The following is a 288,358-nucleotide window of genomic DNA, read 5'->3' as shown; positions in this document are numbered from 1 at the left end:
ATGTTTATTTGTGTATATATGCGTTTTTCTATGTGTATGGTATGTGTATTTGTGTGTACATTAGTGTATGTGTATGTGTCTATTTGTAAGTGTGTATGTGTTTGTGTTAGTGTGTTTGTGTTTATGTGTACAATGGGTGTATGTGTTTGTGTGTAATTGTGTATGTGTGTATGCATCTTTAAGTATGTATGTATCTATGTTTGAGTTTGGGTGTGTGTATGTGTGTGTATTATTTGTATGATTGTTTGTGTATGTGTTTCTGATTTTGTGTATGTGTATGTGTTTACTTATAAATGTTAATGTGTGTTTATGTGTAGGTGGGTATGTTTGTTTGCGTATAAGTGAAATTTTGCTTGTGTTCATGTGTATGTCTGTATGCGTGTGTATATATTTGTGTATGTGTACACGTTAGTACTTGTAGATTTGTATATGAGTGTGTATGTGCGTTTGTGTATATGTGTGTGTTTTTGTGTGTGTGTGTATGTGTACCTGTGTGTATGTGTATGTGTGTGTTTGTGTATTTGTGTATGTATGTTTAAGTATGTACTTGTCTGTATGTGGGTTTGTGTTTTTGTATGTGTGTGTGTGTGTGTGTGTGTGTGTGTGTGTGTGTGTGTGTGTGTGTGTGTGTGATATATATGAAAGTCGGTTTGTTTATGTGTTTGTGATTTTTTGTATGTGTGTGTACTTATAGGTTTGTATGTGTATGTATGTGTATATCTGTATGTTTGTTTGTTTAAATGTGTGGGTTTGTTTGTGTGTATGTATATGTGTGCATATGTACATGTGTGTATGTGTATATTTTTTTTGTAAAGGTGTATATGTTTCTGTGTTTTTTATTTGTGTTTGTGTATGTGTATGGTTTTATGTGTCGTGGTGTATATGTACAATATGTTATGTGTATGTGTGTATGTTTATTTGTGTATATGGTTATTCTTGTATGTGTGTATGTGTATGTGTGTTTGTGTACATTTATGTATGTGTATTTGTGTATGTTTATGTATGTATGTGTACCTGTGTGTAGGTGTAAGTGTGTATATGTTTCTGTGTTTTTGCAGGTTAGTTTGTGTTTATGTATGGTTTTATGTGTTGGAGTGTATATGCACAATATGTTAGGTTATGTGTGTATGTTTATTTGTGTATATGTTCATTCTTTTATGTGTGTATGTGAATGTGTGTTTGTGTACATTTATGTATGTGAATTTGTGTATGTTTATGTGTGTATGTGTACCTGTGTGTAGGTGTTAGTGTGTATATGTTTCAGTATTTTTGCATGTGTGTTTGTGTACTTGTATGGTTTTATGTGTTGGAGTGTATATGCACGATATGTTAGGTTATGTGTGTATGTTTATTTGTGTATATGTGTGTATTTGTATGTGTGTATGTGTGTGCATGTGTTTGTGTGTTTGTTTATGTGCTTGTGTGTATGTGTAAGTGTATGTGTTAGTGTGTTTTTGTGTATGTGTACAATGTGTGTATGTGTATGTATGTATTTGTGTAGGTGTGTATGTTTGTTTAATTATGTATGTGTGTATGTGTGTATATGTCGGTATTTTAAGTATCTTTGTTTGTGTATGTGTTTGTGATTTTGTATACGTAAACCTGTAATTTTGTATACGTGTGATTTTGTATACGTATGTGTGTACTTACAAGTGTGTATGTGTGTTTATGTGTATGTGTGTATGTTTGTTTGTGTATATGTGTGTAGTTATGTTTGTTTGTATGTGTATGTCTTCATCCGTGTGTATATATTTCTGTATGTGTACACGTTAGTACTTGTAGATGTGTATGTGTGCGTATGTGTGTATTCTTATTTGTATATATGTGTGTATTTGTATGTGTGTATGCGTATGTGTGTATGTGTACTTATATGTATGTGTAAGTGTTTATTTGTAAGTGTGTACGTGTGTGCATGTGTTTGTGGGTTCGTGTATGTCAGTATGTTTATGTGTATGTGACAGTGTGTTTGTGTGTATGTGTACAGTGTGTGTATGTGTATGTGTGTGTGTTTGTCTATGTGTGTATGTATGTTTAAGTATGTATTTGTCTGTATGTGAGTTTGTGTATTTGTTGATGCGTGTGTGTATTATATCAATGTTTGTTTGTGAATGTGTTTGTGATTTTGTGTTTGTGTACTTATCAGTATGTATGTGTGTATGTGTACATGTGTATGTTTGTTTGTTTAAATGTGTGTATTTGTTTGTGTGTATGTTTTTTGTGTATGTGTACATGTGTGTATGTGTGTATGTGTTTATGTGTATTAATAGGTGTGTATATGTTTCTTTGTTTTTGTATGTGTGTTTGTGTATGTGTTTGTTTTTATGTGTTGGAATGTATGAGGACAATACGTTATATGTATGTGTGTATGTTTATTTGTGTATATATGTGTATTTTTATGTGTGTATGGTATGTGTGTGTGTACATGTGTTTATGTGTATATGTCTATTTGTAAGTGTGTATGTGTTTGTGTTTGTGTGTTTGTGTGTATATGTACAATGGGTGTATATGTATGTGTGTATTTGTGTATGTGTGTATGTATGTTTAAGTATGTATGTGTCTATGTGTGATTTTGGGTATGTGTGTATTTGTGTATATAATATGTATGGTTGTTTGTGTATGTGTTTTTGATTTTGTGTATGTGTATGTGTGTACTTATAAATGTGTATGTTTGTTTATGTGTACGTGGGTATGTTTGTTTATATGTGTTTATTTGTTTTGGTGTATGCATTTTTGTGTATGTGCATATGTCTGTATCTCTATATGTTTATTTGTAATTGTGTATGTGTGTGCTTCTGTTTGTGTGTTTGTGTATGTGCGTATGTTTATTTGTATATATGTGTGTATATATATGTGTGTATGCGTATGTGTGTATGTGTGCATGTGTGTATGTGTATGTGTGTATTTGTAAGTGTGTATGTGTGTGCTTGTGTTTGTGTTTTACTGTAAGTGCGTATGTGTATTTGTATGTGATAGTGTGTTTTTGTGTATATGTAATTTGTGTATGTGTGTGTGTGTATGTATGTTTAAGAATGTATTTGTCTGTATGTGAGTTTGTGTTTTTGTGTATTGTTTGTGTGTGTGTATTATACGAAAGCTTCCTTGTGCATGTGTTTTATGATTTTGTGTATTTGTATCTGTGTACTTATAAGTGTGTATGTGTGTATATGTGTGTATGTGTACATATGTGTATCTGTAAGTGTTTATTTGTAAGTGTGTATATGTGTGCATGTGTTTGTGGGTTCGTGTATGTCCGTATGTGTATGTGTATGTGTATAGTGTGTGTATGTGTATATGTGTGTTTGTATATGTGTGTATGTATGTTTAAGTATGTATTTGTCTGTATGTGAATTTGTGTATTCGTGGATGTGTGTGTGTGTATTATATGAATGATTGTTTGTATATGTGTTTGTGATTTTGTGTTTGTGTATGTGTTTACTTATCAGTATGTATGCGTGTGTATGTGTACATGTGTATGTTTCTTTGTTTAAATGTGTGTATTTGTTTGTGTGTAGGTATATGTGTGTGTGTACATGTGTGTATGTTTATATGTGTATATGTGTATTTGTAATTTAAATGTTTAAATGTTTCTGTGTTTTTGTATGTGTGTTTGTGTATGTGTATGGTTTTATGTGTTGGAGTGTATGAGGACAATACGTTATGTGTATGTGTGTATGTTTATTTGTGTATATATGCGTTTTTCTATGTGTATGGTATGTGTATTTGTGTGTACATTAGTGTATGTGTATGTGTCTATTTGTAAGTGTGTATGTGTTTGTGTTGGTGTGTTTGTGTGTATGTGTACAATGGGTGTATGTGTATGTGTTTATTTGTGTATGTGTGTAAGCATGTTTAAGTATGTATGTATCTATGTTTGAGTTTGGGTATGTGTGTCTGTGTGTGTATTATATATATGATTGTTTGTGCATGTGTTTGTGATTTTGTGTATGTGTATGTGTGCACTTATCAGTGTGTATGTGTGTGTATGTGTATATGTTTGTTTGTTTATATGTGTTTAATTGTTTTTGTGTATGCAAATTTGTGTATGTGCATATGTGTGTATCTCTATATCTGTATTTGTAATTATTTATGTGTGTGCTTGTGTTTGTGTGTTCGTGTATGTGCGTATGTGTAATTGTATGTGATAGTGTGTTTGTGTGTCTGTGTAATGTGTGTATATGGATGTGTATGTCTGTGTATGTATGTAGGTTTGAGTTTTTATTTGTCTGTATGTGAGTTTGTGTTTTTGTGTATGTGTTTGTGTGTGTGTATTATATGAATGCTTCTATGTGCATGTGTTTGTGATTTTGGGTATGTGTATGTGTGTATGTGTACATAAGTGTATATGTATATGTGTATATGTGTATTTGTAGGTGCGTATATGTTTCTGTGTTTTTGTATGTGTGTTTATGTATGTGTATGGTTTTATGTGTTGAAGTGTATGTGGACAATAGGTTATGCGTATATGCGTGCGTTTGTTTGTGTATATGTGTGGTATTTGTATTTGTGTATGTGTATGTGTGTTTGTGTATGTGTATGTGTGTGTGTGTATTATATGAATGCTTCCTTGTGCATGTGTTTGTGATTTTGTGTATGTGTATCTGTGTACTTATAAGTGTGTATGTGTGTGTATATGTACATTTGTATGTTTGATTGTTTAGATGTGTGTATTTGTTTGTGTGTATGTATTTGTGTGTATGTGTACATATTTTTATCTGTAAGTGTTTATTTGTAAGTGTGCGTATGTGTGGATGTGTTGGGTGGGTGGGTTCGTGTACGTCCTTATGTGTATGTGTATGTGATAGTGTGTTTATTTATATGTGTATAGTGTGTGTATGTGTATGTGTTTGTTTGTGTATGTGTCTATGTATGTTTAAGTATGTATTTGTCTAAGTTTTAAGTTTAATCAGGGTTGTATAAATCCTTTTGTTGGAGTCAGTGTTGACTTCCAACAAAAGGATTTATAACCTTGTTTTATTTAATAAATAAATACTAAAATACTCAACCCTGATTGGTTGAAATTATGGAAATACCTTTCCCTTAAATGTTTATTTGTTATTCCCAGAGGCAACAAGACAACTCTACCCTTTAGTCGGTACCAGTCAGACCTGATATAATAATAAAGTATATTTCTCTCTCTGTACTCCGCTCTTGTTTTGTATTGAGATATACGTTAGACTTTAGCATTGCGGCCGGTGCACTGTCTACTGAAGCTCAGATAGAATAGTAACAGACTAGAGGAATAGAACTTTAGTTAGTCAGGTAAGCCTTAAGATATACTATATTCTTGAGACTCCATAAGACAGAGTTAGAGTAACCTCCCTAGGTAACCCTACCTCAGTACACGTCTTATCTGGTGCGACCAGTGCCGGATTAATTTTGAAATAACGAACAATTATTTTTCATTATCCGTAACGGAAAAATTAACAATTAAAACAGAATAACCTCTAAATTAAGAACACTACAGAGATAACAATGGCCAGTAATTACCATCAACAACTAGATGATAACAATTATAACAATTACTTAATACCATTCACAATCTCCTTTAGATGTTTGTCCTTTAGAAAATTGCGAAACAATACACAAAATATTAATAAATTTGAAGAATAACTTCTTCAAAGAAACAAAACATATACAACAAATAAGTATCCATAGAAATCATTTAGCTCATTATCTTCCAGTAATACTACTAGGAAGAGACCAACTAAATAAAAACTATATATTTTCATTAACAAACGAAAACAAACAAAAACGAATATACTATAATTTCCAAAACGACATAAAGTTACCAGACATATTAAAAATATTTTTAAAACGACACGAAGAATCCCAAGATCGAACAAAAATAACAGCGATACCGACTTCAACATACGAATTACTACGAAATACATCTGAGTATCTAAATGAACATCAAAAACCGATACACTCAGTTAACGATAAACTTCGAAACGATATAACAAATTATAACAATTGGTTAACAAGGATTATTGAATTAAAAACAGAATTGAAATCAGCTACCTTAGATTTAGTACAAATAATTTCTGAGTTCACATTCTTATTCTGGTTAGATAATTTTGAACATATTAACGAAAAAAAGAAAAGAATTTGGAATAGCATTCAGAACAGAAATTGAAAAACTCAATGAGGAACTAAAACAAATTTGGAACAGTGAGTATTATTCACCGTATTTTGAAAGCACATTAAAAGTATGCTCAGATAGCATAAATTACATACAAGGTTTAGAAAATTATATACAAATATTGGATCAGGGACAAATGGGTTCTACCATATTTAACCTATCGAAAACAGTAACAACAACTTCGACACCGAAAGATATTCAAATGAATACAAATCTTCAAACAAAACAAAAATCAACAATTAAACCAGATAAACTGCTAACATCAAATTTATTTGGACATCAACAAACAATTACAGATGAAATATTTATTTCGGATTCCGAAGAAAGAGAAAAAGAAATAAGATTTCACAAATGGATACCAAATACAGTGAACCAAAGAGTACGAAAGAAAACTCAATTGACAGAAAATAACAACTATAGAAATAATAATTATATAAATACTCTAACGGATAATAACGACCTAAATTGGGAACAAGAAGCACAAAACTATAATAACTTAAAAAACGAAATAACAGAACAAGTAACAAACCATACAAATAAATTAATAGATAACATAGAAAATAGATTTCGACAAATAAATGAGAACATGGAAAGAAAACAAGATGAAGCATTACAGTTTATGTTTGACAAACTAGAAAAAACTATAAATGACATGAACACACAAAACAATAGACCCTTAGAAAATAGAAACACAGAGAATAACTATTTAACAAATCATAGACACGAAACTAGAACAAGAGTATCAAATTCACAAACTACTAATTCTAATACAACGGAAGAAAGAGAAACAACAGTTACAGAACCTCCACTCCCATTTTATAAGCAATTGACATCAATGAGCATAAACGAAGAACCACTAATTGAACAAAACATAAGTAGCGGGTCAGTACCAACAACAATAAGACCATTCGATGGCACAGATCCAGCATATACTGTCGAAGAATATTTGAACAGTATAGTCGCAGCGATGATATTTAGCAGTGGCATAGAACCAGTTAACAAACCAGGTCACCATCAATGGAAAGTAAAACGAGCAGCCTTAATATTACATACATTACAAGGCCCAGCCCAAAAATGGTATTCAACTCTACCGAGTGAAACAAAATTAGATTGGGAAATATTCTGTAAAGAATTCTCAGACATGTTCGATTCAGAAAAATCAAAACAACAAGCAAAAATAGTATTACAACAATTACAAAAACATACTAACGAGTCACTACGCTCACTTGCACTAAGAATAGAAACACTTGTCAAAACAGCATATTCATTATATACAGAAGATTATCGAAACAGCGTAATGAACCAAACATTTATTAGGTGTTTGGATAACGAATTAAAAACAGCAGCTCTGAAAAAACACGCAAACCATAAGCAAACACCGAGAGAACCAGAAATGACATTCAAAAACTTAGTAGACAAAATAGACCAAATGGATTTGACAAGAACAATAACAAACAATCACAAACGATTATATGAAGTTAATCAAACAACAAATAGTATTCATGACGACCTTAAACAAATGAATATAGCATGTAACAATATAAACGATTTAAACCAAAACGATTTAGAACAGTTTGAAGGAACAATTTGTAATGTCCTTAATGGAATTAACAATACTTACGACAGAAAAAACTTTAAAGGACGACCAAAATTTGCATTATTTTGTAGTTACTGTAGCTCTCATGGTCAAACAAAAGGCAGATGCTTTAAACGACCAAGAAGAGAAAGCATACCAAGACCAAAAGAAAAATCCTTTTATGGTCATATGAGAAACAACCAAAACTTAACAAATCGGAGAATTGACTCAAATAATGTTAATGGACGTCAATTACCATCGACGTCACCAGTCTATAACAGTTCTAGAAGCAGAACAACATATAGACCACAATCACGAAATAACTATAATACACCGAATGATCAACGAAACAAAAACTCTAACAATTATAACAACCGAAATTTAAGTTACAATAGAAATAACTATAACAGAAGCAGAACAAACAGCTACAACAGAAGCAATGATTATAACAGTCGAAACAACAGTAGGTCGAATTCAAGATATAACAGTCAAACAAGACCACAATCACCATATAATAACAATAATAACAGAAATAACAATTATAATAATAATTATGATAGACAGAGGTACAATAGTAGAGATTCAAGTAGAAGAGATAACTACAGAAATAGATCAATCAGCGATGATAGGCATAATTCAAACAACTATCGCACAAATACTAATAGTAACAATGCTAGAAAAGACAGACGAAATTCATCAAATAGAGAATAAAATAACAGAAATAGATCACAAGATCGCAGATCGAATGGACATAAATATAACAATAATAACAACAAAAATAGAATAAATAGCATAGAAGCTGAGAGACAAAACGAAGATCCACCAGGCATAGAAGAATACGAATACACATCAGATTCATCGAATGAAGACCAGGAAATACTTGATAAATTCTACAATGCAAACGAAGAAACATGTAACAACATAGTGAATGCATTAGAAAACAACCCGACATGGATTCTACCAATGTATCAATGTAATAAATTTGAACAAGATTTCACAAAACAAAAACCAATACTAGAAATCGATTTACTACTTGATTCTGGAGCAACATTAAATCTCATAAATGAGGACACTTGGAACGAGATACAATATAACAACCCAGAAATACATCTGGAAAGAGCAAACAAAACATTAACAGCAGCAAATAATACTACTATAGAAACACTTGGAACTATAACATTAAATCTTACAACAGATAGAGTATCAAACAACAGAAACAAACTACAACACAATTTCAATATTCATTTCTACATAACAAAATGTATCCACAATATTCTAGGAACTCCATTTTTCAAGGAGTACATAGAAACAATAAACGTGAACACAAACAAACTAACAATAAACACTAGCACAATTCTAGATAATGATATAACATTTTTTATGAACAGTACAAAAGGATACCCATATTATTCTAGACTTTACCCAATTTTCAACAAAGAAACGATCTATCTAGATAGAGAACAAAATAAATGCATAACATTTCCAATACCAATATTTAAACAAATGGAAAATTCAAACGGAAAGAAGCTTTACAGTTCCAACCACTATTTTGAACCGATAAACAAATATCAAAACATATCATTCACCGATATTAAAGATCTTACATCAGAAACCGAACATTTTATAGACATATTCCTAATAAACAAACAACAACATAAAATAACAATAAATGAAGGCCTAATTGGTTTCATGTATCAAAACATTACATTCATAAAACAAAACGAAGAGATGTACCAAACCAATTCAATAGACTTCTTTACAGCGTTATATTTTCTTACTTACGAAAACGAGAATGATATCAATGAGATATTAAACATACAACAAAACGAAACAATTGAACAAGTAGCAACATTCGAACGAAAACCGAACTTCAAATGTAAATTTAATATCCACAAATATACAGAATCCGAAAAAGAATTCATTCAAATGTTTGATTTTCAACACTCATATCTAACACAAGATGAATTTGAAAAAGTAGTAAAAATTATACTAGACTACAAACAAGTCTACGCAACAACAAAATTTGATGTGGGAAAAACAAAAGTCAAACTGAACCTCCCTATAAAGAAAGATGCAATCTTCAAAAAACAACGAATAAGTAAAGTACCGATACATTTACGAGAAAGAATACAAAAATTACTCGATGTTTTGAAAAAATACGATATAATTGCACCAGTCAACAAAGAACAATTATCAACAGGAAATACATTCACAAATCCAGTAATAATATTACGAAAAGGGGAATCACTGAAGATAGTACTAGACGCGAGATACTTAAACAGTATGATTGACGAATCAAAATGTAATTGGCCGATCGAACCAGTTGACGTGGCACTAACACGCATAAATGGAACAATATTTACAACAGCAGATCTAAATAGCGCCTACAACCAAATACCTCTTGATGAAGAATCTATGAGATACACACACTTCACAATAGGCAATGAACAATATTGCTTCAAACGTTTATTTTACGGAATATCTATTGGACCAGCAGCTTTTGCTTCAATACTAACACATTTTCTCTATCCTTTAATACGAAAAGGAACAGTAATTACATACGTAGACGATATTTTCATTCAAACAAACTCATACGAACTCATGTACGAAACACTTATTGAATACCACAAAGTATTGTTAAAAGAAAACTTAAAAGCAGCACCCGATAAAACATACTTCATGTTAAAGAAAGTTAAATTTCTTGGACACATAATTGAAAATAAAACAATAAAACCCTCAGTTCACGAATAGACGGTTTTCAAAAACTTGAACCTCCAAAAAGTATGAAAGCCTTACAGAGATATTTAGGAACAATAAACTTCCTTGCCAAATATGTTTATTGCATGCAGCCAATACTTCAACCATTTTATACTCTTTTACACAAAGAAACAGATTTCAAATGGACAAAAGAACATCAACAGATTTTTGAACAAATGAAAAAGACAATAACACATAACTTAGAATTAACAATGCCAGATACTACACAGCCATTCTACATTATAACAGACGCATCGAATACAGGAGTTGGAGCAGCATTACTCCAACAACACCCTACTGAAAAGAAAATGAAACTAATATCAGCAAACTCTCGATTGTTCACACCTATCGAAATGCGACTCTCTACACTAATAAGAGAATGCTCTGCAATAATTTTTGCATTAACAGAATATGAATTCCTACTAACAGGGTCGAAGCATCCTATTGTACTATTTACAGATCATAAACCGATCATCTACCTATTTACACAGAAAAATAAACCAAATCACAGAGTTTACAGATTCCAGTTAATACTGATGAAATTCCCAAACTTACACATAATCTGGACAGAAGGAAAAAACCTAGCACTCCCAGACCTGTTAAGCAGAACAATAGACGAAGAACATTTTACAAAAACAAGAGATATAACAGTAGAATTACCAGAAAACATTAAATTCTTCTTTGCAAAAACACCGTTTACAAATAACCTCGAATGCAAATACAGCGTTTGCAATAATCCGAATGATGAGAATACAGACCGAACACATTACCCAGTATTAGCAAACATACATAACAACTACTTTGAGATTAACATAGATAAAAATACATATAATCCGATCTCATACGAGAAATACAATACAGAAACAAAAACAAACCTAATACCAAAATACAAACCAAAAATAAGAGATTGGCAATCACCAACAATAGAAAAAGACGATCTTATTATTAACAAGAACCAAAAAGGACCGTACACAATTCATCACGACGATGATTACCTCAGACTGATTAATGTTATAAAACAAAATTCAGAATACGAAAATGCAAAAATATCAGATATCTTCTATGACGAAAAAACGAAGGTAACAGAACAACTTATTAAAGAAACACAAATATTAGATCCTGTACTACACAGAGTGAAAATGTGGAAAAAACACAATAACAAACCACACTCAGTAACATTGGAGATCCGTGGCAACAAAGGTTTATTTGCTTACTTTCGGAAATATAAATCAATAATAATTGACGAAACAACAGAATTAATAAAAATTATAATAAATGTTCACAAAAAGTCATTACAACGAATTTGCTTACCATTAACATTATTGCTATGCGTATTTTACGAAAATCATTGCATAGATCTCGTAGGTCACACAGGACTCGAAAAAACAAAACGAAATATAATGGAAAAATTTTACTTCCCGAACGTCACAACATGGATAAAAATTCTTATTGCAGACTGTATCCCATGCCAAACAAACAAGGTATTCGCCAACACAAAAATAAAAAGTAAACAAGAACAATTAGCACCAACAAAAAAGTATTTTAATGAAATGATAATGATAGACACAAAAGGACCAATCTATCCTACATCAGAAGGAAACAACTATATATTCGTTATAGTTGACGCATTTTCTCACTATGTAACAATAATGTGTGCACCGAAAAATACAGCACACTATGCATTTACCGCATTATTCGAACATTGGTTCATGAAATTCGGACTACCCGATGAAATACGATCTGATAATGGATCAGAATACATCAATACAGAGCTAACACACTTATGTAATTATTTCGAAATATAATTTAAACCAAGTACAACATATGCACCTTGGACTAACGGTTTAGTAGAAGGAACAAATAGAATAATTGGACAATTTATAAGAACACTGCTGAACGAAAAATATAACAATTGGTCACGAAAAGCAAAATTTTTCCCTTATGCTTACAACACACAATATCAAACACGACTTGGAATGTCACCATACGAAGTTGTTTTTAATCAAAAACCAAGACAACCAACAAAGATTAAACTCGGAACAACAACAGATGAAATGGGCAACTGTAACCCATCAGATACAAGTGCATGTAACAAACAACCTACACATACACATTTAGAAAAACAATTTAATCACCCAAAAATTGCGAAATTACAGAGAGGAACATTCGCAAAATGGTTTTTAGACAAAGAAAAACACTATAATGATACATATCAAAGAATAACAAAGATTCTACAGAACAGAAAGAAACTAACAGACGAAATGAACATTCGATTTCGCACAGCGAAACCACTTGAAAAGTATACATTCGTATTACTTACAAATCAACAACAAATTGAAGGAGTATCGAAAAAAACTACTACCACTGAAAACAGGACCATACATCATTATCGACAAACCAACAGATACAACCTACATCTTAAAAGATAATAATAAAGAACAAATAACAATACATAGAAATCACATTGTACCATACTACCCGAAAGAAAAACATATCAAATTAGAATTACAAAATTACTTATTAACAAACGAAATACCAACATTAAAGCAACCAAATTCACATACAGATGAAAATAAAATAAATAAAAATAATAACCATACAGAATCAAAACATACACACAAATACAACCTTCGCAAAAGAATGGTTACAATGATAAAATAATAAACAATCAGAAACAACAATAATAATAATAAATAAATAATATGAACATACATAAAAATAAATACATATTATAAACGTGATATAAATATTAAATATACAGTTCAACATGTAAGAATAAATATATTAACACATATTATTATGTATATCATCCAATTACACGCTTATAATAATATGCCTATAACTAACTATGACAACTTATAAGTTATTCTATTCAATGGACAGACATTACAAAAGTTGTAACGAATATTAGAAAATATTAAAATGAAACCTGTATTTCTACTACACCTAACCCTATTAATTCACTAATGAAACAAACATTTCAACTATAGATCTAGAATTCCAGTATTTCTACAAATAATATATCCAGTATTTCTACGTAACACACATCCTAACCCTAACCCGTGTGTATTTTCCCGTATATGTTCCCCCGAATAAACAAAACGAAATGTATTTACGTTAACAAACGAACATTTCTATTAAAATTAGAACAAAAAATAATAAAACATCAAATACATATATAAAAACATCGAAAGGAATTAAAAACAAACATCAATATAAAATAAATGACACATGACGACTAAAAACCTTCACTCTTCTTCACATTCAAACTTCCACTACATCTCCTTCATCAACAATTTTCTTCACTTCTTCCTTCAAATCTTCATCACAACTCTTCTCAAAATTGTCACAAATCTTCCTCCATCTCTTTAACAGCCATTCCATCACAACCATTTTCTCATCCATCGTGAATACACCAACAATAGTAACACAAAATAAATAAAACAAATAATCCAAATAACAAATCGTATAAAACAAACTGATATTGATACTAGCCCCTGAACCTCTCACATTAAGTTTAACAAAAAGGTAAATTCTCATATAAACAATTCACGCAAATAACAACAAAAACAAAAAACAAAAAGGTATTGATGTTCACAGGTTTAGAACTGGAATAGACGTTATTGTAGTCAAATTGAAGTAAAACAATAAACAAATGATCAAAATATTCAAAATTCAAATAAAAAATAAGTTCAAATAACAAAGTATAAAAAAATCCACGATTGATAAACTCGCGGAATGGAATAGATACTTTGTAGAAATTGATAAATCAGAATACAAAATACAAATTACACAAGTGGAACTGTAATACACAAATGGAAGGATATACAACACACAAGATAACACTAACAGGATAAAACAAAAAACTAATACTAAAACAGATAAAACAAGAAATAATGAATAGATATACAGAAATAATGAACTCCGCAAATATAAGGAACAATATAGATAACAGTCCTCGCCATCATTGTCAAAGTTACCAAAACTAATAAACTATAACTTCCTCTTTTCCCGTAACGTGTAAGTTAACGTGAAATAATTGATAGGTAAATGAACTCATAAGACAACTAGTTAATAAGGCAGAACACAATAACCCAAAACAAATTTTAACGTTAGATTAATCTCTTTATTGCCGTATAACAATGTAACAAATGCACATGTAAACGTTCCAGACAGTAACAATGAACTAACGCCTCATGAACACACTGGAACCACGGTGAAATAACGTCACATCTGAAACACACATTAAAACAATTAGTTCAACAACACACATTAATACAGCATTTGGTTTATGTGTACACCTGATCAAAACGATTTACTCCAACTTTGGTTTCATTCAACTTTGATTTAGTTCAAATTTAAACACGATTAAAACAATTTAGTTCAACTTTGAATATCATTCGGTCAAACGACCTTCGGCTAAATAGACATGACATTAACAAAACTGTACGTCATAAACTAACCTACGTCATTAACAAAAACGGACGTTAAAAATACGGATGTTAGTAAAACTAACGTAATTAGTAGCATTTGTAAAATGCCAACCTCATTAGGATCATCACTACAGAAATACATCGATTACTACAGATATGTAGAGAGATCATTAACAGAAGAAAAAAGGCACAAAGTGATATGTTCATTACGGACATAAGAGACTTGAAACATAGTGACGGGACAAACGACTCCCATGCAGACACAATCAGTAACAAATTAGAAAATGTCAACCCAATTAACATTTACAACCATTACAAAATGGTAATTACGAAATAGATCTGACACAGATCAAAGAAAATACTGAAGTAGACACTTCAGTACTAATCACTACCAAAACCTAACGTCATACCATCCCCAACTTGCACCATCCAATTAGACTATCTTACGAAGTTGACATCTCACTAACATAAAAGCAAATTAGAAGACCAAGAAGTTGGCACCAACTAGATGGCACCGACTATAATGGCACCATCACTAATCATCAACTTGAAAGCTAATTGCTAGAAAAGAAGTAACAATTTAACAAATAACAAAATGGCAAATAAATGGCACCAACTTGATGGTACCAACAAATCATTAAAGAGACCCTTAAACTTACCAATATCGCAACCAAAGATACTTATTACCAACTAACATAATCATAAAAACCAACTAATTATAAGAAGAAAGAATGGTAACAACGAAGCTAAAAGAATCTAAGAAAGTACTCAAAAATCGAAAAAGACCTATCCAAAAGCTAACAAGACCCAGTAATTGGCAACTCAAGAACCAAAAACGAAAAACGGAAGATATGCAAATGTCACAAACATTGTAGAGAACAAGAAACAAGAAAGTTAGAATCACAATTCCAATTTTGTCTTGCACAAACAACTTCTCTCCGAAAATTGAAAAATTCTCTAAAAATCAGCCAAGCTGATAACTCTAAAAAATTCTCATACAATTCAACCCAGTTGACGAATAACTCTAATTTCAATCACAGTTTCAGTAAAAATCTTTGAAAATATTCTCACAGATTCCTTTTTATAAATTCTTCAAAAATTTTCTCAATCATTTATAAACCTTTCCTCAATCATCTCTCTGTAAACCAAAACTTCAATAACTACTCCCAGTGAAAGAATATCAACATCTTTCACATTTTTATCAACCATTCACAACACAGTTATACAATCACAGGTAAACTGAACTACCTTAATTTTATATCAGAAAGATTGATACATCATTACAACTATCATTGTAATGAAACTCCACCTATGTTGTCAGTATCAGAATTTCTAAATTCTCTTAACAAAAACCAACTTGTAATAAAAATTGCAATACAAACAGAGGAGTTTACAGATATTGAATACCCAACTGGTAGTCATCTACATTTTGACGACGATTACGTTGTACTAACAAACTGCAAAGTTTCACCAAAAAACTTCCTCTTTATCTTTGAAGGTGTAACAAAAACAAAACAAGAAATAAAACTCTTTTGGGGAGAACACCATTTTGATATACTTAAGTATACGTTACCTTGTTCTGAAACAGTAACAGAATTCGAAACATTAAAACAACAGATAACCCAAACAAAGTGTGTTGATTTAAATCAACTAAAAACAGTTTTTATCGCAGTTTGCAAGAAAGAAGCTATATACCTCGTTGATGACAGAACAAAGAAATAACATGATACCTCTCATTGTTATAATATTATACAAATAAAAGTAACAGAAATTTGATAGTGCGGCACCGTTTAGTGTCAGTTACAATAGTAAATAACTGTCACTATTCAGTGTAGCATTGTATCTGATTTACACAGTGAACAAACAGTGAACAAACTAATATAAGTTTCAACCATTGATTTCACAGAGGCACTAGTTGCAATATATATATTATTATCTAAAGTACTATTTTTCTTAACAATCTTCTTAATACCGTGTATAATAGTTGTTTCAACATACCTAGCAGTGGTAACCATTACTGAAGTTATACGTAACCGTAGAGTTATATATGCTAGCCCACCAGTTCAATAAAAAATAAAAACATCACACCACCTAACTCACACCACCTTATACAGGAATTACACTCAGACATATTTCACATTTGCAAATCAAATATTGATATTATTGAACTCGAAATATTTAAATTCATCAAAATAGCACTAATAATATACTTTTTCATACGAATGTGTTTAAGTTTTTGCAGAATTTTTTTTAACCCATAAAAATTGATCCACTTCCAGATATAGAAGAATCTATCTATTACACATTACATTCACAAAGATTCTACCTACAAATAGGATTTCCCGAAAACTCACCGTTATACGGTAATGTCATAATTTACCAACTACAGTTACATTTTGCAAATAGAGAAATTTGGATATCAAACCTAGGAGCACAAACACATACACCAGAACAAGAATTTATACCAGTACTAATATTAGCACCACCATATACACACATACCACAACACGGACCTGAAACCGGCGCATAAAAGCATAAAACAGCAAAAATTGCGTCGTCTAGTAATAATAACAGTAACATTAACTCCGAAAGACCACACCATAACGAAGTTACAGATCTGACAAATATACCCACCTCACCAGAAAATGAAGATACTGTAAGTATAGATACTGAAAATCCCTACACAGTACGACGAGAACGGCCGGATAGACGAGAATTTCTTAGAGCAAGACGTAGATCATCTCTATCCTTCCCCACACAAGAATCTACACTAGTTTCTTACGGTTCAACAGACATAGAATCTAATATCATTAGACCAATAGAAACAATAAATTCAGAACCACCAAGTAGAACGGGCACACCCACACTACACAACTTTAGTATAAGCTCACCAAGCGAACACTCAAGTGTAAACACAGATCATACACCCACACCTTCTGAATTACGAGCAAACCTTTTCCTACCCCCAACGTTTCAACAAAGACAAGATTTTAACTTTGTGCAAGAACATTTCCGTGTACAACCATTGCAATCACCCAACAGTTCACTTTGGTCAGCAACATCCCCCCAATCAGCTAGTACAAGCACAACACCATTACGAACAAACCAGACATCATCCAACACATCTATAAGTATACCCAGAGTTGACATCCCGAACTCCCTACAACCACCTAGAAACACAGCGCTATCTCCAGCATCATTCATACCCGAAATTAGATTACCATCCAGCCATCCCGGAAGAACTAGATCAACCCCCATACTCAATCCTAACCCACCAACCAAGAGCAGAACCAATGAACATACCTATTTATTCCCATTAGACCATAAAAATTGGAACCCACCTCCTCCTTTATACGGACCTACAAATCTTGGAGATACACTTACAAATTGGGCAAGAAATAGACTTATTAACACACTCAATCTCACAGCACGACAACGCAATACAGCACTAGAAGTTCTAGCAACACCATCTCTCGAATTGAAATTTAACACTACAATCAAATATAACACTATATTTAACCACCCATTTCATGCAACAACACCTTCAATTGTAACAACCACAACACCAGCACCCTTCATTTGTATAGACTTCGTATATAAATTTGACAGATATACAAAACAAACACTTGGATTCGCCACATTCTATAATCCACATACAGGTTTGACATACACATGTCGCTTCAACTAAAAGCAATTATATGTATATTATTATTATTAATATTCTATATATGTATGAAAATAGAAACAAAACTTCAACTTGAACAAAGACTTAAAGACAACGCAAAACACAGAATAAAAGACCTAATTAACGAACGAATGAATATACACATTGAACAACTTAAACAGAAAAACAGAACACGAAATGGAACAAACACCTTCACAAACAAGTTTAAACACATTAATAAAAATAAACATTATATTAATATCGACAATATAACAAATATAAACGATACAGATTATGAAGCAATGTGGGAAACAGCTATAGACCAATGGATAAGAAACTGGAATTTCTACACAGAAAGAATAACAGATAGCATTCTAAATAAATTTAAATTGAATACCAAAAGACAGAAACGACAAACAAATATAGACTTTATTGAATTAACAGGACAGAACATTAATGGTTCCGCAACAGGACCACAGGATATATTCATAGAGCATTACGACTGTGATGCAGAAGAAATCACAAACGTAAAATACTACGAACTAAATAAAATCAGCACATGTAAATTCAAACCACTAGATCTTGACATGACAAAGACAGAAGTACAAATTTTATCAAAAGCACAAGCAGTAGAAATCAAAGCATACGCAGTTGCAGGAACAATCAAAGAACGTGTAGAATGGTGTTCACAACACACCAACTACATAAGAGCAAATAGACCTAGCTATTACGTTTCCGACGCACAACCAACAAAAATATTAGATGCAGACGAAGTTCGTAACGAACTCGCTAGAATAAACTTACTAAAGAACACACAATATAAACCTACAAGATACAATATATCATTCAACTTTAGTGCAAATCCACCATTACAGAAAAAGATTGAAGATCTGCAAGGCAGAATACAATTCGATATGAACATTCCACTAGTACCACCATACGGACGAATTGTATACGATTACACAAACCCACTTTGGATACCTAGCGCAATTAAAAACGCACAGTCCAACTGTATGAAAGGACCACGTAAACAGAACAGAATATCTTGGATTGGACACTCGAAATACGAGAAGTCTCACTAATATTAAATTTAGATACCGAAGAAATATCATACATGGGAACAAAATTACCATGCGATCTCCGCAAGGGAGAATGTTTACCCACACCACTAACAAAAGCAACAATTGTGTGGGAACCACAGACACACTGTCAACTATTCGAACTAATACGATTTGACGCATATATGGTAAAACATCAAGATAGATATTGGATAGAAACAAATGCAGAATGGACCACAGTCCAACAACCAGACACCACAAAGAAAATAAAATTAAATCAAACAGACACAATAGCAACACGATTCGAAGTATACCCACTAGTCGAACGTGAATGCGGTTCACCACAACCACTACACAAAACAGAATACGACGATATATACATAATATATGAATATGGATTTGACATGCACACAGGACAAAAAGTAACAAAGAAAAAAGACAAATTTGACGATGAAAAGTTTATTAAAATAAAACCAGAACAAATAATATCGGAACGTACACGATACGAAGACAAAGAAAACGAACAATACTATTATGGTTTTGAAAACGAAGAAACTCACCTTAATATGAAAATGGACCTATATATGAGTAACATTTACTCTCGAATTAGCTTACAAGCAATAGAATTCTATTCACAAATTTGCGAACAAACTCGAAACCTCAGACAATTAACATTGACTCAAGTACAAAAGAACACTCCACTCTTAGGATACATTCTTACTGGAGACAGATCCATTTTTGTGAAACAAGAAGGCGTAAACGTCTTGAAAATGTATAAATGTGCGAAGAAATCATCACCTCTTTATGTACCACAAACACGCGAATGTTACGATAAAATTCCAATTCTATACAAGAACAGAGTACAATATGTACACCAACTAACAAGACAAACATACTTATGGGCAAAAACAGTACCCTGTTCACATAGTAACTTTGATCAACTCATCTCAATAGACACTGAAGGAACAGCACGATATAGAGTAACACCCTACCCAGTAAAAGTAGAAACGATATTGAACACTATATCACCCGAGGAAATAGTTTTAGATAACATGTTTAGTAAAGCAAGTTTAATAGAAAGTGGCATTTATAGTAAAGAACAACTAATACAAGAACGCAAAAGAGATCTACTCCACGAATATATGAGAGATCGTGAAAAACCACTACAAGAAGCTACATCAGCAAATGCACAAAAATTATTAGAACTCGAACAACTTGGACTTTTACAAACATACAAAAATTATGAACAATCCTTAAAATGGTTAAAAGATCTTAACATAAATGGATATAACTTCCAAATAGATCAACCAAGCGTAAACTGGAAAGAAATTTTTGATGGAGAATGGCTCAAAGACCAAATATTATCAATATTTGGTTGGCCATGGTATATTCTCGAAAAGATGGCAATTATATACGCAATGATCAGTATGATATTATTTACAACTAACCTAGTAATTAAATTTTACAACGCATTTGCAATCCATAAAGCGATTGGTAAACAAGCAAGTATTACTAAAATACTACTAACAGGAATATTTGGTATATTCTCACAAACTTTAACACAGCTAGTTGCACAGATACAAGAAGATGACACTAGTCATGATAGCCATGATAGTGATAACAACTACTCACACTATACTAAACACAATAAAAATAGGAAACACACTTTCCGCCGTCATTCATCCGACGTTACTCATTTAACACGTAATGAAAACAACCCACCAGAACAAACATATATTGACACAAACTACAAACATTATAACACAACCATTCGTAGAACAGATCAAGGACTAGAATTGAGAACACTAGAATCACCACCTAAGAAACAAAAACCACCACTACCAGAACGGAAATACAAACAACCCGAACCATTAAAAATCGAGCCCCTTGAAACAATAACTGAAAACAAAATGACTACCTTACCTCCACAACTCATTACCCCTCCACCAGCGTATCAATGTTTAGGAAATAACATACCAGTGAGTACAACACACAATTCATCCCCCCACGTGTCACCAACCCCAAGTGCACCCAATATACAACAAACTTCAACATTTCACGGAACATCATATGAACCACAATTAGGAATCAATAGGACAACACCGTATGAAATACCACAACCATCACAAGTAAACACTCAAAATAATCTCATCCCATCAGTGAAGCTTATAGAAATACAAAATCCACCACCAATTGATTTCACCCAATTGAAACTAGCAGCAAATAAAATGAATAACCGCAGCCATAGTTTAGACATATTGAACGATGACGATCAACCACACACGAATGAAGTCACATATTTCGACACTCATTCAGCAAATACATATGAAGTGTAACCGTGAATCTTGCTAAGAACAACTAACACACTATTAGCTAAAACACAAAACGAAACTTAACACTTACCGAGTATGTCCAACGCCAAAAAAAACAGTAACACTGAATTGTTGACAATAGTAACGATATTAGATAACAAACAAATTCGTAACAATAAAACACCTATAACATTGTAAATCAGTAACAATTTGTACTATTGTATAGTAACACTCTTCAGTAATAACAAATGTAAATGAGTAACATATTAATTGCAATTTTAGCTAACCATTAATAATGGCACATAAGATGGACTTTGAGTACGAATCTGCATACAGAGCAGATTCGCCCCTCAGCTACGACGTTGAGGAGGGCGAACTCAGCTCTGGATCTGGACGTTCCTCACCAGGAACAGTTCGCGATAACGCCTCTACATGTAGTACACAAACTGACGATCGTATAACAACCATGCGAGTTGAGATCGATGGAGACACCAACGATCAACAGACACAGACCTCACTGCAACCAACGCCAAAAGAAATTGCACAAATGATCAAGGAAAAGGTAACTCATAAGCGATTAACAAGTAAAAATAACAATCAGGAAGCGTTTTCGAATAGAACACCGAACAATCCGAATGAACAAGGAACTAGTACACACGTACATAGTTATCAACATACTAGACCTAGTAACAATGCTAATAAAAACATACAAACGGTATACCAACCGAATACAGAGTTTCAATCGCCACCACTTCCTAACTATCCTCCACCAGTGCAACCACCCCCTCCTACAGATCGTGTATATGAACGAACAATATATAACAATCAACAGTTTACATCTAATAAATCTTTTATACGACCACATAATTTGAGATTTCCTTATGCGATAACACCACGAAGTAACAATCATAAATCATTCTTTCATCAATCAACGAACGAACAATCCCCAACAGCCACAGTGATGGAAACCATTTGGTTCCAGGATAACGATCCTAGATTATTAACAAACCCTTACAGCAGTAACTATAACCCCCTACTTAGTTACAGAAATTGGTCCAATATGCCATTTGACTCCCGCGATTATTGTTTTATAATGGCTCCATTACATAACTTAAAGGACCGCATATCGGAATATTTTCCCCCACTACCCTCCGAAAATACAAATACTGTCAAACGCAGTACCAAAAACATGGGACGAGACAAACTACATCAAACATGCTACCCAATACTTAAACAATTCTATAGTCTTACAGAACGATTTCTGTACGACTATGATTATGAGTTCAAACTGCCAACCGTATGCACATTTGACCTTCTCGTTGCAAAGGCATCCCAAGACCTTTCCGCTTACAGCGTTTTTGACCACCAAATTTTCCAGCTTAGTTTTAACTTTTTACATCCAACGGCTAAAGATGTACAGAACAATAACTACAGAGTTCACGAGACTAAACTTGTTCATAACCTCATTTACTACACATTTTTACGAGACAAAAATAAAAACACAACAAAAAGTTATATTCATATTAACGACCAACTTACGTCACCATACTTCCTGAATTACGGATATAAGTTAAAATGGGAATACACTGTAGGAACACTCCGAAACTTCGATCCCGTAAAGAACTATTATATATTTCAACCGAACGAATCTCCCGAACGGCCACTGATGGTACCTATTGAAGCACTCGAACCGTGTGAAGAGTATCACACGTACCATCTTGAAGGCAGCGTAACAAATAGAGCTGTCATAAATCGTATCCAATTCAATAACGAACGTAAAACTACAGACTTAGAAAAACAAATACGAAAATCGGTTAAAACTTCTATAACGGAAGTCTCGATGGACGAACTAACAAATCTGATCGCATTCTATTTGGCAAACGACGATCACTTCGTCAAAAAATATGAACAATATAATTCTCGAACGAATCATCCGAAACAAACTGAAAAGTTATAACTAGAAGCTATAACAAATATATATGTAACAACTTTCCTCTATGTCGTAATACATAAATGTAATGAATGTACTTAGTAACAATAATGTATTTAGTAACAATACATCCAACCATGGATGACTCAGTGCATATTTGTTTATTCTTTAACCTTTTTTAGATAACCTTTCACTTTTAATATCCCCCATTTATACGACTAGTTATACCCTTTGGTATAACACTGAAAGTGAAAATAAAATATGATAAATTCCAAAAAATACTTTTCTACTTTACCCCTATATTAGTCATATGTATACATGTAAATATGCAAAGCCTTCCATAGTTAGATATATGCAATTTTGTAAATAGAATGGAAAAGACAATAAAAAGGAACACAATAGTTTTATGAGTAACACTAATACATGCAAAGAATAACACAATGTATAAGCCGGACATGTCAAATTTTCAAAACACTTTACATATACATATTACTCATAACGAGTTCAGACATGATCATTTAATTTACAAACAAAACACATACTTTAGGGTAATATGTACATTTATTTATGCAAACTTTAATTCATTGTACAAAAATGATTCTGTAACAACACATAACAAAATACATAGCACTTAGTATTACACTTGTACCAAACAGAATGAAATAATTTCTCAAATATTTTGAAATTCGAAAATTTCACAATCCAAACTTAACACTCGAAATATGCAATGTAACAATTCTGAACAAAACAAATATGTACCTTAAACAAAATAATACATATGTATGTCAGCACATATAGACACATGTAACCCATTCGTAACAACTAACATCTTATTTGTAACAATTACTAAATACTTTTTCCTCAAAAAGGAAAATTCGGTTATTGGATATAAGCGCGCGGACAGGCAACATTTTACATCATTTGAAATACCCGTTAATGGAAATCAAACAATTGGGAAATTGGGTCATATCCATTACAATCTTTAAAATACTAAGCACCTTTTAGGCATTATAACAAAATATACAGATACGAAAAGCGCAGTCATATAATTTGACGTTGTAGAAGTATAACAAAACCATTGTAAACAGACAGACATCAGAATGACTCTTGATCTCGAATAGATTCAAGAAGTAATACATGTTCATCTCAATTACAAAATCCAACATGGCCAAGAAAGCCACAAAAAGTCTACTACCCTCAATTTCTCCATGGAATTCCATAACAAAAAACATTCAAACACAGGAGTTAACCAGGAAATCTACGCCATTGAAATCAAACGATTTCTAAATATAAACGGAACAAAATACATTCTTTTTCTTTTTCCCACCGGAAGGGATACTACGTAATAACAAAGAACATTTACATAGAGAAAAATAATAAACACTTTAACAGCTAACACATACAAATCAGGTAAGTCAGGTAAGTCACTGGACAACAGGAGCACCACATCCATCAACACTGGAGCGGTACAGAAGGATCTTCACCCACTGGAAGTGTGGTGGTGGAATAGATACTTTTGTGGTTGTTGATGTTCATCCTTGCTATGTGGGCAACCTGTGTCCAGGGATCTATTATCTGAAAACCACGACTACAAAGCAACACCTTCAACCAAAAAAGAAGAAAAACCTTTCAGAGAGAATGAAGAGAAATTAATTCGTTTTGATATACAGTAAAGAAGACTTTCAAAAAACAAAAACTCTAAAACCCGGAAAGATGGAGTCAGTATTGACTTCCAACAAAAGGATTTATAAACTTGTTTTATTTAATAAATAAATACTAAAATACTCAACCCTGATTGGTTGAAATTATGGAAATACCTTTCCCTTAAATGTTTATTTGTTATTCCCAGAGGCAACAAGACAACTCTACCCTTTAGTCGGTACCAGTCAGACCTGATATAATAATAAAGTATATTTCTCTCTCTCTACTCCGCTCTTGTTTTGTATTGAGATATACGTTAGACTTTAGCATTGCGGCCGGTGCACTGTCTACTGAAGCTCAGATAGAAGAGTAACAGACTAGAGGAATAGAACTTTAGTTAGTCAGGTAAGCCTTAAGATATACTATATTCTTGAGACTCCATAAGACAGAGTTAGAGTAACCTCCCTAGGTAACCCTACCTCAGTACACGTCTTAGTATGTGAGTTTGTGTTTTCGTGGATGTGTGTGTATTATATGAATGTTTGTTTGTGTATGTGTTTGTGATTTTGTGTTTGTGTATGTGTGTACTTTTCAGTATGTATGTGTGTGTATGTGTACATGTGTATGTTTGTTTGTTTAAATGTGTGTATTTGTTTGTGTGTATGTATATGTGTGTGTACATGTGTGTATGTGTATATGTGTATATGTGTATTTGTAAGTGTGTAAATGTTTCTGTGTTTTCGTATGTGTGTTTGTGTATATGTATGGTTTTATGTGTTGGAGTGTATGAGGACAATACGTTATGTGTAAGTGTGTATGTTTATTTGTGTATATAAGCGTATTTTTATGTATATGGTATGTGTATGTGGTTGTACATTATTGTATGTGTAAGTGTCTATTTATAAGTGTGTATGTGTTTGTGTTAGTGTGTTTGTGTATGTGTACAATGGGTGTATGTGCATGTGTGTATTTGTTTATGTGTGTATGCATGTTTAAGTATGTATGTGTTTATGTTTGAGTTTGGGTATGTGTGTATGTGTGTGTATTATATGTATGATGGGTTGTGTATTTGTTTGTGATTCTGTGTATGTGTATGTGTGTACTTATAAATGTGTATGTGTGTTTATGTGTACGTGGGTATGTTTGTTTGCGTATATGCGAAATTTTGCATGTGTTCCTGTGTATGTCTGCATGCATGTGTATATATCTGTGTATGTGTACATGTTAGTACTTGTAGATTGGTATGTGTGTGTAGGTGCGTATGTTTATTTGTATATATGTGTGTATATGTTTGTGTGTATGCGTATGTGTGTATGTGTACATGTGTGTTTGTGTATGTGTGTATTTGTAACATTTTATGTGTGTGCTTGTGTTTGTGTGTTCGTGTATGTGCGTATGTGTATTTGTATGTGATAGTGTGTTTATGTGTATGTGTAATGTGTGTATGTGTATGTGTGTGTAATGTATGTTTAAGTATGTATTTGTCTGTATGTGAGTTTGTGTTTTTCGGTATGTGTGTGTGTATTATATGAATGCTTCCTTGTGCATGTGTTTGTGATTTTGTGTATGTGTATGTGTGTAATTATCAGTGTGTATTTGTGTGTATGTGTATATGTTTGTTTGTTTAAATGTGGTTAATTGTTTTTTGTTTTAATTTTTTTTTTGTGTATGCAAGTTTGTGTAGGTGCACATGTGTGTATCTCTATATCTGTATTTGTAATTATTTATGTGTGTGCTTGTGTTTGTGTGTTCGTGTATGTGCGTATGTGTAATTGTATGTGATAGTGTGTTTGTGTGTCTGTGTAATGTGTGTATATGGATGTGTATGTGTGTGTATGTATGTATGTTTAAGTTTGTATTTGTCTGTATGTGAGTTTGTGTTTTTGTGTATTTGTTTGTGTGTGTATTATATGAATGCTTCCATGTGCATGTGTTTGTGATCTTGGGTATGTGTATGTGTGTACTGATAAGTGTGTATGTGTTTGTGTGTGTACATGTGTATGTTTGTTTGTTTAAATGTGTGTATTTGTTTGTGTGTATGTGTTCATGTGTGTATATGTATATGTGTATATGTGTATTTGTAAGTGTGTATATGTTACTGTGTTTTTGTATGTGTGTTTATGTATGTGTATGATTTTATGTGTTGGAGTGTATTTGGACAATAGGTTATGCGTATATGCGTATGTTTGTTTGTGTTTATGTGTGTATTTGTATTTGTGTATCTGTACGTGTGTTTGTGTATATGTATGTGTACATGTGTGTTTATGTAAGTGTGTATTTGTAAGTGTGTATTTGTTTGTGTGTATTTGTGTATGTGTGTATGTATGTTTAAGTATGTGTGTGTCTGTATGTGAGTTTGTGTATGTGTGTATGTGTGTGTTATATGTATGATTGTTTGTGTATGTGCTTGAAATTTTCTGTATGTTTATGTGTGTACTTGTAAGTGTGTATGTGTGTGTATGTGTACATGTGTGTATGTGTATATGTGTATATATGTATTTGTAAGTGTGTATATGTTTCTTTGTTTTTGTATGTGTGTTTGTGTATGTGTATGGTTTTATGTGTTGGAGGGTATGAGGACAATACGTTATGTGTATGTGTGTATGTTTACTTGTGTATATATGTGTATTTTTATGTGTGTATGGTATGTGTATGTGTGTGTACATGTGTGTATGTGTATGTGTCTATTTGTAAGTGTGTATGAGTTTGTGTTAGTGTGTTTGTGTGTATGTGTACAATGGGTTTATGTGTATGTGTGTATTTGTGTATGTGTGTATGTATGTGTCTATGTTTGAGTTTGGGTATGTGTGTATGTGTGTGTATTATATGTATGATTGTTTGAGTATGTGTTTGTGATTTTGTGTATGTGTATGTGTGTTCTTGTAAATGTGTATGTGTGTTTATGTGTGTTTTTGTTTATGTGTATGTCTGTATGCGTGTGGTTATATTTGTGTATGTGTACATATTAGTACTTGTAGATATGTATGTGTGTGTATGTGCGTATGTTTAATTGTATATATGTGTGTATATGTATGTGTGTATATGTATGTGTGTATTTGTACATGTGTGTATCTCTATATGTGTATTTGTAAGTGGGTATATGTGAGCTTGTGTTTGTGTGTTCGTGTATGTGCGTATGTGTATTTGTATGTGATAGTGTGTTTGCGTGTTTGAGTAATGTGTGCATGTGTTTGTGTGTGTGTGTAATAATTGAGTTCTTCCTTGTGCATGTGCTTGTGATTTTGGGTATTTGTATGTGTGTACTTATAAGTGTGTATGTGTTTGTGTGTGTACATGTGTATGTTTGTTTGTTTTAATGTGTGTATTTGTTTGTGTGTATGTATATGTGTGTATGTGTACATGTGTGTATATGTATATGTGTATATGTGTATTTTTATGTGTGTATATGTTTCTGTGTTTTTGTATGTGTGTTTATGTATGTGTATTGTTTTATGTGTTGTAGTGTATGTGGACAATAGTTTATGCGTATATGCGTATGTTTGTTTGTGTATATGTGTGTATTTGTATTTGTGTGTGTGTGTGTGTGTGTTTGTGTATGTGTATGTGTACATGTGTGTTTATGTAAAGGTGTATTTGTAAGTGTGTATTTGTTTGTGTGTATTTGTGTATGTGTGTATGTATGTTTAAGTATGTATGTGTTTGATGTGAATTTGTGTTTGTGTGTATGTGTGTGTGTTATATGTATGATTGTTTGTGTATGTGTTTGTGATTTTGTGTATGTTTATGTGTGTACTTATAAGTGTGTATGTGTGTGTATGTGTACATGTGTGTATGCGTATTTGTAAGTGTGTATATGTTTCTGTGTTTTTGTATGTGGGGTTGTGTATGTGTATGGTTTCATGTTGTGGAGTGTATGAGGAAAATACGTTATGTGTATATGTGTATGTTTATTTGTGTATATATGTGTATTTTTATGTGTGTATGGTATGTGTATGTGTGTGTACACGTGTGTATGTGTATGTGTCTATTTGTAAGTGTGTATGTGTTTGTGTTAGTGTGTTTGTGTGTATGTGTGCAATGGGTTTATGTGTATGTGTGTAGTTGTGTATGTGTGTATGTATGTTTAGGTATGTATGTGTCTATGTGTGAGTTTAGGTATGTGTGTATGTGTGTGTATTATATGAATGATTGTTTGTGTATGTGTTTGTGATTTTCTGTATGTGTGTAGACTTATAAATGTGTATGTGTGTTTATGTGTACGTGGGTATATTTGTTTGCGTATATGTGTAAAATTTTGTTTGTGTTCATGTGTATGTCTGTATGCGTGTGTATATATTTGTGTATGTGTAAATGTTAGTACTTGTAGATATGTATGTGTGTGTATGTGCGTATGTTTATTTGTATATATGTTTGTATATGTATGCGTGTATGCGTATGTGTGTATGTGTACATATGTGTATGGGTATGTGTGTGTTTGTAAGTGTGTATGTGTGTGCTTGTGTTTGTGTGTTCCTGTATGTGAGTATGTGCATTTGTATTTTATAGTGTGTTTGTGTGTATGTGTAATGTGTGTATGTGTATGTGTGCGTGTATGTATGTTTAAGTATGTATTTGTCTGTATGTTAATTTCTGTTTTTGTGTATGTGTGTGTGTATTATATGATTGCTTCCTTGTGCGTTTGTTTGTGATTTTGTATATGTGTATGTGTGTACTTATCAGTGCGTGTGTGTGTATGTGTATGTGTGTGTGTTTGTTTGTTTATATGTGTTTATTTGTTTTTGTGTATGCATATTTGTGTATGTGCACATGTGTGTATCTTTATATGTGTATTTGTAAGTGTGTATGTGTTTGTATGTGTACTTGTGTATGTTTGTTTGTTTAAGTGTGTGTATTTGTTTATGTGAATGTATATGTGTGTGTATGTGTACATGTGTGTATATGTATACGTATATATGTGTATTTGTAAGTGTGTATATGTTTCTGTGTTTTTGTATGTGTGTTTGTGTATGTGTATGGTTTTATGTGTTGGAGTATTTGTGGACAATACGTTATGCGTATGTGCGTATGTTTGTTTGTGTATATATGTGTATGTGTATGTGTGTTTGTGTATATGTATGTGTACATGTGTGTTTATGTAAGTTTGTATCTGTAAGTGTGTATGTGTTTGTGTGTATTTGTGTATGTGTGTATGTATGTTTAAGTATGTATGTGTCTGTATGTGAGTTTGTGTATGTTGTATGTGTGTGTTATATGTATGATTGTTTGTGTATGTGTTTGTGATTTTTTGTGTATGTGTGTTTATCTGTATCTGGGTATGTCTGTTTGTGTATATGTGTGTAATTTTGTTTGTGTGTATGTGTATGTCTTTATCCGTGAGTATATATTTGTATATGTGTACATGTGTGTACTAGTAGATGTGTATGTTTGTGTATGTGTTTGTGTATACGTTTATTTCTTTATATGTGTGCATTTGTATGTGTGTATGCGTATGTGTGTATGTGTACATATGTGTATGTGTAATTGTTTATTTGTATGTGTGTATGTGTCTGCATGTGTTTGTGGGTTCGTTTATATCCGTATGCGTATGTGTATGTGATACTGTGTTTGTGTGTATGTGTATTGTGGGTGTATGTGTATGTGTGTGTTTGTGTATGTGTGGATGTATGTTTAACTATGTTTTTGTCTGTATGTGAGTTTTTTGTGTATTCGTGGATGTGTGTGTGTGTATTATATGAATGTTTGTTTGTGTATGTGTTTGTGATTTTGTGTTTTTGTATGTGTGTACTTATCAGTATGTATTTGTTTGTATGTGTACATGTGTATTTGTAACTGTGTATATGATTCTGTGTTTTTGTATGTGTGTCTGTGTATGTGTATGGTTTCATGTGTTGGAGTGTATGAGGACAATACGTTATGTGTATATGTGTATGTTTATTTGTGTATATATGTGTATTTTTATGTATGTATGGTATGTTTATGTGTGTGTACACGTGTGTATGTGTATGTGTCTATTTGTAAGTGTGTATGTGTTTGTGTTTAGTGTGTTTGTGGGTATGTGTACAATGGGTGTATTTGAATGTGTGTATTTGTGTATGTGTGTATGCATGTTTAAGTATTATGTGTCTATGTTTGAGTTTGGGTATGTGTGTATCTGTGTGTATTATATGTATGATTGTTTGTGTATGTGTTTGAGATTTTCTGTATGTGTATGTGTGCACTTATGAAAGTGTATGTGTGTTTATGTGTACGTGGGTTTGTTTATTTGTATACATGTGTGTATAGGTATTTGTGTATGCATATGTGTGTATGTGTACATGTGTGTATGTGTATGTGTGTATTTGTAAGTGCGTATGTGAGTGCTTGCGTTTGTATATTCCTGTATGTGTGTATGTGTTTTTGTATGTGATAGTGTGTTTGTGTGTATGTGTATTGTGTGTATGTGTATGTGTGTGTGTATGTATGTTTAAGTATGTATTTGTCTGTATGTCGGTTTGTGTTTTTGTGTATGTATTTGTGTGTGTGTGTATTATATGGATGCTTCCTTTTGCATGTGTTTGTGATTTTGTGTATTTATATGTTGTGTACTCATAAGTGTGTATGTGTGTGTATGTGTACTTGTGTATGTTTGTTTGTTTAAGTGTGTGTATTTGTTTGTGTGTATGTATATGTGTGTATGTGTACATGTTTGTATATGTATACGAATACATGTGTATTTGTAAGTGTGTATGTGTTTCTGTGTTTTTGTATGTGTGTTTGTGTATGTGTATGGTTTTATGTGTTGGAGTGTATGTGGACAATACGTTATGTGTATCTGCGTATGTTTGTTTGTGTATATGTGTGTATTTTATTTGTGTATTTGTATCTGTGTACTTATAATGTGTATGTCTGTATATGTATATCTGGGTATGCTTGTTTGTGTATATGTGTGTAATTTTGATTGCGTGTATGTGTATGTCTGTATCCGTGTGTACATATTTGTGAATGTGTACATGTGTGTACTTGTAGATGTGTATGTGTGTGTATGTGTATGTGTGTATGTTTGTTTGCTTATATGTGTTTATTTGTTTTGTGTATGCATATTTGTGTATGTGCACATGTGTGTATCTCTATACGTGTATTTGTATGTAGGTATATGTGTGCTTGTGTTTGTGTGTTCGTGTATGTGCGTATGTGTATTTGTATGTGATAGCGTGTTTGTGTGCATGTGTAATGTGTGTATCTGTATGTGTGTGTATGTATGTATGTTTAAGTATGTGTTTGTCTGTATGTGAGTTTGTGTTTTTGTGTATGTGTGTGTGTAATATATGAATGCTTCCTTGTGCATATGTTTGTGATTTTGTGTATGTGTATGTGTGTACTTATCAGTGTGTATGTGTTTGTATGTGTACTTGTGTATGTTTGTTTGTTTAAGTGTGTGTATTTGTTTATGTGAATGTATATGTGTGTGTATGTTTACATGTGTGTATATGTATACGTATATATGTGTATTTGTAAGTGTGTATATGTTTCTGTGTTTTTGTATGTGTGTTTGTGCATGTGTATGGTTTTATGTGTTGGAGTATTTGTGGACAATACGTTATGCGTATGTGCGTATGTTTGTTTGTGTATATATGTGTATGTGTATGTGTGTTTGTGTATATGTATGTGTACATGTGTGTTTATGTAAGTTTGTATCTGTAAGTGTGTATGTGTTTGTGTGTATTTGTGTATGTATGTATGTATGTTTAAGTATGTATGTGTCTGTATGTGAGTTTGTGTATGTTGTATGTGTGTGTTATATGTATGATTGTTTGTGTATGTGTTTGTGATTTTTTGTGTATGTGTGTTTATCTGTATCTGGGTATGTCTGTTTGTGTATATGTGTGTAATTTTGTTTGTGTGTATGTGTATGTCTTTATCCGTGAGTATATATTTGTATATGTGTACATGTGTGTACTAGTAGATGTGTATGTTTGTGTATGTGTTTGTGTATACGTTTATTTCTTTATATGTGTGTATTTGTATGTGTGTATGCGTATGTGTGTATGTGTACATATGTGTATGTGTAAGTGTTTATTTGTATGTGTGTATGTGTCTGCATGTGTTTGTGGGTTCGTGAATATCCGTATGCGTATGTGTATGTGATAGTGTGTTTGTGTGTATGTGTATTGTGGGTGTATGTGTATGTGTGTGTTTTTGTATGTGTGGATGTATGTTTAACTATGTTTTTGTCTGTATGTGAGTTTTTTGTGTATTCGTGGATGTGTGTGTGTGTGTATTATATGAATGTTTGTTTGTGTATGTGTTTGTGATTTTGTGTTTTTGTATGTGTGTACTTATCAGTATATATTTGTTTGTATGTGTACATGTGTATTTGTAACTGTGTATATGATTCTGTGTTTTTGTATGTGTGTCTGTGTATGTGTATGGTTTCATGTGTTGGAGTGTATGAGGACAATACGTTATGTGTATATGTGTATATTTATTTGTGTATATATGTGTATTTTTATGTGTGTATGGTATGTGTATGTGTGTGTACACGTGTGTATGTGTATGTGTCTATTAGTAGGTGTGTATGTGTTTGTGTTAGTGTGTTTGTGGGTATGTGTACAATGGGTGTATGTGAATGTGTGTATTTGTGTATGTGTGTATGCATGTTTAAGTATTTATGTGTCTATGTTTGAGTTTGGGTATGTGTGTATCTGTGTGTATTATATGTATGATTGTTTGTGTATGTGTTTGAGATTTTCTGTATGTGTATGTGTGTACTTATGAATGTGTATGTGTGTTTATGTGTACGTGGGTTTGTTTATTTGTATACATGTGTGTATAGGTATTTGTGTATGCATATGTGTGTATGTGTACATGTGTGTATGTGTATGTGTTTATTTGTAAGTGCGTATGTGAGTGCTTGTGTTTGTATATTCCTGTATGTGTGTATGTGTTTTTGTATGTGATAGTGTGTTTGTGTGTATGTGTATTGTGTGTATGTGTATGTGTGTGTGTATGTATGTTTAAGTATGTCTTTGTCTGTATGTCAGTTTGTGTTTTTGTGTATGTGTTTGTGTGTGTGTGTATTATATGGATGCTTCCTTTTGCATGTGTTTGTGATTTCGTGTATGTATATGTTGTGTACTCATAAGTGTGTATGTGTGTGTATGTGTACTTGTGTATGTTTGTTTGTTTAAGTGTGTCTATTTGTTTGTGTGTATGTATATGTGTGTATGTGTACATGTTTGTATATGTATACGTATATATGTGTATTTGTAAGTGTGTATGTGTTTCTGTGTTTTTGTATGTGTGTTTGTGTATGTGTATGGTTTTATGTGTTGGAGTGTATGTGGACAATACGTTATGTGTATCTGCGTATGTTTGTTTGTGTATATGTGTGTATATTATTTGTGTATTTGTATCTGTGTACTTATAAGTGTGTATGTCTGTATATGTATATCTGGGTATGCTTGTTTGTGTATATGTGTGTAATTTTGATTGCGTGTATGTGTATGTCTGTATTCGTGTGTATATATTTATGTATGTGTACATCTGTGTTCTTGTAGATGTGCATGTGTGTATGTGTATGTGTGTAGGTTTATTTGTATATATGTGTGTGATTGTATGTATGTATGCGTATATGTGTATGTGTTCATACGTGTATGTGTAAGTGTGTATATGTATGTGTGTATGTGTGTGCATGTGTTTGTGTGTATGTTTCCTTGTTTATATGTGTTTATTTGTTTTTGTGTATGCATATTTGTGTATGTGCACATGTGTGTATCTCTATACGTGTATTTGTATGTAGTATGTGTGTGCTTGTGTTTGTGTGTTCGTGTATGTGCGTATGTGTATTTGTATGTGATAGCGTGTTTGTGTGTATGTGTAATGTGTGTATCTGTATGTGTGTGTATATATGTATGTTTAAGTATGTGTTTGTCTGTATGTGAGTTTGTGTTTTTGTGTATGTGTTTGAGTGTGTATATTATATGAATGCTTCCTTTTGCATGTGTCTGGGATTTTGTGTATGTGTATGTGTGTACTTATAGGTGTGTATGTTTGTGAATGTGTGCATGTGTGTGTTTGTTTGTTTAAATGTGTGTATTTGTTTGTGTTTATGTATATGTGTGTATATGTACATTTGTGTATGTGTATTTATGTATATGTGTATTTGTAAGTGTGTATGTGTTTCTTTGTTTTTGTATGTGTGTATGTGTATGTGTTTAGTTTTATGTGTTGGAGTGTATGTGGACAATACATTATGCGTATGTTCGTAAGTTTGTTTGTGTATATGTGTGTATTTGTATTTTTGTATGTGTATGCGTGTACTTATAAGTGTGTATGTGTGTTTATGTGTATCTGGGTATGTTTGTTTGTGTATAGGTGTGTAATTTTGTTTGTGTGTGTGTGTATGTCTGTATACGTGTGTATATATTTGTGTATGTGTACATGGGTGTATTTGTATTATATGTGTGTTTTTGTATGTGTGTATGCGTATGTGTGTATGTGTACATATGTGTATAAGTAAGTGTGTACTTGTATATGTGTATGTGTTTGTATGTATTTGTGTATGAGTGTATGTATGTTTAAATATAAGTATGTATTTGTCTGTATGTGAGTTTGTGTATGTGTGCATTTGTGTGTGTGGATTAAATGTATGATTGTTTCTGCATGTAATTGTGATTTTGTGTATGCGTGTGTGTGTACTTATCAGTGTGTATGTGTGTGTATGTGTATGTGTTTATGTTTGTTTGTTTATATGTGTTTATTTGTTTTGTGTATGCATATTTGTGTATGTGCACATGTGTGTATCTCTATATGTGTATTTGTAAGTGGGTATGTGTGTTCTTGTGTTAGTGTTTTCGTGTATGTGCTTATGTGTGTTTGTATGTGATAGTGTTCGTGTGTATGTGTAATGTGGGTATGTGTATGTGTGTGTGTATGTATATTTAAGTATGTATTTGTATGTATGTTAGTTTGTGTTTTTGTGTATGTGTGTGCGTATTATATGAATGCTTCCTTGTGCATGTGTTTCTGATTTTTTGTATGTGTATGTGTGTATTTATATGTGTGTATGTGTGTGTATGTGTACATGTGTATGTTTGTTTGTTTAAATGTGTTTATTTGTTTTTGTGTATGTATATGTGTGTTGGTGTACATGTGTGTATATGTATATGTGTTTATAGGTATTTGTAAGCGTGTATGTGTTTCTGTGTTTTTGTATGTGTGTTTGTGTATGTGAATGGTTTTATGTGTTGGAATGTATGTGGACAATACGTTATACGTATGTGCGTATGTTTGTTTGTGTAAATGTATGTGTTTGTAATTGTGTATGTGTATGTGTGTACTTATAAGTGTGTATGTTTGTTTATGTGTATCTGGTTATGTTTGTTTGTGTATATGTGTGTAATTTTGTTTGTGTGTATGTGTATGTCTGTATCCGTGTGTACATATTTGTGAATGTGTACATGTGTGTACTTGTAGATGTGTATGTGTGTGTATGTGTATGTGTGTATGTTTGTTTGCTTATATGTGTTTATTTGTTTTTGTGTATGCATATTTGTGTATGTGCACATGTGTGTATCTCAATATGTGTGTTTGTAATTGTGTATGTGTGTGCTTGTGTTTGTGTGTTCGTGCTTGTGCGTATGTGTATTTGTATGTGATAGTGTGTTTGTGTGTATGTGTAATGTGTGTATGTGTATGTGTGAGTATGTATGTATGTTTAAGTTTGTATTTATCTGTATGTGAGTACACATGCACAAACAATCATACATATAACACACACACACATACAAACATACACAATCTCACATACAGACACATACATACTTATACTTAAACATACATACACACATACACAAATACACACATACGCATACACACATACAATTACACATATATGTATATACAAATAAACCTACACACATACACATACACACACACACACATCTACAAGTACACATATGTACAAATACACAAATTTATACACACGGATACAGACATACACATACACACAAACAAAATTACACAAATATACACAAACAAATATACCCAGATACACATAAACACACATACACACTTATAAGTACAGACATACACATACACAAATACAAATACACACATATACACAAACAAAAATACGCACATACGCATAACGTATTGTCCACATACACTCCAACACATAATACCAAACACATACACAAACACACATACAAAAACACAGAAACACATACACACTTACAAATACACATATACACATATAAATATACACACATGTACACATACACACATATACATACACACAAACAAATACACACATTTAAACAAACAAACACACACATGTACACATACACACATACACACTTATGAGTACACACATATACATACACAAAATCACAAACACATGCACAAGGAAACATCCATATAATACACACACTCAAACACATACACAAAAACACAAACTCACATACAGACAAATACATAATTCAACATACATACATACACACACATACACATACACACATTACACATACACACAAACACACTATCACATACAAATATACATACACACAAACAAGAACACACAAACACCAGCACACACATAACCACTTACAAACACACATAAAGAGATACACAAATGTGCACATACACAAATATGCATACACAAAAACAAATAAACACATATAAACAAACAAACATACACAAATACACATACACACACATACACACATACAAATACACTCTTACACATACACATATGTACACATACACACATACGCATACACACATAAAAATAGACACATATATACAAATAAACCTACACACATACACATACACACATACACATCTACAAGTACACACATGTACAGATACACAAATATATACACACGGAAACATACACACAAACATACACATACACACAAACAAAATTACACAAATATACACAAACAAACATACCCAGATACACAGAAACATACATACACACTTATAAGTACAGACATACACATACACAAATACAAATACACACATATACACAAACAAACATACGCACATACGTATAACGTATTGTCCACATACACTCCAACACATAAAAACATACACATACACAAACACACATACACAAACACAGAAACACATACACACTTACAAATACAAATATACACATATACATATACACACATGTACATATACACAAACAAATACACACATTTAAACAAACAAACATACACATGTACACATACACACACATACACACTTATAAATACACACATACACATACACAAACTCAAAAATAAAAACACATGCACAGGGAAGCAATCATATAATACACACACACACACACACACAAATATATGCACAAAAACACAAACTCACATAATGACAATTACATACCTAAACATACATACATACACACACATACACATACACACATTACACATACACACAAACACACTATCACATAAAAATACACATACTCACATACACGAACACACAAACACAAGCACACACATACCCACTTACAAATACACATATAGAGATACACACATGAGCACATACACAAATATGCATACTCAAAAACAAATAAAAACATATTAACAAACAAACATACACATGTACACATACACACACATACACACTGATAAGTACACACATACACATACACAAAATCACAAACACAAGCACAAGGAAGCCTTCATATAATACGCACACATACACAAAAACACAAACTAACATACAGACAAATACATACATAAACATAAATACACACGCATACACATACACACATTACACATACACACAAACACACTATAAAATACAAATGCACATACTCACATACAGGAACACACAAACACAAGCACACACATACACCCTTACAAACACACACATACCATACACATATGTATACATACACACATACGTATACATATACACACATATATACAAATAAACATACGCACATACACACACACACATAAACATCTACAAGTACTAACATGTACACATACACAAATATATACACATGCATACAGACATACACATGAGCACAAACAAAATTTCACACACATACGCAAACAAACATACCCAGGTACACATAAACTGAAATACATACTTATAAGTACACAAATACACATTCAAAAAGTCACAATCACAAACACAAACAATCATAGATATAGTACACACACATACACACAGACCCAAACTCACACACAGACACATACATGCTTAAACATACATACACACATACATAAATACTTACCTGCACATACACCCATTGTACACCTACACACAAGCACACTAACACATACACACACACACTTATAAATAGACACATACACATATACACATGTACACACACATACAGATACCATACACACATAAAAATACATATATAAACACAAATAAACATACACACATACACATAACGTATTGTCTTCATACACTCCAAAACAAAAAAGCATACACATACACAAACACATATACAAAAACACAGAAACATATACACACTTACAAATACACGTATACACATATACACATACACACATGTACACACACACACATATACATACACACAAACAAATACACACATTTAAACAAACAAACATACACATGTAGGCGTACACACATACATACTGATAAGTACACACATACACAAACACAAAATTACAAACACTTACACAAACAAACATTCATATAATACACACACATCCACGAACACACAAACTCACATACAGACAAATACATACTTAAACAAACAAACACACATACACAAACACACACATACACAAACACACATACAAAAACACAGAAACACATACACACTCACAAATACACATATACACATATACACATACACACATGTATACATACACACATATACATACACAAAAACAAAAACACACATTTAAACAAACAAACATACACATGTACACATACACACACACATACATTCTGATAAGTATACACATACAAAACACAAAGTCACCAACATATACACAAACGAACATTCATATAGTACACACAAACATCCACGAATACACAAACTCACATACAGACAAATACATACTTAAACAAACATACACACATACACAAACACACACATACACAACCACACACTGTACACATATACACAAATTCACTATCACATACACATACACATACGGACATACACGAACCCACAAACACATGCACACACATACACACTTACAAATACACATTTACACATACACACATACACACACACACACACATACACATATAAAAGTACACAAATGTACACATACACAAATATATACATACGGATACAGACATACACATACATACAAAAAAAATTACACGCACATAAACAAACAAACATAACCAGATACACATAAACAAACATACACACTTATAAGTACACACATACATATACACAAATACAAATACACACATAAACACAAACAAACACACGCACATACGCATAACGTATTGTCCACTTACACTCCAACATATAAAACCATACACATACACAAACACACATACAAAAACACAAAAACGCATACACACTTACAAATACACACATACACATATACATATACGCACAAGTACACATTCACACATATACATACACACAAACAAATACACACACTTAAACAAACAAACATACACATGTGCGCATACACACTACTACTACTGTTTCAACACTTTAATTCCAAATATGAAATAAAGGCACGGTTGGCAACAAATACAAATACAAATACAAACAAAACAAGAAGAGTTATTTGTTTGGTTATTCTGTGAAGTGCTGTACGACGAAATTGTTGAAGGCATTCTTTGACCCGGTTGCTGCTTTCTCCTGCAATCTGGTGAACGATACTTTGTTTCGTACACAGTCTCCTTCGATTTGACTCATCCACGTTTTCCGTTGCCCCCCAGGAGCGCGTCTGGCATGGGCGTATTGATCGGGTGGGTCCCAATCGAAGGCACTGCGGGCTAATCTTCCTGGTTCCATTCTCTGGATGTGACCGTACCATTTTATCCGTTTGAGCATGATCATCGTGGATAGTTGGGGCATTCGCGATCTTGACATAATTTCATCGTTCGTTGCTTTCTCCAGATATGACACACGTAGAATTCTCCGAAGACAACCACAGTGGAAGCTCTCAAGTTTTCTCTCCATTAATTTCGAAAGAGTCCAAGTCTCTGAGCTGTACAGCACGGCTGATAAAACGAGTGCTTTGTACAAATTGCACTTGAGGTGCACGCTGAGCTGCTTGCTCTTCCAGAGATTTTGGAAGTTAGCAAACCGTTGTCTACCTTCTGCAAGTTTGCAATTGACTTCCTGGAGGTCTCCATGCTTGAGGCTGACATATGATCCGAGATACTTGAACGCTTCTATGTTTTCAAACTCGTTTCCGATAACATCTTGTACTTTGCAGGAAAACACGCGTGTGGCAGCTGCTTTAGGTTTGCCACAGTATCTCGATTGGTGAACTTTTCGGCCATTGACTGTTTTGAACTTCCTTTCTCACTTGTCACAGGTGAGGCTCGCCTCTAGTTGCTCGAATTTTGACTTGTCGACGACATTCTTTGACAAACCGGCTTTGCAGAATCTTGTTTGGTGCACTTTGCGTCCGGTAACTGTACTGAATTGCCGCTGACAGTTCTGACATCTTGAAGACTCTTGATCAGCCACCGCTGACCCACTCTCATTTTCTAGCGACTCTAAATCCGCTACTGCAGATTGTTGTTGTGAAGCTACCAACGCTGGCTTAGCCTCCGCTAAGCTTTTCAATCTGAGCTTCCGGCCATCTTGTGTTTCGAACCAGCCCGCTTTCTTTTTCGTTCCCAGCAACACCTCCGTGCCGATGGTTAGTCGTGACTGGCTAGATGTCTCTGCCAGGAGTCCTAGTTTGCCTTTATGTGTTCCAGTGAGTATCTCCACGTTCTGTTGGATACTAGGCACTGCAACAACATTTGGGCTGTTGCATTTTACGCCCATATTCTTTGTTTTGGCCACATTAATCTTCAGACCAGCGGCTTCCGCTAGGCCCTCGATTCGATGTAGGTTTTCTTGCACCTCACTGTCTGAGACCCCCACGAGAGCAACATCATCAGCAAAATCTAAGTCAGCCACCAATCTCCCAATGTCTAATCCTCCATGCACCGAGTTAGCTAAAATGTAGTCTCGACTTTACACCAGACAACCACGAGTCAGACAGGTAGAGCTTGTGGTCTCCGAGATCAATTTCTTGCTCCTGCAATCTCGTCTCCTGCACTCCCAGAATATCCAACTTGTATCGCGCCAGATCCATTTTCAAAGCCTCTAGAGATCCGGCTTGGGTCAGTGTTCTGACGTTTAAAGTTGCAATTCTGAGTTGGTTCCTCGGGAGATTCTTAGCACCCCTTACCCGGGAGGTGTTTGAAGGCTGAGATACGACTAGTTGCGCCACAAACTAGAAGACCAGTGCCTCGTTAGCTCGACCATGTGAGCGTAGAGCCGCAGCACATGACCTACCCCCAGGGGACACCACGTGGAGGTGAGGTTGGATTTTGTATCGTTCACCAGATTGTATCGTTCACCAGACTACTACTACTACTACTACTACTACTGCTACTACTACTGCTACTATTACTACTACTACTACTACTACTACTACTACTACTACTACTACTACTACTACTACTATTACTACTACTACTACTACTACTACTACTACTACTACTACTACTACTACTACTACTACTGTTTCAACACTTTAATTCCAAATATGAAATAAAGGCACGGTTGGCAACAAATACAAATACAAATACAAATACAAACAAAACAAGAAGAGTTATTTGTTTGGTTATTCTGTGAAGTGTTGTACGACGAAATTGTTGAAGGCATTCTTTGACCCGGTTGCTGCTTTCTCCTGCAATCTGGTGAACGATACTTTGTTTCGTACACAGTCTCCTTCGATTTGACTCATCCACGTTTTCCGTTGCCCCCAGGAGCGCGTCTGGCATGGGCGTATTGATCGGGCGGGTCCCAATCGAAGGCACTGCGGGCTAATCTTCCTGGTTCCATTCTCTGGATGTGACCGTACCATTTTATCCGTTTGAGCATGATCATCGTGGATAGTTGGGGCATTCGCGATCTTGACATAATTTCATCGTTCGTTGCTTTCTCCAGATATGACACACGTAGAATTCTCCGAAGACAACCACAGTGGAAACTCTCAAGTTTTCTCTCCATTAATTTCGAAAGAGTCCAAGTCTCTGAGCTGTACAGCACGGCTGATAAAACGAGTGCTTTGTACAAATTGCACTTGAGGTGCACGCTGAGCTGCTTGCTCTTCCAGAGATTTTGGAAGTTAGCAAACCGTTGTCTACCTTCTGCAAGTTTGCAATTGACTTCCTGGAGGTCTCCATGCTTGAGGCTGACATATGATCCGAGATACTTGAACGCTTCTATGTTTTCAAACTCGTTTCCGATAACATCTTATACTTTGCAGGAAAACACGCGTGTGGCAGCTGCTTTAGGTTTGCCACAGTATCTCGATTGGTGAACTTTTCGGCCATTGACTGTTTTGAACTTCCTTTCACACTTGTCACAGGTGAGACTCGCCTCTAGTTGCTCGAACTTTGACTTGTCGACGACATTCTTTGACAAACCGGCTTTGCAGAATCTTGTTTGGTGCACTTTGCGTCCGGTAACTGTACTGAATTGCCGCTGACAGTTCTGACATCTTAAAGACTCTTGATCAGCCACCGCTGACCCACTCTCATTTTCTAGCGACTCTAAATCCGCTACTGCAGATTGTTGTTGTGAAGCTACCAACGCTGGCTTAGCCTCCGCTAAGCTTTCCAATCTGAGCTTCCGGCCATCTTGTGTTTCGAACCAGCCCGCTTTCTTTTTCGTTCCCAGCAGCACCTCCGTGCCGATGGTTAGTCGTGACTGGCTAGATGTCTCTGCCAGGAGTCCTAGTTTGCCTTTATGTGTTCCAGTGAGTATCTCCACGTTCTGTTGGATACTAGGCACTGCAACAACATTTGGGCTGTCGCATTTTACGCCCATATTCTTTGTTTTGGCCACATTAATCTTCAGACCAGCGGCTTCCGCTAGGGCCTCGATTCGATGTAGGTTTTCTTGCACCTCACTGTCTGAGACCCCCACGAGAGCAACATCATCAGCAAAATCTAAGTCAGCCACCAATCTCCCAATGTCTAATCCTCCATGCACCGAGTTAGCTAAAATGTAGTTGATGACAAGGCCGAATAGGATTGGGGACCACACATCACCCTGCCTAACGCCTGTTCTGACATCAAATAAGCGTCCCTTCTCACCTTCGGCTTTGACTCGACATTTGAATCCACAGAATCGAATGCCGCTCGAAAGTCTATGAAACAAACCTAATATCCAATTGAAACGCCATTGATTTCTCTATTATTTGACGCAGGGCAAAGAGTTGATCGGCGCATCCTCTGCTTTTTCTGAAGCCGCACTGCTCTTCCCTTAAGACGCGATCCACTGAATCTTTGCATCATTTTGAGAATAACGGAAGCGAACACTTTGCCTGGTACTGACAATAGAGAGATCCCTCGGTGGTTCGAACACTCTGACCTCTTTCCTTTACTCTTGTATAATGGGACAATTTCTGCTACCTTCCAGTCATCGGGCAGAACTTCCGTCGACCAACACTTATTTATGATGTCCCAGAGCCACTCGACAATACCCTTGTGTGCTTTCAACATCTCACAGGAAATGTTATCGGGTCCACTTGCCTTGCCATTCTTCAACCTGCGGACAGCTTCAAGCACTTCTTCAAATCGAATTGGGCTCAGGTCAATCGACAAGCTTTCAGATGCTTCTTCGGGATCCAATCTCGTACTGCAACTGGATGTTGAGGGATTCAGGAGTTGACTAAAATGTTCCGTCCAGCGTTCAAGTCGTTCCTCTTTCGTCCGTAAGTTGACGCCAGTGCTTGAAACTAATTTGGTCAACTGGGGCCTCCAGTTTCGGCAAATCTGCTGTGATGCCCCAAAAACCTCCTTTAAGTTGCCTCTGTCCGCGAAGCTCTGCACTTCTTGGCCTTTGCGTTCAAGCCATGCCCGTTTGTCTGCACGTAGAGGTAGAGCTTTTCTGACTTCCTTACAGCAGTTTGTGAACTCTAACAGCGCCTCCGCGCTATTGTGTTTCTTTAACTGTAGATCGGCTCGTTTCCGGATAAGTTCCAGAGAATCTGGAGAAATCCAAGGTTTGTTCACTCGCTTGTCCGGAAGGAGGCATTTCACTGCTGCTTGGTTCAGGGCTTTTCGAAAATTGTCCCAAGACTGCTCTGTATTCTCGAAATCGCCGCTCTTATCAAGATGTAACTTGACCTCCTGCGTGAATAAGTCACGCGTTGTTTCATCTTGCAGCTTTGCAGAACTGATTCTGGGCGTGAAGCATGACTTTTTAGACAAAAGTTTCATAGATACTTCCGCAATGACCAGTTCGTGATCGGTAATTGTGGTTTTCCCTCTTCTGGACCTCACATTCGTCAGACATCCTCTGTATCTCTCTGCAAACAGAATGTGATCCAGCATCTTTTTTCGACAACTCGGATCGGGAGGGTTGAAGGTGTACCGATGCACTTGTCGATGCTGGAACCATGTACCACCTACGAGCAATTTGTGTGAAGTGCAAAATGATAACAACTTTTCAGAGTTTTCATTTTCTTCACCCATTCCAAACGGGCCTCTGCAGCTCATGGTGTCATTCAACTGGTGTCCAGGCTCTGCATTGAGGTCACCGATGACACAAATACGCTCCCTATGTTTGAAACTGGAAACTAGGTCTGAAAGTTGACTCCAAAACAAATCCTTCTCTTGGAGACTAGCTTCATTCGTAGGTGCGTAGCAGACAACAACAGCTAGATTGGCTCTCCTCTGAGCCGCGAACTTGACGTAGCAAATACGTTCACTTAGAGCCACTTGTTCTACGATGCTGTTTATCAATGATTTCTTTACAGCAACGCCCACTCCTCCTTGTCTCGACTTTACACCAGACAACCACGAGTCAGACAGGTAGATGTTGTGGTCTCCGAGATCAATTTCTTGCTCCTGCAATCTCGTCTCCTGCACTCCCCCAAATATCCAACTTGTATCGCGCCAGATCCATTTTCAAAGCCTCTAGAGATCCGGCTTGGGTCAGTGTTCTGACGTTTAAAGTTGCAATTCTGAGTTGGTTCCTCGGGAGATTCTTAGCACCCCTTACCCGGGACTCGGGGCCATGGTTGATTGTACTCATTGCTTTGGTGTTTGAAGGCTGAGATACGACTAGTTGCGCCACAAACTAGAAGACCAGTGCCTCGTTAGCTCGACCATGTGAGCGTAGAGCCGCAGCACATGACCTACCCCCAGGGGACACCACGTGGAGGTGAGGTTGGATTTTGTCCCCCACTACTACTACTACTACTACTACTACTACTACTACTACTACTACTACTACTACTACTACTACTACTACTACTACTACTACTACTACTACTACTAATACTACTACTACTACTACTACTACTACTACTACTACTACTACTACTACTACTACTACTACTACTACTACTACTACTACTACTACTACTACTATTGCTACTACTACTACTACTACTACTACTACTACTACTACTACTACTACTACTACTACTGTTTGAACACATAAATTCCATAAAGAAATAAAGGAACAATGACAATAAGTACAAACAAGTTAATAAAATGCATGAATTTGAGCTTATTTGTGTTTATTTAATCCAGGAAATGCTGTTCAACAAAACTCTTGAAGCGGGATTTAGACTCTTCTTTCGCTTTCTGTCGTAAGGTGATGTAGCTCATGTTGTTCCTTGAGCAATCTTCTTCAAATTGAACCAGCCACGTCTTGCGTTGACCCCCTGGAGCTCGTTGAGCATAACGATATCTCCCAGGTGAAGGCTCGGAGCGCTAGACGATCGTCATTTATCCTCAGGACATGGCCAAACCTTTTCAACCGTTTAATCATGATCCTTGCAGAAAGTGTCGACATAAGTAATCTAGCCAGTACTTCTTCATTTGTCACCCTCTCCATATATGGAAAACATAGTATTCTTAGCAGACAACTGGTGTGAAAGCTCTCAATTTTCCTTTGCGTTGATTTATTCATGGTCCACGTTTCTGAGCTATTTAAGGCCACTGATAACACGAGAGCTCTGTATAACTTGCATTTGATGGGAATACTAAGTTGTTTGCTCTTCCAAAGCTTCACACTGATTTCCTTTAGGTCACCATATTGCAAGCTCACGAAAGAACCGAGATACTTGAAAGCTTCTACGTTTTCGAACTCCACTCCATCTCGATCGTGGACGTTGCAGGAAAAAATGCGAGATCTTCCATCCTTTTCTCTGCCGCAGTATCGTGACTCGTGAATTTGTCGGCCTTTCACAGTCGCGAATTTCCTAGAGCACTTCTGACAAGTGAGGCTTTTCTCTAGCCCAACAAACTTTGACGCGCTGTCTTCGACACTCTTCGAATTCTTAGACTTGCAGAATCTGGCTTCAGGCACTTTGCAGCCTCTTGCAGTGTCGAAGCGATGTTTACAACCTGAACATAGAACTCTCGTCATCCGCGACCGCAGATGATCTGTTATTCGCCGTAGACACTAGATCAGCAACCACTGACCTACCTTCGCTGCTTACAGTCACAATTTCAGCAAACGCTGAGCTTATAAATCTCAATTTTTCACCAGCTAGCGTCTGGAACAAGCCCGCATTCTTCTTCTTGTCAAGCAACACCTCCGTGCCAATAAGTAGTTGGGATTGTTTTTTGGCCTCAATGAGAGTCCCAAAACGGCCTTTGTGATTTCCTTTGAGAACGTCCACTTTCTTTTGAGCAATGGATACACTGGCTCAGGGTTTTTCGCATTTAACTCACATTCTTTGTCTTCGCAACATTGATTTTTAGGCCAACAGCCTCGGCTAAAGATTTAATTCTATGTAGATATGCTTCAACTTCGGAATCAGAGACGCCCAATAGTGTAAGTTCATCGGTGAAGTAAAGACCATTAACACAGCGTCCGCTGTCATTTCATCCTTGAACTGAATTAGCCAAAACATAGTTTATCACAAGGCCAAAGAGAATAGGCGAACATACATCACCCTGCTGGCAAACACCAGTTTTTACGTCGAATATCTGGCCCTTCGCGCCCTCTGCCTTGACGCAGCACTTGAATCCTTCGTAACTGTTGCGAAGGACATTCACAAATTTTGTGGGAGCCCGTATTTTTTCATCATCTTGTACATCATCTCGCGGTCCATCGAATTGAATGCAACGCGGAAATCAATGAAACAAAAACTGACATCCAATTGGAAGGCCATGCATTTCTCTAGTATTTGCCTCAACGCAAACAATTGGTCAGTGCAGCCCCTGCTCTTTCGGAATCCGCATAGTTCTTCTCTTAGCACTTGATCAAGTGCATCTTTGCGTCTATTCAGGATGACTGATTGCAAAAATTTTTTCACGGACCGAGAGGAGTGAAATTCCACGATATTTCCCACAATGAGATCTTTTTCCTTCGTTTTTGTATAAGGGGACAAATTCTGCTAACTCCAATCTTTTGGAGTGTTTTTTTTCAATCTACGACTTGTTGACAATTTTCCATAGCCATTCAGCGTTTCCGTTATGCGACTTCAGTATTTCGGTAGAATTATCGTCTGGTCAACTGCCGTTTTTCAGTTTACGGACAGAATTTGAACTTCATCAAATTGAATTGATTCTAGGTCTGTTTCGAGACTCTTGGACGCTTCTACAATGCTCAATACAAAACTGCCATTTTTGTGGCTGGATTTAACAGATGCCTAATGTGCTCGGTCCAACGTTCCAAACTTTCTTCTTTTGTTTTCAGAGGCTCCCTGTGGTTGCAACAAATTTACTCCACTTCCAGAAAGACTCCACTTTCCAGGTTCCAAACTTTCTTCTTTTGTTTTCAGAGGCTCCCTGTGGTTGCAACAAATTTACTCCACTTCCAGAAAGACTCCACTTTCCAGAGGACTCCACTTCCAGAGGACTCCACTTCCAGAAGGACAAACTGGTGGAGCAAATCCGGCCTCTGGTTGGATGGGTTAATATCGGGAGCTGCAGTCTCCGTGCGGCGTGTGACTTTTTCCTCTTGTAGGTTATTACATAATGGAGGCCGAGTTGCGGAGTTGCCTTCTCCGCTCGGAGATTCGAGGAATATCACCTTAGGGTGCATTGTTTGCGTATTGGAGTCGAAGAATTTTACCACTGCATTGTCAATGCTTTTCGGGGTCAAGGTTTGTGCTTGGGTGCTGTGGTGCTGGCGACGCTTCGACTCCCGACAGGATTTCCTGGTGTGCCTCTGTAATTGTTGCAGGGACGCTTTTTGCTGGTAGTGGCATAATAGAAAAAGGGCAAGCTGAATGTTGTTCTTCGTCCGATTCGCAAGGTTGTGTTGCTTGAGATGGTAGTGCAGGTGTAACAGAGAATATTTTAGGGTTCGATGAGGCTACTATTTTTTATTGGAGACGAGGAATGGGAGTCCGGGTCTATATTGTAGACTTGGTTCTCGATGTTTTCTTCGATGTTTTCAATCAAGTTGATGAAAGTGTTATTTGCGGGCTGTTGCTCCTTTGTAGTCTCCAGAGTATAGTTGATTGCAGACTGCCTTGATCTGGAATTGAAGGACTGTAAATCTTTGCATTTTTTCTCCAGTGGAGAGCGTGACGGTGTTTTACTTGATGTGAGGCGGCGTTTTGTTGTCCTCGGAGTGCGTGGTGATGTTGTTTCGTTTTGAATGCTTGTTTGGGCTGTTGCTTTTGCTGGTTAGTCTGTGCGATCTTCTTGACTTTGTCGTGAGTCCATGAGGAGAAGCCAGAGGGTCTTTGCTTGTTCTGTGAGTTGTGGGCGGCGTTGTTACGGGCTCCTTCTAAAAAAAATGTCTTGTTTTTTCTTGGTTACGTTTATATTCTCCGACTGTCTCACAAGCCACCATGTGAATGAATCGTGCTTTTGTTTCTGTTGCTTTTGCTTCTAATAACTGTGTTTTTTCTCAGAGGTGCGAAGACAGTGATTGTGGGTGGTGGTGTGTAATTTTTGATTTTTCCATCTGGAAATATATTCCATAGAGGAGCAAGTGTTGGTCATGGTTCTTTTGCTTCGCGTGTGATACATTTACGTGCGACATTGCGTTTTTTACTGTTTTTTTTGTTGTTTAATCACCCATTTGGAAATGAATTTCCGAAGGTATAATCTTACGTGGTGAATGCACTCGTAATGGCCTGTGACAGAGTGTGCCTCAAATGGGTTTATTTGTGTCGTTGCGTTGGGGGATTAATCTGATGTTTTTGATTATGTTCGCGAGTCTTTCACTTCGTGAGGATTGGGTCCAATTTTGATCACAGTCCAGGACTGCTATTCTGAATTATATTGTTTCTATCAATCTTTCTACCATGCTTGTAACCCTATGATCTCCAGCTGAAGCTAGGGTTAATTTTATATTTTTGTCTTTTTGCAATTCGTTTAAAACTCTCTGGCCTTGAAAGCTTGAGCCTGGTCACAGCTGATTGATCTAGATGCTGCGGCTGCTCAAGAATCTCAGCGGAACCGATATATTACAGTCTGGTTCCGGATATCGCAGAAATAATTAGTCGATCGGACATATTCAAACGACTGTAACTTTAATTATGTTGATTGAAGTTAGGAAAATCCTTAGTCATGAACTATATTCAATGTCATGCTGAAGTTTGTAAGTCCTCATCCAGTAGCTAGTATTGTTGCTAACTTATCGTCAAATAGGCTCAACAAAATTAGAATTCGCAAGATCTTAAGATCTAGCGAAACTTAGTAAAGAAGACTAAAATTGTTAAAAAATCAAGTTTTAGTCTATATGAGAGCCAACTGCTCTTGGTAAACGTTTCTAATGGTTCTACAAAAAATTTGATTTCACTATTCAAACTATTGGGTTAAAGTAAATAATCAAATATTTATCAATTATAACATCAGAGCTACTGGATTCTGATTACAACATCATCGCTACTGGTTAATCAAGAAAATGATTTAGGTCATTGTTTACATAGTAAATGTCAAATTACTGCAATGTTTACTTTTATTGAATGTAGCTAGGGCAGCTATTGCGTGGCTCTAAATTCCTCGAATGTACGGTATTTGAAGTAAGTTTTTTCAGTTTCAAAAGGCATTTCTTGCTGTCTGTTGGCTTTTGTAGCTGATTTGAAGTGGCGCCAACACTAGGTATGCCATGTATTTTGCAATAACTGTCAAAGTAATCTATTGCGGTTTTTGTGTCACAGTTTTCGAATGATTCCGCATGCGGGTATCTGGATAACCTGTCTACCGTTTCTAGGATGTATTTTGATTGTACATTATTTTTAAATGGGATGGGTCCCGCGAATTTCATTTGGACTTCTCCATTAGGTTCAGAAAGCGGAAGTAATTTTCCTAATTGTGTTTTAGGAATCAAGCATTTTAGGTTTTCACCTTTGTCTGTGCAATGGCTTCTGATTGGTTAATCAAGAGAAAGATTTAAGTCATTGTTTACATAGTAAATGTCAGATTATTGCAATGTTTTTTTTATTTACTTTAGCAGGGAGAGTTGTTTCGAGGCTCTAAATGCCTCATATTTACGGTTTTAGACCTTTAATGAACATCTAAATAATCATAAAATAATCATAAAATCATAAACTTAAGAAATTTTTTAATAAATAACAAAATATCAAAAATGCCAGTTTTGTACCATTTAAGTGCTAATAGTCACACTTGTGGGTCTGATGAAAAAACTTTTGTTGAGTGCATGAGTAGCTTAGAGGTAACCCTAACCGTGTGTCATAACCTCGGGTTGCTCAGGATTTCTCTTCCAAAAATCGGGGGGGTTGTACAAAATTTCGGTCCCAACTTGTAAAAATTTTCAAATTTGACCACTTTTGAGTTTAGACAATTTCTAAATTTTTTTAGCTTTAAACGTTAATGCTTGCTTTCTGATGATTTTTGTGGCTCATTTGAAGTGACGCCAACGTCGCGGGCCCAGTTTTCGATCTCTGAAACACTAACGTAGAATACTGGCGCTAACTTCACTACTGGCTGGTTCAGCTCTCTATGTGCCATTTTGACTCTCGCTGATCGCACAACACAGTCTTTAACACTGTAGATCTCAATGATTTGTCCCAGTTTGTACTCACAACGTTTCAGTGACTCATCTAATAGCCGTACTAACTCGCCTTCTTTCAGGTTTCGCACATGTTCTTTTGAGCACTTCGATTTTTGGATCCATTGTGTAGGATATTCGCGAGTTCATTTTTCCAGATCATGTCGGCATATGCTTGAGCCGTTTTTAAGGATTTTTTCAGGTCATGGTACTGCTCACTGGATGGCAAGAATGGCGCACTTGCATTCTCTCGCCCTAGCAAGAAATTTTTTTGTTTGAGTGTCGTCAATTGTCCGGGGTCGTCAATTAGTGCTGTCAGAGGTCTTGCGTTGAGTGTTTGTTCCACAAGAAACATTGTTGCCCTGAGTACCTTGCCGGTAAGGTTTTGGTTGCCCAAGATTGTAATCTTGACTTTCTTGCGACTTTGAACAAGTCTTTCCCAGATTCCACCAAAGTGTGGGGCTCCAGGTGGATTGAATTTTTTTTTCAAATGGACACCATTAATCTTTCGATGGACATTCTTCGGGTTCCGATGTCGGCGGGGTTTTCAACACGTTTGACGTGTCTCCATTGATCCATCGAAGAGTTTTCCAGAAATTCTGCTGCACTGTTGGCAACAAACACTTGTTGTTTCTTGTGCGCTGCTTTTAGCCACTTTAGCACCGTTGATGAGTCGGTCCAATGATAGATTTTGTCAATTCTGAGATCCTGTTTGCTGAGTATCTGTTTTCTGGGACGAACTCCGTAAACTGCGTATAGAGTTCAAACTTCGGTATTGTCATATGTCTGATGGATGCCACAAGACATTTCCCTATCACATAGTTGAGTTTCAACGTTGCTTCGTCTTGCAGATATGCCACAATGCACAGCGCTTCTTCTGAATGGGCACTGAAAATGTGTACTTTCAAGTTTGTACATCCGTTTTCGAAATAAAATCAATTTTTTGACATCGTCCTTATTTCTCTAAAATCAGAGCACCAGTCACTGAATAGTTTTGAGTGTTCTGCTGACAACTCTTTGTCCCATGCTTGTCCCTTTTGCTGCCCAAAATGTTTTTGAGTAGAAACCGCATTCTTATCGTTAAGGGTGAGCATATCCCAAGGGTCGAACACTGCTGAGACAAAGCATAGTACAATTCTCTGAGTTGTTTTTACTGGAACTTCTTGCTCAGTTCCTCGACAGACAACAAGATTGCCTGTTTCCACATTCCAGTTTAGTCCAAGGATTGAAGATGATTGTGGTTCTGCTTCGAAAGTTTTCATCACTTTCGTTGACCTGTCTCTCTCTGGGATGTGAATTAGTTGTCACTTGTTATCCATTTCGTCAATATAAATCCACCTTTGATAAGGACGTCTCTGAATTTCTTGTAGATTTCGATTGCTTCTTGAGGGGTTCTGACTGAATTGAGGAAATCGTCCACATAGAAGTTTTGCTGAACCGTTCTGACAAGACCTTTTTCGTTGACTGGATTATATTTCGCCACTTGGTGCAAAGCGTAATTTGCACAAGTCGAAAAATTTTTGCCCCAAAAACGTGTCGTGTATACTCGTAGACTTCTATTCTCTGCTCTGAATCTTCTCGTCAGAGAAATTGTAAGCGTAAGCATCGGTTGTCATCGCCAGGGACAGCAACTAGAAAAAACATCGCTTATATGTCGGCTGAAATCACTAATTGATGTTTTCGGAAGCGAAAAAAAATTCCGATCAGACTCCCCAACAGGTCTGGTCCAGATAGAAGTTTGCCGTTGAGGGCTGCATCTTGGTACTTTGCTGCTGCGTTGCATATTCTTCTGACTTTTTTATAGAAAAATGCGGGTTTATGACAGGATGATGCGGTAAATACTACTGCAGTTTGTCAATGGTTTCATTTAGTTCAGTTTGATCAACTTTCCAAACATATCCAGCACTGAAATCCGTGTCAACGGTTTGTTGGCAGCGCCACTTTAGCCTTTCGTATTTCTTCAGGCGCCCTTCTAGAGACTTCAGTTGCCCCATTGCAGTGTTGAAGTTTTTTGGTAACTTCACTTTGTCCTCTCGTCACAAAAGTGTGGGGCTCCAGGTGGATTGAATTTTTTTTCAAATGGACACCATTAATCTTTCGATGGACATTCTTCGGGTTCCGATGTCGGCGGGGTTTTCAACACGTTTGACGTGTCTCCATTGATCCATCGAAGAGTTTTCCAGAAATTCTGCTGCACTGTTGGCAACAAACACTTGTTGTTTCTTGTGCGCTGCTTTTAGCCACTTTAGCACCGTTGATGAGTCGGTCCAATGATAGATTTTGTCAATTCTGAGATCCTGTTTGCTGAGTATCTGTTTTCTGGGACGAACTCCGTAAACTGCGTATAGAGTTCAAACTTCGGTATTGTCATATGTCTGATGGATGCCACAAGACATTTCCCTATCACATAGTTGAGTTTCAACGTTGCTTCGTCTTGCAGATATGCCACAATGCACAACGCTTCTTCTGAATGGGCACTGAAAATGTGTACTTTCAAGTTTGTACATCCGTTTTCGAAAAAAAATCGATTTTTTGACATCGTCCTTATTTCTCTAAAATCAGAGCACCCGTCACTGAATAGTTTTGAGTGTTCTGCTGACAACTCTTTGTCCCATGCTTGTCCCTTTTGCTGCCCAAAATGTTTTTGAGTAGAAACCGCATTCTTATCGTGAAGGGTGAGCATATCCCAAGGGTCGAACACTGCTGAGACAAAGCATAGTACAATTCTCTGAGTTGTTTTTACTGGAACTTCTTGCTCAGTTCCTCGACAGACATTAAGATTGCTTGTTTCCACATTCCAGTTTAGTCCAAGGATTGAAGATGATTGTGGTTCTGCTTCGAAACTTTTCACCACTTTCGTTGACCTGTCTGTCTCTGGGATGTGTGACTTGAATTAGTTGTCACTTGTTATCCATTTCGTCAATATATATCCACCTTTGATAAGGACGTCTCTGAATTTCTTGTAGATTTCGATTGCTTCTTGAGGGGTTCTGACTGACTTGAGGAAATCGTCCATAAAGAAGTTTTGATGAACCGTTCTGACGAGACCTTCTTCGTTGACTGGGTTATCTTTCGCCACTTGGTGCAAAGCGTAATTTGCACAAGTCGAAGAATTTTTGCCACAAAAACGTGTCGTGTATACTCGTAGACTTCTATTCTCTGCTCTGAATCTTCTCGTCAGAGAAATTGTAAGCGTAAGCATCGGTTGTCATCGCCAGGGACAGCAACTAGAAAAAACATCGCTTATATGTCGGCTGAAATCACTATTTGATGTTTTCGGAAGCGAAAAAAAATTCCGATCAGACTCCCCAACAGGTCTGGTCCAGATAAAAGTTTGTCGTTGAGGGCTGCATCTTGGTGCTTAGCTGCTGCGTTGCATATTCTTCTGACTTTTTATAGAAAAATGCGGGTTTATGACAGGATGATGCGATAAATACTACTGCAGTTTGTCATTGGTTTCATTTAGTTCAGTTTGATCAACTTTCCGAACATATCCAGCACTGAAATCCGTGTCAACGGTTTGTTGGCAGCGCCACTTTAGCGTTTAGTATTTCTTCAGGCGCCCTTCTAGAGACTTCAGTTGCACCATTGCAGTGTTGAAGTTTTTTGGTAAATTAACTTTGTCCTCTCGTCACAGAAATCCAACTGCGTATCCTTCACCGTTGATCCAACGTCTTGATTGCTCGTTGCTCTTCTTTTGAATGCCCGGTGACAGTGACATCGCAGTTGGAAGCATAGGACTCGATATCCCAGCACTTACTCAACTGTTTTGATAGTTCATTATCCGCTATTGATGTTGCTGTTGTAACAAGAGTTGCTGCCTGCTTCGCTGTTAGCGGACCACTTAAGGCCCAGCAGATCTTTGATTTCATTGCCCATGGTGCAGTTTTGTCTTCTGATCTCTTGAATTAGATAGGGTGATGAATGTTGTAACAGTGTTGTCAAAAAATCACTTGAAACTCTTTTAGATTGTAGCTCTGATTTGGCAAATTCCTCAGATCGGGGTAGCGATTTTTCAACCCTTTCAGATCTACAATCTGGTCACCCAACTTCAATTTCTCATGCACGTAGAACTGCACTGTTGTCAAGGGTCGGGACTCCTCATGCGCTGAAACAGCTATCGGCACTATTTCAGTCTTCAGATCTTGTGAGCCATGGATCCCTGCTACTGATAAAGACGCTTTTTAACCTTGAAGTTGAAGTTTAGACACCACTGACTTGTCTACAAATGAAATTGAGGATCCAGAATCACATATTGCTAGTACACTTAGGCTTAAATCTCTTTTTGTCAGCTTGATTAGCACCACTAGGGGTCCTCCTTGGGTGATGTTAGTTGCTACTTTCGTAATAGCCTCTGAGACATTCTTTATAGTATCCTTCTTCGGTAAATCGCTTTGAAACAATCTGTTGTGTTACCTTCCACAGCTGGGTACATTACATGTCCTGCTTTTGCAGGCTATCGACATGTGACATGGTCTCAAACAATTGAAACACAGTCGGAACTTCTGAACATGCTCTTGTCGTTCATTTACGTTCATTGATTTGAATTTTTCACACGTCTAAATAGGGTGTTGTCCATCTTTGAAAGGACATTCGAAATTCTTGGTTTTGCTCGATTCTCCAGCGATTAAAGCAAAGATATTCGTCTTCAGTTTATCACGGGTTTGAAATTCATTTCTGTCAAACGACGAGTTCTCATAAATTACTGCTTTGGAGGCAAGCCATTCTTTGTAAACAATCAAACTGCCTCTCAGTAGTCGACGATCTTGCTTATACTGCAACCTCACAGTTGCGGAGAAAGTTTTCTCGTTGTTGAACTTAGCCCTCCTTATGATTCTACGTTGGACGAGTATCCAAGTTGAATGAAAGCGTTCACCACATTCGTAACCACATTTGCAAATTTGACGATGCTCGCAGAATCGTTGTGCCGATTTGGAGGATGCGTATGTACATTCTTGAAATGCGCGTTGACTAAGACATCTGATCTGCCAGACTTCTCACAGAATAATTCCAAAGCCTGATAGTATGATTGTGAGCTGAATCCCATTCCCGATATTGCTGCTTTTTTTGACCCGTAAGACTTGTCTTCAGGTATTGCATCTTTTCCGTATCAATGATTGGCTTTTGATGAACAACGACATCAAAAAAGCCCGACTGCTCTGGCCATTACAGAGAATCTCCTAACAACTCAGTTAGCTTTTGTTTTTGCAAGCTATTGGCACCAATGCGTTGGTACTGGTAGGTAAATGACTTGGGCAGTGGTTTCATTTAGTGTGTTCCTGTTTCTGCTCTCGGCAGACCTGTTTTGAAAGTTGTTAATGGGAAACTGACTTCTGTTTCTGTCTTGAACTGCTGACGTTCCCTGCTGCTGAAATGACGTCCTTGTCAACGACGCTGGTGGTTCCGTTACTCTAATTGGCTTACGGATTTCTGGTTTCTTGAGAATGCTCGGTTCTGTCAGTTGCGTTGAGAAAAGTCCCTCACCCGGTTGGAACAGCGGGGTAGTTTTCGTATAGGTGCTGAGAAGTTTGTCAACTCTGTCCTTTGTGACATTCGTGGAGGGTTGATAACAACGTTTGGAGATAGTGGCCGTCTGGGGACAGACTGTTGAGCCACTGATTCTGCCCACCCGGCTTTTCGTCCATGGTTGCGTCTTGATCTAACACTTTCTAACTCATTTGCAACTGATCCAGATGCCCTTGAGCTTCCTTTGGTCAGCTCAAATTTCAGACGCCTTTCTTCTTCGTCAGCCTCTGCTTTTTTTCGTCTGTTTTCCAGTGCTCGCTCTTGCTGTCAAAGACGCATTTGTCTTCTTGTTGTTGCATCTTGTCTTCTTGTTGTTGCATCCAGAGGTAATTCCTGTTCTTGTTGTTGCTGTTGTTGTTGTTGTTGTAAGCGTAACTTTGTTCTCGTTGTTGTTGTAGTTGTTGCTGTTGTAAACTTAATTCTTCTTCCTGGCGAAGAAGTTCTATTTCTTCACGCTCTTGCTCAAACTCCAAATGCCACTCTCACAGTTGTTTCTCTGTTTCTTTCTTAGTTCTTAGGTTTTCGAGCTCCATTTCTTCGATCTGTCGCGAGTTGGCTGGTATTGTTTTCTTTTTCTGTGTGTAGCAGAATGCCTGGAAGAGACCTCGACTTTCTCTTCTACGTTTTCTATCGCTCCCTTTTCTGTAACAACTACATTCTCGTTTGGTTCTTGGTTACCAGCCAATGTGGATGACACTAGCGATGTTTGATTTCCAATCTCTGCGGTTTGCTGATATTGTTTTAGTAGGCCTCGATGATAATCCTTATTCTCGTTTAATCTTGTCAACCAATATATAGCAATATCCGGCTTCACGATTTGTATAATTGCTGCATGTGAATCTAGTTTCCTTATTAACTTTTCCAGTTTACTGCACAAAACTTGTTTACGGGTGTCGTCTAAATTTTCTGATCCGAACTCCTCTTCCATTTTCGCTGCTTCTCTATAAAACGATTCGCATTTTTCTGACATTGTGTAGAGTCGCAAGGTGTCTTTCCGACAGTCAAAGACTTCTGTGCAGAAACTTTCAATGTCTCCGAGAAAGGATATCTTTTCAACTACCCATCACAAAACTTAACTGTTTTCTTTTAAGATACGCTTTGTGTCACCGTCGAAATTTTCAAAATATTTTGATTTTAACAGTAACCACAGCTGTTTTCTGTTTTCTTCGAGTTCATCGTAAGTTTCGAAGAAACATTGATATGCTCTTTTTGCGGACACTCTTTTCTTCTGAGCCAAGTGACTTTTCACATCAATGAGGTGTCCATCAAATGTTTTGAGCAAATCAGCTAATGCGCTTTCTAAATTCTTGAGTTGGCCTGACATCTTGTAGTCAGTTGTCTTCCAATGTCTATTGGGGTTTTTTCCCGTTATCGTAAAGATTTCGGTTTTGTTCCACCAAATTGAATCGAAGATTCGCTGCTCTTTGTGTTTTTGTTGATATCCTGGTCGACTAACCAAATGTTGCGGCTGCTCACAATTCCCAGCGGATCCGATATGTCACAGCCTGGTTCCAGATCTCGCAGAAATAATTATTCGATCGGACGTACTCAAAAGACTGTAACTTCAATTTTGTTTATTGAAGTTAAGAAAACCCTTAGTAATGAAATATATTCAAACTCATGCTGAAGTTTGTAAGGCGTCAACCAGTAGCTAGTATTGTTGCTAACTTATCGTCAAGTTGGCTCAACAAACTTGGAATTCGCAAGATCTTAAGATCTAGCAACACTTAGTAAAGAAGACTAAAGTTGTTAAAGAATCAAGTTTTAGTCTATATCAAGTTTTAGTCAACTGCTCTTTGTAACAGTTTCTAATGGTTCTAAATAAAATTGGATTTCACTATTCAAACAATTGGGTTAAAGTAAATAGTCAAATTTTTATCAATTATAACATCATCGCTACTGGATTCTGATTATAACATCATCGCTACTGGTTAATCAAGAAAAAGATTTAGGTCATTGTTTACATAGTAAATGTCAAATTACTGCATTGTTTACTTTTATTGACAATAGCATAGATAGTTATTGCGTGGCTCTAAATGCCTCGAATCTACAGTATTTGAAGTGAGTTTTTTCAGTTTCAAAAGGTATTTCTTGCTCTCTGATGGCTTTTGTAGCTGATTTGAAGTGGCGCCAACACTAGGTAAGCCATGTATTTTGCAATAACTGTCAAAGTAATCTATTGCGGTATTTGTGTCACAGTTTTTGAATGATTCCGCATGCGGGTATCAGGATAACCTGTCTACCGTTACTAGGATGTATTTTGATTGTACATTATTTTTAAATGGGATGGGTCCCGCGAATTTCATTTGGACTTCTCCATTGGGTTCAGAAAGCGGAGGTAATTTTCCTAATTGTGTTTTAAGAATTAAGGATTTTAGGTTTTCACCCTTGTCTGTGCAATGGCGGCATGATTGAGCCTGGGCTACGAAGTCTGAGTGTATATGAGGGTACCATTTAAATTTTGCGAGGGCCAATATCTCTGCCTGTCCGGGATGTTTATTGTGTATTGTCTCTAATACCATGCCTTTGAGCTCGTTATGGATAACACAATTATTGTCGTAATTTAGGCTTCCGGTTGGAGAGTCTGATAACTCTCACTCGCCGTTTTTTTCCGAAGTCAATAATGGGGCTAAGTTCTTTTTTGGACACTTGTGCTATAAACTTTTCGTTGATAACGCGGTTAAGATTTCCACGGTACAGGGGTGTGGGGAAGCGTCAATCGGTACAGGGGAGTGGTGTCAATCGGTACGGTACAGAGGAGTGGGGAAGCATCTAAACATAAAACCCTATAAGTTTTATGTATAGATAAATCTATGGGATCTATTCCTTTTCTTTTATTATAGATGAAATGAGTTTGATTAGCTACAGCTTATCGGGTTGGACTGGTCCATATGGATTGCTCTTCCTGAGTTTGTGGCCCTGAACTTCTTCTTTTTTTGAATTTTGAAAGTTTCTTCTTTAAACGGATTCGCGCTTGTTGTAATAGCGACTAATTTAGTGTTGGATGAAAAGTGTTGTTTTGAAGAATTTAAAATGTGAGGCAAGGAAATCGACTGAATTGCGTGCGGTAAATGGCAGAAAGCGGTTGTTTTGTTCGTTTTTGTGTGACTAGTATTAATAACTTCATATTATTGTTTGTACTTGTTTGCATAGTTCGATTTAGTCGCTCCATGTGGAGCTATATTATTGCGTAATAATGCGTGTTTGATTTCATCTATGGTGTTAGTGACAAAATTTCTATCTCTATCTGAGGGAGTATCGGTTCGCCTGAAGGTTTCTGCTGAGGTAACCTGCAAACCCCATGTTTTTGCGGCGGAATGTGTTCTACCGAGAAGTAAAATGGGAGGAGTCTATCTACCCACCTCGTTAAACGGCTTTGATACGTTTTATTGCCTCTATTTCTTTTGAGTGCACTGAGAAGTGTCTGATGGTCCGTTTGGAGTGTAAACTTGGACCCTTATAAGTAATATTTGAAATGTTCTAATTCCCAAACTACAGCCGGCAGTTCTAATTCATTAGTACCATACCGTCTCTCTAAGTTGTTTAAAAAACAGCTCGCATACGCTATTGGGTGCCACGCGGTGTCTACATATTGTTTTAATCATGCACCTAAGCCTCTTTTGCTCGCATCACAGCGTACTCTTGTAGGGCATTTTACGTCGAATAATCTGTTTTCAGTTATCGCTTTGGTTGCTTCTTTTATTTTTGTGAACAATCCGTGTGGATTTGTTTCCAATACAGTTTATTTTGCGGTTTGAGGTTGCTTTTTGATAGCAACGGCCCGAGTGGTTCACTTAATGTAGCCAGGTTAGTCGTGAATTTTATTAGGTGGTGGATACATCCCATAAGCGAGCGTAATTGTTTTAGGTTTCTGGGATCTCCAGTTTTGATGTGGAGTCGTATTTTTTCTGTGTTGCTATTATTCCATTTGGATTTATTTTGAATACCAATCATGTGAGGTTTTGTTTGGCAAATTTACGTTTCTGTAATTTTTTGCTAAATTTTCTCTGTCTAGTAGGTTTAGGACTTCGTCCATTTCCTTTTCTTGTTGGTTTAGTGAGGCTTTTGTAATGATTAATATGTCATCTAGGATTGCGAACTTATAGTTAATGTTTTCCAGCGTTTTGTCTATGGTTTTTTGAAATGTGGCAGGCATGTCATAATGTTTCATCAAACCATTGATGAAACGATATTTTCCGGTTGCTTTACCGCCTAATATACTAAAATTGCAAAGTTTTTGGATACTAGTGTCCAAAGGAATTTTAATATAGGCATATTTGAGGACGATCTTAGCGAAATAGAATTGGCTGGTTTCTTGTTTCCGTTCGAAGATATATATTGCCTTTTCATCTATTAGGTGGGCAATGCTTTGCATTGGATGTTTAATTATTTGTATTGCGTCATTGAGATTTTTTAAGTCAAGAGCAATTTTTGCACTCTTGTCATAACCAACTGTTATCACTACCGGGCTTGTGAAATTTTCATCCGAACATTTTGCTAATTTAACGATCTGTTTTTCCTCGATTAACATTTTAATTTCGTTTTCTACTTCTCCAAGTAGGTGTAATGTTACCCTTCTTCCTTTTTGTTGTATAGGGGTGAAGTTTTCTCTCATGGATGGTTTCGCAATGTGGTTCTTTGACTTTTTTTATGCGTGTGCATAACATAGGATATTTCTTGAGTATTCATTCCATTATGTTTGTTTGTGGTGTCGGTAATGTGTATTAATTTCGTAATTGTGTTTTTGTCAGCCTTGAGTGTTATCCCTAGTAGGCGTAGGATTTCTCGGCCCATGATGCTCTGTATTTTGTTCTCTACAAAGAGAATTTTGCAATTAGTGGCGTTCCAGGAATCTGATTTCAAGTCCAGTTAGAGAACTCCTGCAATTTTTATCTGTTTGTGGTTGAAACATTTGAAATTTTCGAGTTGTTGAATGGCAATGTTTTTGCATTGTTGTTCTGTAGGATTATTGATCAGCTGATGTGACGTTCATGATGGATTTGGGTGAGCCAGTGTCTACTAGCCAAACAATTTGCTTGTTGGTGGATGTGGTGGCGACCCAGAATTCTCCTGATCCGTCGTTGTTTATGGTTGAGTTTCGCTCCTCATGGTATTTTGTTGGCAGATTACGTTTACATTTGGCCAATCCTCTCTGAGTTCTTTTATGTAGAGTGCCGTTTCTGCGTCGACTTCCCCTTCTTGGTCTGTTTCTCCTTCGGAGTTTTGGTGTGTGTTTTGATCTGTTTCAACCTTTATATGACGCACTCTCCATGTTTGGTTTGTCACCACATCCAACAACAAGCAAATTGTTTGGCTAGCAGACTCTGGCTCACCCAAATCCATCATGAACGTCACATCAGCTGATCAATAATCCTACAGAACAACAATGCAAAAACATTGCCATTCAACAACTCGAAAATTTTAAATGTTTCAACCACAAACAGATAAAAATTGCAGGAGTTCTCTAACTGGACTTGAAATCAGATTCCTGGAACGCCATCAATTGCCAAATTTTCCTTGTGGAGACCAAAACACAGAATTTCATGGGCAAAAACATCTTACGCAACTAGGGATAAACCTCACAGCTAACAAAATCTCAGGTAAGAAAATACTACACATTACCGACAACACAATAGAAACAAAAACAATAAAATGGATACTCAAGAAATATCCTAAGTTATGCACACGCATAAAAAAGTCAAAAAACCACATTACAAAACCAACCATGATAGAAAACTTCACCTTTATACAACAAAAAGGAGGAAGAGTATCCTTAAACCTACTAGAAAAAGAAAACAAACTTAAAAAGTTGATCGAGGAAAAACAGATCATTAAATTAGACAAATGTTCAGATGAATATTTCATAAGCCCGGTAGTGATAACATTTGAACAAGAAAAGAGTGTAAAAATTGCACTTGACTCAAAGAAACTCAATGATGCAAAGCACAAAAATAAATATCAAATGCAAAGCATTGAACACCTAATAGAAACCTGTGAAGAAACTTCAACAGAAAGCCCTCAAGCGAACCAATACAACCTCAGATAGAGATAGAAATTTTGTCATTGACACCAAAGACGAAATCAAACACGCATTATTATGCAATAATATAGCCCCACATGGAGCGACTAAATCGAACTATGCGAACAAGTACAAACAATTTAATGATGTTATTAATACTAGTCACACACACACGAACAAAACAACCGCTTTCTGCCATTTACCGCACACAATTCAGTCGATTTCTTCGCCTCACAATTAAAATTCTTCCAAACAACACTCTTCATCCTACACTAAATTAGTCGCTATTACAACAAGCGCGAATCCGTTTAAAGAAACTTTAAAAAGTCCAATTAAGAAGAAGTTCAGCGCCCCAAACTCAGGAAGAGCAATCCATTTGGACCAGTCTTACCCGATAAGCTTTAACTCTGTAGCTACTCAAACTCATTCCATCTTTATAAAGGAAATGGACTAGATCCCAAAGAGTTATCTAAACATGGAACCCTATTCTCAGCCTATGACGCTTCCCCCACTCCCCTGTACCGTGAAAATCTTAACCGCGTTTTCAACGAAATGTTTATTGCACAAGTGTCCAAAAAAGAACCTAGCCCCATTATTGACTTCGTAAAAAAAGGCGAGTGAGAGAAAACAAAAGCCATTAATCCCCTATGTTACCGCATTAGAACAGATTTATCAGACTCTCCAACCGGATGCCTAATTTACGACAATAAACTTTTTATCCATAACAAATTCAAAGGCATGGTATTGGAGACAACACAATAAACATCCCGGACAGGCAGAGATTTTGGCCCTCGCAAAATTTATATGGTACCCCGTATACACTCAGACTTCGTAGCCCATGCTCAATCATGCCGCGATTGCACAGACAAAGGTAAAAACTTAAAATCATTAATTCCTAAAACACAATTCGAAAAATTACCTCCACTTTCTGAACCCAATGAAGAAGTTCAAATAAAGTTCGGGGGACCCATCCCATTCAAAAATAATGTACAATTGATTTACATCCCAGTAACGGTAGACAGGTTATCCAGATACCCGCATGCGGAATTATTCAAAACTGTTACACAAAAACCGCAATAGATTATTTAGACAGTTATTGCAAAATACATGGCATACCTAGATCAATCCGCTGTGACCAAGCCCAAGCTTTCAAGGCCAGTGTTCAAAATATATTGCAAAAACAAAAATATAATATTAATCCTGTCTCCAACTGGAGATCAGAGGGGTTCAGGCATGGTACAAAAGTTTGATACAAACAATAAAACACAGATTAGCAGTCCTAGACTTTGCTCCAAATTGAACCTAATCATCACTAAGTGAAAGACTCGAAATCATAATCGAAAACATCAGATTAATCCCTAACGCAACAACACAAGTAAGCCCATTTGATGCACACTTTGTTAGAAAACAAAACCCTGCAATATCCTATATTAATCGTCTCACAAAAACTTATCATACAATAAATATCGTTCGAACTGTTTAGACAAAGAGGTCCTGAAACACGATGTACTCATAACGAAGAAATGTGGCGCTACGATGGCCTATCTGAGGACAACATCGACATTGTCTACCGAGGATCCGAAGCCCCAGCCCCAATCAAGATCGAATGCGTCAAATCTAATAACAGGCCATTACGAGTGCATTCACCACGTAAAATAACACCTTCTTAAAATTCATTTCACATTAGGTTATAAAACAACAAAAATAATAGTAAATAAACGCAATATCGCATGTAAAAGTATCGCACGCAAAGCAAAAGAACCACGACCAACAGTTGCTTCACAATGGAATATAATTCCAGATGGAAGCGTCGTCACTACCCCAGCACTCAAACACAAATATTGACCACGAATGCAAGTCAACAACCTCGCCGAAAAGCATTGACAAGGCAGTGGTCGAATTCCCGGACTCCAATGCGCAAACATTGCACACTAAGGTGATATTCCTCAAATCTCCGAGCGAAGGAATTAACTCCCCAACTCGGCCTCCATTATGCACGAAACTACAAGAGGAAAAAGTCACACACCGAACGGACACAGCAGCACCCGATAATAACCCATCCAACCAGAGGCCGGATTTGCTCTATACGGAGCAACCACTTATGTCCATAAGTTTGTCCTTCCCACCCAAAAAGCCTGCCCCACAACCAATTGCATCACTCTACTCGAATATACAATCGAATCCAAGCGCAACGTCGAGCGTATGCGCAACTTCTCGGTGTCTCCGAACAACGACGACACCTCTGACCCAGACACGGAAGATGTCAACATGATCGAGGAATTGCTCTAAACAGAACTTCGTTGCCTCAATGGGGGATGTGAGTGATACTCCGCATGCAGTTGTAACCAAGAACTATATCTTTTAGCTATAACCACTTTAAATTATACGTTATAAAATAACCAGTTGTATAAAAGTTCATCCTTTGTGTTTACACTTATCGCTACTGTCCTAGTTGATGATACTAGTACTTAGCTGGTTTCTCTGCTAAGAGGTGTGAATGGAATGACGTTAAACTGTGATTAGAGAAAATGGTGTGACTCTTTCGTGGCTCTAATTTGACATTAGCAAGTTTATGTCTTCACCCCCAATAATGAACAATCATATAGAGTTAAACCTTTTCTCTCCGCTGTACATAGTCCCCGACCCAGCGTAGAAAGTTGATAACAAATCCATATGGATTCCACCCTTACAGATAACATACAGCAAAATACACACACTATTTCACTCCGAAAGGAGAATGAAAATATACTTCATCACAGGTAGCGTAATTGAGCAAGTTGCTGTTAGTGAGCAACTGGCTTATGTGAAGTTTGCAGCTCAGAGACGGGCTAACTTAGTCGTGATTGTGTGCTATGAGCCCACAAATGAAGCTGACGACTTTGCGAAAGACAATTTTTGCAACCAGACGAGCAGCTTGGTATCCAGTTTCAAACAAAGGGAGAGAGTCTGCCTCGTCAGTGACTTCAATGCGGAGCCTGGGCAACAATTTGATGTCACCGTGCCTTGCCGATGCCCCTTTGGAAATTGCGAGGAGAAAAGATAGTTTCGTTCAACTTAAACAATTTACACACAAATATGCCTGTTTTGGAAGAGATATAAATAGCTCTAAGATGATGCCTCTATTCAAGTGACCACGCTCCAGATATAGAAAATTCAATATTAAAACTCGTTAAAATTGGCTGTGACGAATGACCTTTTCAAATGTAACAATAAATGGTACTGGAACCTGGACGGCCTAGCATTGGGCACATGTTTGTCTCTGACTTTTTGTCTAGAATTCTGAACTTTCTTAGTTGTACTCCATTTCAACATACGAAAAAAATAGTACAAGGCACGTTGCATAGGCATTTCCGTTGCACGGCACGAGTAATTGGAAGAGTTTTGACGAGGCACATAAAACATATCAAATTATATGGTTGAAAAACCAGTACCCTAAAATTTGGACAGCAATAATGGTAGGCGAAAGTCTCGAAACACTCATGGTAAGGAAACAGAAATCCTCATATACCAAAAAAGGTGTACCTTTGGCAAAAATTAGTCAAAATCACTATTTTTTGAATGCAATGCAGGAGCAATTTTAAGCGTGCGATTGAAAAAGATATCTATACTATAGATATCTCGGCTAAATACAATTTTTAGTTTTAAGAAAATGAAAACCTGCTTGCCTTCGCTTAAGTCAAGTTTCGATAAGAAGTGGATATCTCACGTGCTCTATAAGAAAACTTGTAATGTAGACGAGTCCACCTATGTTATTAAGATTTGCCATTATGTAACCACGAAGATAACAGGGCACCAGAAACCTGATTTATCGATCGGTAATTACTTCAGCGGATGTTGTGGATCGGCAAAGGCTTTGAATTTTCGAATCACTGACCAGTGCAACGACACTCAAAAATTGATCACTGTGAAAACATTGCACATAAGACAACAAAAACCGAAATTAAACATGCGTGATGAGTACCGGGGGGAGAAGCTGGCACTGAAGTATTATTCTGATAGGTGAGTCGGCTTTTTCATAAAAAAATTGAACGAAGAGTATATTTAAAAAAAACAAACAATCAAGCTAGTGGCAGAAAACAGTCAGTCAAAATTTCAGAAATAAAAAATCTAGCAGCATGTTTCTAAAAGGAAAATCAAAGCTTTTCAGAAGTTTAAAAAATTCGATTTAAACAAGTCGTCAAAATTTCCAAGAAGTCAAAATTTTTATTCTTTACAATGATTGTTGATATATTTCAATTTTGATTGAAAACACTCATAGACAAAAGTTGATTAACTAATGTTTCTAGTTTTAGCGAAAACATTTGTTTTTAAAAATTAGAATTAGGCTAATTAGCTTTTAATTTCTGTTAAAGTTGAATTTGAATGTTCACAGACGACCCAAAAATCTACCGGTCTACCGAAGGTACTAAGGACGTCAGAGTGAACCAGCGAGTCTTGTACAAAATGAATGATTGTAATAAGACATGGAAACTTCCCTTTCATCCAGACAAAAAGATATTGTAATCACTTGGAAACAGAAAACTTGACTGCGTGAGTATCGTATATACGAGAAGAACAAGATAACCATAGCAGAAGTTGGCAATCAAGTAGACCGGTTTGTCAAATTGTACAGGCGACCCATGTCTGACAGACACACTGGATAGAAAGCAAACAGAATCATGAGACTCATAGCAAGGAATTTTGTCCATCTTGACTGTAATATTGCACCACACTAATTTGGTACCAATACCAGCAGAAACATGATACATGCTGGAGAACGTTCAACTTCGTGCAGCAAGAAACTTTGCGAGCCTCGGATTTCAAATTTAATGAACTTCTCAGCACACTCGAAATGCCAAAGCTGGCCTAAAGAAGACTGCGTCGTACGGTAGAAGTTTCAATAGGAAACATTCTAGAGGAAGGTCGGAAAGAGTGCCCCAAATCATTAATTTATTTTATTTATGATTCTCATCTATTTCGTTCTAATTTCTGCAGTTAGTGTTTCCTGCTTCTGATTTTGGTGTTACAAATGCGCCACTTATCAGGAGCTAATTGTAGCTGACTAAGCGCTTGACGAGAACACCATGAAAACTTCCGCTGCGTAAGCTTTGCACTGAAAAGAATGAAACTCTATCTCCTCAGAGGAGACAACTCTAAGCCATGCAGCGGCCGATAACCAGACATCAAAATCTTTTATGGAAGCTTGTTGTGGACCATGCAGTTACTGGTTGAACATCGAGGAATGCAGTAAAGAGCTTATGAAGAACATCTAAAAACAAGTTTTTCACTGGAAACCAATGATTTTTACGCTTCCAAGAAACAAATCAGGCCCTAAGTTCACCAATAATTGAGTAAAATCCTGTCTGGCATCTTGAATGACTCTAACGCTGAAAAGTTTATGTACTGTTCAATGGTGATGCCTCATCTCATTTTTGCAAGAAGAAGAACGGAGGACGACGCCTCTAATAACAAAACCATTGCAAGACGGTTAGATGAAAGGAGAAAATGGGACATAGATTCCCTTTTTCTTGAACCAAAAGGGATCCAGGAATGTATGAGCAGAATTAAAGCAAAACGACCTGTTGATGAATAACAAATTTGATAAATACCTGTTAACAGGAAAAATTCCTTATGCATTCGAAGATTTACAGAAGAAGCGAAAGGTGGTTATTTTTTAACTGAGAAGTTGACAAGAAAACAGTCGTTGATGTCTTACGCTAGAAACCACAAACATCCGGTACCACGCAAAACCAATTTGAATTATCTAGTTGGCAATGGACATCCAAAAAGTTTACCATACTTTCAATCCATAGTTCAAAAATGCAATAACTCAATGGTTAGAAACTCTGCTATGAAGACGCATGGAAACCGTGGCCCCTCCAACTTAGATGCCAACAAATGGCTTAGGCTTCTGACGTTCTTTAAGTTGTCCCCAACTGATCTTTGCAAAATGACTGCTAAACTAGCAATACGGCTAGCTACGTCTCATTTGACTTTCCGATCGTATATTTCCTGTCGTCTGATAGCTCTTGATAAATGCCCCAGTGTACGACCGAAACGAATTGGGGAAGTCCTGAGGCGAATTATTGAAGAACTATTGTACATTGTATTCTAACCAAACTTATGACAATGGGTGGTGATTAGCAAGTATTGGTTAAAATGGAGGAATTGAACTTGCAATTCCTTCATTGAGAGCTGCATTTAAAAACACAGATTCAGAAGCCATCTTCCTTATCGACGCAAAAAACGCTTTCAATAGTCTCAACTGTGATCTTTCCTTACCAAACTCTGAGAAATTATGTCTTTTTTTCTGTTGTTTCTTAAGTAATCCATATCAAATTTGTTTGTTAACAAACAAACAATTTTCTCTTAGAAACGTACAACCCAAGGCGACGACCTTGCAATGGCAATGTATGAAATTGCCAAAAACCACTTAATTGAAGTTCTGGACGATTGCTTCACGGTTCAAAAGGGGTATGCGGACGATGGCAGCGCTGTCGACTGCCATAAAAGCTTGAGATCTTCTTTTTCACTCGTTGATAAAACATGGTCCTTCTTTCGGTTACCATCACACCGAATGCCACGTCATTACCAGGGAACGTCTTTTTGCAAAAGTTCAGTAGATTTTTGTTCACGACGAAGTGGATATAGCTGATTGTTGTAGAGTACTTGGTAGTGTAACAGTTTCTGATAATGGAAAAAAGAAATTTGTAGAACGGTCCATAAAACAACAGAAAATTTGTTAGAAAAGCTGGCTGTTCACGACAATTCATCACCTCAAAATATTTATAAATCAGTCACTTCACCGGTAGAGCTTATATAGACCTTTTTAGCTGTTACAACACCTAATATTGAAGATCTGTTAAAAAATGTGAGATATCAATCAACAGTTATTACCTAATCTATGAAAGAATCCCGCCTAAAACCAAAAATACCGGAATATATTTCCGGAATGTCTTTTCGATAAGGGAGGGTGACCTGAACATCCTTAAACCTGAAGACCGTTTTAAGCGATATCAACGATCAGTTCAACTGTCAAGTCCCCTATCCCTATCTCTGCCCGACGCCGAACTAAAGCAAAAAGAAATCATAAATAAAGTAAAAGAAGAGAAAGAGCTTGTTATCAAAGCAAGAATGACGGGATTTAGGAGTGAATTGAATAAGAATGAGATTCGCTTGCTTGACTTAGCTAGTGAAAAGGGAGCGTCAATCAGGTTGAACGCTCTGCCATTGATGCGATATCACTTTGACCTAACGAAAAGCGAGTTTCGTGATGGCATTGCCCTTCGCAATTGCTGGTACACAGTGAAGATGCCTTCACCTTTCGCATTCAATGAAAACTTCACTGAGGCACATGCCCTCAAATTTCCGAAAAGAGGATACACCCACATGAGACATAATGAACTTACCGATTCCTTTGGGAACTTGTTTTGTGATGTCTGTCATGATGTCGAGATCGAACCTCATATTCAGCCGTTGCAATGGGAAACTTTTGCTCCTAATCAACGACAACTGATGATGATGCTAGATTAGAAATCAAGGCCAATGAACATTGGGAATTGTGGTTCAACAGAACCAATTTTGATGTTAAAGTTTTTTTGCCCGCTGGCAAAAAGTTGCCCTGAAAGCAGTAGCGAAGCCTACAAATATCATGAATCTATCAAAAAGAATAAGCATGAACAAAGAATAACTGAGGTTGAATAAGTAAAATTTTGTCCACTCGTTTTTGCATGCATTGGTGGAGCTGGCCCATCAGCTTCAAAAGCGCTGAAACAACTGGCATCAAAGCTCTCTGCATAAAAAGAAGACAGCTACGCTGATATCATATCATATCTAACGACAAAAATCAGCTTTGCTCTCCTGAGGAGCTCCATCCTCTGCATTCGTGGGTCACGGACGCATCGGCGGCGCGGAATTGGTGATGCTTGCATGGGAGCTGTGGTTGAAGAAGGGAAACTGTTAGTTTGACTCATCTACTTTTTTCATTAGTTGTATAGGTATCTTGTCTGTATTTTGTTTTACTTTCTCAGCTGATGTTTGTATATATTATCGTTTTATAGTTGTAAAGGTATCTTGTCTGTATTTTGTTTTACTTTCTCAGCTGATGTTTGTATATAATATCGTTTTATCGATAGATTTAAACAATACGAAATGCTTTACGAAGAAGTAGTGCTGGGAGGGCCTCGGACCAGCCAATAGTCACCCAGTGTTGGGGAGGGACACTTCTTAATTTACCTTTTTCATTCTTAGTTGTTTCTTTTCAAGCGTTGTCTGTCTTTTTATTTTACATTTTTCTCAGCTGTTGTGCTTGTGTCATATTTGCATTCTATTGATAGATTTGAAAAAGACGAGATGTTTTATGAGGACATAGTGCTGGAAGGCCAGCCAATATTTACCCAATGTTATGGAGGGGAATTTCTTAAATTTGTTTTTGACTTTGTGTCAGTCAATACGAGTGTTGTACAGATTTTTGGCTCAAAAGATATTTGCCTGATAATATTTTCAGATGGTTGATTTGTATCAGCTTTCATGGTTGGCTGTGAGGAAGTAGAGGGAAAGGTATCTCCTGTGCTTGCCGAGAAGGAGGAGAATAGAAAAGGTAGGAAATCAAGCACCAGTCGGAGCAGTAAAAGAGAGAGCAAAAACGGTGAAAAATCGATGAAAAGGAAGCGCTCGAAATCAGGGTTAGTCGATTTGGAGGTTTTCGGTACGTTTTCCAACAACCCCTCCCACAAAACTCACCACCCTCTTACCCTGTTCCAGAATACCACGTACCGTTTGGTAGTATATTTTTCCCCCCAGCTTAGTGGTCAGATAACCTATAGCCCCCAACCTTGGTTACTATGACATAGTGGGGGACTAGAATGGGAAAGACCATTTTTTGTTTTTAAATTTGACTTGATTTGATGAGCCATGCAGACGATGTTCCCTTTCAGATGTTTGTTTTGACTTTGTGATTCTTAAAAAAATTAGATTTTCTGTTTGACCGGAATAAACGTTTTTAATTGCTCTTTAACAAAGTTCATAGCAATTATATTGTAAACGTGTGTGTCTTTTTTATGCAAATTGACAATTTTTCACTTTTCTTCTAGAACATTCTTTGACTTCTCAAGTGACTTTTTCACGCTTTCGTTCTTCATTTTTGAGTGATCTCTATTTTTCGCACTCCGAAGTAAAGCTTGTTCGAATCCCGGTGTGATCGACTGTTTTTGCATCCGTAAAGAAAAATTGATCCAGGCTACAGCCCCTGAATTAAATTGCCTCGCCTGTCGTTCAAGAGTAATTCGCCCGACATTAGTCGGTTTATGTTTGTTGTTTTTTTGTCTCGTAATCGTAATAATGGCTGGTATGATTTTCATTGAAAGCAGGGTGTTTTTCTACTCTAAGAGGAGTATTGGTGGAGCTTCTTTATCGATGTTTTTTGGAGTGTATTTGAAACGAAGTGAAATGCGTACGAGTGTGTAGGTCAAATCGCTGAAGAGCAGAGAGAAGAGTGCGGTGTTTTGTTCAAGTCGTTATTTTGAGAGAGAGCATGAAAAGTAAGCGTACGATGTTTTTTTTGATCGGTTTGTCAAAGCACGTTTCCTTTTATCTCAAATTTTTGCAAGCAATGATGGTTCCATCAATTATCTAAACAGGTAAACTACGCTTTGAATCATTTTTGTACATTACATTTTGAGTGTCAAGTTTTAGCCATTTTCACCATTTTTACTTGTTTTAAGCTTTTTCAGCAGTGTTTGTTTTATTTTTTATCTGCTTCTGTGGTTCAAATCAGACGCTCTAACGTTTTTGGTTGTCTCTCAGTTTAATTGTTTTTCAATCCGGGACTTATACTCCCCGTGAAATTGTCACAAAGCCATAATAATAATAATAAAGTAATGAAAGAAAATTGTGTAAATGTGTGCAATTTTTAACCAATTTTTTAGTTTGCTTATTTCTGAATTTTATGCTTCTTTCTGTCATTTTCTATTTGCTTTTAATCAAGAGCGATTGTTCAGGTGAAGTAGCTACTGTGAAGTGACACTTGAAAGCTAGACACTTTTCAGTTGAATAATTCATACAAGTTTCTGTTTTTTGTCTGTTTTTATTGGTTCTTTGCTTTTTTATTGTTGTTTAATGTTTTTTTCGGCGACGTGTTGAGTTCGTGAGTGTTTGAGCAGCAGGGGTAATATTTTTTTGTTTTAATGATAATGGATGGAAGGAATCTTTAAAGCATTTGGTGTATTATTTTGTTCGGGACTTTTCAGAAGAGGGACTTGTTCGGGATTTTGTTCAGTAGAGATGTTTATTTGTCCTTGATTTTCCCCTCCATCGGTTTTCTCCATATGAACTATTTTTTTTAGTTTTTGGTCAATTTGTTTCCGTTTAACTAATGAAAAACTAACCTTATCGCAAGGTCTTTTGCCAATAGTTGTTCTGCAGTCGTCACTTGTAAAGAAAATTTTATCAGATGCTACATCACTTTTTGTCAATTAATTTTCCTGTTATTGCTTAATAATGTTTAGTATAATGAAGTCGGAGGAGCGTTAGGTCAGCAGGGTTAGTCACTTTTCTACTTCGGGTCGTTTTCGGATTTCTTCCGGCTATTTTTGTTTTGATATTTTTGCATTCGCAAAACTACTCGGAAGATCACCAAAGTTCTACAAATCTAGAAAGAATGGTACAGAATCCATTCGTTTAATATGATGCGCCAGAAAAAACAATTGTGAAGAGAAGGTTTGACTGCTATAAGGATTTCTGTTTTCTTATAGGGAAGGAGGAACGACGTTTTGTGCTGAAAACTTCATCTTTCACGTCAACGTGTTCTAGCTAAAAATCGATCACTGAAATTTGTTTTAAGGATTCCACCTTGTATTCTGACACAACCATGTTTTCCCATTCTCTTTTGGCCATCACGGCTACAGAATATTGTGTATCAGAAGGTCAATTTCGGTTCAAACTTTTAGTCAAGCACGTTTTCAGTACAGCGATATAATTGCGGATTACGTTTGGGGAAAAAGATAGTCAACTTTCTCTTCTTTGCCAAAGTAATGCGACATACATTTGTGGAAAGTATTGAGAGCTGAAGTCAATCAAGAACTTCCTGTTAATTATCAAAAAAGCTTCAGTTTGTGCATCTTTAATTTGTCTTTGCTTTTAGTTCGAACATCCGCTTTGAACTTTTCAAAATTTTTCAAGTATACCAACAACCTGAGAATGGGAAAACCGTACTCTGCCTGCGCGATTCCCGCTCGCTCCGACGACCGCAGCCGGTCGAGGCTTCCATGGGGGCGGTTGTCGTGGAAGGGAGGCTTTTAAGTTGATACTCCTTTATTTGATTTTCTTTTAGATTTGTTTTACGTTCTGATAATTTTTATCTCACTTTAAGTTAATTGCTGGTTTGTAGCAAACCCTTCGCTGTACCCAACCTTCTCTCATCTCCTTTTTAAATTCGTTCTTTTTCTTAACTGGTACTAATTGAACTAATTTTTGCCACCATTTTTGTAAATACTGTTCTCGACCTTTCTGTAACTGTTCTGATTAAACCTCACATACATTTTGTCTATATGCTATTGTAGTTTGTTCCCTTCTAATTTAAATTTTCTAAGTATACCAACAACCTGCAATTATCGTGAATTTTCTTTTCCATAGGTCTAACTTTTTCTCTGCTATAATTTTTGTAGGTTTAGCATTCATCTCTGTTTTGTTCAATTTCCACTGTGACCACTGCATTTAAAGTATTTATCCTACAATCAACAAGGTTAATAGTTTTTGAATAGCTTTTAGCTCTTTTTTTTCGGTTTGAACCACGGCTGCTTTCATCATCTGTCAATATTCAAAGTATGAACTACTTTTATAAGTTTATCAAAAACATTGAGGCTGCATAAGTTATCTCAACAATTAGGATGTGACATAGTAGAAATTAAATGCTAAGTCAACTTTGAAACCCTCTGACTTTTCCCGATTTCTCGATTGTTTTCCGCTAAGTTGAACGCGGCCCCTAATGCAAACATGGGCGTGTTATTTTTCATCCCATTTCTCTACCTTCTACTCTTTTTATGATCAAATTTTTCTGGAGGATATTTCGAAATTCGTGTTATTACCGTTTTCGTCTAGAAAAAGATAGTTAGACCATCTTTTTTGAACGAAATGGTTTTTTCAGAAATATTTTTTATTGCATTTGGGCAGCTTTTATCCAGTTGACATTCGATATTTTTACTGTTATTGTATGTCAAAGAGTACGTGTTGTAGATCGAATTATCGCGATTCGAAAAAGGAAAAGAAGCGGAAGAGATCAAAGAGCCGTAGCAAAGACAGGGACGATTCTAGGGGCGGAAAGTCTTCAAGTAAGCACGCCAAAAGTAGGAAGAAAAGTGTAGAGCGAGATGATGATTTTGAAAGGAATCTTATTCTACATGGAGAGGTGGCCGCTGGTGTGAAGAAAGAAGGCATCTGATTCCTTTTCCCACCATCTTTCTATCTTTAACTGAAAAATAGAACCATCTTCAACTGATATTTTGCTCCGTTATAATATTAGAATTATTGGTAGTGACGAACACCACTGATCAAGCTATACAAGCAATCATGACCAGAGAAAGACTATTGGCTCGCTCAAAGAGAGAAAACTAAGATTTTGACCAGGATGGGAAAAGGAATTGCTCTTGAAAAAAGAAACTGTCTCTGATGACGAAGGTGAATTGAAGGATGACACCAGTCCTCAGAAATCGACCGATCAAAAAGACACACATGGAGAACAGAGTGATTTGAAACTGAAAGCAGGAAGGAAAGAGCCATTGTCCTTAGAGGAAATGCTGGCCAAAAAGAAAGCAGAGGAAGCTGCAGTAACTAAGGTTAATAAGAAGTTTTGCATCTATTTTTGCTCTTGTCTATAATGTCCATTTCTTTAAGTTAATAAATTATTGTCTGTAGATTTTCTCGTCATCAATTCTTAGCTTTTGTACACGCCCCCTCCCTATATCCCAGTAGGGGTAGGTTAAATTCCATATCTTTTGTGACTTGATCTCAATAGTCGTGCGCCAAAAATTTTTGGAACAGTATTGATCGTTTTTTTACCTGCTCAAGTAATTTATTGACTGTGACTTGCTGGTGGTTTTAAACCCAGTAGTTCTTGATGTCTACCTGACCAGTCTCAACATTCTAAATTGCGGCCATTATTTAATTGCTCTCGAACGTAGTTTGAAGCAATTATTGTAAACGTGTTCGCCTTTTTATGCAAAATTTTTGCTTGCCTGTTCTTTTCGAGTGACTTTACGCCCTTGACTTTTTCGTTTTGCGTGATCCAAATTTGTCTATTTTAGTAAATTTTGTTACTCCCCCGACTAAAGCAGTCTGCAATAGATTCGAGCTCCCACTAGCCGTCCTAGAGCAATTCTTCTGAAGTTAGTCGGTTATGTGTATAGCTGCAAATCTGTGAGCTGAGCGTAGCTATATTGCGGTGTTCGTGTTTTTTTTACAATTCAAAAAAAAATGAATTGTATTGGGCCGCTGTCTTTTTACGAATCAAAGAAGAGTATTGGAGAAGTCCTTTTAAATCATTTTTATTAGAGTGAATTTTGAAGCAGGAAATGAAACGCGGGAAAAATTTTGGTTGTGCTTTTCAGTGTGCTTTTGTGCTGTTCAGTGGTTTAGGTGCTGAACAAAATTGAAGAGAGGATCGAAAAGAGAGTGGTTTTTTGTTCAAGATGTTTTTTGAACCGCTGCTCTCGAAAGAACAAGAAACTGAGGTGTAAAAAAATTTCGCTAAGCGAGCAAAATTTTTTCACGTCCGGCTTTTCAAAACAGTTTTTTCCCCTTTTTTGTTTTACAGTTTGATTGTTATATTGTTTTTTGTTAGGGTTGTTTTGATAGTGGTTTGAAGGTTGCTGTTGTTCGCAAAAACAATATATGTTTATGCAAATTTTCAGCCCTTTTTGATGCATTTTGGGTGAACTATAGCCATTTTTCGACATGTTTTTGTTTTACTGCCTCAAGAAGGATTAGAAAAGACGCTCTTACGGAGTTTTTATATACCAAACCAGTACAGTTTTGTTGTTATAAGGTGTTTTTTGTTGATAAATTGAGAAATTTTCAACAGTTTTATTTTTCAGGTATTCGTGTTTTCTATGAGCTAAGGCACGTTTTTAGCCTATCATGTCTTCCATTTTGTTTTAGCAAGCATTTTAATGCGCTTTCTCGCCTTACTGATTTTTTCGATTTTATGCGCCCTTGTAATATAGAAAAAAGTGTTACATTTTTCTAAATTTATTAGTTCAATTCCTTTTTAAGAGCTTTTTTTCATTTTATTTCAAAAATTTCTTTTATTTTTCATGAGTAATTCAGGCACGTACGAGTTTTCTTCATAGGTTTTTTGTTTTCTTGGAGTCGTGTTTGCATTTTTCCGGCTGTGTTTTTTATTATCTGTTCACTTTTTGTGATTTTTGAAGGCAAATGGAGATGTGGTTTTGGGCACGACGAAACAGGAAGTGGAGCGGAAAAAATTGCACTTTGAATTTTACTGTTTTTCTTCATTTTCGATTTTTTTGTAAATGGTTTTCCCAATCCATGTATAGTCCAACATGTTCTTTGTTTAGTCAATAAAAATTCTTTGAATTGCGTGAGGACTTGCCCTGCTGTTTTTTTTATTTCGTCGTCTGACGCTTTTTTCGTTTTACATTTGTTCACACAGCAAAGCTGGAAAAATCCCATTTTCTCAATGACTCCTTCCTCTCACTAACGGTGTTTGTGCGCGTGATGTCACCCAATAGAATGAATTTTGCACTTTGAAGCTAAAGTTTAATTTGAATTAGTTTAGGGTCAAAGGAACTCATAGGTATATTAAAGGTCCATAATAAAAAGGCTCTATGGAATGAATAACAAGCTTTATTAGTTTATCGCTGAATGTATTTTACATAGCTTTGGCGGCAATAACTTTGTAAACTTGCTCTCAAACTAATTTTATGGCAGTTATATTAGTACTGCGTTCTTATGCGATTTGACCTTTTAAATTGTGTTAACAGCGTTTGTCTGACGATGTTAAATCTTCGTCCTCAAAAGTGGCCGAACAGCTAGAGCACGGAGTAAATTAAGTAATTGAGCAGCTGTCTTAGAGCCTTACGGCTTACAAGTCTCTAAGTATGTGATTTACCGAACCTTTTTTGAGTATAAATTATTGTGAAGGGCGGATCTTAATTTTTACCCCATTCACCCAGTCACTCTCGCACCCACCTCCGTCCACCCTCCTCTAGTTTGGACCCCTTCCCTTTTTACAGCCAGACCCCCAACCCCTCACCTCGCTTGCCCCCTTCCCCAACGCTTGCTTACTCCCTGAGACTTCCACTTCCGTTCACCTCCTAATGTACGCTAAACACCTTGCTAGTCGTTTTTTTTCTGGTAGGGTTTTTTCTGATGTTTTAACCTGTATGGTAGACATCGCTTTCAATTTCTGAGTTAAAACTTGTGACAATTGAGGGATGTTTTCTACTTTAGTTCTGTTTAATTGCTCTCAAACGAAGTTTGTAGCAATTATATTAGTCCTGTCGGTCTTTTTTTGCGATTTTTCGCTTGACCAATTTTTTGTCTGACGCTTTTGACCTTTTGTCCTCAAAAATGGGATAAACATGTAGCGCCCAGCGGGCAATAACTGCTCTTAGAGCTTTTGAGCTCTGTTTCAGCTCAAACTGTTTTATGGTGTGAAGGTCGGTTCTTAAAGGTTGAAGACACCCCCACTATTGCCCCCCCCCCACCGCGCTGTTGCCCCCCCACCCTTGTTGTCCCCTCCTTCCCCATCAGCCTCCGATGCCTCCCTCCCTCCCCATCAGCCTCCGATGCATGGTTTTAACATTTTAACATCACGAATTTAAGCATTTTTTGTCAAAGCGTGCAAGTTTTTTTTTTTAACTTTTTTGACATTTTGCATTATTCACGTCTTTCCAGTCGCAGCGGCCGGAAAACGTCCTTAATGGTTTGATAATAAGTTGCTTAACAAGTTTTATATGCCATGGAATAGCTTTCAATGTTTGATTTGACAAATTTTAGCGATTTTTTTTATAAAACTTGAATTTTCAAGTTTTTTGAAAATTTTTGTCGATTTTTAGGTTTCTCCAGCCACATATACTCCTCTAGGGTTTGATTATAGGTTTCTGCATAGCTTCTGCATGTAATGGAATGTTTTTCAAGATTTTAATGTCAGCAATTTTCAGAAATATGCAATGTTTTCAAGTTTTTTGAATTTTTTTCATCATTTTCTGGCGCCAGGGTCCTAGGGACCTCCTCCAAGGCTCGATGATAAGTTGTTGCATAGTTTCTGGAGTTATTGGAATGGTTATCGTTTTTCAGTTTTAACAGTTTTTTTTTTTGATAATTTTTAATTTTAAAATTTTCGGAAAACTATTATCATGTTCCAAGTTTATGGATCTTTATGAGCCAGTGAAACTATTTAAAGCTTTTGAAATAAGGATGCTGGATAGTCTCTTGAGACAATGAAATGGTTTTGAAGATTTTAATATCTTGAATTTCCGCAGGATTTGTTAAAATTTGCGATTGTCAAACTTTTTGAATATTTTTGTCCTTTTCTGAGTTTAACGATCATTACTGGCCAACGAAGCGTTTCAAGTTTTACAGATGGGTTACTTGGCATAACTCCAAAGACAAAGAATAATTTTGAACATTTTAACTGCAAAATCTGGAAGCTTTTCTGTTAATTTTTGCAATATTTTGCAAATTTTTAAAATATCAGTTTTTGATTTATTTACTAACAAGGCTGGAAAAGTAAAAGTTGCAGATTCGCATCAAGCTAAAGATAGTCTCACTAAACCGTGGCTAGCTACTGACGAAGCCAAACGCTCACCGGTCGTTTGAGAGCAATTCGCCCGACGTTAGTTGGTTATGTTTTACCGTACCGTACCAGTTGAAAGCTCTTTTAGAAAGCTCTTCATTCTTAGAAATAAGAGCTTTTCAATCCAGCGAATGATCCAAAGCTAATCAGTATACATTTGATACCGTTTACCGTTAACTTATTTGCCACGTTTTAAGGCGAAAGATCCAAAGCTAATCAGTATACATTTGATGTAGTTTACCGTCAACTTCTTGCAAATTAAACAGCGAAAACACCTCTCAACTTCCTCAATAAAGCTTTGTTGTTTGTTGATATCGTTTAAATTCTGGAAGAAGAACAATTCATTTCGACCGAAATGTTTTTTCAAGGTCATAATCAGCATTTTTCAGGAAAAGTAGCGGGTCTAATACATCCGTTCAGTGCACCGCATTCCGCTTTCTAAAATCTGGACAACCAAAATGGGTCTTAATGTATTACTGTCTATCTGTTATATAATCTTAAAAAATCTAGAAAAATTTTTGAGAGTTCGCAAGTCGAAGCCGTACAGTTCAAACTTTTGAAAATAAACAAACAGTATCGAACATTTTATGACAACAGAACATCACAATCTTAATCTTACCTTCTTGAAAATCACAGACTCTGCGCTTGAATTCACCAAACTTGTTTATAGCATCAACGCAAGATTGCTTCGGATCTAAACAGTGTTGGCGAGTTGATGTTATTTTTAATTTCTCTGAAAAAGTAAGCCTTCGACGATCTATTTTCTTTTGAAAAAGCTCAGTAAAAGAGGTGAGCGAACAAGTCTGAAAGAGTTGGGGTCCAAATTTGGGCCAACCTTGTGGAGTGGTTTTGACCTTTGCGATTTTTCTTGCTTGTGGGTAATAATCTTCTGACAAGCCTGATTTAGAAATGCTGCCCAAGAAGTCCGAAGTAACTTATACAGAGAATTATAAAGTCCTATTACCTATGTCATCATGACCAGAACCGTTTTTTTTCGATCAATTTGTCTAGTTTACTTCATTAGCAGTAATAGTACGAAAAAAAGTTCTGAATTGACTTTCCAGTTCTGCTGAGCCAATTACTTCAGATTGATTTGTACCAATTGAAGCTTTCAATAGTTTCATTCCAATTGAAGAAAATATATTAGCCATTAATGTGTATATGAGTGCCTCCATATAAAGGAGCCAACTCCATCCATGCTTAAATTTGCAAATTTTTTAATTTAATAAATAAAGCTTATTTTTACTAATATTTTCAAAAATTTAATATTTCTTGTTATTTTACTCTAAAAAAAACAATAATAATAAAAATAAATTTATATATATTTTCTGTATTTCATTCATAGAATCTAAATTTACCATTACTATCTCTAATACCTTTATCATCAAATGGATCTATAGCTATCTTATACTGTGCCTTAGTTTCTAAATGATGCCTTATCAATAGTATAATTAGTTACATTTAGTTTTACCTTCATGCATAGCTTTATAATCTTCCAAATTAATTTGGTTTTTAATAGTAGCTTTAGTTATTCCTTTTAACTTCTTTTCTTCTTCTTTAACTGTATTAAAACAATATGCTTTCGCTTTAAGGAAACAAGCTTCTATAATAGTATCGTTAGGTATTTCATCTTACCTAACTCATTATTATGTAATATACAATTTATCTTATTCATTTCTTTTTCTATATCACTATCTAAAGGAACAATAATATTTATAAATATACTATCAGTATCTGTATAATGATAACTACAATCTAACTCTTTTTCGAAGTATTCATATATAGCTTTATACATAAACAGTTTAGCTTTCTCTAATATAACAAATCCAATATAATTAAACTCATCTAACTTAACATTACTTCTTGTTTTATGTACAGCCAGTAGGTCATCATCAAACACCACAGCATATTTAAAACTAATATTTTTTTTACTAATTTAATATATCTATCTACATCATTAACTAACTTTACATCTTGTCTATTATATACATTCTCTATTTTCCATAGAAGGCATTTTTCATTAACTTAAAGCATACATCACCAAATTTATCTCCATTAGCTTTTGATTCTTTTCTTCTCTGAATTTTAAACTCAAAATAAGGCCTTAGCCATTCGCTTTTACTATACTCCATTTTTTGCTTAATTGTAACATCTTCCAACCTTAATCCATTGTCCAAATACCAATCTAACATCTCTCCATCAATTACATTATCTACCTTATCTCTTAACTTTAACATCAACTTCTCATTAGGTTTATATCCTTTCTTTTTATTTTCATTTTGTTAGTCAGAAAACTGACCAATTTTTGCTTTTGTCTTTTCAGGAAAGAATGGATACTTCTTTGTTTTCTGTTTCAACTCATCATTTTACCTTATATCAATGGTATAGATATTTCCAGTATTAGAGCTAGATCTAGTGTAACTATTGTTATAACACACTTTGATTTCTCCAGTAGGTAAAGCTTGCACCATAGCAGAAGCATACAATGAATTGAAGTCTAAAAACTTTAAATAATTCTTTCCCAGTATACTCAGGTTTTATTTGTTTATTCTTACATTTTACATGACAATTACCTAACACGGAAGATAATCCTCCTCTAATACCTTGCTGTATTGTATCATAAATATTAACTGTATTTTCTTTATAATATTTAAATTCAACATTAGTATATTTCAATCCACAAAAACCATGTCAATCCAGGAGTAGAATATGTATAACACGGATCTTTTTCATAATATTCTAAACACTTATCTCTAAACTTCTCAAATACATCTACCGATAATAATACATCAGTTTTAAGATATAACATCATATAGTCTTCAATTGTATTTCATCCAGTATTATTCCAACAATCAATTGCTTGCTTATATTCCTTATCTGTAATACTACTTTGTTTTAACTTAGAATAAAATGCATCTTTATGTGGTAGTTCTGTATTATTAAGTTTATCCATACTATCAAACCACTCATAAGGGAATATACCTTTACGTTTCTCTAACTTGAATTTGTTTAACGTTGCAAACTCTTTATCACTCAATGTCTTACTTATAGCATCTAAGCTAGGTGGATGGAAGAACCTAAACATATCTAGTGCCTTAGCATGTCCCATGTCAATACATATATAATTCTCATCAGTTTTAGTTAATACTTTAAGTCTAATCTTTTTTGCTAGTTTAGTTATAATTAAGTGGTTATCATAATTAGTAGAATTAAATGCATACATTGGTACAAAATTATTGGCATTGCCACCGCTTCGCGGATTCTTAGCTTGAAGGTTACACTTATTGTGAGCATATCCTCTAAATATACCATGTAGGTTATCATGATCTCTAACAATATCTTTGAAGCCGCTTCGCGGATCTTCACCTATTTCCCCATTACAATAATAACACATTACTAAGTGGAGTAATACTATCTTCTTTTAATGGAATATTTATACTAAATATGTCTTCAAATAATTTATTATATTAACTCATCCTTCCTATAAACCAATCGACTACTTTATCACCACAGTAACTTTCATACTCATCTTCTAATATATCAGGATAATCACTTTTTATATATAACCCACAAGCATTAGGTAAGTGTTTCCCATTTATTATACATTCAAAATCATAATACATAGCAAATGGTACTCTGTTCTTATAATGGAACTTATCAAACTTTAGATAATCATTATTATGGATTGTTCTTCTTCCAGTATCATTACACATCTCTAAATGTCTTCAGTTCTAAATGACACACAACACTTAAGACATGGATAACATTTATTTTTAGATGGCCTTAATAAGAATGATACATCTTTACATAGTAGATAATGATTATCCCAATATAATATATTACATCCTTTTGGATCATTATGATTGATTGATACAGGATTAATAGTTTTATTTTTATTTATATTGAACACATTAATACTTTATCTTTATGCATCTCATGTATTTTCTGCAAATCTTTATATCCATAGGGAGGTGGTATCTTTAGTAATTTTATCTCATTAATATATTCAGGTTCATTATAACTACTAACTTTGTTAGAATTATCTTTAGCAGTATGTATATAAGCAATTAAACACCATAGTAAACAATTATTATCAGTATTCTTTATATTAGGTATATATCTAGATGTGAAGGGTAACTCAGTAGTACATCTACCAGTTGGATAAAACCTGTGTATATACATTGTTCTTTTGATAAATCTTTGCATTCTCCAATCAGATTAATTCATTTCCTGTTCCTGCATTCTAGACTCAAGTTCTCCATTCAATAAATCCAAGTCATAAGGTCCATTATATTGTCTAGTCATTAGTCTAAATGTGAATTCATTTTCTTCTAACTTATCATCTGTAGGTTTTGTATACCGTACTACATCAAAGGTGTTCAACTTAATATGGGCATGTATGTTGTGCAATGCCTCCAATGCTTCTAAGAATCTAGGATCCTCATAATCAGTACTCGTTTACTATTTTTTGATTCATGTTATGATCTAATCCTAACTCATTAACTTTATCTCTCCACTTTTCATCAACAAGTTTTTTCTCTTTAATATTTTCATTATATTGTTCTGATTCAATGTGTTTCTTTTTATTGTCATATCTTGTGTTACATATATCACAATAACCTGAAGTATCAGTGAAGCTGCTTCGCAGATTGGTGTAACCACTTCGTGGATCTTTAGTCATTACCCCAACTTTATCCAGATGCATCTTTGTTTTAAAATGTTGTTCCACACTATATTGACTTAGGGAAGTCTTACATGATACACAATCAAATTTATCTCCATTCTTTATTTTTTCTCCATTAATTAGTCTTACATTATTTCTATGTTTTAATGTTGTCACATGTTTTATTATCAGCAGTATTATTATCAAGATACATGCCACAACTATCACAATACTTTATTCCTTCTAGTTGTGTATATACTGCTTATCCAACTTTTGTTCGATATCTTTATTAGTAATTTTCTTCCCACTCTCATTAGCATCCTCAATAATTTTCTGTTATATAGTTGCTCATTCTTTATGTTTAAGTGACTAAATGTGCCTACCATAATTCTTTTGAGTTAATTCTTCATCACATTCTTCACATCTTATCTTAATAGAATTAGTTTTAGGCTTTTTAGAATAGACATCTTCATCAGATGAATCTGTATCTTTATCTCGATCTCTAGATGATTCTCGATCTCTAGATGATTCTCTATCTCTAGATGATTCTCTATCTCTAGATGATTCTCTATCTCTAGATGATTCTCTATCTCTAGATGATTCTCTATCTCTAGATGATTCTCTATCTCTAGATGATTCTCTATCTCTAGATGATTCTCGATCTTCATCTTTTAAGTATTTAGCTTCTGCCTTTAGCAATGACTCACGCATATTCTTTTCCCGATGTTTTGTTTTTGCAGCATATTTATCATATGACTTCTTTTATCTCTTCATTTATTTGATTAAGCCTTCTGATTGATTCTATACCTTTTTCTGCTTCCCTTTTTTTCTTCTTTATCTATTGGTTTGTTTTCCACTTTTTTTTTGTTTTTATTTAACAACATTTGGATTGCCCTATCGGCAGAAGTTCATTAATTTGCTCACTTCTAGATTGGGTTTGTCCACTTGAAGATTGAGCTTGCCCACTTCCAAATTGAACTTGTTCACTCGTGGAATGAATGTAACCGGTATAATCTTGCTGATTCATTTTTTTATGGCAAATTTTGAAATAATATTTATATACCTGTTGAATACTATGAAATTGATTAGTACCAAATGTGATAATGTAAGGATAAGGCTTGGTGTTGGAGTTGTGATGAGTGTCAAAGTTAACCATTCCAATGTTTTGTATGTAATGAAATCATTAAATATAGAGAGAGACATGATCATTTGCAAGTGCATTTTAATAATCCCAATCAATATTTAGTATGCAGAATGTGTAAAGTAAATAAACACATCTCTCAGTATAGATTTAAACATTTCTATTGTAGGTTATGCATATATCTCCATAAATATAGGTTTCATCATACAAAATAAAGATTCTTAGAACATGCAAAGAAATATAATATTGAATCTAAGCTATAATTAAACATGGAATAAAGAATTGTAGCAATGCTAAAAATGAAGAGTTTTATAATGCATTAATGTATAACACACAGAGAACTGTAGATGAAACTTAAATTTTATCTTTACAAATAGCAAATGAGTAAGCTAGATAAACTTATAGATTTAAACAAACTAGAAAAACTAAACAGAAGAAATAGATTAGAAGATAAACTAAGACAACAAGAATATTATTGCGACATAGAAGATTTATTCGATCCTTTAACTAAAACTTTAAATACAAACAGCGAAGCATGGCAGGCTCTTCAAAACCAATCGTTAGAAGCATTAGCCTATAACACAAATGTTTTAAAAGCTTTAGACCCCCAACAACAAAGCAGCTTTCTTGATGATTGAGCTGTAACATTAAAAGATGATAGAGGTAAAACATTTACTGTAGACAATGATATGATTGATATTATGTTAGAAATGGGTAAACAAACAAATAATCAATTCCAATTAATAACAGTTGATGTGAATTCAAACAAATTTAAAATGGTATAGATATATCTCTAGTGCCTGATGGTATAAAAAAGAAATGTAAAGTCTATGATTTTTCTTAGGGCTTCCTTATGTTTATTACTAATAAAGATTTAACCGAAAGAGATATAAAAGGTAGTGAAAACAAAATAAAACAATTTCTAAAGGATATTGGTTATAAACAAAGAGGAGATACTAAAAGTAATCGATCAAAACTTACAAGAAGAATGTTTGCTAATATAGTGAATTACCAAACTCCAGTGAAGATGAAAAATATCAACGTGATACTAGTGATGAAGAAGAAGAAACTGATTACGAGACTGATAAACAAATAGAAGCCAGTGGTCTTAGAAACCCTAACCCAAATAATTTAGTAGAAAGACTAGAATTACTTATGCTAGAAACAAAAGGTGGTCATGATGGATTATATGATGAAATGTTAAATATATCTAAACAATAATTTTGTTTTTAATTATGGTAAATGAGCAAAAATGATTAAGTCTGTCAGGGAACGTGCTTCGCAGATGACTACGTGCACGAGTAAACAAGACACAATTAAAGCCAAACAACAACTCCTAGCTAAAGAATTATTCAACCCTCAAATAACAAAGTTTAGAAGAGAAAAAATAATACCTTTATAAGATGAAACATGGTCAGCTGATTTAATTGATAAGTCTTCCTTAAGTAAATACAATAATAATTATAAATTTATATTAACGGTTATAGATATATTCACAAAATATGCTTGGGCTATTCCATTGAAGAATAAATCTGGTTTAACTATAACTAATGGCTTTAAAATAGTATAAGGTGAACATCCACAGGGTGGCTCTGAAAGCCGAAAAACAGAAAAGTTATGGGTAGATAGAGGTAGTGAGTTTTACAATAAAACATTTAAATCTTTACTTAAAGAATATGAGACAGAACTATATTCTACATACAGTGATTTAAGGCTGTTTTTATAGAGATTTAATGGAACTTTATTACACATAATTAATAAACCAATGTTCATCAATGGTGATGGTAATTGGGTAGATATATTAAATGAAGCTGTTGTAACATATAATAATAACGTTCATTCGACAATTAATATGACACCCGTTGATGCTTCTAATAATCCTGATAAGGTTAAATACTATGTTAATTCTACCAAAGCAACACCTAAGGGTAAGCCTGGCTACGCCCAACTTGAAGTTGGTGATTATGTTAGAAATGCAGATGAACGTAATATCTTTTCTAAAGGATACACTTCTAATTGGACTAGAGAATTATTTAAAGTTAATAAAGTTCTAAAAACCCAACCACTAACATATAAGATAGAAGATATTAATGGTGAGATAATTGAAGGTAAATATTATGAACAGGAACTATTAATATCCGAGTTTGATTTTGAATCTATTAATAAGGTTTTGGAGTCATTAGATATAGACCTCCGGTCAGCTACGAAGTCGATCAGGGAACCTGCTTCGCAGATTAACCATAGGTCATAAGTCTAAGACTAATTATAAGTCTAATTATAAGTCTAAGTCTAATTATAAGTCTAAGTCTAATTATAAATATAATTATAAGTCTCAGTCTAATTATAACACTAATTATAAGTCTAATTATAAGTCTAATTATAAGTCTAATTATAAATCTATGTCTAAGTCTAATTATGAGAGTAATTATGAGTCTAATTAAGTGTAAACAAATACAAAGATGACAAGAAATAGATTTAACCAAGCAAAACAACAATCAGTAAAAAATAAATTATCAAGTAAGGCTCGTCAATTATTCTTAGAAGATAACGATAACATTGACATGAAAGATACCTATAAAATTACAAATGGACACCCACCCATAGATGAAAAAGATGTTGTTAATAAAGAGTTTTGTGACAACAACTTATAATCCTCTTCTAATAAAATAGACATTTTAAGTAGAAATAAAACTGAACTAAGAAAGGGTGACTTTGATAAAGTTACAACTAAAACATTACAACTAAACAAAATACAAGTTAATGAAGAACTAATTAATGAATTTATTAGATCAGCAAATGAAGTTACAAATACTGTTAACGTTTGTAATAAAGTTGCTAGTGATACCATCTCTAAATATAATCAATTAAAACTAGTGATTAATAATAATAAGTTCAATCAGAATATCACTAACATACAACTAAATGATATGTTTACTACGGGTCTAAAAGAATTTAATGAAATTAATAAAAAGACTAATTCTGCTGTTGATGAAGCCCTTATAAAGAATAAAAAGACAATAGTACAATATATAATAGCTATATTATTAGAAAGTAAGTTAGTAGACAACAAAGAACAAGCAAGACGAGATGCATTATGATTTTAATCATGAAGATATAATGAATGAGATTGAGAGTTATTTTACTACTGAAATTGAGTCAACCATCAGCACCGAGTGAGAGATTATTATATCCAGATCTATCATCTGTATCAGAAAGATTGATAAATGAAAAGATTCAAGCTAATAATAAATTTAATAACAATATTAACATTATAAAAGATATTAGAAATTATTATGAAACTGAAACTAATAATTATAATAAGAAGTTAAGTAGATATAAAAATTATATTAACTTAGCTGAGATAACAGAAATACTATTATCATCAATAGCAACAACTGCAACATCAACATCAGCTGCATTAACAGGTATAGGACTACCTTATCCTATACCAGCAGCTTTTGTTACAGCAACTAGTATTAATTTTTACCATTAGATATATATATATAGATATATATATATATATATATATATATATTAGTCATCTGCGAACGGACTTTGTCCGTGGCATGCCACTGATAGATTTACACTTACACTTGCACTTACACTTGCACTTACACTTATACTTAACTTATACGTAGCCATAGTTATAGTCATAGTAATAGTTATTTAAACTCTAATCTTTAAATTCTAATAAAATTTATTATCTTTTTTTTGTACCTAAATATAACCCTCTACGTTTCTGTACTACTTTTATACCTTCACCGGTAGTTGCAAATTTAATTAAATCAGGTGTGGCTGATAGAGCTGCTTTAAGGTTTTTACTTGCAGCTGCACTTCCTATTTTACTTGCTATTTCTAATGATCTTACAGCTTTTTTAGCAACTTTCTTTCCAAAGTTAACTGTTGCCTTAACAACACTTAAAGAAATCTTTCAATCCTTCTGCTTCTATTGTCGCATCAGATACTGTCATTGACTTATTCTTTCTACACTTAACACAATTACCCTTTAACATCTTAGTTCCTTTAGCTGAAACAACCCCTCGAATATTATTAGTACCACTATAATGTTCCAGTACCACCACCAACACAATAAGAATTAGTTTTAAATTTATTAAAGCTACTCATTTTTCTAATTTTTTAAATATAAATATAGGAAGTGAAAAAGTATAATCCTTTTGTTGTTAAAGGGGCTTCGCCCTTGATTGGTGAAACAAGGCTTGCCCTTCCCCAACCCAAGCCAAAGCCGTTACCTAAGGCTAAGACTAAACCAAAGCCTAAAACTAAACTTGAAGCTAAGGGACTGACTCTAGAGAATAAAAAGAAATTAGATATTATTTATGCTAAAGGTTTTGTTAGAACTAGTAGGAAATACTAGTTCGATTATCATCAAATAATAGTTTGATTATCATTGGTTAAGTCATTAACTATCAGGGAACCTGCTTCGCAGATAACTATAATTATCAGACTATATCAACCATCTGATTACCATCACTATTAATACTAATAACCTTTCTAGTTAACACTAATGCATGACATATAATATCTGCAGCCGCAGCACTAAATTTAAAATTAAGTTGTATTGGTTGTGGTCCTATATGATCATTTTGATATCTAGTATCAAATACCTATATTCTATAACTACTTTTGAATGTTCTATGATTTATATATGGTTTAATATTATGAGGTAATCCATAATCTTTATTGAAATTAACAATCTCTTTAAAAGCCTCATTATAATTTTTAGCGCCATAATTTATATTCATTCTATCCTCAAGATAAAATTCACTGCCAATCTTACAATAACATTCAGTAACATTCATTATATCAAATGTACTTGCATCATGAGTTTGTTCATTAACATTATTATTTTCAAAACCAATTATTATGTATTGAGGTCTTTCCATACCAGTTTCCATACCAAGATCAAATAAGAAGTTAGTAGCATTAGGTACATTCTTATAAAATGTTTTTCTTTCATAATAACTGAAGTCAATATTATTCTTTTTATTTAATCATTCTTGTACAATAATTCTCTTATCATTAGTAGGATCAATACTAGGTACACACCATGATATATCTCTAATTTCTATATTAGCATCATTAGCTACTGCAGCAGCACCAGCATTAATTCTATATAGAGCTCTATCATTATTATTTCTCTTTAATATTAGTTTAAGTCCTAGTCCATATATAATCTTTTCTAAATTATTTACAAAACCAAATAGATCTCTCATCTTAACCATCATATACATATGACCTCTTTCTACAGCAGCATGATCACCTTTGAGTTGACTATCCCTATTACCTTGATTTCTAACATACCCACTCTCATATTCATCATCGGTACTAGTTAATAGCTTATAATAGATTAGGATGACAATGATCTATATATTCAATAGTCCTTCCACCACTAGTTTCAAGCTTAATTGAACTAAACAATGCCATTATACCATAATTAACTAATCTGATATTAGAATCATTAGCAAATACACCACCAGCATCATCTGATACAACAAACTCTATCTCTAGATAAGAATCATGTATATTTAAATGATTCTCTTTATTGAGAATGATATTGATGTTAGTATTGATTGTATTCATTGTTGCCAGATTATTTGGTTTATATTTTATAATCTTACTTAGTGTATATCATTATTATAACCATAAGTTGTATTCAAATTTAAATCCATATAAGTCAAAAATGACTGACAATTTAATCTTATGGGTACTACAAAAGATACATAAAGCTTTAACTAAAACTAAAGAAGAACACACTTAACTTGAGCAGAACCTCTTAGCTCTAACAAAAACAATAACACTGACTCAAACATTACATCTGTCCTTAATTATAATTATAAAGGAATCCCATTGCTATATTCAATTATTACACCAGGAGCATATGATTTAACTGATATAGCAGAATTAATAAATGAAGAAACTGATGGTAATGTTATAATAGAACCTGATAAGAATACGATGAAATGTTTAATGGAAATAAAACAGGGAGCAATTAGCTTTGACATAGAAAATTCAATAGCCCCATTACTGGGCTCTAGAAAAATAGTTTATTTAAAAGGTAAATATACATCTCAGAAAATTGTTGTTGATATTATGGGTTTTAGTACTATTAACATTCATTGTAATGTGATAACTGGTGTTAAAGATAATGGGATTAACATAGACATGCTATATACTTTTACTCTAACAGAACCACCAGGTTACTTGATAAATATTATACCAACTAATATCTTGTATCAAAATGTAACTAAAGATAGAATGGAATATATTGAATTTCATATTAAAGATGAGCATGGAAGACCTATAGACTTCAATCTGGATGTATTGAGTTTTACTTTGCATCTGATATAGACTTAGACTTAGACTTCGATTTAGATTTAGACTTAGTCATAAATAAAGACTTATTCTTAGACTTACTCTTAGACTTAGTCATAAATAAAGACTTATACTTATACTTAGTCATAAATAAAGACTTATACTTAGGCTTAGTCATAATAGGCTTAGTCATAAATAAAGACTTAGACTTACTCTTTTACTTATACTTATACTCATAATTATACTTATAATTAATTATAAAAGTACCCAATCCCAATTAATTCTTAGTTTACCACAATCATATCTATTTTTAGATTTATCAATGACAATGTAATTATAAGGACTAAACCATTCCTTTTCAGATATATTACTAAAATCATAACTAAGTTGAGATCCAGTAAAGTGATCATAGTATATAGCAGTAAAGGCTTTGCCCATTTGTTCAAAGAAAATGAATAGATTACAGTTCTCTCTAACATTCTGTCTATCTGCTGAGAATATATATTGTTTAAGATATATATCACAATTTTCATGTCTAGCTCTACAAAAGTATTCATTAATAATTGGTTCCTTAGCTATAACATCATCAAATATCATGAGTTTCTTTATATCTTTCGGTAGTTTATCAGGGTGGGGTAATTCTTTTATATCTTGAATCAATATAATCTGCCTTGCGGGTTCCTTACCATCTTTATACTCTAAATCATTATATTGACTACCAGTAGGACCAATGATATATAACCTATCAAATTGTGTGCCAGGTATAAATAGATTCTTTAATAAGACTGTCTTTCCATATTCACTAGGACCAGATATTGTACATCTGAGATTTTCTGGGAATGGGGCACGGACTGTTATATTACTATCAGTTAACTATGATTGAAGACTTCCATTAACATCGATTTATAATTTATTTACACTATTTCTTGGAGTACGACTCACCAACTTCCTCACACCAACAATCCCAGAGCTATTACCACATCAACATCTACATTGTGAACAAGCTTTATCTCTTTGTTTGGTTCTAGTAAATATTATATCATTATCATGGGTCTCCGACCACACTTAGCCATCTGATGATAAAGGAGATTCTTGTTTACTATTACGATCTGCGAACAGACTCCGTTTGTGGTTTACCAACGAGCTCTGCACGTGGCTAGCCATGCAGGTTCCCTGATTGACAATACCATCTGCGAAGCAGGTTCCCTAGTTATCTTTATCTTTATTATTATCATTTTCATTATAATTATCATTGTTATTGACGTTACCATTATCATCTGCGAAGCAGGTTCCCTCATTACCGTTACCATTACCATTATCATTATCATTATTATCATCTGCAAACGAGCTCTGCTCGTGGCTAGCCAAGCAGGTTCGCTGATTAACTTCGAGTTTACCTTTAGCTTTACAACCCAAACACTGACACTTTTTATATACTTCAGGACATCTAACTTGATTAACTAGAATATCCAAAGCACCCTCTTCTATCGATAAGATAGATCATATATAAACAATAAGCCCCACAATAAGATTCATCATCCTCTTGTATTCTTTCATTAGAACCTAGATCAACATATTCTTCAAAGAATAATGGTGGGGTCTCAACACCAAAACTGTCAAAGTAATAAACTTTTCCACCTCCCCTTCTTATAACGAAAACCCAATGAGTGCCATCAGTCGGATGTAAATTAACAATAATGTTGAAGTTGATGTCATTAATGTTATCTGGTTTCTCATCTCTCATTATTATATCAATTGGAGTTAGACTTATATCTTTACCTATATCTTTTATTCTGATATTACTCATTGGTTCATTATTAATACGAAATTCATTAATGAATTCTTCAAAAGTTAAAATAAGCATTTTTTTATATAATTAATATTAATGTTCAATTGTAAGTCTAATCTGCGAAGCAGTTTCACTCATTATAATTATAAATCTAATTCTAATTATAATCTGCGAAGCAGTTTCACTGATTCTAATATAAGTCAATATTTTAATTATAAAAATGGAGAAAGGATCTTTAATTTTTATACTCTTGTTAGTTGTAGCGGTTTGTTATATAATATATGATTCGATGCCAAGTAAATATACAAGACTAGATGAAAACTTTGGCGGGTTTATAAATAGAAGAGTACTTAGATTTGAATTTGAAAAATCGCCATTACATACTATTATTTATGGTGCTACTGGTACGGGGAAGACTTATTTTGTTAGACAATATTTAAAGTTATACGTAAATGGCAATTCCTCGGTGAAGCCTGATGGTGAAGCATCAGTGAAGTCCAATCAGGATCAGGAACAAGTTGACAAAAACATTATAGAGCGAGGTCAAGTTGACAAAAATATTATTGAGAAAGGTCAAGTTGACAAAAATATTATAGAGCAAGGTCGAATTGACAAAAATATGGCAGAGCATCAGGGAACCTGCTTCTCAGATGGTCAAAGACCCATAATAATAGTATGTAAAGATGAAAGGGATTGGATTAATCCCGAGACTGGTGTTCCCTATGTTGGATTTGAAATGGGTGATATAAATATGATTACAATGGAAAATATAGACAAATTCAAAAATAGTATAATTGTTCTTGATGATATGGGTAGTGAGTTTAGTCGCCATATAAAATATTATTTTACAGAAGGAAGACATAATAATATTCAAGTGATTGCAATGTGCCATAAACCAGCTCATAGATAATATGTCCAGAATGAATTGTGATACTCTTTATATAACAACTTATTATGGACCAGATCTATTTAAGAATTTTAATACAACATATGAGTGCAAGCATGACTTCCATGGTGTAATTCAAGAGTTAAATAATAGTTTTTATAATTGTACAAATGGAATGGCTGATGAACTTCGTTGTATGATTATGTACAATATTAAAGAGCGTACTTTTATTATTATTGATAAAAATAGAATTATGACTCGAGAATTGGTTTTATGGACTTGAAAGCTCTTAGTTTAAAAGATGAACTAGGTAGTAAAGAGATAGATAAACTTATAGCATATATGAAACCACTAATGATTAATGCTACAGATAGAAGTATTATTAATGCAGATAACTATCAGTTCTATTTTAATAAACTTCTTGCTTCAAGAGATTTTAAAATTCAGAATGATGTTCTAACTAAAGAAACAGTTAAAGCTGATGGTATAAAGACATTATCGACCATAAGTGGAGTTATAGCTTCATTCTTTATGATATATGATTGTATTAAACCCGATCCAGCAGTAAGAACTGCAGCACAAGTGACAGCACATGCAAGTCATGTGATAAATAGAACGGGCGCATTATTGAACTATGGGTTGGGGGAAGAAGGGTCGCCACCTTCATATGAAGAGTGTGAATAAGATAGTTTATCTAGTAAATCAATCCAACTAGATGAATATGAATACATAGACGAAGATACTGAAGCTCTAAACAAAAGGGGTAGAGATAATTTGAATAATCTATATAATAATAATCAAAAATTTAAAGATGAAATTATAAATTTTATTAGTGATGAAACTGAATTGAGTAATGAAAAGATTGTAGATAAAAGATTTAAATATAATACTCTTAATAGGTTAGGTAGGGAAACTCTATTGATTAGATATAGAGTTTATAATTATATTTTTAAGTTTGAATTTATATGAGTTTATATGAGTTTATTAATATATTATAATTTAATTCCTTATAAATAATGCATATAAAATTTTTAGATTGTAATTATGGATGTGGCACCCTACACAGTTTGCCTTTTCCTTATAAAGTAGAACATAAAGATAAAGTTGGTAAGTGTAAATGTGGAAATCAAACAATAAGAGGTAATTGCGTGGAAGAAATTTCTTCTAAGTTAAGAGGTACTGCTTCAAAGTGTTCTAGCTCTAGCTCTAATTTTAGCTCTATCTTCAGCTCTAGCTCTATCTTTAGCTCTAATTCTGATTCTAATTCTTATTCTAATTCTAATCTGCGAAGCAGTTTCACTGATTCTAATTGAGTTATAAAACAAATAACCTATTTTGATAAAAAAAGTCAATATGTAAAGATTGTATTTCAACTAAAGTTAAGTGTGAATGTTGTCCTTCGATTATTAGCTTTAGTGGGTAAAGGAGCTGTATAAAAAATTCTCATAAGAATATAGATCTAACTAAGGATATTTATCCTATCAGGGAACGTGCCTCGCATATTAAAGAACAATCAGTGTATTTTAAATATTTTTTATTTTATTGTAAATTAATAGCCAAAGCTGTAGATATAGATAAATTATTAGAAGATTAACCTTATCTCTAGCCTTATTTTTTTAATAAAATTTTCGAAAAAATTAAGTGATAAGCGCATATCCGCATGCGCATTGTCTCCCTACTCAGAATAATGAGCAACAATGCGGAGCGCATGGTATGCGCGAATATGCGGGTTTGTCTTATTTTTGCTAATTTTAATGCTGTATATGAAGGTAAAACTAAATATGTAACTAATTATACTATTGATAGTAATAAACATCATTTAGAAACAAAAGAACAATACAAGATAGCTATAGATCCATTTGATGATAAAGGCATTAGAGATAGTAATGGTAAATTTAGATTCTATCAGTGAAATAGAGAAAATATATATGCAAATTTATTTTTTATTGTTTTAGAGTAAAATAAGAAATATTAAATTTTTGAAAATATTAGTAAAATAAGCTTAATTTAATGAAAAAATTTGCAAATTTAAGCATGGATGGAGTTGGGTCTTTTATATGGAGGCAATCATATACACATTACTTTAGCCGTTAAATAGCGGCCCTCAACTTCTCAGCCGGCTATTATAGCGCTCCTTTTACGATTTAAAAAATTTTGAATTATTATGGTGCGTTGTCTTTTTGAGATCTGTTCACACATTTCATGATTTTTGAAGTCAAATTGAGGTGGTGATTTTGGTCACGTCGGAACAGGAAAACGCGAGTGTTTTTTTGGCGTAAGGTTTCGCTCGAATTTCAAAGTAGAATGAGAAATGGAATTTGAACAAAAAGTTGCTTTCTCGCTAGTGGTTTTTTGTTTACATGTGGCTTTTTGACATTGATTTTTACAGTTTTGTTCATTGTTTGTGCTCTTGTTTTTTGTTTTCCCAATCCATTCATTTTCCATTCTAGGTCTTGTTTTTTTGTTTAGTCAATAAAAATTTTTTGAATTGTAAGTCAGGAACTGTCCTCCTATGTTTTTTGCTGCGTTGAGTAAAAATTTGTTTCGCTTAACCTTAGTTCACAGCTTGTTCAACATTTGCATGAAATCTTTTTGACTTCTCTAGGCTATTTTCTCTCTTCTCTCGTTCCGCTCATAGTACTTTTAAACTGCAGTTGCTCAGCAAAGCAATCTAAACAACAGAATTGGTATTGAAAAACGAAGTCAAAATAGAAACGGGATAAACCTATAAAGCCCAATTTTAGATGCCCGCTACATGAACTTCGTTCTTACAAGTCTTAATTAATATCCCTGATGCTCATTGGTATTGATAATAGCCCCCTGTTTCCTCTCATTAAAGAAAAGGAGTATGTCTAACTACTGAATCAGTCTTAATATAATTAGCACTTATAAAATGTTATTGTTCAACAATCAATTTTTATCTTTGTTTTTGTGTTCCTCCAATCCCAGTCGGTGATATGGGAATCAATGGTTGCTATTTTCCGGCAGTCTGCTGGGTATGTTTATTTGTTGTTGATCATTTCGATAATTTCAGCCAGTGTTCTTGACAAAGGAAGAGCGTGAACAAGCGGCCATTTTGAGGAGACAGCAAGAAATGGAGCAGAAGAGGCGAGAGCAGGAGGAAGCCATGCACAAGCTACGAGAGGGTTAGTCACTTACTATTTACTGTAGAAATTTGAAAAAAATATTCTTCCACTATTGATCTCATGCTTGCAGGTGGGTTTTGAGAGCATCTGCAGTAAATATTTTCGCAACTTTGGAGTGCTGTTTTTAATCATCAAAGCTAGCCGTCTTCCTTAGGACATTGTGATGCAACAAGTCGCAATTTGCTTCTCAGTTCCATAGATTTTGGTCAACAAAATTTTGTATTGTCGGACAGTCATACTCCTGTATTCTAACAAAGTTTTTAATTGCTCTCAAACGAAGTTTGTAGCAATTATATTAGTCCTGTCGGTATTTTTTATGCGATTTTTCGCTTGACCGATTTTTCGTCTGATGCTTTTGACTTTTCGTCCTCAAAAACGGGATAAACAGCTAGCGCCCAGTGGGCATTAAGTGTTCTTAGAGCCTTTCAGCTCTGTTTCAGCTCAAACTGTTTTGGAGACTTATTCTTATACTTATGCTGCGAAGGGCGGTTCTTAGAGGTTGAAGACACGTCCACTGTTGACCCCCCCCATTGCCCCCCCCCCTCTGCGCTAATGCCCCCCCCCCCCCTCCCACCCCAGTGATGCCCATCCAATCAACCCCCGGTCATCCAATCAACGTTTTAACGTCACGAATATTAGCAATTTTTTGACAAAACGTGCAATATTTTCAAATTTTTTGACATTTTTATCCTTATTCAGGTCTTTCTGACCCTGGGGCCAGGAAACGTCCTAAGAAGTTCGATAATAAGTTACTGACAAATTTTTAATTGCCAAGGAATGGTTTTTCAACTTTTTAATGTCACAAATTTTAGAAATTTTTTGATAAGCAAAACTTGCTTTTTTTCAACTTTTTTGATATTTTTTGTAGTTATTTAAAATTTTTCAGCCTCAAGAGCCAAGGAACCTCCTCTAGGGTTTGAAAATAGGTTACTGAATAATTTCTAGATTAAATGGAATGTCTTGCAAGATTTTGACATCAAGAATAAGAATTTTAGCATATTTTTGATGTTTTTTGCCATTCTTTTTTCCAATTTTTTGACATTTATATTCATTATTCAGATTTTTGAGCCTCAAGGCTCAGAAAACCTCCATCATGGTTTGATAATAAGTTACTTGAATTTTTTTTGTCATGAATCAATTTTCAACTTTTTAATATTACAAGTTTTAGCAATTTGTAAACTTGCAATTTTTTGAATATTGTCATTTTTTAGGTTTTTCTAGCCTCAAAGGCCACGGAACTTCCTCTTGGGTTTGATGATATTTTACTGCATAGTTTATAGATGTAATGGAATGTTCTTCAAGACTATAATATCACTAATTCAAGCATTTTTTTAAAGTATTTGCAATTTTTTCGTGTTTTGAATTTTTCCGGCAACAGAGGCCCTGGGACCTCCTCCAAAGCTTGATAATAAGCTGGCGCATAGTTTCTAGAGTTAATGGGATGGTGATCAACATTTTTTGTGACTCCAATTTTAGTATTTTTTGGTCAAAATTTAAACTTTTCAAATTTTTATATTCCAAGTGTATGGATCTTTTTGAGCCTGTGAAACTTTTTCAGGCTTGAAACAGGGATACCGGATAGTCTCTTGAGACAGTGAATTGAATTGGTTCTTAAGCTTTTATATCTTGAATTTTAGCAAGATTTTGTTAAAATTTGCAAATTTTCAAATTTTTCAATGTTTTTTGTCCTTTTCTGAGTTTAACGACCATTACTGGCCAACAAATTTTTTCAAGTCTTGCAGATGGGTTACGTGACAGAATTTTCGAGACAAAAAATGATTTCGAATTTTTTATTGCGAAGTTGAAAAGCTTTTTTTAATTTTGCCTTTTTCAGTTATTTTTATGATTTATTTATTAACAAGGTTAAAAAAAAGATAGAAGTTGCAGTGTCGAATCCAATCATGGAAGATATTCCTGTCTCTTTCTTTCTCTTTCGGTTTGAGTTCCTTTCCATCTTATTCTCGTTCACGTTTTATCTCTCTCTCTCTCTCTCTCTCTCTCTCTCTGTGTCTGTCTCACTCTCTCTCTCTCTCTCTCTCTCTCTCTCTCTCTCTCTCTCTCTCTTTGTTGATGCCGCACTTCAGCTGCTGTTATGTAGCGTAATGTCATCATCTCTGATCCTCATCATCAATGAGTTATAGTTGAAATATTTTATCATAAATGATATAACAGGCCTTTTTTAGGAAACCATTGTTAATTGCTCTCAAAAGCAAATTGTAGCAAATATATTAATCCTGTTTGTCTTCTATGCAATTTTTTGCTTCGCCGATTTTTCGTCTGACCCATTTGAATTTCGCGTTCAGAAATGGGATAAAGAGGTAGTGCTCTCAGGTCACTAAACCATGGCTAGCTGTTGACGAAGCCAACCGCTCGCTGGTCGTTTGAGAGCAATTCATCCGACGTTTGTCGGTTATGTTTAAAATCCGCACAGCGATAGCTGGGGCTATTATTGGCCGTCTCTCGGTTTTTTACAATTCAGAGAATTTGAATTGTATTGGGGCGCTGTCTTTTTTTAAAATCTGCTCACACATTTTCATGATTTCTGAAGTCAAATGGGAGTAGTGATTTTGGTCACGCCGAAACAGGAAGTGGAGCGAAAAAGCGAGTGGCTTTGCGGCGTGAAATTTTTTCGCTCTAATTTTAAAGTAGAGTGAGAAAACGGTAATTGAACAAAAATTTGCTTTCTCGGCAGTGGTTTTTGTTCACATGCAGCAATTTCACTTTGATTTTTTACTGGTTTTTTTGAGTTTTTGGATCGGATTTTTTCTGAACTGGAATATTTGATCACAATCTGTGACATAGATCCACTCTTTGAATTTGATCCGTTTCAGATTGCGTCTCACTGTCTTGTTGATCCCTATGTCTACCAGTAATTTATCCAATGGACTTTTTACCCCTATACTTTTGGACTCTTTATCTATACTTTGTCCCATAAATGGCACTAGTGCTTCATCATTGTCAGAAATCAAAATGTAATCATAATTGTTCCTGCTCAACCGTTTCCTTTAATTGATATATTCACCGTATTATTAAATGGTTTTGTTGATATTTGCAGTTAATAGACGCCCTCATCTGCTCAGCCGGCCGTTTTAGTGTTGTTTATAGACTTGAAGAGGAGACTTCTATGACTTCCAACTTAGGATGTGTTTTAGAGGAAGTCAAATGCCGCACGTGTGTAGGTCAATCTGCTGAAAAGTCACAAGCAGAGTTTTTTAAAGTGCTTTTCGATTATGATTATTCAGAGAGAGCAAAGAAAAGGTGTGAAAAATATTCGCTAAGCGATTAATTGTTTTGATCACGTGCGGCTTTTTCAAAGCAGTCTATTAATTTTAACTTAGCTTTATCGGATAACGGTGTTTGTCTCAATCACCTAACCTAGTATTAGTGCGTGTGGAGGTCTTTTTGATCATGTGATAAAAACATTAGACTTTAAGGCGCAATTTTGATCTATTTTCATTTTGCCTTGTTTGACGCTTGTTTTTTTTGTTGCACTTTATTATTTTAGTGGTTTTTTTAGTGGTTTAGGTGTTCTTTCTACTTAATTAAATTTAATTTTGTGTTGTGTCAGTAAAAACAGTATTGGAAAATTGTAGAAGTATTTTTTTAATAGCCGCGAAGCAATAGCAGCTATTATTGGGGCCATCGTGTTATTTTTTACAATTCAAAGAATTTGATTACAATTCAAAAGAGTTTGAATTGTATTGGGGGACTGTCTTTTTTCAAAAGATCTGTTCACGCATTCTCATGATTTTTGAAGTCAAGTTGGAGTAATGATTTTGGCCACACCGAAACAGGAAGTGGAGCGAAAAAGCCAGTGGTTTCGCGGCTTGAAATTTTTTCGCTCTAATTTTAAAGCAGAGTGAGAAAACGGTGTTCGAACAAAAATTTGTTTTCTCGGCAGTGATTTTTTGTTGACATTTAGCAATTTCACTTTGATTTTTTACTGTTTTTTGAGTTTTGGATCGGACTTTTTCTAAATGGTTTTTCTTATCCATTCATTGTTCATTCTAGACCTATTTTTTCGTTTGAACCAAATTTCCATTTCTTGTTAATGCTTTTTTGTTCACTTGCGGCATGTTTACATTGATTTTCTGTTTTTTTTAAATTTTTTTAATCTGATTTATTAGAAGGGGTTTTGCCAATTCTCTCATAGTCTGCTCTAGCCCTAGTTTTTTGTTTAGGCAATGAAAATTTGAAATATTTGTTTTTTTATTTTTGTTACGACCATATGACGTCATAACCACTTCAAGTCTGCTTTTTGTTCATTCATTCATGCATTTTTAACTGAAGTGCTTGCGTGACGTCATTTTTCGCTCTTAGTGGAGCGAGTTTTTTGTTCATTCGCGTGATTAACTTTTTGGTCACCCTTGACTTACCTTACAAAAATGACTTCCTCACTTTGAAATTGACTTTTATTTACTTTAATTCAAAGAGATAAGGTCAAATGGGTGTTTGTCACTCTGAGCGAAGGTTATTAGAGAGTAGCTAATAGAGGCAACAAAAACTTATACAGTTTTTTTGTAAAAATATAACTTATCAGCCTTCAATGAAAATACGCATTTTTTGGTGTCTTTTTTACTGTTTTTTTTTAGACTGCAGATCTACGAAGCTCTTGCGGCATTTTTCTGGCAATCTGCCAGCTATGTTAAGCAATTTTTGTTGTTGGCTGCAAGCAAATTTTTGCTGTGACCGTTCGATTTTTGATCTGATTTTACTGACTTAAACTATGTGAGTTTTCTGTGATCTAAATTGCTCTCTCATTCACAATTTCATGCAGCATAACTCAATTGGTGGCAATGTACTTATAAAAGTCAAGTCAAAATTTGCGTCAAACATGGCTTCAATCTTTCAGAATAAGTTACGTGACTCTGATTAGTCAATGAAATTCTTTGAATTGTACGTCAGGACTTGTCCTGCTATGTTTTTTTTATGATCTGTTCACACATTTTCACGATTTTTGAAGTCAAATTGGAGTAGTGATTTTGGTCACGCCTAAACAAGAAGTGGAGCGAAAAAGCGAGTGGTTTCGCGGCTTAAAATTTTTTCGCTGTATTTTTAAGGCAGAGTGAGAAAGCGGTGTTCGAACAAAAATTTGCTTTCTCGGCAGTGGTTTTTTGTTCACATGCAGCAATTTCACTTTGATTTTTTACTGTTTTTTGAGTTTTTGGATCGGATTTTTTCTAAATGGTTTTTCTTATCCGTTCATTGTTCATTCTAGACCTAGTTTTTCGTTTGAACCAAATTTCCATTTCTTGTTAATGCTTTTTTGTTCACTTGCGGCATTTTTACATTGATTTTCTGTTTTTTTTTTTAAATTTTTTTAATCTGATTTATTAGAAGGGGTTTTCCCAATTCTCTCATAGTCTGCTCTAGCCCTAGTTTTTTGTTTAGGCAATGAAAATTCTTTGAAATATTTGTTTTTTATTTTTGTTACGACCATATGACGTCATAACCACTTCAAGTCTGCTTTTTGTTCATTCATTCATGCAATTTTAAATGAAGAGCGTGCGTGACGTCATTTTTCGCTCTTAGTGGAGCGAGTTTTTTGTTCATTCGCGTGATTAACTTTTTGGTCACACTTGACTTACCTTACTTACAAAAATGACTTCCTCACTTTGAAATTGACTTTTATTTACTTTAATTCAAAGAGATAAGGTCAAATGGGTGTTTGTCACTCTGAATGAAGGTTATCAGAGAGTAGCTAATAGAGGCAGCAAAAACTTATACAGTTTTTTTTTATAAAAAAAATATAACTTATCAGCCTTCAATAAAATACGCATTTTTTGGTGTCTTTTTTACTGTTTTTTTAGACTGCAGATCCTCGAAGCTCTTGCGGCATTTTTCTGGCAATCTGCCAGCTATGTTAAGCAATTTTTGTTGTTGGCTGCAAGCAAATTTTTTGCTGTGACCGTTCGATTTTTGATCTGATTTTACTGACTTAAACTATGTGAGTTTTCTGTGATCTAAATTGCTCTCTCATTCACAATTTCATGCAGCATAACTCAATTGGTGGCAATGTACTTATAAAAGTCAAGTCAAAATTTGCGTCAAACATGGCTTCAATCTTTCAGAATAAGTTACGTGACTCTGATTTGTTTAGTCAATGAAATTCTTTGAATTGTACGTCAGGCCTTGTCCTGCTATGTTTTTTTTTATTTCGTCGTCGCGATTCTTGTTACGACCTTATGACGTCATAACCACTTCAAATCTGCTTTTTGTTCAATCGTGGTTATTTTTCGGCAGTATGCGGGGATGCTTTCTGTTTCTATTCAGTTTGTTTGTTCAATACCCTAGTTTCTGAGATTTTAAAATACTATTTTTTACTTTACGATCGGAATTCTCACTGTGAATTGCGTTTCCTGATCACTTGTATATTCGGGCTTTACTTCATTTTTCCAATGGCACTCAGCGAACTTCGGTTATCTGCAACGCTTGGAGCTTATCCGGCGTTGTCTTTTTTTCCCGTTGTCCGCCAAACGGCTAATCCATATATTTTAAAAGTCAATATGGCCATAAACTGAAATTTTCAACTTCCATTTTACGACTAGCCTTTGCATCTGCTGGAATAGCTATTATTTTGGTTTACTCTGTTTCAGCTGAATTATATAAGACCTTTCCGTAGCAACCTTGCGTTCGACGTTTTTATGATGGAAAATTCAGAACCTCATGTTGATAAAGTTCTTATCGGAATGCCAATTTTTTTGTAGTGTAAAACAGCTTTTCACAGAAACTTGAAGTTCAAAAAGAGCAACTTCAAGGAAGAGACTCTAAACCTAACAAACAAATAAGCGATTGGACGTGAACTTAGTGTTTATCTTAAGAACTAAAAAAGGAAATTGAAAAGTTGAAATGACATTTTCAATTTATCAATTCTTTTCTCCAATTTTTCTCCAATTTTTTCTTTTAAACCAATGATGAAGTCTGAGCAACAGTTTGAGTCAAGATGCAATTAAAATATTCCCTAAAAATGTTAAAAATTCAAAAGAATATAAATGAATTAAATTGAGGTTATTTTTGATTCATGTGTCCTGTATTCGAATATTTTCAGTTTTTTTTCCAATTTACATTACAAATCAAAGAAAAACTATGAATAATGATTTTTAAACTATTTCTAATAAATGGGGCTGTTTATCAATATGCGGTGACTGGAAAACTCCAGCATCAAAATTAATTTAAGTCTATGAAGTAAAAAAATATTTTTCTTGTTCGTTACTTAAGTAGTGATTTTCTCATATCTTAAAGGCCTTTAAAGAACCAATGTAGGCTTTTATGAATTTGAACACCCAAAAATTAGTCAGTAGGGTTAAAAGGTAAAGTGTGAACTTGCAAAGAGGCAAAGTGACTTTCAAAATGGTGACTTTCACATTTTCTGTTGTGAGAATTGGTCAGTCGAATGGAAACCAGTGGAGTGCTTAAATTAGAAAATCAATTGAAGCATCTAGAACAATGAACAGAAAATAGAATAAAAACACCGCCTTTTCTTTAAAAAATTATTTTTGTTCTTTTGTCAATTATACAATGTTTGGTCAATTATCCAATGTTTTTCTTTTAAACTAATGATGAAGTTTAAAAGAAAAACATTTTAGATAAGCCAATTTTTAGATACATAGAGCCACAAATATTAAGTGCGTAGAAAAAGGGAAGTAAATAAAAGGTTTAAGGAAAAAAGTAGTTAAATGTTTGTCTTATTCTTTTTCTGCAATTTTAGCGTCTGCTTGATATTTTTTGCTTCAAAGTATTCATATTTTTTCTGTAAGAAACCTACTGAACTAAAAATGTAAAAGACTTTTTTAAAAGTGTTATAACTTGTTTTATAATTAATTAATCACTTTGTTTTATTTGTTTGTATAATACTTTTTTGATATAAACAATTTTACTAAAATAAATTTATACCAAACGTTGAAATTTGACGAAAAGGCCGGCCTCGTATTCATATTTCACCATTTTGAAAAATTGTTGGAAAGATAGATATTGGCCTTTTTTTCCTATTTAAACTTTTATTGGTGTGCATTAACTTATGAATGTCTCCGAGTTAAGACATTAGGTTAAAGTTGTGATGCAGCGATTGGAGTAAATTTAATGATATATAACCTTTCACAAAGTGAAAAAGCTGATTCGCCGAAACGATAACCTGTCAATATCACTATTGACCTATTATTTTTTTGAGTACGATATTGCGAACAAGCGTTTGAGGGGGAGGGGGTATAACTTATCGTCATTGCATGGCCTGCATGGAGTTGCATCCAATTAATTAAATTACTAATTCATCCACACTGACCGCGTTTTTTTGTTCCATATCGTACCAAAATTTGTAACAAGCAGCGCTCGCTGCTCAATATTTCAGACTGCGCGGCTGAACTGCCGTAGTAAATCATTCGCCGGGAATTGATGTTCAATTCCCGGTTTCCCAATTAAAATGGATAACGCATTTTGGAACGCATTTTCAACGTAAAAGTGTCGCTTTTTAGAAGCGCAATTTGACCAAAAAATATAATGAAAGGTCCTCTATTCGATTTGTCTACTTGTCAGTGATCGAAAAAATCAGTTTTTCATTCAATTTTTTAAAAGGCTGTTTGTTTTTTTAAAGTTTCGGCTTGTTTAATCATTTCTGAATTTAATCATACAAATTTAGATTATGCGGCTAACCATGAAGCAGCGACATCTAAAACTATAGCAACGATACGAACATCGATTATCCTTTGAGGTGGATTGCACTCAAGTAAGAATAAAAACAAAGCATTAACCCGGCACTGTTGAAAGATTTGTGGAGAACTTTGGAGGCTAGACATCATAAAGCTGACTTAGCTGAAGAGGAAGTCACCAAACATAGTAAGCAAGGGTTAAGTAAGCAAGGGTTTAGCTGAAAGGGTTTAGTAAGCAAGGGTTTAGCTGAAATTTATTTTGTTCCCATACTCACGTGAAGTAAATCACTACGGTGTTTGTTGGGTAGGAGAAACATGCTAAGTTTTTGAAAAAATTAGAAGTGTACGATCTGCCGGACTTCAAGACATCATTCTTCTTCCATACAGGAAAGTTCAAATGACTCTGCTGAGAGCCATTTATGTCATCCAAAGCTTTTTTGAACTACAAGTGCTCTCCAATATAAATAGTACTTGCAAAACATTTCCTCGCCTTTATTCTTTGACAACTTTTCTATCCTGTGACATTAATAGCTATTGAAATCACATCTTTTATGCGTTATCTGTAGTCATACCGAAAAACTGAATGACAAATATTCTTCATGATGAACACGTAATTTCTTTGGCTTTACGAGATCTCTTGTTTTAAAAATTTGATTGACTACAAATTGTTTCTCAATTCTCGTTTTTTTGTTTTGGTCGATATATCAGTGCTGTTATTTTGGTTATTTCATTCCTTTGTTAATTTTGCTTTTTGTTTTCAGTTACCCTGATTTATACAAGTTTTCTTTAAAACTCATTTTTACTATCAAACTCATCTTGTAAGCAGTTCATTTTACGCAAACGGATGAATCAGTGTGCAGTTCAAGTTAAGTGCAAAAAGCAGTACGTTTTCCCCTTCCGCAAAGGAGACCTTCAAGGAAAGCCAGTCTTTCCCTTCATCACAGTTTGATTACCATAATGACATTATGTTAACATGGTTTCAAGACATCAACGTTAAAGTGGACAACAGCGAATCAATACAAAATGAGGAGCAACGTAAGCTGGAAAGGAACAGCAAAGGCTCCATCTTCCCAAAAAAGAACTTATAGTCAATCCTTTTGACATTGCGATATGAAAGGCGAATATTGAAACGTTTTTATGATGATGAAACATAGTTACAAACTTTTACCCCCGCCCCCATTCGCTCACACTATACTACTTTTTAGATTTAGACATCAAAATTTAACTGTTGTGAGTATCCTGTTAGAGATTGGAATTTGTTCCGAAGATGAGTTCTTGTTTCATTTTGATACGTTTTCGTAATTCTTCTATATATGGAAGAATGAGATTGCTGGTTGTTGTAAGTGGTTCTCGTTGTTCGTTGAACTGTTGCTGTTTGCATTGTTGGAGTGCTTGAGTGAGACGTTTCGTATAGTTGTTTACTGATCTGTGTATGATTGCCTGTCTGTAGTGGTGTATCCTTGCCATTGTTGAATTTACAGTGATAACATGAGATGGTTCGAGTGAAGAGGCACATGAGTGGGCACTCACTGTTTGGCACTTCCCTGTTGGTATTAGACTCTTGCCATTGTTCTTCTGGGGATAACCTAAAACAACCACACTAACATAAAAACTTGAGCATTATTCTGATTGCAATTTGCCACCTTGTTCATCATCTACGCAATGAAATGATTGTCTACGTTTCTCGTAATGCACTCAATGAAAAGGGAGAACTCCAGCTGTCAAGACGTCTTCAGGGAATATAGCCGAAAACTCGATTATGCGAAGCCAATTATTATATCCATTCGGCGAAATTTCTCAACAAACTTTTTGTGATCAATTAAAACACTGATTGTCAATCCTATTGACTTTGAAAAATCCTCAAGTGCCCATAAAATTGGTATTTAAATGACAATAGATTCCAGAAACAGTCCACTCCCCATTTTTGTAAATGTTTTTTTTTCTTAGTTTTCAGCACCACCAGAGCTGTCCACTTTCTAAATCGAAGCAATAAATATATTTTAGTCATGTTTTCCAGTCTTCCCTGGTAAGTTTTGCCAAAATTATTTCCCCTGATTTTTCCTTGGTTTGTAACACCATGAAAAAGCTCCTTTTTATCTCATTTTCTTGTAGACCATTGTTAGGGGCATGTGAGTACTGTATAGCGTCAATTGGATTCTACCGTGTATAAATGTTTTTATTGACTTGCGCCTAATTTCCACAATTCTTTAGCTGAAATTTTTGTCTAATGTTGCGGAAATTGGCTTCGCCTAATCGAATTTTCGGCTAATATCCTACACACCGTCTCAACCAATGGCTGGCGTTATCATATACTTCTGATTTAGTTCGCTGAAGTGTTTCAACTAAAGAGTTTTAAATCAGTTGATAAGTTACCTATAATATTTTTAAAACAAAATCTAGCGTAAATTAATCTTGATTTTTCATTAAAATTTAAAATAGAAGTTGAAGTGAGTTTTAGGTAACCACATGCTCAAGTTCGAAACTGTAGGGTCACATTCCAATGGACTTGACTGTTTTCATGCAGTTCTGGAAGTTGAAAAATTAGTGATTGCTCCTGTATACATTCCCGCCTCTCTTGACCCCTCGAGCTTTTCTAGTTTAGGAGAAATGACCGTTTCTTTTTTGATTTCGTGATAAAATAAAGGAAATTAATAAAAAAAAATTGTGAAAGAATTTTTTTCATCACAGGGGTGGAACAAAGAGAAACCAAACTAAGATTAACAGCCTTCTAAACGAAATATTTCAACATTCATTTGTAGCATGGGAATGGAAAAAGGGGATAAAGGGGATTTTTATTTCAGAATAAAGTTAACAAAAATTATCATCTGGGTTTAGAGGAGTGAATGAGCCACAACCAATCGGGTCTTGAAAACTTGTTCTTGTGCCCTCAAGCTACACAGGTACACAAATCTCTACTGGGGTCAGCTGTGACTGATATCCAAAGAATAACAGCCGGAATGAATAATTAATAAATATAGTGATTAATTGCTCTCAAACGAAGTTTGTAGCAATTATATTAGTCCTGTAGGTCTTTTTTAATGCGATTTTTCTCTTGACCAATTTTTCAACTGACGCGTTTGAACTTTTGTCCTCAAAAATGGGATAAACATGTAGCGCCCAGCGGGCATTAAGTGCTCTTAGAGCCTTTCAGCTCACTAGTCTTCAAGTATGCGATTCACAGAATCTGTTTTCGAGACTTATACTTATGGTGCGACGGGCGGTTCTTAGAGATCCCCCACTGTTGCCACCCCATCAGCCCCCCGGTGCCCCCCCCCGCTGCGCTCACTTACGCGCCTTCAATTTAGCGAAAGCTAGCCTCACTGAACAGTGCCTAGCTACTGACAAAGCCAACCGCTCGCCGGTCATTTGAGAGCAATTCGCCCGACGTTAGTCGATTATGTTTAGTTTTCCTTTGAGTCATTGAAGCACATTATTACGTTATTAATTGCTCTTGAACGAATTTCATAGCAATTATTGTAAACGTGTGTGTCTTTTTTATGCAAAATTTTTGCTTGACGGTTTTGACTTTTCGAGTGACTTTTACGCCCTTGACTTTTTGCGTTTCGCGTGATCTAAAATTCTCTCTCAATCACAATTTCAAGCAGCTCAACTCAATTGGCGGCCATTTAATACTAAAAGTCAAATGAAAAGTGCGCCGAAACTGGTGCCATTTTTTACTTTAAATCTTAATAGTGGTATATCTTAACCTCTAATGTGGTTATTTGAAGCCCACTATTGAACTTCTTAGTCCCATTTAGGCTCCCCTCCCCTCCCCCCCCCCCGCCCCCGACTGTTTCGACTCCCGACTCGTTCGAGAGCAGTTCTTCCGACGTTTAGTCAGTTATGTTTACTTTTTCTTTTATCAAATATTAGCTTCAAATTGAAAGATCATGAATCTATTCATGAGACAATCTGATTGTCTCATAAATGTATCCCAAGTACTTTGCAAAGATTATTTATCTTACATGTTCAGTTCCAAAGAGTTGCTTAGTTGAATTGAATAGTAGAGCAGAAAAAGAAACTTTCTTATCGTACCCACAGCACAATAAAAAAATCGGATCTATTCTGTTTCGGCCCCCAGTGTTTTTTATGACCCCCCAGTTACAAATAATATGTTGTTATATAGCAAGTTACTATGTAAGAAAATAGCACGTGCGCCTGGGGGTCATAAAAGATTTATGCTCACTAAGCGGGAGGGACTAAAACAGAATAGATCCAAAAATTGTTTAAAAGATCATCCGATAACTCTATTTCGAACAAGTATCTTATTTAGATTAATAAATTTATTAACATACATTGAATTAGAGATTTTATGGTGAAGGAGATGGGGTTCGTTTTTTTTCTACCTCATAGTTATTAGATTACCTATCAACAAAGAATTATGTCCTACTTATCATCAGAAAACAAAAATCTTTTCAATAAACCACAAAGTGATATTACTATCAACTTTCATTTATCTCGGATTTTTTAACGCAAAAATCGTTCCACGAAATCGAAGTTGAATCAGATGCCATTATAAAAGGAACAATCAACAGAGCCTTTCAAAAGCAACTAACTGCTTTTTTAAAGAAAACAAACGTTGATTTTTAATAAATGTAGGACGCATTTCAGGGAAAATCAGACCATGAATGACCAGAGTTTGAAGGGCTACTGAAGGAAGCCTTGTGTTTTCCCCGAATACGAGAAGCAAATCACCAATGACCTTGGTATCTTCATTTTACGTTTGAACTCATTCGTAGAGTCAAGGAAGATCTGATTTCCATCAAAACGCTAGCAGTTGCAGCAGCTAACTGACAACAGATTACAATTCTCTGGCGCAAAGCTTCAGAATGGCACTCAAACATAAATGAAAGAACAAAAACTAGGAAAACGGTTTTTTTGGTATAATGGTTTGCATTTCAACTTGAAATCCAAAATTAGGTAAGTTCAAAGGAAAATTAATTGAAAAACACCAATGGACTCAGGATGTTGAACTATCAGTGGCAAAAAAGATCAGTGGTACTGCAACTAGAAATCAAATCAAAATTTGAAAACAAGAATCATGCTGGTAATGCTTTGCACACTAAGAATATATTTTTAATAGCCGCCCTCATCTTCTCAACCGGCTATTATAGCGCGCCTATTTTTATTACGACTCGAAGACGAGTATTGGAGAAGTCCTTTTTTAATCAATTTTATTGGAGTGATTTTTGAAGCGGGAAATGAAACGCATGAAAAAATTTGAGTGATTTTGGGGCTGAACAAAAGTTAAGAGCGGAGAGAAAAGAGAGTGGATTTTGTTCATACCGCTGTTTTTGAGAGAGCGCAAAATTGATGTGTGAAAAAATTTTCTCTAAGCGAGCGAAATATTTTTGTTCACGTGCGGCATTTTAAAGCAGTTTTTTTCATTTACTTTGTTTTAGAGGTTTGGTTATGATATTGTTTTAATTTTTGGCTGCTTTCGGTAGTGTTTTGAAGGTTTCTCGAAATTCATATGAATTTTATGATAATTCGGAGGTTTTTAATGTATTTTGCTGATTTTCGGGCTAATTTTTGCGTTTTTTTGACGAATATTTTGTTTTACTGTCTCAAATGGGTATTGAAGAAACCCCTTCTAAGTGAGCAATATTATGATAACAATTGGTTACAGTTTTGTGGGTAAGAATCATTTTTTTGTTGAGAAATATGACAAAAAATGGCGAAAATTGGAACTATTTTTCTTAATTTTTTGCAGTTTTCGTTTTTTTTTCTGTTTTTAGCTAAGTTTATTTGCCTATTATGACTTGCCTATTGTTTTGCGAGCATCTGGATACCCTATTGGCTGAAGGGAATTTTTCTTTGGATTTATATGTTTTTGAAATATTAAAAAATTTAGTAACTTTTTCCAGTTTTTCAGCAAAAGTTGTTTTTAAGATGTGTTTGTTGTAATGTTGTTGTTCACGTGCGGCATTTAAAAGCAGTTTTTTTGCAACTTTTGATGGTTATGAGGTTTGAATTTGATATTGTATTAGTTTTAGTTTTAGGCTTGTTTTGATAGAAATTGAAGGTTTCAAGTAGTTAATTCTGAGTTTAATGCTAGTTTGGAGGGTTTTGATCAGTTTTGCTGATTTTTAGACGAAATTTAATAATTTTTTGCCTGTTTTAATGCTTTCAGTGGGATTTGAATAGAAGCATGTTACTTAAGGAATATTCAGCTACCAATTGACAAAAGTTTAATTGGTGTAAATCATTCTTTTTTTCGGAAAATTGACAGAAAAATTGAAAAATTTTAAACCATTTTTATTTCTTTTGCAGTTTTTCTTTTTTCTTAGTCTTAAACAAATTTCTTAGCCTATTATGACTTGCCCATTGTTTGCGAGCTTTCCATTGATTTTCCCATTGTTTTGCGAGCTTTCCTTTGCCCTAATTGGAAACGAATTTTACTCGGCTTTATGTTTCCTTGTACTATTAAAAAAACTCATTAAAGTTTTTCTAGTTTTTATTCAATTTGTTTTTGAGTGCCGTTTCTATTCTTCCTTAAATTTTTTATGGTGTTTGTGGAGTTTCAGGGTTCACGATATTTGTTCTAGTTGTGTGGTCAAAAAATTGGGCAATTTTCTCCTTCGAGTCGTTCCCGGAATTCTTCCGGCTATTTTTTTTACTTCGTCGAACTTTTTTTTCGCTTTACCTCATTTTGCCGCTTTTTCGACATTTTGCGTAAAATCTTTTTGACTTCTCTAGGCTAGTTTCACTCTTCTCTCATTCTGCTCTTCTGCTCAAAGTGCTTTTAAACAGAAGTTGCTCAACAAAGGAATTCAAAATGAAACGTCAGTATAAACAATCAATGTCAGAAATAGAAACGGGATAAACCCATAAAGCCCATTTTTAGATGCCCGGTACTTGAACTTTGTTCTCATAAGTTTTAGTTACTATCTATGATGCTTATTGATATTGATACTAGACCCTGTAGCCTCTCACTGAGAGACAGAGTATGTTCAACTACGAAATGACATCAAAATAAATCGCACTTGAAAATATTTTTGTACGGAAATCAATTTTTTTCATTATTTTCTTTTCAATCCCAATAGAGTTATGGAAATCAACGGCGGCTATTTTCCGGTAATCTGCCGGGTATGTTTTCTCAATTTCACCAGAATAAAAAGCAATGATCAACTATAATGAAATTTTTTAGACCGACCAGCAGAAGCCTGCATTCAGGTCAAATGGTCAATGGTCCTGGAAGGCTATTATATTATGGTGCGAGATATTATATTATACATTAAAAATAACTGCAAAAACTGGGTCAATTTTCAGCTACTTATTCTATGGTCATTTAACCCTTATACAATGTTCTTACTTTAAACAGGTCTGCTTCTTACTTTATTATCTGGTCATCTCATTTTTTTTCATTTCTCTTTCTGGTTCACTGCCAAACAAATGACGAATAACTTTTTCCCCGAACAAAATCTTAGACTAATTTTTCAGCTAAGGAAAATTTATTAAACGAGAGAAATGAAAACTTTTTTAAAGCAGCACAATTTTTAATCAACCCAACCACGGAAATCTCCACAGAATCCAATAATCAAAATCGTCAGCCTTTCAGGATTTCCCCGCAACAGAGTCTGATACCTTAATTTTCAGTTGGCTATCAGCAGCAATTTAACAAATTCTTACCCATTTCTCTGAATTAATTCAACTGGCTCACCGTTATTGTTTCACTAGCATTTCATTCTTGAAAAATGTCCTTATATTTTTAAACTCCTTTCAAAGGATGAAGTTTATTCTTGAAGTTTCTCTTGGACCATTTGCTTGCTGCACACTTATCTCAGTCTTAAAATATGGAATAATAAACAGATTCTCCAGATGACAACGCAAACAAAAATTTGGTGGCAAGTCAAGAATAGTCTGGCCAGAGGATGCGGCTTAAAAATTATAAACAAATCGCAGTGTGAATGTTTGCGTGAAAGTTGAAACATCACACAGAGACTGCCTATCGAGCATGAAGACTCAGACTCAAATAAAACTTATAAAATATTCACTATCTATTAATAGAATGAACTCAATTCTGATTGGACAAAAATGTAAATAAAAAGTATAAATACGAAATGCATAACACGAATTATTCATTCATTCTTCAATTGATTCTTGCGAAACTTAGTGCTATTTTCCAACCTCAGAACTTGTGAAATTTTCTCATCTTAGCAGAATACCGGACGCTTGCGAACCTAAACACTTAGAAAAATATTTGAAAAGGAAACATAAAAACGGTACACGGAACCTAAATATTAGTAGGAAACTCCTAACAGAATAGCTTTACAGAGAGCTATCATATGGCGACAGAGATCAAGAGCGTCATTCTGCAACACTAAAGAAACGGAATCAGAGAAAAATCATCACAGCTGAAGCTTCATAAAAAAAAAGAAACAATTGTCTCAAAATTCATGTTTATCTCAAATTAATGTTTATTCTTTTGGGAAATTTATCACTCAAAAACAAGCAAATTCTGGATGCCGTTTTACAACTCCCCAATGTCAAAATTGTTCCATCGATCTCCAAGAGGTATGGAATATTCATTATTAAAAATAAATCAAACTCATTAAAACTCAAACTCCAAGAAGGTGATATACACGAACTTATAGAAGCTAATACAGGAAAAACCAACTTAATCACCTCACAAAAACCAATACGCCAGACCTGCCCACTTTGTCGATTGAAAACAAACGGACAAGATCAACAGGAGAATTGTTCCTTTCACTCATAAATAACAACAACAGATATGGCCGCGCCGCACCCACCACACGTATCGCTCAAACGTTTTGCCGGACTACCCAACGAAAACTGGGACCAATTTGAAGGTCTTTTGAGAGCAAGCATAGCAGTTGCCAGAATTCCGGCGGATCACAACCAACAAGCCCGATACCTACATTTACACCTCGACGGAAACGCATTAAACTATTATCTACGCTTACCAGAAAACACACGAAACGACCTTGATGACGCATTAGAACAGTTACGCAACCGCTACTCAGGCCCAGACCAACGGCGCAATTTTGAGTTAGACTTACAGAGCAGAAAATTTGATCCCGTGAAGGAACAACCAGACGATTTTCTAACTGACTTACAGCGGCTTGCCAACTTAGCAATCGTCGATGACGTTGGTGCCGGAATTGACCGCAATGACGAGCGCACAAGAAGAATCCGAGAACAATTTATACAGGGGATGCCCTTCAAATACAAAAAAGTTCTTCTCAGAGAATTGGACAATGTCGGAGTAAACGACTTATGCTCCATAGTCAAAAGACGACTTCGAATAGACCAATTAAACCCAGAGCCAGCACACACCACAGCCTTCAACTCACTAACAAGCTCCCAAAACTCTGCTTTTAACCAAGCGGTCGAAAACATAATGGCAGCAGGAATAGCTTCAATTCAGGCATCAGTCTCACAAACAACGCCACCAAGATGGCCGAACACCACCCAGAATAAATTTAACAAGCCTTTCACAAACTACAACAGAAATAACACAGCATACAGAACGCCAAACCAAAATAGAAGCTTCTCAGGTTATCATAACCGCCCTTTCTATCGAGGTAGAGGAAGAGGTACAAACGCGATAAGCAGATACAACAACCAAAGTCAACAATACAACCAGCGACAACGATCTCCCACGCCAATGCGAACTTTTTGCAGGATATGCGCAAGCAACGAGCATACCGCACGTGATTGCACTCAGAGGCAACCACCTTATCGCGACGCAACAATGCCATTCAACCAACAGCCAAAAAACTGAATAACCTGCATGCTTTTCTACAAAAAATTTCTTACTGTACAACTAGCTATAACGAAAACGTCTTTCTAATTCCTATTCAATTAGGCTCAATTACAATGAAAGCGATAGCTGACACTGGAGCATTTAGTAGCGCTATGTCACAAAAACATTTTGATAAAATCTACAATCATCTAACGCAAAAACCCATAAAAAAAGGCACCACCGGAAATTACGGTCTCCACAGCGTTTATGCATCAGTCTCAAATCTTATTCACGACAAAACTAACATTCAAAATTGGCCATTTAGAACTCACAGAGGACTTTATGGTTTTTGAGAAACTCTCAGGCATATTACTTGGATTCCCCTTTTTCGACAAAAATGAAATAACAATCGACGCCCACAACCGCTATCTACATTTCCCTGATTTCACATTTCAGCTGAATTTGATGCAGACAGCAGGCTCAAAAACATCAAAACGATTCAATAATAAGCGTAAAATTTATCTAAAAACAACCACTCGAGTTATCATTAACCCCGGCGAACAGAAAATGATTGAACTCATGCCCTATCAACCATTAGAAGCAGATCACCAAATTGGAATAGTAGAGCCCACAACAAAATTCGAAAACATAGGAGTTTGCCTCACGAGTACGATAAACAGAATGCTAAAGGACAAACCAATTCAACTAATGGCTATCAACACAACGGAAGTACCGATCACAATCGAAAGAAACACACTACCTGCAACCTTCACGATAATCACACCCGAACAAGCTCGCTATCTTATCCCATTAGAGCCCAAGTTGCTGGAAACAAATAATTTCTCAAAGACAACAAAAACCATATCGAAACATATTGAGAAAGTAGCGAAGGGCCAGCTAAATCACATCACAATTAACCACAACGCAAAATATTGGTTCCCAACCCCAGAGACAACTGAAGATCCATCCAAACTCACAGGACTAGAAAAACGGATTTACGAAGAACTCATTCGCTTCAAGAAGAGAGAGTCCATTCGACCACTGGATAATGCAGAGGACCGAAAAATATTCTTGGAATCCTTTAACTGGCACGGAAGTGTCCTAACAGACGACGAAAAGAAGAAGACAGAGGATCTCTTATTGGAATTCAACGATATATTTACAAGACATCGCCTTGACATTGGCTACACCTCAAAATTCTCAGTAAAACTGACGCCTGATACTGATAGACCAGTATATTCAAAAAACCAAAGAGTTTCCATCCACCTCAAAGACGATCTCCTAGTAGAACTCGCCTTATTACAATACTACGGCGTGATTACAACGTTGCCATTCAGTAGATATTCATCACCAATCTTTGCAAAAAGAAAACCGAATGGCAAACTACGAATATTAATAGATCTGCGTAAAATCAACCACTTGATTCGAAATGACTATAACAACAACAATTTCCCAATAGCAACACTGGCTGACGCAGGAAGCCATCTTGCAGGCAAAAAGCTCTTTTGCAAAATGGATGGAAGCCACGGATACTACTCCGTGCCAATGGCCGACGAGCAATCCATTCAACTGCTCGCTTTCAATTTTGCATCGCGAACTTACGCATTTAAAAGATTAGCACAAGGACTGAGCAGAAGTGTTAGCGCATTCAGCTCATTCATGCGACAGAATCTTGACCCCGTAATTACCGCTGACAAATGTTTTCAATACGTAGACGATATTGGAATAGGTGCTCATGATCTCCCAGATATGCTGGAAAAACTATCAGCAGTCTTTACGTGCATCAGAGAATCAGGAATGAAGCTAGCTACAGATAAATGCGCCTTTGGTTTGAAGGAAATTCAGTTCTTGGGGAACACGATAACTTCAGAGGGTTTGACCCCCATCAAACAGAAAATCGCGACGTTTCTCAGAACATTCAAGATGCCGAAAAATGTTAAGCAAACAAAAAGAATGATCGGTTTCTTCAATTTTTACAAAGCCTTCATACCAGAGCTCGGAGAAAAGCTGCTTCCTTTTTACAGATTACTTAAGAAAGAAACAGACTTTGAAATAAGAGAGGAACACACCATAATGCTAAAGAAACTGACACAAGATCTACAATCAGCCTGTGAAATATCACTGAGGCTACCGATGACCAATAGACAATATGTCATTATGGCCGATGCATCATTCTATGCTGCTGGATTTGTATTAATGATCGAGGATTACACCCAAACGGCAAACGGAACGTCTGAACACAAAATTTATGCACCTGTAAGTTTTGGATCACGTATTTTCAAACCAAATCAACTCAAGATGTCAATCTACGCGAAAGAATTTCTTGCTGTTCATTTTGCCCTTGATATGTTTGCAAACATCCTTTGGGGATGCGAGAAACCAGTACTAGTCCTGACAGACAACAGAGCTGTCACCAGATTCTTTCAAACAAAGATCATTCCACCAACGCTGTGGAACGCATTAGATCACGTATTGAGTTTTGACATAATACTAGGACATATCCCTGGAAAAGCCAACCTCGCGGCAGATTACCTCTCAAGGCTACACATAAACCCGAAGGAGAAACTCACACTTCGCATCAACTCGAAGATACCAATCAGTGAAGTCCAAATTGACACTACCGCCGAAGTCCCGGACAACTCAATTAATACACTCCTGCACGAAACATCCAAGGAAAACACTAGGAAACACTATCTTTTTCAGACCGTCAACGAAACAGACCAAACAGAAATCATTGAGGAGGTTCATATTCAACAAATAAAACCGGCGCAGCTCCAGGCAATACACGAACACAATCCAATGGACGACTTTGATACAACCGGTCACTCGCCACTGAATCTAAGAGCCGAACAACAAAAAGACTCAGACATCAAAAGAGTTATCCTTTGGTTCGAAAGAGGCCCACCAACAACCGCCCAATATCTCTCAGCAGACTTGAAAAAGTACCTGAAACAATACCCAAGACTCGCTATGTTTGACGGAGTGCTACACAGAAAGTTCTACAATCACACGGGCAACAGCTTCATCAAACAATACTGTGTTCCAATTCACTTGCAAAAAGAAGTACTCTTCCGCATCCACAACAGTGTCTGGAGCGGACATAAAGGTGTGTCGCGTACCATAGCCGAATTTCGGAAGCGGTTCTATTTCCCCAATTTCACCGAAACACTAACTGACTACATCAGAAACTGCGTGACTTGTTTACAAACTAAACCTAGTCCCACAGCAGCTTTGAGACCGCCTCTACAACCAATGTCTTCCTTACAAAATTTTCCAGCAGATGTACTCCTCATCGACCTTGTCGGCAAAATGCACCCTTCACCGTACACCTTCATATTATCCGGGATAGATGTCTTCTCGAAATACTTATTCGCAATACCTCTGATGAAAGGTGACGCCGACGTTGTAGCCCGAGCGCTTATTTCTATCTTCCTGAAACATTCATACATTCCATCACAGATAATCTGCGACCTAGGGACAGCTTTCACGTCACATTTAATGAGCGAACTTGCCACAATTCTTGAGATCAAACTCAAACACTGCACATTGAAACACGCACAAACAATTGGATTACTCGAAAGAAACCACGCCCCACTCAAACAAATTCTGCGAATAAATGAAAACCAAACGTCTTCTGACTGGCATAGATACGTTGATATTGCAGTATTCATACACAACACTACCTACGCTCCAGCAATAGGGTGTACGCCATCAGACGTATTTCACGGACGCACACCAGTCAACCCACTCGACCTACGCTTTCAAAACACACGTCTTTGGCAACACAAGCCAAAAGCGGATTGCATAAAGGAAATCCAGGATAAAACAACTGAGCTATTCGCTTCCGTGAAAGAAAATCTTATTCATTCATACCTCAAATACAAGAAATATTACGACAGGAAAGCCAATGCATCTCCTCTGAAAGAGCACACTTATTGCCTCATTTTGGACCCAAAATGTACAACACAAATCGCAACTATGAACAAACAACAGAGCAGATGGATTCCTATGTACAGAGTGGAAAAGAGACTCACAAATGCCAACTATATTGTGCGGAAAATTAACACAAACTATACACAATGTGTACACAGAATGCGATTGCGACCAATAAAACCACAATATGAAATCCAAGACTTAGCATCAATCGACCCTCGAAATTTTGAGGCCGATCCCTCAATCCCTGAAGAGGAACGAGAACCTCAGTTCTTTGATAACCAGATCGAGAACCACATCAACCAAGAAGCAATGACTCTACCCAGAACAGTGCCAGAAACGAGATCAATCAGTTTCAATCAAAATGTACAAACAGCGAGCTTCTCAGCACGAGAACCGCCAACAAACCATCAACAAATACAACAGGAAACTATATACGACGAAAATACATTCTTTGTAGAAGGCTCCGTGCCGTCTGAAGCAAGAGAAACACCAGAAACAATAGATGTGGGAGATTACGTCTTTTCCGCAAACAGTAATTTCCCTCAAACAGATGCACGATTTGGCTCACAAAGGCCCTACAACCTGAGACGAAGCGACCACCTTGCATTGGCAAGAGAGCACTCAGTATATAACAGCCTACAAGTTTCCGAAGAATATCCGCAAGTGAAAGTGATCACTTACTTCCCACTCAGTCATTACCCTGACCCTGACCTCTCCATTGTTTTCAGTGATACAGAAAACAGCGATATAGAAACTAGCACCAGTGACCCCGAGTCCTCGCTTGAGTTCTATTTCTCAATAGCCTCGGGAAACATCGAGGATACCTTCAATTCTGCGGAAACCAACACTTCAATGCCCCAAAACAATGATGCAACTGAACAAACACCAGGAATGGAAGATTCTCTGCGAAATTCAGCAAACGAATTAGCAGTAACCAACTCCCAAGAATATAACGAGGTAGCATCGTACGACGATCCAGTATTCGAAACAACAGAAACTGACTCAGACATTAATTTCCAAGGTCCTAGGCACTCATCGCCATTAAGGCATAGGGTACCTCCCAGAGAATTAATAGACCTAGGCCCAATTTTACCAAACAGAAGACGGGTCATTCCACTAACTCTCCATAGGCAACAAATTGACGGTAATCTTCATCAAACTCTGGACTACGCAACGGATACAGAAGATTCTTTACTATGACGTCATTACTTTACTGCTCCATTCTTATTGGCTATTATCTCGCCCAATGACAATCGCTTGTATTCACTATATATACCACAAAAATAACTAGTAAAATCATTCTTCAACTTTACTCACTTCGAAACCAGCAGCATTCTCAACTCGAAAAAAAACAACCCCATTCATAAACCATGTTCAATTACCTTCCAGAACAAGCTATAGCCTGCTTCCTACTTTACTTATTGACAAATATTCAAACCGCCTCAAGTAACCAGCCGGCAGTGGCAACTAAAGATGGTGTACTTTTTAACTTACATCAGAAAATTCTCTTAACAGAAAAATTTGTAAAGACAGAAATTCTAGTCCCTTACCCAGTCTACAATAAAACAGTAGAGTCGAAACTTACAAATCTCACTCGAGAACTGGCAAGTATGTGGACTTCAAAGAATTATGGTTGCCCACTCAATTATACCAACATGACTGAATCAACATCTGGTTTACAATGGATCGCGAAACAAGCTATCATGGAAAACGAACTCGCACAGCAGGATATCGAAACCTTAAAAATAGAAATGTCACAACTCCTCCGCTCACACGCCGCAACGGACACAACTTTTTCTCGAAAACCAAGGGCAGCAGCCGCTGCAGCCGCAGCTGCTGCAGTTCTGGGAATTGGCATTGGCGCAGGAGACAAACTCCTGTGCTTTATCAAATCCGTATTTGGAGGATGCGACAAACGGGTAAAACGAAACCAAGAAAACATCAGACAAGCCATGGCTTACCTCCAATACCTGACAGAACATGTCGAACAGATAACAACTTCACAGAACGAAAAATTCTTTGTAGTCTCGGGAGAACTTAAAGCAATAAAAGAGGCGCAGGACGAGATAATTAAAACCCAAAACAGGAACTGGGAGCTAGCAGAGGGGCAGTTCACTGCGCTCCGTCAGAATGTCCACCATATGAGAAATTGCGTACAATACCTTTATGTACGCGAACAAATAAACCAACACAGTCTTGTCTTAAGCAATATCTTTCAGACAATTCTGGCGAACATTAAAACCTACAGAGCAGCTCTGTACACCTTTAGAATAAACGTTCTGAATTCACTAACACCACTCATGAACCAGCTATTACCTATGTCGCTGGTACCTCGTCAGCAGCTCCATGAAATCCTTACAATGGTACACTTACAACAAAATGGGCTACAGGACCGATTGTCACTTGCCGTACCAATCCAAGACATTCCCTCGTACTATGAGACAAAATTGGTCACACAAGTTGAGGCAATTGAATCAGGTCTGATCCTGACACTGGCCATACCGATGGCATCAAAGAGCACAGTTATGAATGTGCTGCATGCCATTCCCATCCCCATGCCAGACGGGGATACAGGCAAAGCATTAGTTTGGCGTTTAGAAGCCAAATACATGGCCGTCTCGGACGACGGAGAAGAACTCGCGTTTATCGATGACAAAGAGCTCGAAAATTGTATTGGGTCCCAAAAATATGCAATATGCACAAAAGCCATACCTACAGAGCAGACTTATCAGTCTTGCATGGCTACACTTTTATACCACGACGACGAGCTACTTGCATTGCAACGCTGTCAATTGGATGTAATCGAATTGCCATTGACTGAAAAGGCTCGCAATCTCGGCTTCGGTCGTTGGTTAATTACGTCGGCAAGCGACGACTACACACTCATCGAGAGCGCAGGGAATGGCAGCAATCCCTTAGCAAGGATTGAGCATCCTGGATGCAGAGTTTGCATCATTACACTGGGATGTGGAAAACAACTGCGTGGACCAAACATTCATTTACGATCAGATCTCACAGCTTGCGATTCGGTACCGGCAATACGACTTGACTTCCAATTACCTGACCCAATAAGTACCATCTTTAACCTCCTACCGCCACTTGAAGAATTACCAAGTTTCTCATCAAGATCAGAAGCACAAATTCAAATTCTACATCAGATACAGCCACAATTCCAACAAATTGATTCAAGAAGAACCAGCAAACAAACGATCGAAAAAATTGCACAACCAATATTGGAGAAGATTCAAGCACTGAAACCAAAGCTTGAGAACAGACTGAAAGAATACATTCCATGGCAAATGTCATTATTATTTGGATTCCTTTCATTCCTGATAAGTGTTTTTCTACATCTCACATACTCACATTTTTTACATAAATGGGCAAAACTACACCGCCGGTTTCCTTTCCGAATAACACACGAAGGGAGAAAGATCAAAACGAAGCCAGTGCAAGTAGTTGCAATCAATGACTATGAATATCTACAAGAGCATCCTAAACATCCACTACATAAATGTTCACTTGTTCTGCCTTTGGAAATTAAAAACGAATTTGACACCCAGCAGGACAACGATAGCACACGAGTACGTACACCGTACACCTTTTTGAGGGACTACATCAAACGACTGAAAAGATCGGAAGAGCCCACACTAACGATTGAACATATTAACAGACCTCCACCTGTCACTTCTCAACCAATTTATACTCATATACCAGACCATACACAACCAAAATTGCCCACCCATTACGGAGCATACCCGCTTCGAACCATGAACACCGGAAGTGTCTAAGAGAAAAAAATTTTCATTTAAAAGAAAAAAAAAATTTTTTTTACAAAAATCTGAGAAGCAAAAACGCCTAAGTCCAAAAAATTTCCCTTGGAAAGACTAATTTTGAAAAAAAATTACAAGTGTCGAGAAAAATTTTCAACTTTAAAGTGCGATATCTCGAAAACTAGAAGAGCTACGACCCTCAAACTTTCAGCCCAAAAATCGGACTCAAAAAAAAAAGAATAACGGATCCCCGGGCTCCTCGTGGAACCCGGCTTAAAATTTTTCCTAAGTCTTTCCTCAAAGATACTATTTCAAAATTTGGAAAAAAAAATCTAAAAAAAACCGGAAACTTAAAAGAAAAAAAGAAAACTTTTACATTACAATGCTAATCTCATCAGCCTCCAAAACGCCGCTTAGTTATCAGCTCAAGCGCTAAAGATGTTTGCGCATAAATAATCGCAGTCCAGCATTAACACAAAAACCAACGGAAAGACACGCGAAACAGAAATTAGCAACAGCGGTATTCTTAATATTCGAGCAAAAGCAGACCTATCAGGTTCTTTGATTTTCAAATCCAAAAAGAGGACATCAGGGACCATCAAACTCTAGTAACAAAACAACAACCAAGGAATCACATTCTAAATAACCGAGAAAAATGATAAATCAACTTACCTGCCACATAACAGAATCAAACCAGAATAACTTTAAATAAAACGAAATCAAATACAGTTTTAACCTCACACGGGGAAGCGAATGTGTGAAATGCAACACAACTCAGACCCCAAAAATGAAAAATATACACGATTTAACAAAGAGCTAAAGCGAAAATGGAAATTTGAATTACCAACCAATCACAAGACAGGGAATTATTTTCAGAAAAGCGGAAATATTTGGGGAAATGCATTATTTCACTATTTATTCCTTGAATGCAGAAAACAGACTCCAGTAGCAGCATTTACTAAATTGTATGGAAAAACAAAATTTTGAATGGCTGAACCCATTTACGAATTTTTCATAGAAATACAAAACCCAATCTTTACATCCCTTAATCATTACAACGCCACAATCGATAGTTATAGAATCTCCTTTTTCTTACACCAGGAACCACTCATCCAACTTAATATACGCCAGGAATTTATTATCAACGACACAGTGACCGTGCACACATACCCTGTTATAATTGACTACACATCCCCCGTTTGGTTAGAAATCCAAAACTGCATAAATAACAATAACCAAAACGCCAACATTGATTTCATTTTTCACCATCCTTTAGTTATTGGCAACCTCCCTCAACACTCACAGCATCCCGAGCCTATCCCCGACACCCCAGAATCCCCCGACTACGAAATTATTTCAGATGAGCCTTTAACCCCTTCCCCAATCGCAAGTTCCCCCTTCAGCCAACCCCCTTACTCGCCATAGACAATTCCAAACTAAAATCCCAAACACACTAATGTCCAGGTCCTCAACCCCCGAATTTCTCTCACTCGAACATTATGAAGACACTCTCCCATATTTTGATTTTATATCCACAAGATTTACCCTATTTATGTATTTTTATATAGATTTTAATATTTCCTTGTGTTATTTTGATCAATACCTTAAATTTCCTGATGAGTCCATTGTGTTCTGGGTAACCACGTTCGAAAATACAACCCACAAAGTAATTTTTGAAAAAAATTCTCCCTCCTACATTGACGTTATTTCATTTATAGAACTTAGCACAGAGGAATTTTTACACGGGGAATTTGAATTACTAATTATTAATTAAAATGAGTAATTTAAACGATAATGTAAATTCGCCCTTCATTAATTGGGATATTTACCGACAAGACCATGACGAGGGTTACTTCCCAACAATTCTCCCTTTCCCCATGTACCTTTACTTGCGTCATGGTCGCCGAGCAATGCTAGTCACATTTGACGACTACATTGTCCGCAATGACGGTACCATTTCCCTTTTTGTAGAATTTGTTGACCCGGGATACACCCTAAAGACCGTCACCTTTAGCCCCAACTGTTTTGACTATCAACAAGTTCTCGACAGTCTTAAAAACCCCAGCAACGACACCCTCGAACCAACATTCGAACTACACAATGAATGATTCCCTGTTACTTCGACCCGCCCCTCCTCATACCCCTTCACACTAATCTCATTCCCCACTAAAATGCATTTTGATGTAAACCTTGTGTGTATATATTGAACAAGATTCCATTATATTCCTTTTACAAATTCTTAACAAAAACTTAGAAAATTACAAAAAAAGCAGAATACTCATATTTAACCCCTTTTTACGGTTCAAAACACTTTTGTACTCATTCTTATCTGATTACTTAGACCTCTGTTATCATCGAAGACCGCATGAGAGAGCGCGAACAACCACTACAAACCACTCAGCACAACATAATAGGTGAGAAAAAAAGCTTTTAAAAAAAAAGTGTATGTTTCTCCGGAAAAAGTGTTACGCGGGTAAATTGACATCAAACTCTAACTAATTACACTTATTTCTTCCAAAAAAACTTACTTTTAACGCTGAAGCAGTATTTCCCAACACGGGGCAATTATTTTTTAACGAATACCCTACATCATATTGGGTACGTCGAACTGACAAAAAGATCGATTTCTTCTCAAAAACAATTATTCTGCACCTGAATTGGCATCAAACTATTATTGTTCAACCATATTTGTAGACATATATCACCATCTTAGCTCGGAATAACAATCTTTAAAAGGTCGGGCAATTACTTTTTCATAAATATTCACACCTGCCGTAACCCAAATTATTGAAACTGGAACTTACGTTAAAGCTTGGAAGGATCCTTTGGAGGCAGGAAAGTGTACACAATTGGTTGTTCTTCCAGCTCGCCCACGTCTCCCGTTTTACTCAATTTATTAGACTTACGCACACCCCCCCACTTAATCCTTTTCTTATATGGTCTCTTAGTCATAGTGAATTCATTCTTTACTAAAGATTGTATATGTTCCGTAACATCTGAGGAGCCACCGACGTCCTTATCTCTCTTTAATGCCCATTCTAAAGCGGCTTCCTTGCCTTTGTCTTTCAAAAGTTTCTCAACAACTCCCTTTCGAGCCCCTAACCCAAATGAAGTAAATGTCCTTTGGGCAACTCTTGAATTTCGTAAGTCATGTGCTTCCCAACCAGTAACTAGGGAGACTCCCAATGACATTGTTAAAACAGCATGAGCACAGAGTGATGGCTGACATAAAACACTAGACTTATTTGATAAATAGAACCAAATATCACTCGGCAGCTCACTTGCTTTAGGACCACGTCTAATTAATTCCATGAAATACTGGGGTGTTCCTACAACATTATCAAATGCGATGGACGTCGTGTAGCTCCCACAAATGAGAAACAGTTTTTCTCCTACAATTGTCTTTGATATACTATCACTCCCACCTATTTCTATATGTGATCGTGTCCACCAAGGACCAAACTGTATCATTGCATCTCTCCTATTACAATCTAGGTCAGAGGGAACTTCTCCATTTAGAATTCCTTCAATATTAAATGTCCAGCCGACTGAGCCATACAAACCATCATAAGCTGACACTTTAGCATATATGCGTGATTCATCATGATAAGCCGGCATATTATCAATAAAATTTTCTACTTGATTTATATCAGCAAGCGCTTCCACTTCTCTACAAAAGTCTTCCTTTATTCCGACTATTTCTTCATTTCGAATCTCTAACGGCAATTTCGGCCAACCGTTTTCACCTACTATTGACCCCCTCCCCTCTTCAACTAACTTAGCCCTTAATTGATGCCAACTCTTCAACCCAGATCCGTCAACCCATGGAACTTCCTTCCACCCAAGTTCTATTAACTTACCCCTCTTTAGATACTCCTCCTTAAACTTACTTATATCCCCCAATAGATCACTTCTTTGCCGGGTATGCCTAAACAAGGCCATATTAAATATTGTATCAAATGAAAACAAAAACTTTAAAACTATAAAAACAAAACGAACCTTTCTGGATGTGTCGATAGAATATTTGACACCTTTAACCCAGTTAACTGTCGAGCCATAATACTTCACTGAAATAATAATTCTAAACTCGACAAATAATAAAACCAAAAAACCATTTCCAAATAAAACCGAGCAAACACAATTTAAAAGAATCTACCCCCCCCCCCTTCCCCCAACAAATTTGTACCAAAAACTCGTGACCGCTCGCAGTCAATCTAAGTATTAAATATTCAACTGAAATTCAAATCACTGATTCACAATCACCGTTCCCATTAAAATTCCCCCAATTTCTGTCAGTCCATTTCCTCCTAATCCCACAAAATCTAATCAAAAAAGACATTTGGGAACCACTTCAATTAACTCTTACCACATTTCCCAAAAAAATTTGCATTAGTTCATCTCAAATCTAATCTTTACTGACGTTACAACTAATGCTAATGGACTTCTCTGGGCCTTCTAATCACACTAAGAACGAGATTGCCAATGCAGCTACGCAAGGAATAATAGCAAAACTAATCCCCTGAGCTCCAGATGCCTCCACCCATTCACCGCATACAGAATGACGAAAGGGGACAAAGCTCACATTTCTATCCCCAACGACAAAAGTTGTATTGTACTGGCAACAAATTGCCACAGAATCATTCCGAGGAATCTTCTCACAAGCAAAACTGACACACAAAAGTGCACATAACAAACCCACAAAACTGAACATTTTCGATCTAGAAAAACTTGACACTACTTAAAACCAGAGATCAAACTCACATATTAATGGGTTTTCCAACCCATGCTAAACGCTTTTCTAGATAGCCGCAGTATCGAGCATGAAGACTCAGACTCAAATAAAACTTATAAAATATTCACTATCTATTAATAGAATGAACTCAATTCTGATTGGACAAAAATGTAAATAAAAAGTATAAATACGAAATGCATAACACGAATTATTCATTCATTCTTCAATTGATTCTTGCGAAACTTAGTGCTATTTTCCAACCTCAGAACTTGTGAAATTTTCTCATCTTAGCAGAATACCGGACGCTTGCGAACCTAAACACTTAGAAAAATATTTGAAAAGGAAACATAAAAACGGTACACGGAACCTAAATATTAGTAGGAAACTCCTAACAGAATAGCTTTACAGAGAGCTATCATACTGCCATTTTGAACCTCTCTGTAATATTTCAAAATGGAACTATGTTATTTCATACTTTTTTCTTTATTATTCCTTTATAAAATCCAACGAATGAGAGCTCATTCATCTCTGGGATTTTTTGAACTAATTAAATATGACCCTTTTTATGTTGAAACCAAGTTCGAATTTTTCAGATATTCGTGTTAATAACAAATAACGAGTCACTAAAAATTTACAGTCGAGTCACCATTTCGTCTCTCGCTACAGGTTTTTCGCCGTCATGCAAAATTGTTAAAAATCTCCCAACAACAAATGTTTCACAAAGTTAGTCAATTCATCCTTGTTTTCGCGAGTTGTATTCGCTGAGTACCCAGACAACTGCTCCAAAAAACCAAAATATGGTTTACTGACGAACTTTTGCAACCAAAAAATTACTTGTAAAAAGTCAATCACAAAGAGGGGCTCGTCTTTGGAAGCTTCAACATTCAATTTACTGCACTAGAAAAAAACTTCTTTAGGGACAAGAAAAAAACTTCTTTAGGGACAAGGTTATCATCAAACTACCAAAAAATGCTTCTTGACTGTCGCCGTGACAATAAAGGGCTTATCTCAACAGATTTGACGAACCTAAATAAACAAACCCCTGAATCAGAAATGGTAGCAAACTGAAGAAAAATTTTCAATTCCAAATAACTCGCCAATTTTATATCAAACTTCTTGTCTCTTGGCTGCTGCGAAACCCTTACTTTTATCCCCTACTTTTATCAATCGTTTTATAACGACAAAAGCAACTGCAATCAAGACAACCGATGAAACCGTGTATTTTAGTTTGCAATTTGCTAAATCTTTTTTGCATTCTTGCATTAGATAGTTAATCTTTCCTTTCTCTCAAATATAATCCTCCAGAATCCACAGTTTAGCTTGCTAGCAACATTTAGCTCGCACAAGATTATTCAGTTTCTTAATTCTCACAATTGCCTGATTTCGTTTGTAGAGGATCATGAATCTATTTATGAGACAATCTGATTGGTTGAAATGGGCAGTATAAATATATCCCAAGTACTTTGCAAAAAATATTGTTCAGGTATGTTAGTTTAAAACAGTTGCTTATTAATTGCTCTCGAATGAGAAGCAAATCCTCTCAAATATGGTAAACGTGTATGTCTTTTTATAGCTGAGAAGCTGTAAGCTGAGCGTAGCTATATTGCGGTGCTCTTGGTTTTTTTACAATTCAAAGAATTTGAATTGTATTGGGGCGCTGTCTTTTTTTTAAGATCTGTTCACACATTTTCATGATTTTTGAAGTCAAATTGGAGTAGTGATTTTGGTCACGCCGAAACAGGAAATGGAGCGAAAAAGCGAGTGGTTTTGCGGCGTGAATTTTTTTCGCTCTAATTTTAAAGTAGAGTGAGAAAACGGTGTTGGAACAAAAATTAGGTTTCTCGGTAGTGGTTTTTTGTTCACATGCGGCAATTTCACTTTGATTTTCACTGTTTTTTCGGTTTTTTGGATCGGATTTTTTTCTAATTGGTTTTCCCACTCCATTCAAAGCTCATTGTAGGCCTTGTTTTTTGTTTGAATTAAATATTCATTTCTCGCTAGTGGTTTTTATTTGTTCACATGCGGCATTTTGACATTGATTTTCTGTTTCTTTATTTTTTTGTTCCGATTTTTTTAAATGGTTTTCTCAATTCACTCATAGTCCATTCTAGGTCTAGTTTTTCTGTTTAGTCAATGAAAATTCTTTGAATTGTACGTCAGGACTTGTCCTGCTATGTTTTTTGTTTCGTCGTCTGACTCTCTTTTATCGTTTTACATTTGTTCACACAGCAAAGCTGAAGTCAAATTTTCTGAATGACGTCTTCCTCTCACTAACGGCATTTGCGCGCGTGACGTCATTTCTCACTCACTTTAGCAAAAGTTTTTTTGGTTATTTGTGTGATTAGATTTTGATCATACGTGACTTACCTAACTCAAAAAAATGACTTTTGCACTTTAAAACTTAAGTTTAATTTGAATTTGTGAAAGGAACTCCTATGTGCAGTAAAGGTCCCTAATAAGAGGCTTCTGTGGAGTGAATTTTAACAAGCTTTACTAATTTATCACTGAATGTTTTTTAGCCTAGTTTTTTGAGCGGCGTCGATTTTTTTTTCAATTTAGATCTGTATCTGTTTCTATCTTATTATATGGCACGCAGGTCTATTCTTTCGCAGCTATTCCGGCAATCTGTCGGCTATGTTATGTAAATTTTTCGCTTGACAGTTATGCGCTTTTCTTCTAGAATGATCTTTTACTTCACAAGTGACTTTTTCACGCACTTCCTCTTGATTTTTGAGTGATTTCAATCGCAAAATAGTTTGTTGTTCAAACAAAACCGATGGCTAGAGGCGCGGCAACAAGGACCTAATTGCCTAGTGGTTAATACTTTCATCGAGGTGAGGGAATTGGACTCAGGAGGTCGGGGTTCGGATCCTACCTGAGCCTGATGTCTTCGCACCCATAAAGAAATATCTTGGCTGGGCCCTTGAATTAAATTACCCAGCCTGTCTTTCGAGAGCAATTTTTCCGACGTTAGTGGGTTTATGTTTGGAATTGAAGCTTAGACCAGAAAAAGAATAGTTTCTATCGTACTTACGACCCACGGTGCATTAAAAAATTGGGTCATTATAACCCCCATGAAATTATAGCCCCCATTACCGTATATTTACGATGATGGGGGCTATAGGTTATCTGACCACTAAGCTAGGGGTAGGCTATAATGGAAAAGACCCAAAAAAATTCGAAAAAACCCAAGATCTCGAAAAAGTATATGTTGATATATTAATTTTATTAACATGCATTGGAATGGAATTGAGAGTTATCATAGAAGGTAAAGCTTTAGCATTGGCGCCCGTGAACCGCCTCTTCAGTTATAGCTAACAAACAGAATTACGAGATTAATACCTTTTCTGGCGAGACTGTTAACAATACAAGTATGTAATACTAAATCTATGAACTGAGATTAACCATAAGACTCTGGGTTACCGTACTTGTCGTTGGACTCGGGTCAGGTCTTACTACATACCTGACATTGTGTTGGAGATATAGAAGTGATCCTGTTTAGTGGTGGTTGAAGGCTTGGCTGTGTATTGTGCCGGGGAATTGCTGAATTGGAATATTTGATCACAATCTGTGACATAGATCCACTCTTTGAATTTGATCCGTTTCAGATTGCGTCTCACTGTCTTGTTGATCCCTATGTCTACCAGTAATTTATCCAATGGACTTTTCACCCCTATACTTTTGGCCTCTTTATCTATACTTTGTCCCATAAATGGCACTAGTGCTTCGTCAGTGTCAGAAATCAAAATGTAATCATAATTGTTCCTGCTCAACCGTTTCCTTTAATTGATATATTCACCGTATTATTAAAATGTTTTGTTGATAATTTCGGTTAATAGCCGCCCTCATCTGCTCAGCCGGCTGTTTTAGCGGCGTTGTTTATAGACTCGAAGAGGAGACTTCTATGACTTCCAAATTAGATGATGTGTTTTAGAGGAAGTCAAATGCCGCACGTGTGTAGGTCAATCTGCCGAAAAGTCAAAAGCAGAGAGTTTTTAGAGTGCTTTTAGATCATGATTATTCAGAGAGAGCAAAGAAAAGGTGTGAAAAAAAATTCGCTAAGCGAATAATTGTTTTGATCACGTGCGGCTTTTTCAAAGCAGTCTATTAATTTTAACTTAGCTTAATCGGATAACGGTGTTAGTATTAGTGCGTTTGGAGGTGTTATTGATCATATGAAAAAAACATTAGACTTTAAGGTGCAATTTTTATGTATTGTCATTTTGCCTTGTTTGACGCTTGTTTTTTTTGGGTTGCACTTTATTATTTTAGTGGTTTTTATTTTAGTGGTTTAGGTGTTCTTTCTACTTAATTAAATTTAATTTTGAGTTGTGTCAGTAAAAACAGTATTGGAGTATTGTAGAAGTAGTTTTTAATAGCCGCGAAGCAATAGCGGCTATTATTGGGGCCATCGTGTTATTTTTTACAATTCAAAAAATTTGTTTACGTCAGGGCTTGTCCTGCTATGTTTTTTTAAAGATCTGTTCACGCATTCTCATGATTTTTGAAGTCAAATTGGAGTAATGATTTTGGCCACGCCGAAACAGGAAGTGGAGCGAAATAGCGAGTAGTTTTTCGGCGTGCAATTTTTTGCTCTAATTTTGAAGTAGAGTGAGAAAACTGTTTGAACGAAAATTCGCTTTCTCGCTAGTGGTTTTGTGTTCACATGCGGCAATTTCACTTTGATTTTTACGATTTTTTGGATCGAATTTTTTCTAAATGGTTTTCCCAATCCATTCATAGTTCATTCTAGGCCCAGTTTTTTCTTTGAACCAAATTTCCATTTCTCGCGAGTGGTTTTTCACATGCGGCAATGTGACATTGATTGTTTTTTTTTTCATTTTTTGATATGATTTTTTTTAGAAATGGTTTTAGTCCGTTCTAGGTCTAGTTTTTTGTTTAGTCAATAAAAATTCTTTGAATCGAACGTCAGGACTTGTCCTGCTATGTTTTTTATTTCGTTGTCTCCATTGAAGATTCTTGTGACCATTTACTTTTTCCATTTCAGTGACTTCTACTGCTTTGCATTTAAAATTTGTGTGCGTGACGTCATTTGCTCTGCTATTAGGTCAATTGCGTGATGCGTATTTTTTGCTTGAACGGTTTCTTGTCTGGTGCTTTTGACTTTTCGTTCTTAAAAGCGGCATAAAGAGGTAATGCCTAAATGGCATTAAGTTCCCCATGAGCTTTTTGGGTTAATAGAAGTTAAGTATGCGATTCCCCGTAACTGTTTTGGAGACATAAGTTCCTGGTGTGCAAGCCCCCTCCCCAGTCATGTTTTACTATGAAATTGATTTTCCCAATTTTACCGTTTGATTACGTAAATATGGGCCTTCAAAAGACGATGTAAAATTTTACCAGTACAGGTCACTTACTGATGATGAGGAATCTTTCGGAATCATTCTTTCTTTTGCTCTAATGGAATAAATATTATAAAACTTAAATAATTTGATTATGCATCTTTATCAAAGTGTAAGCTTGAAACAGTTAGATTAAATATACGCACCAAAACGCTTTTTTAATGGGGAATAGGAAACAGATGGGTTCCTGTTAGTCAAGAAGCAGTCGTTTATAACTAGAGGCTGCATGTATTGTAGCATCTTCCAATAGTCACTCGAGTTAGACATGGAAGCTGGTGCCTGTCTCATCTCGACTAGGCCAAGTGAACTGTAGTGTCTAAGTACCTTCATAGATTCCAGTGAAAGTTGAGGCGACGTGAGATGATTTGGGGGGAGTGAAATGTGAAAGAATTGGATTCCCACAATTATGTGGAACTCGAACCATTCCTGAAATACTACTCAATCTAAACATTGACAGCAAGTATAAAATTGTGTTGAGGCCCCGATGAGGTTTTCAGGTTCAGTCTCTTCATAAATATGAAAGACCCTAACTTATCGAGCCTTGCAATACCGTGAGGCTGTTGCTAGTTTAGTTTTATATCCTCAATTAACGCACTCATCGGCGCGGCCTTTAAACCTCAAAGTAACAAGTGCACGTTGAATCATCATCGAATTTTTAGCATCAAGTTTATAGCATGAGAATGGTGAAAGAGATGTATATGTACGGCTTACCTGTAGTCTGTGAGAGTGAGTGGTGGTCTGGTTGTCCAATCTATACCAGGTAGAGCCACAATATCCAAACTTCTTTTTCTTCCGCTTTCTCTTTGTTCGTCTGTTACTATTACCACTACCTCTCCTTGGTTCTAATCTGATCATGTCAGAGAATCAGTTTATTAGCTGTTCCATGTAAGGGGAAAGAGGAGGGAAGGAAATCTAAGCTAATCTAGTTTTGTTTTCCAGATAATGACGTGAGTTGTATAAATTAAAAGCCCTTAAAAGAAAAGCATTTGTGCAAAAGGCATTTTAGTTCCGTTTTTCTAGCAAGGTTGAAGGCTTTGGAAGATCTAGATTGCCTCAAAATTTCAGGAATTGGGCAAAGATGTTGTGCAAAATGACTTCAAGTGCCACATCGGCTCATTTCAATTTTTTATTTTTGGCTTGCAGTTATTTTTAGACTTTTCAGTGGACTTTTTTGAAATCAGTGTATATGGCAATGTCCTTTTGATAATTCATGCATTCAATGCCTCTGTTTTTGAGGTGGGGAGCTTTTTTTTAAGAAAATTCTGTACATAACTAGTCCGTTTTGGCGTTTTTTAACAATTGTTCTAAGTTTTTTGCTTGTGTTTTGGTTTCATTGTCTAGAAGGAGATCAAGAATTTTGATTTTTTGTTGGAATTTCTATTCAAATTCGGTTCACAATTGAGATTTAAACAATATTTTAAAATGTTTGGCAAAATTTCAATGTTTCAAATCCTTGAATTATGTTTTCATTTCTTGGCTTGAGGATGACTAATTTTATTGCGCCTTCAATGCTGAACACCGATTGAAATGTCCTTGTTTTTCATTTTAATGTTTTACTTCTATAATTTTGACGATTAGTAAACTTTTTATCTACAATGTGTCCTCTCCTTAACATCACATTCTACCATTTGGCACCTTTTTGTTTCTCGCAAATGTCTATGCTGAATTGGTGCCATAAGCTTTAAATCTAATTGCTCTGCCTTTGAGCTAATAAATGATTTCAGATTTTACCCTCACATTTTTTTAATAGCCGCACAGCGATAGCTGGGGCTATTATTGGCCTTCTCTTGGTTTTTTTTTATTTCGTCGTCATGATTTTTGTTACGACCATATGACGTCACAGCCACTTTTTGTTCATTCGTTCATGCAATTTCAACTGAATTGCATGCGTGACGTCATTTTTCGCTCTTAGTGGAGCGAGTTTTTTTTTCATTCGCGTGATTAAATTTTGGTCACACTTGACTTACCTCACTCACAAAAATGACTTCCTCACTTTGAAATTGACTTTTATTTACTTTAATTCAAAGGGATAAGGTCAAATGGGTGTGTGTCACTCTAAATGAATGTTATTTGAGATCAGCTAATAGAGGCAGCAATAACTTATACAGATTTTTAATCAAAATATAACAGATAAGCTTTCAATCAAAAGACAATTTTTTTTGATCTGTCTTTTTTACTGTTTTTTTTTAGACTGCCGATCTACGAATCTATTGCGGCTATTTTCTGGCAATCTGCCAGCTATGTTTCAAATTTGTAGTTTACTTCAACTTAATGCAGCTCCGAGAATTTTTCGGAATTACCGTTATGATAATTTTGATTCCTATTTATGACAGAAATGATTGATATTCATTTTGTGCAAAATTTCTCGTTAGGTTTTCATAATAATTGCTTGTCTTATTATGTTCTTTTCCTGATATCTTTAAGGCTAGCAATAATTTAAGTCAATTTTTGCCAAGATATCCCTAACAAGGGAGAATTGTTCATTAATTGTTTTTGCATTGCTTTAACACCATAACGACAAAACTCTTCATCTGACCTAACTTTTTTACTGCTCAGTTTCCAAAAATGTTATGTGCCTCATGCTTTCCAATGTCTTTTACGTCGCAGACTTAATTGACAGTTCTAAATTTCTGTATCGTTTTTTAATGATTTAGTTGTTTTTTGTCTGTTTGCTTTAATGTAGTCAATGCTTTAATCTTTTTCATGACGACATAGGTTTAGTTTTTTAATAAATTTTTCAATTAAGTGAGGTACGGCAGAATAATTGTTTTCGGACAAAGGATATTGCTTCGACTGCAATTGCGGTTTTGTTTGTGAAGGTCCGACGCTTAGGTTTGCGTCCGGAGATCTTCAGGCTATGCTTGTTTTGTCCTCAAGATTTTCGATACGACAATATGACATCACTATCACTTCAATTCTGCTTTTTGTTCATTCATTCATGCACTTTAGACTGAATTGCGTGCGTTACGTCATTTTCACTCTTAGAGCAGCTTACTATTTTTCTGATCATTACTTAATTATTGAATTTCAAAGGTTAGATTTCAAATGCGCTGGTGCTGGCAAATATAACAAACAAATTAACGTCAAATTTGAAGCATTTTTATTCTGGAAAGTTTGATTTCCATTTTCTTACCGGTCAAGTACTGGATACAATAAGAACATATCAATGGTGCAAAAGGGCGTGATCATTGAGCAAGACTTAATTTCATTTCATTAACCATTCTTATATTTTTGCCAATGCCGGAGTCAAGAACAACCATTCAAAGTGTCTGGGCTGTCATTTTCATGTGACCGCTAACAAAGGCGTTTTCAGTTAAAAACATCAGGTCAAAGAATAAAAATTGTTTGGGAAATCAACTGAAACCGAGGGAAACATGGTTTTATAGGTGAACTTTTGCCAACCAATGCGGGCAACCACTCGACAATTTTTATATCACCCCATGAGAGGATGAAGAAGAGAGGAAATCTTAAGCGCTGTTGATTTTGGCGTCTGATCGAGGATTAACCGTTTAGTTCCTGGACATTTCTTAAAATCAACAGGGAATGCACCCAACTAAGATTTACTTTATTTAATATTAATCAATTTTTCATAAGCTAGAACTAGCCAGAGAATTGTCACGATAAAAAAGATGAGTTTTTATTTAGTCAAAAGCCTGCGGTTTTTATTGAAAAATAAGATGCAGCAATTTTTGGGAAACTAGCTGTCGAAATTGCAGACGCCTCCTTGTTACTTTTAATTGCTTTTTTGTTTGTCATTAACAAACATCTAAGTAGGCCTCAATTTTTTTTTCATTTAAGTTTATTTGAAATTTATTGATTGCTTAGGTCAAAAAAATTTAATCTTGATTTGATCAACATCCATAAAAAATTAAAATCAATCCTTCAAGGTCCGATGATAACAATTGCTAAACACAACTTTACTGCGCAACGCCATTTTTCCATTTTTCTGCGTTTAACACGTAGAAGTTAAAGTGAATTCTTCCATTTGGATATTTTGTAGCTCCCTGCTGATGGATGAGGACAAAAGAACTAGTAAAATTAACTAAGTCCCCACTCATTGGGTGACATTCAAACAAGGAAGGGCTCCCCTCTCATAAAGTGATTCCGATATCACTTGAGGCTAGTGAGTTCATGAACTGGACTTTCTTGACCATCTCATTGGGCATAGCGGCGCGATTGGATGCGACAGTCCCCGTCATTTCTGGCTCATAATCGCGAATCACTTGCAATGGGCATTGTAGCTGAGCCCTGCCTGGCACTTATTGATACCGCTTGAGTGAGGCGATTGAAGGCTACTGATAGGCCCGAGGGCCAGAAACCTCTTATCAGATAAAAAGAGCTATTCTTTTCAATGTTTTCCGCGTTCTTTCGGATAGTCCGCCGAAAGTCTCTAACGCCAATGGTATGAAGTGGATGCCCAGTTCGCTGTACTTTTGGTAATAATGCCCAATCTTTCTGTCTTCTGCTAGTATTAGAGCAAAACCACTTGTCATCGCAGCATCTGAGATAAGACTGGCTTACAATGGGGACGTAATGTTGACGTCTAAAGCTGCTGTTTGTCCTGCTATAAAACTGGGCAAATACATGTCGCCTGGTCTTGATTTGTTTTCGGGCAGATGTTTTTACTCACAAAGAGAGGAAAGATTGGCCGACGAATAAGCTGCCATTATTGTTTCTCGTACTCTGTCATGACGAGAGATTTAACCACGCCCGTGACATCAAACGGCATGATCTCCACTTATGTCCAAATTAGCTGACTTACAATATGGACATCTCCTTTCCGATTCATAGAGGGGAATTCCTAAACGGCTTTTCAGAGCACATCAGAACTCGTTAGGTTGAGGTGTAAGCCAAGAGCAGGGATAGTTGATGACGTCAACCAAGCTCCTGATTGAGGTAGGGAAAGAGATAACTGTCTAGCCTTTTCTCTGGTGGAGGTTTGACCTTCAAGAAGGTTGCTTAGAGCCGTATTGTCAAATTGTTCTTGAATTTTTTGCTGCGTCAAACGAAGAATCCCTAAGGTGCTAAACTCCACTAAATCTGTGAAACTACTTTCTTGAGTTGGGTTCACTCGAGTAATTTGTTCTACTATTTTTGCTGACTGAGATAAGGAACCAACATAAGCAGCTTTGAATTGGTTCAAAGAACGTCGAACTCCAGCTCATGTTTTGCTTATTGGCAGGCATGCTTGGTCCATTAATTATAGCTGATTAGAGAACCCAATATATTTTCAATAGTCGTTCGTTGGAGATGATCAAATTTTTCAATTTTTTTGTTACTCTGTGGACGGAGTGTTGCATCTCAACGAGTACACCTATTTAGGTGCACCCAGACAGCTACGCAAAATTCCACGAGCGCGCTGAGGCTCCTCTAAATAGCCTAGATTGTCTAATACTCTCTCGAGTTTTTTAGCCAGTTGTTCTAAACAAGATGCAACAGTAGTGGATGTTGCGATTGCTGCTCCCAAGATTTCGATTTCTGTTTGGCTGTTTTTCTTAATCCTGCTATCAACAGTGTTAAAACACGTGTTGGACTACAACTCGCACTTATCTCTTCTGAGAATGGGATTTAAGAATGAGACAGAAAATAGAGAACCAGAGACAAATTTGATTTACACTAAAAGGTTACTTTCATTTTCTTTATGCTTGATTATTAACTACAGACTGTAAACAAAATTGAAGATTGAGTTCATTTTCTTCATCGCTGCACTTTACTTTATCTTGACACACTAAGAAATCAGCTGTTTGGTTGGAACTTTTTGTACAGAAAAAGTCACTTGAAACAATTTCCCGTCAATGAATGAAGTATTCACACCACATCCAAATTGGTCGATGATAAATCTAAAACAAATATTGGCGCAACATAAAATAACAAAACAATCAACCCCTTTTTCTTCTTCTTCATTATTGTGCAAAAAAGTTTACCCAATTGAGAGGCAATGCTAGCACCACACGATTTGTTATAGAACTACTGAAATACTTTAACTTCGTTCAAGAAAAACTTTCCGACAAATTGCCTATCGTTAGTGACATTCCAATTTGACGTGTATGATGATTTAATAAACCAATTATCAACAGCTCGTTTCCGTTTTCCAGATATGAAATGTATGTTTCTACTCTCCCCCACTTTGGTCAGGTAAGAATAAAAACTCAATCTAATTGGTTTTCAGTTAAGATTTTCAATTTATTTTGGTAAGGCTGGTTTAATTTAGTTTAGTGCAGTAGGAATACCTGTCCCCTTGTGCCTCTTGGACCACAACTCGCATTTGTCTCTTCTGAGTTCAAGGCCACACTTACGATTAGTTGATAAATTTTCTAATGATTCACATAGCTCCTTCCGTTCCTGCTATAATTCCATCATCAAGGTACAAAAAATTCTGCCAAAGATTTGGTAACTTATTGTCGAGTTTCTTGATAATAGGCCAAACTGCCGAAGAAAACAGTATGGGCCCTGGTGGGTCTCCTTGTTGGACTCCTGGCGGACTTTGAATGTGAGTTGCATTAAAAGAGCTTGCTATGCTGAGAATGGCAAAAAGAAGCAAAAGGGGCTAAAGCGGGAATGATTTTTTTTGCGCTGCATCTAACACACTGATTCTCGCAATGAAATTGAAAGCCTTTTAGCAGTCAATTTGAAGTGGGCCAGCATTTTTGTTGTTCAATAACTTTTGAAAAGTTTGTTTTGTATGTACAATGTTTTAGCACCGCATATAACTGCCACGCCAAGTTTTCTGGATGAAAAAAGCCTCAGAACTGGATTCTTTGGCTATAAATTTGGCTATGAGGGGCCACTTCATCCAAAGACAAGGTTTTTCCTGCACGTCCAAATTGTTCTTGAACGCGGAGAGATTTTGCACGCGCTGCGAGAAATTCCATTGAGTCATGATTTATTTTCTTGGCTGGTTTCATTGAGGCTGCTTCGAGCCATAGCCCAGCATAGTCGGCATTCTTCCAACGCTCAAATATACTTAACATGAGCTGTTCTTGCTGCTGTTTGTGTTTCTCCCCCCTCTGCTGCTAGCGCTCAGAACGCACTTGCTTATTGCAAAGTTTTTTCCAGTTTTCTGGGGAATTTGGTCGAAACACAGCTCCCAGTGATATGTGTTAGCAGTTCAGACCATCTTAGCCGGAACTTGACCGGAATAAAGCGGAGTTTAGGTAATTTTTTCTTGCTAATCGTTTCATGGTCTGGGAGGGCGTTTAGGTTCAAATTTTCTGTGTTTTGAGAGGGAATTTTTTCTTTCGGGAATTTTATCGCTGTTTGTGGGAATTTTTTGTTACTTTCGGGAATTTTTTCGCTGTTTGTGGCAGAGGCTAGCTCGTCAATGCGGGCTGCAATATCATGGGGAATTTTCCTACTTGTCTTCAATTGACTACTAAATTAAGAATGCGCCCCAATTGATCCACAGCATACCCATTCGTCAAATTTTGGCCCCTGTCTTCGTATCGTATTTGTTTTGTTTGTTTGAGGGTCGAGTACAACTACTTTATATTAGTTGTCCTTTTTATCAGGGTATAAGATGGTTGTATGTGTAGACCCTCGAAAACGCAAAAACTCGAGAACCTCAAAAATTAGAGCCTTAATGTAAGTATTTTTATCGCTTTAATGTAAGTAGCCTTAATGTATGTATTTTTATCGTGCACGATGTCATAGTGGGACTTATTGTGTAACTTTGATAGTAATAGCGTCAGGCTCTTTTAGGTTATCAATTTTTTTAAATCAAATCTGGCATCTTAAGTCTTTTCTGCAGAAAATTTTGAATGAGCGTTTTCTAATGTGAGCCAGGGTTGTGGATGTTGTAAAACTGATCCCTGGCACTGCCAACAATCCACTGTGACAATGTTTTGTTCCCTTGTTCAAATAACACCTGATGGAATAGAGACACGTACCGGATTGTGTCTGGGCATTTGGAACAAGAACTGTTTGGCAAATGACACTGGAATCCTGCGTAGTGGAATGAAGGGTGATTCACCATTTGGAAATCTACATTGTTAATTGCTTACTTTGTGATATGATTTCGTATGTGCCTAATTAACTAATTCTCACATATTGAATTGCAAATTTTGGTCTTTGATCCATTTTTAATTGCAAAATAATTGAATCAAGACCAGGTATTTTCCAAGGTCACGAGTCGCCTGAATTAAAATTATGATTGAGATTATCGGTGGTCAAAACGTTAATCAATAACTCGATCCCTATGTTTGGTGTTCGTTCATCAAAAATAGCCATAGTTAAATCAAAGTGGTTGAAATCAAAGCTGGGTAGAGACAAAGTAGCAACAAATTGATGCTTATTTAAATCTAGAGAATGTCGGGAGATTTTGAGGGTATAATAATATGATTTTTGTTTGATTTTGACGTCTATGACGCAAGGCTGCCCCACTTAATTTTTTGTTTGTTTGATTGGATTATGAAGCGGAATCTTATCACTGTGTAGGGCTGATATCCGTATAGCTGTAGCAGGCGAGATCATGGGACTGACGTCTTTGTGTGATCTCCATAGAATGCATTTTGGTTGTAGCTTTTGCACTTTCGAGTGGTGCACATGAGATAGGCCAATCACAACTATATTCCTCTCGGCTTCATCTCCTTGCTCAAAATGGAAGGCTTTGTAAATTAAGAGGTACTTGTTCCAATCATTTCTAAAGATAGATTCATTGCTAACAATTCTCATGTCTGGTAAAAGCTCATGATAAATAGGTTTAGGAAGTGATAATTTTATTATAACTGTGTTGCTGTCGTCATTCTGAGCTTTAAGAACGATCATGTCAGTGGAGACAGCTGTTCTGTTCTCAGAATTTTTCAGAACAAATCTCAGTGGCATTTCAGATAAAGAATAAATTAAAATTGCGGTAAATATGAATGCAAGTGATTTCAGACATGTTATTTTTTTTAATCGCATGATTAGGCTCGGTAATTGTGACAGTCCGAATTGTGTAGACAGAAGTTGGAGATAATGGTAGTGATAAATTTATATTTCTATCAGCAAAGACGAATAATTCTGGATTTTGTCGCTCGAGAAATAATTGTTCGCAATAAATGTTATTAAAATTCACTATTGCAGTGTATTTTGTTTGAAAAAAACAGTCTCAATTGGATTAATGTTGTCGGAGTAACGTGGAGTTTGATGAAACTGTTTCATACATCCAATGTCACAGATGCATTTCAACATCTCATAGCTATGAATAACTGGATAGGTCGAGTAACGGTTTAAGTCACGCATAGTGCATAGTTCCAAATGGCTACCGGCTCTTGTAGAAGCAAAGGTTAATTCGAGGCAAATATTTATCCCATTTGGACCATAAAGAGAAATATTTGGCCTTCGAGCTTGGAGGCATAAGTTATCCTTTCTGGCTCAAGCACAAGCGCATGATTTTCAATTACTTCTGGATTCGAAGTTTGTTGATAGACTAATTTTTTTCGAGTGACTTTTGACTTGCTTAAGTTCTTATGTTTTTCTTCATACACTTTTCTCATTCAAGGCAGCAGTTAGATTTTTTGTGCGATTTTTTGCTTGACCGATTTTTCGTCTGTCGCTGTTAACTTTTTGTCCTCAAAAACGGTATATACAAGTAAAGCCCGGTGGACACTAGGTTGAAGAGCAGCTCTCTTAGAGCCTTACGCCATACTAGTCTCTAAGTATGCGAATCAACAAAACTGTTTTGAGGAGACATACATTCATGGTGTGAAGGATGGTTCATTATGTTAGAGACTCAATGACTGCTTGCCCACTCCCTCCTTCACCTGGCTATTTTTACCCCCGTCCAGCCCTCCCACTCCCACCCCCCTCCCACTATAGCTTGACCCCCTAATGCACGGCCTAACGCTAGCATCCCTATCCGCAGCTGGCTACTACCAAAGATTAATTCGTCTGACTTTTGTCGGTTATGTTTGTTAATTTGTCCCCTAGTCGCCCGTTTGATTGACACATCACGATTTTTGCTCTATTTTGACGAGTGAGGTCTACTAAACATATCCCACTCGAGTTTATCTATATACAAAAACTTTTGAATCAAGGTATGACATCAAATCAATCAATAAAAAACGTTTTATTCGTGCAATTAAGACAACGTATCTGCAGAGCAATAGCAGCTATGGTTATAATTATGAGAATGAGTGAGCCTTGTTATGTATGGGCGTTAATATTAGCTAATTGGGTTGGAACGAGTGAGTATTGTGTTCAGAGCAGCAGAGAAGACAAGCGATGGCCAATGCAACTGCCCCCTCCTCTCTTTCTAATGGTCTAAGCAGCAGACAGGCAGAGAGAGAACAGAGGGAGAGAGAAAGGGAAAAGGAGAGAGAGGCTAGGAGAACCAACAGACACAGATCCATTAGTCCACGACGCTCAAGGTCACGGTAAGGGCCAAACTCTATTTTTCTGCCGTCGTTTCCACCTCAGTAAAATTAAAAACAAGTGTATTTGAAAAATATCCAACTAATAATGGTTTAAATTACCTGATAGGCGAGATTAGCCGTTACAGCCATATGTGATTTTTTGCTGGTCGATTCTTTTATCGGCAGTCTTTGTCGAAACAAAAAGTTGAATATACTTGCCTCAAAAATATTTAGCACGTCATCAAAATCTTACTCTTCAAATTTTGTGGTAAATATGCGCAACTTAGGGCTTCCCAATTATTTGACTCAGTTCAAACTCAGTTTTCCTGAAATGTACGACGATTAAACATAGGTGTAGATGATGTTGATCAGACTGTTATTGATCTCGTTGGGGTTTGTAGTTAATTGCTCTCAAACGAAGTTTGTAGCAATTAGACCTCAATTTCGTTGTTAACGAAAATCAACAATAAAATTAGGCTTGATCACTAATTTTGAAAGTTGATCAACCAAGAAGTCATTATTTCATACTTTTTCAAGCGTACCATTTTTTTCAAGATTTCATGTTTTATATCAAACTAGACTTTGAACTTAGTTTTTCGCTCTTTTTTCACACTTATCTCGAAGAGTTCAATCTTACAAAATGGTGTAAAATGATCAATCAGCTGAGCAAACTTCTTGGAAAAATTCTTGGAAGCCTTAAGGCATGGTTCTTGGAAACTTTTATTGAAAGCCCAATTTTTTCCCATGAGACAAACCATACAGTTTTCAAAGATAATTAAAAGGGATAATTGAAAACAGGAAACAGTCACAGAATATAACAACTTTGGCAAAGAGGACTTTTTAAAGTCTATAATTGAGTCAATATAAATATTTTTATAAATTGCTCATTTTTCTAAAAAAAACCATGAGTGACAATGAGAGTGACACAACAGAGCCGGCTGACGACATCTGCGATCCATTCGCTCCTACAATTATATCAAGGAATTCAGAAGAAAATGTATTTGAGTTGAACGATTATTCAATTGTTGGATTGATTCGCTGCACGAGAATTGCAATGTTACTATAAATTTTAATTGAATTCTCTCTGTGTTTTGAACAGCGAAATTGGGGTCTAAATAAGTTAGAGTATAGATCTGGGAAGCCTTCGGCAATTCGAGCTCAGCCTCGGGCGCAAGCGTCCTCGGCTTTGAGCTCTAATTGTCTTAGGCTTCCCAGAACTATACTCTTACATATACTTATATTAGTCCTGTTGGTCTTTTTTTATGTGATTTTTTGCTTGACAGATTTTCCGTCTGACGCTTGTGACTTTTCGTCCTTAAAAACGGGATAAACAGGTAGCGCCCAGCGGACATCAAGTTTCATTAGAGGCCTTTGGCCGCGTTCAGTAATCCTTCAAGCGCTTAGTGTGATGAAGCTACCGGGAAGATCATATTTTAAGGTTGAAAGCTCATTTTTAGAAGTGTTTGAGCCCAAAATATTGCAATATTTCCTTTTTTGCGTCTTTTTTTTGATTTTGTTGTTGGACCAGTCTAAAATTGAGGCTGGTTAAAGTTGATAAAGATTTTTTGCAAGACATAAGTACTTTTTATGACCTTTTTCAGAGTTATATGTTTTCGTAATCCAAACAAAACACAAATTTATACAATTTTTCAAGCTTTTTGAAAATTTTTGTCTTCTAGTTTTGGCTAGCCTCAAGAGCCAAGGAACCTCCTCTAGGGTTTGATAATGGGTTTCTGTATAGTTTCTAGATGTAATGGAATGTTTTTCAAGATTTTTGACGAATTTTAGCATTTTTTTGACAAAACTTGCATTTTTTTTAGATTTATTGTCATTATTCAAATTTTTTCAGATCCAGGGGCCAGCAAACCTCCTTATGGGTTTGATATTAATTTATTGAAAAAAATTTATAAGTCATGGAATAGTTTTCAACTTTTTAATATCCTAAATTTTAGCAACTGTTGGTAAAACTTGCAATTTTTGAATTTTTCAAGTTTTCTCAAGCCTCCGAAGCCGCGGAACCTCCTCTACGGTTTGATAACAGGTTACTGTATAGGTTCTAGATGTAACATCACGAATTTTAGCTTTTTTGTCAAAACTTGCAAATTTTTTCCATTTTAGACATTTATTGTCATTTTTCAGGTTTTTTTTTCTGTCTCAGGGGTCAGAAAACCTCCTTAACAGTTTGCTAATAAGTTACTGAAAGATTCTTTATGGCCACGGAATAGTTTTCAACTTTTTCTAGATACTAATAACTCAGATATAAATAAGTAGCTCGCCAATTGCGGCGCAATTGCCCACTTCGATTTGTAATCGAACATTCGCAACTCAATTGGATTCATTCATCGCAATTGAGTATGGCGCAGTCAGCAGGATCGTTACTGGCCATCAAATCTTTTTAATTCTTGCTGATGGGTTTAATGACAGAACTCCACAGACTAAAAATTGTTTTGAACATTTTTTCACTGCAAAATGTGGAAACTATTCTTTTTGAATTTTGTTCTTTCAGTTTTTTTAGATTTAAATACTAACAAGGCTAGAAGTTGCAGAGTCGAATCTCGGAAAATAGGCCTAGCTCTCTCTCTCTCTCTCTCTCTCTTTCTATCTCTGTTGGTTGGGGTTTCTTTCCTTGTCTTTCTCGTTCACTTTCATCGCTCGCAAACTATCTCTCTCTCTCTTTCCTTATTCCTTTTGTTGATAACGCCTCAGCTGCTGTTATATGGCGTGATGTCATCATCTATACCCTCACCTCACGCCCTTTTGTTGAGCTAAAGCTAGCCTCACTAAAACCTGGCTAGCTGACAAAGCCAACCGCTCGCCGGCCGTTTGAGAGCAATTCGCCTGATGTTTGTCGGTTATGTTGATTATTTGGGTCCTCTCTGTCTTTTTACAAATTCAAAGAGTATTGGTGAAGCGGCTTTTTTATCGATAGTTTTAAATTATATTTGAAAAAAATCCGAACGTGAAAAATTCCGCCGAGTTATGGTCAAGCTACAACGAAATTGAAGTTTAAGAGAAATTGAACGAGAGAAGTGGGTTTACATATTTTCGCGAAGCGAGAGAAAACTTTGAGCGACATTGCCAAGCAGTTTTTGGCGAACTGGTTTTTCTAGGTTACAGTATAGATTTTTAGCTGTATTGTAGGTCTTTTAATTGTTTTTTTGAAATTATTGTGTTATTCTCTTGTACCTAATCAAATGTTTTCGACGATTTTTTTTTCAGTTTTTTCACCATAATTTTCAATTTTGAGTGCATTGTGGTTTTTTCTCGCGTAGATTAGTTGTACTGATGTTGTTGATCCATTTTATTTCTTTTTTTGTTTGTCTCTGGCACTGATTGTATCACTTCTCCTTAATTTTTCCTAATCTTTGACCTTTGGCTGTTCTTTTTTAATAGCTACAATAGTGATAGTGATAGCTGAGTGGATCTATCTTTTGACTGTCTTTTGGTTTTTGTTATTCCGTACCGTCGACTTTGTGCTGTAATCTGAGACGTCATGCTCACTTTAAGTTAACTTTTCATTCCTTCATTCTTGTTCTATTTCTGAATAAATAACGTGCTCATTTTTCGCTTTTATTAGTGTTAGTTGTTTGATCATTTTTGTGAACTAGTTTTTTGTCACTCGTAACTTAGGTCATTCTCAAAATCATTCTTCCTCTCTTAAACTGACTTTTCTTACATTAATGGACTGATTTCAATTATTTCTTATCCCTAATTTGAATTAATATCAGGGAAGTTGTACATTACCGCTTACGCCGGGCAAATTGAAGACAACCGAAAAATTAGTGGCAAAATAAGGTCGAAGTCTTTTTAAGGTCTAATTCTTTTCATTGGTATGTTGAGACTGCAGTTCTACAAAGCTGTCTGAGCTGTTTTCTGGCGCCAGCCTTTTTTCTAGTACTTAGCAACAAAGTATTCTACAAAATCAAGCCTACTATAAAAACAATCTATGATAAGAGTAACTTTTCAGTCAAGCAATTTCTAAAAACTTTTAGAACAAATTGATTGCAAACCTTTCTATAGTTGTGATAACGCAGAAGGCGTGTTTAAAGAATTTGTTTTGAATGTTTCAACGCTAATCCAAAAATGCGCCCCACTCAAAAAAGTTTTCATCGGGAACAACAAAAATCCGATAAAAAGAAGCAGCAGATGATAGCATCCGAAAAATGTTTGATGAAAGGACAACTGAGCAAGATAAATGGCAAATTATCAATAACGTAAGAATTTCCGGGAAATTAGGATGCTCAATAACTCTCTTAGAAATAGTTTTAACGTTCTTTTAACACAGCCTAACTTTTAACTTTTTGAACTACAATTTTTCAAAACTGGGTGATACATTTTCTTCAACACCAATAAGTCCTTCTGAAGACATTTATCATTATACCTCTGAGTCATTTTCTTTTCGTTTTATAACCGCTTTTGAGTGTATAAATGTTTTAAAATCATTAAACCCCGCGGACAGCCCCAGGACATAGCAGCGTACCAGCTTGGGTGTTGAAGGATGGGAAAACTCAACTTAAGCCGCTAAGGTTTTTAATCAACAGATTTATTTATGAAAAGAGATTCCCCACTGATTTAAAACGAGCTATGGTTGCACCGCTCTTAAAAAAAGGGAGTCCAGAAGACCCAGAAAACTACAGGCCAATTTTGTTAACAGGAGCATTATCCAAAGTATTCGGGCGATGTTTATATAATCAAATAGAGGAGTATATTCTTAATGAAAAACTTTGCGAATTACAGTTTGGCTTCAGAAAAAGAACTTCAACTACTGAAGCACTGATATATTGTACAGAAAAAATTCGAAAGGAAATAAATCACAAGAAATTTGTTTATATTAGATCTCTCCGAAGCTTTTGACTCTATCAGCCATGAAATTCTATATTCCAAGCTTAAAATATCTCGGGTTTGATGAAAATGCAATTCTTCTAATTAAAAGCTTTACACAGGGCCGAATACAGAAAACAATTGTAAACAACGTTGAATCAGATTGGATTTCCTTTTATAAAGTTGTTCCTCAGGTGACTGTTTGAAGACCGCTATTGTTCAATTTATTCATAAACGATATCAAACAGATAAGACATCCGAATATGAGCTTTTACAATATACAGACGACACAATCATTCTATGCTGTGATCACAGTCTGGAAAAAGCGTCGAAAAGACCAGAAAATGCAATCCATGAGGTCTCAAAATACTTTGATCAATATAAACTAAACATAGATGCTAAAAAACGAGGTTTTAGTATTTCGTCGCAAACATCAAAACCAATTAAATCGGAAGCAGTCAATCAAACTTCAAAACGAAACTATTCAAGCTAAAGCATCAGTGAAATATCTGGGAGTGTTTTTAGACCAGAATCTTTGTTTTCAAGAAGAGGTCAAAAGCATATTGAAAAATTGCTTTTGGTATAAAAACGATTTCGACCATTAAAAAAGGGTTTGCCAATAAAAACGAGAATTAAACTTTTGAGCGCTCTAGTTCTTAGTCACCTCCATTATTCGGCTACTTCGCTTAGCGGTATATCAAAAAACCTGATAATATCTTTAGAAAAGCAACTGAGTTGGGCTGCTAAAACATTGTGCGACAGACCCAAATATGATACCTCCGCTGATTTGAAACTGAAGCGTGAGATACTCCCAATTAGCTTCTTTCTAAAATCAAAAATCATAGTTTGTTTCTACAAAATAAATCAAAACAAGATTGCTCCATACAGAAACCTAGATTTTCCAAACTCAGATTACAAAGAAGCGTACCGGTTTGTCGTACCACCCTGTGTGGTTAACTGCCAAATTTTCCAGAAATCAATTTTTCGTAACATATGTGATTTATGGAACAATGTAATCAAATCTCAATTGCAAGAATACCAGTCTGAAGGCTTTCAAGAAACGACTAAAAGCCCATTTTCTGGCCGAATTTAGGAAGGATTCAAAACAGATAGCGTAAGGTGGACTTCCATGGAAGGAATTTAGATTTGAACGCTGACTTATTTCTGATGTATTTCTCTTGTTTTATGCAAGACATAGCTCTAACTGATAAACTATCTTTGATAAATACTGACATACATTGCAAGATTGAATACTACAATGTCAACTTGCTAATTGAGTGTTCTTTTTTGTTGAATTTTGCCGTTCATCTGGCAAATTCATACCAATTCGTATCTTTGCGGTTATTTTAGTTGTTTGGTGTATACATGCTATTGAAGAGTTTACGGAGACCTGGAATGGTTTGGCTTATTTTAGCTTCTTTTCTTTTACCTTGTGGTGTTTTGTAATGCTCATGATATCTGATCTAATTAGTATATAAGGCTACAAATGAAGCAGATTTTATTTTATTTGAAGTAAACTTTTGCTAATGTTTCAAAGATTTCTAAGTTGGTTTTAAATGTTTAATTGCTCTCAAATTAAGTTGTTGTCAATTATTTTTAGTCCTGTGGTCTTTTTAATGCAATTTTTCGCCTGAGCAATTGTTCGTCTGATCCATTTAACTTTTAGTCCTCCAAAAGAGGATAAACAGGGAGCGCCTACAGAGCATTGAGGTTTCTTAGAGTCTCTATTCTTACTATACTCTAAAATGCAATTCAACTAAACTGTTTGAGACATAAATTTATGGTGTGAAGGGAGATTCTAAGTTTTTGACCCCAACACGCCGCGGCACCCACCGCCAACCCCCGTAACTTTAAGCTAAAGGTAGTAAAGCAAGACTCCCTAAACTGTACTTAGCGACTGTCGAAGTCAACCGCTCGCCGTTAGTTTGAGAGGAATTCGCCCGACAATAGTTGTGTAATTCGGTTTTTTAGCTTTCCGGTATCGGGTTCAAATCCTTCGGTTGACAGTCAATAAGAAGTGGAATTCAGTTGATCTTGAGGCTTCTTTAATTTTTTTTCAGAATATTGAATCTGGGTAAATGCTTGCTCATTCTTCATTAATTATTTACTGCTCTCGAACAAACTCAGGGGATCTGCAAACCCAATAAATGTGCAAAAGCGTTTTTCGCTAAGTTTGATTAATCAAAAGACAATGAGTTCGAACAGTGGAGCCTCCGATGCGGTCTCATGAAGTATTGAAAAGTTAACCGCTGCAAATGCTGCAAAATTGGAACTTGAATTGCATGCATTTGTTGATAAGCTGTGTTATGGCTGCTCTATCCATTGGTTACTGGGTATGTGATCAGTTTTTTGGTAAGTTTTTTATCCGAGGACACCTAAAAGGTAGAGCTCTTTTCTCTGAAGAACAATTTCAAACCTTGTCACATAATTCGCACAAAATTCCACTCAAGCTGAAACATTTGTAAGTTCAGGATGAATGAAATCATGTGACGCCTCCTGTGAAACTGTTAAGGGCTTGTCGATAGGTTTCTGGTTATTTCTCATTTTTAACGAAATGGTATTTAAGATTTTAATATCAAGATCTATGGCAACCTTTTGATAAAATTTGCATTTTGTCAAGTATTTTGAAAGATGTTTAATCTAATTTATAATTTCTAGGACCAACGAAACTTATGCGTGGCCTAATGCCTAGTTTTGAGTGACCTAAATTTAGTTTCGAGAACAATAGCGTCAAGAACTTCAGCATCGTTTTGTCTCGTTTGTGCTTCTGTTTGTCACCTATACTCGCAGTTATCGGAATATTTTGTGTCATTTTCAATTCTGAGCGCAGGGAGTCGTCACAACTTTTTATCAGCTCGATGCATCGTTTATGCGTCAATGTGAGCGTTCTTCTGGTTTTGAATATATTGACAAGAAACTCAGGCCAATCTTTCATTTTTTTTCAAATTTCTAGTCGTTTCCATTCTATGTTGCTTTGCGTGTCTCTGATTGCTTTTATTTATCAAGAAAGTTCAAGAAACTTTTCTTTAAAACATTTTGAACAGACATTTGTGTCCAACACACTGATCCTAAAAGGTTATACACTTTGAATGCTTATCATTATTATTATTAATGGCCGCCCTCAGCCTCTCAACCGCTTTACCTTTTGATCGCGTTTTTCGTGAGGTCACGAATACTGACTAGACTGCTCGCTTGACTTCTGACTTACCTGATTCACTGTTTCAACTGAATGGATTTTAAATTCTTTCACGCATTGAATTACGCAATGTAGTAAATACGGTCTATGTCAAAAGAGCAAAATCAAAAGAAACGGGATAAACCGATAAAGCGCGGTCGTAGTGCATTAGGTTATTCAAGGTTTTGGATCGTATTTTAGGACTTGTCCTGCTATGTTTTTCAGTTTGTTTTACATAAATCACGACATTAACTGTTGATTTCTGACTTACCTCACTCACTGTTTCTACTAAATGGATTTTAAATGCATTCAATCATTGCATTATGCAATCTAGTGAATAATTTCAAGGTCAAAGGAGAATCTAATATATTAAATGTAAGTCGCACTTGAACGCAATGGTTAACAACGCTCCTATCTTCACATGTTTTAGCAATCTTTAAACATGCAGCCTACCCGACCATGCTTAAGTGCCTGATCTGTAAACGTTTTTTTTTGCTGATTAAGCTTACGGCTTAGCAAAAACAAGCAAGACAAAAAGCCATCGACTAATTTTCGTATGTAGCCACGACGGATAGACAACAGTAACAGTCGTCGGTAGTGCAAGGGATTATACTTGTGGCTGTGCAGCGAGGGGCATGGGTTCGAGACCGAGTCGGTGCAAAAAAGGCCTTTTTTGTCTCAAAAATGGCGAATCTTGTTTTTCATCCACTACTGTGTTTCCTTGCTCCCTTCTTAAATTCCCTTCTTATTCATTCTTCTATATCTATCTAATATATTAAATGTAAGTCGCACTTGAACGCAATGGTTAACAACGCTCCTATCTTCACATGTTTTAACGATCCTTTAACATGCAGCCTATACAACCATGCTTAAGTGCCTGATCTGTAAATGTTTTTTTTTGCTCATTAAGCATACGGCTTAGCAAAAACAAGTGAGACAAAAAGCCATCGACCAATTTTCGTATGTAGCCACTACGGATAGACAACAATAACAGGCGTCGGTAGTGCAAGGGATGAGACCTGTGGCTGTGAAGCGAGGGGCATGGGTTCGAGCCTGAGTCGGTGCCAGAAATGGCCTCTGTTTTTTGTGTCATAAATAGTGAATCTTGTTTTTCATCCACTACTGTGTTTCGTTCTTGCTCCCTTCTTTATTTCCCTTCCTATTTATTCTTCTATATCTATCTAATATATTAAATGTAAGTCGCACTTGAACGCAATGGTTAACAACGCTCCTATCTTCACATGTTTTAACGATCCTTTGACATGCAGCCTACACGGCCATGCTTAACTGGCTGATCTGCAAATGTTTTTTTGCTCATTAAGCACACAGCTTAGAAAAAACAAGCGAGTCTGAAAGCCATCGACCAATATTTTTGTCTAGCCGATTCAATAGACAGCAGTAACAGGCGTCGGTAGCCCAAGGGAATAGACCTGCGGCTGTGAAGCGAGGGGCATGGGTTCGAGCCCGAATGGGTGCCAGAAATGGCCCTTGTTTTTTGTCTCAAAAATGGTGAATCTCTTTTTTCATCCACTACTGTGTTTCCTTCTTGCTCCCTTCTTTATTTCCCTTCCTATTTATTCTTCTATGTCTATCTAGTATATTAAAAGTAAGTCGCACTTGAACGCAATGGTTAACAACGCTCCTATCTTCACATGTTTTAACGATCCTTTAACATGCAGCCTACACAACCATGCTTAAGTGACTGATCTGAAAATGTTTTTTTTGCTCATTAAGCACACAGCTTAGAAAAAACAAGCGAGTCTGAAAGCCATCGACCAATATTTTTCGTATGTAGCCAATTCAAGAGACAGCAGTAACAGTTGTCGGCAGCGCAAGGGATTAGACCTGTGGCTGTGAAGCGAGGGGTATGGGTTCGAGCCTGAGTCGGTGCCAGAAATGTCCTCTGTTTTTTGTGTCATAAATGGTGAATCTTGTTTTTCATCCACTACTGTGGTTCCTTCTTGCTCCCTTCTTTATTTCCCTTCCTATTTATTCTTCTATGTCTATCTAATATATTAAAAGTAAGTCGCACTTGAACGCAATGGTTAACAACGCTCCTATCTTCACATGTTTTAACGATCCTTTAACATGCAGCCTACACAACCATGCTTAATTGCCTGATCTGTAAATGTTTCTTTGCTCAATAAGCGTACGGCTTAGAAAAAACAAGCGCGACAAAAAGCCATCGACCAATATTCGTATGTAGCCTCTACGGATAGACAACAGTAACAGGCGTCGGTAGTGCAAGGGATTAGACTTGTGTCTGTGAAACGAGGGGCATCGGTTCGAGACCGAGTCGGTGCGAAGAATGGACTCTGTTTTTGGTCTCATAAATGGTGAATCTTGTTTTTGATCCACTACTGTGTTTCGTTCTTGCTCCCTTCTTTATTTCACTTCTTATTTATTCTTCTATATCTTCTAATATATTAAATGTAAGTCGCACTTGAACACAATGGTTAACAACGCTCCTATCTTCACATGATGTAACGATCCTTTAACATGCAGCCTACACGGCCATGCTTAAGTGACTGATCTCAAAATGTTTTTTTTTTGCTCATGAAGCACACAGCTTAGAAAAAACAAGGGAGTCTGAAAGCCATCGACCAATATTTTTCGTATGTAGCCAATTCAAGAGACAGCAGTAACAGTTGTCGGTAGCGCAAGGGATTAGACCTGTGACTGTGAAGCGAGGGGTATGGGTTCGAGCCTGAGTCGGTGCCAGAAATGTCCTCTGTTTTTTGTGTCATGAATGGTGAATCTTGTTTTTCATCCACTACTGTGGTTCCTTCTTGCTCCCTCCTTTATTTCCCTTCTTATTGATTCCTCTATGTCTAATATATTAAATGTAAGTCGCACTTGAAGGCAATGGTTAACAACGCTCCTATCTTCACGTGTTTTAGCGATCTTTAAACATGCAGCCTACACGACCATGTTTAAGTGCCTGATCTGTAAATGTTTTTTTTGCTCATTAAGCACACAGCTTAAGAAAAAACAAGCGAGACTGAAAGCTATCGACCAATATTTTTCGTATGTAGCCAATTCAAGAGACAGCAGTAACAGGTGTCGGTAGCGCAAGGGATTAGACCTGTGGCTGTGAAACGAGGGGCATGGGTTCGAGCCTGAGTCGGTGCCAGAATTGGCGTCTGTTTTTTGTGTCATAAATGGTGAATCTTGTTTTTCATCCACTACTGTGTTTCCTTTTTGCTCCCTTCTTTTTTTCCCTTCTTATTGATTCTTCTATATCTTCTAATATATTAAATGTAAGTCGCATTTGAACGCAATGGTTAACAACGCTCCTATCTTCACGTGTTTTAGCGATCTTTAAACATGCAGCCTACACGACCATGTTTAAGTGCCTGATCTGTAAATGTTTTTTCGCTCATTAAGCAAGCATACGGCTTAGCAAAAACAAGCGAGACAAAAAGCCATCGACCAATTTTTGTATGTAGTCACTACGGATAGACAACAATAACAGGAGTCGGTAGTGCAAGGGATTCGAACTTTGGCTGTGAAGTGAGGGGCATGGGTTCGAGATCGAGTCGGTGCAAAGAATGGCCTCTGTTTTTTGTCTCATAAATGGTGAATCTTGTTTTTCATACACTACTGTGTTTCATTCGTGCTCCCTTCTTTATTTCCCTTCTTATTTATTCTTCTATATCTAATATATTAAATGTAAGTCGCACTTGAACACAATGGTTAACAACGCTCCTTTCTTCACATGTTTTAGCGATCCTTTAACATGCAGCCTACATGGCCATGCTTAAGTGACTGATCTGCAAATGTTTTTTTGCTCATTAAGCACACAGCTTAAGAAAACACAAGCGAGACTGAAAGCTATCGACCAATATTTTTCGTATGTAGCCAATTCAAGAGACAGCAGTACCAGGTGTCGGTAGCGCAAGAGATTAGACCTGTGGCTGTGAAACGAGGGGATTGGGTTCGAGCCTGAGTCGGTGCCAGAAATGACCTCTGTTTTTTGTGTCATAAATGGTGGATCTTGTTTTTCATCCACTACTGTGTTTCCTTCTTGCTCCCTTCTGTATTTCCCTTCTTATTGATTCGTCTATATCTTCTAATATATAAAATGTAAGTCGCATTTGAACGCAATGGTTAGCAACGCTCCTATCTTCACGTGTTTTAGCGATCCTTAAACATGCAGCCTACACGACCATGCTTATGAGCCTGATCTGTAAATGTTTTTTCGCTCATTAAGCATACGGCTTAGCAAAAACAAGCGAGACAAAAAGCCATCGACCAATATTCGTATGTAGCCACTAGACAATAGCAACAGGCGTCGGTAGCGCAATGGATTGGACCTGTGACTGTGAAGAGAGGGGCCTGGGTTCGATCCCGAGTGGTGGAGGAAAAGGATGCATCGTTTACTGGGATACAAAATTCGGGAGTTGGTTGTCGTTTTCTTCTCCTCTTCATTTCTTTGTTTTTTTGTTACTTATATCTTCTTTTCGTTCTTTCTTTATTCCTTTATCTTTTCTTTATTTCTCCATTCATTTCTCTCCCTCTCATCTAATATTTTAAATATAAGTCGCACTTGAATGCAATGTTTAGCAGCGCTCCTATGTTGACATGTTTTAACGATCCTTAAGAATGCAGCCCACACAATCATGCCTAAGAGCCTGCTCTGCAAATGTTTTTTTTCGCTCATTAAGCATACGGCTTAGCAAAAACAAGCGAAACGAAAAAGACATTGATAAAAATTTTGCTTATGTAGCCAGTACCGATTGACAACAGCAGCAGGCGCCTGTAGCGCAAGGGATTATACCTGTGGCTGTCAAGCGAAAGACATGGGTTCAAGCCCAAGTAGGGGCGGAAAAGGATGTATAATGCACTCGAAATTAAATTTGGGATTTGGTTGTCCTTTTCTTCCCTTCTTCGTTTGTTTTATAAATTTATATATTCCTTTTGTTGTTTATTTATTCCTTCATCTTTTATTCCTTTCTCCATTTTTTTTCTCTCCCCCTCATCTAATATATTGAGTGTAAATTGCACTTGAGCGCAATGGTTAATAGCACTACTATCGTCAGATGGTTAACGACCCTTAAACATTCAGCATACACCACCACCACGCTTAAGCGTCTAATCTGTAATTGTGTTTTGCTCATTAAGCATACAGCTTAGCAAGAAGAAGCCAGACAAAAAAGTCATTGTCGAAAACTTTGCGTATGTAGCCAGTTCAACAGACAACCGCAACGAGCTTCAGTAGCGCAAGGGGATTAGACTATGGCTGTGAAGCGAGGGTCATGGATTTGAGCGCATGTAGGGGAGGAAAAGGATTTATTACTTAGTGGGATAAAAAATGGTGAGTTGATTGTCTTTTTCTTCCCTTCTTCATTTCTTTGCTTTTATTTGTTACTTGTATCCTCATTTTGTTCTTTCTTTATTCCTTCATCTTTTGTTTCTTTCTCCATTTCATTCTCTCCCTCTCATCTGTTATATTAAATGTAAGTCGCACTTGAACGCAAGGGTTATCACTGCTCCAGCTTCTGTTTTTTGGCTCAAAAATGGTGAATCTTGTTTTCGTTCTTGCTCCCTTCTTTATTTCCGTTCTTATTTATTCTTCTATATCCTATATATCCTATATATTAAATGCATGACAGTTTATCAGGCACCATGTTTAACGAAAGGCGAAAATGCATGTTTAAGAAGCCTCTGAAGAGCACTTTTAGGAGCTATCGAAGAGCATGATTAAGAGCTGCTGAGCAGCATGGTTAAGATGGCAGATTGTGAGAGGTCAATGACCAAAAAAATTGCTCTCCTAAAACGTCAATGCCCGAAAAAGCGCAGGCTGCAAAGGAGTCATTGACCTAAAAGCAAAAAGTTATTGACCTAAATGCAAAAAGAGTCAATGACCGATAATCCAGCTGCCAAATAGTTTACGCGCCGCAAAAAAACAGGGATGCAAGAAAAGTCATTCACCGAAAAATGACAATTCGAAATAGATCCAAAAAGAGGGTATTGCTATTTTGGCCTTTCAATGATTTCTCGTTATTCCGTTGACAATATGCTGGTTGCCAGCATATTAGTTTCAACTACTCCATTTAAATGCTCTCAAACGAAGTTTGTAGCAATAATAGTCCTGTTGGTGTTTTTCATGCGATTTTTTTTGACCGATTATTTTTGACCCATTTGTCTTTTTGTCCTTAAAAACGGGATAAACACGTAGCGACCACAGGGTGTTGAGGTTCTTTAGAGTCTTCAACTTCTCCTGAACACGAATAGTTGCGAGGCTTTAATCGGAACTTTCTACGCAAAATGTTTGTGTGACCGATATGATAATTTTGATCAATCTTCATTTGTTTTCGGTTTTGCTTGATCTGTCTTTTCATGAAAGTTTTTAAACTGAAGCTTAATTAACTGCATCATTTGTAGCCAGGTTTTTTCCAGATCAAATGAAGAGTTAGCCTGCGAAAAGAGTTGATTCTATTTTTTTTGTACTCTCGAAGTAAGATCTTTTCTCTCTTTTTTTCTTTCTTTTTGTGCTCCTTCTTTCTCTCCTTCTTTTCTCTCTTTCCTTTCATTTCTCTTCTTTTATATATCTTTGTTTTCTGTTTTTCTCTTTTTTCCCTGTTTCCTTGCTCTTTTTATCTTTTGTTCTGTCTTTCTGCTTTTCTGTTGCTTTTCTCCCCCTCTCTTCTGACGTACTGTTCTGTCTTTTGTCTTTTTTTGTCTATACTTTTCTGCCTTTCTGTTCTCTTTCGTTTTGCTTTTTCGTTTTGCTTTTTCGTTTATTCTGTTCGCTTCCCTTTCATTTGATTTTTTTTCTGTCTTCGTTCTAATTCGTTTCTCCTCTCCTTTCCGGTTTTTCTCGCCCCTTTCTCTTTCTGTTCTGTTTTTCCTTCTCTGTTTTTCTTTTCTCTGTCTTTTTTCCGGTCTTTTTTGCCTTTCTTTTCTCATTTTTTAAAATTTTTTTCCTCTTTCGTTTCTGTCTTTAGTTTGCCCCTCTTTTTCCTTTTCTCTTGCTTTTCTGTCTTTCCTTTCTGTATTTTTCCCTGTCTTTCTTATTCGTTTGTCTTTTTCTTTTCTTTTCTTTTCTGCCTTTCTTTTTGCTCATTCATTTTTTCTCTTTCGTTATTGTCTTTTTTTCTTGTTCTTTTCTCTTTGTAATAGCTGCACAGCGGTAGCTGGGGCAATTTTTAGCCTTCTCTCGGTTTTTTTATTTCGTTGTTAGGATTTTTGTTACCACCATATGACTTCACAACCACTTCAAATCTGCTTTTTGTTCATTCGTTCATATAATTTCAACTGAAATGCGTGCGTGACGTCATTTTTTGCTCCTAGTGGAGCGTGTTTTTTCGTTCCTTCGCTGCGATTAAATTTTTGGTCACACTTGACTTATCCCACTCTCAAAAATGACTGCCTCACTTTGAATTAACTTTTATTTACCTTAAATCAAAGAGATAAGGTCAAATGTGTGTGTGTCACTCTAAATGAAGATTTTTTTGAGAGCAGCCTATAAAGGCAGCAAAAACTTGCCTCGAAAGAAAAGACGAATTTTTTTGGTCTGTTCTTTTAACTGTTTTTTTTAAGACCGCAGATCTACGAAGCTATTGCGGATATCTTTGGCAGTCTGCCAGCTATGTTTGTTTTTTTTTGTCTAGCTTTTCTCTCTTTTCTGTATTTATTTTCTCTCTTGCTTTTCCTTTTCTCTCTTGCTCTTCTCTCTTTCATATCCTTTCCGTCTTTCGTCTCTTTGGTTTTCCTGTATTTTCTGCTCTTCTTTTCTCTTTTATTTCTTTCAATTCTGCTGTTCGTCTGTTCTGCCTCTTTTCTGTTTTGTTTATTTTGTATTTTACATGTCTTTTCTTTTCCTTTTCTCTTTTTTTGCTGCCATTCTTTTTCTCAATCTCTTTCTTTCGTTCCCTTTTCTTTTCTCTTTAGTTTGTCGTTCTTTGCTGTTTTCGTTCTGTTTTCTTTTTCTCTCTTGCTTTGCTCTTTCTTTCCTGGTTTTCTTTTCTTGTTTCCTCTTTCTGTGATTTTCTTCTGCCTCTTTTTTCTCATCCTTTGTTTCTTTCTTTTGGTTGTTCTCTTCTCTTATTGCTCTTTAGTCTCTCTTTCTTTCTTTCCCGCCTTTTTTACTCTGTTCCAGCATATTAGTTTCAACTACTCCATTTAAATGCTCTCAAACGAAGTTTGTAGCAATAATAGTCCTGTTGGTGTTTTTCATGCGATTTTTTTTGACCGATTATTTTTGACCCATTTGACTTTTTGTCCTTAAAAACGGGATAAACACGTAGCGACCACAGGGTGTTGAGGTTCTTTAGAGTCTTCAACTTCTCCTGAACACAAATAGTTGCGAGGCTTTAATCGGAACTTTCTACGCAAAATGTTTGTGTGACCGATATGATAATTTTGATCAATCTTCATTTGTTTTCGGTTTTGCTTGATCTCTGTCTTTTCATGAAAGTTTTTAAACTGAAGCTTAATTAACTGCATCATTTGTAGCCAGGTTTTTTCCAGATCAAATGAAGAGTTAGCCTGCGAAAAGAGTTGATTCTATTTTTTTTGTACTCTCGAATTAAGATCTTTTCTCTCTTTTTTTCTTTCTTTTTGTGCTCCTTCTTTCTCTCCTTCTTTTCTCTCTTTCCTTTCATTTCTCTTCTTTTATATATCTTTGTTTTCTGTTTTTTCTCTTTTTTTCTCTATTTCCTTGTTCTTTTTATCTTTTGTTCTGTCTTTCTGCTTTTCTGTTGCTTTTCTCCCCCTCTCTTCTGACGTACTGTTCTGTCTTTTGTCTTTTTTTGTCTATACTTTTCTGCCTTTCTGTTCTCTTTCGTTTTGCTTTTTCGTTTTGCTTTTTCGTTTATTCCTTTTCTGTCCCTTCTGTATTTTTTCTTTAGTTTTTCCCTTTCTGTTCGCTTCCCTTTCATTTGATTTTTTTTCTGTCTTCGTTCTATTTCGTTTCTCCTCTCCTTTCCGGTTTTTCTCGCCCCTTTCTCTTTCTGTTCTGTATTTCTTTCCTGTTTTTCTTTTCTCTGTCTTTTTTCCGGTCTTTTTTTTGCCTTTCTTTTCTCATTTTTTAAAATTTTTTTCCTCTTTCGTTTCTGTCTTTAGTTTGCCCCTCTTTTTCCTTTTCTCTTGCTTTTCTGTCTTTCCTTTCTGTATTTTTCCCTGTCTTTCTTCTTATTCGTTTGTCTTTTTCTTTTCTTTTCTTTTCTGCCTTTCTTTTTGCTCATTCATTTTTTCTCTTTCGTTATTGTCTTTTTTTCTTGTTCTTTTCTCTTTTTAATAGCTGCACAGCGGTAGCTGGGGCAATTTTTAGCCTTCTCTCGGTTTTTTATTTCGTTGTTAGGATTTTTGTTACCACCATATGACTTCACAACCACTTCAAATCTGCTTTTTGTTCATTCGTTCATATAATTTCAACTGAAATGCGTGCGTGACGTCATTTTTTGCTCCTAGTGGAGCGTGTTTTTTTCGTTCCTTCGCTGCGATTAAATTTTTGGTCACACTTGACTTATCCCACTCTCAAAAATGACTGCCTCACTTTGAATTAACTTTTATTTACCTTAAATCAAAGAGATAAGGTCAAATGTGTGTGTGTGTCACTCTAAATGAAGATTTTTTTGAGAGCAGCTTATAAAGGCAGCAAAAACTTGTAAACTATGAATTCAAAAACAAAACCAAAATTCTTATCGATCTGATTTGTGTACCAATGAAAAAAAAACCGGAAGTATTGCCATAACTTGTTTTTATTATGTGCCACAATTTAAGTATATGACTGCTTCTTACTGAGGACTAATAATTTTCTTCAAATCGTGATTTTAGACGATAATTTAGACAAATTTAGAAACATTTCCCTGTATGCCTTGTTTATCCTATTTCCATTAACTGGACACGCCAGTTTTAAAAGTAGCAAAATGTCAGTTACGATCTACTGTAGAAATGAGATAATGATTGCTAGTAATCAATTAAAAGAAGCGGGATGAACCGGTTAAGTCCGGTCCTTAAGTCATATCAAAATTCATTAGAATTCATGAGATTATCGAAGTTCAGTAGAGCTACTGCTTTATGGTATCAGTTTTAAGCTTAATAGCCTTCACCGTGGAAGCCGAATAGAAGCCGTAAAAGCTGTGTAATACAACTTAAACTGCAACAAAATTAAAACAGCCTAACAATTTGTATCTTCTTTGTTTCAATCCCAATAGTTCGAAATGGGGTCAACGGGGGCTATTTTCTGGCAATCTGCTATAGGCCGCACATGGCAAGCTGCTATGTTTGATATTTTCCGTCAATGTTAATTCATAGTTGTTTAGGTCAACTAGTCGGAGACGCCGCAGACGAAGTGGAGGGTCCAGTTCCTCAGACGACGACAGACGCAACCAAAGACGATCCAGGTCTCACTCCACATCAGTGGGAGGCGAGGAAGGAGTAACTGAAGTGGCCAATGGACAACAAGAGTATGTGTTAAATGACAAGGAGCAGCAGGCTGTCAGGGTTAGTATCATCATTCTGTAGCAATAGAAATACTGGATGTACACCTCCAGCCAATCAGAGACTGACACTATTCTCTTTTATATAGCGCTAACTCCACTAACTGTAGTCAGTCTAATAGAGTAGTTGCACGATGTGTGTACCTCTGACTCCGGTGTTAACTCTTTTATACATCGTTATAATTGAAGTATACCTTCAGTGTTTTACAGAGTCGGGTAGTCTGAGAGATATAGGTAAGCCTACTTCGCGCGCAGAAATAAGTATCCCTAACTCTTTACCTTACGGCTGTAAAAGGAGCCCACATTGGGTCTGCCTTAATTCGGAGATAATAATACCAAAGTTAACTGAGAACGACTTTCACTTTTACCTTCACCTTTAGCCTAAAGGCTATCCTTAGGGAGTTTGTGAGCTTGCATACTTATCAAATTATTTTTGCATGCTTTTTTTCGATCGCTCCTCTGCTTGTCGTTCCGCTGAAAAGCCGGGATACATATTAAGTGCACTATTGCAGATAAGAAACTATTGCCGCATTTTTAATACATTATTTTTCAGTAAAACTTAAGGGACTCCGAATTGATTGATATTTAAAGAATGAAATGTTATACTCTATTAAAACATGAAATGTACTCGTCAGAAGACTGTAGTCGAATATACACAAAAATATTTGATCTTGATCCTCAAGAGATTGGTTCTGTTTTGCTCTGTTACAGAACAGGTACCTGGGCACAGGTGGAAAGAGGAAAAGAAGGGTGAGGCACTTGAATGAGAGGAAATTTGTGTTCGACTGGAATGCGGAAGAGGACACCTCTGCCAATGACTACGACAACCTCTACAAACACAAACACGGTCTACAGTTCTTCGGTAGAGGACATCTGGCTGGCATCGACATCAAGGTAACTTCTCCGATTTCTCATCTCAACATCGAGGACCAACTACTTATCATGTCTCGCAACAGTTCCTCCGACTTGAAAATTGATATTTTTACACCTCAAGCCTAATTTGCCTAATTGTTGTGATAACCTTATTAAATAGTTTAAGATGATGAATGCATACCCAATGAATGGTTATGGAAGTGATCAATCTCAACAACAGCAACAACAACATCAATCGTATTCCTACATGGCTGGTACTCCTTCTCTTCCTACTCTCCGATATCAGGGACAAACACCTATGCAAACGAGAAGCGGAAAAAGGGCGTGTTCGGAACTCAGTCCAATCAGTGAAGGGGGAGTAGTGGACTCAGGTGCCATGGATACTAATGTTCAGCAAATTATTCAAGAGTCACTCAGAAATGCTATCCCGGGAATCATGCGTGACACTCAAAAACAACTCGAAGCTTCGATAACAGATATTGTTGCTAAATCAATTGAATCATTTCGAAAGGAAAACCAAGAAAATCTGGATTACTTGGAAGATAGATCTTCTCTTAAGGCAATGTCCGAAGCTGAGAAACTTGAGCAATACAACAGGCGTGACAATCTGATAATTTACAACGTGGACGAGAAAGATGGCGAAACATACGAACAAACTATGGATGCTGTGGTCAGTATCGCTCATGAAGTCGGTGCAGAAGTACACATCAAGGATATCTCGATCGATAGCTCATCGGCTTCCCGGAAGACGAAGAGCAATCATAGTCAAGTTTGCTAGAAGAGCGTAAAAAATAAAAATTGCTGCAGAAAAAAAAATTGGCTGAGAAAAAAAGATACAGAAAATATCAGTATCATGGAGGATACCAGTGGCCCACGATTGTCTTTCATGAAAATGATGAAACAAGATTGTAGGATAAAGTCAGTGATGATTCGTGAGGGAACAATCAATTTTGTCTGGAATATAGACAACAAATTTTACAAAATTGATGGGCTGTACGAAGGAGGATGTTTCCTAAATTACAACTTTGCCGACGTCAAGCAATGTTTCAGTGGAGTTTTTAAAAACAGTACCAACTCAAACGCGTCGTAATTATGTGTCTTCTCGTCAATCACGATCTCTAATAGATGTTGTAACTTTACCTAAACGTAACTTTAACACTTCAGTTAGTGTAACTCCTAAAGCAAAGATGAACGAAGTAAGTATCTTGCATTCAAACATAAGGTCGATTAGATCTGGAGGCTCTCGTGTATGGACATGATTCGTCACCAGCTGTTATATGCTTAACAGAAACGCATTTAGAAAACAATGATGAATCACACAGTTTTGCTGTTCCGGGCTATAATGAAGTGCAGGTTAACCATAGAAACAGATATGGCGGTGGAGTGATGATTCAAGTCCGTATTAGAGCCACATTAATCAAAACTTTTGAAACACCCTTCGGAGAAGCAATTAGTGCTCAAGTTAAATATTCGTATCTTTCAAAGTTCTCGTCATGTTGACTTCATTGATACTCTTGATCAATATCTGCAAAATAATACTTCCATTATATCATTTGTAATTTGCGGTGATTTCAACATCAATACAAAAGTCCAAAATCAAATCACTAAAAAGTACTCGGATGTTATAGTTTCAAACGGTTTCGCCTTGTTTAATGAGTTCGATCAAGCGACTAGAGTAACAGATCATTCGGCTACTTGTATCGATCATTTTATATATCAAAATAGTCCTGAATTTTTGTCAGTCGTGTCCCACCAAAACGTTGCAAATCATTATCCCATAATGTGTGTATGGTCTATTAACACAGATGATGACAAATTAATATCTCAGTAGTACCGAGATATGAAATTTATTCACGATCCGATTAAGGTTCAAGTTTTCCTCAACTCTCTTGAAGCTAGCTTCTGTCAAAAGGAAAGTGAACTGTTTTTGTGTGATGATCCCAATGAAGCATTTTTTATTTTCAATAACGAGTATTTTAGCAATGTTGAAAAATTTGCAACGCTTGAAACGTTTCGGAAACAACCAAAGTTAGAACCCAATTGGTTGAACAATTCCCTGGAAAATTTGAAGATGAAGAGAAAGCAAGCACATAGAAATTTGAAGCAAATTGGAAACAGTGCTAGCTTGCCATCTTTTTATGATCATCGTAATAAGTTTGAAGTTGCCTACAAAAAGGCAAAAGAAGGTTTTTTGCTGATAAATTCCGGTCCTGTATTGGTGACGCTAAACAAACTTCTAAACTACTTAATGAACTCAGTGGCGGAAGTATGCAATCCCCTAAGGTACCAATACTTCGTTCGTGTTATGAAGTGACTACTACACCCTCCAATGAGGATGTTGCTGAGAATTTTTTTGTTTTGCACCCAATGAAGTCTGCAGCACACTGACTGAGGTTGAGTGCCCAGATATTGCAATTAACAATAAATCTATGTATCTCTATAAGGTTACAGATAATGAAATATATATGGGATAGTCTGCAGCCTAGAAAATAAAACGTCATCAGGTATAGATGGTTTAAATAATATACTGGTTAAACTCTCAGCAACAGTTGTAGTTCGCTTCCTCAAACATTTGATAAACACTTTTTTCACTGCAGGCGTCTTTCCTGTAATACTAAAGTACGCAAAAGTTTTACCGCTGCATAAAGGAGGTTCAAAATTTGAAGAGAATAATTATCGACCAATATCACTCCTTGTTATATGGAGTAAAATTTATGAACGTGCCATGTCTACAAGAGTGTACAACTTTTTTGAAAGCTGTAATCTGCTAAGCAACTGTCAATATGGTTTCAAAAGCAAGCATAGTACCATCGACGCACTTGTAGAATTAACCGAAAATGTAAGGCAAATTTTTAATGTCAATTCTATACATTGTTTCTTCCTTGACCTCCGTAAGGCATTTGATACCATTGATCATATTTATTACTTCAGAAGTTGGACTTTTATGGTGTCAGGTCAAAAGCACTAGATTGTTTCAAGTCGGACTTAACGAATCGCCGGCAACAGGTTGAATTTAATGGTGCTGTATCTAAATGGCACAGCGTTAAGTACGGTGTTCCACAGGGTTCTATTCTTGGTCCGCTCCTCTTCTTAATATACATTAACGATTTACCGTTGCGGTGCACTAACTAAAAAAGTTTGTTGTTTACTGATGATACAAACCTTACTTTCATTGATGTTGAAAGTGAGGTCGTTCAAAAAGAATTAAATGAAGCAAAAGATTGGCTGGCAGCGAAGAAATTGTCTCTTAATATTAATAAAACAGTTCAGATGAATGTTATGCAAAATTGATAATGTGTTCCTGATTCATAACTCAACCATAGATGTCCAACCTTGGCGCCTTTGTAGACAATTAGCTATCTTTTGTTTCACATGTGCAATACGTAACATCGAGACTCTCTAAGCAGTGTGGCATAATGGCAAAACTTAGGCACTTTGCCCCCCCCCCATCTAAATTAATAGAATACTACAAAACCAACATTAACTCTATTTATTGTTCAATATGGTGTTCTGATTTACATTTGTACAAGCTATTCAATGTTGAAGCCTATTTTTATGCTCCAAAAGAAAATTTTGAAGCTAATTTATTTTAGAAGTTTAGTGATAGTTCCTCAGATCTTTTTATGAAGCATAAAATTTTGAATGTGTATCAATTTCACATATACGAACTTCTTAAATTTGTCCTTAAATCTTTAGGTAAGCTCCACCAGGAGCAACAACTGAATGACATGTTTACTTTTATTGGAAGGCGGATAACCCGCAGTTCGGCAAAACCGCTGCTAAATGAACCTATTTGTAGAAGGCAAATTGAAAAGATCAATTAATGCAAGGGCCTCTAAGCTTTTCAATGCTCTTTCAAATGCAGGCGCTTTTCCTGGAGATATTGTTTGCGGTTGTGAACATAAAATAATTAATTTTTACAACAATTTCAAAGAAATTATTTAGTCAACAATGATGATATTGTCAAAAGCCTTTGCCTGATTTTTTTTTATTCTTCACTTTTCTATACTATTGGATAAATGCTACCAGAGGTTGATTTGAGAGTTGGCTTTTTTGTGTAAAAATGTGAGCCTCTAAAACCCCGTAGTTTACGAGATATTGCATTTTTTGTGTTTTTTTAGCATTTTGGGTGAAAACGGAAATGAAAATACTTAGAAAAATTTTCAAAAAATTTTGAAGTTTTCTTTCTTCAGGTTTAAGTCCCAGTGGGTAGTACTATACGAGGATTGATGACCCCGAAAAGCTGAGGCCGATCGGAATTTCCGAAAAGTAGTTATAATTTTTTTCCCGAGATCATTTATTATTTCCTCCTTTTTTATTTTTATTTCTCTTTTCTATACCCTTGGAAAAATGCTACCAGAAGTTTTTTTGAGAGTTGGCTTTTTTTGTAAAAATGTGAGACGCTAAAAGGCCATAGTTTAGAAGATATTGCATTTTTTTGTGTTTTTTGGGCGAAAATGAATTTGAAAATATTTAGAAAAATTTTCAAAAATTTTTGAATTTTTGGTCTTCAGGTTTAAATTCCAGTGGGCAGTACTATACGAGGAATGAAGACCCATAAAAGTTGAGGGCGATCGGAATTTTCAATAAATAGTTATAGCTTTTTCCCCGAAAACATTTATTACTTTTTCTTTTTTTTTCTCATAAACGTATTTAAATCTTGATTCCAAGTTTAGAGAGTCTCATTGGGGCAGGATTTGCGGGTACTAGCACCCCGTTACCTGTCCTCTTTGGTTGCGGTAAAGAATTATTTTGTTTATTATTAGATGTTAGATTTGTATTACCTGATCAAAGAAATATATTCCTTCTTTTTTTCTTTCTTTACCTCTATATTGGATTGTAGATTGAATTGAAACCATGAATTGGATTGAGTGTGTATGAATTGAAACCATTCGACTGATTCAACTATTCCTCATCAAAGAACCATTGAGACTATTCATCGATGCGACCAAGTGATATGACAACAAGATGAAATACAAGAACAGGCAAAAATTAAAAAAAAAACTGATATTTTTATTTTCTGGAACCAAGTTGTTCAGAAACTTATATAGGAATTGGAACCGTTAAATTGATAATTTTCAATTTGCAGTTTTTCGACGCTCATTTTCATCCAGTTTTTGTTCCTTAAAATTCAATGTTGATTTTGTAGACGAAAATTCCTTTTCCGCAGTCAATTATCATAATTTATTTGGTTAGTATCCGCACCTATTCCGACCTAAAGTCTCTAAGCGTTTTCCAGCTCACGAGGTTATCAACGCTCTAGTATTAGTTTGAGGGTATATCATTTTTCTTTTGCATGGAGTGATTGTGTGTGTTGTAGCAACAGAAGAAGGAGCAGAACAGGTTCTATTCAAATTTGTTGGAGCAGAGAAGGACAGACGAAGAGAAGCAACAAGAGACCAAGAGACTTCAAGACGTGGCTGCCAAAGTCGCCAAACAAAGGTATCTTCGGTGTATTGGAGGCTAAAAATAATTAGTAGTAATAGGTGAGCAATAGTGGAGCAGGGTAAAAATTTATACCTATGTTTTTATAGCTGCGAAGCTGTAAGCTGAGCGAAGCTATATTGCGGTGCTGTTGGTTTTTTACAATTCAAAGAATTTGAATAGTATTGCGGCGCTGTCTTTTTTTTTAAGATCTGTTCACACATTTTCATGATTTTTGAAGTAAAATTGGAGTAGTCATTTTGGTCACGCCGAAACAGGAAATGGAGCGAAAAAGCGAGTGGTTTGCGGCGTGAATTTTTTCGCTCTTATTTTAAAGTAGAGTGAGAAAACGGTGTTTGAACAAAAATTCGGTTTCTCGGTAGTGGTTTTTTGGTCACATGCGGCAATTTCACTCTGATTTTTACTGTTTTTTCGATTTTTTGGATCGGCTTTTTTCTAAATGGTTTTCCCAATCCATTCACAGCTCATTCTAGGCCTAATTTATTTGTTTGAATTAAATTTTAATTTCTCGCTAGTGGTTTTTTTGTTCACATGCGGCATTTTGACATTGATTTTCTGTTTTTTGTTATGTTTTTGATCTGATTTTTTTAAAATGGTTTTCTCAATTCACTCATAGTCCATTCTAGGTATAGTTTTTCTGTTTAGTCAATGTAAATTCTTTGAATTGTACGTCAGGACTTGTCCTGCTATGTTTTTTTTGTTTCGTCGTCTGACGCCTTTTTTTCGTTTTACATTTGTTCACACATCAAAGCTGAAAAAGTTTTCATTTGTTCACACAGCAAGTTTTCTGAATGACTTCTTCCTCTCACTAACGGCATTTGCACGCGTGACGTCATTTTTCACTCGCTTTAGCAAAAATTTTTAGGTTATTTGCGTGATTAGATTTTGATCACTTACCTCACTCAATAAAATGACTTTTGCACTTTAAAACTTAAGTTTAATTTGAATTTGTTTAAGGTCAAAGGAACTCATTTGTGCAGTAAAGGTCCCTAATAAGAGGCTTCTGCGGAATGAATTTTAACAAGCTTTATTTATTTATCGCTGAATAATGTTTTTTACCTAGTTTTTTGAGCGGCGTCGTTTTTTTTCAATTTAGATCTGAATCTGTTTCTATCTCTATTATACGGCACGCAGGTCTGTTCTTTCGCAGCTATTCCGGCAATATGCCGGCTATGTTTTTATTACAAATACTCTCAAATCATTGCCTTTCATTGATTTTCCAAGTATATACATACCGAAAATGGTGGTATATGTGACAAAAATTACCAATTCAACCAAATCTGTTCTCCAAAATTCAATGCCTCCTCAATGCACAATTGGCAGTATCCGTTACACCAACTTTTTGCGAACTCGTTTCGGATTTTTCTATTCTTTAAGTAGTCAAAATTTATGAAAAATTTCCCAATTCATATCCTATTTCGAAACAATTTACCTGATATCTTTTCTGTTTTACCCTTATTTTCCAAAAATTTTCCAAACTTTACCAGTTTTATGTCAATTTTACCCAATTTCACCCAGCTTTTTGAAATTTCACCAAAATTGCACCATTTTTTACCCAACTTTTACCCAATTTTTTATCGATAATCACCCATTTTGTCCAAAGTTTACCCAACTTAAAAAAATAGCCGAACTCGGACCAATTTTGCCCAATATCTCCCTAATTTTTCACAATTTATCCAAAAATTAACCAAACTTTAAACAGTAATGCCCAATTGTTAACCAAAATTTATTAATTTTTCTCCCAATTTTCAATTTTTCCACGATTTTATACACTTCTCAGTTGACCTCCTTAATTGTGATTAATAGCCGCGAACTGATATTGGCTATTATTGGGGACATCGTTGTTTTTTTTAATTGGTCGTCTCCATCGATGGTTCTTACGACCTGACTTCTTAGAATTGAATTTTTCAATGACTTCAGTGACTTTACTGTTGTGCAGTTAAAGTTTTTGTGCGTGACGTTATTTCTGCTTTTAGGTCAATTGCCCTACTTATCTCACTCAAAAAAATGACTTCTGAAATCACTTAATAAACTGTAAATTTATTAGTTAAAGATCAATAGTGCGCATCTAAGTAGTGCCAAACTTATAAGCCCCAATTCTTAAGTATTAGTCTTGAGTTTTTGATTTCGAATATCAATTTTGAAAAACCTCTTTTAGGGCTTTTCCTTATAGACCGTATGTGTCATAAAATTGGTAGTCCGAATCTAACCCAAAAAGTCTAGTCGTCTATTAAAGGTCTGGTGGTCGATCAGTATTTAATTTCTTTAGTTGTTTCAATTCATGGAAGGCCACAAGCGTCTATCGCGGCTATTTTCCGGCAATCTGCCGGCTATGTTAAATACGTAGAATGAAATGATCATTGAATATGTATTTCAGAAAATCCTGTTCGATTTATACAAATGAGTTAAGTTTTTTTTGGAAATCAGGTGATTAAATAAGTGGCCATTTAGTGTACTACACTTGTCAAAGTAATTAATGGCCGCCATAAGCCTCTCAACGGCTATTATTTAAGCGCTCTCCTTTTTTGATCACGTTTTTTGGTCACGTTCCTACTTCTGATCACGTTTTTCGTTTTACAGATGTCACAATTTTCACGCTTGACTTCTGACTTCGCTCAATGTTTTAACTGATTTTAAATTCTTTCACATAGTGAATTACGTAATGTAGGGAATACGGTCAAAGTCAAAAGAGCAAAATAAAAAAGAAACTGGAAGTATATGAAGCCCGGTCATTAAGTCATAATGCATTAAGTTATCAAAGTTCATTAAACTGATTGATGGCATTAGTATTATGCTTAATGGCCTTCAGTTTAGAAGCTGAATTGACTGTAATTTTAGAACTTAACCGAATATGCAGAATTTACACTCCAAATAAGATCACTTTGACACTTAGAAAATATCTGTCAATTTCTATCTCTTGATTTCTTTTCTTTTTTCGTTTCAATCCCAATGTGCGTCAAGCGGGTCAACGGCGTCTATTTCCCAGCAGTTTGCGCAAAACTCGAACAACATTTAACCCATATTATTTAACACATGTCTGTTCATATTTTATAAATTCTTAGAGCGCAAGTGATTGAAATGTTTTCCGTTATTGTGTCATAAATATGTCATATTTGTCGTAAACAAATAATCTTTTTTGTACTACTCTACTTTCCTTCTTTCTCTTCACTGATTATAACCAGAAATTATTCGTTTCCGGAGACTTCTTAATTTCATATTAACTATAATCCAAACGTTTCAACTCTAGTCCCCCTAATAAAAATTCTTCATCGTCCGGACCTCTACATTATTCCGTTCGACTTAGCAATTATAAAGGAGACGAAAGTTCTGATTGGGTATCTGACGCACCGTTCTCAATTCCCAGACAGCTTCTTGTCTTTTTTGTTGCTGTCAAAAATACGTCAGAAGTCTCTCTTGGAAAACAGGATAAGCATATGAAGCCCGGTCGTTAAGTCATAGTGCATTAGTTTATCAAAGTTCATTAAAGCGATTGCTTGCTGGCATTAGTTTTATGCTTAATAGCGTTCAATTTAAAAGCTGAATGAATTTTTATGCTTAATAGCGTTCAATTTAAAAGCATCAATGAGGGTAATTTTAGAATCTAACCGAATATACAGAATTAGCTTACCAAATAAAAATATTTGATACTGTCAATTTATATCTTTTTTTTTCTGTTTCAATCCCAATGTGCGTCAAGCGGGTCAACGGTGGCTTTTTCCGGCAATTTGTTGGCTACATTTTAATTTGATACTGGCACCTGTATTCCCTCATTAATAGCCGCCCTCATCTTCTCAGCCGGCTATTATAGCGCTCCTATTTTTTACAATTCAAAGAATTTGAATTGTATTGGGGCGCTGTCTTTTTTTTTTTAAGATCTGTTCACACATTTTCATGATTTTTGAAGTCAAATTGGAGTGGTGATTTTGGTCACGCCGAAACAGGAAATGGAGCGAGAAAGCGAGTGGTTTTGCGGCGTGAATTTTTTTCGCTCCAATTTTAAAGTAGAGTGAGAAAATGGTGTTTGAACAAAAATTCGATTTCTCGGTAGTGGTTTTTTGTTCACATGCGGCAATTCCACTCTGATTTTTACTGTTTTTTCGATTTTTTGGATCGGATTTTTTTCTAAATGGTTTTCCCAATCCATTCACAGCTCATTCTAGGCCTAGTTTTTTGTTTGAATTGAATTTTCATTTCTCGCTGGGGGTTTTTTGTTCACATGCGGCATTTTGACATTGATTTTCTGTTTTTTTTCCTATTTTTTATCTTATTTTTTTTTAAATGTTTTTGTCAATTTACTCATAGTCCATTCTTGGTCTAGTTTTTCTGTTTAGTCAATGAAAATTCTTTGAATTGTACGTCAGGACTTGTCCTGCTATGTTTTTTTACTTCGTCGAATAAAAAAATGTTTCGCTTTACCTCATTTTGCCGCTTTTTCAACATTTTGCGTGAAATCTTTTCGACTTCTCTAGGCTAGTTTCTCTCTTCTCTCATTCTGCTAAAAGTGATTTTGAACATCAGTTGCTCAGCAAAGCAATTCAAAATGAACAGAGTCAGTATAAAAAATTGAAGTCAGAAGTAGAAACGGGATAAACCCATAAAGCCCAATTTTAGATGCCCGCTATTTGAACGTCGTTCCTATGAGTCTTAGTTACCATCTCTAATGCTTATTGGTATTGATAGTAGCCCCTGTAGCCTCTCTCTAAGAAACATAAGTATGTTCAACTACGAAATGCCATCAAAATAAATCAGACTTAAAAAATGTTTTTGTACAAACTTTTTTTTTGTTCAATATCTTTTATTCTTTCAATCCCAATCATGCTTATTGGAATCAATGGCGACTATTTTCCGGCAATCTGCCGGGTATGTTTAACATTAAGAACAGGAGTATGCCTAACGACCGAATGGCTTTCGTACTTTAAAATATTTTCGTAGAAAGTAAATTTTTTCACTTCCAATTGGGGTTATGGGAGTCAATGGAGGGTTTATTTTGACAATCTGCAGGGTATGTTTAACTTTAAATGGTGTGTGTTTAAGATTTTTATTATATTTTATCGCTGTTTAAGGCGACTTTAAATTCAGAACATTGGGAGAAGAAACATGTTTATTTTAATTGTTTTGCTGCTCTGATTTTTTTTGTATCTGTTGGGTCATGTGCTTTATTGGCCCGCAAAGGCTTGTTTTTGTAGAATAAGGTTTGTGTTCTGGTTATTTGTTTTTTTTTTCTTTGGATTCTGATTCAGGTCTTGTGCTGCTATGTTTTTTAATTCGCTTTGCCATATGGTCATGTTTCACACAAGTCGACTGTTTCAAAGGCTATGTGTTCTGCATTGTTGTCATCGGCAATTTACTTTGCTACCATCTGATGTTAAATCAAGAAGTCAACTAGCAGTTTGTGTGCGTGACGTCAGCTTATACTCTTTGGTTTTGGTTTTTGATTGGACATGACAACGTCACTAAAAAAATGGCTCCGGCTATCACTTGTTAAGTTTAATTTGAGAACTCGAGATCGAGAACATTGGAATTTTAGAAGGTTCATAGTGTCTCATGGGTTGATCTTATCAAGTTATTTTTACTAAATTAATTTTAAACATTCGTGTTTGATTTTTGATTTAAAATAAGAATAGAATTGGAAATCAGAATTTCGGCGGCACGTTTTGTCTTTTCGTTTTTGGTCTCAGCGGTCTATTTTAACTATGGCCTGTCTTTTTGCGGCTATTGTCCGGTAATATGCCGGCTGTTTTTTTCTTTGTTTTGTTATAATCGGTACATATCTTTTTAATTGCTCTCAAACGAAGTTTGTAGCAATTATATTTGTCATGTTGCTCTTTTGACTTTTCATCCTTAAAAACGGCATAAAGAGGTAACGCCTGGATGGCATTAAGTTCCCTGTGAGCTTTTCGGCTTATTAGAAGCTAAGTATGCGGTTCACCGTAACTGTTTTGGGGACATACATTCCTGGCGTGCAAGACCCCACCCCAGGCATGTTTCATTATGACATTATGAAATTGATTTTCCCAATTTTAGCGTTTGATTGCATAAATATGGGCCTTCGAAAGAAGATAAATTGCTCTCAAAGAAGTTGGTAGGAATTATATCAGTCCTGTCGGTCTTTTTAATGCGATTTTTCGCTTGACCGATTTTTCGTCTGACCCATTTGACTTTTCATCCTCAAAAACGGGATAAACTGGTAGCGCCCGGGTGCTTCAAGCTCTCTTACAGCCTTTCAGCTGACTAGTCTCCGTTTATGCGATTCACAGAAACTTATGCTTATTGTGTGAAGGGTGGTTCTTGGAGTCTTAGAGGTTCCCATATCAGTCCCCCCTCACTTCATCCCCCATTCACCAACCCTGTATATCTTTCAGGCCGTAAGGGCCTGTGCAGCCAAAGACCCCCCCCCCACGCTGCGCTCACCTCGCGCCCCTTCAGTTAAGCTAAAGCTAGCCTCACTAAACCGTGGCTAGCTACTGGAAGCCAACCGCTCGCTGGTCGTTTGAGAGCAATTCGCCCGACGTTAGTCGGTTATATTAGTAGTTTATTAGCTCAATGCAATGTAAATAAACTAATCAGATTTACCCGTTGCTGACACTGTTTTTTTTCTATCAAAAACTTCAGTATCCAAAACAGACAGATTAACTTTTCCGTCGTTCAAAACTTTTTCCGTCGTTACTTAAGATGTTTCAAAACCGTAAGTTTTGTGATGCATTCATTGAAGAAGTATGAATTATTCCAGTTGAATTAAGAAACTTAGTTACAACTGACTGTGAAATGATTGAGGTTAGTTGTGAATCGAAATCAATTGTTTCTAATCTACGTACATGAGGTTAGTGTCAGCTTTTAGCGAAGTGTGTTGTAGATTTGATGACCGTCACTGGCGTGAGAAGACGTTGCCAGAGATGACAGACAGGGACTGGAGGATATTCAAAGAAGACTACAATATCTCATCCAAGGGAGGCAACATTCCCAGACCATTCCGCTCCTGGACTGAGACAGATCTGCCCTCATTCATCAACAACATACTCACAGAGATCAATTACTTGGTCAGAAGTCACTCAAGTCACTAATTATAACTACTCCTAACTATAACACTGCAATTGTAATCGGTTTACCTAAGCAGTTGATGACGATGTAGTTGATATAAAATCAGGGATGGAATCGGAATTTGAAGCTATTTGTATTTTTTCAATTTTTCAAGCGTTTGGTGAACTTTTTGTTGAAATTGGTTGTACTAGTGGCTTTGGCGAGCTTTTGATTTTAGTGGTATTAATTTCAGAGTTGTTTGTTGAGAGTTTTGCTGCTTCAATATGTAATGAGCTATTCTATTGGTTTTGCTACCAAGATGAGAATATAACTGTTAGGCAAAAGTTTTAATGAAACAGATGCAACAATTTGGTATTCTTCCATATTTTTTTGATTTCGGAATTTTTTTATTGTTGTTTAGTATGTGTCTATCGGGTATTTTGGGTAATTGGTGGGGCATATATCAGTCGGACTCAACTTTAAGGAGTTCTTAGAACAATATTTGGGTCGCGGAGCATTCTAGTTTTTGTTGGGAATTTTGTTTAAAGAATTTTTTTTTTTCGTTTTTTTTTCATTCCTCTTCCCCTATCTCGGTTTTCACCATGTAGCGTTTGCCTTGTTTTTTCTACCAAATGCTGGTAGGTTATTTGTAATGGAGGGATCATTGTACTGCAGGGTCTGATTTGAATAGTTGTTTTGTAATCGAAAATTGCGACGAAATTGTCTAATGGCCGCCGTCAGCCTCTCAAAGGCTACTATTTAGGCGCTCTACTTTTTTACTATTCAAAGACAATACATGGCTGTCTTTTTTTAAAGATCTGTTCACGCATTTTCATGATTTTTGAAATTAAATTGTAGTGATGATTTTGGTCACGCCGAAACAGGAAGTGGAGCAAAAAAGCTAGTGGTTCTTTGGCGTGAAATTTGAAGTTGTGAGAAAATGGTGCTTGAACGAAATTTCGTTTTCTCGCTGGTGGTTTTTGTTCACATGCGGCATTTTGACTTCGATTTTTACTGTTTTGTCTGATTTTTGATTGGATTTCTTTTCTAAATTGATGTTCCATTCCATCCTGGGTCTACTTTTCTGTTTAGTCAATGAAAATTCTTAAAAATTTTAGGTCAGGACTTGTCTTGTTATGTTTTTTATTAGTCGCTTTACTTTTCCATCTCGTTTCACATAAGTCACGCTTTTCACGTTTGTCTCCTGACTAACCTCACTCACTATTTCAACTGAATGGATTTCAAATTCTTTCACGCATTGAACTACGCAATGTGGTGAATACAGTCAATAGCAAAAAGCAAAATCAAAAGAAATGGGATAAATTGATAAAGCGCGGTCTGCAAGTCTATTAGGTTATCAATGTTCATTAGGGGCATTGCTAGTTGGCGTTAGTTTTAAGCTTACTAGTTTTCAGTTTAGAAGCTGAACTTATAATAATAGTTTTAGTATCTAACTGAAACTGCACACAGACTTAGAACACTTTTTGAGACTTTGGAAAAATTCTGCCGATTTTTATCTCTACCTTTTCTGTTTCAATCCTGATGGGTATCAAGCGTTTCAACGGCGGCTCTTTTCCGGCAATCTGCCGGCTATGTTTAAAATTGTTATCAGAGTTCAATTTTCTCATAATTGATCCTTAGGTAATGTTTCAAAATAATTAGTACCATTACATAGAACTTGCACGTCGTTTCATGAAATTGTTGACTGGTTCCTGTGTTTTAATTGGAGAAGTGATATTAGTCGTTCTATATTAGTAAAAGAGCGAAAAGCGAAAAGTTTGAAAAGCCCACTGTCAATGGGCAGCTAATGGTTTTGAATTTTGTGCTGTGTGTTTTCACAGAAGAATAATGATTCTTGCTTCAGTTTTTACCCGTATATGCTGTTCTTTCACTTAATTTCCTCAACGACAAGTGCTATCAGCTTTACCTTAGAGCATAAACGCAAATACTTAACGGCTTCCAGTTTATAGCTGCTGGTTTTCATGTTTTGAACCAGTTTCACATGAATTTTTGATTTTGTGGCTGTAATTTTGTTTTTAATTGCACTCAAACGAAGATTGTAGCAATTATATTAATCCTGTGGTCTTTTTAATGCGATTTTTGGCTTGACAGATTTTTTTCTGACCCATTTGACTTTTCGTCCTCACAACCGTGATAATCAGGTAGCGCTCGGAAGGTATTGAGGGGCCAAGTAGCTCTCTTAGATCCTTACACTCTGCTAGTCTCTAAGTATGCGATTCACCGAAACTATTTTGAGAAAATTTCGGGATGTGAGGGGCGGTTCTTAGTCTTGAAAGTCCGAAAACGGTCTGAAGAACTGTGCAATTTGATGTTTCAGCTGACCTTACCTAATCAGAATCATCAGATAGAAAAGATAATTAGGAAAAAGTTAACTGTGTAGTTAATTAGGACAAAAGTTAACTATAATGTGTTTGAAAAAATGAAACAATTGTCAGTTTGGGATATGGGTTGGAGGGATCAGCTGATGGAATGCAGGTAGTTTAGATTTGGCGCGGGAGCAATTGATTACGTTCACACAAATCTTTGCCCGTATTTTTTGTTATTCTAGTTGTTTTGCTGCCTAGTCTAAATGATTGTCGGCTACCTAATGAAGCATAGTTGACCATTGTCAGATTTTTCGTTTGAATGTTTCGTGTTCAATTTGTTATTATTTATTTTCACAAAATAATTATTTTCTGAGGCTTTCCCGTCATGATTGTTTTTGATGTCCTTCTCAATTGTTCAAATAACGCACAAGTTTTTTCATATAGGTGCTTCAATTGATTGCGTGTTGTATATATGACTTTGGCACTATTTGTTACTCATAAAGTCGATGACTTTCTGAGTTTTGTCCATCTTTGCTGTTTTTGGATGTCCTGTTTTTTAGACCTGACAATTCTAATCGGCTTCCCACTGAGGCATTAATGAATTTATTTAGTTGTTACAATTGGTAGCTACGTGCTGTTGGAACCTTGACTTTAGTTGTTTTTATGAATTTGATTGAATTTTTGATGTTTAACTGTTTGCTTTTTAGTTTTTTTCCTTAGTTAAATGAACAGCTTTTTCGGCTTTATAGTGAGATATGCATAATTCCATTTGATTTATGTTTATTTTGATGTTTTTTTGATGTTTCTAACTGTTTGTTTTCTGGTTTTTTTCCCTTAGTTAAATGAAAATCTTTTCGGCTTTATAGTGAGATATGCATAATTCTATTTGATTTTTAGTTTATTGGGATGTTTTTTTCTTATTGACGCTGCTTTAATTTAATATTACCAATTTTTGAGTTTGCGCTCGTTTTTTTCCTTATTGACACTGCTTTAATTTAATATTACCAATTTTCTTTTTCAAATGACTGATCTCATTTGTTAATGCCTTCTGATTCGACAGATTTGAATGTGTTTAATTGTTTCTGTTGAGAACTAATAGCTTTAGTGACTTCGACACTACTTGTTCTCACAGAGAAACTACGAGTTGTTGTTGCTTTAATCGTTTTTGCCCATGTTTGTTGTTGCTTTTGTCTTTTCACTTAATCTGATTAATGTATGATTAATCGGTTCTAATTGACAATATGGCAGATTGTTTGACGTGGTTTAGGGTTTTTATATTGGTACGCGTTTCAATGGCTCTGACACCACAGTTTCAAGGGAAAAAGTAAATTTATATTTGTTTTTATTCTACCGCTTTTTTTCAGTGGTTTTCTTCAAAGCCTATGTATGCGTTATGAGAACGTTTATCGTGAACTATAAGTTAGATGTTGCTATCGGATTTCATGATTGTGATTATGTTGAATTTTGGATAGAATAGGATTGAATGTTCTTTTTTTGATTTTTTTGGCTGTATGCACACTTATGTGCTTTGAAAACAATCGAAACCAGAGATGTATTCTCCTGATGTGCTTCTGGTAGTACGGTCTATGTTTTCTTCGATGGTAATTCAGGAGATGAATTGTATAGGGGCACTGCCTTTTTAAAATTTGTTTAAATTTTCATGATTTTTGCAGGCAATCTTGTAGCGATTCTGGTCATGCCGAAGCCGGAAGTGAACTGGAAAATAGAGTGGTTTTGTGTCAAAGGTGTTTGTTATCGATAGTGGTTTCGTTTTTCGAGTCAAATTGAAGGCAGTGGTGATTTTGGTCTCGCCGAAACAGGAAGTGTGATAAAGCGATGGGTATCGCGATGTTTTTTTTCTAGCTTTAAAGCAGTGTGAGGAAAAGGTTTTGATGTTTGAACAATAATTTACTTTCTCGCTAGTGGTTTTTTCTAATGCGGCAGTGTGACATGTTTTTGAGTTTTCCGAACGGATTTATACAATCCATTCATGGTCCAATCTATGTCTAGTTATGTCTAAGTCATTAATAGCCGCCCTCAGCTTCTCAAGTCGGCTATTATACCGCTCCTATTTTTTATACTATGTCGAATAAAAATTTGTTTCGATTTACCTCATTTTGCCGCTTTTTCGACGTTTTGCGTGCATTTTTTTTACTGTTCCTAGCTAGTTTCATTTTTCGCTCATTCTGCTCAGTGTTTTTAAACAGCAGTTGCTCAGCTAGGCTATTAAAATGAAAAAAGTCTGTATTAAAAAAATGAAAGCAAATAGAAACGGTATAAACCCATAAAGCTCAATACATGCCCGATACTGGAACTTTGCTCGCATGAGTCTTAGTTACTATCTCTAATGCTTATTGTTATTGATACTAGCCCCTGTATCCTCTCAATAAGACACAGGAGTATTTTCACCGACAAAGTGACATCAAAATAGTTTCTTCAAAAATTATTTTTTTGTTCGAAAATCAGTTTTTCAATAATTTTTCTTTCGATCCCAATTGTGGTTATGGGAATCAACTGCGGCTATTTTCTGGCAACCTCCAGGGTATGTTTGAAAATTCTTTGAATTGTTTCAAGACTTGTCCTGCTATGTTTTTTCGTTAAACTTTTTTCGCTTTACTTAAGTCACCACTGTCACATTTGACTTCTGACATACCGCGCTCACAGTTTCAACTGACGGATTTCGAGAATTCAGTCAGCAAATTTACGCAAATACAGCAAGATAAAAATCGAAATCAAAAGTGGAATAAACCAATAAAGCCAGGAAGGACACTAAGACTTAATGTTTTAAGACATAGTGCATTAAGTAATCAAAGTACCTGAGAGTATTCTGTAGACTGGTATTAGTTTTAAGCTCATTGTCCTCCAATATAGATGCTGAATTCACCATAATTGTTGATTCAAATGAAACTGCGAACCAAACGAAACTGCGAACGATAAAATTAGGCTATCGTCAATTATACTCTGATTGTTTCAATCCCAAGGTCAGTCAGTGGGGTCATCGGCTGTTTTTTTGGCAATCTGTCGGTGATAGTTTTCAAGTCAATGAGAAGAGATGGTTGTTCAGAAAACTTGCTTTTACTCACCCATTGAGAGGTTTAATTACACCGCACAGCCAGACCTGAATGGACTCGGTCAAATTTGGCTGAGGGTGTAACTAAATTCCGTTTTGGTATGTTTATACGTGGGACATACAGGAAGTTTGCGGAATTGGTTAAAATTCAAAAGGCTAGCGATAATGAACGTAACCGAATTACGCGATGGCAAAATCAGGCTAAGTCATTTCAGGTCTGCCGCTTCGAGTAGAAAATGGATGATTGTAAAAAAAGTGAGAGAATTAGTCGTGAAGTTGACAATTTAAATGTAGTAGAACCATAGAGTGCTTTACTTTAAATTGTTATAATTGAAGTTGAGTGTTTTGGCTGCAGGAGCCTACGCCCATCCAGCGACAAGCTATTCCGATTGGACTGCAGAATAGAGATGTGATTGGAGTGGCCGAGACTGGCAGTGGGAAGACATGTGCATTCCTGGTGCCTCTCCTCGTATGGATATCAACACTTCCCAAGATACAACGGTTCATTTCCTATTATAACTGCGCGTAGCTATATTGCGTACTCACTGCCTTTTTATTACTACTCGACGAGTTGACCTGAGCAGAGAGAATACTGCGTTTTTGCTGGTCAGCCGTAATGTTTTTAGAGCGAATTTTTTGTTCACGTGCGGTAGGGCATCTCCGAGCAGTGTCACTATTTTTTAGCACCCAAAAACCTCATTAGGTGACTGCATTATTTTGAGATCTTTGGTAGGCGTGTTTTTAATAACTTCGACCCAAATTTTTTTGGCCCACATTTTTAGTTTTCTTTCTCCCAATAGTCTTTTTTTATTGTAACCGTGTTGGTTTTTTTATGCAAAATTTTAGCTTAACCGTTTTTGAGCTTCTGTTCCAAAATATTTTTTACTTCTTAAGTGCCTTTCACGCTTGATTTCTTCATTTTTTTAGTAATATAAGTTAATCTCATTCTTAAATAAAGATTGTTGCTAATATAAATTGTGAGCGGAAGAGAATCAAATCCGTTTTAGCTGAGTGGTTAAGATGTCGACTGCTATCCTGGAGTTCCGTTATGTTAACCAAGTTAATTGTCAATTAAATTTCGACTTTTTAATAGCCGCGAAGCGATAGCGGCTATTATTGGGTACATCGTGGTTTTTTTACAATTCAAATAATTTGAATTGTATTGGGGCGCTGTCTTTTTTTTAAGATCTGTTCACAAATTTTCATGATTTTTGAAGTCAAATTGGAGTAGTGATTTTGGTCACGCCGAAACAGGAAATGGAGCGAAAAGCGAGTGGTTTCGCGGCGCGAATTTTTTTCGCTCATATTTTAAAGTAGTGAAAAGTTGGTGTTTGAACAAAAATTCGGTTTCTCGGTAGTGGTTTTTTTTCACATGCGGCAATTTCACTCTGATTTTTACTGTTTTTTTTCAATTTTTTGGATCAGATTTTTTCTAAATGGTTTTCCCAATCCATTCACAGCTCATTCTAGGCCTAGTTTTTAGGCTAGTGGTTTTCTTTGTTCACATGCGGCATTTTGACAATGATTTTCTGTTTTTTTCTTATTTTTTTTGGTCTGATTTTTTAAAAATGGTTTTCTCAATTCACTCATAATCCATTCTAGGTCTAGTTTTTCTTTTTAGTCAATGAAAATTTTTTGAATTGTACGTCGGGACTTGTCCTGCTATGTTTTTTTAATTCGTCGTCTCCATCGATGATTCTTACGACCTGACTTCTTGGAATTGACTTTTTCACTAACTTCTATTGCTTTGCAGTTAAAATTTGTGTGCGTGACGTCATTTCTGCTTTTTGGCCAATTGCGTGACTTACCTCACTCAAAAAAATGACTTCTGAACTCACTTATGGAACTTTGAATTTTATGAACATTTTAGTTACAGATCAATAGTGTGCATCTAAGTAGTGCCAAACTTATACGCCCTAATTCTTGAGTATTAGTCTTGAGTTTTTGATTTCGAATATCAATTTTGAAAAAGCTCTCTGAGCACTTTTTCCATATAGACCGTATGTGTCATAAAATTGACAGTCCGAATCTATCCCTATTGGTCTATTAATGGACTGGTGGTCGATCTATCTCTTATTTCTTTGGTTGTTTCAGTTCATGGAAGGCCACAAGCGTCTATCGCGGCTATTTTCCGGCAATCTGCCGGTTATGTTTTTGAGGTCGCAAATACTTTATTGAAAAACAGTTTTGCTGAATTTCGTGTCAAATTCCCCTCAAGATGGGGATACGGTTCTTGATCTCGTTTGATGTGGACTTTTTTTTTTAACTTGACACCATTATTTTTTGGAATACGATTTTTTCTCAGTTTTGTTTGTTTTGCGTATAAAGGGTCATATGCTTTGTTGACTCTCAAAGTTGGTTGTTGCTTTAAAAACGTTGCTGGCCAGGTCATTAGTTTTTTTTTCCTTTCTTCGATTTTTAATTCAGAACTTGTCCTGTTGTTTTTTTTAATTCGTGAAAATAAAATTGCTGTGCTTTTAACCAGTAGTTTCTCAGCAGAGCAATCTAAGATGTCAATTTTCGAAAACCTTATCTAAAGTTGAAACCGGAAAAAAAACCGGCCAGTTTTAGATTTCCGGAATTTGAACTTTGTTCGAATTCATCTGACTCATCAGGTCTAATATTTGATGGCATTGTTTTGTATGCTTTTCCCTGTTTCATATCAGTAAGAAACAGTAGGATGTCTTTCTACGAAATCGAATTGAAATTGATCGCAATTTTTGTACAATCAATTTTGAATTTTCCTGTTCTTTCAGTCGGGATTATGGGAATCAATGGCGGCTGTCAGGTATGTTATCAATCGGATTTGAAATAAATGGTATGAATTCATATCAGAGTACCATTTTATTGTTTTGCACTTTTTAATGGCCGCTCTCAGCCTATGAGCGGCTATTATTTAGGAGCTCTCCTTTTTATATAATTCAAAGAATTTGAATTGCATTGTGGCGCTGTCTTTTTTTAAGATCTGTTCACACATTTTCATAATTTTTGAACGCAAATTGAGGTGATGAATTTGGTCACGCGGAAACAGGAAGTGGTGGGAAAAGCGAGTGGTTTCGCGTCGTGCAATTTTTTCGCTCTGATTTAAAAGCAGCGAGAAAGCGGCTTTCGAACAAAAAGGTATTTTCTCGCTTTTGGTGTTTTATTCATATGCGTCAATTTGCCTTTTTTTACTGTTTTTCAATTTTTTATCAGTTGGTTTTGTAATTGGTCTTTGCAATCTGTTCATAGTCCATTCTAGGTCCTGTTTTTTTGTTTAGTCAATTAAAATTCTTTGAATTGTTTCAGGACCTGTACTGCTATGTTATCTTATTCGTCGTCAAGATTTGTGTCAATGACGATTTCCGCAAATCTGCTTTGTTCGTTCATGCGATTTCATCTGAATTGAATGCGTGACGTCATTTTCAATCGTTGTTCAACCTTTTTTAAATTCCGTTTACCTTTCGATCACGTTTTTCGTTTTACATGAGATTACGACTTTCTCGATTGACTTCTGACTGTCTGTTTCAACTGAATTCTTTCGCGCATTGAATTACGCAATGTAAGTACGGTAAGAGCAAAATCAAAAGAAACGGGATAAACCGATGAAGCCCGGTCATTAAGTAGCATTGCACTAGGTTATCAAAGTTCATTAAAGCGATTGCTAGCTGACATTGGTATTAAGCTTAATAGCTTTCAGTTTAGAAGCTTAATCAAGTATATTTTTAGAATTTAGCTGAAACTGCCCACCGAATTAGAACTTTTTTAAAACGTAGACTTTTGTGTTTTTTCTTTTTCTGTTTCGATCCCGATTTGAGTCAACGGCGGCGATATTCTGGCAATTTTCTGGATACATTGTTCTTTAATTTTTGTGGCATTTCCTACTACGTCCTTAAAGTTTAACGCTCGGCCTTCGGAGGGCTATCCTGATGTTTTCAATAGCCGCGAAGCAATAGCGTCTATTATTGGAGACATCGTAGTTTTTTTAATTCGTCGTGTCCATCGATGATTCTTGTGACCTGAATTTTTGTAATTGACTTTCAATTTCGGTGATTTCTGCTGCTTTGCAGTTAAAATTTGTGTGCGTGACCGTCATTTGTTTTGCTTTTAAGTCAGTTGTGACCTAACCTCTCTAAAAAAATGACTTCTGAACTCGGTTTATGAACATTTACTAGCTAAAGGTCAATAGTGTGCATCTAAGTATTGCCAAACGTATATGCCCTAATTCTTAAGTATTAGAGTCTTGAGTTTTTGATTTCGAATAATAATTTTGAAAAAGCTCCATTAGGGTTTTTTCCTTATAGAGCGCATGTGTCTCAAAAATGACAGTCCGAATCTAACCAAAAAGTCTAGTGGTCTATTAAAGGACTGGTGGTTAATCTTGTTAATTGCTGTCGTAGAGAAACAATTATTGTAAACGTTGTGTGTCTTTTTTATGGAAAATTTTTGCTTGACCGTTTTGACTTTTCGAGTGACTTTTGCGCCCTTGACTTTTTGCGTTTCGCGTGATGTAAAATTTTTTCTCAATCACAATTTCAAGCAGCTGAACTTAATTGGTGGCAGTTTAATTTTAAAAGTGACGTGAAAAGTGCTCCGAAACTGGTGCCATTTTCCACTTCAAATTAAATCTTAATAGTGGTATATGTTATCCTCTAATGTGGTTATTTGAATCCCAGTATTGAACTTCTTAGTCCCATTTAGGCTACCCCTCCCCCCCCCCGACTGAAGCAGGCTGCAATTGATTAGAGCTCCCACTAGTCTTTCGAGAGCAATTCTTTCGATGTTTAGTCAGTTATGTTTTCTTTAGTTGTTTCAATTCATGGAAGCACACCACAAGCGTCTATCTCGGCTATTGTTTTTAAACTTTGGCACTATTCACATCATTTTGCGTCAAAAGAATTTGGAGCCGTTATTGTAAACGTGTTGGTCTTTTTCAATCAAATTTTTTGCTTGACCGTTTTGACAGTTGACTACTAAAAGTCAAATAAAAAGTGCGCCGCAATTGGTGTCATTTTTCACTTTAAATTTTGTTAGCGCTTATAGTTGTATATAATAGTTTCTAATGATGTCATTTGAAGCCCCCTGTGAACTTGTTAAGTAATTTTGTATTAGAGAGCAGGATGCAGAGAATGGTCCATACGCTATCATATTGGCACCGACACGTGAACTGGCTCAGCAGATAGAAGACGAGACCATCAAATTTGGAAAGTTCCTCGACATCAAGACGGTCGCTGTCATCGGAGGTCTCTCTAGGGAGGAGCAAGGCTTCAAGCTCCGGCTGGGCTGCGAGGTTAGATCTTATCATAAGAATAGTTGCTCTCGAACGAAGTTTGAATCAAGTATTAACTGCTCACGAATGAAAAGGAGTTATTGTAAACGTCTTTTTTGCTCTCGAATGAGAAGCAATTATTGTAAACGTGTGTGTCTTTTTTGCTCTCGAATGAGAAGCAATTATTGTAAACGATGTGTCTTTGTAAACGTGTGTGTTAATTTTTGCTTGACCTTTTCTTTGACTTTTCACGCATTTCTTGATTTTTGAGTGATTGCAATTGCTCTGACTCCGAAATAAAGTTTGCTGTTCAGACAAAACTCATTGATAGAGAGATTATGACAAGGACCTGATAGCCTAGTGGTTAAAGAAGGGGAATCAGGAGGGAGATGTTGTAACCCTACCTTTGTCTGAGGTGTTTGCATCGATAACGAAAAATTTACGCCCCGCCTGTCATTCGAAAGCAATTTTTCCGATGTTAGTCAGTTTATGTTTGCGAACATGTTGATCTTTTTATGCAAACAAAATTTTTGCTTGACCGTTTTGACTTTTTGAGTGACTTTTACGCCCTTGACTTTTTCGTTTTGCGTGATCTAAATTTCTCTCTTATTCAGAAGTATCAGCAACTGAACTCAAGTGTCGGCAGTTCACTACTGAAATTCAAATGAAAAGAGCCAAAATTGGAGTTTTTTTCACCCTAAATTTTATTAGTGGTTAATAGCCGCCCTCATCTTCTCAGCCGGCTATTATAGCGCTCCTATTTTTTTTACTTCGTCGAACAAAAAAAATTTCGCTTTACCTCGTTTTGCCGCTTTTTCAACATTTTGCGTCAAATCTTCTTGTCTTCTCTAGGCTAGTTTCTCTCCTCTCATTCTGCTAAAAGTGATTTTGAACATCAGTTGCTCAGCAAAGCAATTCAAAATGAACAGAGTCAGTATAAAAAATTGAAGTCAGAAGTAGAAACGGGATAAACCCATAAAGCCCAATTTTAGATGCCCGCTATTTGAACGTCGTTCCTATAAGTCTCAGTTACCATCTCTATTGCTTATTGGTATTGATAGTAGCCCCTGTAGCCTCTCTCTAAGAAACAGAAGTACGTTATGTTCAACTACGAAATGCCATCAAAATAAATCGGACTTAAAAAGTGTTTTTGTACAAAAATCTTTTTTTTTCAATATCTTCTATTCTTTCAATCCCAATCATGCTTATTGGAATCAACGGCGGCTATTTTCCGGCAATCTGCCGGGTATGTTTATATTACCCCCCCCCCCCCCCCCCGCGACGGAAATAGACTGCAGTAGATTTGAGTTCCCACCAGTCGTTCGAGAGCTATTTTTTCGCCGTGAGTCGGTTATGTTCACTACATATTATTAATTAAAATAGTAAAGTGTAACGAGCTAAGTGCATTAAGCTCCGAGTAATTTATTGTTTTTAAAAGTACTATGTATACATTAGGTATGTGTTGGGTGCTGTTTAGATTGTGATAGCGACTCCTGGTCGACTGATAGATGTGTTGGAGAACAGATACCTTGTGTTGCAGAATTGCACCTATGTTGTCATGGACGAGGTAACACCAAAAACTGCACCAGGGCGTTTACCTTGTATTTATAAAGAAAGAAAATAGATATTCTCAGTAGTTTTTTTATAGCTCTAAAGCTTTGAGCTGAGCGTAGCTATATTGCGGTGCTCTTGGTTTTTTATTACTCGAAGAGGAGTATTGGTATTCTACAGATTTACACAATCCAAAGAACTTGGATTGTATTAGTGCTCTCTTTTTTACGACCGGAAGGGGAGTATTCGTGGAGCGTCAATTTTATCGGTAATTTTGTTGGAGTATATTTAAAACAGGAAGTGAAATGCGTGAAAGCGAACTGTTTTGGTCTCCTTGGTGACGAAACCTGAAGAGTTGAGAGAAGAGTAAAGATTGGTTTTCTGTTAAGGTGGCTTTTTTAGAGTGAGCGTGAAAAGTAGGCAAAAATTTTTGCCAAGCGAGAGATTTTTTAAAATTTTCTTCGGCTTTTTGAAAGCAGTTTTTTCTTTTTAGCATTTCGCAAGTTGACGGCTTCAATTGGTTATACCTTTCAATCACGTTTTTTGTTGTAAATGAGGTAACGAATTTCTCGCTTGACTCCTGACTTATCTGACTCACTATTTCAACTGAATGGATTTTAATTTTTTTAACGCATTGAATTAAACAATGTAGTGAATGCGGTCAAGGTCGAAATAGCAAAATCAAAAGAAACCGGATTAACCGATAAAGCCCTGTCATTAACCATATTGTTTTGTTATCAAAGATCATTAAGAGTGATTGCTAGCTGGCGTTTGTATTTGTTTTAATAGTCTTCAGATTAGAATGATTTTTATCTTTGGAATGTAACTGAAACTGCACACCAAATTAAGCCTTTTAAGAATTAAATTATGTCATTTTTCCCGAAAATCATATTCTAAAAAAGAAGCCGTCGACTAAAGAAAATAACAATTACTCCTGTTCGAGTGGTAAAAATAGAAACAATACGTTTCATTGTCTTTGATAACAATAAAATTAAAAGCAGCAATACCTTGGATTGTATATTTTATTAAATTATATTAAATAATATGGTAAATTATATTGTATACTACCAACGTTTTCTTTTGTAAAAAGTAGTTTCGTCAGTGATTTTTTTGTCCAATGTAGTTGCTCTCATTTTTATTAACTTGTAAATGTAGGTTTGGAAACCTTATTCACCGATCGAAGCAAACATTACATTTGTCATTTGCCGTTTTTAGTGTTTTAGTAGTTTTTGTAATTTTTTAATAGCCGCTGTCAGCCTCTCAACGGCCATTATTTAGGCGCTCTCCTTTTAAAATTCGCGTTACTTTTTGGGCACGTTTTCCTTAAGTCACGATTTTCACCTTGACTTCCTTCACCCGCTGTTTCAACTGAATGGATTTTAAATTCTTTCATGCATTGAATTACGCAATGTGAATACGGTCAGTCAAAATAGCAAAATCAAAGAAACTGGATAAACTGATAAAGCCCGGTTATTAAGTCATTGTGCGTTAGGTTATCGAAGTTCACTTGAGCGGTTGCTAGCTGACATTAGTATTCAGCTTGATAACTTTCAATTTAAACGGAAGTATGGTTTTAGAATCTAACTGAAACTGCACATCGAACATGTAATTTTGTGTCTGTATATGATTAATAGCCGCCCTCATCTTCTCAGCCGGCTATTATTGCGCTCGTATTTTTTTTTTTACTTCGTCAAACTTTTTTTCGCTTTACCATTTTGCCGCTTTTTCGACATTTTGCGTGAAATCTTTTTGACTTCTCTAGGCTAGTTTCTCTCTTCTCTCATTCTGCTAAAAGTGAATTTGAACATCAGTTGCTAAGCAAAGCAATTCAAAATGAACAGAGTCGGTATAAAAAATTGAAGTCAAATTGAAACGGGATAAACCCATAAAGCCCAATTTTAGATGCCCGCTATTTGAACGTCGTTCCTATAAGTCTTAGTTACCACCTCTAATGCTTATTGGTGTTGATAGTAGCCCCTGTAGCCTCTCTCTAAGAAACAGAAGTATGTTCAACTACGAAATGCCATCAAAATAAATCGGACTTAAAAAATATTTTTGTACAAAAATCTTTTTTTTTTCAATATATTCTATTCGTTCAATCCCAATCATGCTTATTGGAATCAACGGCGGCTATTTTCCGGCAATCTGCCGGGTATGTTTCAAAGTTTTTCCTTGACAGTTTTGTTCTGGAACGTTCTTTGGATTTGACTTCTTGAATGACCTTTTCACACTTATTGATTTTTGCCTGAACTAATGCTCTGATTCAGAAATTAAATCAGTTGCTAAAAATAATTGGCATTCTATTGTCAGCTATTTCAAGGCCCTGATAGCTCAGTGGTTAATGCTTCAGTCTATTACAATGGTGGCGGGGTTTCGAACCCCTAATTGGTCGGAGTTCTATGCAACCTTAAGAAATATAGTATACAATATAGTTCAGTATTATATTTCTGTTATATTTTATATGTGTATTATATATATATTAATAATACTATATATAATTTCGTATGTTATCTAATGTAATCTAATATAATACACATTTAATGGTATTGGTGCTCTTTCTTTATTGCAATCCAAAGAAAGTGGATTGTGTGGTTGTGCACTTTTTACAGCTCGAAGAGTAATTGTTATCTTCTTTAGTCAATGAGTTGCTTTTTAGAATATGGTTTTCGGGAAATCAAATGCCACACGTGAAAAGTGTTTTTGCTTAAACTGCTGAACAAAAGCAGAGAGATTTCCGACTGATTTTGTTAATTCGTTGAGAGAAATAAGTTTGCACCTGGCTGTTAGTTTTCCTTTGATTACGGCTTTTTTGAAGCATTTTTTTACTTGCTCTCAAGCGAAGTTTGAAGCATTTATTGTAAAATTGAGTTTTTTTTCTCGCACAATTTTTGCCGATTGTTTTTGCGCTTTTTTTTTCTAGAACCCTCTTTTTGAGTGACTTTTCCCCCACTTTATTTCTTTGAGTCATCTCAGTTGCTGTTGTTCAGAAATGGAGTTGATTGCTTGAATCGTGATCGAACGGAAATCTGAACCCTTGTTGCTGAGTCATTAAAATGACAGACTGCCATCTTGGAGATCCGGGGTTCAAAACCCTGTGGGGTTGTCTTCTTGCTCCCCTAGAACGTTTCCAAGTTACACACCTTTTATTTTGAATTTTCCCCGTCTGTCGATCGAGAGCAGTTAATCAAACGTTAGTCGGTTCAAATTTCTAGTTTCAAATCTTCATCCGTAGTTTTTCGTAAAAAGTGGTTCTTCCAGTGCAACTTCTTCATCGGTACAAACCAGTAACTAGAGGGCTGGAAATACTGTTGAACAGTCAAAGGAAACGTTAGATTTGTCCTTCTCCCGTTTTAGTTTCTTTTAGCAGTTGTTGTATCTTTTGAACATTTTGATTAAATAACTGCTACATAACAAAGTTTTTTTTGTAAAAAAATAATAGGTTGTCCAAAATTATTTTTGTCCAATCTAGTTCTCATTTATATTAACTAGTAAGTGTAGGTTTGAAAACACTATTGACCAATCGAAACAAACCTTAGATTTGTCATTCTGCCGTTTTGGTCTCCTTTGAGCAGGTTTTAACTAAGTTTGAAGCATTTATTGTAATTTTGTGTCTCTATTTGATTCAAAATTTTTGCTTGACGGTTTTGTTCTGGAACTTTATTTGAATTTCATTTCTCGAATGACTTTTTCACTCCTGACTTTTTGATTTTTTTGCCTGAGCTAAGTTGCTCTGAATCAGAAGTTAAGTCAGTTGCTAAAACGAAAACTATTGTAATATCAGCTATCTAAAGGCCCTAATTGGTAGTTCTTTTCCCCCATGAAAATAGTAGGTTACCTTGCCGTGGGATTTGAATTGCTCCGCCTGCTGTTGGAGAGTTATTTGATCGAAGTTGGTGGGTTTATGATTGTATTTGAGAAGCATTTTGGCAAATTTATTATGTGCAGTTGTTTTGGTAAATTTCAAATTTGATTGTTTTTTTAAGGAAGTTAAATTAAAACAAATTTTGGCCTATTTTCTCTTTTTGCATTATTTTCTGCAAAATTTGTGTGCGGTTCTGTTGGATTCGTTTTTCATAATCAACTGTTTTTACAGAACTATTTCACGATGTAACTGAGTGTGTCACCTGAGGGGAGGCATTTGATTGTTATGCAGGCCAGATGTGACTGAAATTAATGAATTTTTTATTACATTTCTTACCTCTTTTTTCGTTGTTCTGAGGGACAGTGATCACGTGTACATGGTTATGGCTTTATTCGGAACAAAGTTTGTGGCGTTGAAAAATGAAGAGAACGTTTTAAAAATTATTGGTTAAAATTGTTAGTATTTTTTAGCCTTTTTTTTTAATTGCTCTCGGCCGAAGTTTGAAGCAGTAAAGGTGCCTGTTTTATGTTTTAGAAGATTTTGTGACTTCTTGGGTGATTTTTTCACACTTAAGTTCTTCATTTTTGAGTGGTCTCAGTTTTTCTCCTTCTGAAAAGAAGTTGTTGCATAAATTGTGAGCGAAAGGAGGTTTAAGCCTTTGTTGCTGAGTCGTTAAGATGTTAGACTGCCATCCTCGAGTTCCGGGGATTGAAACATTATGAGGTTGTTTTTTTGCACTCATAGAATTTTTCTTATATACCTCTACTCTAAATGAAACCTATTGGTCGAGAGCAATTCATCAGACGTATATAGGTTTGTTTTTAGTATGAACTCTTTCTTCATCCAACGTAGTCTTTCGTGAAAAGTGGTTCGTGCAAGATAACTTTATCGTCCAAAGTAGTTTTTCTCAAATATATCAACCATTAACTGTAGGTTTGGAAACACCTGACCAATCGAAGCAAAAAGTTGGTTTTTCATTATGTCGTTTTAGTCCCTTTTTAGGAGTTGTTTTACCTTATGTTCAATTATTTTTTTGTAATTGCTATCGAGAAAATTTTTTCGTAAGAAGTGTTTCGTGCAAAGTAGTTGTTCTCATTCATAATAACCAGTAACTGTAAGCTTGGAAACTCTATTGATCAATCGAAGCAGAAATTATATTTGTCGTTCTGCCGTTGTAGTTTCTTAGCAGTCTTAGAAAAGTTTAAAGCAATTTTTGTAAATGTTTGTCTGTTTTATTCAAAGCTTTTGCTTTATAGTTTTGCTCTGGATTATTCGTTGGATTTTATTTCTCAAATGGCTTCACTCTTGACTTTTTGATTTTGCGTGAACTAAATTAATCTTATTCAGAAATTAAGCCAGTTGCTAAAACGAAAGCGATTGAAATATCAGCTATCTCAAGGCCCTGATAGCCGAGTGGTTAATGCTTCAGTATTTCATTTCAACTGATTTTTTTTGAACTATTTGGTGATTAATAGCCGCGAAGCGATAGCGGCTGTTATTGGGGACATCGTGGTTTTTTTTTAATTCATCGTCTCCATCGATGATTCTTACGACCTGACTTCTTCGAATTGACTTCTTGAAATTGACTTCATTGACTTCTATTCCTTTGCAATTAAAATTTTGTACGTGACGTCATTTCTGCTTTTAGGTCAATTGCGTGACTTACCTCACTCGAAAAAATGACTTCTGAACTCTTATGAAACTTTTAATTTTATGAACATTTTAATTAAAAATCAATAGTGTGCATCTAAGTAGTTGCAAACTTATATGCCCTAATTCTTTAATATCAGTCTTGAGTTTTTGGTTTTGAATATCAATTTTGAAAAAGCTCCCCTTATAGACCGTATTTGTCATAAAATTGACAGGCCGAATCTAACCTAAAAAGTCTAGTGGTCTATTAAAGAACTGCTGGTCTATCTTATTTCTTTAGTTGTTTCAATTCATGGAAGGCCACAAGCGTCTATCGCGGCTATTTTCCGGCATTCTGCCGGCTATGTTATATTATTGTGGTACCTAGGGCGGCATTTGGTTTTATGCAGGCCCAGTACTGATTAAAATTATTGCAATACTTCTCAACGCATTTTTTTCCTTTTTTGTGATCACATCAACATGATTATAGCATTATTGGGAACAGTGGTTGTGGCGTTAAAAAATAAATAAGTTTTTGTAATACTTAGCAGTCAAACTTGCCAGTTTTATTTAATTCTCGAATAATAAAGAAGTCAGCTTAATGCCGAGCTAAAGAAGTCAAAGAAGTCAGTCGCATGCGCTTTTTGTAAAACACACAAACAAACCATAGCTTTTTTAAACAATGACAGAGGTACATTAAGAGAGGAAGGATTTTGAAAAAATGAAGAAAGAAGACGTGATATGTGAATGTTTTAATTTGAATAAATTATTATTATTTAATTTGAATAAATTATTATTACAACTTAAAGATGAAAATGCTTTCCTCCGACAACAAAATAACAAAATGGTTGATAATCTAGTTGACAAAGTAAACGGAAAAACATTGAACCAATTCCATGACAACAACAAAGTTCAACAGCATCAAAACCAAACCAAGATCTTTTATCCAAAGTTTACCAAGATCGACAAAGACACTTATTTTCTCGGATAGTACATACAAAACAGGTTAAAGAAAAAGATCTGAGCCCAAGTACAGCTGTACACTCCTATCCTTCAGCAAAAGTGCAAGACTTATCCAATATTGTAAAACAATAAAACGGCTATCACAAGATTGAAAATCTGATTATACATGATGGACATTACAATATTGATTCGGGAAATAGCGGTTTTGAAACAGCTAGTATTTTAATGTAATCTGCGTCGGAAATTATAAAGAAACTGTCGCCACTCAAAGTTGCACTTTGCAAAATTCCACCAGTTAAAGATGGTTTTTTTGGTGGCAGCCAAAGTAACGAAAACATAGACAAATATAATGATGCGTTAGAAAGTGTGGCAACGGAATTGAGTGGCGTTTTTGATATTGACTGTTTTTTGAATAATATACTGGAAACGAAAGATATCATCAATGATGGAGTACGCCCATCAGTCAGTCATGGTATACCTAAACTTGTCAGAAATATTCAGAATTTCTATGTGTATCTTGGGCTTACGGTGTCGGAAACTGAAATAAAACCGAGAATTATCAACCAAAACTTTGGAAAAAATTTTGATCATCATGATAACAATTTTTTTGGTTTCCATCCAAAACAAGCATTTTTACTTCCGACTCAGTATAAGTTTGGCTGATGGTTTGTTGAAATATAGAACAATGCGACTTTTCTTGATATTTTTAATTTTCAGTAGACTTATGGGAAGAGAAAATCATACTGAAATTCATTAGCGAACATTTGAAAAGTATTATTCCAAAAAACCTAATGTTTGTTATTTTGCAGTTGAATTGAACCCAGGGCCTCAACTGAAAAATTTGATTGAGTATTCAAGTTACTTAAAAAACAGAGGATCAAGCCATTTGCCATTACTTTTCCTTATTAATTGTCAAAGCTTGAAAAACAAGTTTGAAGAGTTTTTGCAAACAGCTCCCATCAATACGTTTGTCGCTGTAACTGAAACCTGGTTGGACACTGATTGTAATATTGAACAAAATTTTTAACAGCAGTGCATACTTTCTTTGGGAAATGTAGATCAGACAAGACAGGGGCTTCAAAGGGCGGAGTAGGTATTTTTGTCTCAAAAAAAATTTACCGCCAGTATTAAATCAAGCGTTGAAACGGTTGATGAAAATTTTTTTTTAATCCATTTGAGTTGAAATAACTGACTCTCTGGCTGGAAAATTACTTGCTAACGTTTCTTATTGCCCAAACAAACGTCTTGGGGAGTATTTTCTTGATCAGTTAAGTACCGAATTATCGGGGGCATATAGCGTTACAGATAAGGTTATTTTGCTGGGGGATTACAACTTGAATTATCTGAACAAGACAGAAAAAAGTAAACTAGACATTTTTGCGTCAAATTCAGGATTAGAAGTTGTTTACCTAAGGGATGCAACCAGATGTACCGATAAAACATTTACACTTATTGATTACTGTTTCATTTCTAAAGATGAGATAATTGCCTGCAATGTCACAACAACCCCTTTTAACTCCGACCATTTTCTTGTTATCTTCGAATCAAACCTCTCATTGAAATCTGAGAGTGACAAAATAACGATGAGAAATTTTCTATTTTTCTCACGTTCTAAATTAAACAGAGATCTTGCCCTCGCCGAATGGTGGAGAATTTACCAATGTGAAAATGGCAACGATATGTTTGATTCATTCATCGATTTTTTTGAGAAAATTGTTGAAAAACACGCGCCAGTTCAGACTGTTAAAAAAAGTGGAGAAAGTTTTAAGAATTTTAAGCCCTGGTTAACACAAGAATTGAAGCATTTGATCGCTCAAAAACATTTATTGTTCAATAAATGGAAAAAAGTCCTGACAGCGAGACCTACAAAGATTTTAAGCGTTTTAGAAACTTAGTTCATAGTAGACTAAGGGAGGCGCACAACAGTTTTCATCAATTTCTTCCAAACACTACCAACAAGTAAGGAAAAATGGAAATTCATTTAACAGAAGATCAGTCCGAGTGCAAAATGTCAAGGTTGATGAAATCCGATTAGACAGTGGTGAAATTTCAAGGGAACCAAAAATATCGTTAATTGTCTAAATAGAGCATTTGCTATTCTAGGGTTTTTCAAAGGTTCTGATATTGCTTTTAAATACCCTGATAAACTTAATATACCTGAATTCACATTCAGAACTGTGACTAGAAAAGAACTTTGTTAAGTTATTGACTCGCTGGACGATAACAAAGCAGCAGGATTTGGTGAATTCTCAATTCGACTCATAAAGTCTTGCAAATTAACTATTGGCGTACATCTACAGTTCGCCTTAAATGAGTGCATTAAGGAGAAAGTTTTCCCAACTAAAATAAAACTAGCCTATGTAACACCCGTTTTCAAAAAAGGTGATAAATTAGATAGCACAAACTATCGACCAATTTCTGTACTCCGAGCTTTGCAAAAATCTTTGAGCGCCTCCTTCTGACTCAGATGATGGATTTCATTGAAAAGCTTAAAATTATAAACACAGCAATTCGGATTTCAGAAAAAGGAAGTCAGCAAAGAATGCAGTTTCAGAGCTGGTTGAAACGATTTCGTCTAATTTAGATCAAAGCAAAGAAAATGTTGCTATTTTTTATAGACCTTGCAAAAGTGTTTCATTCCATTTGGCATAACTTTTTCCTTGCAAAAATTGAAATGTATGGTTTTTCCCAGGAAGCGAAAGAATTATTGTTTTCTTTCTTGCCAACCGCAGACAAAAGGTAAAACATCATGGAATGTTCTCTGATTGGGAAATTGTGAATCACGGTGTGCCACAAGGAGCTGTTTCAGGACCACTCAATTTTCTTTTATATGTGAACGATTTCTCATCTAATACAAACACAACAGGAAATGTAAATCAATTCGCAGATGACAATTCGAAATGCAATTTAATTTGCAGACAATACTGTTGTGGACTGAAAAGTAGCTTACATGGAAAAGTCATGGAAATTTTACAAAAAAAAACAGAAGAATTGGTAGAGATTAACAAACTAACTTTGAATACAAACAAAACCGAACTAATCCTTTTCTCGCGCAGTAATTCTGATTTTGGATTTTTTTTGTGTTGTGAAAACGGAATTCTCACAACACAAAAAACTGCAGATATCTTGGTATTCAAATTGACAGAAATCTTAATACCGATGAGCAGCTGGATAAAACCTTAAAAAAGATGCCTCATGCTATAAGATCAATTTACCTAATCAGACATCAAGTTCTTTTCAACGCGCGCATTCTTCTTCTAAAATCACTTGTGCTTTCATACATCTTTTTTGGCAATCTTTTTTCAAAATTTATCTGCACAAAACCTAAACCGCCTTAACTGACAGATTAACTGGGGTATAAAGGTGAGCTTAGTACGCAAAAAGTATGACAAAGCGAGAGATCTGCTAATCCAGACAAAGACCCTACCGGTTGAGCTAATAATAGCAAAATTGTCGCTAATTAAATTTCATGATATAGCAGTTCAGAAAATTCTGAAAATTTTCACGTTATTTTCACGTCTCCAAAATACTCAAATGAAACAATTCAAAATTAGACAAAATGCCAAAACCAACTTTGGATTGAGTTCGATTGTTTGTCAATGCGTACAAAAATGGAATAAGATACCCCAGTGGCTTCGGTTGGCAAAAAATGAAAACGTTTTAAAGAAAACGTTGAATGATTTTTTGCGCTCACAACATGGAAAAATTCCTTTGAATAGTAACGTAGGAGCTTTTAAAAGTTCTTTTTATTTTCAGGAAGAAAACAATCGGAAGAAAATTTTATGATGTGAATTTGATAGTATTTAAATTTGATAATGTCGTGTCTATAGAAAGACAATAAAGGAAGACATCTGGATTACTATAGCTCATTGAATAAAGAAAGCTCATTGAATGCTAAAGAAAAGCTCTTTTTGAGAATAGACTAAAAAAGTTTGGTGTAAAATTATGACTCCTAGTCAGACAAAGAGAGTTTGAATAGTTTTGATGATAAAAGATTTTAAACGCTAATTAAATAATTAATTGCTCTCAAACGAAATTTGTAGCAATTATATTAGTCATGTGGTTTTTTTTATGCGATTTTTCACTTGACCGATTTTTCGTCTGACCATTTGACTTTTCGTCCTCAAAAACGGGATAAACAGTTAACGCTCGGAAGGCATCAAGTTCTTGGATCTTTTCCATTTGTGCCCCCCCCCCCCCCCCATTACTTTATATACCCTCATTACAGAGCTTGTGCCATTACATTGTAAATCAAAAAAAAATATGGCACGTGCGTCTGGGGGTTGCAAATAATATACACCCACTAAGCGGGGGGGGGGGGTCACAAACGGAGAAGATCCAAGTTCTCTTACACCTTGACAGTCTCTTAGAATGCGATTCCCCAAAACTGTTTCAGGAGCCAATTTCACGGTGGGCGGCTCTTAATCTTGAAAGTTTGACCCCCATTCACCCCCCCCCCCCAGTCCACTATGATAAATAAAAATCTAGTTGTGTCGCGAGAGAGTATTGATTGGTTGATATCAATATTGTCTACAGCAAATCAACCCATCAATATTGTCTACAGCGAGAGGTATAGACAATATTGATGGGTTTATTGAGTTATATAATTATAAGTATAAATACCTCTATTGTTAGGTTTTCATTGTGATTTTGATAGTTTTTATGCTTAACTTTGTTTTATTGTGATTTTGAGAATTAAAATGTTTGTTAGTGTTTGCTTGGTTTGGAGGAATAATGATCTTTGATTATGTGTTTCCCACTCAAATGCAAATTAGGAACCAAAGAGACGGGGTTCTGTCTGATACTGCTTGTTAATGAATCCTGAGAGAAGTCGCTCGCTCGTAGTTCTTTCGGGTCGCGGCGGCTGAAATTTGAGAGCGGCGGCTGAAATTTGAGAACTTTTTAAAATATGTTACAGTAACAATTATGCGTAACTATCGAAACTTAAGCTCTATCTTCAAGAATTGGTTTCCGATTCCAAGGTAAATAGAGCAAAACTGCCATTTTGGAAAGATCTTGCTGAAAATCATCATTTTTTGAAAAAAAAAATGATGGCTAAGACTTCCTTCCAGTGAGTACCAAAAAAGGTGATAGCTTGGGCATCATCAATTTTTAATTTTGCGTTTATCATTATCAAGAAACGCAAGTTTTCATACTTTTTTCACATTTTATTTTCTGAAATTAAAGCACACACTTATTTCTTTTAACATTCTACGAAAGCCTTTTGAATTTTGAGTGACGATTCAAATGTTCCCGATGGGCTCCGTGTCAGGGTCGCTTTTGGCTTCTTTCTACCTTGCACTTGTTTTTTTTTGTGTAGGCAGATAGAATGATAGACATGGGGTTTGAACCAGACATCCAGAAAATACTGACACACTTGCCAGTGTCAAATGAGAAGCCCGATTCCGAAGAGGCAGAAGACGGATTTAAAATGTTGCAGAATTATGATTCCAAACAGAAGTACAGACAGGTAAGAATATTGCCTCAGCACAAAAAGTGACAATTTGGTAACGTTTTGAGCATGCTTTTAACCGCGTGAACCAATTGCTTACACGAATTTGGAGCGACAATCAGCTCTTATGCTTTCCGAGTTTACTCATTTGTTCATCAATAGCCGCCCTCATCTTCTCAGTTGACAATTATAGTGGCCGTTTCTTACAATTCAAAGAATTTGAGTTGTATTGGGCGCTGTCTTATGGTAAATGCTGAAGCTGTAAGCTGAGGTCGTAATGGTGTGCTGCCTTTTTTAAAGATCGGTTCACATTTTTTTCGGCGTTTTCACGTCAGTGAGAGCTCAAATTGGAGTGGTGATTTTAATAACACTGTAGCAGTAAATGGAGTGGAAAAGCGAGTAGGTTTGAAGCCTGATTTTTTTCAAATTGCCTTGGAAGTAGTGAGAAATTGCCATTTGATCAAATATTCGGTTTTTGAAAGCGGCAATTTGATTACTGTTTTCAATGTTTCTTCTCTTTAGTGCTAATAATATGATACATGTGTTCTAATTGTGCCTATTATAACAGGTCTCATTTGTTGCTAACGGGCTTAAGTTAACATAATTATTGGTTGGAGTTCATTATTATTTTAACTATGACACTGCACATCATTTTGCGTTTAACCGCTTTGGAACGAATTTGAAGCAATTATTGTAAACGTGTTGGTCTTTTTAATCAAAATTTTGAAGCCCCTTAAATTGGATTAAGGCCCCCCCCCCCCCCCCCAAGCGAATCAGGCTGGAATAGATTTGACCTCCCACCTGTCCTTAGAGCAATTGTAAATAATAGGGACTATTTTTTTAATCGGTTCAGTTGTTTCAGTTCAAATCTGATACTTTCCATGACTTCGACACAATTTTAGACCTCTTATTGAATTTTTAACTTTTGCGAGTTCGTAATGTTACTTTGTTGCCGTGGTTTCAGTTCGAATTTTTGAGTTGTGCTAGTTTTTTTGTTTAAATTGCTCTCTTATCATTTATTGTCATTATTGGCTGGTCTCATTGGTTGTTCTAGTCCGCACCTACTGCTCTCTGTGACTTTAACGCTATTTGTTCTCAGAAGGTGTTAGCTAATTTTTTGTGTTATTATTATTTAGTCTCTTTAATGCTTTTCCGATAATTTTTTCTGGTTTCTTTCATTGTTTTTATTTGGTTTTTTTCTATTGTTATTTGACCTCGGGGCTATTTCCCATTAAAGACCTATATCATGGCTTTTTAAAGATTTTTTTAAACATTTGAAGCAAATGATACATTTTTGGATTCGATTTCAACTAATTTCGCCATTGTACCTTGTTGAACGCTTTTTCCGCTGTTGATGTCATCTTCAATTTTGTTTTAGAATTTTGAGTTCTGGTGTTCAAATTATTAATAGCCGCGTCAGCAGTTCCAGGAGGCTATTATTGCGCTCCTAATTTTTTTTACTTCGTCTAAAAGATTTTGTTTCCCTGACTTTTTTAATGATTTCAGTGACTTCTACTGCTTTGCAATTACAATTTGTCTGCGTGACGTCATTTCTGCTTCTAGGTCAATTGCGTGACCTACCTCGCTCAGAAAAATGGCTTCTGAATTCGCTTTTTGTGCATTTATTAGTTAAAGGTCAGTAGTGTACATCTAATTAGTGCCAAACTTATATGCCCTAATTCAATTTTGAAAAAGCACTTTTAGGGTTTTTTTCCTTATAGACCGTATGTGTATCATAAAAATGACAGCACATATCTAACCCAAAAAATCTAGTGGTCTACTAAATGACCTTTGGTCAATCTGCCTATCTTGTTGTTTCTGGTTGCTATTTTCCGGCAATCTGCCGGCTATGTTTCGTTTTGGATGACCTTAAGTTTAATTGTTAATTGTTTTGAGATATTTTTGTTGATGATAAGTGAGTAATTTTAAGCAGATTTAATCTGCCGTGGACAAAAATAATTTTTTCTGATGCCAGTTTTTTTTTACTTAGTTTCACTTCACTTTCAGTTTTTAATTACCATAAGATGTTTGCTTTCTTCAGTTTCATTACAGATGACGTGGTGGATAGTTTGAATAGTACTGCTTTCGGAGCTGCAGCTTGTATTAATTAATATAAATGTGTGGCAAAATAAGCAATTATTTTTCCAGAAAGTTCTGTTCTAGATTTTTGCTGGCTGGAGTGGTTGGACTTCTCGTTGAAAAATACTGTATAATTTGGCAAAGTCAGAAGGCATTAAATTTCTGAGCTGCCTTTTTGATGATGTAGTCAGCCGTATTTGTACTTTTAAGCAATGCCTCTGTAGAACGCTGGAGCAGGCAGAAAGTTCTTAAAGAACGATTGTGCACGCCGCTCCTTTTTACTGCCCCCTTGCTCAAGCCAGATACAACCAGATTGAACCCCTCGCCAATGGGGTTGTGTTTTCTGCGGTGTTTAAAATATCTTTAAAACTAGAGGCGTTTTAGCACCTATTGAGGCTTCCTAAGTTTAATGTGAAGCAGGCTGCAATTGATTAGAGCTCCCACTAGTCGTTCGAGAGCAATTCTTCCGACGTTTAGTCGGTTATGTTTTATTAATAGCCGCGTCAGCACTACCAGGCGGCTATTATTATGCTCCTAATTTTTTAAAATTCTCTAACAGATTTTTGTTTCGTCTTACCCTGACTTCTCGGAATTGATTTTTTCAATGACTTCAGTGACTTTTACTGCTTTGCAGTTAAAATTTGTGTTCGTGACGTCATTTCTGCTTTTAGGTCAATTGCGTGACTTACCTCTCTAAAAATGTGACTTCTGAACTCACTTTTGGAACTTCAAATTTTATGAACATTTACTAGTGCATCTAAGTAGTGCCAAACTTTTATGCCCTTATTCCTGAGTAATAGAGTCTTGTTTTAATATCAAGTATTTTTTTGAAAAAGCTCTATTAGGGCTTTTTCCTTGTAGAGCAAATGTGTCTCATAAAAATGACAGTCCGAATCTAACCCAAAACGTCTAGTGGTCTATTAAAAAGCTTGTAGTCGATCTGTCAATCTGATTTCTTTAGTTGTTTCAATTCATGGTAGGCCACAAGCGTCTATCGCGGCTATTTTCTCGGCAATCTGTGGGCTATGTACCAATTTGAGCCTTTTTCATACCCCGTTGAGGCCAGCCTCTTCATGCTTCAGCCAGATGCCGCCAGATTTAACCCCTCATCAATCGTGCTATAGTGATTGGATTTTCGCTGTGATTTCGGATGGTCGTAATATCTAAGGAGTGACGTTGGCTGATGATTCCATTGAGCGTACTTGCAGCCATCAGTTCCATTGTCTTGTCTTGTTTTGTCTTGTCTTGTTTTGTCTTGTCTTGTAAGGGTAGTCACTCAGTTGGTTCTCCGATGGTTCTGCATGCCGCTCCTGTTGTCTGGAACGGTTTATGACCGGCTGTATTGTATGGCATTTTCACATTCGTACTCTTGGGCGACATATTTCGTAGGGCTCGTATCTCCTTGCCATTTGTTTTGATGGTTTTTCAGGTTCGTATATGCTTTGATTTCTCTTCCACATTCACATCTGTGGGCAGTTGTAGTTCTTTGTTAGTTTCTATGTCGGTTCGCCAAACCTGCTCTTGAGCGATACCCTATCCCGCATTCTGTGCATTGGCGCTCCTTCGCAACAGCTTGTGTCCTGAGGCTCTTCCTTCCATTCGTTCTGTTGGGTCTTTCCCACTGAGTTATATGATCCTTTCCTCACGTATCATGCTCTTCCACATCTTTCGGTTGTGGTTGTTAGATTCTAAGACACGCCACCATGCTTCCTTTGCTAGTTTAAACAATTGGGATGTCAGAAAAGAATTAAGAGCAAAGTCAATCCAAATTTAAGATGAACGAAGTGCATCGGAATTTTTTTCGGTTTTGAAGTTGTTCCTGTTTCCTTGTCTGTCCAAAACACCGCGAATTTTGTTCCTCACCGCAGGCATTCGTATGACGTGTCCTAGTCTTTTCAGGCTTCTTCGTTCATTTTAAATTTGGATTGACTTTACTCTTAATTCTTTTCTGACATCCCAATTGTTTAATTGCTCTTGAACGAAGTTCATAGCAATTATTGTAAACGTGTGTGTCTTTTTTACGACTCGAAGAGGAGTATTGAGATTCTAAAGGTTTTTACGACTCGAAGAGGAGCATTGAGATTCTACAGGTTTTTTTTTAGCAGAAAGCAAGTTTGTTCATGACTTGAATTTTGACTTCTTTCTGTTCGAGCATTTACCTCCGTTTTAGATTGCTGACATCTGTTTTCGAACATTGGACTTTAACAGTAGCTTCGTTTGTAATGTATAGTAATTAGGAACTGCTGGTAATGTTCAAGGTGAAGAGGTCATTTTGAGAATTTTTGTTCCTATATAAGTTACCCCTAATTATCTATACACCGCACAACCCCCCCACCCCCGCCACCTATCTACACCCCCAACACCTACCCCCCCCCCGCAACTACCCCAGCACTACCCACCCACCCCACATAGCTCCCCCGCACCTAAAAAATTGTCGGCATTTTAAAACACTTTAATGTGGTTTGTTGGGCTACTTTTGTTTTTTTTCTCTTGTCTAATTTTGGTAAGGTTAGGTTAGAAATTATAATGCACGACGATTCGAGTCGTTTCCGGTATTCTACCGGCTATGTTTTTATGCAAAATTTTCGCTTGACAATTTTGACTTTTCGAGTGACTTTTACGCCCTTGACTTTTTGCGTTTCGCGGGATCTAAAGTTCTCTCTCAATCACAATTTCAAGCAGCTGAACTCAATTGGCGGCAATTTGATACTAAAAGTCAAATGAAAAGTGCGCCGAAACTCTTGCCATTTTTTAATTTAAATCTTAATAGTGGTGTTAACCTCTAATGTGGTTATTTGAAGCCCACTTCTGAACTTCTAGTCCCATTTAGGCTCCCTCCCTCCATCACCCCCCCCCCCCACGACTGGAGCAGGCTGCAGTTCACTACAGCTCCCACTAGTCGTTCGAGAGCAATTCTTTCGACGTTTAGTCGGTTATGTTTTTATTTCGCTTCCATTTGATGCTTCGGTTGCATTGAGCGGTTTTGCGGCTATCTGTTCCATTGATTGAACTCATCATATCTATCGTCCATTTAGAAAGTTTTCCGGAATAGTAAGGCTGCATCGGCGTCTGTTGTATCATTGTTTGCTTTTTATCCAAGAAGATTTATCATTTTGTTTGATTAACGACAGATATTTGATTTCTTTTCACATTTCTTTCAGTATTTTTCCAACCAATAAAAGGACAATTTTTTTTAAAAAGAATACACAGTTTTATGATAAACATGACATTTATTTTTTTATTGAAGGCAAATTGTTTAATACTGTCCCACCATGTGGAAAGAAAAAATTGCATAGCAAATAGCGGCGAGTAATTGGGATGTGAAAGGTTTATTTATTAATAGCCATCGTCAGCATCTCAACGTCTATTGTTTAGGCGCTCTCCTTTCTTCCAATTCGAAGAATCTTTTTTACGACTGAAATACGTGAAAAATGCTTAGGTCAAGTTGCTGAAGAATCCTGAAGAGCAGAGAGTAGAAAGTTAGGTTTTCTGTTCATGTCTCATTTTTCAAAGCAGTTTTCTAGTTTCAACTCCAACTTTTTTCAGTCGAAGTTGTTTCTTTTAATTACGTAAGCTATTGATAGTGTTTGGAAGCATTTTTAACCATCCGAAGCGAATATAACACTTCTATTTATACCATTTTGCATTTGTTTCTATCATTTGGAGAGTTTTGTGGTTGATATTAGCTGTTCTAGCAGTTTGGGTTGTCTTTCAATTGATATTTTGTTAAAAATTGAGCAATTTTGTTGAATTTTGCGTTTGATTTTTTGACTATTTCTTCTGATTTTCTCGCAGTAATTTTTTTATCAGTTCTTAATTAGGAGGTATTTTATATGTGTTGATACTACGAAGTGACACTTGATAGGACACCCAAATAGGGCACTGTGACTTAATTAAATTAAATGGATTTCATTTTTGTCAGCTCTTTATTCTATGTGTTTTGTAATTGCTATTTGTATTTCTCTGCCAAGTATTGGGTGGGTTACTGAGCTAACAGAAGATTTAGTTATGTTCAAATAGGACGTTGTTGTGGTGTGCCCAGTGAAACGAAACTTGGTACATCTTGATAAGAAACATACTAAATCTTGGTAAATCGTGCCAAGATCTTGCCATGGTGCCTACCAAGAAAACATCAAGATATGTATGAACTTGGCAAGATTTCCAAGAAAAATTAACCATGACATGGCAAGATATATCAAGTATTAAAGATTCAATAGCAACCAAAAACAAGATGTAGCAGGAAATCGTAAGATTAAGCAAGAATTATCAAGAATTAGCATGAAATGTCAAGAATGGAAAATACTGCTCCCGTTAGTTTATTAACCGACAAATGAGCCGCTTTTTTATTATAATAAATTTTTAAGTGGATACTAGCTCGGTATGTACATAGTACGCACCTTATACAGGACCGCCACCGAGAAGGCCCCCACTAAGGTCCCAAGATTTTCTGGTCATGGCAAATTTTTGTCTCGATTCCCGGTTCCACCACCTCACTCCAGGTTGCTTACAAACAAAATCTATGCTTCAAGAATTATCAAGATCTTATCAAGGTGCGCCAGGAAAATTTATTGACATATCTTGATAAGATCTTGTCAAGATCTTATCAAGGTGTCACCAGAATTATTTATCTATCAAGATCTTGGCAAGATGTCTCAAGTTTTCCAAGGGTTATCAAGATCTTGCATGACATGGCAAGGTGTATCAAGTTTCGTTTCACTGGGTTTTATTTTGTAGACTGTCATGTTTACGGCTACAATGCCTCCCGCAGTGGAGAGACTGGCCAAGACATACATGCGGCGACCGGCTGTTGTTCACATTGGGAGTGTGGGCAAACCTACTGAGAGGGTGGAACAAGTGGTGCATATGATGACTGAACAACAGAAAAAGTCTGTACCTCCCACCCCCTCTAGCTCTTTCTACATCTCATTGCGTCTTCGTCCACTAATGATTAGGCGACTATCCTGGACACACCAGAGACACAGAGAAACATAAACACAAAAAAGTACGCTATTTTGGACAAAATCTTATAACAGAAAAATCAGTAGTGAGGGCCATAGAAATATTTTAAATCAAAATCATTTTCAAAATCCAAACCATTCTCAAAATGGTTTACCTGTTGAATCAGATAATAATGATACAATTAATGGGATTATTATTGGCGTTATATTTTTAATTAAAACAAAGAATGGATATAAGAACACCACCCAGATCTAATTTGCCAGATGATCTTATAAACCAATTAAGATCGGATTCCGGATCGGGATCCGATTTATTTATCATAGCTGCGAAGCTGTAAGCTGAGCGGAGCTATATTGCGGTGCTCTTGGTTTTTTAAGACTCGAAGAGGAGTATTGGTTTTCTCTCGGTCTTTTTTTACAGGAAGTAGATTTGTTCACGCGGCATTTTGACCTAAAAGCGAAAGTGAGAAAAGCTGTCTTGGTGAACAGATTTTCGCTAAGCGAGAGAAATTTTTTGATCATGCGTTGTGTTTAGTAAATGACTTTTTGACTTTGAAAAGTAGTTTTTGACTGAATTGCACATACAGATAACCGTTTTTAGCCGGTTTTTTTCGTCTAAGTAGCCTAATTTTTTGCTTTTAATTTGGTTTCTTGTAGAAATAAATTTTATGCGATACTATATTGAAATGTCAACCTCGGAAATTGATTCCACAGTGTTTTGCAGAGCCTGAAAATGCGTTTCAAGTTAAAAATTGGCACATATTTCTTGATTTTTAGGTAATTTTTGGCTTTTTTTCTATTAATTCAATTATTTATGGATCTTTTAACCGTCGTTTTGTCAAAAATCAGTTAATATGGCAACTTCTTTTTGATAATTCATATACTCGACGCCTCTTTCTACCTCGATGTAATTTTGTTTTTATAAAATTGCACATATGCTAATCCGATTTTGGTAGTTTTTTTCCGATTTTTGTCAGTTTTTCGTTTGTATTTTGGTTTTGATTACTAGAAATAGTTTTTTTGTGCAACATGAGGGACTTAATTTTTGTTTCAATAAAAATTCAATCGTCTTTTGGCGTTAAGTTTTTGAAAAACAGTCAAAACTTTTTCATAAATGTTTTTGACCATTTTTTTGCAATATGTTTGAATGTTTCGTATGCTTGAATTCTTTTTTTCCTATTTTTTGTTCTCTTCAGAAGGATAGATCTTTGTATCGGATAACTGTTTATCTTTTCTTTGTTTCAAATGCTGAACAATGAATTTTTTTTGTTTTTTTTTGAGTTTTTTAATTGAATTTGAACTTTCAAAAATCAAGAATGTCGTTTTGTTGCTGTGTTCATTACATTGCGCCCATATTCTTCACATTCTAGTTAGTATCATTCTAGTTTTCTCCTGGAACCTACATTTATTTTCGGTATTTTGATTTTTTCAGTTGTTAAAAATGAATGATTTCAGCTTTTTCTTAGATGTTTGTCATTTCTTTGGTTTGCAATTGATTTCATTCAACATAAGGCAGTACTGAGAGTTTATAGCAAACTTTTTTCCAAAATGTCCGCTTATGACTTATTCTTCCGGCCTTGGTTTTAACTTAAACGATTTTTGCCTTTCAATATTCTTCTGCTGCTTATGTCTTTTCTATGATCAGTTTTATTTTTGAATTAATATGAAATCATGTTTTCTAGCATATATTCAACAAGGAATAAGTGTGTGCTGTTTTTTGTCTTTATTACAGTTATTAGAAGTGTAATTATAGGTGTTTTCTGATTTTTAAATTTTGTAAAAGATTCAACTTAGTTTCTAAGATTATTATCTGCCGTTTGCTTTCGCGATCTTTTTCAGATTAGAATCATGAGTTATTTGAGGGCAATTGATAACCTTGTAGGCTTTTTCAGACTATCAGGTTTTTTGACCAGATTATTTCCGTATTTTTTAACGTTACCAACCGTTTTCAATAATATAAAATTTTGGTTCTCTTGGTGACAGTGGTTTAAGTTTCACCAATTTTTAGAGCAGACCTGGAGAAGTTTAATACAAAAGATAATGGCTTCCGCTTCAATTACGGTTTTGTTCATGAATTTTTTACGCTTCGAGTCGCTTCCGGAATTCTTCCGGCTATTTTTATTGTTTCGTCGTCTGACGCTCTTTTTTCGTTTTACATTTGTTGACACAGCAAAGCTGAAAAAGTCAAATTTTCTGAATGACTTCTTCCTCTCATTAACGGCATTTGCGCGCGTGACGTCATTTCTCACTCGTTTTAGCAAAAGTTTTTAGGTTATTTGCGTGATTAGATTTTGATCATACGTGACTTACCTCACTCAATAAAATGACTTTGCACTTTTAAACTTAAGTTTTGTTTTGTTTGAATTTGTTTAAGGTCAAAGGAACTCATATGTGCTGTTAAGGTGCTTAATAAGAGGCTTCTGCGGAATGGATTTTAACAAGCTTTCTTAATTTATTGCTGAATGTTTTTTTACCTAGTTTGTTGAGCGGCGTCAATTTTTTTTTCAATTCAGATCCGTATCTGTTTCTATCTCTATTATATGGCACGAAGTTTTATTCTTTCGCAGCTATTCCGGCAGTCTGCCGGCTATGTATTTTAATAATCGAAGTAAATGTATAATTAATAGCCGCCGTCAGCCTCTCAAACGGCTATTATTTAGGCGCTCTCCTTTTTTTTACAAAAGAATTTGAATTTTATTGGGGGCTGTCTTTTTCAATTGCTCTAACACGAAGTTTGATTAAAGTGCAAAAGTCTGTATCTCTCAAAGTTTGTATCAATTATATTAGTTCTGTCGGTCTTTTTTAATGCGATTTTTCATTTGACCGATTTTTCGTCTGACGCTTTTGACTTTTCGTCCTCAAAAACGGGATAAACAGGTAGCGCCCAGCGTGCATTAAGTGCTCTTAGAGCCTTTCAGCTCTGTTTCAGATCAAACTGTTGTGGAGACTTATACTTACATTTATGGTGTGAAGGGCGGTTCTTAGAGGTTGAGACACACCCCCCCACCCCCATTATTGCTTCCACCGCCCACCGCGCTGTTGCCCCCCCCAACCCAGTGTTGCCCCCATCAGCCCCCGGTGCACCCCCTCCCCCCGTGGCTAGCTACTGACAAAGGCAGCCGGTCGTTTGAGAGCAATTCGCCCAACGTTAGTCGGCTATGTTTTTAAAGATCTGTTCACACATTTTTATAGCTGCGAAGCTGTAAGCTGAGCGGAGCTATATTGCGGTGCTCTTGGTTTTTTTTTACAATTCAAAGAATTTAATTGTATTGGGGCGCTGTCTTATTTTTAAGATCTGCTCTCACATTTTCATGATTTTTGAAGTCAAATTGGAGTAGTGATTTTGGTCACGCCGAAACAGGAAATGGAGCGGAAAAGCGAGTGGTTTTGCGGCGTGAATTTTTTTCGCTGTAATTTTAAATGGTTTTCCATATCCCTTCATAGTTTATTCTAGGCCTAGCTTTTTGTTTAGTCAATGAAAATTCTTTGAATTGTACGTCAGGACTTGTCCCGCTATGTTTTTGTTTTGTCGTCTGACGCTCTTTTTTTCGTTTTGCATTTGTTCACACCTCAAAGCTGGAAAGTCAAATTTTCTGAATGACTTCTTCCTCTCACTAACTGCTTTTGACGATTTCTCACTCTCTCTAGTAAAAGTTTCATGCGTGAATAGATTTTGATCGTATGTGACACACCTCACTCAATAAAATGACTTTTGCACTTTAAAATTTAAGTTTAAGGGCAAAGGAACTCACATGTGTAATAAGGGTCCCTAATGAAAAGACTTCTGCGCAATGAATTTTATTAAGCTTTTTTAATTAATCGTTTTTTTACATAATTTTTTGAGCGGCGTGGATAAATTTTTCAACTTATATCTGTATTTTTTTCTATCTCTAGCAAACGGCACGCAAGTCTATTCTTTCGCAGCTATTCCGGCAATCTGCCGGCTATGTTCATGATTTTTGAAGTTAAATTGGTGTAGTGATTTTGGTCACTCCGAAACAGGAAGTGGAGCGAAACAGCGAGTGATTTTGCGGCGTGGCTTAAATTTTTTGCGCTAATTTTAAAGTAGAGTGGGAAAATGTGTTTGAACAAAAATTCGCTTTCTCGCTAATGTTTTTTTTATTCACATGCGGCATTTTCACTTTGATTTTTAATGTTTTCGATGTTTTTGGATCTGTTTTTTTCTTATTGGTTTTCCCAATCCATTCATAGTTCATTCTAGGCTTAGTTTTTTGTTTGAATCCAGTTTCTCTTTCTCGTTAGTGGTTTTTTTCACATGACAGCATTTTGACATTGATTTTCAGTTAATTTTTTTTGGAAAAAATCTATTTTTTTTTAGAAATTGTTTTCCCATTTTACCCATAGTCCGTTCTATGTCTAGTTTTTGTTTGGTCAATAAAAATTCTTTGCATTGTACGTCACGACTTGTCCTGCTATGTTTTTTAATTAGCTTTACCTTTTTATCACGTTTTTGTTTTTACGTAAATCACGTCCTTCACTTTTTACTTCTGACTTGCCTCACTCACTGTTTCAACTGAATGGAGTTCCATTTCTTTCACGCATTGAATAATGTAATGTAATAAATACAGTTAAGGTCAAAGAGCAAAATCAAAAGAATCGGGATAAACCGATAAAGCCCGGTCGTTAAGTCATAGTACATTAGGTTATCAAAGTTCATTAGAGCGATTGCTTGCTGATATTAGTATTAAGCTTAATACCCTTCAGATTAGAAACTGAAATAAGCATAGGTTTAGAATCTAACAGAAACTGCACACTGAATTAGAACAATTTTTGAAACTTAGGGAAAAATTGTGTCAATTACAATCTCTTCTTTTTTTCTGTTTCAATCCCGATGTGCGTCTAGAGCGTCAACGGCGGCTGTTTTCCGGCAATCTGTCGGCTATGTTTAATTTTACGATTGAAAATGAGAAGCATGAATTAACTACAAGAGAATAATATAAAATATCATTTGATGATAAGAGTGTTAAAGATGTTAATGAAAAAATTAGTTCTCATGGTTATAATTTTTAAGCTTTGTGTGCCTATATGTATAGCGTAATTTTACGTGTTTGGTTCTCTCTGTCTCTGGTGTTCCCAGGATTGTCGTGTACACATTACTATGTCCTCCTCCATTCCCCCCTAAAATTTTTAGGATAGTATTTTTGATAATTGACGGGAAAAGAAGTTAATTCAAATAGTTTAGAGACACGTGCCTAGCAACTGCTAACTGAGAAGCAACAAAGCGTACTCACTGTGAAAGCACGAGTGAACTTGTACAGACAACTTAACTCCACATGCACCGAATGCGATAAGATACCGCAGATTAACACTCAGAAATGCTCCAAGTTATAATTAGATTGTGGAAACTCTGGAGTTCTTATTTACAATTCCTGGAGTTCTTAAATAGAATGCTAAAAGGCACAATGAACTCGGTGATGCGCGACAGTGTAAAGTTGTTACGTGACAGTTCAGGAGTTAATGTCAAATTCTAGCCAACATCTCGAACGGCAAAGAGATTGATTATTAAGTTCTCAGGTACTTCAGCAGTCACGTAAGCTATACAACCTGACGGCAACAGCAGGGATAGCGCAGTGTTATGTTATCTTAAGTACTTACAACGCCTGTGTAACATTTATTCGCGTGTGGTGTTGTGAAAACACTGACTGTGTGTTGATAGGAAGAAGTTGGTCGAGCTGTTGGAGAAGGGCTTCGATCCCCCCATCATTATATTTGTGAATCAGAAGAAGGGAGCAGATGTACTCGCAAAGTCACTCGAGAAAATGGGCGTAAGTCACACCACACCACCCCACAGACACAAGAATACAAACCCTGATCTATAATTGCTATTTAACTCCTTTATGCTTTATTGGAATTAATAGCTGCGATACCTCGAAGAATTTGAATTGCACTGTATTTTTACAACTCGAAGAGGAATATTGGTTTTCTTGAGATCTTGTTAACCGAAAATACTTAGTTCGGGCGGCATTTTGATATTTTCACCTTAAAGTGAAAGTGAGTAAAATTGCCGTGTGTATTATTTCTGAGCGAGTGAGGTTTTTTGCGCATGCGTTGCGTGAAGTGGATGACTTTTGGACTTTGAAAAATGTTTTCGAGAGAATAGCACGTAGAAAACCGTTTATAGCCGTTTTTCGTCGATGTTTCCCAATTTTTTGCTTGTAAATTTAGATATTATTTTTGATTTACGCTGCATCAATATGTAGCCTTCTGAAATTGATGCTACAATAATTTTGGTGCCAAAACATTGAGTTTCAATACAAAATCGACTAACATTTTCTCGATTTTCGAAGTAAATTTTTGGATTTTTAATCTTTGAGCGGAAATTTTTGCACTTAGTGTATTTGACATCGTCCCTTTTTTGCGTTGAATTCCTCGTGTTTTTGTCCAAATTTTTGAATTCTTTTCTCTACATTTTCCCTTGATTTAATTGAATAAGGATTTCTGTGCAATGAGGTTCCTAAATTTGTGTCTTTCATAATTCACGTATTTTTGGTGTTAAGTCCAAAATTAAGTGAGGGTTTGTAGCTTAAGTGGCCTTTTTAACAATATTTTCACATTCAATATGTTTTGAATCTTTAACCAACGCTAAATAACCAAATTCACTTGTTTTTCTGTTTTCATTTTGTTTGAACTTCAATTTGAAACAAATTTTCAACTTTTACGGTTGTTTCTTGAAAATCAATGGCAGATTTTCCTTCTTCATAAGTTTGAATGGTGCGCTTTCAGTAATCTTATTTGTTCGCAAATAATATTTTGGTTTTACAGTATATTAAAAACCCATTGGAATATACAACGCTAAGTGATTCAACTAGCGGACACATGAGAGCTGCGAACCTGTTTTACGTACCGCGAGGAAGTTTGCCACATCAACTGTTGACTTACAATAACTACTTTAGCACTCTGTATTTGACATCGTCCCTTTTATAATTGTTACATTGTATTCCTGAAACCTTATTTAGCATTTATTGAACCTCCAGTGCTAAATAAGGAAATTCACTTGTTTTTCTACTTTCATTTTATTTGAATTTCAATTTGGAATGAATTCAACTTTCAATTTCAATTATTAACATGACTTTGTCTTAAGGCCCTTCTCGCAATTATCTCTGCTGAGCTATTGCCTATAATTTTTTTGCTCTGCATTTATGAGTTGCTAAAATTGAAAAGATTTTTGCTCTTTTCCTTAGTTGTTTTTATATCTGTGGTGGTCGTGTTTTTTTTGTTCCGTTTAACGTTCTTTCTTGTTTTCCCGCGTGACGTCAATTCTCACTCTCCGTTGATGAAAGTTTTATTGGTGTAAATCATTCTTTTCTTCGGAAAATTGACAGAAAAATTGAGAAATTTTAAACCTTTTTTCTTTTTTTTGCTGTTTTTCTTTTTTTTAATCTTAGCCTATTATGCCCATTGTTTTGTAAGTTTCCATTGCCCTAATTGGAAAGGAAGTTTACTCGGCTTTATGTTTCCTTGTACTAATTTAAAAAACTCTTTTATTTGTTTTAGTTTTTTTTTTCAATTTGTTTTTGAATGCCGTTTCTATTCTTCCTTGAATTTTTTATGGCGTTTGTGGAGGTTCAGGGTTCACAATAGTTGTTCTAGTTGTGTAGTCAAAAGTATGGGCAATTTTCTCCTTCGAGTCGTTTCCGGAATTCATCCGGCTATGTTTTTTTAAGATCTTTTCACACATTTTCATGATTTTTGAAGTCAAATTGGAGTAGTGATTTTGGTCACGCCGAAACAGGAAGTTGAGCGGAAAAGCGGGTGTTTTTGCGGCGTGAAATTTTTTCGCTCTGAATTTAAAGTAGAGTGAGAAAACGGTGTTTGAACAAAAATTCGCTTTCTCATTAGTGGTTTTTTGTTCACATGCGGCAATTTCACTTTGATTTTTACAGTTTTTTCGGTTGTTTGGATCGGAGTTTTTTCTAAATGGTTTTGCCAATCCATTCATATCCCGTTTTTGGTCTAGTTTTCTGTTTAGTCAATGAAAGTTTTTTTGAATTGTACGTCAGGACTTGTCCTGCTATGTTTTTGAATTATTGTAAAGTAACAGGAAATCATGTGTTTAATAAAGGTGCCTAATAAAAAGACTTCTGCGCAATGAATTTTAACGAGCTTTATTAGTTTATTGTTGTGTTTTTTGACAAAGATTTTTGAGCGGCGTCGATAAGTTATATCTGAATCTGTTAATTATACGGAAAGCAGTCTATTTCGCAGCCATCCCTTTAATCTGCAGGCTATGTTTTCAATTTTATCTGATTCGCAATTAATTTGATTTGACAAATCGAAGTTATTTTTATGGCTTTTTAAAAATGAATCTCTTAAAAAAGACAGATAATTTGAAATAAAATTTTGGTCTAAGTTTTTTCATTGAACGATTCTTTGTGTTTTAATTCTTTGTCTGATTCCTGATAAATTTTCATTTTGAAATAGTTTGAAGTCACTTTAACAAAGATGTTCTCAACATAATATAACAACCTGAGTGTTAATGGCCGAGTTTAACTTCTTTGTAAGTTTGAAAAGTGCGCTTTTACTAATCGTATTTGGTTTACAGTATATTAGAACCCATTGCAAATTTTTTGAAATGCTTTGACGTCAAAACTAAAATTTTCCCTCTTAAACCTGAATTTTCACTGTTCTAAAGTTCAGTTCGGTTTCTTAGACTGTTATCTGATTTATGTTTTTGCACTGTGTCGTCTGGTTCGCACATTTCTGTTTTTTTAAGAACGGTTATTTCCTGAATGCTAATGGTGGAGGTTTCCTTCTTTGTAATTTGAAAAGTGCGGTTTTACAATTCTTATTTCTGCGCAAATAATTTTTTGAATTACAGTATATTAATAACCCATTGCAATATACAATGCTTATTGATTCATCCATCAGTTTTATAGGCAAAATGTTCAGTTATAGACTGATTGAATCACTCGCCAGTAATGGGCAATAACTGGTGGAGGTTTCCGTCACTGAAAGTTTGAAGAGTACGCTTTTACTAGTCACATTTGGTTTACCGTATTTTTTTAAACCCGTTGCAATTTTGAATTGCTGTGACGCCAAAACTTAATTTTTTCGTCCTGAAAACTAAATTTTTGCTGTTCTGATGTTCAGATAGGTTTCTTAGACTTATCTGACTTATGTTTTCCCACTGTGTCGTTTGGGTCGCACATCTCTGATTTTTTAAGAACGGTTTTTTCCTGAATGCTAATGGCGGAGGTTTCTGTCTTTTAAAGTTTAAAAAGTGCGCTTTTACGGATCATATTTGGTTTACAGTATATTAGAGCCCATTAAAATTTTTTTGTAATGTAATAAATACAGTTAAGGTTAAAGAGCAAAATCAAAAGAATCGGGATAAACCGATAAAGCCCGGTCATTAAGTCATAGTACATTAGGTTATCAAAGTTCATTAGAGCGATTGCTTGCTGATATTAGTATTAAGCTTAATACCCTTCAGATTAGAAACTGAAATAAGCATAGGTTTAGAATCTAACAGAAACTGCACACTGAATTAGAACAATTTTTGAAACTTAGGAAAAAATTGTGTCAATTACAATCTCTTCTTTTTTTCTGTTTCAATCCCGATGTGCGTCTAGAGCGTCAACGGCGGCTGTTTTCCGACAATCTGTCGGCTATGTTTAATTTTACGATTGAAAATGAGAAGCATGAATTAACTACAAGAGAACAATATAAAATATCATTTGATGATAAGAGTGTTAAAGATGTTAATGAAAAAATTAGTTCTCATGGTTATAATTTTTAAGCTTTGTGTGCCTATATGTATAGCGTAATTTTACGTGTTTGGTTCTCTCTGTCTCTGGTGTTCCCAGGATTGTCGTGTACACATTACTAAGTCCTCCTCCATTCCCCCCTAAAATTTTTAGGATAGTATTTTTGATAATTGACGGGAAAAGAAGTTAATTCAAATAGTTTAGAGACACGTGCCTAGCAACTGCTAACTGAGAAGCAACAAAGCGTACTCACTGTGAAAGCACGAGTGAACTTGTACAGACAACTTAACTCCACATGCACCGAATGCGATAAGATACCGCAGATTAACACTCAGAAATGCTCCAAGTTATAATTAGATTGTGGAAACTCTGGAGTTATTATTTACAATTCCTGGAGTTCTTAAATAGAATGCTAAAAGGCACAATGAACTCGGTGATGCGCGACAGTGTAAAGTTGTTACGTGACAGTTCAGGAGTCAATGTCAAATTCTAGCCAACATCTCGAACGGCAAAGAGATTGATTATTAAGTTCTCAGGTACTTCAGCAGTCACGTAAGCTATACAACCTGACGGCAACAGCAGGGATAGCGCAGTGTTATGTTATCTTAAGTACTTACAACGCCTGTGTAACATTTATTCGCGTGTGGTGTTGTGAAAACACTGACTGTGTGTTGATAGGAAGAAGTTGGTCGAGCTGTTGGAGAAGGGCTTCGATCCCCCCATCATTATATTTGTGAATCAGAAGAAGGGAGCAGATGTACTCGCAAAGTCACTCGAGAAAATGGGCGTAAGTCACACCACACCACCCCACAGACACAAGAATACAAACCCTGATCTATAATTGCTATTTAACTCCTTTATGCTTTATTGGAATTAATAGCTGCGATACCTCGAAGAATTTGAATTGCACTGTATTTTTACAACTCGAAGAGGAATATTGGTTTTCTTGAGATCTTGTTAACCGAAAATACTTAGTTCGGGCGGCATTTTGATATTTTCACCTAAAAGTGAAAGTGAGTAAAATTGCCGTGTGTATTATTTCTGAGCGAGTGAGGTTTTTTGCGCATGCGTTGCGTGAAGTGGGTGACTTTTGGACTTTGAAAAATGTTTTCGAGAGAATAGCACGTAGAAAACCGTTTATAGCCGTTTTTCGTCGATGTTTCCCAATTTTTTGCTTGTAAATTTAGATATTATTTTTGATTTACGCTGCATCAATATGTAGCCTTCTGAAATTGATGCTACAATAATTTTGGTGCCAAAACATTGAGTTTCAATACAAAATCGACTAACATTTTCTCGATTTTCGAAGTAAATTTTTGGATTTTTAATCTTTGAGCGGAAATTTTTGCACTTAGTGTATTTGACATCGTCCCTTTTTTGCGTTGAATTCCTCGTGTTTTTGTCCAAATTTTTGAATTCTTTTCTCTACATTTTCCCTTGATTTAATTGAATAAGGATTTCTGTGCAATGAGGTTCCTAAATTTGTGTCTTTCATAATTCACGTATTTTTGGTGTTAAGTCCAAAATTAAGTGAGGGTTTGTAGCTTAAGTGGCCTTTTTAACAATATTTTCACATTCAATATGTTTTGAATCTTTAACCAACGCTAAATAACCAAATTCACTTGTTTTTCTGTTTTCATTTTGTTTGAACTTCAATTTGAAACAAATTTTCAACTTTTAATTATGAACTTCGATGTTTTTTTTTGTACAATATGTCATTAACCTCCTCTTTTAGCTTCAGACACTTTTTGTCGCAATTATTGATGCTATAGTTCTATTGCATGTTATTTATTGCTCTTGAACGAATTTCATAGCAATACAACTAACTAGCAACCAGCTTTGCTAATACAAAGTGGGTTGCAGCATAGAAACAGTATGGGCGTGATAGTCGGTGGGCCGGCAGTCTATCTGGTTACGAATCGGGCGGTCAATGGTTCGAATCCCGGCGGGGCACCCGCCTGTTGTTCGAGATCAATTCTTCTGACATAGTCGGTTTATGCTCTGATTTGTGCTTTCCCAACGTGTCGTTGGGATTGCAGATTTTTGATTTCTCAATTACGGTTGTTTCTTGAAAATCAATGGCAGATTTTCCTTCTTCATAAGTTTGAATGGTGCGCTTTCAGTAATCTTATTTGTTCGCAAATAATATTTTGGTTTTACAGTATATTAAAAACCCATTGGAATATACAACGCTAAGTGATTCAACTAGCGGACACATGAGAGCTGCGAACCTGTTTTACGTACCGCGAGGAAGTTTGCCACATCAACTGTTGACTTACAATAACTACTTTAGCACTCTGTATTTGACATCGTCCCTTTTATAATTGTTACATTGTATTCCTGAAACCTTATTTAGCATTTATTGAACCTCCAGTGCTAAATAAGGAAATTCACTTGTTTTTCTACTTTCATTTTATTTGAATTTCAATTTGGAATGAATTCAACTTTCAATTTCAATTATTAACATGACTTTGTCTTAAGGCCCTTCTCGCAATTATCTCTGCTGAGCTATTGCCTATAATTTTTTTGCTCTGCATTTATGAGTTGTTAAAATTGAAAAGATTTTTGCTCTTTTCCTTAGTTGTTTTTATATCTGTGGTGGTCGTGTTTTTTTTGTTCCGTTTAACGTTCTTTCTTGTTTTCCCGCGTGACGTCAATTCTCACTCTCCGTTGATGAAAGTTTTATTGGTGTAAATCATTCTTTTCTTCGGAAAATTGACAGAAAAATTGAGAAATTTTAAACCTTTTTTCTTTTTTTTGCTGTTTTTCTTTTTTTTAATCTTAGCCTATTATGCCCATTGTTTTGTAAGTTTCCATTGCCCTAATTGGAAAGGAAGTTTACTCGGCTTTATGTTTCCTTGTACTAATTTAAAAAACTCTTTTATTTGTTTTAGTTTTTTTTTTTTTCAATTTGTTTTTGAATGCCGTTTCTATTCTTCCTTGAATTTTTTATGGCGTTTGTGGAGGTTCAGGGTTCACAATAGTTGTTCTAGTTGTGTAGTCAAAAGTATGGGCAATTTTCTCCTTCGAGTCGTTTCCGGAATTCATCCGGCTATGTTTTTTTAAGATCTTTTCACACATTTTCATGATTTTTGAAGTCAAATTGGAGTAGTGATTTTGGTCACGCCGAAACAGGAAGTTGAGCGGAAAAGCGGGTGTTTTTGCGGCGTGAAATTTTTTCGCTCTGAATTTAAAGTAGAGTGAGAAAACGGTGTTTGAACAAAAATTCGCTTTCTCATTAGTGGTTTTTTGTTCACATGCGGCAATTTCACTTTGATTTTTACAGTTTTTTCGGTTGTTTGGATCGGAGTTTTTTCTAAATGGTTTTCCCAATCCATTCATATCCCGTTTTTGGTCTAGTTTTCTGTTTAGTCAATGAAAGTTTTTTTGAATTGTACGTCAGGACTTGTCCTGCTATGTTTTTGAATTATTGTAAAGTAACAGGAAATCATGTGTTTAATAAAGGTGCCTAATAAAAAGACTTCTGCGCAATGAATTTTAACGAGCTTTATTAGTTTATTGTTGTGTTTTTTGACAAAGATTTTTGAGCGGCGTCGATAAGTTATATCTGAATCTGTTAATTATACGGAAAGCAGTCTATTTCGCAGCCATCCCTTTAATCTGCAGGCTATGTTTTCAATTTTATCTGATTCGCAATTAATTTGATTTGACAAATCGAAGTTATTTTTATGGCTTTTTAAAAATGAATCTCTTAAAAAAGACAGATAATTTGAAATAAAATTTTGGTCTAAGTTTTTTCATTGAACGATTCTTTGTGTTTTAATTCTTTGTCTGATTCCTGATAAATTTTCATTTTGAAATAGTTTGAAGTCACTTTAACAAAGATGTTCTCAACAGAATATAACAACCTGAGTGTTAATGGCCGAGTTTAACTTCTTTGTAAGTTTGAAAAGTGCGCTTTTACTAATCGTATTTGGTTTACAGTATATTAGAACCCATTGCAAATTTTTTGAAATGCTTTGACGTCAAAACTAAAATTTTCCCTCTTAAACCTGAATTTTCACTGTTCTAAAGTTCAGTTCGGTTTCTTAGACTGTTATCTGATTTATGTTTTTGCACTGTGTCGTCTGGTTCGCACATTTCTGTTTTTTAAGAACGGTTATTTCCTGAATGCTAATGGTGGAGGTTTCCTTCTTTGTAATTTGAAAAGTGCGGTTTTACAATTCTTATTTCTGCGCAAATAATTTTTTGAATTACAGTATATTAATAACCCATTGCAATATACAATGCTTATTGATTCATCCATCAGTTTTATAGGCAAAATGTTCAGTTATAGACTGATTGAATCACTCGCCAGTAATGGGCAATAACTGGTGGAGGTTTCCGTCACTGAAAGTTTGAAGAGTACGCTTTTACTAATCACATTTGGTTTACCGTATTTTTTTAAACCCGTTGCAATTTTGAATTGCTGTGACGCCAAAACTTAATTTTTTCGTCCTGAAAACTAAATTTTTGCTGTTCTGATGTTCAGATAGGTTTCTTAGACTTATCTGACTTATGTTTTCCCACTGTGTCGTTTGGGTCGCACATCTCTGATTTTTTAAGAACGGTTTTTTCCTGAATGCTAATGGCGGAGGTTTCTGTCTTTTAAAGTTTAAAAAGTGCGCTTTTACGGATCATATTTGGTTTACAGTATATTAGAGCCCATTAAAATTTTTTTGAATTGTTGTGACGCCAAAACTGAAATTCTTCCCCCTTAAACCTAATTTTTTGCTGTTCTGAAGTCAATTTCTGTTTCTTCGACTGTTATCTGGCTTATGTTTTCTACTGTGTTGTTGGGCTCGCACAATTCTGATTTTTTTTACGAACGGTTATTTCCTGAATGCTAATGGTGGAGGTTTCCTTTTTTGTAAGTTGAAAAAGTGCGCTTCTACTTATCATATTTCTTCGCAAATATTATTTTGGTTTACTGTATATGAATAACCCTTTGCAATATGCAACGCTTATTGATTCGTCTATCAGTTGTAGTCAATATTTTCTGTTATAGGTTGATTGAATCACCCAACAGTTATGGACAATAACTGGCGGAGGTTTCCGTCTTTGAAAGTTTGGAAAGTGCGCTTTTATTAATCATATTTTACTTACAGTATATTAAAACCCATTGCAATTTTTTTGAAATGCTGTGACGCCAAAACTGAATCTGCTGAAACCTAAATTGTCGCTGTTCTGATGTTCAGTTAGGTTTCTTAGACTGTTATCTGACTTATGTTTTCCCACTGTGTTGTTTGGGTCGCACATTTCTGATTTTTTAAGAATAGTTTTTTCCTGAATGCTAATGGCAGAGGTTTCTGTCTTTGAAAGTTTGAAAAGTGCGCTTTTACGGATCATATTTGGTTTACAGTATATCGGAACCCATTAATTTTTTTTTGAATTGCTGTGACACCAAAGCTGAATTTCTTCCCCCTTAAACCAAAGTTTTTGCTGTTCTGAAGTTCATTTCTGTTTCGTCGACTGTTATCTGACTTACGTTTTCCACTGTGTCGTTGGGCTCGCACGTTTCTGATTTTTTAAAAACGTTGATTTCCTGAATGCTAATGGTGGAAGTTTCCTTCTTTGTAAGTTTGAAATGTGCGCTTTTACTAATCATATTTCGCAAATAATTTTTTGGATTACATTGTTTTAATAACCCTTTGCAATATACAAGGCTTATTGATTATCCATAAGTTATAGGCAAAATATTCAGTTATAAACTGATTGAATCACCCACCAGTAATGGGCAATAACTGGTGGAGGTTTCCCTCTTTGAAAGTTTAAAAAAAGCGCTTTTACTAATCATATTTGGTTTACAGTATATTAAAATCAATTAAAATTTTGAATTGCTGTGACGCCAAAACTGAATTTCTTCCCCTTGAAACCTAAGTTTTTGCTGTTCTGAAGTTCATTTCTGTTTCTTAGACTGTTATCTGACTTATGTTTTCCCACTGTGTCGTTGGGCTCGCACATTTCTGATTTTTTTGCAAACGGTTATTTACTGAACGCTAAGGGCGGAGGTTCCTTTTTTTGTAAGATTGAAATGTGCGCTTCTACTAATCATATTTGTTCGCAAATGTTATTTTGGTTTACAGTATATGAATATTCCTTTGCAATATACAACGCTTGTTGATTCATCTATCAGTTGTAGTCAATATTTTCCGTTATAGGTTGATTGAATCATCCACTAGTTATGGACAATAACTGGCGGAGGTTTCCGTCTTTGAAAGTTTGAAAAATGCGCTTTTGTTAGTCGTATTTGACTTACAGTATATTAAAAACCCATTGCAAGTTTTTTGAAATGCTGTGACACGAAAACTGAATTTTTCGCCCTTAAACCTAAATTTTTGCTGTTCTGATGTTCAGTGAGGTTTCTTCGACTGTTATCTGACTTATGTTTGTTCATTTCTGTTTCTGGGACTGTTATCTTACTTATGTTTTCCCACTGTGTCGTTTGGGTCGCACATTTCTGATTTTTTAAGAACGGTTATTTCCTGAATGCTAATGGCGGAGGTTTGCGTCGTTGAAAGCTTGAAATCACGCTTTTGCTAATCACATTTGGTTTACAGTATTTTAAATCCCATTGCAATTGTTTTGACTTGCTGTGACACCAAAACTGAATTTCTTCCCACTGAAACCTAAATTTTTGCTGTTCTGAAGTACAGTTCGGTTTCTTAGACTGTTATCTGACTTATGTTTTCCCACTGTGTCGTTGGGCTCGCACATTTCTGATTTTTTAAGAACGGTTTTTTCCCGAATGCTCATGATGGAGTTTTCCTTCTTTGTAAGTTTTAAAAGTGCGCTTTTACTAATCATGTTTCTTAGCAAATAATATTTTGGTATACAGTATATTAATAACCCTTTGCAATATACAACGCTTATTGATTCATCCATAAGTTATAGGGAAATATTAAGTTACAGACTGATTGAATCACTCACTAGTAATGGGCAATAACTGGTGGAGGTTTCCGTCTCTGAAAGTTTGAAAAGTACGCTTTCACTAATCACATTTGTTTTACCGTATTTTTTGAAAACCCGTTGCAATTTTGAATTGCTGTGACGCCGAAACTTAATTTTTCCCCCCTGAAACCTAAATTTTCGCTGTTCTGATGTTCAGTTAGGTTTCTTAGACTGTTATCTGACTTATGTTTTCCCACTGTGTCGTTTGGGTCGCACATTTCTGATTTTTTAAGAACGGTTTTTTCCTGAATGCTAATGGCAGAGGTTTCTGTCTTTGAAAGTTTGAGAAGTGCGCTTTTACGGATCATATTTGGTTTACAGTATATCGGAACCCATTTATTTTTTTTGAATTGCTGTGACACCAAAACTGAATTTCTTCCCCCTTAAACCAAAGTTCTTGCTGTTCTGAAGTTCATTTCTGTTTCTTCGACTGTTATCTGATTTATGTTTTCCCATTGTGTCGTTGGGCTCGCACATTGCTGATTGTTTTACGAACGGTTTTTTCCTGTATGCTGATGGTGGTGGTTTCCTTTGTAAATTTTAAAGGTGCGCTTTTACTTATCATATTTCTACACAAATGTTATTTTGGTTTACAGTATTTGAATAAACCTTTGCAATATATAACGCTGATTGGTTCATCCATCAGTTATAGTCAATATTTTCTGTTATAGGTTGATTGGATTACCCACCAGTTATGGACGATAACTGGCGGAGGTTTCCGTCTTTGAAAGTTTGAAAAGTGCGCTTTTATTAATCATATTTGGTCTGTCGCACACTTTTAGTCACATTGGACCAAACCCATTTAGCCCAAAATCCGGAGGCGTAGGGTCAAATCCCGATGGCGGGATTTTGGGCTAAATTGGTTTGGTCGAATGTCCAAAAGTGCGACAGACCCCCATTTATCGCTACTTGCGCTGACCAAGAGTCGACTTTTCCACCAAGAGAACATCAGATTGAACGGGTCAAGCTGATAAGTTTTTGGCGTAAATTTCCCCAAAACTTTTCTTGGGACTTTCTTTTTGACAATACTGTGAAGAAAAGTCTTCAGAAGCTAGCTCATATTCGACGAGTTTTGCCTGCTCAAACAAAAGTGAATGTGAAGTTTGCTCTGGTTAAAAGTTATATACTTTCGCTTCTCTACTATGGATAAAAAATTTGATTCACCCGTAAAGTCAGACTACAGCGTTTGGAGAAGGTTTAAAGAAGATGCTTCAAGCGGATCTGTAGAAAGTGGAATCTCTCCGATTCAGACTTTCCTAAATCTGATTAATCAATGTTGTTTACCGATGGGGTACAAGTTAGTCCTTCTTTTGAACAAAATACTTGTTGGAGAGACAATATTAAATTCATTTGACTTCTGAAAGATAATATCACACGGCTGCAATACAAGATCTAGTGGTAAATTTTTTATTTACGCTAGAGAAGCGACAGAAGCGGTGCGAGGAAAGTTTTTTTTCGTTCGTGTATCAAAGTACAATAGTGCGCTTTTTTTCTACAATCTCTCCTGGTATAGGCCTCTGATGAGTCCCAAAACACTGCAAAGAGAAATGGCCAAGTTTTTTGCGGCACAAGCATTATCTAAATTTATATACTACTGCTATCCTTCTGGAGGGATCCATGGAAAACCTATATCAAAATTGAACCTCCTAAGTGTGCAAAACAAAGATGCTGGGAACTATGTTTGGCTTGAATCATTTTTAATATTATTATAGCTGCGAAGCTGTAAGCTGAGCGCAGCTATATTGCGTTGCTCTTGGTTTTGTTTCGTCGTCTGACGCTCTTTTTTGCTTTACAATTTGTTCACACAGCAAAGCTGAAAAAGTCTGAATTTTCTGAATGACTTCTTCCTCTCACTAACGGCGTTTGCGCGAGTAACGTAAGTTCTCTCTCTCTCTCTCTCTAGCAAAAGATATTATGTCGTTTGCGTGATCAGATTTTGATCATATGATCATACGCGACTTTCCTCACTCAATAAAATGAATTAGTTTAAGTTTAATTTGAATTAGTTTAAGTTTAAAGAAATTCATGTGTGCAGTAAAGGCCCTGAATAAAAGGCTTCTGCGGAAGGAATTTGAACAAGCTTTATGAATTTTTTGCTGAATGTTTTTTACCTAGCTTTTTGAGCGTGTCGATTTTTTTTCAATTTAGATCTGTGTCTGTTTCTATCTCTATTACACGGCACGCAAGTCTATTCTTTCGCAGCTATTCCGGCCCGGCGATCTGCCCGCTGCTTTTATTGAAGAGAACTTTTAAAACAGGAGCGAGACATAGACTTAGAAGTTTGAGAAAGTAATTTGAGAAATTTTAGCTGTCTAATTTTGTTGTTTAGGATCTTAAGTTCATTAAAAATTTCCTTTTCCGCGACGTAAGTTAAATGAAACAATTCCTGTGCGCGTCTCACTTATTTGTGGCTAAAATACTTTTGAAAAAGGCCTTAATACTGCGCGAATATTTTTTGTTAGAATTCCTTTTTGTATTTACTAACTCATTGATTTACTTCAAACAAAATTGGTGTGTAAAGCGATTTGGGTCCTGGTTTTAGGTCAAGATTCTGTTATATTTGTTTTTATCTTTCAAAGTCTTCGTTGATGGTCTTATTTCGATGCAACTGTTGCAAAGGAAAGGTATTGCGTTGCTTTCAAATTTTTGCGTTGTTCTGAAGTTTTTGCGTTGTTCAAAAAATGTTGAAGAAAAGTTTTCCCTTGACCTTTTTTGCGCTTTTGTTCTAGAACAATCTTTGACTTCTGGAGTGAATTTTCACGCTTGAGTTCTTCATTTTTAAGTGATCTAAGGTGCTGGCTTTGAGAGCGATATTAAGCGAAAAAGATCAACGCCATAGTAGTGGTGAAGTTGTTTGTCTGGCATCCCGGGGCGTGGTTTGAACCCCTGTGGGGCGGCTATTTTTGTTGCAGCCACGAAACAATTTTAAGCTACACCCCCTTTAAATTGAATTACCCTCGCCTGTCGTTCAAGAGCAAGTCTTCCGACGCTAGTGGTTTATGTTAAAACATACCTGCTAGTATGTGTGTGTGTGTGTGTGTGTGTGCGTGTGCGTGCGTGTGTGTGTGTGTGTGTGTGTGTGTGTGTGTGTGTGCGTGGGTGTGTGTGTGCGTGTGCGTGCGTGTGTGTGTGTGCGTGTGGGTGTGTGTGTGTGTGCGTGTGTGTTTATGTATGTGTGTTGGATATATTAATTTGTGATTTGTTTGTGTTAGTTCAACCCATGTGCATTGCACGGTGGCAAAGGACAGGAGCAGCGTGAGTTGGCACTGAACAACCTGAAGACAGGGAGCAAGGACATTCTTGTGGCCACTGATGTCGCTGGCAGAGGCATCGACATCAAGGATGTCTCCATGGTCATCAACTATGATATGGCCAAAAACATTCAGGGTCACGTACTTTAATTTACTAATCGCGAAAATCATTTAGAAACATATTTATTTGGTAGTTGGCTATCAAAAACGAAACGTTAATTCAATTCGATGGTACAATTCGCATTAGTTTATAAATGACTTAGATCATAACTGAATTATCTCGTTCTCTAATTGACTTTCAAAGCAAGAATTACTGTAATTTGAGATTACTTCAATTAATTTGAAGAAAAACAAAGGAGTCTTTGATCATGAGCGCTGTTAATAATAAGGCATCGGAACTGAAATGAAATAGGCATCCTTAAGTTTTTACAACTAAGTTTTACCTTAGTTGCAGTCAGCCTCTTAAGTGCTATTATTTAGGTGCTGTCCTTTTTACGATTCCAAGAGGAGTATTGGTATTCTGCAGGTTTTTGTGAGGTGGAGCAAGTTTGCTCAACTTGAAGTTTTCGAACAGTGACTTCTGTTTTCGAACTTTTGACATCTTATCCTCTGTTAATATCTGAGGTGTAAAGCTTGAGGTGTTTTGAGCCTAGAACTGCTCCAAACTACTATAACCCCAACTAGCAATCATACTACGTTCTTCATTATTAATAGCCGCACAGCGATAGCTGGGGCTATTATTGGCCTTCTCTTGGTTTTTTTACAATTCAAAGAATTTGAATTGTATTGGGGCGCTGTCTTTTTTTTTAAGATCTGTTCACACATTTTCATGATTTTTGAAGTCAAATTGAAGTGGTGATTTTGGTCACGCCGAAACAGGAAATGGAGCGAAAGAGCGAGTGGTTTTGCGGCGTGAAATTGTTTCGCTCTAATTTTAAAGTGTTTGAACAAAAATTCGCTTTCTCGCTAGTGGTTTTTTGTTCACATGCGGCAATTTCACTTTGATTTTTACGGTTTTTTCGATTTTTTGCCTCTGATTTTTTTAGAAATGGTTTTCCCAATTCACTCCTGGTCCGTTCTAGGTCTAGTTCTGTCAATGAAAATTCTTTGAATTGTACGTCAGGACTTATCCTGCTATGTTTTTTTATTTCTTCGTCATGATTTTTGTTACGACCATATGACGTCACTGCCACTTTTTGTTCATTCGTTCATGCAATTTCAACTGAATTGCATGTGTGACGTCGTTTTTCGCTCTTAGTGGAGCGAATTTTTTGTTCATGCGCGTGATTAAATTTTTGGTCACACTTGACTTACCTCACTCTCAAAAATGACCTCACTTTGAAATTGACTTTTTTTACTTTAATTCAAAGAGATAAGTTCAAATGGGTGTGTGTCACTCTAAATGAAGGTTATTTGAGATCAGCTAGTAGAGGCAGCAATAACTTATACAGATTTTTAATCAAAATATAACAGGTCAGCCTTCAATGAAAAGTCGAATTTTTTTTTCTGTTTTTTTTTAGACTGCCGATCTACGAATCTATTGCGGCTATTTTCTGGCAATCTGCCAGCTATGTTTGGTGTAAATAGTGAAATGTTAGATAATTTTGTCTGCATCTTCGAAAACAAAAAGCACAATTCAATCTGGCAATTAACTTTCGTTTTTTGCTTTTCTCTTCACCGTTGATATCGCATTTTTACGGCCACTGTTGCTAGATTTTAAATTAGACGACTCTTCGAGTTGTTTCCGATACTCTGCCGGCTATGTTTAGGCGCTCTCCTTTCATTGTAATTCATTTTACCTGTCACCATTTTCAATTTTGACTTCTTACTTACCTACATCTTACTTATCTTACTCAAGTAAGATTAAAAGTTTCTTCTTAGAATGCACCACCTCTATCTACCCATAGTCTTTGTGGTTCTCTAAGCCGATAAGCCTAATTATATTTTGTAATTTTTTGAATAACAGTGAATATCAATATATAATCATCATGGTATTTACTCAATGATGACTTATCAAGTAAATCTGCACACTTCCTTTTTTATATAATGTTTCTATTTTTGTTACTCAAAGTTTTTTATGGAGTCAAATTAATTCTTCAGCTAACTTTTGATGCATTTTTAGTTCTTTGTAATTGAAAGCCATTGGTAATTGATACACTTTTTAAATTAGATAAGTCCAAGCATGTTCTGTAAATATATCAACATGGCTTCCCTAATGTGCCATTAAATTGCATCTGCATGACTTACAATTAAATCTACAGACCTTGTTTCATCCTTGTATAATGGTGTAATGTTCTGTATATCAAAGTTTGTTATTTGTGGGCTAAATACTTCATAAGGTATTTCTTACGTTTTTTCTAAGTTATCATAATTTAAAAACACCAATTATTTGTTTATTGTTCATCATTTTGTGTCCTAGTGTTTCATTTGATGTTTTTACTCATTTGGCCACTTTTTGTCACTAGTGATAATAATCTTTCTATTAATTTGTTAGGATAGGGTAAGCCGCTTTGCAAATTGGCCATTAAGTCAGAAGCCGAAACATTTTCTTCGTCGGAAACGTCTTGCAGATTGTCATCGCTGCAGGAAATGCCTACCGGCTGATTCACCATGTCTCTTGACATTGCTTTCTGTACAAAACTTCTCAAAACTTTTGATCTATTACTTCATGTATCTCCTTTTTGGGGTATAATTGACATCAGAAACCTTTTTAATCTTATTTCATCTCTAATGTCCAGTTACTTCTTTATTAGTTATAAACAGTCAGTCCATTAGTGAAGTCATAGATATTATCTTATGTTCTTTTTCATAAGTTAGAGATCCATCTACACCATTTAATTCATTTAATTAAGTTTGCATCTACCTGTTGTGATTGTAATTAATAGCCGCCTCAGCTTTTCAGCCGGCTATTTTTTCACTTCGTCGTACTACAATTTTTTTGCTTTACTTTAGTTCTCAGCTTGTTCATCATTCAGCCTGAAATTTTTGTGACTTCTCTAGTCTAGTTTCGTTCTTCTCTCATTCTGCTAAAAGTGTTTGTAGACAGCTGTTGCTCAGAAAAACGAAATCAGAAATAGAAACGGGATAAACCCATAAAGCACAATTTTACATGCCCATTACTCGAACTTTGTTTTTAGTTACCATCTCTAATGCTTATTGGTATTGATACTAGCCCCTGTGTCGTCTCACTACGAAACAGGAGTATATTCAGCTCGGAAATGACATTAGAATAGTTCGCACTTTAAAATTATTTTTGTACAAAAATAATTGTCTTTATTTTTTTCTCTGCTTTCAATTCCAATCTTGTTTATGGGAATCAACGGCGGCTATTTTTAGGCAATCTACCGGGTATGGGTATGTTTGATCAATAGCCGCCGTCAGGCACTAGGTTATTATTTAAGCCCTCTCGTTTTTTTTAAATAGCCGCACAGCGGTAGATTGGGCTATTATTCGCCTTCTTTTGGTTGTTTTTATTTCGTCAAGATTTTTGTTACGACCATATGACATCACAACCGCTTCACATCTGCCTTTTTTTACTCTTCCATGTAATTTTAACTGAAGTGCGTGTGTGACGTCATTTTTCAATCTTAGTGCAGCGAGTTTTTTGTTGTTGTTCATTCGCATGATTAAGTTTTCGGCCACACTTGACTTACATAACTCTCAAAAATGACCTCCTCGCTCTGAAATTGACTTTTCTTAACTTTAATTAAAAGAGATAATGTCAAGCGCATATGTGTCACTCTAATTGAAGGTTATTTGAGAGAACCTAATAGAAGCAGCAATAAGTTATAAAGATTCTTAATCAAAATATAACATCTCAGCGTTTTATAATTTTTTTTTCTGTTTTACCGTTTTTTTGAGACTGCAGATCTACAAAGCTATTGCCGCTATTTTTCGGCAATTTTCCGGCTATGTTTTAGCTTCTCATCTATTTCTGTTTTTATCCTTATTTATTCAACTCTTCTAGTGTTATTAGCTTGTAACACGTTCATTCATTTTAAAAGCCAAAAACACCCTCACTTAGTTTTCAAATGTATTCAAGCCTCAGTTTTCATGTTTTTTTTCATAAACAGTGGAACAGGTTCCTTGATCACAATGTTTCCACCGATCTCTGCTCATGGTTTTACTGTTACATTTGTAAAACAAAGAAAGCTATTTTCTGATAGGTCAACATTTGTTATCATACAAACTGCGTACCATGCCATATAATTGCCATACTATACCGTACCACACACATACCATACATATGCTCATGCTTCCTTGGCCTGAGCCAACAAATATGTCATTTGTCAATATGTCATATTCATGCCTTGGGTATACATACTTCCGGCTCTTATTCGTTGGGCCTGGCGCTACCATATACACATTACTGCCAAAATGTATTTGGCTGCTGTTTTGGGCAAGCGTGGCGATGTTTGTACAGCAGTTGTGTAAATGTATCTATAATGATTTTAGATTACACTCACAGAATAGGAAGGACTGGTAGGGCGGGTAAGAACGGAGTGGCAGTGACCTTCCTCACTCAGGAGGATTCCCTCACCTTCTTCGATCTGAAAGAGGTTGTAATGAGCAGCCCCATCAGCACCTGTCCCCCCGAGTTGGCCAATCACCCGGAAGCCCAAAAGAAACCCGGCACTTTCGTACCTGTGCGCAAGAAGGATGAAATTGTGTACTTGAAATAATGAATAAGTGCAAGCATGAACAATTTGTGGTGAAAGTGACTGTGCTTCATGCTGGCTGCAATTCGAGATTATGAGAGATGAAAAGTCAGAGGAACTATCGACAGACTAACTCTTGTTACTCATTAATTAAGATTGATTAAAGTATCTATTATTTGTTTCTTCAATTGTGTCAACTGAAGTTTGAGTGAAAATTGAGCTTCAAAGTTTAGTTTTGTGAACTTAGAGTGCATTGCGACTGCGATTGTAATTGCTTGCTAAACTTGTCTGATGACATCTGCTGTGATCAACTGTTCGGTCTTGCTTGTCACAAAAATTGAGAAACATTTTGCTTGATTGTGGTGAAAGGTGTAATGTTTTCTATGATTATATTCTGTACGTCGTACTTCTTTGCTTCCAGATAGTTACTGCGGAGCGCGTTCAATAAGATTAATACGAACTGGTGGCCTGGAAAAATTCAAATTAATCTTTTAAATTGGTCCTTCAACTATCTAGAAGACAGAGCTCAATTTAAATATTTAGTCACTTTTTAATAGCTGCAAAGTGATAGCTGGGCTGTTATTGGCGTCCTCTCATTTTTTTTTACAAATAAAAGTGTGATTTTATTGGGGCACTGTCTTTTTACGACTTGAAGCGTAATTGCAGAGGTTTTTTAATAGCCGCACAGCGATAGCTGGGGCTATTATTGGCCTTCTCTTGGTTTTTTACAATTCAAAGAATTTGAATTGTATTGGGGAGCTGTGTTTTTTTTAAGATGTGTTCACACATTTTTCAATGACTTTGATCTTTCAAAACGGGATAAACAGGTAAAGCCCAGCGGGCATTAAGTTTCATTAGAGGCCCAAAGTGGGCTTTAGTAGTCCTTCAAGTGCTTAGAGTGGTGCAGCTGCTGGGATGGCCTTAATTGAAGGTTAAAAGGTCGTTTTTAGGAGTTTTTGGGCTCAAAATGCTGCAATTTTTCATGTTTTTTTTGTGATTTTTTGAGTTTTTTGTTTGATTAGTCTTAGGTTGAAATTTTTAAAAGTTGACGAAGGCCTTTTTCGAGACGAATTATTTTTTATGACTATTTTATGAGCTATATGTTTTGGTACTACAAACACAAACACGCAAAACGATACTAATTTTTGCAATTTTTTTCAAGTTTTTTGAAAATTTGTCATTTTTTGAGTTTTTCCAGCTTCGGGGGCCAAGGAATCTCCTTTAAGGTTCGATAATAGGGCACTGAATAGTTTCTAGTAACAACGGATTAGTTTTAAACATTTTAAAGTCTCAAATTTTAGCACATTCTTGATAAAATTTTCAATTTTCAAGGTTTTCTTAAGTTTTTGTCAGTTTTTCGTATTTGTCCATTCTTAAGTACCAAAAAACATATTCCACGGTCTGATGAAAGTTACTGCATGGTTGTTAGTTTCAATGGATTTGTTTTCAACAATTTAACCTTTCGAATGTTAGAAATTTCTTGATAAAATAGGCAATTTTTTTTAAGTTTTTCCAAAACATTTGTCTTTTAGTCAGTTTTTCTCACCTCAGTAGCCAGCTAACCTCATCCAAGGTTTAATAGTATGTTAATAAATAGTTGCCTGGGGGCAAATGAATGGTTTTTTCATTTTATTTGAAAGACTTTCTGTTTTTTGAAATTTGAAATTTTTTCTAAAAATTTTTTCCTATCGGTCTTTGAGCCCATGAACTTTGAAGGCTTAGAATTGGGTTACGGGATGGCAACAAATAGCCTCTAGATACACAGAAACGATTCTGAAGATTTTAATAGCACGATTTTCCGTAACATTTCATTAAAATTTGCAATTGATTTTTTTTTGTTGAATTTTTCGGTCATTTTCGAGTTAAGCGATCTTCAAGGGCCAATGAATTTCTTTCAGTTATTGCAGATATAATACTGGACCGATTTCAGAAACAAAAATTAGTTTTGAACATATTTTTGAAATAGGTATAGTTAAAGAGATCAAATTTTGCCTTAGGAGTAAAAGCTTCTAGAGTTTTTGGCAGTGAGTATATTTTTGTTCAGTTTTTTTATTGTTTTAATTTCTCAGTTTTTTGGAGATGATTTTTTTTCTGTTTTCGCTGGCATTGTTCACGTGATCTGCTGGTCAGGTAGAGTACGTCTAAGTTTTTTATTCAATTCTTTGAAATGTATTTCAGGACTTGTCCTGCTATATTTTTTTATTTCGTCATGATTTTTGTTACGACCATATGACGTCACAGCCACTTTTTTTTATTCGTTCTTGCAATTTCAACTGAATTGCATGTGTGACGTCATTTTTCGCATATGTTTGATCGGTTGGAGTTTATATGAAGCAGGAAAGGAAATGAGTAAAAAAAATGCTTAGCTCGAATTGCCGAAGAGCAGAGAGAAGAGTGATTGGTGTTCTGGTCATGTCGTTTTTTAGAGAGAAAGAGCGAGAAACGAAGGCGGAAAAAACTTCAGCTGAGCGAGTATTTTTTGATCGCGTGAGGTATTTTCACAGCAGTTTTTAGATAAATACTATTGGTTCTGTTAAAAGTGTTGGTATCAGTTATCTAAACTAATTATCGTGCGTTTGGAAACAATTTTGACTTTCTGAAGCATCTGATATACAAAGATATATTTTTAGCGATTTTGAACCTTTTGTCATTTTAGCAGTTAATGTGTTCTCCGAACTTTCATAGCTTTTAGGGAATTATGTGGTTCCAATTAGTTGTACTAGCGGGTTTGATTGTCTTTAGATATAATTTATATTGATTTTTAATTGTTTTAATCAAAATTGGCTAGTTTTTTGCAAAATTTTGCCTCATTTTCTCTTTTTTAAAGTTTTCCAATGTTTCTGATTTTAAGCTTCTCGCTGTTGTTAATTTTGGTGCTATTGTTTATTAAAATTAAGACGTGTCTCGAGTAGGGTTAACTTGCGAGGTTACTCCACTGAGGTCTTATGGTGTCTCAAGATTATTGTATAATCTTAAGGCTTACCTGACTAACTAAAGTTCTATATCTCTAGCCTGTTACTCTTCTATCTGAGCTTCAGTAGACAGTGCACGGGCCCCAATGTTAAAGTCTAACGTATAACTCAATACTAAACAAGAGCGGACTAGAGAGAGAGAAATATACTTTATTATTATATCAGGTCTGACTCTGATCTGTACCAACTAAAGGGTAGAGTGAAAGAGAAAATAGGTAAACATTTAAGGAAAGGTATTTCTTCCTTTTTAACTAATGAGAAATGAGTATTTCAGTCTTTCTTTATTTTCATAATAAAGTCTTCTTTTCATTGTTGGATGTCAATCAACATTGACTCCATCTTTCCGGGGGTTTTGAGTTTTTTAGAAGTTTTCTGATTACTACGGTCAGGCAATTTCTCTTTAATCTCTCTGAAGGATTTTCTTTTCTTTTTGTTGAATGTTTTGCGCTTTGCCGGTTTGTCAGTAGGTCAATTCCCAGACACAGGTTGCCCACAAAGCAAGGAGTGGACATCAACAACCACAAAATTATCTATTCCAGTACCACTTCCAGTGGATGAAGATCCCTTTGGGTAGGCCCTGTGTTGATGTTGAAGGCGATCCTGATGTCCGGTGACTTACCTGACTTACCTGAATTCTTTTTGTTTGCTTATGTTAGCTGTTAGATGTTCTGAATTTTTCTCAATTTCGCCTATCATGTTAGGCTGTATAAGTGTTCTGTTATTACGTAGTATCCCTTCCGGTTGGAAAGAATTTGTTTTTGTGGTTTTGTTATTTGAAATTCGATGGAAAAATTGAAGGTAGTTAGGTAACTGTCAACGAAAAGTTTGTTGACAATAACGAGAAGTTTGGAGACATATGATTTTTCTGGCCATGTTAAATTTTGTTATTGAAGATGAACATGTATTATTTCTCTGATGTCTCTCTGAGTCATGAATTATTCTGATGAACGTAATCCTTACTGACGGTTAGGTCATTTTTCTACAGTTTTTGGCTTTGTTAGTTGTTACGGTTTTTGTTTATGTTATCCGTTTTTCGTATCTGTAAAGTTTGGAAAATTGTTAATGGTTACTGTATTGTATATTTGTTAATAGATTCTTTTAGCTCGCTCATAGTTTTTATAATGGGTGTTTGCAAAAATGTCCAATTGCCTTATTCCCATTAACAGTTATTTCATACTTTTTTTAAATTTAGTAAAATTATCTGTCGGCGCGATTATTGTTTAAATGTTCGCGTAAACGACATACTGATTTATAATTTTCCAAATAATTTCCTCAGGAAAAAGAATTTGTTAGTTGTTACTGGTAGTTTTTACTGACAGCCGTCTACTATTTGTTTAACAGTTATTTATTGGAAATGAGGTTCTTTTATACCGTTTGTACGTGATCGTTATGATCGTTATAGATCGCGATTATCGTTATCATTTAGACCTTTATGATTGTGATAGTTCACTCTGTCTTAAGGTGGAAAATTCGGTTTTTAGAAATGTTAGTAGTAACATGGTAGTAGTGTTGTTACTCGGAATTTTGAAATTGAAAATTTCGAATGTACGACGTAATCATTGTTTCTGATGGACTGTATTTTTTACTTTTTGTACATATTTTAAATAGTTTATGTCGTAAATTAGATTTTAAACACGTTAGCGATCTGTTAAATACATATTTGAGGAATATGATTGTTAATTCTTGTTTTGATTCTGATACAATTCTCATGTTATGACACTGCATAATGTATTATTATTATTCTTTTGTTCTTATTTCCCATTATTTATGTACAAAATAATCAAGTACTTTTTTCTGTTTGGATTTTCCTTATTTCTTATTTACAAAAATGCATATATCTAACTATGGAAAGTCTTTGCATATATAAATGTACAAATTATCGTCTAAGTGTAAGGTAAGAAATGTACATATATATATATATATATATATATATATCATATGTATATATGTATATGTATATATATATATAAATATATATATATATATATATATATATATATATATATATATATATATGTATATATATATATATATATATATATATATATATATATATATATACATACATATGTACATATGTACATAAGTATATATATATATATATATATATATATATATATATATATATATATATATTTATATATATATCAAGAACAGGGTTGATAGCATGAGGGTTGTTAAAACTAGGTATAAATTAAATCAGTATGAATCAGATGAACTGGATGGTTGTTAACAACTTTTATAAATATAGATTGTGGTAACAGTATAAATACAGGTGTTATAAATACAGGTTGTATAAACGTACTGATATGCATGGAAAGGTTGTTATTTATACATACAGAAGGTTACATTAGTGTATAGTGTTACAATAGTCGAAAAACATATATGCAAAGAAACAGTCATGGTTAGTTTTTGAAATTGTTATACTTCAGCATTCGTTACTTGTTACTTTATTCCACTTGTTACAACTTCTCTGTTTGTTGTGGATGGTTAGTTCTATCCCTATAATCCTTGTATTCTGTAATAAAAGTGTTCGTCCTTAAATAGCAGGTCTGCCAACAGGTCTGTAATCTCGTCGATATTTATTTCTGTTATCGAAGCTTTAACTGTTTTACGTATTTCCTTTTCGAAATCTGTTGTTTTACGTCCGTTATGGAATTGTTTTCTGTTCAGGAAAGCTTGATTTGTTACAGTTCCTTCCAAATGGTACGTATAGTACTGTTCACAAGGTTCATGTGCTTCAAGAGTTAATATTAATGGTCTTTCAGGTGCCTCTGTAGGTTGGAATATATAATAGTTCTTGATAGGGTCGAAAATTCTCAGTGTTCCTGTTATATATTCCCATTTGAGTTTATATCCATAATTCAAAAAGTATGGAGATGTTAGCTGGTCATTTATGTGTATATAGCTTAATTAACGCGATAGTTATTGTAATGTTCATCTTTCGGGGACGGATGTAAAAAGTTAAAACTTAGGAAAATTGGAAAATTTCGTGATAGAATACACTATAGGCGGATAGGTCCTGTGAAGCTTTAGCCATTAAAAGGTCGAACGTGCAAACTACTGGTACTTAAAATTCGTAATTGTAATCGTAAATAAAACGCTCTGTCAAGCTATAGAACTGTTTGAGAATTGGGTAAGTTGCTTGATGTATTTTATCTCGTCCCATGTTTTTTGTGCTTCGTTTTACCGTGTTAGTATTTTCCGACGGTAGAGGTGGAAAATATTCTGAGATGCGATCTGTCAAATTATGTAGGGGTGCAATGACAAAATTATAGTTCTTTGATTCAAATGGCATTTCTGCCCAGTTGCGGTATGATAACAATGGATTGTATTTACTACTGTGTGGATTGTTCAAGGTTTTAGGGTCCGTATCGAGGAACCATATTGTTTCCATAACTGTAGAAGTAGGTGTTTGTTCTTTCGTCGACTGATGAAAGAACGATTTTTTGTTACTACTGCGGGGTGTTACTGCATATGGGAAGCGAAGGTTATTTGTTCTAATATGATGTGAATTTCTTTCAAACCAGCGTTGTTGAACACGGTGTTTCAGTCTATGGATATTAGTTGTATAGTCTTTGGGTGGTGGTGGTCTAACTGGTGGTGGGTAATTCGGCATTGGTGGTGATGTTTATGTTTCACTCGGTTTCGAGTTATTGTTCTGTGGTCTGTAATTTTGATAGCTATGTTGGTTAGTAGTTTGTTCTTCTGTTTTTTCATTGTTATTTCTAGTACGGAAAGACTCTAGGTTTTTTCCTACGTCTGTAGTCTTTGGTCAGACAGTTTTCTCTGCTATTATGCGGGCTATTTCTTGCGGTGTGAGCTGATTTGATCCTGTTCGTGTGTGTTGTTCATCTGTGGAGTTGTCCACTTCCACTCGCATGGAGGTGACAGTTTCGACATACTCATCGGTCTGCGTGCTGCATTCCAGTGCGTTGTCTCTGATCGTCCCAGGGCTGGAACGTCCAGATCCAGAGCTCAGTTCTCCCTCTTCCACGTCGTAACTCAGTGGAGAGTCGGCTTTGTAGGGAGATTCTGGTTCATATTCCATTTTGGATGCCATTTGCTAAAAATAATAGTTTATTTCTTAATTGCTCCTTTCTAAAAAGGTTTACTGTTACAAATGATAAGTTGTTACTGGCGATGTCTTGATACATGAGAACGTTAACGTAACATGTTACTTTTTACAAAATGATGACAGTTTTTCAAACTGGTGGTTTGCATAAAGTAGGTTATATCTTTGTTAGTTTTACATGGATATGCATGTAGATTTAATGAGTTTATATTGTTATCTGATATTGCTACGGTTTACTATTTTTACAATTAATGTTAGTTGCTTCATCAGTTGTTGCTTCTTCAATGTTAGTTCCTTTCATATGATTAGTATTGATGATTGACAAGTAATGTTAGTTGTTTCATCAGTTGTAATGAAAATTGGTTATCTGTCAGATTGTTACCTGTGAAATAGTTGCATACAGTTGCATATACAGATTGTTAATTTTGAGATTGTTACTTGTCAGATTTTTATCTGTGAAATAGTTGCATACAGTTATGTATATACATTCATGAATATACAATTATATGGCAATGGTAATGTATAATCTGAATGTAAGAAATATCTGTTTTAAACATGTATGTTAAAATGTGAATGAGGTACTCATATTGAAACATACATATTGGAATGTACATGCAGTAGTTAACCATCAACAGTTATGAGATGGTATATGTTTAAAAGATAGTTATAGAGATCTGTGTGGTGTCCGTTATTGAAATATGCTTTCAGGTATGTATTGTGATGATCTGAGTGAGGAGTTGAGTAGTTTATGGTCTAATTTGTTATATGTTATTGTTATGTGAATTTATTTTATACTTCATTTGTGTCTGTAGAATGAGTATCGCGAAATGTTACTTCATTTGTATGTGGTTGGTCACCGTTATTTAAAATATCTAAGCTATGACTGCGGTGATGCATTTTGTTTGCTGTTAGTTCTGATTGTTCAAAATCATCAGGGGGTGGATTTTGTATTTCCATTAATTTTTCTCTAGGTTTTAGTTGTTTTGTATTTGTAGGTTTTGGTACTTCATATGGTGTTGATTGTTTTGGTAATGTTTGCGGTGTTTCATATGAATTCATGCCGATATTAAATTGTGTGGATTGTTGTTGTAGTTGAGGTGCACTAGGTAATGTTGATTGAGTGCTTAAAAACTGGTATGCAGGTGGCGGAGTGATTAGTTGTGGTGGGAGTGGTGATATATTGTCACTCAATTTGGTATTTTCTGATATTGTTTCTAATGTTTCTACCTTAAATGGTTCTACTCGAAATTGTTCTTGTTTATATTTTCGTTCTGGTAATGGTGGTTTTTGTTTTTTTGGGGGATGTTTCCCGTGTTCTTAATTGTAGTCCTTTTTCTGTTCTTCTAATAGTTGTATTATAGTGTTCATAATTTGTGTCTGCATAGACCTCTGTTGGTTTGTTGTTGTCATTACAATCCGTTATGTGTGGTAAAACTGTAGAGTGCCTACAAAACTTTTGTATGAATTTTCTCGAATTGTTATTTCCATGAAATGTATTGTTGCAGTATGTAATGTCGCTCTAGTGATTTTCGTCTTCCTAAATTTGAGCTACTAGTTGCGTTAGTGTCTGTGAAACTATTCCGAATATGCCTGTAAGTAGTATTTTTGTTATGCTTGCTTGTTTTCCAATTGCTTTGTGTATACCAAAAGCATTGTAGAATTTTATTATAAGGTTTGTTATAAATAGTATCATACTTAGCATGGCGTAAATTATTGCCATTTTTTCTAATATGTACCATGGCCAACCAAATATTGATATTACTTGGTCTTTTAGCCATTCTCCATCAAAAATCTCTTTCCAGTTAACACTGGGTTGGTCGATTTGGAAGTTATATCCATTTATGTTTAGATCTCCTAACCATTTAAGTGATTTTTCATAGTTTTTATAAGTTTCTAATAATCATAATCGTTCTAGTTCTAGAAGTTTCTGTGCGTTTGCTGAGGTTGCTTCTTGTAATGGTTTATCTCGATATCGCATATACTCATGCAGTAGATCTCGTTGCCGTTCTTGGACGAGTTGTTCTTTACTATAGATTCCGCTTTCGATTACACTGGCTTTGCTAAACATGTTATCTAACTCAATTTCGTCAGGTAATATTGTGTTTAATTTTGTTTCTACTTTTACTGGATAGGGTGTTACTCTGTATCTAGTTGTTCCTTCAGTGTCTATGGAAATTAATTGGTCGAAATTGCTGTATGAGCGTGGTACTTTTTTGCCCATAAATAGGTTTGTCTTGTTAGTTGATGTACGTATTGTACTCTATTTTTGTATAGGATTTGTAGTAACATTCTCGTGTCTGTGGTAGATATAGTGGTGACAACTTTTTCGCGCATTTGTACATTTTCATTACATTCACTCCTTCTTGTTTAACAACTATTGATATGTGTCCTGTTAGTATGTATCCTAGAAGTGGCGTATTTTTCTGTACTTGTGTTAGTGTTAATTGTCGGATGTTTCCAGTTTGTTCGCAAACTTTTGAGTAAAATTCTATTGCTTGCAAGCTTATTCTAGAGTATATGTTACTCATATAGAGGGCCATTTTCATGTTCATGTGTGTGTTTTCAATTACAAAACCGTAGTAAGAGTGTTTATTTTCCTCGTTTTCGTATCGTGTATGACCAGAGGTTATTGACTTGGGTGTTATTTTGATAAATTTTTCTTCTTCGAATTTATCTTTCGTTCTTGTTATTTTCTTTCCTGTGTTCATATCGAATCCATATTCGTTTAATTTGTATATATCGTCGTATTCTGTTTTATGAATTGGGTGGAGTGATCCGTATTCTCGTTCAACGAACGGATATATTTCAAATCTTGTAGCTATTTTAGAATTTGTTTTATTCATTTTAAATTTTTGTGATGAATCGTGTTGTTGGACTGATGTCCATTCTGCATTTATTTTAATCCAGTATCGTTCTTGGTACTTTACCATGAAAGCGTCAAATCTGATTAGTTCAAATAATTGACAATGTTGTTGCGGTTCCCAAACAATTGTTGCCTTTGTAAATGGTGTCGATAGACACTCTCCTTTTTGGAAATCACAAGGCAGTTTTATTCCCATAAGTGATATTTCGTTTGTATCTAGGCTTAGTATTAATGATACTTCTTTGATTTCTAATGTCCAATCGAGTATATCTCTTTTTTTTGTTTTCTTGGTCCTCTTAGACAATTTGACTGAGGATTTTGTATTGCACTCGGTACCCACATTGGGTTAGTATAGTCATATACTAATCATCCGTATAGTGGTACCATATGTGTGCTTTTATCAATTTGTAGTCTACCTTGACTATGTTCCAAGTTTTTCTGTAATTGTGGATTGGCTATATAGTTGAATGAAATGTTATTGTTTGTCGGTTTGTATTTGGTATTTTTGAGAAAATTTATTCTAGCGAGTTCGTTGCAAACTTCATCTGCGTCCAGTATTTTTGTTCTTCGAGCATCTGAATAGTAATAACTTGGCCTATTAGCTCTAATATAGTCGGTGTGTTGTGAAAACCTACTGGTTCTTTTATTGTTCCTGTTACAGCAAATGCTTTTATCTCTACTGCGCGTGCTTTAGATAGAAATTGTACCTCAGTTTTTTGTCATTTTTAAGTCCATTGGTTTAAATTTGCATGTGCTATTTTTATTCAATTCGTAATATTTGACGTTGCTAATCTCGTCTACGTCGCAATCGTAATGTTCAATAAAAATATCTTGTGGTCCGGTTGCTGAACCATTTATGTTCCGTCCTGTTAAGTCTATGTTTGTTTGCCGTTTTTGTATTTTATTAATCAGGTTGAATTTTGATAATATACTGTCAGTAAACTGTTCTCTCTCGAGATTTCAATTTCGTGTTCATTTGTCTATTGCAATTTCCCACATTGCTTTGTAGTCTGTGCTGTTTTTACATTCTTCTAGTTCTTTTATATTTGTGTTGTATGTAAAATATTCTGGGTAGCTCCTGAAGTTTGTGTGGTTGTGATTGTGAATTATATGTCCTGTAAGGTTATTGAGTTTTCATGTGTAGTTATTTTGTAAATTATTTGAATGTTTATTCAGTGTTTTGGTTTTGTTTTGGAAGTACTTTATACGTTCGTTTAATATTATAAATAACAGTATTATTATTATAGCTTTTAGTTGAAGCGACATGTATATGATAAACCTGTATGTGGATTATAAAATGTTGCAAAACCTAGCGTCTACTTGGTGTATCTATCAAATTTATATATAAATTCAGTGCAAAAAAATGGTGCTGGAGTTGTTGTTTTTATTATGGATGGTGTAGTTGCGTGAAATGGGTGGTTGAATATAGTTCCGTATTTTATTGTCGTGTTCAATTTTAGTTCTAAACCTGGAGTCGCTAAGACCTCAAGTGTTGTGTTACGCTGTCTTGCTGCAAGATTTAGTGTGTTAATTAATTTTTTTCCTTGACCATTTTGTAAGTGTAACTCCGAGGTTTGTAGGTCTGTCTAATGGCGGAGGTGGATTCCAAGTTTTATGATCTAATGCAAAGAGATATGTGTGTTCATTAATCCTACTTCGTGTAGGTGGATTTGGATTTAAGACTGGTGTTGGTCTTGTTCCACCTGGATGGCTGGATGGTAGTCTTATTTCTGGTATAAATGACGATGGTGACAAGGCTGTGTTCCTAGGTGGTTGTATGGAATTTGTGAAATTGATTTGTGGTATGCTAACAGCAGTGTCTGTTGACGAAGAATGATTTGTTCTTTGTGGTGTTGTTGTGCTACTACTCGCAGACTACGGAGAAGTTGCTGACCAAATTGAACTATTCGGTGACTGTAGTGGTGGTACTCTGAAATGTCCTTGGACAAAATTGAAATCTTTGTTGAAATGTTGATGGTAGAAAGGGGTTTGCTCTTATTTGTGAGGATGATGGTGTTTGATTATCACTTGGTGAACTTATACTAAAATTGTTCAATGTAGGTGTTCAAGTTCTGCTTGGTGGTTCTGATCTTCCTGTTTCTATAGGTCTGATTTCGTTGGAATCTATATCTGTTGATCTTTATGAGACTAGGGTTGAGTCTTGTGTTGGAAATGAGAGCGAAGATCTACGTCGTGCTCTTAAGAGTTCTCTCCTTTCAGGGCGGTCTCGCCGTACGGTGTATGAATTTTCGTTTCCTGGATTTATATTATCATCAATTTCTGGTGATGTTGGTGTTTTTGATAAATCTGTAACTTCGTTATGATGGGGTCTTTCTTGGTTGTTACTATGATTATTGTGATTATTACTTGATGACGCAATTTTTGCGAGGTGTGATTATGCTCCTGAACCAGGTCCGTGTGATGGAAATTGTATGTATGCTGGTGCTAGTATTATTTATGGTGTTAATTATTGTGGTTGTTGTGTCTGTGCTCCTAGTTTAGATATCTAAATTTTGTTATTTTCTATTCTAAGGTTGAGTTGGTAGATAATAACGATTCCGTATAATGGTGAATTTTCGGGGAATCCTATTTGTAAGTAGAATTTTTGGGATTGTAGTGTATAATATATCGATTCTTCTATATGGAATGGGATCAATTTTTATATCTATAAAATATGGAATTTATGGGATTATAAAATATTCAATTAAACCTAAACACATTCGCAGAAAGAAATAAATAAGGAGTGCTATTTTTATAAATTTAAAAATTTCTAGTTCAATAATATCTGCATTGGTTTTGCATATACGGCAGATATCTGTATGTATTTCGTTCATTAGTTATTGTACTGGTGGACTTGCATAAATTACTCTACGATTTCTAATAACTTCATTTATTGTTACTATGGCTAAATATATCGATATTACAACTATGCAAGGTACTAGAAAAGTAGTTAAATAGAAAATTATTTTAGATAATGTTAAATAAGTTGTTATTAATCCGCTTGAGATATCAATTTTTGAAACTGTGATGATAGGTGATATTAGTGTGTGTGTGTGTGAAGTGTTTGTGTTGATGTTTTTAGTAAGGGTGGTAATAATGTTTATGTATGGCTGTAGTGTATTAAATAAGTGAAAAGTGGTGTGATGCTTCACTGGAAAGTGACAGTTATTTACTGGTGTAACTGACACTGAACGATGCCGCACTAACAAATCTAATGTTTTTATTAGTACACTTCTACTACAATTATGGGTATCATTGTTAAGTTTTATTCTTTCCATTTATCGTCTAATAATTCAATCGCTTCTTTTGCAGACTACTAGAAAAATTGTGTGTAGTTTGTTTATATCAACACATCTGCCTGTGTTTATTTGTTGTTTTAGTGTTTCAAATTCAGCGATTGTTTCCGTGCAAGGTTATGTGTCTTATAATAATGCAAAGTGTTGTTCTCCCCAAAACAGTTTTACTTCTTGTCCTGTTTTTGTTTCTCCTTCTATTATTAGTAAATAATTTTTTGACGATACTTTACAATTAGTTATTTTAACACTGTCGTATCAAAATGAATATGACATCCAAAAGGATAGTCGTGATCAGTGAAATCGTCGCCTTAAACTGTTATTTTTTTTGAAAGTTGGTTTTTGTTTAGTGATTGCATAAAGTCTGAAACTGAAAGCATTGGTGGGGGTTCATCACAATGATGACTATAATGATGAAGTATTCTTTCAGAAACGGAGTTAAAGTAATTCAGATTACCTGGTGTTGCTGAAACGTTTTGTGTAGAATGATTGTTGATATAAGCAACAAAGATATTATATCTTTTTGCAAAAAATAGGAATTTTGTTATTAGTTTTTCAAAGTGTATCAGTTTAGGATTTAGTGGTTTTAAAATGCTGTGGTTATTCTGAGATTGGAATTTCAAGATGAATTGATTGTGATTTTCCAAATGGAAATGGATGTAGTAATATCCAGCTAGTATGAACTGAGAATGGGCCGAGGATGAGAATGAAGATTATATTGATATTTTTCAAGGAATTGTGAAACTTGGAGAAAAGTTAGAGAAAATATTTGTTTTATTATTGAGGTGTTGAAAATTCACTGACTGAATATTACAAGTTCTGTGTTGAGTTTTTCAGCTTAGCTGAAAGTTTCAAATTATTCAAAATTTGTTGAGTTGGTGATCTGTACGAGACAAAATTGGAGTTGTAATTTTTCCTCTAGTTTTTGTCCCTCTCTACAATTCTCCTGACATGTAAATATCTTCCGTTTTTCTTCTTTGCTCCTTGATGTTGCCAATTTCACGAATTTCTGGATCTAATTAGTTTTTGGGTTTCTTCGCTTTTGATTAATAAGGTTCTTCTGACGTTTCTTCAGTGTTGTTGTTATGATTATTTTTCCTGTGTAATTGGTACGTTTGATGGTATAATGACGTACTTCTGTCATGGTATGACGATGGTAGTAGTTAGTCTAATGTTGGTGCCTGTTTGCTTGCTAACATTTAGTTTCATGTAGTGTGTTAATCAATAGTTTGTCTGATGGCGCTAGTTCTTGTTATTACCAATATCTTGGTGCAAAAGTTAATGAGTTAGCAAGTTATATGGTGTAAATGTTAATTGGTTATATGGTATTGTCGTCAGTTTCAAATTGGTTGTTTGCAATCGAAGTGGTAACTTCAAATGCTAATTGATTTTTGTTAGATCTATCATGGTAATCACCATCTCGGTTATTGCGTTGAATATGTTAATTGGTTTGACATTATAGTTGTTACTAATTGCGTTTTGCAAGGAAATGTCAAGTTTCTACAATTTGTTCTAATATCTCTTCATCTACTAATGAAGACATAAAGAGAATGTCAGTTGGTCTCTTTCCATCTAATGTCAATTCGTTCTCTATGTTAATGGGGTCCTTGTTATCTTTTATCAGTGGTTGTTCTCACTAAGGAGGGTACCAATGAGGTGTATGACGTTGTTTTATGACGCTAATGGGTGTTATAGCCAATTTTTGACGTCCGTTTTTACGAAATATACAGGTTTCGACGTCAATTCTGATGACGTTCGTGTCTATGACTTTTGGTGGTTATTTAGCCGATGGTCGTTTGACCGTTCCGGGCTTCGTAAGTGTATATAGTATTGACATGTTTCCAAATTTAATTCCACTAGATTTTAGAGAATAATGTGCAAAGATTATTTGCGTAAGTCTAATGTATTGTAATTTCTGTTTTCGATGTATTAGTCGATACATTGTTTAGCCGAAGTTGAAAGGTGCTTGTGTGTTTTAGATATGCTTCATAGATGTGTATGATGTTCATGTTACTCCTTACAAGTGATGAGTTTTTTACACGGATGGGCTGTTACATGGGCTATTACGTGAAAATGGGCTGTTACATGGATGCAGATTGATGTAGATTGTTATCTATACGTTTAGAGGAAGTTATCCATGGAAAGTTATTTATGGTAAGAAAAGGAAAAATAAAGGAAGTAATTCTACAGTTTATTATAGTTTGTAACTCACACGGCGTATATATAGTACTGTTATTTAGTTAGCTTCCGTTATTATTTTATTAGCTTTCGTTTTGTTATTCGTTATTTGTTTCCTATTTGTTTTCTAACTGCTGTGTGTGTATTAACGGGGTTTTACCCTGTCATTTTGCAACTTTGTTAATTGTTTGTACTTTATGCGTAATTATTTTGTAACTTTATTCATTTGTAATTTATTGTTATTTGTATATAAATGTCTACTGTTCTTTTTTAACTTCATCATCTACAGAATGTCTATTCCACTCACTGAATCCTCTGAACGCTTTTGTTCATAGGATGTTATTATTGATTCTTTTGTTTCTTGTTTGAATACCCGGTTTGGGGCTTTGTTTATAGTTTATTATTCTTTTGATTTCCTTGTTTTATTATCTGTAATGTTAACTATCCCAATATGTCTATTCCAGTTTCAAGCTTGTGAATATTAGTTCATAAGGTGTTGTTATTTCGTTATTTTGTTTATTTGATTGTATTGTTTATATGGGACCTTTTTCATTGATTTGTTATCTTGTGACAAGTTGGATTGCTGTGGTTGGAGCGAAGCAGGTCAGATGAAAGAAGGTCAGAGGAAGGATGGTGATGAAAGATGGTGACGATGGTGGTGACAGTTGAAGGATGGGGATGAGAGATGGTGATGAAAGATGGTGATGATGATGGTAACGGTTGAATGTATCGTTCAGTTGTTGAAGAAGGAGGAAGATTTATTTGTTTTGAACTCTCTTTTTATAGTTTATTTATCAGTGTTTTGATTATTGTTGGTGTTTTATTACATCCATAATAAAAAGTGTTAATATGGCTGAGATACTCAAAATTTAGGTTATTCATGTAGGTTATTGATGCAGGTTATTTATTAAGGGATAAACGACCTTTATTCATTTAAGATACATTTAAGTTTCTTTTAAGTTACATTGCTAATGCGGACAGTTGGTTAATATTCTGCTTTAAGTTTTCTCTTTAGAGGTTAGTGGTTAGGTGTTTTGTTAACACTTTTTATTATATGTCTACCTCTATCTGTGCATTTATTTAATTTTTTTTATGTTGTTACTTGTTTTATTCAATATATTAGTTTTTGCGTTTGGTTTTAATGGTTAGGGGATATGCACAGAATGGTTCGGGTTAGAGGGTGCTCTGTGCTTTTTCATTGACATAGTAAAGGTTTATAATATTAAATGTAGTAGAATACTGAATATATAAACATAGTAGAATACTGAATGAACATGAGGATAGTAGAATACTGCACAGAGTAATTTTACAACGGAATAATAGATCATATATTGGTGTACAAGTGAAAAAATAGATAACAGTTACCCATAGAGTGTTTTAAGGATTGTTTAAGATAATAATTAGTATTATTATTATTATTATTACTATTATTTACTTAAGTGTGTTATCAATGTTTTATTTATTGTTTTATATTTATAATTGTCAATTTTTCTGTCTTCTTGTTATAATAGTGTTATCTTCTTTTTACGAAGATTGTATTGATGAGTAATCTCTTTCTCAGGTTGTTGTATATCTGATTTTGTTTTAGTTGTTACATTTGGTTGTTTTAACGTTGGAACTTCGTTTGTAAAGGGATAGTTTTTCAGTTCTAACTCTATATGCTTCTCTTTAGGATAGTATGGTACAATATGATTTCTATGTATTGTTACATGTTCTTTATTCTGATCTTTTAATATGTATGTTGTTTCAGTAGGTTTATCTATGATGAATTACGGTCCTGTTTTTAGTGGTAATAGTTTCTTTGTAACAACCTCATAACGTGACATGCCTTGTCGTGTTTGATATTGTGTGTTGTACGCGTATGGGAAGAATTTTGCTTTTCGTGACCAATTATTGTACTTTTCATTAAATAATGTTCTAATGAGTTGTCCATTTATTGTGTTTGTTCCCTCTACTAAACCGTTTGTCCAAGGTGCATAGATTGTACTTGGTTTAAATTTGATCTCAATGTAGTTGCATAGATGTGTTAACTGTGTGTTAATAATTTCTGATCCGTTATCTGATCTGATTTCTTCGGGTAGTCTGAAATTCATGAACCAATGTTCAAATAATGCTGTAAATGCGTATTGTGCATTATTTTTTGGTGCACACATTATCGTTACGTAATGTGAGAATGCGTCAACTATTACAAATACATAGTTATTTCCCTCAGATGTTGGGTTTATAGGTCCTTTTGTATCAATCATTATAATTTCGTTGAGGTATGTTTTTGTTGCTGCTAGTTGTTCTTGTTTGCTTTTTGTTTTCGTATTCGCCAAAACTTTGTTTGTTTGGCATTGTATGCAATCGGCTATCATTATTTTTATCCAAGTGTTAAGGTTTGGAAAATAGTATTTATCCATTATATTGCGTTTTGTTTTTTCAAGGCCTGTGTGACCAACTAGGTCAATGCAATGATTTTCGTAAAAGGTACAAAGTAATAGTGTTAATGGTAAACATATTCTTTGTATTGACTGCTTGCTTATGTTTTTGACTATTTTGATTATTCCAGATTATTCTTCGATTATGATTGATTTGAATTTTCTAAAATAGGCAAATAATCCTCTGTTTCCACGAATATCCATTGTTACTGAATGTGGTTTATTGTTATGTTTTTTCCACATTTTTACTTTGTGAAGTACAGGTTCTAATATTTGTGTTTCTTTAATTAACTTTTCTGTTATTTTTGTTTTTTCGTTGTAGATGATATGTGATATTTTCGCATTTTCGTTATCCGCTTTTTTGTTGTGTTTATATGTTATTTATCAATCTAAGATAGTCATCGTCGTGATGTGTTGTATATGGTTCTTTTTGATTTTTCTCAATAATGAGATCATCTTTTTCTACTATCGGGGATTGCCAATTTTTTCTTTTTGGTATATATTTTGGTATCAAATTTGTTTTAGTCTCTGTGTTGTACTTCTCATATGAGGTTGGGTGGTATTCATTTTGTCAATGTTTATTTCAAAGTAGTTTTTGTGTATGTTAGCTAATACTAGGTAGTGTGTTTTTTCTGAGTTTTCGTCATTCGTGTTATTACATATACTGTATTGGCATTCTAGGTTATTTGCAAATGGTTTTTTTGCGAAAAAGAATTTTATGTTTTCTGGTATTTGCACTGTTATGTCACGTGTTTTAGTAAAATGTTTTTCATCAATTGTTCTACTCAAAAGATCAAGCAGGGCCAGGTTCTTTCCCTCTGTCCAAATAATGTGTAAATTAGGGAATTTCATCAGTATTAATTGAAATCTGTAAACTCTGTGATTTGGTTTATTCTTCTGAGTAAAGAGATAAAAGATCGGTTTGTGATCTGTAAATAGTACAATTGGATGGTTTGAGCATGTTAGTAAAAACTCATATTCTGTAAGAGCGAAGATTATTGCTAAACCTTCTCGAATTAGTGTGGAAAGTGGCATTTCTATGGGTGTAAGTAGTCTTGAATTTGCAGACACTAATCTCATCTTCTTCTCAGTTGGATGTTGTTGTAATAACGCTGCTCCGATGCCTGTATTTGAAGCATCTGTTATTATATAGAATATTTTGTAGTATCAGGCATTGTTAACTCTAAATTAAGTATTATTGTTCTTTTCCGTTGTTCAAAGATTGTTTGATGTGCTTTTGTCCATTTGAAATCGCTTTCTTTGTGTAGAAGGTTATATAATGGTTGTAGTATTGGTTGCATACCATAGACATATTTCGCAAGGAAGTTTATTGTTCCAAGGTATCTTTGGAGTGCTTTAATACTTGTTGGTGGTTCCAGTTTTCGGAAACCATGAGTTCTCGAAGTTAAGGGTTTTACTTTTTTTGTCTTCAATTATATGTCCCATGAATTTGACTCTTTTCAACATGAAGTATGTTTTTTTAGGCGCTGCTTTAAGGTTTTCTTTTAACAGTGTTTTATGAAATTCTATCAATGTTTCATTCTTTTGTTCGTAAGAGTATGTTTGAATGAAGATGTCGTCGACATAAGTGATAACTGTTCCCTTTCTGATTAAAGGATAGAGGAGGTGTGTTAGTAATGATGCGAAAGCTGCAGTTCCTATTGATATTCCATAAAATAGTCTTTTAAAGCAGTATTGTTCATTGCCAATTGTGAAATGAGTGCATCTCATTGATTGAGCATCTAATGGTATCTGGTTGTACGCACTATTAAGATCAGCTGTTGTAAATATTGTTTCGTTTATTCTTATTACTGAATCAACAGGTTCAATGGGCCAGTTGCATTTGAATTCATCTATCATGCTATTCGGGTATCTGGCGTCTAATACTATTTTTAAGGATTCTCCTTTTCGTAGTATTATTACTGGATTTGTGAATGTGTTTCCCGTTGATAGTTGTTCTTTTTTTACAGGTGCAATTATGTCGTATTTCTTTAATAAATCTAGAAGTTTTTGGATTCTTTCTCTAAGGCGTATTGGTACTTTACTGATTCCTTGTTTTTTGAATGTTGCATCATTTTTCATAGGAAGGTTCAATTTCACTTTTGTTTTTCCGACATCAAATTTTGACGTTGCGTCAACTTGTTTATATGTTAATATGATTGTTATTGCTTTTTCAAATTCTTGCGTTAAATATGAATGTTGGAAACCGAACCTCTGGATAAATTCTTTGTCTGACTATTATTGAATTTACATTTCAATTTAGGTTTTCTTTCAAACGTTGCGACTTGTTCAATTTTTTCGTTTTCTTGTATTTTCAATAATTCAGTGATGTCATTTTCGTTTTCAAATGTTAGGTGATACAACGCTGAAAATTAAACTATCAAGTTTGTCTGGTACATTTTTTCGTTTTGCTGTCTGAATGTGATGTTTTGATACATAAAACAAATTGAACCTTCATTTATTGTTTTTTTATGTTGGTTTTTATTAATTTAGAATATGTCGATGAAGTGGTTTTTTTCTAGTGACAGATCTTTTATATCTGTGAATGATAAATTTTGGTATTTATTTATTGGTGCAAAATAGTGGATTGATCCCTAAAGTGTTTTTCCACTTGATTTTTCCATTCGTTTGAATATAGGTATTGGAAAGGTTATACATTTGTGTTGGTCCCTTCAAAATATATCGGTTCTTCGTTGAAAATTGGATATAATCGAGAAGAGTAAGGATACCTTTTTGTGCTATTTATGAAGAAAATAATATCGTTATCTATAATTGTGTTGGTATTTATTGTTAGCTTGTTCGTGTTTACATTTATGCTTTTTATGTATTCTTTGAAGAATGGGGTTCCGAGAATATTATGATTGCATTGTGTTACATAGAGATAAATATTAAAATTTTGTTGGAGGTTATTTCTGCTGTTCGATGTTCTTTCGGTTGTTAAATTTAGTGTTACTGTTCCGATTGTTTCTATAGTTGTAATATTAGCTGCTGTAAGTGTTTTGTGAGCTCTTTCGAGAAGTATTTCAGGATTAATGTATTTTTTTCATTCAATGTATCTTCGTTTAAGAGGTTTAATGTTGCTCCTGAATCTAAGAGGAAATCAATTTCCAATATTGGTTTTTGTTTTTTTTAAAGTCCTGTTCGAGTTTGTTGCACTGGTACATTGGTAGTATCCAAGTTGGGTTAATTTCTAGTGTATTTATTACGGTGTTGCATGTATCCTCGTGTTCATTGTAGAACTTATCTAATGTTTCTTGATCTTCATTAGATGATTCTGATGTGTATTCGTATTCATCGAATCCAGGTTGGTCATCTTTTTGCGTTTGTGCCTCTATGCTGCTTATTCTGTTTTTATTGTTATTGTTGTAATTATTCCCATCTGTTCTTCGATCTCTTGAAATATATCTGTTGTTCTGTTCTCTGTTCGATGAACGTCTTCTATTATCTCTGTTATTTTTGTTCGAATAATGTCTATTGTTACTGTTTGATTGTTGTCTGTATCTATCACGTCTGTTTGAGTCTTTGCTGTATTGTCTTTGTCTGTTGTATTTATTGTTATTACAGTTATTGTTATTATTTCTGTCGTATGGTGAATTTTGTCTCAAATTAGTGCGATTTGTGTATCTGGAGTTTGATCTACCATTTTTGTATCTATTATAGTGATTATTTCGATTGTAACTGTTATTTCTACTTTTATTGTAATTGTTTCTATTGTAACTTACGCTTCTATGGTTCTGATTGCTATTAGCATTTCGATATCCTTGGTACTTTCTGTTATCTCTACTATTTGAAGTATTGTTGTACCCATTTTGTGATTGTGATCTATGTGGTGTTCTGCTCCGTGATGTATTATAGACGGGCGATGTTGATGGTAGTTGTCGTCCATTGACATTGTTTGAGTCAATTTTTCTGTTTGTAAGTTCTGGTTATTTCTCATGTGTCCATAGAAAGATTTTTCTTTTGGTCGTGTTATGCTTTCTCATCGTGGTCTTTTAAAGCATCTGCTTTTTGTGTGTCCATGTGAACTGCATTAGCTGCAAAAGAGTCAAACTTAGGTCTTCATTTAAAGTTTTTTCTATCGTATGTGTTATTAATTCCGTTGAGTACGTTACAGATTAATCCTTCAAATTGTTCTAAATCCTTTTGGTTCAGATTGTTGATATTATTAAAAGCTGCATTCATCTGTTTTAGATCTTCAGTGACATTAGTTGTAGTCTGATTGATTTCATATAATCCTTTGTGATTGTTTGTTATCGTTTTCGTTAAGTCCAATTGGTCTATTTTATCGACTAATGTTTTAAATGGCATTTCTGGTTCCCTTGGCGTTTGTTTATGGTTTGCATGTTTTTTCAAAGCTGCTGTTTTTAATTCGTTATCTAGACATCTAATGAATGTTTGATTCATTACGCTATTTCTATAATCTTCTGTATAGAGTGAATATGCTGTTTTTACGAGTGTTTCTATTCTCAATGCTAATAATCGTAAAGTGTGTTTTTGTAGTTGTTGTAAGACTATTTTTGCTCGTAGTTTTGATTTTTCTGAGTCGAACATGTCTGAAAATTCTTTACAGAATATTTCCCAATCAACTGCTCTTTTTACTTTCCATTGGTGATGTCCTGGTTTATTTACTGGTTCTATGCCGCTACTAAATATCCTTGCTGCCACAATACTGTTTAGGTATTCCTCAACAGTGTATGCTGGGTCGGTACCATCAAATGGTCTTATTGTTGTTGGTCCTGAACCACTACTTATGTTTTGTTCTATTTGTGGTTCTTCATTTATACTCATTGATGTTAATTCTTTATAAAATTGTAAGGGAGGTTCTGTAACTGTTGTTTCTCCTTCTTCAGTTGTGATTGAATTAGTTTTTCATGTTTGAATTTCCGGTTGTCTATTATTTTGTATATTGTTCTTTTCTAAATTTCTGGTTTCTGTTCTTAAATTGTTTTTTCTATTAATGTCTTCCAGTGTTCTATTGAGTCGATTAAACATTGTTTCAAAGGCTTCTTCTTGTTTTCGTTCTATGTTTAACATTGTTCCAAATGCTTCTTCTTGTTTTCGCTCGATGTTTTCATTTATTTATCTCAATTTATTTTCTAAATTATCTATTAGTTTGTTTGTATGATTTGTTACTTTTTCTGTTATTTCGTCCTTTAATTCTCTATAATTATGGGTTTTGTGTTCCCAGTAAATATCTTGACGTTCATGGTTATCAATCAATGAACCAATGTACGTGTTTTTTCCATTGTAGTGATTTTGTGCTTGAATTTGGTCTTCTTTTCTTGTTCTTTGGTTTACTGATGGCGGTAGCCATTTTCCTAGTTTAAGTTCTTTGTCTTCTGTGTCAGAAAAGTATGTATCATCTTCAGGTGTGTTATTTTGATATCCGAATAGATTTGATGTTAAAGGTTTGTCTGGTTTTATTGTCGATTTTTGTTTTGACTGTAAACTTGTTTTTACTTGAACATCTTTTGGCGTTGACGTTGGTGTCAAACTTTTTGATAAATAAATGATGTAGATCCAGTCTGTCCTTGGTCAATAATCTTTATATAATTATCTAATCCCTCTATGTAATTCAAACTGTCTGAGCTTATTTTTAGTGTACTCTCAAAGTGTGGTGAATAGTACTCATGGTTGCAGAGGTTTTTGAGTTCATCACATAGATGATCGATTTCTTCTTGAAATGTTTCTCCAAATTGTATTCTTTTGTCGTTAATGTGCTCGAAATTATCCAGCCAAGATAAGAATGTGAATTCTGATATAATTCTTATTATATCTGATTTTGCTGTTTTCAGTTTTGATTTGAGTTCCATAATTTTTGTTAACCAATTATTAAAATATATTATGTCATTTCGGAGTTTGTTATTTACCGATGTTATTTGCTTCTGTTTTTCAGATAAATAATCTGTTGTTTTTCGTAATATTTTGTATTGCTGTTATTTTTGTCCTATCTTGAGAGTCTTCATGTCTCTTTAAAAATGTCTTGAACATATCAGATTGTGCTGTTTCATTTTGAAAGTTATAGAATGATTTTCTAATTCTTTTTTCGTCTGTTAAGGTAAATGTGTAGTTTTTGTGAAGTTGATCTCTATCTAATAATATTACTGGTATGTAGCGTGCCAGATGATTTCTATGAATGTTAATTTGTAGTATATGTTTTGTTTCTTCGAAGAGGTTATTCTTCAAATTTATTATTATTCTGTAAATAATGTCGCGGTTTTCTTGCAGGCAATCTCTAGCAATTGTAAATGGTGTTAAGAAATGACTGGTAGTCATCTGTTGTTGATGGCTGGTAGCCATTAGTGTATTGTTATATTTTGGCTTAGTGATCTGGTTTTCAACAATAATTCCGTTATGGAGATTTAGGGTTTTGTGGTTTGGTTTGGTTTAGTTCGGAACGCGAGCAACTGGTCGCACCAGATAAGACGTGCCTCGATTAGGGTTACCTTGCGAGGTTACTCCACTGAGGTCTTATGGTGTCTCAAGACTATTGTATAATCTTAAGGCTTACCTGACTAACTAAAATTCTATATCTCTAGTCTGTTACTCTTCTATCTGAGCTTCAGTAGACAGTGCACGGGCGCCAATGCTAAAGTCTATTGTATATCTCAATATGAAACAAGAGCGGAGTAGAGAGAGAGAGAGAGAGAGAGAGAAATATACTTTATTATTATATCAGGTCTGACTCTGATCTGTACCAACTAAAGGGTAGAGTGAAAGGGAAATTATGTAAACATTTAAGGAAAGGTATTTCTTCCTTTTTAACCAGTCAGAAATGAGTATTTCAGTCTTTCGTTATTTTCATAATAAAGTCTTCTTTTGTTTGTTGGATGTCAATCAACATTGACTCCATTATGTATAATGATTATTATTAACAGCCGCACAGCAATAGCTGGGGCTATTACTGGCCTTCTCTTGGTTTTTTATTTCGTCAGGATTATTGTTTTGACCATATAACGTCATATAATCACTTAAAATCTGCTTTTTATTCGTCCGTTCATAAAATTTCAGCTGAATTGCGGGCATGACGCAATTTTTCACTCTTATTGGAGCCTGTTTTGTTCATTAGTGTGATTGAAAATTTGGTCACACGTGACTTACCTTGCTCTCAAAAGTGACTTCCTGACTCTGAAACTGATTTTTCTTTACTTTTATTCCTAGAGATAAGGCCGATTGAGTTTGTGTCACTCTAAATGAAGGTTCTTGGAGAGCAGCTAATAGAAGCAGCAATAGTTTACACGGATTCGCAATCGAAAAATAACCTGTCAGATTTAACAAAAAGAAATTTCTCTTTGGTCTGTTCTGTTACTATCTTATTGAGACTGCAGATCTACGAATTGCAGCTATTTGTGACAACCTGACAGGTATGTTAATTAAGCAGGTGGATCAAAATGTCAGTTACTACGCTTAGTTATCTACTTCTTGCTATGTCTTCTCATGCAATCATTAATCTAGATCACTTTCTTTGTTGTTGCTCCTGAAACATGCTTGTGAGGGCTAGACAGGGCAGTTTTCAGTAAAATTAAAATTTGAAATATTTAATTTAAACCTTTTTGTTTCTTGCATTTGTTATTTTGTTTATTATATTCCTGCCAGGTTTTGGGTTTGTAGATATTTAACTCGAAGTAATAAAAAACGTTCTTTTAATCAAAATAATGGTTGGGAAGTAGCGTTCTGCCATTTTATGGGTAAGACCTTTCGCCCTTTCGCGAATTCTGTAGAATATTTTTTCGACGTCCTGCAATTGCTTTCCTTTTCACCGGTTTTCTTTAAATGAAATCTTTTTGCAGATTTTTCTGGCAATCGATAGTCGTTTAGTGAATGGCAACTAACCGTATCACTATGTCTTGTTCCAAGAGGTTTTTTGGAGTCTCACCTAAAAGTTTTGTCAGTTTTGTTGTCAGTTTTTTTTTCATATAGTTTTTCATTCTCAAACTTCCTGTCGCTGGTTTTAGTTAATTAAAATAACAAAGCATGCCCCTGGTTGATTTTGCCAGATACGTGTAACTGTAAGAAATGTACAAGAGGAAGGGGAGCGAAAACGATTGCTTCTGTGGATTGAACTCCTTTCACGTCAATTTGTTAACTGAGTGAGAATAACTAACACAAACACACATACACACACATATATACAAACACACATACACATATACACACAAACACACACACATTTACACTCGTACACACATACATACTCATACACATACGTGCACACACACGCACACAGACACACACGAATGCTCAAGCACACACACGCACGCACACGCAATGAATTGCACGCACGCGCGATCAGAGGCTCACGCACATACAAACATACACACGCACACGTGTTTACACACGCACACGCACAAACTTAAATTTATACGCATACACACAAACACATACACGCATATACACAAACACACACGTACAAATACACACATACTTACACATACATACATGTACGCGTACGCTTGCACATACATAGACATACACTTGTACACAAACACATACAACTATACACACATATGCACATATACACTTACACGTATACACATAAACACCAACATATACATACACAAACACACACACTCAAACATATACATACACATATGTACACATACATATACTTAGACATACCCATATATGCATGTACAGATACACAAACGTACCCCAACATTAACATACATTTATACACAAACACACATACACACGTTTTTACATACTCAAACAAACACACAAGCGTACACATAAACACATACACACATACACTCAAACACATACACGAACACACATAAACACAAACAAACACTAACACGATGCACACTTACACATAAACATGCATGTACACATACACACACACATAAACATACACAGACACACATACACACGCACACATACACCTATACGCATACAATCATACACATAGGCACATACACACGCATGCACACACAGATATACTCATACACATTTACACTAAAACACACACACATACACACATACATACCCATACACACTTAGACACATACACACAAGCACATAAAATACACACACATACATATGCACATATATAAACTTAAAGACATACAACAATTCAGACTTGCACACATACACGCTTACACTCGTAGACACAAACATATGCACAAATACATATACATATACACACAAACACATACACAAACATTCACAAACACACTCACACACACTACCACTTACATTTACACTCATACAAATACATACATATAATCATACACACATACACATGCACAGTTACACCCTTACACACTTTTACACATACACAAACAAACACTTACGCACCTGCACCCCCACAAATACATATACGCATGTACAAACACATATATTTGCACATACACATAATCGAATGCACGCAGATACACATGCACACACATACACACATAAACATACACACTTACTCATAAACAAATACACAAAAACACACATGCACGCATCTTCACATACACAAAAACAGACACACACATATATAAATACACACAAAAACACACATACACTCATACACGCACATACACACTTACACTTACTTACATGCGCATAAACTCATGCACATACACACATGTAAAAGTACACACACTTACACATAATATACACATACGCACACATACACGAACACACGTAAAGATACACATAAACAGACATACACACATACACATACACACACATATAAACACACTTACAGATACACACATGCACACACGCAAACATACACATACGAACAATACAAACACGCACATACTCACAAACACACATACAAAGACGCACAAATACGCTTACACACAGAAACACATTCAGGCACATGCACACATACAAAAGCAATCATAGGCATACACTCATGCACACTTACAAATACGCACATACACTTGCACAAATATACACACATACACATACACTTTCGCATTTTCACAAACACACAGATACATACATACATATACACATATTCAGACACGTACACACACATACAGACATACACCCATGCACGCATACACACATGTACACACACACACACACAAACACATTCACTAAATCAGGCGTCCAGATACACACATCCAAACTTAAATCACACATACACATACATAAGTACACAAACACACACATACACACCTACACGTACATACATACACATACACACGTGTACAAATACAAACATACACAAGCCCTCACACACACACTAATACAAACACACATACACAAATACACATACACAAAATACACGCAGAAACACATACACCTATACACACATACGCATACATTTGCAATTATCAATACACACATACACAAATACACACATACGCACATATACACATACACACAATAACGAGTACACACACATACAACATATACACACATGCACGCAAAAACTTATACAAACACATACGATATTTACACAGAAACAATCAGAACAGACATACACACATACACAAACACACATATATACTAATGCAAACATACACATTCAATTACACATAGACGAACACATATCCACATACATACCTATACGCACATACACTTACACATACACATTAACCTATACACATACACACATTTTTGCTTACACTTACACGCATACTGATACAAAGAGAAACAAAAATAATTAAACATCCAAAATCACATATGAACACTTATACTCATTTACACGTATATACATATACGTACACGAAAATGCATACACAAAAAAAATACACACACACACACACTAATACACACATACACACATGTACACAAATACATATACACAAATTTACAAACGACAATGCACATACGCACACATTCAAACTTACAAATACACACATACACACATACATATACAAAAACGCATAAACACATACAAAAAAGCACATACACACATACACAATTACATACATACATACATCATACACACATGCACATATGTACATATACACAAAGATACACACGTATAGACACACACATACACACATTTACACACCTATGCACATGCACACTTACAAAAGACAAAAACGCATCCATACACACAAGTTAACAAACACACATACACAAGCACACACACATACACACACAGACATACATATGCACACACACAAACTCACAAACAAAAATACAAACATTCGCATGGAAATACACATAAACACACATACACACGCACATGTACTCATACGCACATACACATACTTTTGCACATAAAAACATGCAAACAGACACAAACACATACACACAAATACGAACACGCACATACACATATACGCATACACATACACAAAAATCCATACACAAACACACAAGTAAAAACACACAAACATTTACGCATATACCATACACAAAGAAACAAACAAATACACACATACACATATATACACATACATACACAAAAACAAGTACACACACATACAACATATACACACATACACACAAAAATTTATACAAACACATACGATATTTACACAGAAACATACAAATATAACATACACACGTACACATACACAAATGTAAACAAACCCTTTCACATATACACATACACATAAACATACACACATACACGTATATACTAATGCAAACATACACATCATTTACACATCGACGAATACATATTCTCATACATACCTATACGCACACACACATACACATACAAATTAACCCATACAAATACATACATGTACGCTTACACTTACACATATACTGATACACGCAGCAACAAAAATGATTTAAATGTACAAAATCACATACGAACACACATACGCATTTACACGTACATACATTTACGTACACAAACATGCATACACTCAAATAAATATACACACACACATTATTACACACATGTACACATACACAGATACACACATGCACAAACGATCATTCACATACGCACACAATCAAACTTACAAATACACACATACATATACACAAAGGCATACGCATAGAAATAAGCACATACACACACATACACACATACATACACCATACACACATACCCCCATGTATATATACACAAACATACACAAGTACAGAAACAAACATACACACATTTACACACCTATGCACATGCACACTTACAAAAGACAAAAACGCATCCATACACACAAGTTAACAAACACACATACACAAGCACACACACATACACACAGACATACATATGCACACACACAAACTCACAAACAAAAATACAAACATTCGCATGGAAATACACATAAACACACATACACACGCACATGTACTCATACGCACATACACATACTTTTGCACATAAAAACATGCAAACAGACACATACACATACATACATACATACATATACACGCATATACGCACACGCACATACACACAAACGCTCACACTTACACAATAATCCATATAAACACAAACAAGTAAAATTGCACACATACACTTCAAACACAAAGAAACAAACAGATACACAAATACACACATACACACATATACACATACATACACAAAAACAAGTACACACACATACAACATATACACAAATACACACAAAAACTTATACAAACACATACGATATTTACACAGAAACATACAAACTTAACACACACATACACATACACAAATATAAACAAACACATTCACATATATACATACACATAAACAAACACACACATACACGCATATATTAGACGAATACATAGACGAATACAAATCCACATACATACCTATACGCACACACACATACACATACATATTAACCCATACACAAACATATATGTACGCTTACACTTACACGTATACTGATATACAAAACATCAAAAATGATTAAACATACAAAATCACATATCGACACACATACGCATTTACACGTGCATACATTTACGTACACAAACATGCATACACTCAATAAATATACACGCACACTAATACACACATGTACAGATACACAGATACACATGCACAAACGATCATGCACATACGCACACTTTCAAACTTACAAATAGACACATACATATACACAAACGCATACACATACAAATAAGCACAGGCACACACATACACATATACCTACACCATACACAAATACACACATGTGCATATACAGAAACATACACACGTACAGAAACACACATACACACATTTACACAGCTATACACATGCACACGTATAAAATACAAAAATGCATCCATACACGCAAGTTAACAAACACACATACACAATTACACACACATACATATACAGAGATACATATGCACACACACAAACACAAACACTAATGCAAACATACGAAATCATTTACACATCGACGAATACATATCCACATACATACCTATAAGCACACACACACACATACACATAAACATTAACTCATTCACATACATACATGTACGCTTACACCTACACATATACTGATACACACAGCAACAAAAATGAAAAAACATACAAAATCACATATGAACACACATGCGCGATTACACGTACATACATTTACGTACACAAACATTCATACACTCAATAAATATACACACACACATTATTACACACATGTACAAGTACACAGATACACACATGCACAAACGGTCGTGCACATACGCACGCAACCAAACTTACAAATACACACATACCCGCTTATACACACATACACAGATACATACACTATACACACATACACACATGTACACATACACAAACATACACAAGTACAGAAACATACATACACACATTTACACACCTATACACATGCACACGTACAAAATACAGAAATGCATCCATACACACAACTTAACAAACACACATACACAAGCACACACACACATACACACAGACATACATACGCACACACGCACAAACTCACATAAAAAATACAAACATTCGCAAGGAAGTACACATAAACACACCAACACACGCACATGTACTCATACACACATGTACATACTTTTACACATAAAAACATGCAAACAGACACAAACACAGACACACATACATATACACACACAAACGCACAGGCACATACACCCATACGCATACACTTACACAATAATCCATATACACACACACAAGTAAAATTGCACACATACACTTACGCATATACCAAACACAAAGAAACAAACAGCTACACTATTACACACATACACACATATACACATCCACACACAAAAACAAGTACACACACATACAACATATACCCACATACACACAAATACTTATACAAAAATATACGATTTTTACACAGAAACATACAAACTTAACATACACACATACACATACACAAATATAAACAAACACATTCACATATACTCATACACATAAACACACACACACACATACACTAATGCAGACATACACATTCATTTACACATAGACGAATACATATCTACATACATACCTATACGCACACACAAATACACATACACATTAACCCATACACATACATACATGTACGCTTACACTTACACGTATACTGATACACACAACAACAAAAATGATTAAACATACAAAATCACATGTGAACACACATACGCATTTACACTTACATACATTTACGTACATAAACATGCATACACTCAATAAATATACACACACACACTAATACACACATGTACACATACACAGATACACACATGCACAAACGATCATGCACACACGCACTCATTCAAACTTACAAATACACACTTACATAAACACAAACAAATACACATAGAAGTAAGCACATACACACACATACACACATACATACAAAATACACACATACACACATGTGCATATACACAAACATAAACACGTACAGAAACACATATACACACATTTACACACCTATACACATGCAAACGTATAAAATACAAAAATGCATCCCTACACACAAAATAACAGACACATACATACACATACAGACATACATTTGCAAACACACACAAACACACATACAAAAACACACACATTCGCATGAAAAAACACATAAACACCCAAACACATGCACATGTACTCATACACACATACACATACACATACACTTACACATATGAACATGCAAACAGGCACATACACGTACACACATACACATACACACATATACGCACACGCGCATACACACATACGCATACACATACACAATAATCCATATACACACAAACAAGTAAAATTGCACACATAAACTTACGCATATACCATACACAAAGAAACAAACAGATACAGACATACACACATATACACATACACACAAAAAACAAGTACACACACATACAGAATATACACACGTACACACAAAAACTTATACAAACACATACGATATTTACACAGAAACATACAAACATAACATACACATGTACACATACACAAATGTAAACAAACCCTTTCATATATACACAACATACACATAAACACACCCACATACACGTATATATTTATGCGAGCTTACACATTCATTTACACATAGACGAATACATATCCAAATACAAACTTATACGCACAAACACATCCAGACACACATTAACCCGTACACATACATACATGTACGCTTACACTTACACGTATACTGATACACACAAAAACAAAAATGATTAAACATGCAAAATTGCATTTGAACACACATACGCATTTAAACGTACATACTTTTACGTACACAAACATGCATACAATCAACAAAAATACACACACACACTAATACACACATGTACACAAACACAGATACACACGTGCACAAACGATCTTGCACATACGCACACATTCAAATTTACAAATACACACATACATATACAAAAACGCATACACATAGAAATAAGCACATACACACACATGCACACACTTACATACACCATACAAACAAAAACACATTTCATATACACAAACACACACACGTTCAGAAACACACATACACACATTTACACAACTATACACATGCACACGTACAAAATAAAATAAAAAAATGCATCCATACACACAAGCTAACAAACACATATACACAAGCATTAACCCACACACACATACACAAACAGACATACATTTACACATAGAAAAATGCAAACAGACACATACACATACACACATACACACACATAAATACGCACACGCACATACACATATAAGCATACACTTACACAAAAATCCATATACACACACAAGTAAAATTGCACACATACATATGCGCATATACCATACACAAAGAAACAAACAAATACACAAATACACAAATACACACATATACACACACACAAAAACAAGTACACACACATACAACAGATACACACATACACACGAAAACTTATACAAACACATACGATATTTATATAGAAACATACAAACTTAACATTCACACATACACATACACAAATGTAAACAAACACACATTCACAAACACACAAACACGTAAACACACACACACACATACACACATATACTAATGCAAAAATACCCATTGATTTGCCCATAGACGAATACATATCCACATACATAACTATAGGCACACACACACACACACATACACATTAACCCATACATATACATACATATACGCTTACACTTACACGTATACTGATACAAACAGAAAGAAATGATTAAACATACAAAATCAAATATGAAAACATATACGCATTTACACGTACATACATTTACGTACACAAACATGCATACACTCAATGATTATACACACACACTAATATATACATGTACACTTACACAGATACACACATGCTTAAACGGTCATGCACATAGGCACGCATTCAAACTCACGAATACACACATACATATAAAAAACGCCTACACATACAAAAAAGCACATACACACATACACACGCATACATACACCATACACACATACACACATGTGCATATACACAAACATAAATACGTACCGATACACACATCATACACCATACACATGCACTAGTACAAAACACAAAAAAACATCCATACACACAAGTTAACAAACACACATACCCAAGCGCACACACACACATGCACATACAGACATCCATATGCAAACACTTAAACACACATACAAAAACACACACTTTTGCACGCAAATACACAAAAACACATATACACACATGTACTCATACACACATACACATACATATACACATATAAACATGCGAACAGACACATACACACACATACACATATACACATACGCACACGCACATACCCACATACGCATACACATACACAATTATCATACTCAAACACACAAGTAAAATTGCACATACACTTACACATATACCATACACAAAGAATCAAACAACTACACACATACATATCTACACACAAACTTACAAACAAGTACACACAAATACAACTTTTACACACATACACACAAAAATTTATACAAACACATACTGTATTTACACAGAATCATACATTCGCATAGAAATACACATAAACACATACAAACATACATGTACTCATACACACATACACATACTTGTACGCATACACTTACACGTATACTGATACACACAGAAACAAAAATGATTAAACATACAAGATCACATATGAACACACATATGCACACATAAACACATAAACACATACGTACACAAAAGCAAGTACACACATATACAACATATACACAAATACACACAAAAATTATACAAACACATACGATATTTACACAGAGACATACAAACTTAAAATACTCACATACAGATACACAAATGTAAGCAAACACACGTTCACATACACACATTCACATAAACACACACGTGCACACATATACTAATGCAAACATACACATTCATTTATACATAGATCAATATATATCCACATATATACTTATACGCACACATACATAAACATACACATTAAACCATGCACATACATACTTGTACGCATACACTTACACGTATACTGATACACACAGAAACAAAAATGATTAAACATACAAGATCACATATGAACACACATACGCATTTACACGTACATACATTTACGTACACAAACATGTATAAACTCAATAAATATGCACACAAACTAATACACACATGTACACATACACAGATTTACATATGCACAAACGATCATGCGCATACGCACATATTTAAACTTATAAATACACACATACATATACAAAAACGCATACACAAACAAATAAGCACATACACACATATACACATACATACACTATACACACACACATGTACATATACACAAATATACGCACGTAAAGATACACACCTATACACATGCACACGTACAAAATACAAAAATGCATCCATACACGCAAGTTAACAAACACACATACACAAGCACAAACACGCATACACAAACAGACCTACATATGCACACACACACAAACACACATACAAAAATACACACATTTGCATAGAAACACACATGAACACACATACACACGCACTTGTACTCATACACACATACACATACAATTACACATATTAACATGCAAACAGACACATACACATACACACATACACATACATACATATACGCACACGCACATACACACATACACATACACAATAATCCATATATACACACACAAGTTAAATTGCACACATACACTTACGAATATACCATACACAAAGAAATAAGCAATTACACAAATACACACATACACACATAAACACATACGTACACAAAAGCAAGTACACACATATACAACATATACACACATACACACAAAAATTATACAAACACATACGATATTTACACAGAGACATACAAACTTAAAATACTCACATACAGATACACAAATGTAAGCAAACATACATTCACATACACACATTCACATAAACACACACGTGAACACATATACTAATGCAAACATACACATTCATTTATACATAGATCAATATATATCCACATATATACTTATACGCACACACACATAAACATACACATTAAACCATGCACATACATACATGTACGCTTACACTTACAAGTATACTGATACACACATTAACAAAAATGATTAAACAAACAAAATCACATACGAACACACATACGCATTTACACGTACATACATTTACGTACACAAACATGCATACACTCAAAAAATATACACACACACTAATACACACATGTACACATACACAGATACACACATGCACAAACGATCATGCACATACGCACACATTCAAACTTACAAATACAAACATACATATATAAATAAGCACATACACACACATACACACACTTACATAAACCATACACATATGTACACATACACAAACATACACACGTACAGAAACAAACATACACACATTTACACACCTATGCACATGTACACCTACAAAATACAAAAATGCATCCATACACACAAGTTAACAAACACACATACACAAACACACACATATACACATACAGACATACATATGCACACACACAAACACACATACAAAAAAAACACATATTCGCATGGAAATACACATAAACACACATACACAGGCACATGTACTCATACATACATACACATAAATTTACACATATAAACATGCAAACAGACACATACACATACACACATACACATACACACAAAAATGCACACGCACATACACACATACGCATACATATACACAATAATACATATACATACACAATTAAAATTGCACACATACACTTACGCACCTACCATGCTAAAAGAAACAAACAAATACACAAATACACACATAAACAAACACACACAGAAACAAGTAGACAAACATACAACATATACACACATACACACAAAACTTATACAAACACATACAATATTTACACAGAAAACGACATTGGCATGGAAAAAAACATAAACACATACATACGCACATGTAATCATAGACAAATACACATACATGTACGCTTACACTTACACGTATACTGATACACACAGAAACAAACATGATTGAACATATAAAAATCACATATGAACACACAAACGCATTTACACGTACATACATTTACTTAAACAAACATGCATACACTCAAAAATTATACTCACACACTAATACACACTTTTTTACATACACATGATACACACATGCACAAACGATCATGCACATATTCACACATTTAAACTCAAAAATACACACATACATAGATAAAAACGCATACACATACAAATAAGCACATATCTACATACACACACATACATACACCATACACACATACACACATATACATATACACAAACACACACACGTACAGATACACACATACACATATTCACACCTATACATATGCACACGTACAAAATACAAAAATGCATCCATACACACAAGTTAACAAACACACATACACAAGCACACACACACATACACATACAGACATACATATGCACACACACACACACAAACACACATACAAAAATTCACACATTTGCATGGAAATAAACATAAACTCACATACACACGCACATGTACTCATACACACATACACATACCTTTCCACATATCAACATGCAAACAGACACATACAAACATTCAAATACACACATATACGCACACGCAAATACAAACATTCGCATACACATACACAATAATCCATATACCCACACAAATAAAATTGCACACATACACTTACGCATATACCATACACAAAAAAAACAACCATATACACATATAGACACAAAAACCAGTACACACACATACAACATGTACACACATACACACAAAAAATCATACAAACACATACGATTTTTACACGGAAACATACAAACTTGACATACACAAATACACATACACAAATTTAAACACATTCACATTTAGACACACATTCACATATACACATACACATTAACACACACACATACACACGTATACTGAAGCAAACATACGCATTCATTTACACATAAACGAATACATATCCACATACACGCTATACGCACACACACATACACATACACATTAATCAATACAAAAACATACAGGTAAGCTTACACTTACACGTATACCGATACACACAGAAACAAAAAAGATTAAACATACAAAATCACATATGAACAGACGTACGCATTTAAACGTACATACATTTACGTACACAAACAGAAAGAAATGATTAAACATACAAAATCAAATATGAACACATATACGCATTTACACGTACATACATTTACGTACACAAACATGCATACACTCAATGATTATACACACACACTAATATATACATGTACACTTACACAGATACACACATGCTTAAACGATCATGCACATAGGCACGCATTCAAACTCACGAATACACACATACATATAAAAAACGCCTACACATACAAAAAAGCACATACACACATACACACACATACATACACCATACACACATACACACATGTGCATATACACAAACATAAATACGTACCGATACACACATCATACACCATACACATGCACTAGTACAAAATACAAAAAAACATCCATACACACAAGTTAACAAACACACATACCCAAGCGCACACACACACATGCACATACAGACATCCATATGCAAACACTTAAACACACATACAAAAACACACACTTTTGCACGCAAATACACAAAAACACATATACACACATGTACTCATACACACATACACATACATATACACATATAAACATGCGAACAGACACATACACACACATACACATATACACATACGCACACGCACATACACACATACGCATACACATACACAATTATCATACTCAAACACACAAGTAAAATTGCACATACACTTACACATATACCATACACAAAGAATCAAACAACTACACACATACATATCTACACACAAACACACAAACAAGTACACACAAATACAACTTTTACACACATACACACAAAAATTTATACAAACACATACTGTATTTACACAGAATCATACATTCGCATAGAAATACACATAAACACATACAAACATACATGTACTCATACACACATACACATACTTGTACGCATACACTTACACGTATACTGATACACACAGAAACAAAAATGATTAAACATACAAGATCACATATGAACACACATATGCACACATAAACACATAAACACATACGTACACAAAAGCAAGTACACACATATACAACATATACACAAATACACACAAAAATTATACAAACACATACGATATTTACACAGAGACATACAAACTTAAAATACTCACATACAGATACACAAATGTAAGCAAACACACGTTCACATACACACATTCACATAAACACACACGTGCACACATATACTAATGCAAACATACACATTCATTTATACATAGATCAATATATATCCACATATATACTTATACGCACACACACATAAACATACACATTAAACCATGCACATACATACTTGTACGCATACACTTACACGTATACTGATACACACAGAAACAAAAATGATTAAACATACAAGATCACATATGAACACACATACGCATTTACACGTACATACATTTACGTACACAAACATGTATAAACTCAATAAATATGCACACAAACTAATACACACATGTACACATACACAGATTTACATATGCACAAACGATCATGCGTATACGCACATATTTAAACTTATAAATACACACATACATATACAAAAACGCATACACAAACAAATAAGCACATACACACATATACACATACATACACTATACACACACACATGTACATATACACAAATATACGCACGTAAAGATACACACCTATACACATGCACACGTACAAAATACAAAAATGCATCCATACACGCAAGTTAACAAACACACATACACAAGCACAAACACGCATACACAAACAGACCTACATATGCACACACACACAAACACACATACAAAAATACACACATTTGCATAGAAACACACATGAACACACATACACACGCACTTGTACTCATACACACATACACATACAATTACACATATTAACATGCAAACAGACACATACACATACACACATACACATACATACATATACGCACACGCACATACACACATACACATACACAATAATCCATATATACACACACAAGTTAAATTGCACACATACACTTACGAATATACCATACACAAAGAAATAAGCAATTACACAAATACACACATACACACATAAACACATACGTACACAAAAGCAAGTACACACATATACAACATATACACACATACACACAAAAATTATACAAACACATACGATATTTACACAGAGACATACAAACTTAAAATACTCACATACAGATACACAAATGTAAGCAAACACACATTCACATACACACATTCACATAAACACACACGTGAACACATATACTAATGCAAACATACACATTCATTTATACATAGATCAATATATATCCACATATATACTTATACGCACACACACATAAACATACACATTAAACCATGCACATACATACATGTACGCTTACACTTACAAGTATACTGATACACACATTAACAAAAATGATTAAACAAACAAAATCACATACGAACACACATACGCATTTACACGTACATACATTTACGTACACAAACATGCATACACTCAAAAAATATACACACACACACTAATACACACATGTACACATACACAGATACACACATGCACAAACGATCATGCACATACGCACACATTCAAACTTACAAATACAAACATACATATATAAATAAGCACATACACACATACACACACTTACATATACCATACACACATGTACACATACACAAACATACACACGTACAGAAACAAACATACACACATTTACACACCTATGCACATGTACACGTACAAAATACAAAAATGCATCCATACACACAAGTTAACAAACACACATACACAAACACACACATATACACATACAGACATACATATGCACACACACAAACACACATACAAAAAAAACACATATTCGCATGGAAATACACATAAACACACATACACAGGCACATGTACTCATACATACATACACATAAATTTACACATATAAACATGCAAACAGACACATACACATACACACATACACATACACACAAAAATGCACACGCACATACACACATACGCATACATATACACAATAATACATATACATACACAATTAAAATTGCACACATACACTTACGCACCTACCATGCTAAAAGAAACAAACAAATACACAAATACACACATAAACAAACACACACAGAAACAAGTAGACACACATACAACATATACACACATACACACAAAACTTATACAAACACATACAATATTTACACAGAAAACGACATTGGCATGGAAAAAAACATAAACACATACATACGCACATGTAATCATAGACAAATACACATACATGTACGCTTACACTTACACGTATACTGATACACACAGAAACAAACATGATTGAACATATAAAAATCACATATGAACACACAAACGCATTTACACGTACATACATTTACTTAAACAAACATGCATACACTCAGAAATTATACTCACACACTAATACACACTTTTTTACATACACATGATACACACATGCACAAACGATCATGCACATATTCACACATTTAAACTCAAAAATACACACATACATAGATAAAAACGCATACACATACAAATAAGCACATATCTACATACACACACATACATACACCATACACACATACACACATATACATATACACAAACACACACACGTACAGATACACACATACACATATTCACACCTATACATATGCACACGTACAAAATACAAAAATGCATCCATACACACAAGTTAACAAACACACATACACAAGCACACACACACATACACATACAGACATACATATGCACACACACACACACACAAACACACATACAAAAATTCACACATTTGCATGGAAATAAACATAAACTCACATACACACGCACATGTACTCATACACACATACACATACCTTTCCACATATCAACATGCAAACAGACACATACACACATTCAAATACACACATATACGCACACGCAAATACAAACATTCGCATACACATACACAATAATCCATATACCCACACAAATAAAATTGCACACATACACTTACGCATATACCATACACAAAAAAAACAACCATATACACATATAGACACAAAAACCAGTACACACACATACAACATGTACACACATACACACAAAAAATCATACAAACACATACGATTTTTACACGGAAACATACAAACTTGACATACACAAATACACATACACAAATTTAAACACATTCACATTTAGACACACATTCACATATACACATACACATTAACACACACACATACACACGTATACTGAAGCAAACATACGCATTCATTTACACATAAACGAATACATATCCACATACACGCTATACGCACACACACATACACATACACATTAATCAATACAAAAACATACAGGTAAGCTTACACTTACACGTATACCGATACACACAGAAACAAAAAAGATTAAACATACAAAATCACATATGAACAGACGTACGCATTTAAACGTACATACATTTACGTACACAAACATGCATAAACTCCATAAATATACACACACACACTAATACACACATGTACAAACGGTCATGCACATACGCACACAATCAAAATTACAAATACACACATACATATACAAAAACGCGTACACATACAAATAAGCACACACACACACACATACACCCACATACATACACCAAAAACACATACACACAAGTAAATATACACAAACATACACACGTAAAGATGCACAAATACACATATTTACACACCTATACACATGCACACGTACAAAATACAAGAATGAATTCATACACACAAGTTAACAAACACACATACACAAGCACACACATACATACACATACAGACATGCATATGCAAACACACAAAAAAAAACAAACAAAGACACACACATTCGCTTGGAAATATACATAAACACACATACACACGTACATGTACTCATTCACACATACACATACTTGTACGCACACTGTACACACTATAAATATGCAAAAAAACACGTACACATACACACATACACATACACACACTTACGCACACGCACATACACACATACGCATACACTTACACAAAAATCCATATACAAAGACATAATCAAACATGCACATATTCACTTACTCATATACCATACACAATGAAACAAACACAATCACACATACGCATTTATACACTTACACTTACATACAAACATAGACCCGCATACACGAACCCATATATATATATATATATATATATATATATATATATATATATCTATATATATATATATATATATATATATATATATATATATATGTATGTATGTATATATATATATATATATATAAAGATATTCACAAATACACAATTAAACAGATTCACACATACATACATACACACAAATACTCTCATACACGTACAAAAAAGAGAAAAAATATGCAGACACATACATATTCACATACACACATGTACACGTACAGATATTCAAAAAAACAGACACATACACATACAAAAACATACACACACACCTAAAATAACACACATTCACGCACATACACACGTTCGCATACATACTTACACATAAACACACACTTATACACATGTACTCAAACACCTATACACATACCTTTACACATATATACATAAACAACAACACATACACGCAGGTACACATACACATATACACTTACACATATACACATACACAGAGACAAATACAAATACACACGTGTACACAAATACGCAAACGCACCCACATACACATACATACATACCTCTACATTCATACACATACACAATGGAGTCAAGTCTGACTTCCAGAAAAGACTATTTGAAAGACTTTATTATTTAAATAAATAAAGACTGAAAATACTCTTCCCTGATTGGATAAAAAGGGAATAATATCTTTTCCTTTCTTTCCTTTAGATGTTTACCTGTTTTCCCTCTTCTCAGAAGAGAAGGCTATTTAGTCAGTACCAGTTACCTACCTGATATAATAATAAAGTATATTTCTCTCTCTCTGCTCCGCTCTTATTTTGTATTGAGATATACGTTAGACATTAGCATTGGGGCCCGTGCACTGTCTACTGAAGCTCAGATAGAAGAGTAACAGACTAGAGATATAGAACTTTAGTTAGTCAGGTAAGCCTTAAGAGTACACCTTATTCTTGAGACAACCATATGACAGTTCCAGAAGTACCCTAATAAAGGTAAGCTCAGAACACGTCTTATTTGGTGCAACCAGTGCTGAACTAAATTGGGAAAACAACTTTTAATAAACTAATAACAAAAATATTGTTGGTAAACATAACGCATATAAAGAAAAGAACATTAAAATGGCTTACAACTACGATGAACAAACAAGTACTAACAATTTCTTGATACCATTTACAATTGCTAGCGATTGCCCACAAGAAAACTGTGAAATGATATACAGAATAATAACAAACTTGAAGAACAACCTCTTCAAAGAAACAAAACACATACAACAGATTAACATAAACAGAAACCATCTAGTACATTACCTACCAGTAATACTACTAGATAGAGATCAAGATAACAAACATTACACACTTACACTAACAGATGAAAAAGGAAATAAAAAGATATTTTATAATTTCCAAAATGAAACAACACTATCGGATATGCTTAAAATATTCTTAAAAAGACATGAGGAATTACAAGATAAAACAAAACTTACAGCAATAACATCTACAACTTAGGAAAGACTAAGAGATACAGCCGGATACCTAAACGAACATCGTCAACAAATACAGTCAGTAAACGATAGATTACGACTAGACATAAAAAATTATAACAATTGGCAAACAAAAATTATTGAATTAAAACCAGATTTGAAAACATCAACATTAGATATAATAAAATTGGTATCTGAATTTACATTCCTATTTTGGTTAGACAACTTTGAACATATAAATGAACAACGAATTCAATTCGGAGAAACATCTCCCGAAGAAATCAATTATCTATGTAACGAACTACAAAACATTTGGAATAGCGAACACTATTCAGAACATTTTGAAAGCACATTAAAAGTATGCTCACATAGCATAAATTTCATTGAAGGATTACAAAGTCATGTAAAAATCACGGATCAAGGACAGGCAGGATCTTCTTCATTTAACTTATCAAGAAGTCTAACATCAACATCGACACCGAAAGATATTCAAACAAATAATAACTTACAATCAAAACAAAAATCAACAATAAAACCTGATAAACTATTAACATCGAATTTATGTGGAAATCAACAAAATATAGTAGATGACATAGATATTTCAGACTCAGAAGGAAGAGAGATAAGATTTGAAAACCAATTACCACCATCAGTGAACCAAAATGTTTGACGGAAATATCCAACGAGAGATAATCACAATAGAAACAATACATATATTAGTTCGCTGAATGAAAACCAGGAACAACAAGAACGATATTGGGGACAACAAGCAAATAATTACATAGAAATAAAAGATGAAATAACAGCCACAGTAACAAACCACACAAATAAATTAATAGATGATCTGGAAATGAAATATCAACAAATGAACAGAAAAATGGAAAAACGACAAGACGAAGCCCTCGAAATGACTAGACTAGTATTCGATAGACTAGACAAAACCCTAGAAAATTTTCAAAGACAAAATAAATTCAGAACAGAAACCGAAAACATACAGAACAATAGAAACATAGATAATAATAATATACATCATAACAATATGCATCATAGCAATAACCAAAATAACAGACAACAAGAAAATCGTACTAGAAGAACAATTTCTATTACAACAGAAGAAAGAGAAACAACCATAACAGAACCTCCTTTACCATTCTATAAACAATTAACATCAATGAGTATTAATGAAGAACCACAAATAGAACAAAACACTAGTAGTGGTTCAGTACCCACAACAATCGGACCATTTGATGGTACAGACCCAGCATACACTGTCGAAGAATACTTAAATAGTATAGTTGCAGCAATGATATTCAGCAGCGGCATAGAACCAGTAAACAAACCTGGACATCACCAATGGAAAGTTAAAAGAGCAGCTTTAATATTACATACATTACAAGGACCAGCACAAAAATGGTATTCAACACTACCGAGTGAAACAAAACTCGATTGGGAAACATTTTGTAAAGAATTCTCAGATATGTTCGACTCGGAAAAGTCAAAACAACAAGCGAAAATAGTATTACAACAATTACAAAAACACACAAACGAATCATTAAGATCACTTGCCTTAAGAATAGAAACACCAGTAAAAACAGCATATTCACTGTATACAGAAGACTATAGAAATAGTGTAATGAATCAAACATTCATTTGATGCCTAGACAATGAACTAAAAACAGCAGCGTTGAAAAAACATGCGAATCATAAACAAACGCCAAGGGAACCAGAGATGCCATTCAAAACATTAATAGATAAAATAGACCAAATGGATTTAACAAGAACAATAACTAATAATCATAAAAGATTGTACGAAGTCAATCAAAGTACAAGTAATATCAATGAAGATATAAAACAAATGAGTATAGCTTGCAATAATATAAACGAACTTAATCAAAACGACCTAGAACAATTTGAAGGAACAATATGTAACGTCCTTAACGGAATTAATAATACATATGACAAAAAGAATTTTAAAGGAAGACCGAAATTTGCATTATTCTGTAGTTATTGCAGTTCACATGGACATACTAAGGGTAGATGCTTTAAAAGACCACGTCGAAAAAGCATAGCACGACCAAAAGAAACGTCATTCTACAGCCATATGAGAAATAACCAAAACTTACCAAACAGAAGAATTGATTCAAACAACATTAATGGAAGACAATTACCATCAACGTCACCAATATATAACAATTCACGAAGTAGAACACCATATAGATCACAATCAAGAAATAACTATTATAATAATAATAATCATAATAATAACACAAACCCTAGGGATAATAGAAATTATCAAGGATATCGGAGATCAAACAACTACAATGACAGAAGTACCAGCTATAACAGAAACAATTACAATAGAAACAGAAGTAATAGTTACAATAGAAATTATAACTATAATAGAAACAACAATAGTAGATCAAGTTCAAGATATACAGACAGAAACAACTCAAGACAACAGTCACCATATAACAAAAATAATAGTTATAATAGCAATAACAGACAAAGATACAACAGCAGAGATTCTAGTAGAAACGACAAATTTAGACAACGTTCTAATAGTAACAACAGACATTACTCAAACAATAATAACAAGGATAACAGCAGAAATCAATCACAAAACGACAATTACAGACACTATAATAAAGAAAAACGCAATGATGGAAACAGATATAATAATAACAAAGACAGAATAAGTAATGTAGAATCAGACAAACAAATCAATGACCCACCTGGCATTGATGAATATGAATACACATCAGAATCATCAGATGAAGATCAAGAAATACTAGATAAATTTTACAACGCGAACGAAGACACATGCAATACAATAATAAACACACTGGAGAGTAACCCAACTTGGATACTACCAATGTATCAATGCAATAAATTTGAACAAGATTTTACAAAACAAAAACCAATACTAGAAATCGATTTCCTGTTAGATTCAGGAGCAACATTGAACTTACTAAATGAAGATACTTGGAACGAAATCAAATACAAAAACCCAGAAATACACCTAGAAAAAGCAAACAAAACATTAACAGCAGCGAATAACACAACCATAGAAAAATTTGGAACAGTAACACTAACATTAACACCAGATAGAATCTCAAATAACAGAAATAAGCCTCAAAACAGTTTTCACATACACTTCTATGTAACACAATGCAACCATAATATCCTAGGAACCCCATTCTTCAAAGAATATATAGAAACAATAAACGTTAACACTAATAGACTAACATTAAATACAAACACCATCTTAGATAACGATATCATATTCTATATGAATAGCACAAAAGGTTATCCGCACTATTCTCGACTATACCCGATATTTAACAGAGAAATAATTAATATCGAACAAAATCAGAAAAATAATATAACATTTCCAATTCCGATATTCAAAAAAATGAAAAAATCAAATGAAAAAACAATCCATAAATCACATTTTTATTTCGAACCAATAAACAAATATCAGAATATCTCTTTCACAGATATAAAGGACTTCACAGCAGATGAAGAGTACTTCATAGACATTTTATTATTTATCAAAAATTGACACCGAATAACCATAAATACAGGATTAATTGGTTTCTTGAACAGAAACATTACATTTAAACGACAAAATGAAGAAATATACCAAACAAATTCAAAAGACTTATTCACAGCATTGTATCATCTAACATACGAAAATGAAAACGATATTAATGAAATACTTAACATACAAGAAAACAAAACAATTGAACAAGTAGCAACATTTGAAAGAAAACCAAACTTTGAATGCAAATACAATATTAACAAGTACCCAGAACAAGACAAAGAATTTATACAAATGTTCGATTTCCAACATTCACACTTAACACAAGAAGAGTTTGAAAAGGTAGTAACAATCATACTACACTATAAACAAGTATACGCAACAACAAAATTTGACGTAGGAAAAACAAAAGTAAAATTAAACCTACCAATGAAAACAGATGCAATTTTCAAAAAACAAAGAATAAGCAAAGTACCAATACACCTCCGAGAACGAATACAAAAGCTATTAGACGTATTAAAAAAATATGACATAATTGCACCCGTTAACAAAGAACAACTTTCAACCGGAAACACATTCACAAATCCGGTAATAATATTACGAAAAGGAGAATCCTTAAAAACTGTACTCGATGCAAGATACTTGAACAGCATGATAGACGAATCAAAATGCAATTGGCCTATAGAATCAGTTGACGTCGCACTCACAAGAATCAACGGAACAATATTTACAACAGCTGATCTAAATAGCGCATACAACCAAATACCTTTAGACGAAGAATCAATGAGGAACACCCATTTTACAATCGGAAACGAACAATACTGTTTCAAACGATTATTCTACGGAATATCAATTGGACCAGCAGCATTTGCATCAATATTAACACATTTCCTATATCCTCTAATAAGGAAAGGAACAGTCATAACATATGTTGATGATATCTTCATACAGACAACCTCGTATGAACAAATGTTTGAAACATTATTGGAATATCACAAAATACTTCTCAAAGAAAATCTTAAAGCAGCACCTGATAAAACATATTTTATTTTGAAAAAAGTCAAATTCCTTGGACACATAATCGAAGATAAAAAAGTGAAACCACTTACATCAAGAATTGATGGATTCCAGAAACTGGAACCACCAACCAGTATGAAAGAATTACAGAGATACCTCGGAACAATAAATTTCCTAGCAAAATACGTCTACGGTATGCAACCATTACTTCAACCATTGTACAATCTCATACACAAAGAAAGTGATTTCAAATGGACAAAAGAACATCAAGCTATTTTCGAACAAATGAAAAGAACAATAACACATAAACCTGAAATAACAATGCCAGATACCAAAAAACCATTCTATATCTTAACAGATGCCTCAAACACAGGCATTGGAGCAGCATTGTTACAACAGCATCCAACTGAAAAGAAAATGAGATTAATATCAGCAAACTCTAGACTCTTTACACCAATTGAGATGCGATTATCTACATTAATTAGAGAATGCTCAGCGATTATATTCGCCCTAACAGAATATGAGTTTCTACTTACAGGCTCAAACCACCCAATTATCTTATTGACAGATCACAAACCAATAATTTATCTGTTCACACAAAAGAACAAACCTAGTCACAGAGTTTACAGATTTCAACTTATACTGATGAAATTTACAAATTTACATATTATTTGGACGGAAGGAAAAAACCTAGCCCTACCAGACCTTCTCAGCAGAACAATAGATGAAGAACACTTTACTAAAACACGCGATATAACCGTAGAAATACCGGAAAACATAAAATTTTTCTTCGCAAAAACACCATTTACAAACAACTTAGAATGCAAGTACAGCATATGTAACAACACAGATGAAGACAATAAAGAAAAAACACACTACCCAGTTTTAGCTAACATACATAACAATTATTTTGAAATAAACATTGATAAAAACGAATATCATTCAATCTCATACGAGAATTATAACAAAGAAACAAAAACAAATTTAATACCGAAATACAAACCAAAAACAAAAAATTGGCAATCACCAATCGTAGAAAAAGACGACTTAATTATTGAAAGAAACCAAAAAGGACCGTACACAGTTCACCATGACGATGATTACCTTAGACTCATAAACAATATTAAACAAGAACATAATTACGATAATGCAAAAATAACAGACATTTTCTATGATGAAAAAACGAAAATAACAGAAGATTTGATCAGAGAAACACAAATAATAGATCCAGTACTTCACAAAGTAAAAATGTGGAAAAAACACAACAATAAACCACATTCAGAAACATTAGACATACGCGGAAACAAAGGACTATTCGCATATTATCGAAAATTTAAATCAATAATAATTGATGAACAAACCGGAGTCATTAAAATTATAATTCGAATTCACAAAAATACAATACACCGAATCTGTCTACCCCTAACGTTATTATTATGTGTTTTCTACGAAAACCATTGTACAGACACAGTAGGTCATACAGGACTTGAAAAAACAAAAAGAAACATAATGGAGAAATATTATTTTCCAAACTTACAACCTGGATAAAAATCCTGATAGCAGATTGCATCAAATGCCAAACAAACAAAGTCTTCGCGAACACAAAAACAAAAAGCAAACAAGAACAATTAGCACCGACAAAATCATATTTTAACGAAATGATTATGATAGATACAAAAGGACCAATCCACCCAACATCAGAAGGAAACAATCTTATCTTTGTGATAGTAGATGCATTTTCACACTATGTAACAATAATGTGTGCACCCAAAAATAATGCACATTATGCATTCACAGCATTATTTGAACATTGGTTCATGAAATTCGGATTACCAGAAGAAATTCGTTCCGATGACGGATCGGAATACATTAATACAGAATTAACGCATTTATGTAACTACTTCGAAATTAAGTTTAAACCAAGTACAACATATGCACCTTGGACAAACGGACTAGTAGAAGGAACAAATAGAATAATTGGACAATTTATCAGAACTTTATTAGATGAGAAATACCAAAATTGGTCAAGAAAAGCAAAGTTTTTTCCATATGCGTACAATACACAATACCAAACACGATTAGGTATGTCACCTTATGAAGTTGTTTTCAACCAAAAGCCAAGAAGAAAACCAACAAAAATTAAACTTGGAACAACAACAGACGAAATGGGATATTGCAACCCAACAGAAACAAGTGCCTGTAACACACAACCAGCACATACCCATTTAGAAAAACAATTTAATCACCCAAAAATAGCAAAATTACAAAAAGGAACATTTGCAAAATGGTTCCTCGAAAAAGAAAAACATTATAACGAGACATATCGAACAATAACAAGAATATTACAGAACAGGAAAAAGTTAACAGATGAAATTAACGTACGATTCAGAACTGCAAAACCTCTTGAGAAAAACACATTTGTATTAATAACAAACCAACAACAGATTAACGGCGTATCAAAAAAATTATTACCACTAAAGACAGGACCTTACCTTATTATCGACAAACCTACAGAAACAACATACAAATTGAAAGACAACAATAAGGAATATATTACAATACACAGAAATCACATCGTACAGTATTACCTGAAAGAAAGACACATTAAACTAGAACTACAAAACTATTTATTAACAAACGAAATTCCAATATTAAAACAACCTATTATACGAACATCAACCAAAACACATTTAACACAAGATGAAATTAAACAAACTCATAATTACAATCTTCGTAAGAAGAAAATATTATTAACACAATAAACAAGAACAATAATAAATAATATTTATAATAATAGTAATAACAATAATAACAATAGTAAAAATAGTAACCAAATCAATAATAATAAAAATAATAATAATAATAATAATAATAATAATAATAATAATAATAATAATAATAATAATAATAATAATAATAATAATAATAATAATAATAGTAATAATAATAATAATGATAATAATAATAATAATAATAATAATAATAATAATAATAATAATAATAATAATGATAATAATAATAATAATAATAATAATAATAATAATAATAATAATAATAATAATAATAATAATAATAATAATAATACTAATAATAATAATAATAATAATAATAATAATAATAATAATAATATAAATAATAATAATAATAATAATAATAATAATAATAATAATAATAATAATAATAATAATAATAATAATAATAATAATAATAATAATACTAATAATAATAATAATAATAATAATAATAATAATAATAATAATAATAATAATAATAATAATAATAATAATAATAATAATAATCATAATAATAATAATAAGAATAATAATAATAGTAATAATAATAATAATAATAATAATAATAATAATAATAATAATAATAATAATACGAATAATAATAATAATAATCATAATAATAATAATAATAATAATAATAATAATAATAAAAATAATAATAATAATAATAATAATAATAATAAAAACAATAATAATAATAATAATAATAATAATAATAATAATAATAATAATAATAATAATAATAATAATAATAATAATAATAATAATAATAATAATAATAATAATAGTAATACTAATATTAATACCTAGTATAACTACAACGATATACATTGTATTTGCACCACTTGACATTGATGACATACATATAATTCTTACACCAATCCACTATAGATAGTGGTCCCCAATTTAAAAACTTTCGCTAACCTACGAAAAATAATCTGCACATACTCCAATCCCCACATAGTTCAAAATTATAAATGTATAAAATATTCATTTCATTTGACCGATTATAGCGAAAGTCATTCTATGATAATCCGTACATACAGCTATCAGTGATACGGCTACAAGTCAGATTTAGTAACCACTTAATGTTCCGATATTATTTATACTAACTATTTCTAACACCCATCTTTGTAACATTTCTTACGTAATACCTACGAATAATTCTAAAATCTACCGGATTACAACCATTACAATATTCCTATGTACGTTCCTATGAACGTTCCTATGTACATCCTTATGTACATTCAGTATTTCTACGAGCACACATATCTAACCCTAACCTCGTCTGCCAAAAATCCCCAGAAACAGTAAAAACATTAAACAAAATGATATTTATATTAAAACAAGAACATATTATAAACAACTAATAAGATTAAATACACAAAAAGAATGAAACTACTACAAGGTGTTATCATTCGCCTAACCACTAACCAATTAGACCTTTTCTACTTGACATACATTCATTTGACCGATTATAGCGAAAGTCATTCTATGATAATCCGTACATACAGCTATCAGTATTACGGCTACAAGTCAGATTTAGTAACCACTTAATGTTCCGATATTATTTATACTAACTATTTCTAACACCCATCTTCGTAACATTTCTTAAGTAATACCTACGAATAATTCTAAAATCTACCGGATTACAACCATTACAATATTCCTATATACGTTCCTATGAACGTTCCTATGTACATCCTTATGTACTTTCAGTATTTCTACGAGCACACATATCTAACCCTAACCTCGTCTGCCAAAAATCCCCAGAAACAGTAAAAACATTAAACAAAATGATATTTATATTAAAACAAGAACATATTATAAACAACTAATAAGATTAAATACACAAAAAGAGTGAAACTACTACAAGGTGTTATCATTCGCCTAACCACTAACCAATTAGACCTTTTCTAAAACATTGGATCATATCCGGAAATATATAAACCCATTTTATGACTTAGTTATGGAATAACAACTCGGAATATTCACATTCCATGAATACCTTTAAAAAGTAACTACCACCATACAGCTTAACACCTCATAGTGAAAAAATTGATAAAAGCAATAGAATATAAAAACAAAAAGAAATTTAATAGCCATGCACACTGAAAGTTTAAACAATCGCTGTAAAATACTACTGACCAAAATATCTTCTCGTCTCAGACTAACGTCCATATACACCATTCGTCCGACCTCTCCATCAGAGATAGCAATTGACAACAGCATCAAAATTGACAACAGCATCAAAATTGACAACAGCATCCAATACCACTGGCAAAATACATAACAAATATTCAAACATCAAAGAATCAAGTAACAAATATAAACTATCCACAAAGGATATTCGAATACAAATAGGTTTTTGATAGTAGCCCTTGAAACCCCAACTAAGAATGTCAAAAAGGGTAATTCCTCATGTAAACAAAATCAAATAACAAAAATCAAAGAAACAAGAATACAAAAATTATTTTATAATCCGAAGCTTAAAAATGGAATAGACTTTTCGAGATAGTAAATGTTATACAATAAACAAAGAACAAAAGATACAAGTAAGCAAAGAACAATTAACCAAATTCTTTCTAAGGATTGAGGATCTATCCACCTCACGGAATGGAATAGATATTTTGAAGACGCTGAAATTCAAGAACATATTTAAGAACACAACGCTCTTTCATTAGAACATTAATAAAAATAAAATAGGGACTACACAATAATAAGGATTAAGTGCACAACAATGATGACTCAGAAGTAAACGAAAAAGGGTAAAAGTAACAAAATAATAATTAATAAAACGGTTGTAACAGCAATAAAAACGGAAGCAAAAAAT

At 35.1% G+C, this 288,358-nt stretch overlaps 2 protein-coding genes across 5 annotated transcripts; one reads left to right on the top strand and one right to left on the bottom strand.

The window, feature by feature from the left end:
• The first annotated feature begins 72,591 nt into the window (after nt 1-72,591).
• LOC142345791 (putative ATP-dependent RNA helicase DDX23) lies at nt 72,592-233,102 on the top strand. 3 transcript variants are annotated; one of them, XM_075398148.1, is made up of 17 exons: nt 72,592-72,797; nt 76,345-76,541; nt 76,762-76,943; nt 98,773-98,884; nt 145,214-145,385; nt 163,632-163,812; nt 164,520-164,702; nt 170,002-170,123; nt 176,980-177,163; nt 182,896-183,041; nt 187,632-187,809; nt 189,266-189,355; nt 201,114-201,263; nt 208,059-208,210; nt 213,960-214,068; nt 228,174-228,348; nt 232,668-233,102. In XM_075398148.1, the coding sequence occupies exons 1-17, from the start codon at nt 72,643-72,645 to the stop codon at nt 232,892-232,894; spliced, it is 2,715 nt and encodes a 904-aa protein (XP_075254263.1). In that variant the 5' UTR covers nt 72,592-72,642; the 3' UTR covers nt 232,895-233,102. The 3 variants fall into 3 exon arrangements, with proteins under 3 accessions (XP_075254263.1, XP_075254260.1, XP_075254261.1); XM_075398145.1 differs by lacking the exons at nt 228,174-228,348; nt 232,668-233,102 and having other exon boundaries at nt 76,765-76,943; nt 213,960-214,137; XM_075398146.1 differs by lacking the exons at nt 228,174-228,348; nt 232,668-233,102 and having other exon boundaries at nt 208,059-208,326.
• LOC142345792 (uncharacterized) lies at nt 107,755-143,976 on the bottom strand. 2 transcript variants are annotated; one of them, XM_075398150.1, is made up of 7 exons: nt 143,460-143,976; nt 142,920-143,013; nt 135,745-135,880; nt 135,180-135,459; nt 133,137-133,346; nt 133,016-133,029; nt 108,946-109,112 (listed from the first exon to the last, which is right to left on the bottom strand). In XM_075398150.1, exons 1-7 carry the CDS (start codon nt 143,929-143,931, stop codon nt 109,080-109,082), a joined length of 1,239 nt encoding a protein of 412 aa, XP_075254265.1. In that variant the 5' UTR covers nt 143,932-143,976; the 3' UTR covers nt 108,946-109,079. The 2 variants fall into 2 exon arrangements, with proteins under 2 accessions (XP_075254264.1, XP_075254265.1); XM_075398149.1 differs by lacking the exon at nt 133,016-133,029 and having other exon boundaries at nt 107,755-109,112.
• Nucleotides 233,103-288,358: the final 55,256 nt, after the last annotated feature.

Source organism: Convolutriloba macropyga, chromosome 9, assembly GCF_964194025.1.
Source record: "Convolutriloba macropyga chromosome 9, txConMacr16.3, whole genome shotgun sequence".
NCBI classification, from domain to species: Eukaryota; Metazoa; Xenacoelomorpha; order Acoela; family Convolutidae; genus Convolutriloba; species Convolutriloba macropyga.
Note: the sequence above shows the minus strand (reverse complement) of the source record. Positions and strands in the feature narration are given on the sequence as shown.

Excerpts from the sequence above, each read along its gene's own strand:
- LOC142345791 (XM_075398148.1), top strand. The coding sequence starts at position 72,643 with ATGGTTGGCTGTGAGGAAGTAGAGGGAAAGGTATCTCCTGTGCTTGCC. Across the intron at positions 164,703-170,001 it reads TGGCTGGCATCGACATCAAG|CAACAGAAGAAGGAGCAGAA; the intron begins GTAACTTCTCCG and ends TGTGTGTTGTAG. Across the intron at positions 183,042-187,631 it reads ACACTTCCCAAGATACAACG|AGAGCAGGATGCAGAGAATG; the intron begins GTTCATTTCCTA and ends ATTTTGTATTAG.
- LOC142345792 (XM_075398149.1), bottom strand. The coding sequence starts at position 143,931 with ATGCGATTAAAAAAAATAACATGTCTGAAATCACTTGCATTCATATTT. Across the intron at positions 135,460-135,744 it reads CTCACTCTCACAGACTACAG|GAATGGTTCGAGTTCCACAT; the intron begins GTAAGCCGTACA and ends GTAGTATTTCAG. Across the intron at positions 109,113-133,136 it reads TATCTCCAACACAATGTCAG|GTTATCCCCAGAAGAACAAT; the intron begins GTATGTAGTAAG and ends TGGTTGTTTTAG.